This window comes from Channa argus, chromosome 20 (genome assembly GCF_033026475.1).
Source record: "Channa argus isolate prfri chromosome 20, Channa argus male v1.0, whole genome shotgun sequence".
NCBI classification, from domain to species: Eukaryota; Metazoa; Chordata; class Actinopteri; order Anabantiformes; family Channidae; genus Channa; species Channa argus.
The window spans coordinates 13,106,729-13,330,644 of NC_090216.1; the positions used below are offsets into that span (position 1 = coordinate 13,106,729).

Here is a 223,916-nt window from a genome sequence, read left to right on the forward strand (position 1 = left end):
CTTTTTGATAACTGTAACATTTTGCTTTTAGCCAATTTGTTCATGCCGGTGTGTCCACGTGAGTCAAACAGACCGAAGTGCATCTGTCTGCGTGGTTACAGTTCTGTTGGAAATGAGGCGGGTTTCTTATCCCTTTAAAAGCTACAGAAACCTGCCGAAAGATGGCGGCAGCTCATCAGATATGAATGCAACAGAAACCTCAGCCTACTGTGCATAATGTAAATGTAATAACTGAGATTATCGGCAGGTGCGCCGAAACACAGTTTGTACATTTCCACGTGTGTCAACCTGCATTTTTCCACTTTGCAGTCATGAAACTGAAGTGGTTTGTAACCAACAAAACGGCAGAGGGCGCTGTGCACCGCGCTTTGAATTTACTTAAACTAGCTGCAGGGATAAAAAAAAAAAGACAGAATGAAAATCTTTCCTCTTTGACTTACAGGAAAAACATTATGTTCCGTTTTTGCCTGCAAACTGTTCCTCAACATAAATCAAAATGAAATGACACTTTTACCTCCAACTTCGGTCTATTGTAATGGATGGTAGTTTCTCGGCATCATTTTAGTGTTAATCAAATTTGAATTTTCACACACGCAAACGCGCCGACAGTGTGGAGGAATTTACCCGCAGGCCAGATCAGTTGAACGGCTTTTTACTTATCTCTTCCATCTCTTTCACGTAAATTTCACTGTCCGCCAACACCTTTGAATGACAATAGAAGTGTATGGGAGGCTGGCGGACAGCCTTTCAATAGGCTGAATAAAGTGTGATCTCTAGGTACTGTTAAGAAAACATTGCATAAAACATTAAGGAGACGGTCTGGCTGCAGGATTAGGCTTTTAAAAGGCTTTGGGCTACTGCTGTGTTGTAACATCTTGGTGCCAAGGTGTGCAGCCCGTGGATGATGCACTTCTTGAATCAAAAACTGGACCCATGGGTGGTTGTGGTTTTGGACAGATGCTGCCTAAAGATGCAGCGAACAGGTAAATGAAATCTAAAGAAAAAAGTGTGGGGACTGAGGTATGCGTGCATAGGCGCTCTTGGCTGAAGGCTGGGTTTCACCACGACTTCGCCTGGAGCACAAGAGGGGGGAAAACGCGAGCCAATAGGAAGGCAGCATCCAGCCCAGCTCTCTATAACTCTGTGTCACAAGAGCTGAGCGATGCCACAACCGAGTTTCCTCAGCCGGGAGAGTTTAAGTGGACTATAGGCTCGTCAAAGCTGTGCGTCCAAAGAGCGCACACACACCAGTTCTTTGTTGCGATATTGCTTTGCGCGCTCTACAACAACAATAACAACAACAAAAAATCATCAGTGGACTTTGTTTACTCTGGAAGGCTGCTTTCATCATGAGCGCCGGACAGACCTATGAGAAGAAGATTGCGAGTATTTTGACCGATCTTCCAGGATCTATGAGTTGCCACCCGAACTCCAAGGACTCTCCTACACTCCCCGAGTCTTCGGTGACGGACATGGGCTACTACAGCGGACAGACGGCCCACGGCCCTCACGAATATTATCCGAGTCAGCCGTACGGACAGCCCATGAACTCTTACCACCACCAGTTTAATTTGAACGGAATGGGGGCTGCTGGAGCGTATCCCACCAAATCTGAATACCCTTACACAAACACCTACAGACAGTACGGACATTACAATAGAGATCACCTGCAGGCTTCGCCTCCCAACTCAGGTAAATGTTGAGATAGTCACAGTGTATTTTACTGCCATCGTGTTTATCTGTTTTGTGCATCATGTGTGAAGATAAAGAAACAAATCATCTAATTCTTGACAGAAAAATTCTTCACAGATAAAATTTGCTATGTAATTATCCAATGATGAATCATGTTCAATTTCCGCACAGATTCTGAATAACATCTGTGTAAGAAATTGGAGGAAAAAGATAATGTTGTGATATCTTAATCTTTTATGTTTTTACATCACAATTTCAAGGCCGCTATTTTTTGGTGTGCTTCCAGGTTTTAAAAACTATTCGTCCGGTGGTGTTAATGCCAGGTTTGAACAGGCTTCCGAGTAAAAAGCCATCCTTTAACAGCTGATCACAAAAATAATGATACTTTGATTAAAGCTAATATTGTTCACTCTGTCCGTGTAATAACTGACCTTGCACACTGTAACCTGCGCAGAGAATCTTTTAAAGTGGTTTGATTGTGTTGAATTTCTTTATTTTGCACATATTTGAATTCGTCGTGTTTTTGTTTTATAGTAATTTTCTATATTCAATTTATATTTTTTCTTAATTATAACTTGTGCTGTTCCCTGAGAATTTGCACAGACTGATCAACATTTTGTTGGGATGGTTTCACTTTTACTTTGTTTTGCTCGATGTTTTAGGCAGTGGAGGTTCTCAGTGGTTTTATGTAATGCTTTTTTTAAACATTTTATTATGTTGTTTAATTTCAGTAAAGGAAGAGCCAGAGCCAGAGGTCCGGATGGTTAATGGAAAACCGAAAAAGATCCGCAAACCGAGGACGATCTACTCCAGCTACCAGCTCGCTGCTTTACAGAGGCGCTTCCAGAAGGCGCAGTACCTCGCTTTGCCCGAGAGAGCGGAGCTTGCCGCTCAGCTGGGTCTCACTCAGACACAAGTAAGCTGCCCGGTGAAACACCTGATATTTTATAATTAATCGATGTAGCGTTGCGTGAGTCAGGGATTTCCAAAATGGCCAAAACAATTGCTCTGTAATTATCCACTGATGCGCAATTACGCGCAGCAGCAGCAGAAGCTGTCGCTCGGCTTTACACATTATTTACATGAAACATAAAATACAAAAAAAAATGAATATTTCCTCTCAGTAAAATAATGCAAAGCCTATTAATTTATAGTTAGAGTAATATTTAAGAAAAAAATGAAAATGAAAATGTCCTCTGCATTACAACTAATGCACACACTCCTTTGACAGGTAAAGATCTGGTTCCAGAACCGGAGGTCCAAGTTCAAGAAGCTGTACAAAAACGGTGAAGTTCCACTGGAACACAGCCCTAACGCCAGCGACTCAATGGCCTGCAACTCCCCACCCTCCCCCGCAGTCTGGGAGAACAGCACCCCTCAGAACACCACGATCAGCAGACCTCAAGTCCCGCAGCCCACGCACAGCTCGTCGCCGCCATACCTGGAGGATTATAACAACCACTGGTACCAACAGGGATCCCACCTACAGCACCCGGGCACCGTGCACCACCCAGTCCCGCAACAGAGTGTGGGAGCTGTTTATTAACAATAACTCATAAGCAAGATTGATCTCCAATTTTTTTTTCAAAGGAGGTCTCGCCACAGACTCTGCAGAGCAATGGTTGAGTGGACGGGGAGCAGGCCTGAAGTGAAACATTATTTTTGATTTCTGGATGATCAAGAATGTTTCAAGACTGGGTTTACCATTCACAAAGCACATAAGGGATTTCTGATCACTTGTGGCAGCATATTTAACGGACATCTGGCGTGTTTTTTAAATTATTTATCGCTTCTGTTGTATTTTCTCCTTCTTTTATAAATGAATATGCAACGTTTTTTTTTTAACATGTAGCCTAAACCACAAACCGAATATTGAAAGAAAAACTGTGCAGTTGATCCATGCTACATTCAAATCATGCATGTGGGTTTGTAGAGAGCGCGGAAAAAAACTCAGGTCATATTTATATGAATTTGTATAAAACGTCGAAGGCTGTATATATGTGTTAATATGCAGAACCACTATGATCATATTTGTTTGAAACGGAACGACTGCGCTGCGGTGCTTCCAGTCATTTTTATATTCATGTAATTAGTCCACTTGTTGCCTTTTTGACAATTGAATAAAGGTGAAAATTGAATGTTGTGTGTCTAACGCCTTTATAAACAGTCTGTAGTGCAGACGCATTTTTTAAAGAGTTAAAAATATATTTGTCATATTAAATTGCAGCCTTTCAAATGTTAGGCAACGTTCTGAAATAGCTTTCGTAGCCTACAATCTATCTTAAATGAGGATAAACCCGGTTCAAACCTTTTTAATAAAATATCAATATTTGTAAACCTTTTGAATTATTATTTAACGATAATCCACCCCATCTCTAATTATTCACCTGAATAAAAAGGGTAGTAACATACATTACAAGGAAAATGCCTACTGCAGTTAAAGTAAATTAATCTGAATCAGACAAACCACAGAGCAATATTTGCAATTGTTTGTAAACATTTGAACATTAGAGAAGAGCATTTTTCTCACTGCTTCACTTTTGCTTCACTTTTTGCCCCCAGACGGTAGAGATGACAGTTTGGTGCAGTGACTCCCTCTGTTTTGGTTCTGGGTTCTGCGTGCAAAGCTCTGCAGAAGGACGCGACACAAGCAGACATGGTGGAGTCACTTGGTTTATTACTATGCTGTTGCCAAACAACGAGAGAATTCAGCACGTTGCACACACACACACACAAACACATATATACAAAAGCGAGAGGGTGGTGGTGGGGAGGGTGTGCACGGGTGAGGCAAGGCTGCTTGCCGAAGGGGATCTCGTTCACACGCGCGCGCACGCATACCGGCGAAGCAGGATGGATTGAAATGCGGCCAACTCTTTTATAACTTATGAGAAGAGTAAGAGTTTAGTGGTTTCGTTTCGCTTTAGACACAAGATTTTTTTCTATTGCGTTTGGCAGAAAGTTCTTCTACAATAAATTAAGTCGCAGGTTTTCGTTTTATTGTCATTTCACACGATGAGGCACCTAATGTCACGTGAGTACTCAATCCAACGTTCCACAATTTAGAGTAGAACACATTCTCTTTTTATTATTTAGGCAACAGGTGTGCTCAGGTGATACAGCTGCTTTGTGGGAACGATTGTAGCTGTGTTCAAACCTGAGAAATACACTGATAATAATTAGCTGATAGTCACGTGTGAAACGTGACAGCTATACCTTTAATGAATGACTGTTATGACAGCGACAACGAGACTGTCACAGAAGAAAATCCTTTTCAGCTTCTTCTAAACTGATGGCTAATGACAGTGGGCAATGACCTCTATTTGACCACTTTAATCTCACATTATTAAATATGAGGAACAAAAGAAAAAAATCATGAAGATGGAGAAGTCGCTAATGACGATCATATCAACATGGACCACCAAGGCGCCTTTACGCACTGAGAGAAAACGCACGTACAGCTTTGGTGGATTTTCTAACCTTTTGTACTGCGTTGCAGTAACCACATTGGTATGCGCCAGCGACTAGAGGTGTTACTGTATGATATTTCATAGCAACATAGTGTCAGTGTCATAACAACAATGTAAAAACATCATGGCATAAAAGGTGGATCTTTTACAATTGTCTCCTGAGGTGCCCTACATTTTTTATTTTTCAAACAATTTAACACATTTCTGTATGATTTTGGCAGACTCTGGCAACTTAAATAAGGACATTGAAAGCTTTTAACAATAAATAATTATAATTTGATTGTTAGCTCATCTCTACATTTTTATATATGAGAACATAAAGCTATTAAACCCCCCTGTTTTAGGGATGTTATGTCATTTACTTGGGAGTATAACAATGTGTTACATATTTATCAGTTGTCTTACTTTTAGAAAAATTACTATTTGTGATGTTGGGCTAAATACATAGAATTTAAATTTATTAACTAATGTTTTCAAATTAAAATGACCTTTAAAGCTAAATTGGCTTTTGTTATAATTAAGTACAGTTATTAAACAGAAAACCTGGGTTACTGATTTTAAATTTGGACTGAAATCAATATACTGTACATATAAATTTACCATAAAAGACTACATTTCAGTTTTAGCAGCTGTGACATTCAGCAAAAGTAAACGATTTCTATTTCATACACACATCAGATGTGTCAAAGCTCCTGATTCCATTCAAGGGTTTATTTCCTTGAACTCAACACCAGTTGTCTATAGCATCACTCATCAGGTCACTGCACTGTGCTGATTTGACAAAAAGAGCATAATTACTATTGCCTTTTAATATCAATGAAATCTCATCAAGAGTATATGTGACCTCCCCTCTGTGTCTCCCTCAGCATGTGTGGCCCCTGGCTGTGGCCTTCAGGGGAAACATTTGTGCCGAAGACAAACGTGTGTTTGCTACAGGCTGAACTTTTGTGTGTGGGCTTTCAGCCATGTCAACATATGTCATCTGTAAACATTAACAAGTGTAAGTAGCCATGGAGGTGAACCGGTGAACTTGAATGTGATCTGTGCATGGCACAACATCACAGCACCCTAAATAGAGCCAATGCCCAGTCTCCTATAAGCCCCCGCAACAGTCAACAGTGTCGTGTCAGCACTTGTCTCTGGGGGGCAGCAATATCGGTTGAGGTGGAGGTCGACAACTGAAATGTAACCATGGAAAGACTTCCAGCAGCTGTCTGACACTGAGTCCGAGCCCGGGCTGGGCCTCGGCTGCATTAGGATCACTCAGTCTCTCCAGTTTGCTGTAAACTGGGATAAAATGAAGGCAGAAAGGCATCCTTGACAGCTGGGGACCGGTGAACCCTGGCTAACCTCAGGCCAGGGCCGGAGTGAGCTGCCTGCTGATGCTTCACAGCGAGTGATTCTGATAAAGCCTTCCCCACGGTGAGAGCCTACTGCTTCAGCATGAGCTGACCCTGACTTTATACTTGGCCTTCAGACACTGGGTTCAGCGAAAAAGCTGCGATTTAAGACCGAAAAATGGTGTAAATAACTAGAAAACAAAAGAAAAACCTGCATTACTTTTTCTGCATTTTGGGTGGGTCACGTCTTTTTAAATCCACTATGTTGAGACTAATCTCTCTGTGTGCGTGTGTGTGTGTGTGTGTGCCATGCCTGCCTCCAGTGTGTGTGCATCATGCCACAAACTAAGTCAAGGCTTCCTTCAAATGAAACCAAATCATCCATTCACTCTCTCTAACAGAGAAGCTGCTCACAATTACCCGAGACGTCAGATCACTCATGCTAATAACAATAATCACCCCAGAGACCTGCTTTGCCTTTCGCCCATTCAAAGCAACCGGGATTTAATAACAAGCTATTTTCACTCTTACTGCTATCCTGCAATTAAAACCCATCAGACACCTCGTATCTGATAACCCCCAACCATCCGCAGCATTGATACAGTCAGACTTGCCTTTATCATTACCCTTCAACCCATCTCCCAGCCTTCCGTCCCCTCCTCTTAGCTTGTCTATTACACAAGGAGCCTTTTCACTTCCCCTTCAATCTGCCTGCATGATAATTGGTCCCCATTTTTGAAAGGTCCTACTCTTGTCTGTCCAACTCCACAAGCCATTATTCTAATCTAGAGATGTGAAATTGCCTATAATTTTCCCTGATGCCCCGTCACTTCGTTTAGCAATGCTTGCCTCTTCTTCCCTGAGCTCACATGTTTAACAAGGCACATAATCATCAGGAATGAGGAAAAGGCCACAAGGGTGTGTATGTATATATAAAGAAGGAGATGTTAATGTAACACAATGCTTGGCCTTATGTGAGAAAATCAGTTTGGAGGAGTGAAAACACAAGTCTCTGATGTTGCTTTGTTCTTCAGACAAACACCACTGCAGGCTTTAGACCTCCTAAACAAGGCTGCACTTCTCTGACTAAGGTAAGACAGGAGTGAATGTGACCTGTGTGCGGGCAGCTTGAATGCAGTTAGTATGCATGTCCGTATATGTTTGGATGTGAACGTGTTAAATATCTAGTGTGGCTCTGCTGTCAGTAAGAGTTTTATTTAAAAACATATAGCTTTAGCATGACTTCAGTGTCAGTTGTTCGAAATTAAAGTGCAACTATACTTCACCACATTAATTGTATATGTTATAATCAATTGGTCTTATGCTTTATCCTGAGACAAATCTACTTAAGCATAAATAAATCCATTACACATATAAGCAATAAGCATTACACAGATCTGCAGCATGTTGTATTTTAATGGATGTGATGTGTTATATTAGGAGAAAATGTCTCTATAAAATCAGATTTGGAATAGGTCAGCAATTTTTTTCTGAACCCTGAGAGTGACATCAGACATATTGTACCCTATGTTTTCCAGACAGCCAGGATAGCAGAGCTATGAATCAAGAGCATCAGCCCAGATTGCGCTAGTGTTTGTAAAGATATCAATTGGTAATTATCTGTGTTTAAACAATGCAATGGTCAGAATGTGCAAATCAGTGCAAATGACTATAAATCAGAGACAGTTTATTGGAGTGAAAGCACAGTCATTTGTCATTTTACCATGACAGAGGCGCGCCTGCTGTTTGAGCTCACTCCAGAAGTAGGAAAATATCCTTAAAATACTGTTTTGCACGTCATTTCTCCTCTCCTCACGACATGTCTATGTCTGCTCAAAAAAAACGTTTAATGCTGTCTCAGATTATTTTTTAAACAGAAGAAAACAGTGCATGCTACATGTAAGATGGCTGTTTTAAAGAATGCTGAACTTCTGCAACCTACATAATAATAATATGTCAGCTGATATTCAGAGAAACCATTTGAAAGGCATGTGACAAAACAGAGAATGTGTCTGGTGCGTAACCGAACACGTAAAGGTGCGTAAAGATTCCAACTCGTAACACTTTTGTTATCCAGGCTGGAAACATGTCTTATATTTAAATGAAGAAATTAAGATTTATCAATTTTATTAAGCAAATATCCCAGGTTGAACAAAATGATGCACATCGGCGGTTTTTGTTTTTTACCACGGCAGCGCAGAAGCGTTGATGGTCAAAGGACAGAGATCCCAGGTATTAATTATCACTTTGGCTGAGCTTTAATTAAAAAGAAGACACATGATGTAAAGCCTATAGATCAGGGACGTATTTACACATCTGAATTGTAAGAATCTCACAGCTTAATCCGTTTTCCATTTATCTGTAAGGACAGTGCGTTTTTTAAACAGATTCATCAACCCAAATCTAATCGCCTTTTTAAATATTTGACAGTGAAAACATATCACGGACAAAGCAACTAACAAACGTGTAAAACAAATCAGCCACAATCAAGTCCTTGCAGCAGCTATGTATTTGCATAATGGCCGTAGAGTTTGTTAGACTGTTCAGGTTAAACTCATTTGTAAATAAAACAGACCCCTGCACACACTGCATTTTGAAAGTTCCTTTATCCACAGTCTGTTGTTACACCGCACACATTAAATCCACATTTCAGTGTGCTGAAGCCGTGCAACCTCAGTTGCAGTGACATTGTGAGAAATCTAAAAACGTATGTTAAGCCCGGTCGACGTTGCCATAAAAAGTGAATGTTAAATGCACACGAAATACAATGAATATAAACAAGTTGTATGAAACACACTAGGAAACATAGTTCAGTTCTGAGGGGAGGCCTTGTGAGAAAGCATCGAGTTCAACTGAGGTACACTCAGGCCACAAAACAGCCCACTCACATCATCTGAGGCCGGGACATCGATTCCTGATGAGGATGGTGGTTTGGATACCAGTGTCCAAAACTGTTCATGTAATTGTTTGGGTACATTGGAGCTCCTTTGTTCGCCACGGAAACCTCCCAAAACTGAGGTAATCCGGGTGAGCAGGGGGAGATGGTGTTGGTGCTATGGAGATGTTCCCCCTCCGAACCGCCGCCATGCTTCATGATCTTTTTATACTTGGAGCGCTTGTTCTGAAACCATATTTTCACCTAAAAAGAGAAAATGCACATAATTGTCACAGCGGTTAACAATCAGCAATAATATAGGGGAATAAAACTGCAAATGACTTTTTCATTGCCATATTTTGTCCAATTGAACTCACTACAGTTTTTCACAAGTGGCCTGAAGTGAACAATAAAAAAACGAAACCTTCTTATGGCGCTCATCTTTTCTGTTGTTTTTGTAAATCCCAGGCCTATTACTGGTGCATTGTTATCCATTCAGCCTCGTGGTTGAGTGGCACTTGTGCTCCATTAAAGCTGAGCTCTCATATTGTTCCATGTTTTATGAGGCCAATGATGCATGAGTGTGACAGCAACAAACCGAGGGGATTGTGCAATAAACACAGCCTCAGAGCGCTGTGGTGGGTCACACTGAGATTTCTGCTGATGCCAAAGAAAGTGGCTATTTTTACACGCGGGAACAATGGTGTGAATATTCATAAAATCATCAAAGTGTTCGATGAGTCACCATCTAAACTACTCAAAAGGCCGCATGTAAGTGGATGGTATTTGTTGAAGTGACTGCTGATGAACAGACAAACGTGCAGGAGGCAGCTTGGATGACAGAGCGGATGAATTTGTTTAATTTTTTAAAAAACTGTAAACGAGACAATTTGGTCATTTTACTGATGAAAGTGGAGGGAAAGTCCTAATTTTTTTGCGCATTTGAGAATGAGATGAGGCAAGTGCACCTGTGTGTCTCCAAAATTTTGGTGACAGATGTAAACGCTTCCCATACAACCTGAACCATAATTTCCAATAGGTTGTTACCGAAATTCGCACACGGCTGTGTGTCAAAAAACACCCAGGAAAGAATAAAAAATGTAAATTAATAAAAAATAGCCAAAAACGTTATAAGAATACTCAATAAAGTAATATAATTGACAATCGCTTGTAAACAACTGGCAACTTGTAATTCTGTAGAGGTGTAATACGTAGCTGATTAAGATTTCTTTCGGTAATACATTTCTAACCGCGGTTAGAGCACGTCGAAGACAAGAGCTGACAAAGAAATAAAGCATGGTAAATAAGGCATGCATTAAAGGATTGAGTTACAAATCACAACAATTTTGTTTTTCTTTTCATCTCCAGAAGCGTGGTGATCCTTAATAATACAACAAATAAGAGGTTTTCCTTTTCAACAGATTTTTCTCCAGGCTGATGCAAGTTAGATTATTTCAAGACATTAAATATAAATTATTTGCTTAGAGAATGAGGTCACAGTGCTTCCTGCGTCACTGAATGGTAAATATAGCATGCCTGGAATTTTAGGCTGACTGTTTTCTGCTTAATAATAAGTGGCATCTTAAATGATCCTATTGTTATTAATAAAGGGCTAAGTTCATATATGCTCCAGGCTACCCCTACACATTCCCTGTGTCTCTTCATGAGTACTAGGAGAGGTGAAGGCCCACCTGAGTTTGAGTAAGGCCCAGTTTGGCCGCCAGGTCGGCGCGCTCCGGTAAGGCCAAGTACTGGGTCTGCTGGAAGCGCTGGTGCAGGGCCTGCAGCTGGAGACTGGAGTAGATGGTCCGAGGCTTCCGGATTTTCTTCCCCTTGCCATTTAAACGAATGTCCCTGCTCTCAATCACCGTGGACCTGTCGCGATCTTACAGATTCAACATAAAAAGGGATTAAAAGAGTTTTGATTGATGGTTTTTATCACAACTAAACAATGTTTAGTTTCCCTTTAGTTTCCCAAGTGATTTAGACAAACCAATTCCACATTTCAAAAGTCAAGACAACTGAATAGTACATGGTCTCTGGCCCAGCTACAAACACGAAAGCATCAAGGCCTGACAACTCTAGCTCTAAGCTCTGAGTTAACCATTGCGTTTCCATTTAAGACAACACAACGTGACCAGATTCAAGGCCATAAATGGTGTGAATGTAGTTGTATTTAATTAGGCCACGTTTATGTCAAAGCTTAAGGTTTTAATAAAATATATACATGGGAATGACAAATGGTATAAACTGGATTTTATGAAAACTTAACAGCATAATTAAAAAATTTTTAAATTAAATAATTTAAATATATATGTTTATATATATATATATATATACGTGTTTTTAAGTGGGACATCAATACTCAGATATGAGTGAGTCTTGTTGTGTGGAATCGTTTGTGTTTATGTGCACCAAGTGAGGGAAAGGTTGCTTAGGCCCAGGATACATGAACTATAATTGGACTGGAGAATATACCTGCTCGATCCCATGCGTTAATTCTACATGAATAGAAGAGATTTAATATGAATGAAAATGATTTACTTTGGTTATTATTTTAAACCTTGAAGTGACCTTTTTTTTTAGTCAGAGAAACCTCGCGCCCTGTGCGTACTTGCTCTTAGGGATGACAACGAACCAGATTTTTGCCGCCATTAATCATACAACAGTTCGGTTCGGTTCGATTCGTCTTTGTCACATACCTGTCTGCTCTAATCTGCTGTGGACCAGACTGCCGCCGGAGCTGTGATTGCTGTGTTGGTAGGACATGTAAGCGGACGCGGGATGTGCGTTCACCGCGCCGGGGTAGGCGTAGCCCAAAGAGCGGTCATAGGACGCGCTGCCAGGAAAAGGACTTTCGCGCTGCGAATGCCCGGCAGCGTGCAGGCCATGGACAGGGTAAATGTGAGAGATTCCAGGGGAGTGCTGCTGGTGTGCCGAGTGTCCGTGGCCAAACTCTAAAAAGGCCGACTTAGAAGGATCTGAGGCATTCAGACTGTCAGGCATGAAACCCATAGACATCATTGGCTAATAGGCGAGTCCATAAACCCGTCGCTCTGAAGAGGCTTTCATGAGTTCTGTCGTACAGCGAGGAAATCTGGGAACAAATCCACACCTAATTCCAATGCACTGGTGAAAAATCCTTTTCCGAAGTGATAAGTAACTGCGTGCATGTTCCCTGCTGTGTAAAAAAAACAGATAAAAGCGAAAGGTCTCGTTCTTTACACTATTGGAGGAGCTGACATGGTTCTTCAAACACCTCCTGCATGCAAAGCCTCAAACATACTGCGAGCTCTCTCATTGGTCTGCAGCAGCCGGCTGTCACTGGAGCTCCACCATTAACTTCATTAACATATGATACAGGATGCAGCTCTGCAGTCAGCAGGGACCTCCTTCCATAGATTCCGAAATAAATATGATTTGGTCATAGGCAGGGGGTTAATTTTGGTCTGCTAGGGAGCAGAAAACGCGTTAAAGCCTGCATTAAAAGGAGCTTCAAAGACATCGAGAGATACTTACATGTTTTTCAAAATAAAAGAATATTTGGACATTGTGAAAATGAATTTAGACAACAGCAGCCAAAATATGCTTAATGCTATTTTATTTTTTATTTTTTTTGTATTAAAATAGTTGACAAGAGCAGTGAATAATGCCGACTTGTCTCAACTGGTGTTACCAAACATGACATTATATTTCACAAATTTGGGTTTAAAGTTAAAAAAGTTTATATTATTAATTCAGTGAATAAAGAATTCACTGATGTATAAATTGAAACAAATAGATGGCAAACGGGCTAATTTCGAATTAACTGTTTACAACAGTTTTTCTAATAAAGAATACATGCAAACAATAAACATAAAATATTATCGGATTTTTTGCCTCTTGAATTTTGCAGCAAACATTTTTCACACACTTTTACAGCCTGATATTTTCAAAGCCAAACGGCGACCGGAATAATGATTTATTACCTAGAGACAGAAGGTTTGGTGTTCGGATAGATTTATGCACACAACATTAACCATGCTGACTCAGGTTTGTTTTACGAAGGATGGCTACAAATCTTCCCCCTCCTTCAACACTCTTCATTCCCAGTTTCAACATACAAATTATGGGTTAGTCATGTACAGTAACCACAATTAGAAATGGGGCATCAGTGCGCTAGAGTAAATATTTAGTGGCCCAATTTATTTCAAAATAAAATTGGATCAGTGCTTCAATACATGTTTTATATCATTTTTATAATTTCTCTAAATGAACATTATATTTTCATGATCTGGTAACGAGAAGGAAATAAAAGAGATGTTTGATTTCAGTGTGTATGAAACAAAAATACTCAGCTCACATATCACTGATATTATTTCTAACTAAATGTCAAGGTTTATACATTTAAGGGAAACAGAGACCTGCCAAAAGAAGCTGGAACTGCACAGTCAACAAAACTCACAAGGCAGTAAGTGTGGGAGTGGGGAGCAAATTGAGACCACAGGCTCAAAGAGACCCTGTCTCCATACTTCAACCCCTACTGACTCACTCAGGTGAGGACGTCCACGGCTGCTACTGAGGCCATATTCACAATGAAATCTAATAGAGTCACTGTGTGTTGATACACATTGCAGATTTGTTCTCAGCTAAATGATATGTAAGCTGAAGTCAAATTATAAACACAGCATTTTGGTGGGTTCGAGCGTGGTGTCCAACCCCGTCATTTTGGTCATGTCCTACCCTGCCTGCGACTACTGGGAACCCAGCAGCACTAAAGGCCTGCTGGGGGCTGGCATTCTTCCCAATTACCCACAGACCTCAGTCAAGCAGCCAGCCACAAATTATTATCATAGTAAAATTGCAGTTACAGAATCTAAAAAGGCCAGCTTTTGTAATGTTCGGGCTACACACGAGGCATGTAGCTGTGACTGTTTAGAAGCATTAGTGGTGGTGTTAGCGCTGGAATTATGGCAAAAATGTTGGCAGCAAGTAAGTGACTAAGAATTTGCTTCTTTTAGGAGCAGGTGTTGCATGTAGGGTCCATGTTATCAGCAGGAAAACAACCTTTGTGGCGGTAGTTCACAGGAAAGTCACACCTTTTGGCAGATGAAGGGGATCAGGGAGGCAAAATGATAAACACAAAATAAAAGGCTTTGAAGACACTGAGGCCTTTGGGCGTATGTGTACAGCTCTCTTGTTTGGCACTTCAGCAGCTGAATGCAGAGGATTGCGTCCTGGATGTGAGTATCTGTCAGAGCTAAGGTGTGGGCACAGGAGGAGAGACAGAAGGGGAGAGAGAAAGCAAGATGAGGAGGCTCTTTAAGGCTTGTAATTATGTCTGTATTACAGGTGAAGAACAAAGGCGAGCCCTGCAGTCATAGGGCAGGGATGAGTCCTCGCTCTTGCTCTCTTAATACACGCAAAGGGATGATGAAAACAGTCAGAGTCCTGAATGCAGCCCAGACTCACTGGCGTCTACTCTGTTGCACAGTGCGCATGGGTGTAAACCAGCAGAGGTGTGTTTGACATAGGTGTGTTTTGTCTTTTACGCTCACACACTCGCCCACAGAGTCGAGTCTGTCCATCACACAGCTCTGATGCAGAGTGACAACATTCTTTGTGTGTATAAGAGCACATTCCCAGGCAACTGCCTCGGCTGTGATCGTCCGCACTGGCACGTCATGTTTTACAAGCGGCCCTCTGTTGCTGGGGCAGTCAACGACCCCAACAGGATGCCACGATTTATTGTCACAGGCTCCGCTCACCACATAATAGACACAACTAAAGACCCACATGTTCTATTTCAGCAGCACACTATATGATGGGTGTTAAGATGAGTTGTGGTTTAACACAATTATTCCACCAGAAATGAATCACAGGGATATAGTGTGCAGGCTGTGGGAAACATGGAAACAGTTTTACCTATTTCTAAGCAAATAAAAAGTGGAAATAATCCTCTCAGTTTGTCATTTGATATTAATATTTTACTCATATGGAACAAGTCTTCCCTTCTCACTTGTTGTTTAAAAATGAGCAGGTGTCTCTCACTGAAACACACTGTACAATGCAACTGTTTTCTAACCCTTTTTACCCAACAGGCCAATGCAAACAATGGGATTTACATTTTTCTATGACTGTTTTCTGCCTCAGGAAAAAGAAAGGGGCCAGAGGAGGAGCAGGAGAAGTACACAAGATGAACGGTCTAATCTCTCCTCCAGGCACCATCACACGGGAACACCAATATCTGCACAGCCTGTGTCTCATTCCTCAAGTGCAGCCATGTTGCTGCTGATGTGTGCTGTGCCTGTGCTGGCAGCCTCTGAGGGCCCAGAGAGTTCATCATTGTTACACGATCACTCATCACCAATGTGTGAAGTCATTGGCACAGATCGAATGTTGGATCAGCTGAATAAAAAGACACTTAACTGTTTTTACCTGGATTTCACGATTAATTAATTTAATTATGTTATGTGTTTATTTTAATTTATTTCTGCTGTTTTGACTGAAAAACTGCAATATGATTTACAAACTGGGTTAATGTATTTGTGACTTTATATAGTTACATTTATTTTATTTAGAATAAATATTAATTGTATGGTCAGGTTTAAGGTTTACGGTATATTACATGTTGTCACAACTTGAATTTATTTGTGGAAAGGTCCAGTTTGTATTTCTAAGCGAAGAAAAATATACTTACTTTTCCTTTTTTTATGCTAATTTAATAAAGATTTTATAGATTTTTAACAACTTCAAAATTTAAAAAAGTTTATTTAGCATTTTCCTATTAAAATTAATAACATGGGGTACAGTTTGCATACACCTTACTTTTTTATCTAAATAGAAGCAGGCATTTCACTTTAAAATTTTTCTATTTGCAATCAGGTTACTGTATTTTAGTAACAGACATGAGTGCAAATAGATGTTAATAGTTAAATGGTTATAATTGCGAATTATAGATTATAATCCATACTGATTTACTTCCTGTTTAAGATACAATGTGATATAAAATATCTTTTGATGTATTAAAAACATTTGTAAGCACAATATATTTTCATTAATATTTGAACTAATATTTCATTAAAGCAATTTTGCAGAATTTTAAGTATATTGAAAACAAAATCCTCCAAATAAGGAAAACATTACACAGAACAACATTTCGTTCATTTTATAGTAAAAACTAATTACATTCATTCATATGAATAATGTATGCAAATTAATAACAAATTAATATTTGTTTACTAATTCTATTGGAAATATTTGTTTTGACTGAATTGAAAATAAAATCGTAGAATAAAAACTGAATTAAGCTCGACCTTATTATTCTGCTATTTGTCGTCGTTCGTGGCAGACATAAAAATATGGTAAGAAAAAATAATATCGAGAACATGTGGGCTCCCAAAAGAAAATCTAAAAAAAACATACAAAAACATATATAAAGCCAAATATTATAACTAGCTCTAAAATGTGACGTGACCAGTATTGCGTGGGAAATACTGGACTGCGTCTGGGCTTTTGGCTCAAGCTTTGAATTCACCATTGGAATAATTATTGCCAGACAGCGGATGACAGCAACATCGCCCACTGCCGCTGACTGTTAGCCTTAAACTTTTAATTGATTGGTTGAATCCAGAGGCCTTGGCAACTCGGGGGAAAGCGTCTGGAATCCGTTAACCGTAATACGCATATAAGCCGATCTGGTGGAACCTGAGCTCGGTGTCACACGGAGCATCTGATTTAAATGGCTTCTTTTGTGTACATCGTTCCTATGTCTAACATTTATATTGTAGTAGTTTTTTTTCTAACCTTGGTCAGTGAAATGCGCATTTGGTACCAATTCTCACTGTGTGACACACACACACACACACACACACACACACACACACACACGCTCACACACACTGGGGATAACATGTTCATGAAATGCAGTGAGCTGATGGAGCTGATGGACATGCAGTAGGACGGCAGCGGCAGTGTATTGGGTCACAGCCCAGTTTTAAGCTGGAGCTGCACTAATCCTGTGCCTGCTCCACATCTGGAACAAAGAATTCAGTCTGGGTCTATCCTGGTGTTTACAACTTTGTTGTTTTTTCACACTCCTCACAAAATCTTGCCCAAACACACATTCCAGACTCACCAACTCAACATGGGGGAAAAATATACTATATTTTTCCACTGTAAATCTTGCCCCCAGCACCAAGGGAAAGCGGGTAGAAAAACAAAAGCTGGAGACGGGCATGGATCTGGGGCGACAAAAGGGTGGCAGCACCTCCAGGAGTGGTTTAAAGTCATACAGCTTTCTCTTTGTGAGAATCCTACTGGGGCTGGTGGCTGGGATGGTACAAGAGTTCAGTCGAGGTCAAAAATTGTTGGGGGAGTGGCATCACGTTCTCCCAGTGCTGCTGAAATTGTTAACTGTCTGTTTGCAAGCATCTGACATTACGTTTCAGCAGTAGTTCAAAGGGCATCTACTGAGACTTGTAAAGAAAACAAAAAATGAAGACCGCACAATGCATTCAGGCTATAAATCTCCTCTAAAATATAAAATATCAAGATTCACAATTCCCATAAAGTCATTAGGAAAGTTTAATAAACTGGAGATGATAAGCCAAAGAAATTATAAAATATGTGACGAACCGTGGTCGTTTTTGTTTTCCATTCTTCACAGCAGGCGAGCTGAGGTAGAAATACTGAACATACCAGACCATTTACCCAGAAAAGACACACATGCACACACAATCAACACACAATGACACATGGCTTGGGGTTGCTGGGTTTAGACACTAGGTCCTGTTAAGGACCGGTTTACCAGGTCCAAGGATTATCCATATGAAGTTTCCTGCTCCTCGGGGTAACGTGAACCCCCTTTTGTGGTCTATAGGGAAAAAGTGTAAGAGGCAGGACTCAGTTTGAAAAGCCAGACGTGAGGTAGATGACCATCTTCGGAGGGATGTGTGAGCAGCAGGAGGGGTCATCTGTGCAGAGTCTCTGGAGATCTGGAGGACAGTGGACACATAATCATCCACCTTTGTCTCTTATATAAAAGCTCCTCATGTGAGAGAAGCAACATGTTTCGAACCTACATGTCAAAACACGTTTCCTGCAAAGTAGATAATACAGTAGCTCTCCTATTATACAAAAACATTCTTGGAATAGAGAATTAATATTTGGCCTGATATAGAGCTTGCACAACGGTGAGGTCAAAGCCCTTTCTTTATGGCTCTTCAATGGGAACAACTTGACAGGATCAAGTTCAGCTGCTGAAAACAAGGCCTGGCTCTGTCAAGTGTTAAGTTCCATTGTGACCTACAATAGGACACAATGCCCCTGCAGCACCCAACCTGTACCCCGCTGACTATCATATGACAGCGTCTCTCAGAGAAAAACTTGGCAAATTTAAATTAAGATATGTGTCTATTGTATATTTTTTTTAACACAATAATGTATGGGAGTATGTTAGCCTACATATGAAAAAATACTTACATTTAAAACAAATGCAAATGTTAAAGAAAAAGATCATCAGCCAAAGTTCTGTGGAGATAAATAATAGAAAACAATATTAAACAACATAAAAACAACATTAAGACATTAAGACTTAGAACATTAAGACTTTCAAAGTTATGGTAGTGCCCCAGAATTTCCTTGCATTTCTAAATCATTGCTGTAATGGGACTTACAAACATTTTTTTCTGTTTACATATACCTCAGCAGTCTGATCTATACAATAACTTTCAAGAATTGTACAAAATGCATAAATTGCATAAAATGCAAGTAAGATATTTCCATGGATGTTTGTTAAACTTGCAAATGTATTATTACAATTACAATATGCAACTTAAGCTACATATGCAACATGAGACTACAAATCTGTTCACTCAGTCCACCTGGGCCTCTCACTTCACACTCTCCGCTACACATTTATATGCTCAACCTTCCACTTCACATTGTTGTCATTATTCAAATTGTGATAAATAGGAATAAAAGCTTTCTAATTAGGCAGAAATTATTCACTGATTGGTCAAAAAAGTGAGCCTTGTTCAAACACCCTTTGAAGTTAATATTTCTGCACTGATGCCAGAAGTATTTCTAGTCTTTTCCCTGTTTTCTTATCCCTGATCTACAAACCTCTGATCACCTGGATCAGATGTGTTCACTCAATAACAAGCTGGAAGATACCAATTCACTTTGTCTTACACATTCCATGCTCAGATAAAATGGTATCTTCCGGCTTCTTATCGACTGAACACACCTAATCCAGGTGTTAACAGTGGGTAGGGCACGGACAGTTGGAAAACAAGCAGAACAGGGGTTCTTGAGGACCAGGATTGAGAACCACTGAATTAAGGTTTCAAATTATGAGCATATTTCTAGAACATCGATATTTGAAATAAGTTCCGTACTGTTGCTTTAAGGAAATATAAACCAACAGACCAAAATAAAAATGTAAATATTTTCTTGGCCATTAGGGGCCAGAACATGTACATAAAAAACAAAAACAAATTGTAGAGTAGAGAGAGGTGCTGTTGACGCCTCCTATGACACAGACTCACAGAACAGCACTGACAGCAGTGAGGCTTGCTCCTCTATCCAATCAGAGATGTGTCATTCAGGTGTGAAAAAGTACCATTTCACATACCAGAGGCTTTGACCGGCAACCATGCAGTATTGGATGCCCTCGATCATTTGATTTCAAATCTCATGCTACAGTTCATTTGATTACCAAAAGCTGCATACAGTAGCTTTGAGCTTGTGTAGGAAATTTGTTTGAAAAAAATTCCAACATCCAGGAAATATGGAAGAATTTATTAAAAGGTGTGTCCTCTTTTCAATGCACACTGTCTTTGCTTAGTGTTCTACTGAAGGGAATATCTGGCTCAGTAGCTGCTAAATGCTGCTGTGTTCACGAGCCAGTCACCACTTTCGTCTTTCCACTGTTTAATGCTGGTCAGGTAGTATACAATGTGTTTATTCAAGCTTATTTGTTTCTGCTGAAAAAATAATACAACTCAGGAGTAAGGGTGCATGGCCAGACAACCCCAAAAATGAGTCAAAGGAAGCTATGAACCTCTGTAAAGCTGTGAGAAACTGCAGAGTTAAACTGTATCTTCGTGGTTTTGTCTTTATGTGACTTCATGCATAATGTAAGTTTATGAAATTCAATGATAAGAATACATTTAGTAATGAAGAGAAGACCTGTTGTGTAAAACAACAACATCAGTAACAGTCATAGTAAACTACTCAGCCATCCTGTGTTTAACGTTGCACCCCTGACCCTGACTTTGTTGTCACCATTTTGCTGCAATGCTTCAGGTGTTTAACCTTGTCATATTAGAGCGTTTGTCACTGGAGGGCTAGACGACTGGGGCCAGGATGAGCCGGCGATTTAAAAAGGCCTGTCCTCCTAGATCATGAGATAGACAGTGACTGTCTTCAGCTTGCCAAGAAACATCAAAGCCAAATAGACTTGCTCATTTCATCTTTGAACCTCACCAAAACACACCCTCTCTGCTCCCTCCCTTCACCCTATCTCTACATCACCAGATTCTTTTAATAATTAAAAAAGGAAAAGAATTGATAAACAAGAGAACAAAATCAGACCCAGTGGAAAATTCAAGAAGAAACACCTTTGGGGATTTGTTGTGGACTTGTATCTTTGTGTAGTTGTCTAACATGTCATGCCAGTGCTTTTTCAAGGCGAGGAGACAGACCCAGTCTGAGCAAGCCCACTCTGATTGATGGCAATGAAAGAGCTACCTGAGGCAGAGATCAAAGTCAGACAGGATGCATATGCCCCAGCGTTTAACTCTTTCATCTCCTGCCTTTTCTATATGAGTCATGACCCTTCACCTGTGTATCTGCTTGACCTCTGACTGATGAATGGTATTGGCTCTCTGTGACTCTTGTATTGCATTGGACAAAGACAACCCTTACTGGACAAAAACAAAACAGCGGATGTAAATAAAAAAAGCTGTACATCACCTGTCAGGTACAGCAACGACAAAAAGCTGGAAAACAGTGCTGAGTTGGTTCTGTTTGATGATTTACAAACTTCCCTCGCCACAATAAATAGTACGTTGGTTTCTCAACTCCAGTCTCCACTCAAAGTGGAGGGCAGTGATGGAGGGCTATTTGCATTCCAGCAGTGAGAGTGAGGACAATTAAGCCATTTCCCCTCCAATCTATCTCCCTCCAGCCAGCCAGGCAGCCCACCAGATCAATAGGAAGTGCAGCTGCACAGCCCATGTGTGCCAGGCTGTGAGAAGGGAGAGGAGAAGATTGGGGTTAAAACCCTCCTGGCCTTCAGATTGGCTCCATACCTGAGTCAAAGCACAGATGAACCAACAGCTGTTTCCGGGCAGAGAAGGGAAGCAGAGGTTCTCACCCCATCTGTAAAAGCATTACACGGTTTTTTGGCTTTGGATCACTGTTTATTTTCATAACAATCTGAGTTTAGATGTCTGTATTTTGTATTCAGCATCATTTCATACATGAAAGGAGAAAGCTCTTGTAGCAGCAGGTTCCTTTCACCACCTGTACTGGTGTGTATAAAGGAAGCAGCGTCAGCTTCCATCACAGTCCATCCCTATGCGTTTTTCCCCCTCAAGCTCTCTAGACTGGCCACTTCAAAATCAATTAGCCAAATCACATTTCACAAAAGTAGCTGAGTTCTGCTTTCAGCAGCCAGGCCCCTCAGGTGTCACAGAGTCAGCTTAAAGGTGTGGGCAGTGAGACTTGGTTTAAGTTGTGCGGGATTAAACTGAACAAAGAGCTACAGATATCCTGCCACACCTGTGCGACTCGCTCCTCAAGGACTGCTAATAGGGAAAGTCTTTGGCCCAAATGTCGGGCGCTCAGAACTTAATCTCACAGCTCTCGGGCCATTGCACGTATCTGTTTCCACTGTTCCCGGCAGCAGAAACTGTCCTGAACGTGGACACAATCACAGAGCCCTCATGTAACAAGGACTTCAATTTCTGCTGCCCCTCCCAAGTTCAGGTGATCAATCATTTACATGTGTAATTAGGAACGGGTGTCAAAACAGAAACTGTACACTCGCTCAGGGACCCTGTGTGCAGTAGGCTGACATCAGACTTGGCAAGTAGTGGGTAAACAGGGTCAGAAAGAAAGAGACAGAAAGAGAGGAGGAAAAATGAGATGCGCAGATGTTCAGGTTTTTCTGACACATTTAACTTCTTAGCACCCAGGGGGTGAACGGCTTTACGGCATATCAGGTTATGTAAGGCCATATCTGTTTGCACAGTGACTTAAATATTGGTATGTGTGGGATTCAAAGTTAATCTCAAGTGTTGCTGCAAATCTTTTTCTGATACTGAATTAAACTAAACATGAAAACATGTTAAGTCAAGCCAAGCCATGTTTATTTGTCAAGGCCTTACAGTCTCAAGGGGGCTGCATAATAACGCCTACATTCAGAATCTCAGCCACAATAAGAAAACAAACATTATGTGTGAAATTAGTTACAGATTTCAAAACACGCACTTTAGAACAGACCTTCAGTCCTAAAAATGTCAGAGTACCTTGTTCATTTTTCTCAAGTGGCTTCATGGTCTCCTGAGTGCCTGACCAGCAATTCAGTTCATTTGGGTCATATCAAGCGACCTCCATGTAAAGCGATGCTCAGAATACACAGGGTAAAAGGACAATTTACTTTGATATTTTTACCTCTTGATTTTCATTGTTTATTAGTAACTGTTTTTGTACTGTCAAATCCCTTGACAGTACCAATCTGATGGGTAGAAAAAAGGTCAGAAATTCTCAGAATATTTAAAGGGATTTTTTCCCACGGTCAATGTGCGTGTGTGTGTGTATGTGTGGGCCTATAGCTGGCCAATAGAATGAAGAAATACCACTGCCCAATAATCCACCTGTCACCTGAGGGGGATAGGTGTGGTGCTGCAGGGCTAAGGAGGGGATATGTTCAGGCTACCGTGACTTATGTGGACTCATCCAGCCACCACCTCAGTACCCAGAGGGTGAGTGGGTGTTTAAAAGAGTATGTCTGGGGCCTACGTTTAAAGTTTCCCAGCACGTAGTGGCTGGGCTTTGAAGAAGCAGGTCCAGTAATGACTTAGAGTATTGTCTGCTCAGAGGGAGAAGCCTCTGGGTGGGACATCAGATCAAAGGAGGTCCTACGTTATTATTTACAGCGTATAGGTTCAGGTATGCAACTGGACAGAGCAAAAGGGCAGATAAAATGAGCGTTAAAAAAGGACTGTATGCCTGAAAGCCTCTGCTCAAGTTTGGCTATGTCTTGACTTGCTTTTTTTGATAAAAAATGAAACATGTTCAGGAATCCATCTATTTCGTGATAAAAATAAAAATGCAGTGTATTGTTTCTATAGGCTGTTGCACAGGGTTTTATTCCAGTTTAAAGAGACCAGGGAAGAAACAGCTAAAACATTAAAGGTCTTACATTTTTTTTTAAAAATGAACAGAAAATATATATTTTTGTAACAAATATTTTGTGGCTGTTTTATGATTAAATGTATTGGTCTTATGACAGGCTACCAACTGCTTTGGTGTTTCACTCTAGTGCAACTCACACGGCCTATATAGCTCAGATGTAACCATGAAATGAGTTCACTTTCAGACATGTGATGGCTTTTTTTCCCCAAGCACTCAGCCTTTCAGGTGCAGACACACAGGAATGCACTGACCGCTCCTCTCAGGTGGATCCACAGCGTCCTGGGGCTCGCCAGCCTCTCAAAGGGTCATTCTCCCACGACACTCTCCTCATCGTGGAGAGGGAACAACACACCCCTGCTTTGATCTCAAAGTGGTCAGTTTGAGAGGATGAGGCAATGTCGCGAGAGATGCAAACACCTGGATGGAGTGGAACTAAACAGGAATGTAGTTTAGCTGATGGAGAAGCATATTTCAAATAATAGAAAAATATTTCTAGCAACATACTAAAGATTATCAAAAGTACCTGATAAATGCAATTAATCAGATATTCAGACACCCTCCTTTTATACTGTTCGCTTTAACCATTATAATGTAATTACTATAAGGAATAAGAATGGTGGCGTATACTATCAAAAGCAAAGGACCAGATAAAACATATTGAGAAAAATCTGTTTGTACTGGAACTTACCATCAATTATAAACTGTAACCTGTGTATGGGTGGTTGTCTGCTACAGGTGTAACACAATAATTATGATGTAGAACATTCATAATAATGTCATTTTCAATCATTGAAGACATGCAAATTTTCTTATTCTTTCATACACTTGCAGTATTAGAACTTATGATTACAAAGCTTAGGGATTAATCAGTAATGCTGAGTTGGTCCAAAGTGAGAGTGTAAGTAGCTCAATCACATTTTCATTTGGTCAATAATATGGTTTTTAACCAAATAGATGCTAAACTTACATTCCCACCTGTACCACAGGCCTAGGTTATATCGTTATTTTGCTGCATCTGAAATGATGCAAATGGTGTTTGCATCTGATGGACTAAAAGACAGCCTGCTCCTTCAGTGGTAAATGTTGGAAATCTTATGCTATGATTTTCTAGTACTATAGTATTTTCTAATACTGCTATAGAATCGGCGACCAGTCCCCTACAGAGCTTCTGAGGCTCTTTTCCCCAACAATAAAGCTGAACAACATGCAAAAGAAATCAAACTGCAATCAAATTTGTTTAAGTGTTAGTGATTGGAAGCCTTAGGAAGGTTGATATATGCCTTACCACTGTTTTATGGCAGAGGTGTACAGAGAGTTCTTAGACTATGTTCAGACACCTTCCAGACAAATCTCAGTGATAAAACGGATAGGTTTTACTCCTGGTCAGAATAAGAGATTGTACAATACAATAAATCTTACAAGAGTTAAAATCACATGAAATCACTGCTGGATTCATTACACCTATGCTCCAAACAAAGCAATCCAGATAACACCTGATGGAGACAGAGTGTCTCTATGTGGTGGATTGCTTTCTTGTGGGAACAGTCCCTCTCTGGTTGCCTATTCTTCCCTTCTGTTTCTCACCAGCTGGGACTGCTGCTCAGCCACCCATCCATAATGTCATAATTGTCCTGTTCCTCTGCTCCTCTTCAGCCACCAGGACACAATGGATGGCAGCTTAGGTGGAATGTGAATAGGGCTCTGGCGAACTGGGTGGGTCCCAGATTATTTCCACACCTGCTGCTCTCACCTTGGCACTGTGAAGGACTGTCGTGTGCCACAAGCAGAACAGGTAAATGTTCTATATCTGGGAGTTTTCCATTATCATCATGAAGAAACTGGTCAGACAGTATCTTATATAAGGCTTTTCACACCCTAACAACATAGGGCGTGAAGAGTATTACAACTTTTTTAAGATTGGTTTTCTACACAGCTTGAGAAATTTCTAAATTAATGTTGTCTTCTTCATTCAGCAGGGACCGTGCCGCACCATGCCATACTAGCTGAAAACCAACATCATTCTTCAGTGGAGCTCCCCAGGTCTCAATTAGCCCTGATGACTTATCTAGTGGGAGTTTGGGTTTCAATCAACCAAGGAAATTATTGCTAGGGAGGCATAATAATTGATTCTGGGCCTCAGAACCACAAAACAATTACTGATTACCTATATCTGTTTGTCAACTACGACAACAGGGGGTTCAATAAAGCAACAGGAGGGGAAAACAAAACTGCCCACAGGGGATCAGACTTTACACTGGAATAACTAGAACAGCAATTAGCTCTACTATACGGAAGAAATTTGCATGGGTCATTTTTAATCCGTAACTCAATTTAAATTTTTGGGAACCCACATAATAAATCATTGATCATAAAAGCTTAATTAGTGAAAACATTTTGAAAATTTAACATCACATTAATAAATCTTAGTTATGAACAATCTTGGTAAAACGTGAGTACAAAAACAAAACTAGGGACACAAGGGACTATAGGGAACAGCTGTTCTGCAGAGACTGTGTGTAGCCTCATCCGTTGAGATAACCCACATGCCCATCTGTCATAATCACATGTAATCACCCACAAACACAATCACATTCAAGTAGTAAAAAATGTTTTTGAAGAAGTCAGTATAGGCCTGAATGTGTAGTCCACTCCAAGATTTCCTTATAAGTCACTGTAACTCATTTGTGGCAGACGTGACTGGCGTCTGCAGTGATGTACTTCCTGTGGGTTTGTCCCTCAGTCTAGCCCACTGAGAGATCTCATGATAACGGTTTAAACCGTGGTCTGTTTTTAGCCAGCTGCCTCCTCTGGTCACATTAAGTTGGACCTCATTAGTTATAATCTTCTCCCCAGGGACTACCGCCTTAAAAAAAAAAACCTCTGCCTGGTAACTGCATAAAAATGCTCTGAGCAAATTGTTCCTCCTATGTGTCTGACCCAGAAACGAAAAACCCCAAATATCTTATCTGATGGATGACGTTTTGGCAATTCTGTATGAATGAGGCAGACAGAAAGGTCTCTTTCTCTGTCTTAAACTTCAGTTAACAGAAATAGCTGTTTCTTAAAACCTTTAATTATGGACAAATACAACTGGTAGTGGGCACCTGCAGTTTCACTCATCAGTAATTACCTAACTTATATCTACAAAACCGGTCAGAATCATGCATCCAACACAGACACTACATCTAGCATATTTATGTGTGGTCACTTAGAGAACAGTTTTAAATAAAAATTAAGAGAAAGGTGCAAGCCATGACCTGAGGATAGTAATCTCAGGCTGAGGAATTTAGCCAAGCTTTAGCAGACATGATGAAGTGGTGGTGATAACGCCAGCAGAATGACTGATCCTGCTCATACCAAAACATGTAACCTCTTCGTTGGCTGTGTAGAGGCCAGCACTTCAAACAGATCCATATTTTAGTGACAGCTTGCTCTGGGGTAAAACAACCCATGTACCTGTAATCTGCTTTATAAGCAGCGTTGGAGGAGTGAGGCAGACCTTTAACGATGGGAAAGCTGTCTGAGAAGATATGCCTCTGGTGACTGCGTCAAGAGCTGAAAAAGAAAAGGATGAGGAGGTAGGTTAAGCATTAATTACCCGGATCTTGAACCTTTAGCTCGAGTAACTTCAAGCAAACTAATGAATTTTTGTTCTGACAATTTTCCAGAAGGTAAAGACTGTTGACAAACCAAGCCTTCAAAATGAGCTAGTAACCAGTGTGAATTGTGGGAAATTTGCATTCAGGATGTGCAACAAAATGAATTATAGAAAGTGTGAAATCTGGGACTCTGGGACTGTATATCAATCAAATCTGGCAGCCTGAAGATGCAAATATACGAGCAAAGCAAGGTTTCTGGCATTACGGCTAAAAACAATGAAATATGTGCATTAGAATCTCTTTAAAATCCATCAATAGGTGGTTTCAGAGCTACAATTCTAAATCTGTCCTCAGGTGACTTCTCTCAGGTTGCTCACGTTGTCTCTGCCTATTTAATTTCATTGTCATGCAGTTTACTGCTCATGCCCCTGAAGGCCGCGAAGGCCAAAAGTGGCTCAGGGGGTCACCTGCTATTGTTTGTCATAAGATTTCAAAAGCCATCTATTTCAACATCTTTCCTCCTTATTGCTACTTTCCCCCACTACATACTCAATGCAGAGGAAGGAGGAATGTGGCATTAAGTCTGCCCAACAATAACAACAAAAAAACATCAACAAAAGCCAAAGAGCCAAACCCGACTTGCATCCTATGGACATACAATGCCTCTGCTTACATCACCCTGCCCCTCTATTTCCACCCAACCCTTGCCCCCCTGCCAAGGGAGGAATGCTGTGAAGACAGTGACCTTTTCACCCTCATGTCCCACCTTGGTTTCTCAGGAAGATTAGGAGGTGGTAGAGGAACTGGGAGTGTCCCATGAAGCTAGTTACTGGAGAGGTTTCCAGCTTTTGGACAAGGACCAGACACTGGGTTTGGAACATTCAGACCTTGAATTTCATGCTGTATTGGTTTTTATGCTTTGCTGGTTTGGCTATTTATCAAAAATGTGAAACCAATGCAAGTGCAACACAGCAGTTTTCTATTGCTGAGCGTTTCATCACAAATAACTGAACGCGGCCTCATTAAAAGGGTTCTCTTCAGTGGCAGCAGACTGTTAGCAAACATAAAAGTGTGATGGGTGATTTTATGAGCTTTGCTTTCAAACTTGGTTTCCATTTACTTCCGTGTTGTTGTTGGAACATTGCCCAAAACCAACGTTCCAGCCGTCTGCGAGGCTCCCGAGAGAACAGAGCTACAGGGAGCGCCATCAGGTGTGTTTATCATGCCGAGGTGCTCATCAGGTGGTCTGCAGAGCTACAACAGCTGTCTGGGTGGTAACAGTGGCTCACCAACTGCCGACATCAGGGAGCATAAAAAGATATCCACCCTCTAGAGTCTGTATATGAAAATTCACACATTAGTATGCATATTTACTTCTTACTCTAGAAACCACTTTTGAAAATCATCAAAAAATCATTAACATACTTTTAAAATAACAAATAAATGTCCAGAGGAGCGACATATGCCAGAACTAAATATCTGAAAGCAAACAACTATAATGTAGTGTGATGAAGTCTACTGTACATCTGCATGGCACATTTAAGGATTACCTCAACCATAAAAAGTCACTCCATGTTACATTGGAGAGAAAAGACAAACACCAGCACTAGTGGCAAGAAAAGCTCTTGACGCACTGCAGATATTAACATCACTGCAACAGCTGGGTGTTACCTCAGCAGACCAAACCAAAACGAAAGACCTCAGAGTTTTCCACAATTAAAGCTTTCAAAAATCACAAAGTTTGAAATTCCAACGCTGAGATAAAAGAGTAATCCACAGCGTTCAGGCCTGATAACCAGGGTTAGCAGCCATTATTACAAAGTGTTACCAGATGCTGCCCTTAACATGATCATCAGTCAGTAGGTGATCGAATCTTTGCTTCTTATTTTCTTCACATCTTATTTTCCCTGTGACCTATTATATCCACTTGGTATCAGTGTTGTCTGAATGCACAGGTTTTCATTAACCTGCAGATTCTACATCTCTCAAATAATATTTGAACTGAACTCTAATGTGCTCCTGGTTTGTGTGGGTGTGTGTGTGTGTGTATGTGCATGTTTGTGTGTGTGTGTATGCGTGTGTGTGTGTGTGCACGTGTGAGTGTGCGTGTGTGTGTGTGTGTGTATGTGTGTGTGTGCATGTGTGTGTGTGTGCGGGTGTGTGCGTGGGTGTATGTTTCTCAAATGACAAAATGTACATTTTTAAAAGGAAAAACAATGCTGTGTTTTTACCTATTTTTATGCCACTTTTGTTGAAGCAAACACATGAGTTGCTGAGAGTGTCACTTCACTAAGATACACAACTTCACTAAGTTGTTTCGTGCCTCTTTGTAATTGTTGTGGTCAATTTTTGTGGTTAGTATTTTTGCTTCTGAAACCCTGGGGGATACCTAACCATTTTGGCCCTCAGGCCTGAGTCCTGTTTCCTGTCCTTCAGTATTTTCTCCATAGCCACCCTATACACAAGGATTTATTTCAGAACCACCAAAACACACTGGTGTCAGGTACAATGTTTGCCCAAAATGTTTTTTCAGTTTTAAATGTCAAATAAACAAACAAATTAGCATTTCCACAGCAAAAATCTCATCATGTAAGTGATGATGTTTATTCCTACCTGTGCCAGATCCCAGCCAGCCCTATATTAAAGCTTTTCTTTTGGATTTTATTTTGCCCATGAACAGGTCTGCCTTGTGTTAGCTTTGACATTTCTAAAGTAATTTATTTGCTCAGGAAACATAACATCACATCATAGCTAGCTAACAGGTCTAAGTAGTATAATGCATTGCTCTCCTGTGAATATCTATTTTCTCCCACTCAGTGATTCATTTCTGCAGGAAGGTGCAGATTTGTGTGCATCTAGGTACGACGGAAACCTAATCCATCAGGGAAGAGCGAGGCGGGTGGGCCTGTGCTGTCTGACAAAATCCAGACACCTTCCTGACAGCTCCAGCTTTACGAATGACACACGGTGTGCCAGCAACATAAGCTGGTATTCAGGGGCGAAAACAGGAAAGAAGAAACAAGTACCTACAGAAGAAAATGCTAAAATGATATAAGGGATTTTTGTAGAGCAGGAACTCTATGCTAAAAAGACCTGCAAAACTTGAGCATTGGAATATTGTCAGTGGAACTTTCAACATCTCAACAGTGGAATTGTTTTTACTCTTGATTAAAAATATCTGTAAATTATCCCAGATTTTTATTTAAATATTAAAATTTTCTCTAACACCAAGTAGTTTTCTACTCATAGTTTGGAACAAAGGCAGTTAATTTTTTTAGTGCTTACTCACTAACAGATCTCTAATTGTCATATCAAATGTCTGCAGCACCTCTAACAGTCGCTAAGACTAAACAGAAGTGTGTACTCTCTTTGTCCAGGCCCATCTGCTAATCCACACAACCAGCTTCCTACTGCAATCAAACCTTTGTAAACTTCACAACTTCAGCAAGATGGCTGACTTTGCTGCTTTATTTCAACCTCCCTTTGACCACAAACAGGTCTAAATCGACCCAATTACTTACTGCTTCCTTAAATGCTCAAACCACATTTACTGATACTTGCCAGCAATGGGCCTGTGATAGATATTTTCTTCATCTGTTGTCTTCTTGTGAGCTTCTCACTGTGACTTTGATTTCAGAAAAGCTTGACATTCTATAAACTGAACAAGTCCAAGATCTATTTCCATTATGCACCAATACATCCTGGCAATGGGTGCTTTATATCTACGCACCTGTGCAAAATTTAACATTTAAGAAAAAACCCGCAGACATTTCTATTAGCACAAACTTGCAGCATAGTGCCATAGTGCTACATAAACAGTAATCCCACTGAGAGACAGTGAGGGTGACAGATGAGTCTCTGCTCTCTGAGTGGGTTGACATATGGTAGCAATCAGAGAAAGTGAGGGTCTGCTGGCCCAGCAGTAATTAGCACACGGCCTCATGTTCATGTTTCTTTTAATAGCTCAACACAGCCTAGTGTGGACTAAAAATAAACAGGGCAATTTGGGGCAGCAAGGAAGGCCGTCATTTGAGGGGTCTGACCTTTGAACCTAGGTCAGCATCCATATAGAGGTGTTCATGTGGACCACCTGCACCCCTCTGGGTCACTGGGGAAAGAAGCCATGTTCTGTTTATGTTAGGGGTCAGGAGCAGAGGTAGGCCATTGTAGGGTAAACTACATATGTGAGTAAATACTGTCTATTTATATCATAAGGGGAGTCTAAAGACTCCTCCATTTTGGACCCAAGTTGCAAGAGTTGTACCATGTGTTTTAGGTTCAAACCTTGCTAAGTTCTAATAGAAGTAAATTATATTAAAGAAACTATTTATTATGTAGAAATTTGCTTTGCTTACTGATTATTTACGCCTGGTTGCTGCCAGGTGCAGCTGCTGCATAGCTTCCAAAGATAACATTAACTTGCTAAAAGTAAAATAATCTTACATTTAATCAAATGGCATTTAGATATGATGCAGATGAAAGGATTTTAAATGACATAAAAAACACATAAAAAACAAAATTATTTTTATGACATTAGGAATAAGGCTGTGAAACACAGCATTGCCCAGCGTTGGTCCCTAGGTAAGTGTTCACCATCCCAGTTTTTATAGTGTATACTGCATAGTGTATCAGCGCTAGTCAGATGCCCGTTGGGAACTATAGGCCCATCAGTGAAATAGCCGCTCTGATTGGCTGTTCAGCTTAATAAATCAGCGCACGAGGAGAGATTACATTATTAACAATGCAAGTATACAACTTATACTGTATATAATTATGCATCAATTAGAAGTTCCTCCTCTATTGCAAGCGCAAATTGTGCAGCACATGCTTGTTGGCCGTGATTCTTATAGTTTGTTGGCTCAGACAAAGGCGATGTGAGCCAGTGCAACAGTTTGTCTTTCGTCTGTACTAGTGCTTTGATGTTGGTTTGGTTTCTCATGGCCATTAGACCACACGGCCGAGTGATGTCTGTTGGCATAACTAAAAAGAATGAGTGCTAAACACAGAAACACATATTTTTTACTGTCTATGTATATATAAATTAATCAAAATCACACTGTCATTTACAAAATATTGACAGTTTAGTATCATTCGACCAAAGAAACCTTATAGCTAATCCTGCTGCACCACATTGCAATTTTTACTTTGCATTTGAGACTGAAGTCTTTCCAAATAAAGATGTTCCTTAAAGCTACAATTTTCAATTCAAAATAACACTAGCACGAGACTCTAAATCAATCCAGCCCTCAGCTCTCCCTTTCTGTGCACTGCTTTTCTCTGCTACAGTTTTCTACAGTTTGCCACCCTTAGCCAGTAGGCATTTTTACATATCAAACTTAGTAATAAAGCAGAAATCTTTAAAATTCTCTAAAAGGTTGTAAGGACAAGCTTTGCTCAAAAACATTTAGAAGCTGATATCTGCACCACTGCCTGTACTGTTCTGTGAGTTCACAACAGCACCTTTTAACATTAGGATCAGTTTTGGAATATATTTCCAGTACATGAAAAAATATCATTAGATACTACAGCTTTAAGGTTAAAAGGAACATGTTTGTATATTTCCAAAGGGTGTTTATCTTTCAAGGAACAATATGCAACTTTTGGGAAGACTATTAAATAGTAACTGTTAGTCAATGATGCCCAGGGTTTGACTTTCTCATTGCACACAGTAGAAGCATTGCACATCTGCACAACACACATGTGTTTCCTTTAACAGAACTTCACAACTTTAGCCCTCTGGAGTTTGCAGTAGGTTATGTTTTGCTACTTTTGATTTTACCTTTACATTTCACCTTAAAACTGTTTACCATAGCAATAGTTGGTGTCACTTTTTTCAGCACAGCTTCACCTGTGTGACTTTACAGTTATGTTTTAATTTTGACATGCTGCATTAACACATTGGATCTAAAACCAAACACGAAACAGAAAATTCCAAGTGGGAAAATTTGTATTTTTGCGTTTTTTACTTTCTCGTGTTCCAGCAAAATAAAAAATAAAAAATAAAAAAGGCGAGAATATCCGAGAGGAAGCATCGCTAGATGCAACCTAATATGCACAATTGAACATATGTGAACCATTTATCATAACACTAGTTTTACTTGGCCTATTGACACCATTAAAAAACTGCCCTAGAGTTTCACAACTGCACTTTTAACACACAAAGAATTGTGTCAAAACAAGCATCTGCAGGGCTTCATCTTCCTGCTACATTATCTTAAAAAGACCATTTAATTTGGACGCGCCAGTGCGTCCATTAACTCCGGGGGGTAAAGATAAGTTATAGAGCATTTCTCTACTAAAACATGTTCCAGAAAACTACATACTATAGCTTTAAGCGGGGAATAAAATTGAGCAAATTACTAGGCTAAAGCTAACTAGCAGTTACTAAGAACTAGGAGAGAACTAGAAAAGACTTTACATAGAAATTCAGTAATTATTTGGATATAGGTGGAAACACTCGTTAGATTGTCTTTAAACATTTCAGCTGTATTCTTTGAAAGCTAAATCACATTAGAAATTTCAGATTGAAATAAGCAGACTTGATGCATGGCCATTTTTAACTCCCAAACCCCCTTCACCGCCCTTAAGTGTGTTTTCTCTAAATTACCCTGGGAGGGGAATTCATAGTCTTTAGCTTCAGCCTGACTCTGTTTCTTTGCACTGGCTATTGGTCCGCCGCAGATGTTCACATCAGCCCAAAAACAACAAAAAAAGCTTTTCACACCTGGCAACTCTCAAACAGAATTTGGCACCAAAGAACCTGTGAGGTTGTCCCAGATTGACCTTTGACCTCTAGTGATGTCAATGATCCTCTTGACCAATTAGAATCTGGAAGCTGCCCTTGGACTTGCCTGGCCCCAGACACAAAGACAAATGATTCTATCACATTAAATGTTTTTTAATGGCAGACAGAGAGGCCAAATGTGGGTCTTTCACTAAAAGCCATATGTGCATTTCTCTGGTTATCATTCCAAATGAAGCTCATTTGTAACCAATATATGAATTAAAAGCTAAACTCTGGCAGAGATGTGGAGGAGATGTTTGTTTCCTCAGAGATATAGGACACAAAAAACAGCCGAGTAACAATTTATTTCCTTATGTCAATATTGCTCTATCATCAACATGTTCTCAAATTTGATTGACTATGAGAATAACTGGCAGGCTGTAGCGACACAGAATCATATTGTGGCTTTGCATATGAAGCAGATTATGGCCAATAAGTTCTGACCTCAGTCTGCCAAGAGAAACAGCGAGAGCAAGCCACACATCCAGAGGCTTCGCTATTTTTAAACCCACATTTGGACTTGCCGCTTGGTGCCTACCACAGTAAAGGCTGCTGGAACCATTACTGAGCCCCACACAAAGAAATTGTCCCTGGGACTGGAGCTTCAAAGAAACAACAAGGTCAAACACTATATTTTAAGCCTCTGGTTCTGGGCCACAATGGAGGGCAGACTGGACCTCATGTAATGGTATGTGACTTGATGATTTTCCACATACATGTGCACAGACCTATGATTACTCAGGCATCTATTTATTTAGCAAGGAACTTCGAGGGTCCTTCACCTGGCAGTGATGTGACCTGGTCATTCCTGTGGCCCCTGTCAGGAGATTTATCCCCCACCCCAAGAGACGAAAGACCCCTGCACCACTTATGAAGCGTTTGTTCTTCCTGTCAGCCTTCAATTGAGGATAATTGTCTCTTTTAGATCTCGAGGGCCTGTGATCTGCCATCCATTCAACCCGCAGGAGGTTATGTTTCACCTCAGGTTGGGGGGGTGGCAAAGATAGTCCATGATTAAACAAGGAATGCCTTTTGATATTGATGTCACAGATTTAAAATCAAAATTTTGTATCGCATGTCAGATATTCAATAGTGATTTAGTTTTTCACAAACACACAGGCACATACTTTATTGCTTCCTCAATTCCACATATGCAGCAAAAGTTCCTTCTCTTCCTGCCTTTACTCTCCTCTGGGACACCTGCAGCGGGTCAGGTCACACAATCAGCTCCCAATGGCAGTTTAGTGCAACAGCTGTGCACTACTGAGAGCATCATGTGGGAAATTAGCATAAGCTAAGCCTCTCAACTGATTGTTGTGTCTGCACAACACAACAACATAATACTTTTCTAACTCTAAACGAGCTTGGATGTTGCTTCATCTCTCAGGAGTTCCACCCCCCACCCACACACACACCTACAGCACATAACACAATAAGCCTAACCCATCATTTTCTATCACTCTATTGCTCTCTATGTCCGTAACACACACACTGTCTGAACTGTGGGTCAGTCCCTCATGTGGCGACAATGTGTGCACTGTACTGTGGTGGTGGAGGCAGCAGTCAGTCTGTAAAAAGAGGAAGTGGTGCTGTATACCCCGGAGGAGTAGAGTCCCGGGAAGGAATGTTTATCCTGTCCACCGCCTTTGATCTTTTACTGTTAAAAACTTCCTGCATGCTGTATATGAAGAGAGCAGCTCCCCTCGGCAGTGCCATGCCTCCGATAACACTAGAATCGGAATCGGGTAATCAAGAGACAGCCATTTTGAAATTTCTGAACACAGAAAGTGAAAAGGTTTAAAGATTGAGATGATCAACTCTGGGGTGCTGGTTAATTATCTTAAACAAAGTGTAACACAATGTGTGGGACTTCCAGGAACAGCTAGCACAGAGAGTTCCAGTAATTACAGTGCCATGCTTGAGACTTATGTGCCCTAAGGTGCATCTACTACACCAGGTGGTTTGTGTAGTGGTTTGTGGTCCTTATAATTCAACATTCAAGCCAGTGTTTCAAAGTCCCCAACTTTCATTCGCACTGATGACATGAAGAGGGACTCTCATTTGTCTAGGTTTTGCTTTCCACCTCTATGTCTCTTTATCTTTGTCTTGCTCCCTAACAAATGCTAACCACCCTCCGTACAGGGCCCTATGCAGTACAGCTAAGCCCAGCACATTTTAACCCCCAAACATCTGAGAGCATTTATATAGCTTTGGAATTCAGAGGGTCTAAACCCCACACCTGGCAACAGAAATTAAGTTCTGCAACCAAGGACATTTGGACTTGAATAAAACAGTGCATAACCTCTACCCGAAACCCCTGCTCTATATCTGGTTCGTACTCTGCATGCAGAAAACACGCACACATGCTATCTCCACACTCAGACAAAAGACTGTGACAGGTTGAAAAGCACCCGTCACCTGCTATGGCAGTTGCCACTTGGTTGGTTGCTGTGTGCCAGTGGGCGGATGCATCGGTGAAAGACAAGAGCATGAAAGCTTTTGTGTCTCAGTGATCGACGTGAATTATAGTTGCTACAGTAAACTGCATGTGTCATGAACTGCTAGGAAAAAAAATGTTGTCACAGAATGAAGAGACAGGCAGAAAAGAATTTGGGGGAGATTATTGGATTCTATGTAACACTCTGTGTGTTTGTGTGTATGTGTGTGTGTGTGTGTGTATGTGCATGCTTGCATGCCTGCGTGTGTGTGTGTGTGTGTGATAGAAGCTTTGTTTTAAAGGTCTCTCCGATCAGTCATTCAGCAATGCCCTGCAGCCTGTTCTGAAGCATGCCTCCTGCTTGAATAGACCTTCCTGTCTCTGTCTTTCTGTCTTACATTTACTAAAAGCATTCCATTTAATAACCAAAGTAGAATTGTATGGTGAAGGACCATTGGTACATTACTGTTGTATTGCTTTTCCATTTGCTATTTCATATAAATACAAACTTCTGAAGTAATGACGCAAAGGTTCTCAGATACTTTTAAAACACATAAATCAGACGGCAGAATAGGATGTGATTATTCCTTTGATTTTAATGTACCCACATAAACCAAAAATGTCACCTTTCACAACATACGACTTTACCATCCTGATTTGCTCCTCTGACTCATTTTTTTAAAGGTTCACGTCTGTGTGTTTTCCTATGACTGTGTGTGTGTGAGTGTGTGTGTGTGTGTGTGTGTGTGTGTGTGTGTGTGTGTGTGTGTGTGTGTGTGTGTGTTGGTGCACCTATCTCTGATGGGGCTTGCGTGACTAGTCTTGAGTGTGAGCAGAGTGGGAAGGTTCCCTTCCCGCCTAAGGGAAATAGCAGTGTGTTGTATGCATCTAAACTCGTTTAATCCCACAGAAATTTTTAAAGGCCTATGTAAAATAGAAAGCCCTTCAGGTGGCTGCATACAGAGGCATTATCATAATGTTAACATGCGTGACACTAAAGTTCCCACAAAGCCTTTGAGCCACTATGTCAAGTAAGCGTGAAGACATAATACTTCCTAGATTTACACGATACGGTATTCAAAATTAAAATGCAGACTTTGCATGCAGCTAACAGTCTGTCTCTCTACTCATCACAACAGGTTTCAGCAGCTGTCTGCTTCTTGCCGCAGCTCAAGTGAGTCAGACCATGCTGTGCAGGGTGACTCACTGCTTGTCCTCTATATAGGAAAAAGTGACTTACTATTATAATCAGTAGTTATTTAGTGAAACTTATCCGAGCATGCATGTTTTTTCCTAGCTCTTGCACATTTTTGACACTCTAACATACATTCACACCTAGAAGGTTCCCTGCATAACCACTGTCAGCGGCGAGTAAATGTTAAATGTTGAATGGTCTGCACTTCACCCATTCGCACTCACAATCGCACACACACACACACACACACACACACACACACCAATGGGGGAGCAGCTATGCAGCTGGCCAACACTCACCAGGATCAACTAAGTTGGGGTTCAGTGTCTTGCTCAAGGAGACTTTTACATGTGACCGGAGGAGCCGGGGATGGCCGGGTGGCTGCAAGACAATTTCACTGAAGGACCGGGGGGTTATGTCCCACAGGAAGGTGCCATGAAGGCTCCTTAGCAAAGGCCCAGAGTAACCTGTTCAATTTCCTGAAATCAGCAAACATGAGCAGGAACTTTAAACCAGCATGACAAGCAACGTGATTAAGATGATAATGACAATGGAAAACATGTCTTTTCTAGTTTCTGTATCAAAACAAGCGCACACACTCTCATCTCTGACTCAGTTTCCAAAATAAAAATACAATAAATTAAACAATATATTTAGAGTAGTTAAAGGGTTTTCTTGCAACTGCAGAGATTTAGCTGTTAATCATAAGCTGGAATTAAAGGTAAACAAGACTAGAGCCATGTTAGTGTGTCTGTGGGTCTGCAAGTGGGGCTGTTCTTTGACCTAAACGCTAACTTGATCATGCTAACGTGCTCGTTGTTTGCATGTGAGCATGCTAACATTTGCCAAACAGCACCATGACAGCACTGAAACACGCTGAGACATGCCACTAGCATGACTATAATGTAAGGTTGAAAACATGATGAAAGCAGAGCTGTGATCACATACTGTCAGAGCTACACAAGCCTTTGCATCGCTTCGAATTAATTTATGATGCAGTCTAATCCCATGTTTGGTGCTAAATTGTTCTGGGGTTTCTGTTCGGCTTTTCCCCAGTAATCACTTGTTATTTAAAGAGTGTGGGTAGAGCTGTGGTGTCTTTTTTGGACTTTCTGTTAATGTTGTTTGTGTTTTTTATTTGTCTGTTCAAATGTAGCAGATGTTGCTGCTTATGGTAGCTTCTCAGTTCTTCTTTTCAGTCCAAACAAATCAGTGATGCTGTTACTGCAAGTATAAGACTTCATAAAGTGGACATTTCTTTGAATTGAACAACCAGTTCAGCTGGTTGAATCAAGTGGTTGATGAAAACTAACAAGTGGCACAGGAGGTTAGAGCTTTATGAGAGAAATTAATAAAGGGGCAAAGAAAGAGGTGCTGTACAGGTAGCCCCAAGCTAGAGGATGGGCTGAAAGAAGGGCTGTAACAGAGAATGGAGGGTGAAAGAGTGTGGGAAGAATGGCAGGAGGCACCCTGCTGGTTCCCAGCTTAAGTGACAGAGTGACAGGTGGAGGGGGTTGGCCTGTGTGTGTATTGGTGTGGTTCCCTGTGTGCAGTAGCAAACAACTGAGAGCGGGGCTCTTGGGGGTTCATCCGTTCCACTCATGTTCTGACAAGTAGGAACTCCCCCTCTTCTGCCAACGACCCCCACGGTCTGACCACTGCCATGGCCGTCTCTAGTTGATCTTCATACTCAGGGTTAAAGAGGATTAAGTGATGTTTGTGTTGGAAGCGATGGAAAGTACTAATGCTCTACATTGCTGCTGAAACAACAATTTTTTGTCCGTCAATTTTACAGACAGACACTAATGAGAGTGTGTTTGCATTAACTTTGAAAACTGCTGTAAATTTTTATGTTTCAAATTACTTTGAAATGTCGCTGCACATTTGCAGTTCTGATTTTGATCTCTCGAATTGAAGTTCAGATTTATTTTGCTCCAGTTAGAAAATGGAAACAACTTCGCCACTCGGCAAAACTCTCATTGATTTTACATGCCAGAGAATTCAGCTATGATAATTATTTTAAATATTCCGTTTGTAAAAATAGATAAAATAGGTTTTTATTTCATGATATTGACAAACTTAAAGACTGAGGAATATTCACGCAGATAATCCACCTCTTTCACATTAATGTGCTGCAGCCACTCTATCATGATGTCTCATGTGTATCTGCCCCCCCTCCCCTGCAGCAGACAGGGAAGTGGTGGCCTGGTGCCAGCAAACACAGAGCTTTTGTTTGTGGGATTCGGCCTCAGGTGCAGTTGACCCCTGACCTGTAAGCCTGCAGGTTGAACAAAGGGCCATTAAGGAGAGAGCTGGGCATGGCTCCACTCCTGAACGACTGAGGCAGAGAGGTTTACAGAATGTGTACAAAGGGTCAGGGCTTTGGAGAGAAAAGATGATGACACATGGAGCATTATTTAAAAACAATACAAAACCAATTCTGCTGTTTACCCCTAATAAATGAGCCATGTTTTAAAAAAATATTGTGATATTTGGAAGCTTTTTTTTAGTTTGTCTTGAAAACAAAAAAAAATTGTTTTTTAGGCATTTTTGTCTGCTTCACGCATCGTCACGCATTTTTAATAGTTATATCTTCTATGCATTTTGAAGATACAGCTGTTGCCATCTCATTGTGTGCAATCGATAATTAGTTTAACACAGTGAGTCGAACAGGCTTTTTATTTGTCCACACAATGTCCACGCCCTTCTGCTCTGAAAAACAGTGAGTAATTCAGAAGCAGGATTCACTCACATTTTGACTAAATGAGAGAAGAAGCTAAATCCTCAAATAACATATTGACGTGGTGTCACTTTAGCCAGCACCTAGAGGAAGATTTAGACGAGTGACTTGATATTATGTTTTTTAAGAACTCTTAAGTCAGACGACAGACTCATAATGTTACTTAATGCAAGATGCTTTTTTATTGAGAGTAGTGTGATAGGTTTACAATATTTATCAACTCATTAGTCTTTGTGACGGACAGCCATGCATCAAACAAGTGTTGACAGCCTATATCAACACTTCTGATTCCAGACCAAGCCACATCATCATCTGATTACTGAAACAAGGTTCCCTTGGAAGTATCCTCTTGTCCCCCTAACAAAGTAGAGTCAGGGGCTTATCCTTTGGGCTATAGCTGGTGACTGCTATGTTTTTAGATTCACCAGCAATGCACAATGTCCTTAATCTCTCATGGGGCCACAGGAAACAATGGGGTTACTCAGTCAGAAAAGGTTGGGGTGTGTGAGGCACTCTGTCCACTAGCCACCTTTACACCTGAAGCTGACAGGTGGGGGTCGGTCAGATAGTAGTAAATGATCCTGGGAACAATAGAATTGTTCTATTTGCACTGTACTGTTTTTCTTTAACATGTTAATCCAATCTGAACAAAACATAATGCACTGTATGAAGATAAAGACAGGCTAAGCCTCTCAGTGTTTCCATCCTCCTCTTTTCTGGCTCAACACTGCCACCCAGTGATCCTGCCCAAAAAATAACATCCCTCAGTCAGTCATCAGGCTTCAGTCCTGAGGCCTGCGGTTGGGGAGACAACATGACCTCACAGCCAGGGAAATACACAGGACAGGATGGGATTTTCCATTGCACCCTGGAGGGAATATGCACAGCCCCCATCCCTCCTCACGCTATGAACTAACAAAGACAAGTGTTTGACATAGAGAAATGTGCAGTGGCCACTGCTGAACGTCTGAAAAGGTTGTGAGTTTCTCCCTGTTTCGAAAATGCATTTTCCGTGGTCATCAGCGGGTTGTTTTCTTTCATCATGAATGCAACAACAAGTTATGTCTTATTCCTTCAACGCACAATGCATCCCTACGTACAGAGGCATAGTTCTGTGAAGTTGTCTGTGCAAAATGTAATCAAAACTGTAAACAAAATACACTACTATATATGCCAGAGTCAGAAAGTGGCATAGTGAGATATTTAGTTTGAATTTATGTCTTTATGCCGTCACACCCCAACATCAGGCCTTCGATAAGCATCGCTCTGCCTTGTTGTCCTGCACCATCGGCCCCCTATTAGTAGCTTTTCAGCCGATTCTGTGTTAACTCATCAGTGAAATAGAATGTTGAGCTTAGCAAATTAGTTTGTATTTTCTTATCAGAAAAATCCAAAATTAGCAGTTGCTATAAAGCCTCTGTGCTCTTTTACTTTCTCTTCCTCTTGGAACGTGCAGCACTAAATGTCCATCAGCTGTCAGGTATGCAGTGGGTTCAGGTGCCACTCGCCTGCCCACAAAAAAGGTGACGTGACCTGAAGAAGCACTTGGTCTTGGTCGGCACCAGTTCTTTGACATTGGCTTGGTGTGTCAATGTCCCTTTGATGTGTTTAGAATAAAATGACTTTAGTCAAGTGTGTCACATATTATAGATGATAATGCAAATGCTACTTCCTCCAATCTCGTCAATCATTAAACCACAATGGTGTTGATTACAGGTAATCATTAAAACAAATTGTTAAATGCCTGAAGGTGTTACTCTACAGAAAGATAATAAGAGTGGTTGAAGTAATGTTTTCTCCTCCTCTGGACAGACAAGTATAGTAGGATACCGATTAAAGTTATGCAGGAAGCATTAACAAATCATTTTTGTCCTCAAAGTCTTTTGGTTCATTGTCTTCTGCTGTCCTTCTAAAGGCAAGCACTTTGTTAGTGGCTTTCCTGATGTAGATGTAATTAGTGATAGTGAGGAAACAGGAGCTGAGGGGGGCCCATCACACCTCCAGGAGATTTGAGATACTACTGTAGGTAAATAATTTAAGGTGGAAGGTAATAAGGCTGCTGCTCTTCCTCCCCCACCCCTTCACTTCAAAACAAGGTCTGAAATTCATGTTTGTACAAACTTGCACAAATCCACAGTAAAAGTCATGTTTTGTTTGAAATCATTAAATAAAACCCCTCATGGTAAAGCAATCTTTACATTAATATGCTAAGAAGAGAGTCTTAAGAGAGACTTTAAACAATTGTCCAAATGAATGGACCTGCTCTTTATCTGTTTAATGTAAAAAAACAGTTTTAGCTGGCAGAGTCACCATATCATTTTAAAAAGCAATGACATGACAGTGTTGTATTTATTTACAGCTTGTTTCTGCTGTCACCGCTAGAAATGATTTTAGGTCAGCTTATACGAATTAGCAGAGAACAAAGAATTGTACTGGCAAGGCTGATACATGTCAGTTGTCTGATCCCAAACCTAACAATGTTCTATAAAAGAGCATGTTCAGGCTAGAAACTGGCTGAAAGAGTAATACTATAAACTGCAGTATCAATACAAAAGCCTTTGACATTGCAGATATACTGTTTAGGAAATGTAAATATACAACATTAATGTTTCAGTTTGACCCTACGATCTTTTACACATCATGAGAGTTAGAGGTGTTGGTTTTCCAGTTTGCTAGAGGAACCAAGTGCCTGCTTCTCTGTGCCCAAGCATTTGTATGTATACAAGAGCACGCAAAACCTGATCATATTTAATAATTCATGACAATTCTGAAACCTCATAAAACTAATTTGTAACTTCTTGAGAACAACAGAGCGTGTCTCCCCACTGCCCCCCCCCCCCCCCCCCCCCAATGCCTGTCACTACTCTGGCACAGCGATACTGAGTAATATCAACTTTTACATGCACTTTGACCCTAACTACCAATTAACTGTTAACTTTGCACACAGGTGTAGTTTATTTACTATCGCGATTTTAAACTGATATGTCTTGAACAGTAGGACATAAATCGTTGTGGGTGTCAGTGTTGCCTGGCCACACATCGTCTCCATTTCCTTAATTAATATTTGCGTCATTCTCCTGCCAACTACACCAAAGGTATAAATCCTAGCTTGCAGAGACAGGAGTGGTGGAAGTGACAATTGAGCTCACTGATAAATAATTCACGCACTGCACCCCAGAGTGTGACTAAGCCAAATCTGTTGACACGAGATGGCCAAGGCTAAGAACAAACATTAGCATTGACACTTTGACACCTCTCATGCTCAGGCACCTTTTGACATTGGAGGTGCATTTTTAAGAGCATTGTAACAGTGCATGTTTCTTGTTTCTTTGGAATGTATGCAATACAAAAATTCTGTATACATTCTTGGGTAAAAAGTCATACATTTTACTGCATTTAGATAAAACTAGGATGGAAACTAGTTTTGTCCACTGAGTGCAATAGGTTGGAAGCACAACAAAGAGACAACTGGAATTGGAACATTGCCTTCAGCACTCTGGGAACGTAATGAACCAGGTTCATCTAAGGTGAATATTTGATTACAATGTGTCAGCATGCTGGTTGCGATCCAGCATGTCACCATGTTGCATGCCGATGATGGCACTGGAAGGGGAACGCACAAATCACCACACCCAGTGCGATTCATTCTTCTCACTGAACATTTAATTAGTCTAAATCCTTGTTTGTCCAAGGTTGAAACTTAGCTTACACATATTTAACACTTTTACTTTAAACTAATTGATTAAAAAAATGCGGTCTCTTTCTACTACAACTAATGAGACTCAGAGAAAAGAAGCTCGTAGTATTTGAAGTGTCATAATCTAGTGAGCAGATAATGGCACAGTTAATGTCATAACACTCAGCAGATCCCTGCTCACACTACCACCTGCTGGAATGCAGGTTTCCCTTGATAATTGAGGCAATTAGAGATTCCCCTGCTTCACTATCGCTGGTTGTGAAAGTACTCTACTATTAGTATTACACAACTAGACCAGGAAGACTCACCTCAGGGTCTACAACTGCCTTATCTTAATTATCATATAGGCTTCCCTCAGTTTGGCTTTCGCCTGAGCCAGTATGCAAGGGCTACAAATGCATCACTAATGTAAATTACTCACAAGAGAAAGTGGGGCAATTAAAGCGCAATCACTGCAATCATGAGCCAAATGGGCAGGTAAATGTGTGAAGCTGTGACTACATGCTAATTGACCTGATACAGCAGATGTATAGAGGCATGTAGATTAAATGTATACCTGCAAACGAGTATGTGCACATGCACAGACACCACATGACTGACACAGATGATACACCACCGCAACTCTGTTGTCACCTTAGCTCACAAAGGCAACCGTGATAACTGAGATCTTAAAGAACTACTATGCAACAGCAGTCTTTACAAAACGTTTCATCTTTTGCCTCATGACAATTGATGGCATTCATTTTCTTTTGTTTGTCATGCAGTGCCAGTCGTCACTCAAAGACACCCCCCACCCCCACCCCCCACCCCCACCATGTGTTCTCACACGCAAAGCTTTTCTTTTATCAGGAAGGCCTTTCTTTTGTCTCCAAACTGACAGCAAAAGATTAATACCCAACACACACCTTTACCTCATATTCTGGCCACCTTGTTGTTGTATGGGGTTGGGAACCACTTCAGAGAAAAGACTGGAGGATGACATGGGAGAGAAAAAATACAAGAGGAATATTGTGAGTGATACAGTACAGTTTCAACATGACCAAAACTGAACACAAACATGAGATATGTAACAAAGAGCTCAGGCCTGGGTAGCAGCTCAGTGGTACCTCTTGGATCCAGTGTCTCCACCAAAGCTCTTGTTTTTCAGTACACAGTGACAGAGACAGCAGACACAGTAGGTAAGTGTTTGTGTCGGGCCAGGCCTAAGCCCCTTAGACTCCGTTAGTCCCTTGACGTCTACTCAGGTTCCTCAGGTTCTCAGGGTTGGACCTGCGTTCTGTTCTCTGTGCGCTAACCATGACACTGGCCCTCAGTGGCCACAGACACAAACAGTAATTGTGATAGATTCACACAAACAGGCACATACGCATGTATGCACACACACACTTAGTGTAACACCCCTCCCTTTGCATAAAGAGCATCCCAATGGAATGTAGTGGTGTGTGTGTCTGACGCCACGCTAAGCCACCTCAGTCCTGCTGAGGAGTCTACTTTTGCAAGCCCTGTCGTCTGCGTCTGGCCATCACAATCATGAGAAAATCACTAGGTGCCTGTGGGGCACATCTCCCAGGTTATAGGTATGCCTGTTGACACATGCCAAATCCCCCTCTTTCTAGCAGGTTGGCGGTGAACATGCTGAAACGCCCTGTCTAAACCGCAGACATCACATAGGGCCGCTGAGCAGGGCAGGACATGTTGGGTCACGTGATGAGCCCACTAGCTGAGTCGAGGCCTCGTAAACATACGTGAGTGCAAACCTGTGTGTTGTTCTCCAGTTGCACACGCGCATGAACACAAGCATGCTACCTGAATTGCCAGCTAAGGCAGTGCTGCCCTGAGGGCTCATTGGGAGCTACAGTGAGCCACAGTTGTGCCTGTTCAAGTTGAGCAGATGATGGATGGGAGTGCTGGCACATTCCTCTGACAGGTGATTGGAGCAGCTCCTATTTGATCTGAGAGTGAGTGCAGAGTGAAGAGGAAGAACCAAAGAAAATAAAACTCCCTGAGATACATCTCTGCTGACAAACCTGTGAGGTGGAATCATGTAGACCTACAGGAGCAGCTCATGTACAGATATGAGTTGTGAAATATTACACCTTAGCAAGCACAAAGCAAAAGCTACTATTGTTCTATTTATAATAGTATTTTGATGCAGGTACGACATTTTACTATTAAAAATTACCCTTTTAGTGTCTTATTTTATAACTGATTTGTTTTACTTTAGTTATATTAACATTGCAGATTATGTTTTGACAAAGAAAACATGTAACATAACAACCCCACAAAATATAATGCACTGCTGTGGATTAAACCACAATACAAGTAGTTAAAATGATACAACATTATAAAATGCTGCTATATGTGACTGCAAGTGTGAATGATATAAACAATATTTGTCTATATAATATTTGAAATGAAAAGTAACTAGGTAACTGTACTTCAGTACAATTTTAAGGTATTTCTACATTAGTTGATTAACTCCATTTACTTCATACTTGGATTTGTTACATTTGAATAGCAAATATCGTACTTTGTAGTGACTAATACATAAAGGGCTGTGCACGGTGTAGCAGAGCAGACCTGGGAGAGGGAAAGCTGGGCTTACCAGAGGAGATTGATGTTTAATCTTATGCTAATGCTAGCTTAAGTTATATACTTTAGCTTTAAGTAAAGATATATGTTTATAATTTATAATATGTTATAAACATATAACATATTGCTAGTACAAACAAAATTTGGAAAAAAAGACACAGTGTATTTTTAAGTAAAACATTCTTCTGCCTTGCTGGACAATGATACAGAAACAAAGTTACACTGTTGAAAGGGTGAAAACTGATCCAACAATCATATTTCCTGAAAACACTTAGCCAGACGTTTGGGTATAGTTACATCCACTCACATTACAGTAAGTCATTCACTAGCTCAACCAGCAGCATCTCAACATTACACTGTACCTGTGACATCACAAAATTCTCCCATTTATTCTCAGTTTGGCTGGAAACCGCACTGTGTACATCACAATACACCTTAAGACTACCAACCACAAATGCAAACAAAGCCACAGTGCATTCTATACACCTTAATGTACCACTGTCTCCACTCAGAAACCATGATATCCTTTAATGTGGGAAGAAAATGCAGGTTTGTGATTGAAATGCTCCATTTGATGCAAGTATTTGTTTTGCCGCCATGGTGACTAAATCCAGGCGTAGGAGGAAACAAGAACGAGCTTGGAAACAGGAACAAGGAGATTCAAATGATCAAGCTGGCATTATTAAAAACCAACAGGATAAAACTGCTATCACAACATAGCACATAGCTGGCAAATATAATGTCCGCTGTGCCAGAAAAACAAATGTATGTCAGCATAGTACAACGATACTGTAGGTATATCTATCAGCAACAGCTCAGCTTGTTTGCTTTCCACTTGCAGATATCTGTCATTCTAGAGTAGAGACACAACAAGCCGACTGCCTGTTGCTGAGAATGTTCACACCCCTGAAGAAGTATTATATTTCAAAGCCATGCCTGACATATAGACAGGGAAGATAAGGTCTGAGGAAATTTAATTTCTCCTCTGAGAAAAGAAGTCTAATTCCTCAAGAGAACAATTACCCATCCGGTTTTCTGAGAACTATCTGATAGGTGTTTTATATGTTTTCTTGTGCCACAAGTCCTTCTGGTGTGTGTAGCTGCTGCATCACATGCTGTCCTCGTAAACAAGGATGTCTTGTATTTCCTGATTCCTGCCTAGCACGTCATCTTCTGGATCCACAGAACTGAAAAGGCTGACATTAGAAAAGAGGAGACAAAATCTGTGTGTTTGCGTGTATATGTACTTATATGTGCTTTACGGTATATGCCTCTGTGAAAATGTGCATTCACGTGTGTTTGGGGAGTGGGGTGGATGTTGGCTTGTGGAGGGAAGGTGGTTCAGCCACCGCCCTGACTGACTTCCAGGCTCCCCAGCAGAACCGCAAACTCTGCTTCCCCCCTTCTGCTCACCCCTGCAGAGGCCGATGCCAGATTCAACACAGCATCCACGAAACAAACACAAACTCCCACTGTTCTCCTCTACGTGGCCTGCAGTGGTTGTGCAAGACGTTTGGTAGAAAATCCTTGTTTATATCGCAACCATAATACAGTAGATCTACAAAGAGCGAACTCCAGCCCACGCCAGAACCATTCAAAACATTACTGACCATCTTCTAAACACTGAAATTGAGCCTCATTGCAATGTAAAGGTTTGGGGCTATGGAGGTTTGGCTCTGCCTGGAAACATTAGGTTTATACTTATAATTGCGAAAAAATCATATTAGTAGACTTGCATTTTTTAAGTTTTATGTTAGTCTTTTAACAAGTTTTCAAGTCTTGTACACTTGACTGTGAATGTTTTTAGGCATAAGTCATATTTGACTCTATACGTCAGGTTGCAGGAGGCAAAGGAGGGCTGGTCCCCTCATGTCCGCGCTCCCTCGCGTCCCCCTCCATAAACCTCCAGCACGCCTCCCAGTCTAAGCACTGCCACTCTGTAATTGTGGAGAAACCACAGCACACAGCCCCATATATAAATACCCTATTCTCCCAGCCTTGTCAAAATAAAGGTTGTGTGGGGAGAAAGAAATAGGGCTTTTTTGGTGGCCCTCTCCCCCACTTTCAGAGCTATTTTTGAGCTTTACCTTTGGGTTAAGCTGCGTGAATGTATGATATATAAAAAACAAATTTGAGGAGGTTCCATCCTTGTTTGAGTATTTAAAGCATATAACTCAACATCAAGACACCTAAAAATAAGACTGTGGTTGTGAAACTTCCGCAGCTGAATGAAAAGGTTACAACAACTCAATATGTTGACACTTACTCTCTAGGATATTTTGCGCGACACCTTTATTTTACCGTGAAGGTAAGCTGAGGTGGCTGGCCTGAAAAGGGGAAAGAGAAACGGAGATCTTTCAGGAACATCGGAGTTATATACACACAGCAGCTTGTTGACAGGGAAGTCAGCTTTGATCTGTGTTTTAGGTGTGCAGAGACTTCCTTATTGTGTGTGGAGCCAGTCACCTCTCCGTGTCATGTCTCCTCTGAACATACACAGAAATGCTTTAAAAATGCTTTTGTCACCTGCTACCTGAGTGTAGCCTCCCTCCAGACACGGAACAAAATTTCAACTAAGAATACCATACGGCTTCACTCCAATGACTAAGATTCAGACTCATAATTATAATACTTGCTTTGCCATATAAGGACCTGCAGATAGTGGGACACGTACCCATGTTAGTTGCAGTCATGAGTAAATAATGCATCAAGCAATATTCCTCTGACTAAATAGATATCTATCAATGTGACACACAGTTACATTTTGGATAGTGAACGAGAACATTTGGTAACAGTTTGTTTTGTTGATACATAATTTCTTAATTTACATCAAGTGTGATCAGCACAGCTGATTATGCAAAATGTGTCTACAGATATAATTACATAATTTACCTATAGAGTAATTGATGAGTGTCTCATTGGGCCAACATAGACTGTTTAGTATGGAGTAATACAAGGAAGTAGCTGGAAATGACAAAACTGCAAACGAAGTGACTTGTGCTTAAAACAAATAATCTTTTAGGACAGGTTTATTTAGTTTCATAGCAATTAACTGCTAGTCTGCCAATAGCATGTGTCATGATAATTAAGTTTGAACTATTGTTATTGAAGGTTTTTTAAAAAAAGCAAAAGTGTGTTAACTGTTGAAAATAAACTCATAGAGGAATTTGTCTGAATTTGATCTTATGCTAAGTCTTGCATAAATGAATTTTTCGGCTGTCACTTTTACCCAGCATGTGTTGTCCTGCTGCCAACCTGCCATGTCTCATTAAAGTAAAGTTCAACAGAGAAGAAACTTGAATTTGTGGTGATTGTGAAACTATATGAAGGTGAACGTCAAGGCACGAGGGTACTCCTCTCTTACGAGAGTTAGCTTATTATGTAAAGCTACATTTTTCGAGAATAAATGTTGTTCCTAAATGTTTTTTATACTTTGTAATCTTAGGAAATCACATAATTTACATTACATTACTTCTGCCTTTAGGAAGATTGTTTGCTGACTGGGAAAACAAACAAAATGGAACCCTGCCCTGCTTCAAACAAGTCTAAAATGTATTAGATGTGCTGCGCATGTTAAAATGATCAAAGAGTTACTTATATAAGTGGTCTGAAGAAATCTGTCTATTGAACGACAACCATTTCATCAAAGGCTTAGCTGTCCTCACTCTCAGCTCAGATATCATTGCAGCTACTGCTCTTTTGAGATGTATCCTGCAGTGATGCAGCTATTTTTTTTTTAACCTTGGAACCATACGGCCAAGATGTATTACATGCACACATGCTGTGTACATGTCTTTATGAACATGCTCACAGATTGCATCTTTCACACATATTCTTTCCTTTCTCTCTGTCTCATATGCATACACACACAGCCAGGCAGCCATGGGAGGAGGGAATGCGTGGAATGCTCCAAACCCCGGGCTGGTGTTCTGACTCGTCCCAGACTTCATGCCGTCACCGCCGGGGTCTGTGGCCAGACCTCCCTGTGCCAGACCCACTGGCTCCAACACCCGCCCAGGCCAGCCGAGCTGCAGCTCGCGACCCATAATTAACCAGCAAGCCGCACTGCAGCGCACTCCCCCCTCCCCACACCAGTACTGCAGGGGCCCCTTGGAAACTCAGCAGAGTGTACAGCCTCATATGGCTGATGGTAGATGAAGATGCTCTGGAACCCTCTGGAGGAGGAAATATTAGAGAAATATATAAGTGTATTAGTAGCATTATTTGACAACACTCAATCATTTGCTTTCAGGTGTCACAGGTTCCCTGGTTGCAATTTTGTGTGTGATGTTTTACACCTAATTATAGCCAGTAATGCAGTCTTGGCAAAAATCGCAGTTACAAAGCTAAATGGTTTTCTGAAGATATTTCAAACTTGATGCATGAGAAAACAAGAGTAAAGATTCTTTTGATAAAGAAGAGGTAAGTGTGTGTGCATCTTAGCGTGTATTAGAAATAATGCCAGGGTGCCTGTAATTCCTCCAGACTGGCATAATTACGGTCGAGACGTCTGGAGGTACACCTGAGCAGTAAGCAGTGATCATCTTCATTCTTCTAAAGGCTGCTCTCTTGTTCAGACAGGAAAGACTTTTATTCAGGGTGAGGTTTCTACAGATCAGCCAGAGGGTCTTGTTCAAGCGTCTTATACCAGCCAAGTTTGGTATGAATGAGCGTTAGAGGTGAAAAGTGACAGAAGTGCCCAAGGTGAATGATCTATCACGTTAACTGCTTTTGAACGCCAAACCAGACTCAAAAACCTTCAGATTACCTGCTTTGAACCTAATAAACAAAAACACAAGCTTCTGAAAAGCACCACAATAGCTCCATCAAGTGCTAGACATAAAGTCATAAAGCTGCTTCCATGCCTCCTCTCCTCTGTCAGAAGAGCCTCTTTCCTGCGTTTGTGGGGTCATGGCTTGTAAATTTAACAGGGCTTCCTCGAGGAATACCTCATCCTTTGAAAGAGAAACAGGAAAATTACATAGTGGACAGCCCACTTGGTTTTTCACCCCCTTTCTCTCACTGTAATTTGCTTCTGGAGTGGGTCGGCCTAAAATAACCTTAACCTAATATTCACAATATAGGGAGACTTTGAGAGACGCTGGAGGTCTCCTCTTGGGTGGCGGTGGACAGTCCTCAGTCTGTGGGCGTTAAGAGATTGTTTACTTGCTTACCTCTCTTAGATATATCAAAAGCACATAGGCGAAGTACTCATTCAAGCTGCTGTACATGAAACATACCGCAGCACAGCTTGGCAATAAACATCTGGAGATCCGATTTTCCCAAACCTCGATACAATAAGTTATGTTTGTATACAGTAGGCGTGATGTGGTTTATCACTGAGATACTGTGAATATACATCCCAGTCAGTGTCTCAGCAAATGGATCCACAGCCCTATTTCAGCATTATTCCTCAAGTCTACAGAGCTCAAGCAGAAAACCACTAAACCCAATTGATGGGTATCAAAAGAGAAATGCCCATGATCTCACTTGAACCAAAGTTTCCTACAGGCAGGTTTCTCATTCATCAGAGGCTCTGCTCTTCTGTGTATCCTTATCGTATTTCCATGATCAGCAACCATGACTCCCCAGATGTTTATACAGGCAAGCTGACAAAAGGATCGCCTCAATCTCAGCTCTGGCATGCAGTCTTAACATACAGTACCTATAAAGCTGACAATAATTTACTACTTGTGATTCAAGGAATTTGTAGTTTTATGTTCCTGTTTTGCAGCATTATACGAGAGTGAGTGAGCCAGTGGATGTAGAGTCTGTTTCCTTTTGACTCCATTCATTAAATTTTCTGCCGGTTATAATAAAAATGTAAAGTGCATGGTTTCTAGTAACAAAATAAAGTGGGTTTTAATAAATAATTAAATACATATGCCTTTGAATGCCAGGACACACCACACATGCCTGCAGGAATAAATGCAAAGCCTGCATTTCCTCATAAAAGCACATGTATTCACATGCACACACATACAAGCTCTCACAAACATACTCCACCACCTCAATCCCCTCTTTCCCCTGCTTCCTAAACCCCCAACACTTAAACACACACACTTACATACACAGTCATACACACACCACAGACACCACACACACATTGGTTCTCATATGGAATATCGTGGGTGGCGCTGAACCGGTAGAGGGCTCTGTAAATAGCTCGGGAGCAACCCCTCCATTTGAGCGACCCAAATTTCCTTTTCTGAGGTCGGCTGCCTGGGATGGAAGTGCTGTGCAGCAAGCCTCCAGTCGCCACAGGAGACCACAGCGGCCATGCTGACAGCACTTCACAGGGACCATGGCATGGCAGGGGTGACCAGATGGCCATCCACGCACATCGCATGGCCAAAACGAGCCCTTCAGCACACCTCATGCGTGGATATATCTCATGCACCAGTGCATTATGCCATGTATTCATGCACTTCCGCATGAAAAAATGAACATGAGTCTGCAAGTATGTGCACACGCACTGAAACACACGCCTAATGTGCTCTTATGCTAACAAGGAGATACACAACAAACATCACACACAAAGCATGCAATTATATTCTATCAGAGACACTGTCGTGGAGAGAGACAGTGGGTGGGAAGAGGGAAGGATGTGTGTGGTACATGTTTGTGTGTTTGGTTTGTATGTGTGTGTAGGAGGCGATTAGTTTGCTTTACTGTTTGACTTTAAGTATTTGTGACATTGGTTGGTATAATATCTGTGTGTTTGTTGAGAGGGCAAAACTCTGTGGACAAGAGAGGGAAAAACATGGAAATCATGTGGTCCATACCACAGCATACTACTCCAGTTTCATGGCTCGGCATTTACATTGTAGGTACACTTTAAATGGAATATGTTGTAACTTGGCCATCTGCAGTTGGAACGGCTCAAAGAATTCCGATTTTAAATTAGTTGAAGTTGAATCAAAGATATTTAAATGTTTGTATTTCATTTAGGAGATTTTGACTCTGCTAAGGATGTACAAACTTTGATCATTTGATGTTGTAATCTAGTTTTCTCACTTTTGGAGAAAAAAGGTGGTGCAACAGGGCAAGTGGCTAAACGTTTAAACCGGAGATTTAGATGGTGGTCAGTGAATAACACATTAGGACTTTCAATGGGTGTCTTCACATTCATTCGTTCCTCTTTATCATTTAGCTTTTTAGTTGTTAACAACAAATGTAAAGCATTTTGTTTCAGTTTTCATTTTGAACTTTTTAGTTAGTTTTAACGGACCTTTGTGGGACAGCGCATAGCACAGCTGATCAGCACTGACAACTGCTTGAATAAAAACTGAATAAGTGTCTCTGACTTTGCCAAACCATACAATAACACATTACCCTCATAGAGACTAGACAAACACAAAAACACTCAGAAAAACACCCAAACAATTTTTGCAGTAATATTAAAGCAATGGTTTAGCAAAATGCACTTTTTCCCATTTTGCTTAGACTTACAAGAAGCTCAGCCCAAAAACTGAACAGTTAGAAAATTTCAGTGTTGAGATTTTTGTTTTTTTTTGTTTTTTTCAAAGGTAATAAAATGCTACCCACCAGCCCCTCTAAATCTCATTAATTAACATGGGCAATTTATTGTTTTTAATTTAGTTTAGTTCATTTAGTGCACATAGAAACCAAAGTAACTCATTATGGAGAATAGAAGTAAGAAGCTGCCTGATCGTGTTTCTATTATGTATGCAAATTAATCTGCATAAATGTAGAGCATAGAGACGATAAAGTTATTTATATTCTCATGAAAATTCTCTGCAAAACAACAAATATGCTTATTTCAATTTAATCTTCTAAATAGGTTTTAATAAAATTTTTAAAGACTGATATTTAGTGCGTTTTTCTTCATCTAGTACATTTTAGATAAGCGTAACTCTGTTCCAATAATACCCAATAAATGCACAATGCTAAATGACCTGTAAAAGCTAAGCAGTATAGTATATCTACTCTTTCTACTCAAAAGCTACGTATGCAGTGATGCCACTGAATTTTTATACTAGATGGTGTTAAGATGCTATTGTAAAGTATAAAGTGGTGCCAATAAACAACAGTTCTCTAAGGGGTTTGCACCATATCATGCACAGTATATCTGCCAGGATGCAGAAAGCACTTACCAGAGGCACAACTGAAGTATGAGAAACAGTAAAACACGACGGTTTGGGCATAAAAGAAAGAGCAAGAACACCAGTGACTATCCCACATCTCACCTTCAAAGGCCTTTTCTTTGTAATGGAGGGACTAAATGTTGCCGTTCATGTCGGCCATTTTTACCTAAGACAATATTTTACAAGCCCTTCAGAGAGGACCTTTCGCTTCCTTTTCCTGTGGTTTGGCCCGGGCTGAACTGTCGGGAGAGGGGAACAGCCAAAACCCAAATGTAGATGCTCAACTTGGCAGGATCTCCACAGAGTGTCCTGACCAGACAAAAGCATGGAGAGAAATACAGCCATTTATTTATATTCACTGTGGTTTTGCGTGTTGTGTCCTAGACTTCCAGACCCCGAGTGGATATTCCTACTGAGGACGAAGACAGATGGATGGCTTTCCATTGACATACTTAAAAAAACCTTCAGGATTAATGTCAGATCCATATGTGTTAACCGAGTGTGAGGTTCAGATGCCTTCCCCCGAAACGGACTTAACATAATACTGTAGCTCTGTCCGTTATAGTTGAAGACAGACAATCCTCCTGTAAAAACTTGACATTTTGTATGATTGTCTATAATCACAGCAGGAAAGTATGAAATCTGAGTATTGTCAGAATTACAAGCTCCAACTCTTTTTCTATGGGGGATGACCTCACCATTATCAGCGAAGGTATGGAACCAATTTGGAGGAGCTCCCATGAATTGCTTGTGTGTTCAGATTTGTCAAATTCCAACACATCTGGGTCAACCTCCACTTCAGTTTTATATATAACTAAGTATTTAAGACAGGGTGAGAGGTGCAAGAATTGCTTCTAACAAAAACATAAAAGAAAATGTGCTTGTGCTTCTCTAACTCACACCTAGGTACTGTGTCTGTGTGGGAGAGCCCATAAATGAGTCAACCAAAGCTATTTCTATATAGGCTTAGAAATTGGGAGGGGGGAGGGCTATATAGGTTCAGACACACACACACAAGCACGCACATATACACGCACACATGTGCGTGCACTTACACACACACTCAGTGGCTGTGGCTAGCTAGACCTCTCTGGTCAGGAACTGGTGCCAAGAACGAGCCGAACAGTGGAACACTGGGAGTCTTGTGCCTGATTTTGGAGCCTCTGGCTCTCTCCCGAGCTTGCTTCAAAATACACTGTGGCTTCGAGGAACAGCACTCTCAGCAGTAGGGAGGCCAGGCATGGAAAATTTAGACGCAACAAGAAAGGCGAAGGGGGAAAAAAAGAGGCAGGCAAAATTTATGTGCTCATTCACATTTGCGGCTGTGAGCATTTTCTTAATGCTTTTAACACACATGCTATACTGTAAATGTAGGACTTCTCAGAGAAATTTTCAGATTTGAAAGAAAAAAAAACTGCAGTGTAACAGAAGTTTATGACTCTAACCAAACAATAGTTGGTTTAGAAAGTGATGACAAGTTACAGAACCGGGCATTTGAAAATGTCACGTTGAGTCAATTTTTATGTAATCCATAAAGATAAAGGTTTATAAAGCTGCATCTTTGTTAATGTGTTTGTATTATTCACTTGTTACTGAGTAAGCCTGCTGATCCAGCAGTTGTAAGCATGACACAGACTCTGACATCTCACCTGACACCAGAGGCATAATAACACCTTGTCTTGCTAATAGTGTGTGTTATTGCTGCTGTACCCTGTAATCTCTTCCCTTTCTGACACTGCTAATGGCTTGAAATATTAAACTGGCCTGCAGTGATACAATCCATACAAACACAAATAGTATGTCATAGAGAGACACAAACACTAATGTGCAGAGCCACACACACATTTTAGCATTCGATGAGCTCATCTGCGCCAGAAAAGGCAACTTACACTTTTGTTTTTATCTTCAGGCTATTTGTAGTGGAGTCTTTGTTGATCTGACAAGTAAAAGAATAAGAGTTAAACAACCCGCACACTAATTTGGGATCAGATGAAAAGTGGCTTGATGTCTCTTTGGTCACTGAATGGTATATCATCTGTCTCGGCTTTGAAAACCATCCATGTAAAAAGTCCCCGTGTCTGCATTAGAAGACGCTTTACAGTGTGTGTGACATGGCTTTGAGTGAGCACAGGTAAGAAGGGAAGCCACATAAGAACATGCAAGTAGGGTTTAGGTACCATCAAAGAAAGTGGAAACTTTTTCATAACCCAGTGGAAGCTTCCACTTCCCTTTCATCATTTTATTTGCTTGAGTGAGAGAACCCGCTCTGAAACAAACAAAGCAAGGACTATACCTTTGACAGCGCAAACCTGAGAGGGTGTTTGATCATTTCTGTGTGGCCCCATCCTGTCTGACTCTGCCCTGATACACTAATAAGTACACTAACCCTGCATTCCTTCAGAAGAAACAGTTAAATACCTAAACAACCTGCTTGTATTTCAGGTATTTTATTAGGCTTTATGTCTACTTCTAGTTCTTTGTTGATGTCTGCTTTTTATTGCTATGTGCTTTCATATAATGTTCTGTAAAAAAAGGAAGAACTGTGCTTATAGATGAATAGGCACCTTTGGAAAAGTACTGCTGTGTCCCTCTCTCACATGACAGGATGAGTAATATCAAAGGTTCTGAAATCAAGCATGTTTTGTCTGCTACTCACTCACAGTTTACAGCTCAACACACCTCAACACACCTCAACAGACTTCAACACCGATTGAGTTATGAAGCACAGGCACGCCTGTGGGTGGGGGAGACAGTCAAACTGTAAAAAAGGGGGGACAGAAGAAAAAACTCAGTCCGGGAAATCCACACAACAGAAAGGGGGTCCTGAGAAGGGAGAGAAGAAGCATGATTGAAGGGCTGGAAGGTGGGATGGAGAAAGAGGAAAATGGGGGTGGCGGAGAGGGAAGGGGGGGGGGGGGGATATGAGGAGTGAGTGAGTGAAGGAGGGTAGGAGAGGATGAAGGGAGGAAGGAGGGGGCGGTGGGGGGGTTGCTTCCTGTCGCCATTCCCGCTTGCCCACAAAGACAGCCAGAGAGAGAGAGAGAGAGAGAGAGAGAGAATATCTGGGCGTACTGCAGGCCACATGACATTCTCTCTGGGTCCCTTGCTTTTCCTCCAATGCGAGTGATGTGCTCCCTCCCTCCCTTCCCGTTCCCTCCCCCTCTCCCTCCCTTCCCCTGCCCTTCAAAGCTTCGACATGTCATCTCCCACCACAAAAACAGAGGTGGGAAGACTCGCTGGCGCTACCGCTGCCTCAGGGTGTCTGGCACTAAAGCTGCCTGCAAATACAGCAGGGAGAGGAGGAGGAGTGAAGAGACAGAGGGAGAAAGACAGAAGGAGGGAAGGAAGGAGGAAGAGAAGGAGATAGAAAACTCAAAAGCGAGACAGAGAGAGCAGAGAGCGAGTGGGACAACGTGCATTACTTGGGACTCGTAAAGCCCTGGGCATCAAAGTGTATGTGGAGAGGAGCTGTTATTAAGGTGCAGAGACTAAGGGAGATCAGGCCTGTCTGTTTTTTAAAGTGACACTGCTGCAACTGCACTTTCTGTCTCTTACGTCTCTGTGTCTCAATCACGGGAGCAGTTTATGAAGTAAAATTCAGGGGAAAATTCAATGGGGGGTAAACCTCTCAGATGCTGACTTCTTGCTGTGTGGCCTATTCCACCATTAGAACCACAAAAACACACATACCCATAAAGGTTGAACAAATGGGCTGAATTGAACGGAGCCTAATGTAAAATATATGTAAACCACAGGCCCGTAATTGAATGTATCTTCTCTCACTCAAATGTAATGTTCTCCAGGACACTGTAGTATTTTCTGTGACTCTAAATACATACAGTTCTTTGTGAATAAACGATTCCAGGCCAACTGTTTGCAGCTCGGATACCACAAAATTTGCGGATTGATTTAAGGAGCAATTATGCACTTGGCTTTCGAACCTCTGAGGCTTTGAGGATGAATTGGTGATTGGCTCGTTGACAAAGTAAGCACATCTGACCGAACGAGACCCTGCCATAGGCTGAGAGCGTAGAAGAAGCCACAAAATCCCAGCAAACAAGAACATCACTAGCAGGGCCAATTTTGGGCCTCTGGGGACCCGTGGGTTCTGACCTTGGAACCATTAGATGAGCACCCTAGAGAGGCTGGAGAAAAACTACAAACAACCATACCAGGATACGGGGTTCCAATATTATAATGACCCACTTCACAGATAAGATTGGAAACTGGACATAAAAGTTGGACATATCTATTTGTTTTCTTTAGATGAGAAGAGTGATACCACTTTTGTGTCCAAAACTAACCAAGAAGCTAACACCAGTATAGTGTTTAGTTTTGCTGGCTATGTCCAAAGACAAGAATTTCAAAAAGTTGTTTGTTTTTTTAATGCATATATACTCCTAAACATATCCAGAGAGGTGCTGTTGAAACCTCCTGTGATCCAAACTCAACGAACAGCAGTCTAAAGATATTTAGACTTTTTAAGCAGCACTCAGCCTTTTTCATGAATTACTTTATCTTTATTAGTATTCTTATTTAGTAACTATATAACATATAGTAACTTATAGTAACTATATAACAACAACAACTACCTGTATTGCATGGCAGAGTTTGATAGGGTGTAGCAGCGCAGGGATGGTTGGGGAGAACTAAGTGGATTCATTTTTATTCTTATACTAGCCCTGGCTTAGGTTGATTATTGTAGTTTTAATACTGGGTTTTCCAAAATGTCCATGTATTTAATTGGGCCAAATGAAACCATAGTGATAGCACATGTATAGCAATTTAAATATAAGTATGTTGTAGGTCAGCTAAGAGAACGCTTATATATACATTTCTTGACAGCAAATAAATGAAAACAAATTCTTACATAACCACTCTGTGATGACAAAGAAATAATAAGACATGAAGCTAACATAACCTGTAATGTAACTTTGTGATGGTTCAAGTGTGAAACTAACATTTTAAGCCATTCAGCAGTTAAATTTTGTTTTCGAGAATGATTCCAGAACATACAAGTCTGAGGAAATGCCCACAGTCAACACTGAAACACAAACTCCTCACAATGATTTTTAATAACTTCAAAGCCAAGAATCACCTGCTTCGAACACAGGCCTCTCAAAGCAGATCTGTTTGCTGCCGTTTGTGTCTGAGGTAGCTGACTGACATCACCAAAAAAGCGTGACTGTTGTGATAAGATATCTGCACAAGCTGCTGATGTGTCTTTGTTCAGACAGGGGAATGCCTTTATCATCTATCACCATCCACTTTCCACAGTAATTTTACACTGGAGCCCTTTCAGTTTTCGAGTCGTGTAAAATGCCGCCACAAGCATGGCTGAGCTTGGAGAGAAAGTCCACACGACACTGCATTGGAGTTTGGCGGTGAGATACAAACACACCAAATACACATCTCATGCTCATCTTTGGTTCCTGACTGGTGCGACCAATCCCATGACACCAGCCTGTCTCAGACAGTGCTGGATACACAGAGACAGGATCACCACAGTACCAGCCTGAAGCCCCCATTCTAAGCAGGCAAAGGCAGACAGTTGTATTTCATTCTCAGAGAGCCATGAAGAGCCAAATTATGCCTCTCTAGAGAAACCACACTAAAGTGCCACAGGGCACCAAATGGGAAAAACAACTTGGGGAGCAAGAAAGTTAGGAGACATCCAGGCTAAGTGCAACAAACCTAAGATAATTTATAGTAACATGTATACTAGGTCGTACCGCCTACCATTGTATGGACGGACTCTTAATCATATAATGTCAGATCTATTATGGTGTGTGATGCTTAAACATGAAAATGATTAGTGGCATACTACTGAAGGTAATACAGACAAGTGATCTATTTTAAGACAGTGCAACCGATCTGTCTTTGTGCTGCATCTCATTGAGAAGAGCATTTTTATTCATTTTACTCGGATATACCTCTGACCACCTTTGTGTAGACTAAAGAAATCATGCTGCGGAAATAAAACGTTTAACTTAATAGTGTAATTTTGGAGGGCTTGTATTGTGATGCTCAACAGTTTTTTTTTTGACACAAAGTGTTCACATGTGGTCTGAATGCATGTTGTTACACAGAAATTTTCTTGATTTATGCAAAACAAGAATTTTGCAGTGACGAGGTTCTCATCCTCTAACAGGGATAATTTAATACAGTGAGAACTTCACCATTTCACTGTGTGCAGCAATAAATAGCCCGATTTCTTTGTAGTGGCAAAAGTATTGTATGCTGACACTTGAATGTTCCAATTTTAAAACTTACAAAGAAGACACAAATGAACCGCAAAAATCAAAGACAAATCATAATGTGTGTCACATTGGCCCAGACCAAGGCAATCCTTTCAAATTGTTTGATTTTTGAATACGCCAGCCCAGCATACAGTCAAAACAAGCTAAGAAGACATAAATTAATCAGGGGGACTTTAGAGTGCTGTTCAAATGACTCCAGTGAGGTGGTGGCAACATTTTGGAAGGGAGCCAGCAACCCTCCAGGTTTGAGAGCTTGGGATTCAGCTGTTAGACAACACTGCCACCTCCTGGGCCAGATATTCACTTTACATGTCAACTGCTATATACTGTCCATACCTAGTGAAAGGCTACAGTGAAACAAATGTAGACCAAAACACAAAATAATATTGTAAATTGTACACAATTCTTTCTCTGATATCTGATCATTAATTGAACCACTTCCACTGAGATTTCCAGTAAAAGTCCTGCATCTCCACCTTTGGAGATTTTGAACATTTCATAATAAAGTGTTGCTTTCTGGCCCCCTAACTGCAGAGCTTCAATTCACTTTCCTCACTCACTTTGCTGATCAACTTCACTACAGCCCGTGTTTATCCCACAAATGACCTAATTTGTCAGTGTTGAGATGGACCCAGATTGTGTAGAGATTGCAGGTTTAACAGTGGACCTTAAAGCCTGATGACGTGATGGTATCAGGCCAGTAGACTGAACTCACCACAGTCAAGTATCCGTGGGGCTTGACTCATCTGATAACACACCATCTGTCAACAGGTGATTAAGGCCCTCAGCTCCAACAGTGAGCTGTCCTCCACCGGTTTAGTCAGGTAGGGTCACCTTGTGTCATTTATCTGTATGAACTTGTAGTGGTCAGAAAGTTATGTCAGAAATAAAAATGTTATTATTGAGTTCATTTTAATAGCATGATAGCTGTCTGTGAAAGAGACTGGTAAACTGACAATATGGACACCATTCTAAAGCAGTTATGCAAAGGATATTTCAGTTCAGGCATGTGGCATAAGCAAAAAAAAAAAACAAACATCTGGGCAAGTCTGTAAAAAAAGGATAACCCACTGGTATTTTGTTTTGTTCATGAAAGTCTTCATTTTCCATGATCACCCTGCTCTCCTAAATGTACTATTGCCATAGTGAAGTCAACAAAACAAACTTCAATACTGATTTTGTATCAATATTACCACCAGATCATGAGCACAGGCTTGACATCATAACCTTTCAGATAAATCATCAGAGTAAAAAAAAAAAAAAGCACAGACACAAGAAAAAAAGGAAAAAGCCAAAAACAGCCAACAAGCTGCTTATAATCATCATCACATAGAAAAAAAAATGTTAATGGGCTTGTAACTACAACTGTAACTTGCTGTGTGTGGTTTGTGGTCACACACAGGGGGGTATGGAGTGAAATATGAAGATAATTTCTGTAAAATCAGAGTCCAGATGATGTTTCATTACTAGAATTGTTGAGAAAATGTGTGTTCATTTTGACTGGAGACACCTTTAACCCTCCGTGTTGTAGAGGACAGTTTTAGCTTCACTTGAACCAGGTTTGCCTTTTATCATGTACAGTTATCTGCTTGATGATAAGCAGTATAATACAGTAGTGTCAATCAACAGATAAACTAGATTACTTAGAAAATACAGCATGCACCATTCGAATCCTGTGTTGAAGGGACCCATCACTGATTTTCTACTGCACTTTAAATGTTTAAAAATCTAATCAATAGAGGGAAAGATCTTCTCAGGAATATGTTTAGGTCATAGGCTCACAGGATTCAGGTCCTTTGTTAAAAGTGCTGAATGTGTGGAGGAGCCTTGTCTGCTAAGGAGTCAAGCCATCAACCACTACCCCCTGGTTTGTGCCATTTTTGCATCTGACTCTAAACTGGGTCCCCTTTCCTGAGCTGGGCCTACAAGGCCGATTGTTAACGTAATTGTTTAGGTCTAAATCTCAAAAGCATAACCTTTAAAGAAAGAGGGGAAACAGTGGCTCTAAATTACCAACTGGGAGACTAACTTAAAAAAAACACACACAATAACAAAACAAAATAAATATGTGTTTTACATGGACATGGTTAGATTAACTGCAGTGCTCACAATAAGCCCTGAACCCCTGAAAGTGGACCGATCAGAGGGGAACATCAGACTCAACACGCTGCAGTAAATCATCGGCAGCCAGCAGTACAAATCCTGAAATCGTCTACCCAGCCGCTCCACTGCGTCACAGAGAAGTACAGTGTTCTGTCATTACGGGAAGCTCTTTGTGACTCAACCATTTCATATGCAAATGTTGTGTCTCTGATTTCTTTTGATTCAGCACTCTATGTTAGCTGTGGATTAGACTATGTGCCCATGAGAGCTGTTCAGGTGTAATTGCCCTTCAGGCCTAATTGTCCCACGCTTTTCTTGCTTTTAGAAGCACCTGTGCATGGATCAAAGCATTTGATGTGTGTGTCAGCTTTGTTTCAAGTGGGTGTCCTTACAGGACATAGATTGTCAAGTAATTGCCTCTCCAGAAATTTCTATAGCCAGAGTGTTAAAAAAAAGAGCTCAGCTTTTATTAAAACTGAGAATTTAAATGGCTAAGTAAGTAAAGATCATGAAAAGGCTTAATAACAGCATAATTATCTCAGGAGATGGAAACTAAATGATCCTACGGACATATCAAAAACTAACAAATATTCACATTTCAATATATTTCAGGATAGAATGTTTAACACAGTTCATACATATTCCACAGCACTTGAAATGTCAATTATTTTATGTCATTTATACACAATGAGCTATTTTTCATCATGTTTGCCTTTCGTCCTTCATTGTGCTACGAACAACTTTCAATGCATCTACAATGTTAAATCCTAATTAATCAATATACAGCTCATCTAATCTAAGAGGTGGCATCTGTATTGTACTGCTCAGTCAATCCAGAACTAGCTGTAATTCACCAAGTCACTTTGCCGAACCAATAAATCTCTAACTTCAAAGCAGATGGTTATATTTGCAAAGCACTGCTCAAAGACCTAACGCGTCTGCCTGTCCTGCTCTCTTCCTCGGTGATATCAAAGAAGCATGTGCACATCACAAGGTCACAAATGAGCACCAGGAGAATATTTTTAGACCAATAACTATCCAGATGTCTAATAAAAAGTGCAATGAAAGGTGACCATCTCATATGCAAATATTTATACTTAAATATGATTTAGCATGTGGAGTTTTCTTTGAATTCGAGACTTGCTCATAAATCTCTAAATAAAATTGCAGTTCCAGCTATAGAACAACTGAAGAAATTCAAATTGTATTTTAGTTTTGACTCACCACATACATTAGATTTTTATTGTACAAATTATTTAATGGAGAATGACAAATCCTCTACAAATGCTAAAATAGGACAAATCTGGAACTTTGCAAAAGTAATGGAGCCAAGTGCGTAATCATGTTTAAAGAGGAGGGGTCTAGCAGCAGGGCTACAGAGGTATAAATGGACCATGAACGCATTTGGGACTGACAAAACTGTTGTGAAGCTTTCTATCGTTAACAAGAGTTTTGATTAATCTATTTTTAATTGACCATACAAATTAAAAATGGATAACAGGAAATTTCAGCTTTTGGTTGTCGCTGTTTGCGCTTTAGTGCAAATCAATCAGGGACTGTCTTCTGCTGTGGGAGAGGAGAGAGGATTATCTAAAGACTGGCAGGTGAGCATTATCAGTTTAATGTTATTGTATCCATATACATGGGTCTATATGTGTATATGTGTGCGTGTGTGTGCGTAGGTGTATATATATGTGCGTGTGTGTACATATATATATGTACACACACAAGCACATTTTACTATTTTTTGTTCTAAAAATTCTGTATATTTTATTAGTCAACCTTTAAAAAAAAATCAGGATTTAATTAATTGTGTTGATCAAAGCACAAATATAGTCCCTGGTTTTATTTTTTTCAACATAAAAATTCAAACATCTTATATATTTTTCTGGCAGGATGAGTCCTTGGAGAAAGGTCTGATGCATCCAGCAGCTTCTATGTTGAAAAGATCTAAAGCCCTTCGCTTCTATGGACTCATGGGGAAACGCTCAGGTGGCTTCAATTCTCAGCTTTATTAAAATCAGAAAAAGCAACATTTTTTTCATTAGTTTATAATTTATTTTTGTTAGCAAGGGCTTCTAAATGTATATTGTAAAATTATACTGAAAACTTGTTTTTACCTCTGACAGGTGCAAAGAAACCTTTTCAAGTAAATAGACGTAAGAACCTTAATTTTGCTCTCAACCTGAAGTAAAATGCCACTGAAAGAATACTCTGTATTTCAAAGCTGATGCTAAATTTTAAATACAATTTCAATCTGAACAATCTCATTCAATCTATTGTACTTTTTTGTCCACTAGGAAATAAAGGAGAGATGTTTGTGGGACTGATGGGAAGGAGCATTTCTAATGACAGTAAGCACAAATGAGACAATAACTAAATTATTTCAAAATATCAAGGCAGCTTTATTGATATTAAAAATATCAAATTGCTAATAAACATTTAACAACTATAATTAAAAGTCCAAGGCAAAGACATCACCATTAAAATATCTTCTGTTTGTTACAGATTCATCAGCCAGAATAAAACCATTTGCAACCACTGCACTCGATGTTTCGGAGAAACCACACAAGCAAGGTAAGACTATCAGTATAAAAACCTGAGGTTGTTTTATTTCTGTGAGCATTTTTACAGTGGTATTGACTTTTTTTTTTTAAACCACATTCTAAGCATATTAAAATTTAAAATTTAAAAATTATTTTATTGGCAGGTTCATCAGAGGAATGGGTCCAAATCCAGTTTTGATGGAGTTAAGGGGGGAAAAAAAGAACACATTCTTATGAGCTATACAATGTTACATCAACCAAAGAAGACGTTACCATACATCATACACCTCAAAATAGACTCTGCTTGCGGCTTCAATTCATGCTAACAATTACTGCAATATTAATTCTAAACAAAATCCACTACCATCTTCAAAATGCACATTTGATGAAATAAACAAAACCAGCAGCCTGTAAATGCTGCCAAATCTAGGTATGCATTTTTTGCATGAGCAAAGTAAATATTCATGTTATTCACTACACTGGACCATTTATCATTTCACATTCAAAGCTTACCAGACGAAAGCAGATGTAAAGCAAATAAAGAGATTCTGGATGGTTAAATCTTTGACAATGTCTGCAACAAGAATCATTCAGCTTGGAATGTATGGAACTTAAAATATAAAAGTAAAAAATATTCCATGACTCAAATAAGCAGGGTAAAAAACATGAACGAAAGAACACTGCTCGTATTGACAGTTTGTAGGTCTAGGCTACTTGTGGCTGGTGAGACTGGAGGCAAGTTTATTCAGTAGCCTGAGGATCTTAGTGTTTATGTCCCTTTGGGAGGGGTCCATTTTAGCGAGCTCGGGTCAATGGTTTTGTTGCTGTTGCCTCGCTTGATCTCCTTTGCTTTCCACTCGTCAATCAAGTCCTAGGAAAACATTGTTAGTACGCTGTGCTTTAAGATTCAGTGAATAGCGAGAAACCAGAAGTCATTTTCAACCAAAACTTTTTTTATGACTCGGAAATATGGAAAATAGTTTAGAACCACAAAATTACATTTAACAAAATTATTATTTGTAATTTTCAACATTATCTTGACACTTCCGGTTTTTACAGATAGATTCAAAACTACACATTCATTCTTGTTTAAATTAATTATGGGACCAGAAAAATCTAAACAACACAATACTTAACTTTTCATTGAGGATATGAGAATTTTGCAACTGGACTTGTCCCATGACATTTCTGTTTCAATAAAGTTATGTTGAGTGATGATAGACAATAAAGGACTTAAAAGGGCCAATTAACTTTGATCTTACCTGTCGCTTCAGCACCAAGTGCTTTCCCTTCCAATACTTCAGCATCTGAAGAGACTGCAGAGTGCTCACAATGTCTACTGGATTGACTGCAGTTTCCTGACTGATTTCTGTGCATCAATCAAATATTACAGGAGTAAATACACTTTGTTTTATGTCTATTTCTATTTTGCTGGGACAATCTTTTCATGTATTAATAAACCTCATCCAAATGAATACTATGCGACATGCAGATATTTTTGTATTATTATTATCTGTGCAGCAGCAAACAAACACCACAGTCTTACCTTTAATGGAGATCTCTTTGCCTTGAAAGTTGCACATATATCTGAGTAACACTTCCTTCCAGTAGCTGCGGTAGCTGATGAGGCCCAGGTCAGAAAGAGGCCTCTCAGGTGACCCAACCTTTTCCTCCACTTTGGACAGCAGGTAGCCTAAACACAAAAAACCGTACTTATTATTATTGTATACATTATTTTATCGTAACCAAAATAATGTTTACTTTTTGTAAATCCCCCAAATACTTACTTAGAAACAACTTTAAATCCTATTATATAATACTCTTCATCAAGAGTCATTTATAGCTCAACACAATTTGGATAAATACAAGTGTACAAATCTAGTCCGTCTAGTCCGTTTATCTCATCCATTCCTATTTTACAACAGGAATTGATTTTATGGCCAAAAATAAGAAATTAAAATTTGCATAAAGCCATGCAAAAAACAAAAAAATAAACACGCTTCACATCACTATGGCAAACAAGTGCTAATGCTATCGCTTCTATGTCAACACTGTGTTTCTTTCTTTATGTAAAGCCAAATCACAAAGACAAATTAATGTCTGCAATTTCCATTTCACCAAGGTAACAAGACACTATTGTGTCATATTCAGTCGCTATGGCTGCCAATAACTCTCAAGCATTTTGACTGATCACACACAAACACATACAGTTCATTCCAAGGATGGTAACAAGTGACTTATTCTTGGAATTCCAGGGAACTGCTGGTGTATCGGTGACACCAGAGGAAGAATTAATTTCAATTTTTAAATAATTTTAAAAATTTAATAAGTAAAATGTATTTGATATATCGCACAGCCCTATTTTACAGTAAAAAAAAAAATTAAATCAGGAGAAAAATTCATGAACATATACATACTGAAGTCAATGAGCATCTTGCCAAAGCCCTGCCTCATGTACTGAGGCATTGTCAGGATACAGGATACATTGTAGTTGAGGAAAGAGTTCTTTTCCTTGAGGTAATATAAAAGATATGCTGTATTTAGATATACAACAATGTATACAAATGAAATACTTCACACCAGTACACACAATTTCATTTACCTTGGAAAAGTATCCCACTAAATGGCAGCCAGTGTTATCAGCCTCAGTCATGACATAGAAGAGGAAAGGTTCCACATCATAGTACAGTGTTTTGTGGTCCAGAAAAAGCTTGGCAAGTAAACACAGGTTCTGGCAGTAGATCTGGGGACATAACAGCACACCCTGTTAACACCTAAAGAGCTAAATAAAGCAAAAGATTTCAAAAGACTTTTGAACTTTGCCTACCTTATTCTTTTTGCCATCTACTTCAAACACAGATATAGCCCCCTTTCTGTACACCTCGTCTCCTGGAGGATGCTTCCATACACACTTGGCCTAAAAAGATGCATTATGAAACCAGCTCTTCTCACAAAAAGCAAAAGCAAATAAGGAAAACTCATTTTATGGCAATAATGCAGCATTAACACAGGGGCCCTGTAATAGTAGTAAGAAACAGCTCTTTGCCAAAACATATGAAATTTCTAGGTAAGAAAAACTATTATTTCATTTATGGTCACCCAAACGTTGTGACGCAGCCATTTTCATTAACCAACAATTTTTATTATTTTTTAATAAAACAGCATTATTGAATACATGGCTTAAGTCACTATTTTCTGACTCACCATGTGTCGCCTGAGGATCGTCTGGCTCTTCATGTACTTGAGGCAGAACTCACAGACGTAGAGGCGACCCAGACGGGCGTACTCCTCAGGATAAGGTGAGTGGTACCAGGTGTCCAACTCATAGCGGCCAAACAGGATGGTCTTGATCATGTTGCTGCCCTCGGTGATCTGACCCTGGATACGCAACTTCTCCTGCAGAAGGGAAAACTTAGTTTAACTGTTGGTCTTAGCAATAGTATCTGTCATGACATTATGCAGCAATAATCAAGTAGTATGTGTGTACATATGTTTATATCTAACACTAGATAGCCAACCTAACAGACAATTTGCCTGAGTTGGTTTTTTTTTTTTCTTTTTCTTTTTTTTTTTTTTTTTTTTTTAGTTCTTTCTAAGTAGGTTCTCTTACCTTCCTGGGACTTAAACAATTATTTTAGTTCAGAAAATCTTAACACATAATGATGGACATACAGTAGGAAACAACCTATTACCAGGTCTTCAGATGCTCGGGCCTGTGCTTTCCTGAAAAGCTCCAGATCATATTCACTGGTTATGTTCTCCAGCAGAGGTTCTCGGGAGTTGCCATGTGTCTGCCGATGCTCCTTTGGGTCAGACATATACATCACAGGCACAAGACATAATGAACAATATGTAATGCAGTTTCAGTGGTGTAAACAAATGTAAAACTGCATATTGGAGTGTCAGTGTTGTACCATATGCTTTTCTTTCTGCTCTTTCTGTGGAACAGAATTTCGCCCCCTCCTCATCTCAGCCACCTGTTCTTTGTATCTTGTCTGTTTTGATGTTGGTGTCTGGACAGAAAGATAGAAATACACCACTTACATTTATGATACTATTAGCTGTCCAAAACCTACAAGAAATTGATGTGATTAAACATATTATTTTTGCCAACCAGCTGTAAGCACCTGTGCAAATGTTGGAATGTAATCAGAGAAACCCTGTAGACTTTAGCCTTATACAACATTGTCATGCTTTCTGCATGAATTGTATTACTGTGATGTGACTGTTCTGATTACAAAAAAAACTACCTGGTGACGAGTTGCATGGCGCGAGTTACTTTCCTCCTGTACTTTCACCTCGTCTTCTTGTTTCTCTCGGCTGATGGCTTTCACCTAAAATCAAAAGTAAAGGGAGGAAACTATAACAGCTCACGTGTCCTGGGAGTCGTATTGTCTCTATAAACACTTTAGATGTGACTGTGGGTGCAATTTTGCGATTGTGTAATATGAATTTGTAATAAAAAGGTTTGTGTGTCTTGTCTGTCTTTCATTTTATGTTATTGCTGCAACCAGAAATATCATATATAATATATGTATATATATTATATACATATATATTTTGATAATGGAAGATAAAATGGAAAATAGAGTAGCCAAGCACAACAAAGTTATTGTATATATAAAAATTATCATAATATACTGAGACAATTAGGCAACAGTGCAGTTATTGGATAATGTATGCTATTATGACATTCCTTGCTTTATAGTGGACAATCAACTTAAATATATAATCAGATCCTAAATGTAAAAACTAAAAATTCGAAGGCATTGAAAAAGATATTTACCTTGCACTCATCAGCAGAAAGATTATGATACAGAGGGCAACCTGACACAGCAAAGTGACGTTCATGTTTCCCTGTAAGATGACCTGGTAAATATGGAGAAAGTCATGAATATAAATTAATAGGTGATGGAGAAAACAAATAATTTTAATATGTTTATTACATAAGGAATTTACCTAGTGAATTACATCCTGGTGTAGGGCATTTCATGTTGAAGTTGTAGGTCTCATGACAGCGGCGGCGTTTAGGTCGATGGGAGAGCTCCTTATCTGAGTCTCTGTTGGTTTGATCTTTGGCCTGACTCTCATCATGAGAGGCATTGGGGCTGGATATGTCTAGTTCAGATTCAGATGAGGGAGCATTTCCTGTAGGTGTCAGTGGTGGAGATTCATCATGGTCTGCAGCTCGTTTCAAGTCCGGTGTATCTAAAGCACAAGACATCATCACACCAATTAAACAGGTCAAACGAGGAAGACTGTAAAAGATTTATATTGTACTCATAGGATATGTGTGCAAACCCTGAGAGCTTTGGCTAAGGCGTGTAGAGGCTCTTGTGAGGCGCTGCCTCTTGTGCATGTTTCCATCACTTTCTGAACTATTGGTCGGCTCTCTTTCAGCCGAGGAATCGGAGTCTTCAGTTCCATCTGAACCACTCCCAGCCATATGTCTCTATAATAGAAAGAGCACATCAGACAAACTCTACACAAGTCAGTAATAATAAAACAAAACCGTAGAGCTCATTCTACATGGCAAAAAAAATTAGATCTGACACAGGGAATCTGTCTTCAAAACACAATCAGTGAGGTTAGCATGCTAATGCCATGAATTCATAATTCAAGCAATGCAGAATTTGGGACAAAGATAAAACAGCTGGTTTAAGTCGGGTTGTAGTAAGGTTTACGTTAGGCTAAACAGCTGAACGTCTGCATACAGCTAACCTCATATTTTAGTAGTGTTAACAAACGCTGTTTAGTAAAAAAACGAATCAAAAGATTTAACTCAACACACTTCCCAAAAAAGTGTCTATAATACAGAGAAGCTAGCCTTGTTAGCCGCCTATTATTATGGTTAGCTTAGCATGTAACGCCAGCTAAGGTTTACCAGTTTCCTCGTACTGGTAAAGACTGTGCAACCAAACTGCATTGGTAAATCTGGCATTTTGAGAAGAAGGGCTTATTAGTAATTCCCTGCTAGTGTCCTTCACGTAATGTTAACATAAATCCTGTCATTGTGATATAGTGGTGCGTTCGGGATACATACAGACCTCTGTGCTTTGTTTTATTTCCGTAACACCTAAATTAAAGTTGGACATTATGACATGTAACGTACATTGAGGGTAGCTGGAATCGTTGCAAAAATCTAATATGCTTAAAAATTAACTGACATAGTTAGACGTTACCTTGTGCGGTGCAAATATATAAATGTAATATTATAATTGTTGTAATATTGAATGGAATATGGTGGATCAGGATAACAGCGGCGCTAACTTAGCTAACGTTTGTTAACGTTACCCTTCTGCGCGACCTACATTTGTTCTTACCTGTCGTCTACGGGGCATCGCTACCGTGGAGAGCAGTACTTCCTATAAATTCGATGACACAAATAGAAAAAAACCCTCTTACTTTGAATAAGCAACACAAATCAACAGATTTTTTTCAGACAGAAGTTTACAAGTACACAGTTCTGTCTGGAGGTGTCGCGCCACGTTCCCTACAGACAGACCAGAGAATTGCACTTCCGGTTACACGCTATGGTTTGTGAGTCTCCAGACCAGTAGGGGGCGACTGACCCAGTTTTAGGACTCTGGTTACTCATCCCACGTAAATACATTTTATAGCGTTATAATTAACTGTAGGCAAGTATACATTGCGCTTTTCTAATCACAATAAATAGTTTTCTCTGATTATTTCTACATTGTCTAATGTTTTTCCATTCACACATCACAAGTAAATATTCGCAGCTCATGAAAAACCCAAAGGTAGTTGATGGACCATTATTTAGGATAATTTTTTTTTCTCAAAATACCTTGGACCCCAAAAAAGACACATAAAAATAAATTAACAAATAAATATGGGAATAAAAGAAAATGCACTTCCTTTTTCTGCCACACACAGGTATTTTAACTTTGATCTTGTAAAGTATGCTTCCAATAGTGGTTCTAAAAACATTTAGAGCCTACATTATCTTATTGTGTAGTCTTGTTTGTGAAATGCAGTGATTATTGACAATTCTCTAGACTTAGCAATATTTATAATATCCAATCAAACATGACATTCAACAAACCCCAGGCAGCTCAAATATTTGGTGTATTCTATCTTAAGCACTGTTGCAATTAATAAAGCCCTGATTAGCTGCATTCTTAAGACAAAACCTGATTTGCAAATGTGTGTGCATATGATGGATCCTTTTCAAAGTGTGGGATCATTCTGAGATTGCAATACTCATTAAGTTTCATAAAATATAATCTTGTGTTGCGTTTGCGGGAACCACTCATAAAATTTGTTGCATTGAGCAATTTAAATTGTTCTTGTTTAAAGTAAGTACGTTTTTATTTACATATTTTTAAAATTAATAATTTAAAACATATTTTAGAAAATGTTTAAAATAATTCCCAATCACTTATTTTTATGTATCGCTTTTGGGGCTTATTAAACTACTGTTTTCTAACTTTCATTTCTAAATGCTGTTTCTACATTTTTAGAGGTCCCGTTTGTAATGTCTTTTTCTGTGTTATGTCTCCCTTCCCCCACCTCCGGAAGCACTCGGGTTGAAGGTTTGGAGAACCTAGAAAATGCATCTGTTTTCCCGAGAGTTCCAGTGACAGACTAAAAAGGGCAGAGGAAGGGGCTGTGGCAGGCATGTCTCCCCAACAGCTGATACAAACTGCTCTATAAATAGGGTTTTAGCTACTGCATTAGAGCACACATCTCGAACTCAAGAGTCACGTTTTTACTTTTTACTTCGTTGTACTCTAAAGAATAAATCGTTGTTTTGAGTTTTGTACATTAATCAAAATGAACAAGCCCAAAATTGTCAGACCAGAGGAAAGGTAAGTTCTTTTAAGTCTTTCTTCTCTTAACAGCGCTATAACCCAACCATGTGCTTTCGAACTAACCCTTTTGATCATAAAGAAAAATAAAAAAGGAATACAAATATTCATATATTTTCACTATACAGTAGTTTCTCTGTGTCCTAACAGTCAGCCAGCACATGCGCTGTGGTTTGACAGAAAGAAATATGTGACCCTCAACTTCATGGTTCAGAAACCTAAAGATGTCCAGGTTGATATCCAGCCAGACAAACTCATTTTATGGTGAGTTTACAACATAGATGGTGTTTTGTTAAATCTCTCACTTGCTGATGAAATATGTTTTGTGTGATAATAGTGCAACATAACAATGCTGTTATGTCTTCACAACAGCTGCAAAAATGAAACAGATGATGTTTTCTACAATGAGTTGCACTTCTATGATAAAGTCCAAATCCATGTAAGACTCCAATTTATAAATTTTATGAGAACAACCAAATTTTCTTTGCTGCTTAAACATGCACTGATGCTAAATACAAACGTGTGTTTTTATTCTTTCATCACTTAATAGGACTCCAGAGAAAGAGTGTATGACCGGACCATTAACGTTCTGCTAAGGAAGGTGAAGCCTGATTTCGCATGGCCGCGTCTCCAGAAAGATCCTGCTAAAGTAAGGCTCTGTGTTTGTGTCTTTTATATTAATCGGTCACAAGGTTTTAACAATCTGACATGGAGGCATGATCCTGACTCCAGATGTTTGTAAGTTTAACCCTAGAAGAGGTTTAAACCTGCAAGGGGTGAAATAGTGTTATTTCCTGTATTTTGCAGCCCAGCTGGATATCAGTAGACTTTGATAACTGGAGGGATTGGGAACATGAAGAAGATGAGGGTAAAGAAGAGTATGACAGATACGTGGATGTGAGTAAGGAGTTACCATGTTCAGTAAAAAAAATCAGCTATAAATATTGATAATGTTTAAGAGCTAATGATGTTTGTTGTTTCACACCCTGCATATGTGGGAATACTTTCCTTTTTCAGATGATCCAAGAAATGGCAACCAGTAATAAAGGAGAAACACCAGATATGGGTGATTTGAGTGATGTAAGTGAAATGTTCTTTCCTTCCTATTACTAAATGTTACATGAAAAATTGTTTGGGGTTATATGGTAATCAGTGAAAGGAAAAAATTAATTTACAGGTAAACTAAAGAACACATGACAAATGACATAAACAGTGTATATTTGATTTATTCCATTACAGGTTACTGATCATATTGACAGGCTGGGATGTTAACTTGAAATCAAAGTTGTCATTATTTTCTGATAATTTACGTTAACACTGCATTTCTTCTGTTATCCCCTACAGTCTGACTGAGATTTAAATTTTTTCCTGTTTCGGATGCCAGCCTGCTATACTGCGGAGGATACTGCAGATAATATTGTGTTTGCTGAGGCTTGTAATATGTGCTGAGGATTTGATGTATTATTGTTGTAAATGCTGTTTTTACATATGTGATATTTTATATGAAATCATGATGTTGTTTATTGACATACTGTTGACATACTGTTCACCACACATTGTTAGTTTTAATAAAGTTTTAGCAATATTCTGGTGTTATGTACTTGGGAGTTGTAGCCAGTTTATTATTTATTTACTGATGTTATGGAGGGGATAATATGTTCTTAGTTTATAGTTTATGAACTGAAGACATTAAAGAGTTCTCTACATATAACGTGATTCTTAAAAAGTAGATCAATAAATGAATGATTCATAATATAAATTAATGATTTGTGTTTTAAATTTATTTTATTGAACAATGCGAAGAAAGAATAAGTCGAATACACGCAAAGTCGCTAGGCTTGGACTGTCCTGCTTTCCGTACTAAACTGATAGTGGCTATAGCTGATTCAGTTTCACATGCAAAAGCTGGTGTTACAGACGCGAGATTTTCCTCCAGAATGGCGTTTCAGTGTCAGCGAGACTGCTACATGAAAGAGGTATGAAACAGTTAAAACAAAAAAGTAAAAGGCGCCAACCTGTTCAGTATAATGCGAAGACGCCTTGCATTCACTCTGTGCAGAAATGGTTAGCACGTTTGGGAACTATGTTACAGTGCAGCACTATGTGTCCATTTATGGCACATTCCTTTTAGGAATTGTTAAATTATGTACTGTTTTGACAACCTTAGAGCATATATCATTAACTAGCTGCTAACACAATTGTAACAATGTAATGACTAGTTTGCCCACATCATTAGCGCATTGAAAACACTCATTTGTCCTTTGTACTTCACAGTCGTGTAGCGTCTCGTGGTTCAAATACACAGAGTCACTTTTAAACGTGTCAATTTGTTGAGTAAGTTTTCATTTCGTCCTCTTCCATTTAGTTTGTTACCTCTATCGTATCCTGCTGCCCAGCTGAGCTCAAACAAGAAGTGAATGGAAAGAAAGAAACTCTCAAAGGGTTCAGTGTCAAGCTCCAAGACACCATCTTATTTCCCGAGGGAGGAGGTCAAGTAAGTGGTCATTTAAAAATGTTTCCAGGTAGCTTCCAGGTCCTGTTAGTGCACAATCATGTTGATCATTTGGGCCTTGTTTACTGTACACCAAATGCAATACTAACCCATGTCATTAAAGCCCACACTGTATAATATGATTCCTTTCACGGTTTGTTTCTCTTCCTTCAGCCAGATGATCATGGGCTGATTGGAGATGTGCCAGTTTTGAGGGTGACCAGGCAGGGACCAGAAGCTGTCCACTTTGTGAGCTCACCTCTGGAGGTGGGTCAGGAGGTGCAAGTGAAGGTTGACTGGGAGAGGAGGTTTGACCACATGCAGCAACACTCGGGTAAGAACCCCCAAAATAATGAAGTTAGGGACTTTTGTACCTGTTCAGTAGCCCACTACTGAGTTTTTTTTACCAAGTTGAACTGTGAATGCACAACCTCATACATCCATCTTTTAAGCTGCAGTTGTTATCTTCTTGACTCTTAGGTCAACACTTGATCACAGCATTGGCAGATATAATGTTTGGATACAAGACCACCTCCTGGTATGTCCCCACTGCACAGATTTTGTTCCTTGTTATCATAAAGGTTTGTGGGTTGACCTGGAGTCTGATATTTTTAGGGAACTGGGGCGTCAGAGAAGCACTATTGAACTGGATACTCCCACTGTGAAACCTGCCCAGATCCAGGCCCTGGAAGAAGCTGTCAATGAGAAGATCAGAGCTCATGTGACTGTTAATGTGCAGCTTCTCTCTATAGATGACCCAGCTGTGGAAAAAGTACATATAATTGTACTAAGTGGTAGTGAAAACTCTTGCTACGTAACATGTATATCCTATGGTATATACTGCATCTATTAACCTGACTAGAAACATATTTTTAGATTTTACATGTACACTGTGTTGATTGGTGTGCGCTTGTGAACCAGGTGAGGAGTAGAGGGCTGCCAGAGGACCATGCAGGGCCCATTCGAATCATTGATATTGAAGGCATTGATGCCAACATGTGCTGTGGGACCCATGTGTCGAACCTCAGTCACATACAGGTACATGTCATATCTGTATTACTGGGTGTAAATCCAACACTTGATAAATAACTCCGTAATTTGGTCTGCAACTGAATTTCAGATAATAAAGCTTCTGGGGACTGAAAAGGGAAAGAAGAACAAAACCAACCTGATCTTCCTGGCAGGAAACAGGGTACTGAAGTACACAGAGAAAAGCTACAACATAGAGCGATCCCTGGTGTCACTTCTTAAGTAAGTTCAATGCCTGAAAAGTCTCTGAATGCAACTTAAACTCATTAGCAGGTTTGCAGTAAAAAGTTGCATTGTCTAACAGAACTGGATCTGATGAGCACGTAGAGGCTGTCGACAAGTTGCAGAAGTCTGTTAAGCTGCTACAGAAGGTAAGAATAAGTTTTTTCCAATTACAATTTAGTTTGAGAACTGTCTTTGATTCAAATTGTATAAATGTTGCTGCAATTCCTGATAGTTCCCAGAAGAGGTCATGCTTCCCTCTTCCTCCTGAGAATTGTTTACATTCTGACACACACTGCATAACATTTTTTTTTAATGCATGTTTGAATAACACATTGCATGTTAGACCTACTTCATTATAAAAATGTTTGTCAGACTAACCTGAGCCTACTACGAGACATGGCTGTCCTGGTTGCTCAGAACTTTAAGAACAGCCCTGAGAGAGGCAACTTCTTCAGCTTCCACAAGTAAGTAAATTTTTATCCCTACGGATCTTTTTGTTGCAAGTATTCTACACAAAAAAAACTAAAACTTCTCTTTCTGCAGGAAAGAAGGTGACAATGAGTTCATGAACATTATTGCCAATGAAATAAACACAGAGGTAAGGATATATAGGGACTGCTTATTTCTTTGGGTTAGTAGGTAAATGTATTAGTGAACCCTTATTTGTTGCCTTTAGGAAACTTTTGTCTTCTTAACTGTTGGAGATGAGAAGGGGCCTGGTTTGTTTCTGTTGGCGGGACCCAGTGAACAAGTGACTAAAATGGGACCGCGGTAAGAGACACCAGCTCACATTTATTTAGCCTCCACTCTAAAACCTTTAATGTAAGTAGGGATCATACTACTGTTCTTTGCAGGGTGTTGGAGATGCTCCAAGGGAAAGGGGCAGGAAAGAATGGACGTTTCCAAGGCAAAGCCAACAGCCTTGCCCAAAGGGAGGAGGTGGCAACTTTCCTGCAGGAGTACTGTAAAAACCCCACCTCTGAAGAATAAACCCAGTGGTGGTTAAATACAAATAATTATTTTATATTTGCTCAAGGGAAACAGAACACTTAGAGTCAGTAAGGATAGTTGATCTGATGTTCCTAAATTAATATTTAAGACCAAGTTTAACGCATACAAACAAAATTGATAATACCTGAGACAATAGGACGATAGATCGCAACACAGAACATGCATTGTACATATCTATTTTTTAAATGTAATGTGCTTTGTTTCTGCATTTATTACCCAATTTGTGATCAGACATTAAAGGTCCCCTTCCCCCTCAAAAAGACAATTCTGTTTTAAATTTACATGTGGGGAATACAAGAAACTCACTCGCTACTAGGGATGTGTATCTGACACTAGGGAAGCACAGTGATTCAGTGGTTAGCGCTGCACACTCACAGGTAAAAGGTCCAGAGTTAGAAACCCGAGCCAGCTGGGGCCTTTCTGTGTGGAGAGTGCATGGGTTTCCTCCAGGTACTCTGGTGTCCTCGCAGTCTAAAGACATGCATGTTAGGTTAAGTGATGACAATGAATTGCCCATAGGTGTGAGTGGGAATGACACATTGTTGTGTTGACCCTGAGATTGACTGGTGACCCATCAAGGGTGCACCCAGCCCCCCGCTCAGTGACTGCTGGGCTGAGTTCAGCTCCACCCCCTGATGACCCTGAACAGGAATATGCGGTTATCATATTAGATTGATAAGCTGACACTAACATGTGTTGAATATTTTATTTATTTTAAAATTTGCCAAAATAATACACACACACATACACACACCAGACAGGTTTCTGCCTGCCAGACTGTTGATCTGTTCAGGGTGTAGTCCGCCTCTTGCCTATTGACTGCTAAAACTGGTTCCAGGACACAGAATAAGTGGTAAAGCTAAAGGATTAATTTATTGGGATCAATAGGATCAAATGATAAGAAACATGAAAACCCTTGTACACTGTTGTGCTACTAAGAGAACAGTCATTTAAAAAAAACAAGTTAAACATTATGTCCTTTACAAACTGTAGATAACTGACAAAACACCATATAGTTATGTGTTGTCCAATAACTCAAAACCTCCAAAGAAATCAAAAGTAAACCCTAAAGAACTGAACGTACACCTCTTACACCCTTGGTCCATAATAAAAGTTGTTATAAGATTGTTGTCTTGAATTGCATCACAGTGTACAGTTTCTATATTCTGGCAACTTAAGTGTTATTAGAAAAAAACTAATTCACTGATTCATATACAAAATGTTCATGGTAAAATACACTTCTAGTGCAAATATGCAAAAAACCCCTCCATTTATAAAACACTTCTGTAGGCAGTAAAATAAGACATTGAGATAGTTTGGCAGTAGTTGTCTTCAGTTAGTGTGATCTAATTGACACCATCCTGTACAGTTCCACAGTTGATTATTGTAGAGGTTTTACTATCTTCATGGAAATGTAGTTCTGAGAGAGAGAAAAAATAAAGTTTGGATGAAATACAGAACGCACACCATTAAACTTATCTGCTCCACAGAACCTTAGACTAAGTGATTACAGAATAAGCCAACATTTTTCAGTGAACTAATGTCCTTACCGGTAAAGAGTACAGCAGGATGGCAAGAAAGAGAAACACTATGATGAGGATGATGAGGATGATGAAGAGGCACCTGAACCTTCTCCACACGATAAACTTCATGGTCTTACACGGGTTGGTGAACCAGAAGAAGGAGGTTTCTGGGCGTCTGGTGGTTATCATTAAAAAGTGTTAAACGAAACTACAGCTTTTCACATCTGTACCAGTTAATCTGAGTTACAATTGCAACTAACAAATTACTCTAGGAAATCAAATCTGTAAATTAAGTTATGTTTCACAGTCACTCTGCCATGGATTCTTACTTAGGGGGGTCCAGTTTTGGGTTCATGTTGGGTTCCTCCCTGCCTTTTCCTGCAGGCCTCTCATCTGCTTGTGCTTCACTTATAATCTCCAAAGTCATCTCCACTTTGCCCTAAAAATACAAAACAAACATGAGTTTCCAACATCATAACAACATATATTTTTAAATATTTAAATATAGCAGAAATGTATTCATTTGGTTTATGCAGGTTATTAAGCATGTATCCATCTCAGTGGGAACTTTGTATTCATACTTACACCCAGGACCTTCTTCCCATCCTGTTCAATAGAACAGGGCCACCAGCCTCTAACTGACTGCTGAGCAAATAGAGATTTTGAATGATCTGTTTTGTTTGGAGCTCCAGCTTCCAGAACTTCCATCATTTTCAACAAACACTTCTCTGGGGTCTTTGCAGGAGCAACCAAGTTTCTTAAATCCAGCTCCACAGTGCCTGTGATCAGAGAGTCACTAAGTAAATCAAACGTGTGAAACACATGAAGTTTTCTTAGTTAAATGAAGTGTCTTACCAAGGTAATCATCCAATGAGAATTTGTCATTGTCCCATATCTGAATAATCAGCTTTGGAGGAATCCTGAACTCTGTTTTGTCAAGACTCCAAAAGTGCTCCTGTTAAATAAAAGAATCTGGTTAGTTGTGTTTTAGATGACTAATTTTAACAACACAGGCCTCATTTTTAAAGTGATATAAGCTGCATTTTATTTTATGGCACTAGTCTGGGAGTCCAGACAACTCTTACTTTTTTGGACACAAGGCACAGCTGTTCAGCAGGTAGGAAGTCAAAACCGAAGATGAACCTCCAGTTGAAGTTGCCATCTCCATCCAGAGATCTGTAGTGGACATCAGTCTTCTGCTTGTCCTCTTCCATGCCTGGCATCCAGCTGACACAGGCGCAACAGGTTTAATGATTCATTTTCCTCGTTTACTGTAACCTCCTAGTTAGTAATTAGGTTCTGCACTACAAACAACTAAAAGAGGATGTTAGAAATAGTCAATGAGAAAAATCATAAGGCAGGCTACAAAAATGATTGAACACATGTCTAAATGTCATATTCCCTATACTGTAGGTACATTTGTGTTTTAACTATAACTCAGAGCTCAACTTTAATCTGAATTAACCATTAATCATACCCTTTGACGTAGATGTCACTCATACGTTCTCCAGTGACGCTAGTCTCGTCTAATGTCACTTCTGTGGTGTTCCAGATGACCACACGGAGGAAATACCTAAAATTTCAAAAGCACTGAATGTGAGCTCAGTGGTATCTGATGTGACAAAGTACTGAAGAGGTGCACACTACTTACTTCTTAGCCTTCCGGGGTGTGATGTCAAAGGGAGGTCCAGGGATGCCAATGCTTTTGGGAAAAACATCCACCCACATCTGAAGCTTTCCCTAAAGTCAATGCAATATTCAAGTTACTGAGAAGTTACGTTTACGTGGACTATGTAGTTATAGTACGTTTGAGATGTTAACCTGGGAGAGGTTGGGCTGGAAGGTGCTGTAAAGGGTCCTGGTCTCCACATGCTCAGGGACAAGTCCCTGTGTCCTGAGGACGTGCAGGCAGAGTCGTTCCCGGGGAGGACCCAAGTGCTGATGAAGTTCTTTGTTGTCCTCTGGACAATGTATGAATGTAAAAACATGTTAAACTTTCATTAGAGTCCATTTATACAATACTACACTTTTCCTGTACGGTCTGAAAAAAAATTGTATAATAATGGAACCAGTTCAATGTAACTAATAAAATTATCCAATGAATACAATATTCTGTTAATAAGCCAAAGTGCTGTGCTCTACATTGCCTGATGCTTTATGAATAAAGTTTTTTTAGATGTCTGTAAATAATATTACACCCTCAAACCACTATTATTACCAAATTGAGCCAGCGTGTAGTCTTTGCCATTGAAGGTAAGAGATGTGCCGTTGTCTTCAGTCCTAGGTTTGGACAGGCCTTTTAGACGAGCCACATTCTCAAGGAGCTGAGATGGCTTTAGCTGGTCACGCCACTGATTGATACCAGAACTAAAACACAAAGAAAAATAAAATTAAAAATCCTGATCAGAGGTATTCTTATTTCTTAATAGACGTTTCAGTATTCAGGCTTTTCAACCTTCATCCCTTACACCCCACAGGTACCCAGTTCTCTTACATGCAGTAAGTTTGCGGCAGGCCACAGTAAGAGTTATATCGTGACAGGAAACGGTTCTCCAGGTCAATCACAGTTTCGCCAACTTTCTCATCACGAGTCAGGAGATCATAGTCGTAGACCGAAATCTTTAGGTCTTTGTCCTGAGGCAGGAAACAAGTCATCTCAAACATCCTAAAGAAATGAAAAAAAAAGTGTGTTTGAGAATTGAGAAGGTGCAATAGATTGCTACTTTACAGTAAGTAATCTAGTATATTTTCTCTTATTTTGTTTATATTTGATTATTCATTAAGTTTACCTTCCAAATACAGGGTTAATCGTGTTGGGTATGTAATGATCTTGGTCTTCAATTGTATTCCTTCCCAGTGAAATCTTTATGTATGGATCACACTAAGGAGGAGAGGAGAGACATGTTCAAAGGTGCTGACTGGGCCACTTGTGTCAAAATATGCTGCTTTTAGAGGTTGTAATAAAGGTTAACTCTCACTTTGCCATTATTGTCTTTGGGCTGCAGATCTATGCCCCGGACCACATAAATCCTGACTAAACACTCCTGTGGTCCACTATCTGGCAGCTCTCTGAACTGCTGTGGAGGAGGATGGACACTTGGGTCATCTGGTAGAGGGTACACCTTAAATGAACCCTGCAGGTAAACAAAAACATCAGATTTGAATTGCTATTTGTCATTAGGAAATTAGCAAGAGCATCTTAGCAACAAATAACATCTTTAACACAGGGTAAAAATAATCTCCTATCGAGCATCAGAGTGCTGTCTAACTACCTTAAGCTCTCCAACCACAGTGGGGTCTTCCTCCCCATGTTCATTCTTGCCCCGGTATAGTTTGAAGGTGTGGCAGAAATCAGTCAGCCCTTTGAATTCTGGGACCTCTTCTAGTTCACGGTCATAAACCTGAAAATTGACATTCCAATCATCTCCTAGCACATAGGAGAATCACCTGTGCAGTGTTCAACTGACTGATCACCATTTATACTACACTGAATCAATACTGTGCGAAAATAAAGCCAACTCACTTTGAGTGTGTCATATCCTTTCTTGAGATAAGGACCACATTTCTCAGTGTCTCCAGTTGAAGCATAGAATTTGCTCCACCAATCAATTGTCTCCTTCTCCTGATAATTAAATTGCATAATTTTAATATTCACATATGTAATTCTCCTGGTATAAAATTTTGTAATGTTAAGTAATACACCCATCAGCTAAAACATTAGGTACACTTGTACAATCTAATTCAATCCAATACATAAGCTCTTCCATGAATTCTACTTTACACATTTATAATTTCCTAGCTTTTAAGTTAAGTTTGTCAGAAAGGTGATAAATCTGTTTATTATTGGGGTCATAGTGGATGTAGGCATCTGGAAACTGGACTTTTGGCCACCTTCTTTACAATGAATGAAGGGGCAAAAACATTCACAAACGTCAAGTTGAACTTAAAGCTGTACTGCATTGCATTGGATTGTACAGGTCTACCAACAGTAATGTTTTTGCTGACTGGTGTATATTCTTAACTCTCACCTTCTCTACATGCTTTGGAGAAAGATGAAGCAGTGTAACACAAAACAGAAAACAAGATACAAGTGAATAAACCTACAGCAATGACAAATGCAAACATACATAGAGAAGACAAAAATATCTGCAAATCAGAGAAATGGTCAATGGTGGTGGAGGAAAGGCTGATGAAAAGAGCTGCAATTTCACAACTGATGGCAAAGTAGGAAACCAGCGCTTAAAAAAGGCAGCGCAAGGTCTGAAAGTATTTTACAGGTGTCTAATCTTGTTACATTTAAGGAACTGCTTTGACATTTGACAAGCTCAGCTAATCAGCTACTGGCTCCCACTTCATGTTTGACCACCAGAAAGCTAATGAGCCTCCTTCCCAAAATGTCAAAAATGATGCTTGAAGCAGAATAATGAAGAGTTGGTGCAGCCACATGATAGCAAACAGCAAAAAAGCAACAGCGCAATTAGCTTCCATATTAAGTGAAATTGTTGGGGGGCCAAATTTGTTTTCATTTCCATATTATATTACAACCCTGATGAGGAAAAAAAAAAAAGTGTTCATTAAATTAGTGCAAATGATGAAATGTATAATCACAGTTCTTGTGACAATTTCCACATGACCATGAATGTAACATTATGAGGCATTTGCCAAGCGTGCTGGATTAAGTGATTTTAGCTTTTCAGTTTCATTGGTGCCCAGCCCTAGAATTAGGAAGCTATTGAAAGCAATTATACATACAAAGTAGACGGCAGGGGATGCCATTTTGTTGACAGCAGCTGACATGCTGTCCATGAACTGTAAGCCAGAGTAATAATGTTTGTCAAATTTGACCAGAACCAGTCAAATTCTGAACTTTAGTAAACCTACTGCGTGTTTGTAGGAAAAGCAATAAACACAGATTCAAAACAAAGAGGCTCTCTAGATAGATTTAAAATGGCATCTAATCTAATCTAATACAAGGAATTGGTGATCGGCAGTGGTTAGAAAATGGCTGAGTTTACTTGAGCTTCTAGCAGTGGTCTCGACTCCTCCATGGTAATAGAAACATGTTTAACAGGGGAAGCCATCATCAAAGCCACTGTCAATAACAAAAGGACAATATTAAAACATATTTTGTCTGGTAATTTTAATCAAAATATTTTCAGCATCCTTACTTTTTGAAGACATAGCTCCCTCTGCAGTAATGACATACGGGTCACATCTGTAGTCCTCCAGAGAACTGATGGTGCACTGACCCACCACAGGCTTCCTGCCAAACGGACGATGGTCGATGACCTTCAGCACAATAGGAGGAGTGTACATCTCGTCCTTTGGAAGGAGCTGCATGCAGAGTATGGAGAAGATGCCTTAATACAGTGCTACTGAAATAAATTGGATAACCTTCTATTTGCTACTGAATTTTGTTTTTACAAGTACGCTGAGGTTTATGTTTTTAAGCTGCCAACTACAGATCCGATCAGTGCTTATATGTACATTGTTCATAGTATTTATGCAGTATAATTTCGCCAGTGTAACTTATTTCTTTATTCAAGAAGAAAATACATTCACACACACGCCCCATAGCTTGTGTACCCCTGTTATTACCACTTTTATGAAGAGGACAGAGCCAGGGAAGTTGGGGCTCCTTTTCATGTTCTTAATGACAGCTGACTCCACCCTATCACCCCCACACTCCACCACCAGGCTAGGCGAAGACACCGCAGCCAGCTGGTATGGCTTCATGTTCCTCAGACCCCATGCTAGAATCTGAACACAGACACACATGTAGGTGATGTTAGAAACATTATATGAACTCAGGGAGACAGTGTGTGAAGAATTGATATTACCTCCACAGCAGTGAGCTGCACCACAGGCCGGATACCCTGAGGAACCATGTAGAGGTTTTCTGCTCTCTTTGGAGGACTCAGGGGAAGATCAGTCTTACCTGACTATAAAGGCAGAGATAGAAGAGTATGATTTCTGCTTATTTTTGGAGTTTTCTAAGTAACTTGGTTTTAATATCACTAAAGAACTAACTGAAAAAAATATGTGATGTGAAGAGAATGTCGAACTTTGTAACCTAATTATATAATGCCTTATAATCAGAGTAGATCATGAGACAAATATATAGCCATATCTTCCCCCCATCCCCATTATTCTGCAACTCTCATTTTAAAAGGTCAGTGGTTTTGCAATTAAATACAACAAACTGAGAATAGGAAAACATTCATACTTTATATCACATATGGTATTCAAATTTATGTTTACCCACAACATTTCAATATCTTCTTAAAATCTAAAAACCCAGCAACTGGCCGGGAACATGTATTGGATTTTCTTTAAGGTTGGGAGCTGACCTTGTCTTTCAGGATGAGTTCGGCTGCAACCAGTGCCTCGCCTGCTTTGTGACCTTTCTGGATGATGGGATGCCACAATAGTTTGGTTGTCTGATCCATGCCGGGATTCAACTTCACCAGTGGGGTGCAGGCAGTGCGACCCAGCAGCTCATCCTTCCCCTGTGGATTACATGCCACAATTACTATCTATTCTTTGATTGAGTACTCAAACATTAGCTAGTGTTTATCAATAATAGGGGTGCAAGGTTTAAAATGTAGAGAATCTTAATTTTTAAACAATGAGAAAAACCTTCAGGTGGGAAAAGAAGAGTGTAAAATATTAATTTCATAAGCACTGAGTGAACAAAAATCTATGCATACAGTATCTGCTGCAACCTACCACTTGGTCGCTGTCGTAGAACTCCAGCACAACATCAGGGGGGTGGTTAGCAACATTCTGGGGGTCTCCATAAATCTCCACATCACTGAAAATTAGAGTTTGGTCCCAGGTTGGGTTCAGTGTTGCCCGCAGCTTCTCTGTTGTCTTACTATGATGCAGGAAGGAGATGTGAGCATATGGATCTGTAGAGGAAAACAAATATAGAGATTGTCTAACATTGATCTTTTTGCACCTAGATTTGGGAACTGTATTCATTTAATTGATTGACTATCAGTAGAATCTTACCAGAAAAACTCTCTTTGTCCATAGCTATCAAATTCCGTGCCTGATAGACGTAGACACGGAGATGATACCTGAATGACTCTATTAAGGAGAAAAAACAAAAATGGAACAAAATTACTTGAGCATGCTATGTACACCCCGAGCATTTTAATTCTCTGGTTGTTTTTTTCACTCACCTGCAAAGATGCATGACACAGTGGGTGTGTTGGCACCAAACAGCTTGCTGGTATCATCTTTTGAGCCAGCTTTCTCCTTCTCCTCAGTATCAACACCCTGCCAAGAAAAGTAAGCAAACTCTCAATGTTTCCAAAGTTCATGCTTCACACAGTAACAAAAACACACCAGGACACGGTAGATGCATTTAATCCACAAGTAAATATTTGGTTCTCTCAGATCTGGTTGAGGTTTTTAACAGCATCACTTCCTACTTAGACAACGATGGACATTTAAACCATACGCCCAAATTCTGTGCCTTCATTTGCTGGACTCAGTGTCTATCTTTTAAAGCTCGAGCCAAACAAATAGTCGTACATTCCAATCAAAACATTTCCTCCTCTTGTCTACTTACTAATGCCCCCTCCAGTTGAAAGATGGCACATGCTCCAAGGCGGTCCTCTGGTGACATTTTCCGCCTCCAGCGCCGTCTACGAAATGTATCTGATGAACGCTCATTTCTGTGGAACTTCCAGCCAATCAGTGAAGAGAATTCCCATCCCTCAGGGTCACCTTGATCCCGCCTCTGTGCACAAAGTTAAAAATGTAGAGCCAACTTTTTTATTTAAAGGTGAATATTTTAGTGATAAAACTGGCAGACAAATTTGGATCTCAGTCTCTATAAGAATATGTGACATAATCAGAATTGTGTTTGCGTTGACCTGCACAGGTGCTCCTGCAGAGACTGCATTTCTCTTGCGTGGTCGAACCAGCCTTCTCCTACGGTGTACATGATACATCTTTTCTGTAGAGACCCAGGCTCGAGGTTTGTCATCAGGAGGAATAGTTACTCCATACTCCCAGCCTGTAGAGTATCCACACACACTTTTTCACAAAACAGGTTTTCCCAGCATATGGTTTAAGTTCGATGCAAGTTCACGTTATTGTCATCAAATGTATCCCTGACCTAGCAAGGAGGCTACACAGATTCAAAGCCCTGGAAAACAAGGAGCTTAGGCTTTAAACAGAGAATATTGTCACCTTGATCATCGACAGCTCTGTTTTCATCCACAGTCCACTTGTCCTCCCAGGTCCAACCTGGAGGACAATCAAACTCTCCAGGGTTACGGCTTTTCTCTCCATTCTGTACATCGAATAACCTGTATTAGCTGCATGCATAATTTTTAATTATAGTCATGTAATTGCCCTACTCAGGTTGCTATTTCATTAGAAGCACTGGGAGCATGCTGTAATTTTGGGAGACATCAAACTACTGAGTAACGAAGAATAGCTGCATGCTGTGTGATCTGTCTAGTATTCATAACATACATGTAATATTCATATATAAATTGTGTATGTGCTTTTGCCACTGTTGCACACACATGAGCACATCTGTGTGCTGGTAGGATTTAAAGCTACAATCCTCATTGATTGAATATGAGTGTGCAGTCCTCACCACATCAGTGTATGGCTCAGATGCAGCTTTCCATTCCCCACTAGGGAACCGAGTCTCATTTTGGTAAACTTCATCCATGAATTCAGTGTGTCCTGCATCTGCTTCTGTTAGCAGACTAAAACAACATAAACCCATAAAGCATCATTAAGTAAAGTCCTTCAAAGTTACTATAAAGTAATGTTCACAGGTGATGATTAAAAAAAAAAAAAAAAAAAAAAAAAACACACATCAATGTACAGTATACTGCAGCTTGCACTGGTGTGCTGCATGGAGTGCTTTGTGTGTTTTAACAGGGACTGTGTTTACATGCTGGGAGTAACTCTGGAGTTTGAATGTTCACCCTCTGCCTGTGAGAATTTCTCGAAGTACTCATATTTAAAGTGGAGCTTCTTGATGCTCCAAACACACGATTTCACATGCCATATGCTGTATGGGATCACTTATGTTATACAGGTGGGTGCAAAATATTTACTGGAGTTCCTGCCTGAGAGGCACTTTATTTTAGAAATGTACATGTGATTTCATAGAAAACCTATGCAAATTTGGTGATTGATATCCAGAGAGAGGTTGTTCTTGAGTTGACAGAAGTAAATAAAATAAAAAAATTTAAACAACTTCTAGTTCACTGGGGCAGTCTGGTACAGTACATGCAAACAACGGAATGTAACCCATAGGGAGAAGGCCCACAGAAAAGGACATTCAAGCCTCTGTCAAGACAAGCTGATTTTATTTATTTTATAGAGAAGATCCTAAAGGTTTTTATCCTGATATACTCACGTTTTCTCTGGGTCGATGAACCAGTCACCCTCCCACTCCCATCCTCTTGGTGGCATGAAGTATTCCTGTTTTAGCTTCAGTTTACCAGTTACATCTGAGTATTTGTGGCGGCCGACCAGTCCCGTTGTCCCCCACTTCCCAAACATCTTGGCCTGGTTCTCATACTGTTACATAAAAGAGGACATGTTTGAGAAATACAGTATACTCTTTCTCTAGTGATAAATATATTATAGAAAATATTTTGTTTAGGAAATACCAGCTCAGCAAAAACACTGAAGGTTCCCTCAGAGAAAGAGTTGAACTTTTTCTCATAAGCAGATAGACCCAGCCACATGTTGATTCTAATCTGAATTGGCACCTTCAAGCCCTTGTTCTTGTCCATGGGGTACTGAGGAGAATGAAAAAATGGAAAACAAAAAACAAACTCACACGAGAATTAGGATTTTAGAGACTACACTCTTTCAGCCTTCAGAGTCCTGAGGTGTTCAAACTAAATTTAATAAAACTTTTATTACATCAGGTTTTTTAACCTTTCCCTTACTTTTACAGCTGATACGTACCTTTAAAATGACAGTCCAAGTTTTGCCACAGTGTTGACCACAGGCCTGCTCACTGTGTGTGGAGAATAGGACTTCGTGAGCAGGAATGCGAATATAGGCCACCCTCTTCTCACCACGCAGCATCCAGATAATCACATCTGGCATGCTGTTTTGGGGCTGTGCACAGTGAGAATAAAAACATGAATGAATGTCTCCTAATGAATAAGTAGGAAAAAAGGTGATAAATATACAGTCCATCGGATATGATGAAGATTCTGTCTGGGCCATTCAAAAATGCAAGTAAGTCATCTGACTTTTTGAGTACACGAAGGTGTGTATGCATCAGTGAACACTTTGATCCAAAAGCCTTATCAAGAGACAGCTCTCATTTCACTTACCTCCTCAGCCAACATGTTGAGTTTTTCTGCCCAGGACTCTATGTCATTCAGAGTGTCTCGGATCTCTGTCACCTCCTCTCTCATGCGTCTGGCACCTTCCTTGATAGTGTTCAAAGCACTGTCTCGCAGCTTTTTGATTTGGATGTCAAGTGATGTCAGATTGGATTGGCCCTCCAGCTGAGGTGTTGGGAAACTGGGGGAAGAGAGCGGAGAAGCTAGTACATAATTGGATTTAGTCATAACTACATAAATCAAAATTCTACCAAACACAGTAAAACCTTTAATTAGTAATCCTGTAAATATTATTCTGGGTTCACTTGTTATTTGCTGAAATTTAACACATATTCAGCCTTTTTTCTTATGTGTGGGCACTTTTTATGACCTTAAAATGTGCACAAACAGAAAGCTGTCTGTTTTTTTTTAAATCAGAAACACCTTCCATCTTCCATTCACCTTTCTATGTCTTCAATCAGCTGATTGAGCAATTTCAGCCACACCTCAACTAGTTGGTTGTCAGAGACTTTAGCCAAGATTGCAGTTTTAAATGCCTCCAAGTTGGATTGCTGCAACAACATCAAAGTAGGAGTGAGGTTTGCATTCCATATTTTCATCATAAACCTCTACAACAAATCCACACTAGCTCATGTAGACACAAGTAGCAAGCATTGTTTCAGTACAGAATGTTTTAAGGGCTGTAAATCCTGCAGCTAATTTATCATGAACTCAAATCAAGTCTGTAAATATTGTATAGAGTTTTACCAGGTGGCGAGTAATGTAGAGAATGATGTTAACAGCATCCAGGCGGTGGCTGATATCCTCCCAGAATGAAGTAACCGCAACCACTGGCTTAGTGTTCGCCCATGGCAAATAATAGTAATGGTTACCTAATGGAATCAAACTAATTAGGAAATCCTCTTTATGAGAAAACAGGTTTTACATATGTCGTTAGAACATAAACAGTACATCAAGTATCATATCCTCACTCACCATCAAACACAGCACAGCTGTACTGAGTGGTGGAGGCTAGTGGTTTGCACGTGTTGTCCAGTTTGTTGCCATAGTTACCAATGCTGACCTCAAACTGGATTGGTTCCCCAGGTTCCTGGATCATGGAGGCGCTGTGGAAGACTGCACATAGAGAGTACTTCCTTCTCCTCTGATACTTCTGATTCAGGGAAGGACAGTGAACAAGGAACAAAACAATGAGGCATTTTAACAAACTGATTTTTGAAGGTTAATGAACAACATTTCTTAGAGGAAGAGGGTAATACCTCAGTAGATAAACAGTCACAATACCTGTGCTACCAGGATGTCATCACTGTGGATACTGTCTATTGTTTTTTCTACTTTCTCGTCTAACTTCGTAGTCAGTGCCACAAGGATCCTGCCCCTGTACGCCACCCCTTCTCCCTGTGTGATTACAGCATATTGAAGCAAGATTAAAAAGGTAGAGCAGGCCAATGTCAGAAGTGTAATAAATTGTAGAGGAGCCCATGAAATACACACACAAACTTATATTTAATCCTATTTACAACACTACCTTGCCATAATTGAGATCCTCGTAGGGGTCTGGCAGGCCCGTGAACTCTCTCGGGCTGCCATACAGGTTGATATAGCAGGGGCCAAAGACAGGCAGGAAACCCACCTCAGATTCTCCCGTGTTAGCTACAGAAAGATGAAAATTTATTAACTTTTGAACAAGCAAGAAAAATAACTTTCTTGACAATTCTTGAACAAGCAAGACAAACAAAAGTGTTAGTACATCAGTGTTGCTGTGCTTAAGGCAGTGGTGATTGACATACTGAGGTGGAAACGGTGAATGCTAGGAAAGCTAGTGGCAGACACTACAACAACAAAACAGTTAAAAACATTTATATTCTCACACTAATGTCACAACAGAGCACAGAACAGCTTTCTTTGGCATTGGCACTACAAGAATTAAACCTATTTAGCAAAATTAGTGTGCATAGCATGCTTTATGCATCACATCTCATGCAACAGAGTCAAAAAGAACTCAGATAAACCTTCAAAGGACATTTCACCTTTTCCAGCCTGATCCTCTATTTCAGGGGAAAAGGAACAATTCAAGAATGTTGTATTAGTTAACAACCAGGTACAGAAACGAAACGTTTATTTTTAATACAATAATTTACAAAACAATTTTTTTTTTAATCAGAATTCCTTCTTAAAAATAAATACCTTCTATCTCTCCACCAGAGGAGGCTATCCTGGACAGATTCAGGTATGATGTGCCAACAGGATCATTTCCTGTTAAACGATCCCTGCAATCACACACACAATAGCCTTATGCTGACAATGTGTCATGGCGTCAGAGTGTGTTTTCAACACCTTCTGAGGGACACACCATTTTTCTAACATTTACTCTTGCACTTATTTCCCTTCACCCTTCCTGAATATGGGTTATCTGACTGTTCATTCACTCAGAAACATACGATGAAATTTAGCTGAGAGACGGTGCCAACAGGATCCCAAAGTATGTTATTAAGGGGAAGGGAGGAGCTTTGTACAGCCTGAGTCACTGGCTCCTGGATCATTCTCATGTTGCTGGTGACTTGGCATGCACTCCCAAAACAATACAGCTAACCACAATACAGAAATATGTGATACACTTCCTCAATCCCAAATAACTCTGCAAAACAATGCCTGCCTCCTTATATTCCTCAGTTCTTGAGCACAGTCTGCAACTAACGAGACAATGAATCCTGTTTTACTTACCAATCAAAGACTGTCAGCTTGACACTCTCACACATAGAGGGAAACTGCAGAAAACACAAGAACAAGTTAAACCGAGAATAAGTAAAAGCTCACTCATGATGACTATTACTTTCTTATTGTTGTTCTTTATCAGAATACAGCTTTGATCCCTCTGATGCTTTACCTTGACTTGGAGGCGCAATACTTGGTTCCATTCAGGGTTTGCATTCTTCTCAATGATCTGCGTACATAGCTGCAAACACCCAAAAAGATATATGCAATTTTTTTTCTCTGACATTAAACAAATTTACATTTAACACTGCAGCCTGAAAAAAAAGAAGAAACCTTTTTGCCTGCAAAGCGAGCCTCTAAGTAAGGATCCACCAGATTCTTTTTGTTTTCTTGTGCTCCAAACACTTCTTTTAGGGTCTGAACAAAGGCATCGTCCACTGAAATTTAAAAATATTAGAGGAACTATTAAGTGATAACTGATTTAATAGTATGGTGATGATTTGCTTTAATCAGATTAAAATAAAGACGTGAAATTCTACTTTTTGTGTGTAAAGGACACTTGTATTTAAATACATTGTGAAGCTTTAACAATCATTTAATGTCCTACAAATATAGGGTCTGTATTGATATACAGCTTGTCTTACTCTGGGGAACATCCTCAGCTCTGAACACCTTCAGTGAAAGCGTCGCCCATCGCAGAGTCACACCAGCAGGCAGCAGCAGGTTACTCTCTATGTCATCTTTGTCATCACTAGACTCCCTGTTCTCCATCTATGTGAAATGGAAGATATAAGTGAAACAGCACAGTATGAAGGGCATAACCTCATTATTTACATAAGGAAAGAGCATCCAGCCACTAAACGTCATCTGAATGTAAGTTTTACCGGTGGCTCATCTCCAGCCCCCACTACGAAGAGGCTGACTTTGAGGTATCCTTTAGCCCCAGAGCTGGAGTCATCTGGGTCATTCAGCAGAACCCACTTCCTCATGACACAGTGGGCTGCATTAGGGCACACACATTAACATGTACAATATTTAAAGCACTTTGCTGAGAATTGTTCATTTACACATCCTATAAAATCTTTTGTCTCCACCAAATCCAGTGTTTGCTATCTTTGTCTGCTGCTTGTTGCTTAGCAGGTAATGTACAGTAATGTTAGGTTTTTAGAGCTTAATTGCTAAAAACAGCCTCCTGCTGTGGCCAAAAATGAAAATGAAGGCAGAAGGAGTAAACTTAACATAAGAGTTGCAGATTAAAAAAATAAAAATAAAAAACTGAAAACCAAAAAGTTAAGTAGTGCTGAAGGGAAGTTTAGAAAATAATTATCTAATCATCTTTGCTTTAATGACCAGTCACACAAAAGTAGTCATATGACTCACTGATATTAGAAAATATTAACTACTTCATAAATAAACAACTGCATTCAGTATAGCTCGCAATACTCATGTTCACGTTAAGCAAAAGGCCTATTCTGATCAAAATCAGTTATACAAACCAACCCATGCAAGTCAAACAATAGCCCTTTCTGCGCAAATGTAAATGACACACAAATCTAGAATGTGGTTTGTTAAAAGCTTACAGTACCTGGTTCATCATAAACATAACCAATGTCCAGCTGTGTGAGAGAACAAAACAAGATCAGCCAGTTTTATGTAGTAACCACACTTTTTTTTTTTTTTTTTTTTAACATATTAACAAATTTTTGAAAGGGGGAATAGTACCTTGAATTCCCCCATCAGACAGTCTGCCCTCAGTGAAGAAGAATCATACACCTGCAGAGAAGAGTAAAATAACTTTGTATATTAATATGTATTGACAGAGGATAGGACCTCAATCTTGAAATGTATGTGCATACCCGGAAGCTAAAGTGCTCATCAAACAGCTCTGTAGGTAGCATGTGAACATTGTAAAAGAACATCTGTAAAAAATACAAAACAAAAAAAACATGCCAACTTTAAATGAAGGGAAACAATGATGCATTTAAATAATTATTTTTAATTAAACTGAGGCAAGAGTTTCACTGTGACCATAAAGTGAAAGTACCTCATCAAAGAAGGGGTTATTTCCCCTTTTTATCCTTGTCCTATGGGTTTGTCCACACACATAGACTTTCACCACCGGTTTGATGTTATTGCCAGATAATTGACGGGCCTCGATGACACGGACACGAATCTGAAGGACAATTTGTACCACATATTAATGTAAATGAAAGTAAATTCACTCACTGGCCACTTCACTAGGTACACCTGAAAAATCTAATGCAATCCAATATAGAATTTTACAAAGTTATATTTCTTAGTTTTCTCAGGTGAAGTTGTACTGAAGTGCATTATATGAGGTGCTTTTATATAAAGTCCCTCTATATCCTATGAAAAATAAACTAGGGTAAATACATACATACAAATACACACACACACACACTCAAAAAAAGATAGTTTGGCAGCGGGAAATATACATTACTAAGCTCTCTCCACACAGGCAAAAAATAATGAGTGAAAAGTATCAGAGTTTGCAACATCTTTTACTGGGATTGTTTGAACGTCTTCAGAATAAAGCTGATTTCACTTTAAAAAGCATCATTTCACAGAAATGCGATCACACTGACCTGAAAGTCCTGAGGTTTATTGGCCAGTCTGTAGCGACTTTGTGACCTCTGGCGGAGGTTAACAGACTGTACAGGGGTTGGGGGTCCAGATGCAGAGCCACCTTGGCCACCATCTGTCTCATCACCCTCACCACCGCTATTGCCGCCACCACCGCCTCCACCTAATTAGCCGAAAAATAAGATGAACAGACATGTTTATAGGAATCCGCCTCAACCAGAAAATTGCAAATACTTAGGGTACATCCCCTAACTAAAACTATTCATACCTGACTATGAGAACAGGACACAAACACAGTAATACGAGTATCTAACTCAAACAGTCAATGCATTGAACTGCATTATAAAAAATTACAAACATACCAGCGTCCACTGCTGCATCTCCAGCCTGAGGATCATTGGGGTTTGGAGGAGCATTGGCTGGTGGGTCATAGCCAATCACAAGGTTCACTGTAGCCTGGAAAGAAATTTGGTGTAATTGACCGATTGTATTTTATGTCCTGGAAATGTATCTAAGCAACAAGACAACCGATGTAATATTATATTGAAAAAAAAGGACACTTACTCCAATATTCTGTCCACTTTCGTTGGACAAAGCCACATTTTTTGATGGCAGTGATCTAACTTGACCTGAGGCGAGGTCCCTCAAAGAGATTTTGGTTGAGCCTATCAATCTGAAATAAATGAAGAAATTATATTAGTAATATTATATTGATTATACTGTATCTATTAGGATACATTTTAGTTTTAGACTCATAACATTATTAGAAAGACTCTCTGGGTGACAAGTCTTTAGTGACATCCTGATTTAAGATCAGGCAAAACCCCAGCTGCGTTTCTAGTTAGAGACCACAGACAAATGAAATGCCGTACATGTGCGCAGAAGTCAAATTCATTAAAAAGGGCAAAGAGAAGGTCACCACCAAGAGCTAACAAACCCTGCCTGCACAGACAAACAAAAACGCACCCCATGACCCAGCATACAGTCAACACTGCACAGCAGCTATCAACCAGTGATTTTTACAGTGAGTTGCGACGTCTTGCATAGAGAAATGAAACAGTCTCATGCAATTTTTCCATTCGGTGGTTATTTGAATACCAGCTATGCAGAACAGACAGTATAATACCACTGGTTCACATTGGATCAAATGACAAAGGCTTTATACAAGCCTTGGCTGACCATTTAAAAAAAATAACACAACTTACAGATTGAGCAAGGGTTGACAAGTTATTCATGAACTCATTTAAATAGAATGGGAAAAATAATATACAACTATATTCTGAATCTTGTTGGTAAAAGTAAGCTCAACTATAACAATCCTGTGATAACTTAAAAGGTAACAGAGAAATTAAACTTATTTTGAACAGTCACTTTACATCAGGTTTAAACGTTGCCTGTGGTGACTTATTGAGTCTGTCTTGGAGTGCAGCCAAAAACTACACAGTTTAATGTGCAGCTTATTTTTCCTCAAGATGCTTATTAGTACAACAGGTACAACAACTCACTATTACCAATGATGATTTCTGGCTAGATAAAACAGTGCTTACTGTAGTGTGTCAAAGGTATTACAGTGTTGCAAATGGAATGTAGTACATCATGTGAAATATATCACTTATTGGGTGGACTGAGTAATAATCTTTTGGCACTGTTCCTGATAGAAGGAATTTTCCAAAGATAGAGTCACACACTCAGTACGGACCTTCAATTCCCCGAAGGTTTAGAATTAGATACAACCAAAAAAGGCTTGAAAATTAAACATGAAGCCTTCAACTAAAGCCATATTTTCAAATGTGTGTACTAACACAAAAGAAACACCTGGACAGAACCTTATAGGGTGGAGAGAATATGAGAGCTTAAGATTTTGGGACTCAATAAATGTGGCATGTACCCCCCAAATCTGACTAACAATGCTTTTGGCTAGTTTTTTAGTGTTAATTTAAAATAATATGAGCAGAGTTTGGACTATATTAAAAAATGGCTTCAAGCAGTAAGTGTTAAAATTGTGTCAAGTTCCATCGGTTTCGTTCCATTAATTTTAAAGGGCATTTAGGGTGGTTGTGTGGCCTGATTAGGACATAGGGCTCTTCCTGGATTCCATTTGTGTTTCTCCAGAGTTTTTAGCTTGACTCATTGTGATAAAAGCATTCAAATAGGAATGGAGATATAATCACGCATGTGATAATAAAAAGGCATCAAACCCTGCAAGCTTGTTTCACTCATCACTACAGTGACTAGTGCCGGACAATTACTACAGTGTGTATTGTGGACAGATTAGGAAAGGCATGTTTGGACATCAATTTCCCTATTGTTGTCCATGTAAACAAACAATGGAATGACCTAAAAAGACTTTGAGGCCATTGTCAAGCTGAAGTATTTCACAAAGAAATTACCCCATGTTGAATTAATGCCAACATCCACCTACATTACAGGGAGGGCAATATCATTTATATGGAGATATTACTGAATAGTTTCCCCCCCCCCCTCTTTTTTCAGGATTCGATCTATGTCCAATGGTCCAATAGGCCGTGCTGCTGCTTGTCCAGTTGTAAACAAAACAAGTTTAACTGTGCCTTTTCTCCTTAACTGGAAAGATTGGGTTCTCCCTTATCACACCCCAGTAATTATAATCAACTACCTGTAAAGGCAGGGTAGGACTTGCAAAACAAGTACATGTGTTCAAAAAGTTAACACTTTCTCCCAGTCAGTTTTAGTTCCCTATTACAGATCTGTTCAAATGAAAGATACAGCTCATCTCAGATTGGTGACTACAGTATGAAAAGCAACAGTCACAATTCTGATAGTGTACTGTAGTTCCATCATGTTTGCCTTTGCTCGATTTATAGTGTTGCCTAGAGTATGGTGTATAAATTATAGCTTTTTTCTAGAGAAGTATGTCAAAGCAGTTTCAATATTTGGTCAGACTTACTGTTATCTCACTGAGCATTTTATTATGCAGGTAATGAAAGGGTTTGTTTTTTAGCAATCCAACATTTCTGTATTGTAAATGCAATTGTCCTTAACATGTTACATTGAATGAATTGAAATTTAAGGACATAGAGTCACCACAACCATTTAGTGATTTCTGAAGGTCTGCAGCTCTGTGAGCATTTAATGGGAAACAGATGCATGCAACACAGGTACAACCTTTCAAATGGGTTTCACAATTGTTATTTTTAATTATGAACTACCTGTACTTAACTGCTTGTTTAAACACTTGAGCATTAATTTTAGTCATGGTAATGTGGCTTTAGGGATGATAATTTCAGAACAAAACATTCTGAACAAAAACATCTACTCAACATGGGCAAGGTATTAGTATTATCTCTGTGTGAGCATGTTAGCATGCTTGATATGTTTATGCATTGCTATTAGTGGACATTTTTGTACTGCAACACAAAGTTCTCCAACTTCTCTTAAGCCACCAACTATGCCCCCCACCCCAAAACACACTTTGGTTTCCACGACAACAACAGGAATTACCCATATCAAGCAGCTGGAAAACTATTTGAGAGAGAGGAGAGAAGTCCCAACTCTACTCTTTAGGGAGTGTGCCAGAAGAGCCAGCTCTGTGGAAAACTTGAATCAATTCAACATGGACTCATCTTACACACACACACATGAAAGCTCCTCCCTCAGTTATTAAAGTCCCATGCACTAGGGAGACTTTTAGATGGCAAAACACACAAACAGAAAAAAAAAAAAACCACATACACTGATATATTTCACAGAAAATAGATCATAGCCATTAGTGATATTGGGGAAACTACATCTGTGGTTGGTCAAGATTGGTCCCATATGTGGCTCCGGCTTTATTTGGGAAAACAACAGTCTGGACCTGTGTTTAAGTGACTTAGAAACATTTGAGATTCAAAGTACTTCTTACACAGTGTAAACAGCAGTGACTCCACTGCACAGCAATACGGTTAAGGAGAGCAACTGCCAAGTATTGTTTCCATTCCCAGTCTCACAATGCCACATTAATCCAAGGGAGAGGGAAGACAAATAGTGATTCATCCATGCATTGCTGGCCAATCAGCACAAGTCTTCAATGCAAGTCCCAGCACGGTAAGCAGGGTGTGAGTGGGTAGAGCCAGTCAGCTACATACCTCACACTGGCCTGCTATTAAAATAATCTATTTTACGATAAATACACATAACTAATAATTGATAATTTTATTTGTTTACAGCAATGCAAATCCTAACTAGCCAGTGGGGGATAGAATTGCTGAGCAGCCAATGTGCTTCAAAGGCTCTCTTCAGAATAATGTAAAGGTACTGCTAAATAATGCTAAATTGCTAAATAATCAGTTAAAGCTTACATCCATACAACTGCAAAAGACAAGAAAATCATGAACACATCTCAAATATCACTGGCCAACTGCCTGTCAGAATAAATAGACCTATTTCCAGGAAAGTCTTTGTTGCGACAAGAAAACGTTTGCACTGGTAGGTGAGGCACCATCTCTTTCATCAATGCAATCCCAATGTTGCACAAAGCATATAGCAAAAAGTTACAGGAAGCTATGTTGAAGGGATTGTACTGCACTTACTTGTCTTTCCCAATGGTTTCATAGTCTTTCACAATCACATCTATGAAGGAGCTGGAGTCCAGTGGTGTACCCTTCAGATCAAACTCAAGCACCTGCAAAATATGGTGAGGGCGACAAAGCAAGATACAGTATGTTGCTTTAACCACAGTTTTGTCATGAGGGGGAAGAACTTTATCTGAGACCAGAAGATAGTGAAGCTAACCTTTGTCAGTAAAGATTTTCCAACTCAGCCAGACCCCTGTTTTTAGCTCTATCAGTTATGTAGTTATTGACATGGTAAACACAGAGATGTGAGTTGTGTATTACTTTATCTAAACTGATTTGATTAAATTAAATAAGTGAGAGACTGGGATGAGTAAGGATGATGTCCATTTGTCTGTGTAATAAAGATTTACCTCATTCCATTCAGGATTCAACTCATTGTCAATTGATTTTGTTTTCTTCTTTTCACCTGAAAGTGAAAAGATTTGAAAACAAAAAATAAATAATTATTCATTGAAAAGGGTCTGCAGTTCCTCATTGGCATTTGACAATACAATAAAGGAATACAATACATACAATAAAGATCCACAATACTACATCACTATGACACAGTGGTTAACAAAACCTTTTAATATTTTTGAACAAAACCACTTGAGCACCTTGTTGGATGTTCAATTAGCAACAGCACAGCCGTTTCAAAAATCTGTCAACGTAAAGTTTGTCCTAAATTTAAGATATCATCTTAATTAGCATAGTCCTACATTCTTTTTGGTAAGAGTTGTGTTGTTGTCAAAAGGCGGCAAATTTTGTCTTTAAATAAAGGAAGAAAAAGGGACAGTGTCAAACATGTTGGGAATGATGGTGAAGACAAAGGGGCAAACAGACAGGCAGCATATATCGATGACCAGAATCTAACCTTGGTCAGGAGCAAATAACATTCTGTATGTGATACATTTTAAACTCAATAGCTTTAGGCTACTTTCCTAACAAGGCCTAACTTGTTTTTTCCACTCATGTGCACACTCCGTAAGCTAAATTTCGAAGCAAGTTCTCTGCAAAGCTGTATTTGCATCTGGAAATGTGACATAATAAGAAAGTCATCGCTATAAAACTTATATTGATAAAGTGTTAAACATACTGGTTTTACAGTAAGAGGAGTACACGAAGATTAGTCGTCTTAAACTCTTAATGCCCTAATGGGTCTCCAGTTAATGTTTTGTTAATTCACAGGTACAAGAAACCTAACAGAGCGTAAATGTATACTTTATTGCATTGACTACCACATTTACATCTATTACTAATACTAAGACTAAGGTCATAGATTGACGTCATAATAGATAAATATGAACTTACTATTTTGTTGTACAACTGCTATGTGTGCTAGTTTTTTTTTTTTTTTTTTTTTTTTTTACAGTTAAAAGTTCGTATACTTTTGAAAAGACACTCACCTTTAAAAATCACAGTTGTAATAGGATCAGGACTTCCAACCTTCTTTTTTGGCAGATTTTTCGCCGATTCTACCACAACCCTCAACATGGCAACAAACAAATTTGAAGTAACAGACTAAAAATCAATGAAGTTGAGGAATGAGATGTAAAAAGCTTAAAGAGGACTGTCGTGCTTTGTCATTCTCACTGCCCCATCACTGAAGCAGCCACGGAACGGATGAAGACTGGAAAGACTGAGGAACTCAAGAGGCGTCAGTGAGAAAGAGGGGAAGCGAGGGCGGATCACGGGTCGGGTAATTACTCTCAGCAGCTGCTGCTCTCCTGCGAGTAACACAATGCAGACAGAAAATGTGTGCAGCCCTCACGGGGGAAGAGGTTTTTCTTGTTTTTGTTGGGGGGTAAACTGCACGTTCTAAAGTAAACAAATGACGAATTATCATCTGAATATAATATTTAGTAGCTTAGACAAGATACCAGAAGGATCAATGAACCGCGGTACTCTACATTTCTGTAAAAAACGATAAGCGGTCTCCCTATAGTAGGTTACAATCTGCTGTTTTTTTCATTAAAACCCGTAAAAATACTTAAAACGTGTTTGTATAGCGAGTGTATGTTGCCAGATGTTTTAAACACTCTCCGTTTTTGGAATTAAACTTTGACTCTACTTGCTCGTGTGCTCATCATTTTTGCTGTGGCTTCATCTAGTGGCTGTACGAGGAAATACCACGCATTTCATTTTTACGGTCATCGTGGTCCCCGCCACGGTCCAAACGATTACAACAAAGCTGTCCACAACGACACAGACATGTAAAATATGAAATGGGGGGGTTATATTACCTTCCATTGCCTTATTGCTGCTCTGACCTTATGCTCCTCCTTAAGTCAGTAGCTCTATTGTTCCCTCTAGCCAAGTAATCAAGAACCGGGGTTCACCTGCGAGACCCACTGTGACAACACCTGTGAGCATTAGAATTAAGTAAATCCGGAAATAGGCCCCATGTCCTATGATTTTAAAGGCCCCTAAGGTTGTAAATAGCAACGACTTTAAACCATGAAAAATTCTAACTACAATATGTCCCTAATTTGTTCAAAAGTGGGTTTGCACACTTATCCTGATCTGTGCTTCAACACAAAATGTTTCATGGTTTGTATTTTGTGCTGAGATGCAGTGTGAGTTGTGGGACTGAATATAAACAGGACTGTGCCTTAATTATTTTCATTTTTTTCAGTGTGGGTTATTGTACATCTGTGTACACTAGTGAAAACGTGCTCTTTTCAAGTAATGTCATTTAGAGGCATTTTTCAGCTAGAAGTCAGAGATAATTTAAAAAAGGGAAGTTAAAGGAAGGTTTAATGGCGTTTGTGTACATGTACTAACCAAACTACAATCAAAAGAAGCAGGTTCAGAATCAGTGAAGGCGTCCTTAAAGATATTCAGTTTAGCAGAATATATTTGCACACTAGACAATACCTTTTGTTATCCCATACTGGTCATTGCATCATATACAGTATCAGTCAGAATTATCTGGATATTTCAACCAGTTACAATATAGGCTCCTGACGTATAAGTCTAATATTAGACCTGGTACAAAGAATTGCCCAACAGTCCAGATTCCACTGGGAATTGAGCACCTTCATTAGGCTGTAAGAGGCGACTCTTGACAGCTCATGCTCATTGAATTGGTAAACAAAACTGCTCTGGGTTGCCTGGTAATAATTAAACTTCATCAGAGGTCTGTTCCATTGCAAGAATATAACAAATTAACATTTGTTGCTTTTACTCATTCTGACTTTGAACGTGTTTGCACTGAACAGCATTATTTGTCTTATACATATATTTTTTGTCTGTACATTCCTTATTATGCTAGTGCAGCTGACCTGTCCTCGTACAAAAGTTCTCCCAACTCTCCAGGGGCCTGACTAACTTTGCCTCCTTAAATTATTAACCCAATGAGCACTTGTCTGTGGGAGTGTGGCTTGGTTACCCCCAGCAGACTGGCAGATATTTTGGAAACTTGGCTCTCAATGGTCTTCTCTTCAGTGATATGTTGACTTTCTTCTCTCACTGTGGTACAACACTTGTGACAGATGGCTTTTTTGATTCATGGACATAGGAATTCCTTCCCTGTCTGGAGACAAGAGGCTTTGTTTGAGCAAATTAGCTCTGTGTGAAAAGACAAGGAAGGGATGGAAACAAAAGCCCTGCATGTTTAGACTTAGAATCCACAGTGAGGATCTCAGATTGGCCTCAACTCTGTTGTGGGGAACTTGCTGCATCTTTGTCACCAGGACATGGAACTAAAGAACATGAAATGTGGATTAAGGATGGATTAAACGTTCAGAAGCCAATGGAGTATCTGTTGTATGGACGAATTTAATCAGTAAGTTAGACAGTAAGGAACAGGTTATCAGTATGAATAGCTTAAGTAACAGCAAAAATCCCTGGGTGCTTTACGAGTCAGAAGTGCCACACTGCAGGTTTCGGTGAGTTCTGTTTAGTTTTGTCCTATGGTGTAAACATCTGCCTAATTTTAATAACTGCCTTTTATGACCTTTTAACCTGGTACTCAGTGTTTAAACCCATTTTAATTTAGAATGTACTACAGTATCACACTTTAATGTGCACAGCTTTAACAATATTCATCATATACGTCACATCACTACAAATCGCCTGTCAAATAAAACAATAAACATTGTTTATCATTCCTCAGTCCTCTGAATAGATTTATCCATAATGTTAAAATAACTTATGTTGTAAAAACTAAGTACATTAGTCCCACATTATTTTTTATTAAATTCCCATTGTATACACTCAAATACCTCAGACACTGAAAATTCTACTCTTCTCACACATCGTAAATAAAAAAAAATCTTTTTAAAGCCCGTCTCTAGCAAACAGCTAAATTTTTATTACTTAATTATTTTATGGTACTATTGGTGTATTGTGAGAAGAACCACTCGTGCATGTCTGGATTGACCTGAAAATAAACCACAGTGCTAAGACATGTGACTTATTGTTTCAGTCTGTATTCTCCCAGAGCAACAGGGCCACAAAGGAGCTGCTTTGATCTCTTAAACAATCTTCCTAATCTACCTTATACCTCTTCACTCATTCTCCATTAACCATATTCACCATACACACATTGAGAACCACTTTTCAAGTTACATATATTCCTCATAATTATTGTGTGCCTCAGATTAAGACCTATTAAATGAGACTATTATGAAATATAATGTGACGTTTAACATTTAGATGGATTGGTATTGTGTTGTCCCTCTGCTGCCACTTGGGAGCACTGCATCCATTCTGCAATGAATCTTTGACCAGATGTCAGAGTTCGGATGGCATGAAAACACTGCTGCTTTTCATTATCAAAGCACAAAGAATAAAATAAGCAAAAAAATATATAACGGGGTGACCATAGGGTTGTTCCAATACCATTTTTTTTATGCCAATTATTGATTGGACAGTATAAACACTGTTTACACCAAATGTCCCAGGGTTCTAGTCTCTGGCAGTTTGTCTGACAGGGAGGAGCACACACCTGAAGACTGGAAATCAAAACAACTCCAAGTTCTCACTTGTTTCTTTCAGTCCAAACAAACATGGCACCAACCAGCCATGTATAAATGGAGCAACTTTCACTGAAAAGAAGAAAAAGAGAACTGATACCCATCCGAACATCCCTACAGCCAGACTGGGGCCAAATTTATATGGTGGCACGTTTGGAAAATAATTTAACAGGTTTTTAAACTCAAATGTCAAAACCTTTAAAGAATAAATAAACTGTATATTAATAAGCTAAAGGTGTGTTTTTAATGTGCTTGTTTGGCATCATAAATATGTAACTTAACTACCAATATAATCTCCAGTCATAAAAAAGGTAATAATAAACCTTTGGAGGTATAAAAATCCATCCTTTGCATCCTGTTTGTCACTGCTACAAAATTATATTGTGATATATGAAACCACCTTAAATGCACATGATAATGACATTTTTATCTATTTATAATTGTCGTGATTTATTTTAGCCTCAGATTTCGTCAGTTTCGTCAGTCACTCAAATTCCATGTACACACTGGCTTATGGGGCTGCAGTCATTCAACCAACATCTCCCAACATAAGACAGTGCTAGCCCCAATTTTACGACTGCAAAAAATAATTATAAACTCACAAAGCATTATAGTAGCACCTGGCATTCAAACTGAATAGATTCAACCCTAAAAGTGTTCACTGAAGATGAACTTCCCAGTACATATCTACCATTTGACCTCCAAAAACCTGCAGCTATGCAACTCTTAATCTGTTACATAACAAGTAAGTTTTCTGATTTCTGCACATTTTCCTATATGTGATTGCTACAATCCTTTCTGTAGTGATCCAACCTGTGGAGTCAGCCCTGCAGAGAAACTGAGCCCAGAACAACTGCAGCTCCTGAGAAATGCATTTAATTGTGCAGAAACTGGAGGAAAAACAGAGGAAGAGACAACAAATGGAAGGAGTAGAAGTAAAAGAGGAACAAGTAAAGAGCGTGGAATGAAGTTAGAGGAGTTTCTGGATGTTCTTAGGTCTGTGATTGGTTCTGATATTGAAGACACATGGGCTGAGAGATTCTTCAATGAGGTAAAAGAAATAAAGAGATTGCCTCATAAAAGTCGTAAATAAAAAGAACATTACACAAGCTGCACTACAGGGCATTGTGCAAATTGTGCCCTGATTGTGCCAAACTATCATTTATAAATTATAGGATGGGTTCCAGGTTGGTTTGGGGAATGACTATTTTTCACTTCTATAAATCCAGGTAGATATCAGTTGTACTGGACAGGTGAAGTGGCGGCAGCTGTGTTCCTACCTGTTTCTGGAGTACACAGAGCGAGAACGTGCCTCCATCCCTACAGCTGCTCTCCTGGACTCAGAGCCCCAGATCAGACACTGCTCCCACAACAAGGTCAGATGCCACACCAAACTTTACCTGCACATTAGCATAAACTCTATAAATGTAAAGCTGAATTAATTCTCTATTTTAGCGAGCTAAAAAGACAAATATTTTTAACAGACAAGCTGACAAAAAAAACTAACAAAAAAATACTAAAAACTAAAGCAAATATTAAACTTACATTTACTAGCAGTACAACTTCAGTGAAACAAAAATCTAGTTTTTTCTGTTCTGTATGTGTAAAGACCGAGCTAGACTCCTTTTTTGTTAACAGGTTTTTAGTTTAAACAACCGGTAAACAATAAAGTTGCTAATATTATATTATCGATTTTGATTGCATCAAAATTTGTCTACGTCAATTTTGTGAGCTAAGTTTGTCAAATTTCCATTCGGTATTCTCCTACAATTCATTTTTCTAGAAGTAGTACTTTTAAAAAAGTATACTATACTCGTTGCCTTGCAGCGTGAGCCAACAGTGCGTGTGGTTGCTGTTTCCCATCCTCCTCCACTTCGTTATATCAGTGTCAGTAAGGGGGGTCAGATCACTGTCTGGAACAGCAGCCTACATATTATCAAAACTCTAGGGGTGAGTGACGCGATGGTACCTTTACATCCATAGGGAAATAAAACACACTCACATTTTGCATTTACTTCTCAGCTCGCTGGAGACCCATCAGAGGAAGTGGCCAACACAAGGAGGTTTAGAGGATGGACCACTGATGCTGTGTATATGGGCAACGTCCACAAGGTTGCTATAGCAACAGACTGCAGAGACCTGCACTTTGTCAATGTCTCCACTGCCAGTGCATTTGAAGATGTCCACATGTTTGGTACATTTCATTGCTATCATGGAGTAAATTATACTGATTGAACGGGTCACTAATGAGACTGTAGAGCAATTTCGGATATTAAATATTTGTCTCTTTGTTCTTCAAAGGGTTTCGTACTGTATTGACTGCTCTTTGTTACTGGTATGATGCTCAGGTAGGACACCTATTTTTTATGAAATTAGGTTATGTAAACCTTATCAGCTGTACTCGAACTCATCACTTTAATAACTTTTTTTCCTTTAAGTGCCCAGAGCGACCCCCTCTGCTGTTGATGGGGGATGAAAAAGGGGGAGTCCACCTCATGTGGTTCCTTATCCCCTCTAAAGGTCTTTTTAAGAATCCATCCAAGAAAGAAAAAAGCCCACAGAGAATCTTTTTCCCAGTAAGCCTGACGTCTTGTATTTACCTGGTTAGCTTGACATCAGTTTTTTCCAGATAAATGTACATTTCAGGTGGAGGAAAATGCACAAAAGCAGACAAAAAGCATTTACATGTTGCTGTTGATCAGGCTCCAAGTTTTAAAAAACAGGCTTAAAAATGTATTGCTGTACATTTTGACAACAGGACCTCAGTGAACACAGCGACATGGTCACTTACCGTCACATCCCGAATGTCCACCGGGAACCAATCAACAGAGTGATGTTTGAGCCCAGTTCTAACGTCATAATGACTTCATCAGAAAGTCACACCACGTCTGTGGTCTTTATGACTATGACACTAAAGCAGGAGCCATACATTTGGAAAATTAGGGAGGTAATGAAGTTTTTACTTTTATTTAAACTTCTTTTCCATTCGTCTGTATCTTTAAATGCAGGCGATTCGTATCTTTCTGTAAAGCACTTGCTTTTGTGTATAAAATGTGCTACACTATAAATAAACTTGGCTTGTCTTGCCGGGTAATTCATATTGCAATTTACAAGTCCCTGATTTAATGGTGAAACATAGGCTGTGGGTTATATATTTGTATTATCTTACTCTAAACCTTTACTTTATTCTTCCAAAAATTTTAGACTTGTATAATGATCCACATTTACATTTACATTTACATTTAGTCATTTAGCAGACGTTTTTATCCAAAGCGCCTTACAAGTGAGGTACAAGGGAAGCAAAAATCTAAGTCAAACATCATTGCACACCATTGCTGAAGTGTTTTTCAATGCCCCAGCTTTAAAGAGACACATTCCCACTAAAGTTGGGGCTAAGTCTTCTTGTTTCTGTTAAAACAGTAGAATGAAAAGTTAACATTCACAAGAGCAAGAAGGTCATATGGACACATATTGGTCCCAGTACTCTGGTCAGGATAACACTGAATTCTGTTAAATGGAGGGGACAAGGTTTGAAATTTTATCACAAACCTATCAGTCATTCAGTGACAAATAGAAGGCAAGTTACTCATTTATTATACGTTTGCTCCCACCCAACGTGCAATGGCACATTTAAAAAGCCACTAACTGTGTAGGAAAAAGTAATGCTGTTGCACAAAGCATTATTAAACTAGGTGGGGATACTTCCTGTTATGCACCATGACTTGTTTGAACTAGCCCACTAATTTTATACTCTAATTAACTGTCTGGACACTTTAACAATGAAAACCCCTCTAAGAAATTCCCCAGTGCTGTATTGTATTGTGTTTCATGCTGTATTTCCCAAGGTACAAAGACATTAACCACTTATGTCTACATTCTTTCTTTTAACAATGTGATTGTTGGTGTTTTCTGTCCTTTTCAGGGCGCCAAATGTTTTGACTACAGTGATTCTTTGCAATTGATGGTCACTGGAGGTTGTGACCGAGCAGTCAGACTATGGACTCGATATGTGACCGCACACCCTGTAGCTACACTGCCGGGTCACCGTGCCACTATATTGGATGTTGCAATCTACCAGCCTGTTAAGCAGATCTTCAGCTACTCCAGAGATGCTGTGAGTCATTAATGATTATGTTTAGAAAACGGCAAACAGGCCTGACCGTGGCTCTGTGCCATTACAGACTGTGTATTCAACGAATAATTGATTGATATTTTTCCCTTTATCAGGAGCTGAGGGTTTGGGATATATCCACTCATATCTGTCTCAAAACTGTGCGTCTGCACTTCCCCTGTCTCCAGCCAGGCCGAATCCCAGAACATGGAAACTTCCCTTTCCTATTACTGAGCCCCCCTCTACCTGAACACACACAACCTCATTTAGTGGTGGGGTGCAAAGATTACCTGGCACTGCTCAGTCTGGCTGAAACAGGAAGAGGAAGAGGTGGATGGTTGACAGACATAGGAAGGGAATTTGGGCCTGATATTCAAACTGGCCACGCTCTCTCCTGTGCTCTGTACAACCCCACCCTAAGACAGGTAGTGACTGGATATGCCAACTCATCTGTGTCTCTGTGGGATGTAGACACAGGGAGGAGGCAGCTCCAGATCTTAAACGCTCATGGAGAAGAGGAACTTACCTGCATGACATTAGACTCCTCTCACAGGAGACTGATTACTGGGGCTCGTAATGGCACAATTAAGGTTTGATACCACATCTTGTCACTTTCATTTTACAGACAAATGTACATGATGTGGCGTACATTAGAGGAGTGTGCTGATGAGAAGACATTGTTGTTGGCTAGGTGTGGAACTTACTGAATGGCCTGAACCTCCACAAGCTGGAACCTGTCACTGACACTGAGGTCACTGGGGTGTTATGTCTCCATGACAACCAGCTGTTGGCTGTAGGGTGGAGCCAGCGCATCGCTCAGTATGACATTGCAGCTGCCAAGGTAAACCTATATAATACACTGCACTTACACACTAAATCAACAGCAGGACTGGTTAAACGTGATGAGCCTGTTTCAACTCTGACCATACCCAGCATCAGTGATGGATGGAGTCAGGTGGAGCCAGGGGAAAATTTCTAGGGACATCTTGGTGGTCAGATGTATGCTGCATTGTGCTACTTGAGGTCAAAGCTTCCACATATATCAAACTTGATGTGGTGTAAATAACCATCAGTGGGATTTGGACAAATAAATATGACATTCTTGCATTTTTATTTAAAACATGCATTTCAAATAGGGATGGATATTCAGGAAACAGATGCTTTGCTGAGCATTTGAATTATACATATACATTGTCGGAATCATTTTGTTTTCAGACACATTCCTGTTTTTGGCAAAAGTTAATTGTAGTTTAATTTTCACTGTGATATGGTTGGAGAAGATTGATCAATAAAGTTTTGAGAAGATACACAATAAATCACATTGTCACAATAATTCCATGAGAGGTAAAAAACTTGCATTTCAACTTTATCGGCAGCAATATGTGTGTGTGTGTGTGTGTGTGTGTGTGTGTGTGTGTATATATATATATATATATATATATATATATATATATATATAGTATCAGCAGGGCCATATTGCTTTTTGAAAAAACATTTAAGGCCACAAATTTGTAAACAAACAAAACAAAGACTAAAAACCAGTAGATGACATCAATCACAATATCCTTTGCACATGCACCTGGTGAGATCCAAGATGTCTATACCATGCAAATCATCTGCACCAGTATTTGTAACATCCACCACAGTGGGATTCCAGCTCATCCATTTTACAGAGCTGACCACAAAAGTGTTGCCCAGAGGTGTAAACAAAATCAGTAAAGCAGAGAAGGAAATCCACAAACAGTTACTAGACCCTTGTTATGTTATTTTAGACCATTTGTAAAATGTCACACTGTACCAAGTGATGTACAAAGAATTTTAAAATTTCAACATTTCATACACAGGAGAGTCTGAAAACCTTTCCCTTTGTTTTCCCTTAACTTTTTAAAAAGGTCTTAATACTGCATTCAAATGTGTTTGTAGGACTTGTATGTGAGAGCAACCATGTCATGGAAGTCCAGTGGAGTCCACAAAGCAGATATCCTGGTTGTGTGTCAGTGCTCTGCTCTGGGGGTCATCGCCACAGCAAGTCATGATGGAGAAATTGTTATCTGGAGGCTGGAGACACAAGGACCATTGCTGCATCTACACAGAAACACACAGCCAGGGTAAGAGTATACTGTGATGCATGTTCTCCTTCTTATTGTGTTAATTGGTGATGGCTATGTGCTGCTGTTTTATACCATTTAGGTATAAACTTGTTATTAGTAAGATTATGTTATCAAATGGTTTGGATTTACCCAAGCAGGTATTCCTTGTAATACCATATATATCTAGCTAAAGCTGGCTAAAGCTCACAATCAAGTGATAATCAATATATTTTTTAAACCAAAAAACAGATGTGCATGTTAGTTTTGAACCTTGGCAGTATTCCTTGACTGGTAGTCACCACTCTTTTCACGGGAACAAACTTATTCCACTTCTGTTCATTCAGAGAGGTGCCCCCTGTGAACAGCCTCTTGTTCCTGCACCATCGAGCAGGCAACAGAAAGCTGAGAAACCGGGGTGTCTTGGTGTCTTCACAGGGTGGCTGTCTGTCCTTTTGGAGCATCACTGAACAGACACACACGTATGGTGAGTGAGAGGCTGAAGGAAATGCTGCACAAGGTACCGATGTAAAGTTGTTCAGAAAAACTGGATTCCAAAGCAAAATACATAAATCTTAAACAGAACTGTGACAGTATGAAGGAGGTATAAGCACTAAACTGTACAAGCAGTTGATAAACAGCTGTCAGTTTTAATGCTCCTCCCTTGAGATGGATTTTCAAACAGTCAGAACAGTCGGAGTTAGGCTGAACTGTTGACTTGGCCTCCTGCCGCCACCATTCCTGGCAGCCCACAAGTATGTCTCTTTCCAGATACCATCTGTGTTTAGTGGTGTGGGATTCGAGCACTGTGACCGCTGCATATGTGTACCAGCACTCATTAGTGTGTGTGTGTGTGTGTACGAGTGAGCCAGTGGGCCTCTGTGAGTGTATGTACAGGTCTGTATGTGTCTGTGTGCTTTTCTAAGAGAGAGCAACCTAAGTTGTGACATAACAGAGAGATGTGTGACATAACACAGAGCACGAAAGGCTAGCAATTTGTCTCAAAAATATACTTCTCATTTCAATCCATGGTGAATTCTTGAAATTGGCACAAAATCAGAAATTTTTAGTTTTTTTTTGCATGTTGCTTTAGATGTACTCTCTGTGAACCCTCCACTGCCTACAACAATCTAGAGTAGTCTGTTGTTAAAATAAAATAAAATATTCTTGAAATTCAGATTACTTTCCTTCTGCCAGGTCAGTTCTATGCTCCCAGACAGCCAGGAGAACGTGTGCTGAGCCTGAGTTCAGATCAACCTACAAACAAAATCCTGGTCTCAGGAGACACAGCAGGCTGGCTTCAGATCTGGGACATCTCTCAGTATGCTCTGGACATCCAACATGACGTGAGCTGCCATGAAATCAAGACAAACATATATTTACAGTATACTTCCATATACCATATTTTCTATTTCTACACAGTCAATTTGTGAACGACCTCCTATGCTGCAGTGTTGGAAGGCTCATAAACGGGGGTTAGTAAGTGTGCAAGTCCTTGAGGTGGCTGACAGACTGCTCGTCCTCACAGCCTCCTCTGACGGTTCTGCTGGCCTATGGACAAAAGATGGAGATCATGTTGGTTCTTTTGGACAGGAAGTGATGTGGAATATCATTGATACAGCAACTTACCAGAGGTGACTTCCAGTTTATATCTTAAATATTAAGAAGAATGAAAACTATTTGGGATGTTGGCTGTATTACATTTCAATGCATGAAACAAAATAAAAATAGAAACGCAGGCTTTTCTCATTTAACAAAGTAGCTATGCACTGAGGGTTAACAGATCAAATCCCTGTTTTGCTCACTGGCATACAAATTCTTCCACGGTTCAATCACTTTGGCATAAAGCATACTGGATTTTACAGTAATAATTTGGCAAATGACACGTGTAAACATGGCATTTTTGGGGGGATTAGATCATTCAATTCTGCCATCATATCGCAGATTGTGGCTGGTATATTACCAATATACAACTTACAGGACCAAAGTCCAAACAAGTGATTTCCGCAGTGACGAGTTGTTAATTATATGGGCCAAATCTAATATAGAGAATGTTATTGGGAAGAATACATCATGGATAAATACCTCCTACAAAAGAAAGCTCCCTTGTTCTTTCATTACCCATTTGAGTCTTTAATAGAAACTTCACTGTGGTTAAAGGTCATAAACTTTGGCTTGGCTCAGGTCACATGCTGGGTAACATGGACCGTGAAGGAAACAGCTGTCTGAAGTAACCTAATTTAAGAGGGAAAAACGCAGTTAAAGCAAAAGACAAAGTTAGCATATGAATAAATGCGTAAATGAGTCAGAGCATGTGTAAAGCTCACTGAGGAACAAAATCTTTATGTACTTTAATGTTGTGGTTTACCTCTTGTTAAGACATGCTGTTACCAATGTTCTTGTGGTCTCTAAATGAAGATGCACTATCATTGTATTGAAATGTAAATTATTGGTTGTGGTGATTAAGTGCGTATGTGTATCTTTAAGGGAGAGAGTAAGAGAGAAAAACATTGCGGTCTAAAGTTGTCATTTGCATTAAAATACTTTTCTCTCGTCACTATCAGTTCCTGCCTCTGTGGTTTCTCATTAGTCCACTAGACAACAACACAGCATGACATCCCGAATACGGATGAAAGAAATTCCAAATATACATCATTGTTAAAGACTTTTGCCTTGACTTGTCTGCAAAACATTTAAACTTTTTGTTGCTTAATTTTATGTGTCTCTTTATATGCATCTTAGTGGGTATATTTGTAAGGTTGAAATTTTGCATATGTTGAAATGATAATGTCTGTTTTACAGTCATTTTCTCAGTTGAACAGTCCTAAAATGAACACACATGCACACAGGCTCAAGTGCAGGTCAGCTGGAGAACAGCAACAGTTCTGGTTTAAATCAAATCTAACAACAAACATCCTCACATATTTTGGACTCTGTAACAAAATATCATTCAGCATAGATCACTGATCTGCAACCTGTCGAGTTTCAGGACCTTGACATTAACAAAACTGGGAAGTCTTTATCTAAAGTAAACAGCTTTGTGTTTACACAAGTGGATTCCCTTCAGCTAAGACTCAGATCTTTTGGTTCTGACATCCACAGGGAGACACATAGCCGGAGCAAAGACAAACATGAGGAGAGGAGGACTGAAAGTGAACTTGAATCTAGCAAGAAACGTCAAGAACCCGATCCCAGCAACAGTGGCCAAGCTTCACAGGAAGAATGCTGCTCTGAAGATAGCACATCAGTCTACACAGGTGTCTGCTCTCTCTCTCTCTCTCTCTCTCTCTCTCATACATGCATCTTCCAGTGATTACCATGTTCATCAGATTCCTTCTGTATGTGTGTGTAGCCGCTGCTGAAGATACCATTAAAAGTAGGTTAAATGTACAGGTCATGGCCTTCCAAGCTAATTAAACCTGATACTCTGATTCAATAATTTCCAATTTCACCACATTATGAAGAGAAAAGCATTCAGAGCGTTCCTCACATTCTCCTGCTCTGAGGTCTGGAGCTCAGCTTGGGAACATTTGGGCAAGGTTCTGCTCCAGAGATGTGTGCCAGATTTTTAAAAGTGCAAAAATGCTTAAGGTTTGTGTGTTTGTATGGGGGAGTGTGTATCTGCACAACATTTCCTACACTTTCCTTTCACTGTCTGCCCATTACTCAGAACTTGCCAAAGTAAGCGATTAGTTGTGCTTTCTCTGCAGCCACACCCACGCAGACACACACACACACACACACACACACACATTAACTAACTTGTCTCTTGTCATCTACCCCAGCTTTGTCCTCCAGCCTAGCAGAGAATGACTACGAGCAATCTCAGCAACCCATGGTAACCTGCAAACACACAACCAGCAGTAGATGAGTGTAGAAAACGTTAATCGTTCACATAGATATTCGTATTTCTCATCTCAGTTTGCTGTGTGTGTCAGTATCTGTGTCAGGACTTTTGCCAAGTGTCGGGAGAGGAGACACCTGTTTGATGATATCGACCACTGCAGTCACTGTTGATTGACTGAGTTCACCCTATCAGACCCTCTCTCTACAGGTGATTGTTATAATGATTAGTGAATCCTCCCTTCTCAATGTCACTCGTAAATTAGACAAGAATATCCCTGTTCACAATATCTACGAACCTATGAAGCTGGACATAGTTAATTTAACTTGGCAATAAAACAAGTTTACAAGCAAGAGTTTGTGGTTTTATGTAGGGTTATGTGTGAACAGTAATTTTATTTATCTTCACATATATTTCTTGGTAAGAAAATGAATTATGTTTCCTAATGGTTACAGAAAGAATACAGAAATTGTGCAAACACCTATCAAACGTGAAGCAACTTTGGTTCAAATTTTTTTAGTAGAAGTATCCCGGTAGGTGTTAATGAGAGTGTGAATGGTTGTCGGTCTATTTATGTGTCTCTGTTTTAGCCTTGAGAGAGACTGGAGACCCGTCCAGGGTACACCCATGCCCAATGACACCTGGGATGAACAGAATAAGTGACCACATTGACTGAGATTGACTTAGATTTTTGCTGCCTTGTACCTCACTTGTAAGACGCTTTGGAGAAAAGCGTCTGCTAAATGACTAAATGTAAAATGTAAATGTAAATATTACATAACATACTCTTACTGTAAAATATTCTGTGCCTTGAGTGAAGTGAAAGTCACAGAACAGCACTGGCACCAGTGCAGATAGTCTGTTATAAAAACTAAAGAGCAAGGCTCGCCCTTGTAACCAATCAGATTTCAGCTATTTCAGCTTGGTTACTAAGTTTAGCAGTATTCTAATTGATTTTAAACTAATGAATTATACTTAAAGGCCATTGCAGAGTATTGTAGCAGATGGTGGAAGAGCTTAGCGGAGCAGGGTGAAGGAGGGATGGGCAGACCAGAGTGGATTAATTTAGAGTCTACTGCTAGTCCTAATGCTAAAGTTGGATAATATAGCTTTAAAATGACTATGTGGGAAGGAATTATATTACAAACTAAAGAAATTATATGCAACTTTGTACTGAAAGAGAAAATGTAACTTCAGCAACACTGTGGCTCAATTGAATGTCTTACCTGGTCTGGTGTGAACAAAGTGGTTGAAATGAAATGGTCTCATTTTGACTCTCAGGACACTCTTTGCTACTGCAATGACTCATTTTCTCCTGAATAATAAACTTAAATTCATTAGGTCTCCGCCTACAACAGTTTTTTTTTGTCTCACTGGCATTCTCTACCTAGTTCTACCATTTCACATTCAACCTATTATGTAAAACTTTAGTTGGAGTGTTTATTGTTGTCTGTGGTACTTTAGGTTTGTGGACATCCACTTGTGGCCAGTTTAAAAATACTGGTCAGCACACACAACTATAAAAGGCTCAATCAATTCTGGAGGAATGTGACAGTGCAGTTCCACTTCTTTTTATCCCAAGGTTGTGGCTGCAGCCCTCCACAGTCAGGCTGAAGCTGTCCAAAAACTTGGGATTAATTTAAAGGGACAATGAAAGAGGAATAAAAGGCGGAAGAGAGGAATTAAGCCATTCTATTTTAAATACATCTGATGGGAACAAATCTGATTTTATCCATTTGAAAGCATGTCTTTCCTACTTGCAGTAAGTGCTGTATACCTCGCTATTGATCTCTCTCTCTCTCTCTCTCTCTCTCTCTCTCTCTCTCTCTCTCTCTCTCTCTCTCTCATCATTAGCCTCTCTCTGTCAACCGTGAGCTCGTCCCTTTCTGCTGTGTCTTTGCTGCCACACTGCATTCTTGGCCTAGATGTGGAAGAGGCTTTTCCTGCAGCTGCCAACTTATGTGGACTGACCGCTGAGAAGTCGTAAATTGAAGTTAAAAGGACTTCCATCAATTCATCTCACTGTTTCAGAAATTTTCCGAAGGAAGAATGTCAGAAATGCCTTGATCTTGCTGCTCTGTCAACTTTGCTCCATATTTATGAAAACAGTTTTCTGAAACTGAAGCTAAAGTCTGTTCTTCATTTTTCCCTCTCTTTTTTTAAATTCATATTGCTTTTCCAGGAGATGCTTCCACTGAGGATTCACCCACAGTCTCCTAGGTGTGCTGTTGTACTGGGAACACGAACCTCAGTGCACAGAATCTGGAAGGAAAGTGAGCTGTCTACCTGTCCAGTCAGTCAGACAAATACGGACATAAATACTGTTTCCCCCCTTTCTTCTTATTATATGATGCTATTTTGAAACTTCAAATTGAATCTGTCTTAGTATGTCAAATAAATTCTGTGCTGTCAGGATTTTCACAGCCTGTAATATACACTGCACTTTCTGTCTTTTCTGTGCTGCATGCACTTTGCATGTATTTCCCTGCCTTGTTTTTCTCCTGCTTTTAGCTTTTTTTCTTTTTCCATTCCATTCACTTTCAAATTTGCATTGATTACATTTGCAGATATTTCTACTATTGATACCATATCTTTTTTAGAGTGGTTTTAACATTATAAGTTAAATGACAAAATGTATATAATTTTAATGTCTTGTAAGTAATTATGACACTACAGCCAGCTACTGGTTAACTTAGTATAAAAACTGGAAACACAATTCACCTTATCTGTATTTTGCTTAAGGCAGAAGATGTCCCATGAAGTCCTGTTGCTACTGGTGGCTCAGTCTTTATATTTAATAACCACAAGAGTAGTATTGATTTTCTTATCTAACTGCCCAAAGCAAGTATTTCCCAAAATGTTGAACTTCGGCTTAAGGCTTTTAGCTTTTCACAACAACAGCTTCACATTATCCTGACTACTGTAGTTCTTTTTTCAGCAGAGTGAAAATTCTTGACATTTGAGACTTCAAATGGAGACTGGGTCATCCATCTAGACATCTACACAGACAGGCAAACATCCGAACCATCTCACTGATTCATTTCAACATAAGTCACCCTCTTCTCATCACCACAGCTCCGTACAATTGCATAAATTGGTGACGCAGCATTCAGGGCCCTATGTTGTTTGTTGTCTTCTCAAATTCTGAGCTCTCCTGCTCGTCTGTATAAAATGGGTTATTTTAAGCAACTGGATGGATGTTGTAGTGGGGGAGGAAGTGAGCACAGAGCCCTTTCACGAGTTTGTTTCTCAAGGATAAACACAAACAGACAGACACAGTTGGGACAGGGTAAGTCATCTAGACTACAGTTTTATCTCCTCAGGCATTTTAAGACAACACAGCATTACTGAAATCCACCAAGTGGATTGTGTTGTCAGAAACATCTTCTGTCTGCTCATGAACATGATGTTTATAAATTAGATTTTCAACCAAAAGTGCATTTTTTGGCAATGGAATAAACATTTAATGACACATTCATACATTTCTTAGATTGTTGTTCCTATGACCCTAAAGTAGGGCCTTTTTCAATTTGTGGGATTCTTTTGCCTTAAAAGTCAATTTTAAAATACAGAAAAAGGAAAGCTTATTCAGCTTATCACGTATTTGGGTTAAAATAACAATAATGTCTATTGATTTTGGGTCTGACAGAGAGAAGTCCCACACTTAGTGTGTGTGGGGAGGCAAAACAGAAGCTCTTCCCTCTGGAAGGATTTTTTTATCTGGAAACATGTCAGGTTAAAGCTCACTTTCACTAATTTCTAACATCACTAGCAGCTCCTTTAGGACTGTTTGCTCTTCAGAGATGGTAAAACACCCCAGAAAGAAACTCCCAGACATTGACATGCAATTTTGCCAGAGTTCTCTTCCCCCACACACACAAACAGACGACAGATGTTCCAAAATACCACAGTAACAACACTGGAGATGCAGGCTGGGAAATGCCCATAGTGAGATCTAAAAATCATCTATAAAGCTGCTTAGGGCTTTAAAGTGAAGCAGCAAGCAGTCTTCGTAATTTATACACTTGTGTTTTTACAGGAATCAGAGAGGGGGAGAGTAAAGAAAAGATAGTCTGTGAATGAGGGGAGGTAGTATTTTCCCCTGCGTGTTTCCTCATTTGAAGTTGTGCAAGAACTTGTTTGGATTTTTTTCCAGCACTTTCTTTTATGAAGTGTCTTTCTGTAGATCAGCGTTATAAGGAGAAAAGTGAGGGATTCATGTGAAGAAACTGCAGCAAAAAGGAAATTTAGGAATTTTACCTGCAGCGAGACTGACTGGGGGTCTGTGGCGTAAAGTCAAGAAAGGAAAGAGAGATGGAGAAACGATGACAGGAGCAAGGCAGACATGGTGCGGGAAGTGGGAGGAGGAGAAGATTAAATGAGATGAAAGAGGAGTAAAAGTGGACCCTACTTACTGAGGAGGAGCAGGGAGCAGACAAGATGATGACAGAGGAGAGGGAAGATCTTGTACATGCTCTCTTGGACAAAAGGGATTTCAAGGTAAGTCACACCCACCTACACACTTAACACACTTCTACTCAAACAACTGTAGATCTAAACATGCACGATCAAAATCTTCCTTTGAGAAATATGTAATGAATGTGTTTACATAGAAACTCACGTGAATGAAAACACACACACACACACACATTGCATTAGGGTGGATATGTCAGCTGGATGTGGTTTCATTTATTCTGCTGTGATAAGACATCTCCTCCCCTTCATGTGCTTCAAAACTGTGTGTGACAGTAAGTGAGAGAGTGTGTGTTTTTGGTTTGTACCTGCACATACACACAATGCACACAGACTCTCTCTCCCTCCCCTCTCTCTCTCTCACACACACACAAACACTCTCTCTCTGAGCGGCAGGTCTCTGGAAGCAGCCAAATTGTCAGTGACTGTTGCAAGCACATGCTCGCTCTTACTTCAGTTGCTGCCAAGGGAGGAGGAGGACGAGAAGTGAGGTTGGTAGGAACAGACTGAAACATACAGATAGAAACAAGGAAGAGAGAGGCTTGGACCAACCTCTGACTGCTCACCTCTCGTCTTCGCCTGGCTGACTGTGTGGGAGACCAGAGGCAGCCTACGAGTGATGCCTCGCACACTCTGGAGCAGCACTTAGTGATTTTAGATTACAGGACTTTCTTTACCTTCCTTTGCTTCTCTCTGTCTCAATGATGAGGAGAGACCGTTTTTTATTAGCGGCAACTCTCACAGCCATCTTCTCCGCTGACCTCTACTTCATCCTCCTGCCCAAGCTGCGCGGCGTGGGACAAGGATCAAGAGAGTTCTGCTCATGTGGTTCCAGTAACATCACCCTACACAGGCTGCAGGGTCTCGCCTCCCCACAGCTCTCTAACTGGACTTCTGTGACACCCTTGGATGATACTACAACTGATCCTACAGATGGGGGCTCAAAGCTGGGGAGGCTGTTTGTTCACCCTTTGTACAACATCCACACTCTGGAGCTGGGGCCAGAGGAGAGGCTGCTGCAGGTGGAGCAGCTGATGGAGTACTACAGAAAGAAAGTGTCACGCTGGGAAAGGTCAGTTAACAGTATCATTTTTGTATATAGTTTTAAAAATCACACTTGGACCCTGTTTATTTTGTGCGAGCGTGGTTGATTTTGAAATGTCTGACAAATAACTGCCAGCGTTACTCAACTTTATTGTGAAAGACCGGCGTGTTCATTCTGGCTGAACCATCCCACTGTGAAAGCACATGTTGAGGTTTAACTGTGGTCAGAAAACAGGTTCACTGACACTAAGGCCAAACCCACTCACACACACAAACACACACACACACACACATCCATGCACATAAATAAACTTTTGCCATGACATCAGGATGCATAAAGGTTTTGCGTGTCATAGAAAAGTCCAAATATTTAGTAGGCTGGTGGCAGAAAACCCTCACAAACATGTCCCTCTTAGAGCTTGTGTCCAAAACACTCTCTTTGAGGTAAACAAAGATTTAAAAACCGCTAAAGCCCATCTTAATCTGTGGGAGCCGAAGCTGCCTTGGCTCATGAAGCTGTCTGTCTATCCCGACACAGTGCACTTCCTCAGAGAGATACAGATTTTGGGCTCATATGGTGGAAAATAAAAAAGAAATATGAGCAATGGATTGTCTCTTTCTGCTGCCTGGTAAACGTGTAGAAAAACAGCAGCTCAACAAACACTCATGAGAAGAGCTTGACAGTAGCTGCTATAATGAACTTTGCTGAAACAAGAAACAGGTTTGAAGCTAATTTCCTGGTCAATTTGTATGTTTTTTTGTGGCATTCTTAGCAAACACTGCAAGCAATAACCACTGAAACTGCTTTTCCCGTCTACACACTGTGGTCTGCACTGGCCCAATGTAATACGTTTGCTAGGTGACTGATGAGTGTTATGATACCCAACTAGTATTTATAGCCCTTTGCTTCAAAATGACCAAATGATGACTGTCCCACTCAGTGTGGTCAGGTCTGGTGATGTTGTGCCCCTCTTACCACAGACTTATTTGGTTGCATCTCAGATTATCCTTGCTCCATCTTAAAGTAGACAGAAAGAAGAGTGAGAGGAAGGAGAGGCTGTAAAAATGGAAAATTTTGTTGCTGCTGCCTTCAAAAACAATAGAGAGACTATACAACAACTAATAAAAATCACATGAAGCTAGGCTACTGTAAAAATGAGCAAAACAGGAAGTTATAAAACACTGGATGTGTAATAAATTCAACACATGCAGTTCTTTGCATCCTCTTTCATTGTAAACACATTGTTGCAAGGCCCACTGAACCGTAAACCTTTTGAATGTACAGTACTTCCATGCCATGGATTTCTAGCATGAGGCACTGCTCTAAATTTCCATTTTTGCCAAAATTAAATTCTGTCCTTAACAAATGTTGTAGGAAGTGGTGTGGCTGCTCTACAGAGAGAATACATCGCATAATCACATTTTTGAGTATGCTAATCATTTTCTGGAAGTTCAGACACAAAATAGTTGCCCGTATTCAGCCCCTGAACCTACCCTTGTTCTACTTCGCTCCTCAGACATAATAAACTCTATGTGGAGGTCGCAGCCATCTCCAACATCTCTGTGATCGAACGTGAAGTGACCTTTGACCCTGACGCCAGCTGGATGAAGTTCCACTTGGGAATAAGCCGCTATGCTCTATACTCTCGCGATGATCCTGCTATCCCACAACTCCTCAATGACATGCAGAGCATGACGGTCGTCAGCGCCGGTGAGGGACGGATGAATGGGAACTTTAAGGAAACACTTGATACTGTCACTCCATTGTTTCTCTGTGCTTCAGTTTTGACTTTGTAGATGCAATGACAGAAAGTAGAGGCCAATGGAATATTCTGTCCAGTGGCATCATGTGTAGAAAATATTTGATAAATGTGTATTAAATTATGGACTGACACTAAATATTACCTATTCTCTTGCAGATTACACTCAAGATGAGAAAGCACTAAAAGGAGCATGTGATTGCACCCAAGGTAGGACATCTACTGTACGTTTAATAACACTTCACTATGTGTTTTTTATCTCACATCATAACACATCTTGTGATGTGTAGCTCTTCAATTTGCAGAAAAATATGTGTGTGGTGTTTGACTAGCCGCTGTGTTTCTGTCTTTTTGTTTCTCTATTCTCTGCTGTGTTTGGCAGTACCATCAGAATCAAACATACACTGTTGCATTTATGATAGTGAGGATTTGGTTTTTTGTTTGGAACCGAAACTCAGATATGTCTTTCACTATAAGACACTTCCTTTGGGGCAAAACACACACACACACACACACACACACACACACACACACACACACACACACACACACACACACACACACACACACACATACACACACACAAGCGTTTGTTTTTGTTCGAAGGCAGAGCTCTTAATTAAATGTTTGATGTCTGCATGCTCCAAGGGAAGCCAGCAGTTTCAGGCTACAACCTACACATTCGACACCACCTACGCTGTCATCTCCTACTGTACATCTGAGCTGCAAATTTAATGTATAGATGGATAATTGAAAGATACTGACAGTTACTTTTAACAGATGTTACTGTGGCAAAAAACATTATATTTTATATACGCGTTAATTGATTTAAGTAGCGATGTGGTGACCTAGTAGCCAAGTTACAAAAATTACAGCTTCTATTACTGTACAAGTACATGTATAAAATCGGAAGTTTGCTTTTCAGTGTTCGAAAATAAGATAAAAAGTTTAATAAATTCAATACTGTAAAAGGTGTTTTAATTTGTGTTTTACTGCCAGAAATGTCTAAGTCTCTCTCACTTTAACCAATATGGCTGATAGTTATAATCCATGTTTTTGTTGTGTCTGTGCGTCTCCAGCCCTGCACAGTGAAGTAGCTGACCACACAAACATCACTCCCTGCCAAGAAGAAACGCAACAAAACAATCTGTCCCTCCTGTTTAAGTTCAATTTCAGGAGACTTTCTCACAGAGTGACAGTGTTTCTTTAGGTTCTCTTTGGTTCATTTGTCAAAAAAAGTAGCATTTGTAAACTGTATATGATTGTTAATGATTAATACTTGGGAGTTTGACAGAGTGCGTGTGTGGTTAGTTTGGCCCACTGCTGTTGCATATTACGCAGTAGAGACACAGAAACAAGTCACAAGAGATCAGAGGACAAGCTGTGGTTAATCCCCAAATGGCTTTTCACAGGGATCAAATGATCAACAGCTTTCAGCTTGTCCCTTCAGGGGTCACCACAGCAAAACATGTTCCACACATTCATTTGGCATGAGTTTTTACATCGGATGCCCTTCTGCCGAAACCCTTCCATTTAACCCTCAGCCTTCTGCATGCCAACTCAATGCTCTACCACTGATCCACCAGGAGCCATATCACAGGGAACAAGAAGCTCTAGAGAATTTTCCTTGACTTAAACTGGCCTCTGGGGATTCAACAAAGAAAAAAAAGCAAATATTGACTCAGTTGCTTTTTTTTTACTTTTGTCAAGTCAGGTGTGTATTGGAAAAGAAGTGTGTGATATAAAGTTGCCTGAGCTCCACTGTACATGAGTGGCCTTTTTAATGTTTATTTCTCTTTCTATCACTCTGTGACAGTGGTGAAGCCCAGTGGACATCACCTGAAACTGGCTCTGAAAATGCATAACTTTGCCAAGGCCATGTTCAAACCGATGAGGTGATGACTAAACCCACATTCGATTCAAGTATCTGATCAAACACCATCAACACTTTTCATTTCCAATAAGTAAAACACAAAGGTTTCCATCCCAGCAATACAAAGAAATGATTGCAAACATTCATAAAAAATGTACTAAGAAATCTTAACAAAACATAAAATATTACATTAGGTTATTCAACATTATATCACAGTACATTATCTCAGGTCCTGTGATAATTTATGTCAGTCTGTTATCACTTAAGATCATAGTATTTGACACATTGATTACACTTCTGACTCATATAACAGTCATCTTGATCACTGTGTATGTCTTGACTTTGTGTGTGTTTTAGGCAGAAGAGGGATGAGGAGACCCCAGAGGACTTCTTCTACTTCGTTGACCTCCAGCGACACAATGCAGAGATCGCTGCCTTTCACCTGGACAGGTGCAGTCTTATTATCACTATTTCCTGTTGTACTATCATCTGTGTTAGCCTGTGATTCTTAGTGTCTTTTCAGGAATGTATGCAGCAGTGATTCTTGGGAATAGTTTAAAAGTTTACCTTACACATCTGCCTTTTTATTAGTGCATACCAAAGTGCTGCAAATGCTTTTCCTTTGGGGTGTAAAGTTTAAAGACCCAATCATGATGCAATTGTAAAACTAAACTCAAAAACATCAGCTCTGGAAGCTAAATATTTACAGTGCATGCCACATAACCCAACATCCCCAGTTCAAGCTTGGGTTGAGGGTTGCCCTCTCTCTCCCTATGTTTCTGTTTTGTGTCTAGTGTCCACTTTCTTTTAAAAGAATTGACAACTAGTGGATGTATTTTGGTTAAATCTGACTCTGCCACTCGTTCATCATCTAACTGTTCATCTAGGGCAGGGGTTGGCAACCCATGCTGCTCAAGGGCTGCAGCCCTGTTTGTAACTATCCCCAACCTACCTACTGCTGATTACCTGGATCATACCCTCACCGGCCACTTTATTAGGCGCACCGGCTCAATCTAATGCAATCCAATACAGCAGCTTTGCAATGAATTCTACTTTAATAATGTTATAATTCATCAGTTTTTAAGTTGAAACTGTCAGAAAGGGGCTAAATCTACTCTCTGTTTATTATCGAAGTCATAAAGGGTAGTAATTTCATACTGGAGTTCATTATATTAAAAGGTGGCTCTCGAGGAGCAGGCCCACCCCTGTTCCAGAGTTATCCTCAGTCTAGAATTGAATTTGTATAGTGTTCAAATACCTGCAGAAATAAAGGTGTTCCTATGTGCATCACCTGTACTTTGTGCTCAGTACCATTTACTGTAGTTCAGTTTGTTTATGTGGTAATCAATCACAAAAAATCTAAAAACCTTCAAATGTTTTACCTTAAAAGAGAAATAATGAAATTAGATTGCAGTTGTGGAACAGATTTGCTGGAGTCTTGAAGTAATAAATTATAGGTATAACTGCGTCCCGATGCAAACAAATATTTCACCCAGCCTACTCAAAGATTGCAACACATTTGCTCAGCCCAGGATTTCCTGACTAGCTGAGTATGAACCACAGGCTATGGACACTCACACACACAGACGTCGATGTGTAATTGTGCATTAGTTGAAGTAAGATGATTCACTCAGAAATACAGTCATCTGAGCCAGACAGTGTCATTAAGTAGCCACGTTAGAGCTTCACCACACGAGAAACCAAACAACAAGAAGGCCAAGTCAACAACTCAAAGGCTATCATTCCATCCAACAAATGATATTATTCTTTGCATCTGGTCGTGTTTAAATATATCCAGCCTTTTTTAATAAATTTGCATTTCTAACTGGAAGAATTTCTGTTAAACACAAACAAGACAGACACATTGGTTCTCTGTTCTCCCCTCTTTTAAATTTATGGTGGTGTGTTTTTAATCTGTGGCCCTGTGTTGTCTCTCCCTGTTGTGTCTGTGGTGGCTGCCAGAAGCCCTTATCATTATAGCTCGCAATCAGTAGTTGGGGAATGCCGGCAATTTGAGAAACAGCTATTCAGCTTCACACACTGATTGTTGTTTGATTACTGTTTGTGAGACATGACTGAAATATGGCCCTCGGGGAGGGATAAGCTCTTGACAGTGCGAATGAACACAGCCAGCTAAATCACACAGCTGGCAGAGACTGTCAATAGGCTACATCCACTGACATGAATCAGTAGAAATAAACTGTGAGCGCCTGTGAAACGAGGTAAAGAGATAGAGATAAGACTACTATCGTCTTCAGAGGGTTCCAATACATTTATATAAGCACGAACTGGGTGAACTTCTTACATTTGCAATGCAAAGAATGTATTTCTCCAAGGCTTTTCCTCTCATTGCACTCTTTGTTAGGATTCTGGACTTCAGGAGAGTCCCACCAGTGACTGGCAGACTGGTGAACGTCACTGGAGAAATCCTCCAAGTCACCCACAATGAGGACCTACGTGCCGTCTTCTTCACTTCCCCAGGTAGTGCACCAGCACGCCTCTTTTTAAGAAGCAGTTTGACATTTTAGGAAATATGCTTTTTCTATTTCTTATTTTTAAGTCAGGACTCACTTTTTTACTTTATCCATGAAATATGGACCTAACAGCCAGCAGATGGTTGTGTTGTTAGTAACACTTTGATATCAGCCGTATGTCCTCGCATTTATACACGCAATGCACATAAGCAATGCGTGTAAGCGCATAAGCTTAACTTTAAGCCATTTTGGTCGTTGTTTGATGTTTTCTTGTCAGTGATGCAGCATGATGCTGAAGGGAAAAGCAGAGCTGATCAAAAAGCATGTAATTCCATGTGAACATGAAACTCATTTTGTATTCCACTATTTTCTCTGCTTCCTAAACAGCAAACAACACATGTTTCTTCGCCAAGTGTCTGTATGTGTGTAAGACAGAATATGCTGTGTGCGGAAGCCCCGACCTGCTTGAAGGCTCCCTCTCTGCCTACCTGCCCGGCCTCAGCATCGCACCCCGCGTCTCCATCCCCAATCCTTGGATACGCTCGTACACCTTCAACGGACGAGAAGAGTAAGACCTTGGTCTAATATTTGAGTGCCAGGTCTGTTTGTTGACATATGAATCAGCTGGTTGCCTTCATCACGATTAATTAAGGAAGATTTTCCCACAAATCCTTTTAAAGATGAATCACCAAAGTTTGTCTCTTTGGTTTAAGAACTTTCCAAATTAGGATAAAATACTTGTTCATCCTTTCGTTCTTTCTTTCTTTGTCACATCATCCACCATTTCTGAGACCCAATTTGGAACAGCCACTTCTTCCTATTTATGTAATAAATCAGCTGACCAGGTTTCTTATTAAATCCACCTCAGTGACAGTGAAACACAATGAGAGGTTGGTAGAGGTCAGCCATCTTTTCAAAGCCACTGTTGTTTAGGTAAATCATGCCTTAAAGACTAAACTTATAATTGCATTATATATTCAGAACATTGCAAGGAATGTATGAGCCAAATATAAACATCTGGGGTTTTTTGTGTCAGTCATTATATGAGGAATATTCTTTTTGAATCACTTCTAACTTTATCTCTATGGGTTTAAAAGGTGGGAAGTAAATCCCTTCTACTGTGACACCGTGAAGCAGATGTATCCATATAACTCCGGCAACAGGCTACTTAACATCATAGACATGTCCATCTTTGACTTCCTTACAGGTATTTAAGTCCACAACACTATCTACTCTTTATTCAACCAGTTGAACTTTCACTGTCGGAACACACACTTCCATACATCTGAAGATTTTGGCTTTATTGCAGGCAACATGGATAGACACCACTATGAGATTTTTACCAAGTTTGGAGACGAAGGGTTCATTCTCCACTTGGACAATGCCAGAGGGTGAGAAGAAAATATTGCTGAGTAAATTATTGGGTAAATTCTAAAGACATACTTTATAGTGGGCTTTATGCGGCATAAAATCCTCCTTTTAGGTTTGGGAAGCACTCTCAAGATGAGATGTCTATCCTGTCACCTCTCTCTCAGTGCTGCATGTAAGTGAAACATAACCTAGTGCAGTAAGTTTTTGCTTTTAATGTTAAGTATGAGAATTATTCACTGTATTCACTCTATTTCTTTCCTTCTTCAGGATAAAGAGCTCCACTCTGGCGCGTCTCCAACTCCTGGCCCGGCCCGAGTTCAGGCTCAGCGACGTGATGAGGGAATCTATGGAGGGTGACTCTTTGCGGCCGATCCTGACGGAGCCCCACCTCTTAGCACTGGACCGCAGGTTACAGAAAGTCCTCCGAGTAGTCCAGCGGTGCGTCCGGAGGCTGGGCAAGGAGGAGGTCATCGCCAAGGACTTTGTCAAATCAACAGTGAAACCACAGACTTCCACAGAGATAAAAAGGGCCGGGTAACAGAGGAATGCGGCTCATTCTACCTTTTCAAACCAGCTTTTTGTACCACAGAAGACTTTGTGATGAAGCACATTTACCTTGTGTGAAACAAAGGAGAGCATTTAGAGGGGATTGTCAGAGAGCGAAGGAATCTCATTGTGGAAGTTCCGAATGTGACTCGCTGCAGAATTCAAATTCCAACCACCATCTGTATTTCCTTTTTGTTTCTCTCATGGTCATAAAAGGTGCATTTTAATGGCGTGATACTTATTTTTCAGGTTTAAGGGGGTAGTAAAATTAACTTTTAGGGATTACTGAAGACCAATATTCTAAGACAGTAAAAATATCCGGATACAGGAGATTTCATTCATACATGAAACCATAGGAGTTCTTTCGCTACTAGTTTATGCGAGAGACCTGAGATGCACTGGATCAGATAATCACATAAATGCTGTAAAAAAAATAAAGAAAAGAAAAAAAGAGTGATATAATTATAAAAGAAAGATATTTTATGTGATTACATACGCATAACAGAAGTGTTGGTTGGTGTGTGTGTGTGTGTGTGTGTGTGTGTGTGTGTGTGTGTGTGTGTGTGTGTGTGTGTGTGTGTGTGTGTGTGTGTGTGTGTGTGTGTGAGAGAGACAGAAAAGTGCTACCTATTAAACAGTCATTTAGTTTCTCCACCCTGTTTTCCAGACTTGTAATCCTTCTGTCTCATGAGCATTTAAGGAGCTTTATGAAAGCACTGTCAACTGAAATGAGCTGAGACAGAGAAAAATATGCCTAAAGCAACTAACAAATGTGTTATAAACACCTTAATACTTCTGAACCAAGCCAACTTTCCCCTGTTATTAATGTGTGAGCATGTTTTCCTCTGTGAACATGCCTGAGCTTTGTTATTTTGTTTGGTCTTATCAAACAAACCAGATAATATCCATGTCTGTGTGTCATGTGATAGAACCCAAAAATACTTAAGAAATTGTCCAGGTTGGTGAATACTGACAAATTAAATCAAACATCGACCTGGAAATACACCTTCATACCAAAACCTTTACACAGCGCATCTTGAGTAAAACCTGGCAACAGAAATAAACATTTGAAAGGGCTTTTAAATATGAATAATGGTGAAGTGAAGGGAGTAATAATGAACAGCAAGAGTTGGTGGTTTTCCAGAAACAAGGGCAGTTGTTCATAATAAAAGTTCTCATGAAGCGCTCATGAAAATATTAATGCATGGAAAAATGAGATAAGTTGCCTAAAATCATACTGATCCTCTCACATAAAAACTGAGTAATCATGAATTATTAACCAGACAAAATATGTTTGAAATTACAAGACAGTAATGAGATGAGTCTATTAGTAGATAGTTATGCTTCTGTGTAGGAATAACAAACAGGGGTCATTAGGCTGAGTAGTCATGTCTCCCCCTGGTGGATATGTTTCAGATAACGTGGTTTGAACATGTAGTTTACTTGGCCGCTGACTTTCAATTTTTTCCTCAGACTCAGAGCAAATTCTGTTTGTCATTTTCTTTCCCAACCCTGTTGAGAGCTAAAAAACATACAAAGTAAAAAAATAAAACAAAAAAGATTGTTAGAAAAAGAATAATTAACTATTCTGCTAATTGATCAGACTGCTCTGGATAAAATGCCAACAAATCACAGTTGCAGGTTTTACTTTGACAGTTTTGGATCCTTGTAAAAACAAAATGTGAGAATTTTCATTGTCAACTGTCATTTTATAAGCCAGACTATTCATAATCACCAATTTATTTAATAATGTAAGCATTAGTTCAAGTTCTAATTTAGGTGGATTTTTTTCCTGACAAATTCTACATAATTATTAACCAGTTACATTTGCCATGTGGAGCATCAGGGTTGCAACACAAGAATGAAGCCTCAAACAAAGCTCAATCATTTTTACTTTTTATTGCTTAAACTGCCATCTGGAACAATCTATACCAAAAGGATAAACATCTTTGCACATGTAGGAGGTAAAACTGAATACACGGTAGAATAGAAAAAGAATGGTCCTCTGATCATCTGCAGCTTTCGTGCTACAGGCCTAACAAACTCACTGAAGGTCAGGCTAGCAGGAGTGACTGACAACTACTGTAAGCCCAAGTTAGGTAAGCTAAGGCAAACCGGGACGATTGCAGCGTGGCTAAAAACATTTTTTACTAAAATCGATGAAACCGTTTTCAAGAAAACAACATTTCAACAAAATGCAAGTCAAACTCTTGCCCCTAACGGAGTCATTTCCTGTGGATCAGGATAAACAGGATCTGCTGTCAGTGGACACATATCCAGATGTAACCACATCCACAAGGATAACCTGAGGGTTAGGAGGAACAGGTGAAGATGCTTGATGAAAGTGTAAAGAAAAACACATGTCCTTTATGAAAAACTCTCCTCACTAACTTGACTACCCTGCAATCGGCACCAAAATCAAAATGTTTTTGAAATCACAAACATTACACCTCAATACTAAACACCCTCAAGAGCTTTGATTGAGACAAAACAGAAACATGCTTGTGGTAACAGATTGACTAAGGAATGATAATTTAGGTCTATAATCCAGAAGTCAACATGGTGTGATTTGGTAAAGATGTACATTTTTTTTTTAAAAAGAAAGACTTGCCATTTTATGCCACTTAAATATGAAGCAGTTAAGCTAGGGAGTAACAAACCAAATATTTGACAAAGTTCCTGCTTTTGCACACATCTGCACGGCATTTCATTTTTTAAATTCACACTTCCATTCATACCAGATCACTGGATGCCTAAAACATCATGCCAAGTAAGCATAGAGAACAAGCTATTCTGATGAAAAGACAACCACCTTTTCAAATAGGCAATAAGCAATGACACTAGTTTTAAATAAATTTCTGCCTGTCCGCTCACCTGTGAAGCTTTGATACATAAACACTTCAGATGTCCATAAACCACCTTGTCTGTTTATTTCTAGGAATTCTCTTTAATAAACATGTAATTTCCCCTTTGATCTATTTTAAAAAGTTTCGCCCCATGATGTTTTACACAATACAATTACATACTGTTTTGTCAGTTGACAAGAAGAAGCATTTATTTACTTTGTGGCACTGGACACCTAAAATAGAATTTATGGAAAAATAAGTGTTTACAAAAGACAGTTAAACATATTTTTTTAAGATCACCATCACTCCAAACCATAAGTTTATCATTTATTCAATGATAATATAACTATGATCTTTTTAACTATACTATAACATTTTGATTACAACCCATAGCAGAAGAGTGACCAAGTTATTTGGTATATACTAAAAAAGTTAAATACTGAAATACACTTAATACTCTTGTTTTTTTTCCTCTCTTTTTTATTTTTATTTTTCCCTCAGAGTTGTCAAGGCAGTTCTTGTATGGTCTTTCTACAGATTAAGAGGACAATAAGGGTAATAACTACTTCCTGTTTGGAGCTCCAAATAATCAGGGAACAGAACACGCACTGCATTTCCACGGCTATGCATCTTTGCATTGTGACAATAATCAACATTTGGCACTAGCCTGGTAGCTGCACAATTAAAAAAACAAAAAAAACAACTTAAGTTGTACAAGCTCTCTCAAACTAAGTAAAAGCATCGTTGTCTCATCATACCAATTAAAGGTAATCAAAAATAAGAAATTGAGCATCATCAGAGCTGAAACCTAAAACAGACTGACAAAAGTTGATGCAATCATATTCTTCCTGCTTTTTACAGTTTCTAGGTTCTGCTTTAATCAGGCTGACGAATGTCAGAAAGGAAACTCTTAAACGGGAAAGAAACAGTCCTCTCTTCACTTCAATCTACAACTTAAATCTGTAACAAATTCACCAAAGCGCCATTTAAAGTTTGATTGTCCTGTCTCATCAGTCTGAGACCCTAATGTCTTTCAGATTCCCTAACAATCCTGCTTTGTACTGAAGTCTAAAAAAAAAAAAAAAAAAAAAAAAAAAAAAAAAAAAAAAAAAAAAAAAAAAAAAATTAATAATAATAAAAAAAAAGCATAACCAGCAAATACATTTATAACATAAGTAACGTGATGTAACTGTGCCTACAAGGTAGCATACGGCAGCTGGTACAAGCGCTGGTGAATGGCTAAAAGTCACATCTTTGTGACAGATGTTAACAAAACGATCTGTGTTCAAAACAAAGGGGGAGGAAAAAGCAAACAGAGAAGAGAAGAAGAAAGTGACAAAAAGCAAATTGTATTGGTGGACCCTGGGTCTATAAGGACAGAAGAAGAGAAAAGTGTGGAGGGCAGAAGTTGGGTGGGGTTGTCTCTGTCTGCACTATTCAGACAGACAGCGAGACAAAGCTGTTGTACTGTTGGATGTTACGTTTGAGAATGTCTGAACAGGGACCCAGGACACGCTCAAATCGGGGCCGGTCAAGCTTGACGCACTTCAGAGGGCCACGCGCGACCACGGTGGCAGCACGAGGACGGTTCATCAGCAGAGCAATTTCACCTGGAGAACACAGAAAAATATGCAGTTTGAAATTTTAAAAGCATAAATAAAGAAACTGACTGTGCACAAATAAACCTGTGAGATATTCTGAACTTAATATAAAAAAAGAGTTACATTTGTCATGTTAACTGCCACTACTGCTTTTTTTTAAGCCTTTATTAAAAAGAACAAACTTATAACAGTATAAAAAATGACTAGAAATTAACTGACATAAAAAGGTTGCTATGATAATGTTTTGTCCTCACCAAAGTAGTCAGATGGTCCTAATCTTCCTACTTCTACAAACTCCTCATTCTCTGAGCGACGCTGCAACACAGCTGCAGAACCCTGAAACATACACAAGAGTGCAAACATAGATTTGGATCAACTTTATCTTGTTCATTCAATTTAGTTACATCAAAAAAAAAAAAAGTATCTCAGTGAACTTTTTTAGAATCATTACATCATTATTGAGTTACAAGGCAGTCATCCATTAAGGAAACGCTAATCACATTAACTCTTTCTACAATAATTCATAACATCCTGCATTAGTTACAGTTACTTAAGCATGTGTCATTTACTTTTGATTTGTTATTGATTAATTTTAGTTGCCTTAGAATCATCAAAAAGTAGCATGTAGATTTTAATAAATTAAACAAATTCCCAAATGAAACTAAAAATAAAATGTTTTTAAAAATGTTTTTTAAAATGCCTTTATTTTAGCTTTTGCTAAAATAAAGGCATTCTAAGTTAATAAAATGATCTTGAGTATGTAAACGCTGTCACAATGCTTAAGAGATCAACTAACAGACTAATCATTTGAGCTTCAGGTCAAGTGGATTAAGAGTGAAGCAACTTGTATTACTGCAAGTATCTATGTGTAGATAAAACATTAATAATTTATACATCCACTGGAATCTAACAGCTGAAAATATGAAACAGCATCAAGTCAAAGATCTAACACATTCTAATCTGCTTGATGAAACTGGGACAACAGCCAAATATAGACCGTTAATAAAGAAACAACAGTAGATAATGCCACAATTCAAATGAACAATTAACTTAAGACCTATAGTCAGAGGTCAGAGTTAAAATGCAACAAAACTAGCCTGCATGAAGTGAGTGAGAGATTGTGATCAAGCGGCTACCTCTAAGATGATGAAGAACTCGTCTCCAGGCTCTCCCTGAACAACAATCTTCTGCCCATCCTCAAACTGGACAGGCTCCAAAGCATCAGCGACTGTCAGACGTTCCCATTTGTCAAGAGACTCTGAGAAGGAAGAACAGAAGAAAGTTTTCAGCTGAAACTATACACAGCCCTGAAACAAATCTCATTTGAAAGGCTGAACCGGTTATAGGTTTGGTTTTGAAATATTTTTATATCCTCTTTCAAGTTATTTTAATCACAGTTCCAAAAGCAAGTAAGGTTTTTCTCTTCTTTTATTTTTAGGTCCGAGTCTGATAAACAAGCAAACTCACCTAAAATGGACACTTTCCTGAGGAATTCCTCGTACATCTTCCTCTTTCTCAAAGTGCTTCCCTAAAGAGAAACAAGTTTGTATCAATATAACTGAGTCAACATGATGCCCAAGACAGTTGGGAATTTTTGCAGGTTCAAAAATCTAAAAAATATAAAATGTCACACCTATAACAAAAATTACATGAAATGACAATTTTATAAACATAACAACTGGTCTTCCTTTGCATCACAGCTGTCCTCACCATAAGTATTCTCCTGTAACTGTCTCTGTCGATGCCCCACAGCTTGACATTCGTCTTGGCTCTGACTGTGGCTGCTCTGGGGGTGCCATATATCAGGGCCAGCTCTCCAAAACTGCCTCCTTCCCCAATGCTGGTCACCCAATCAGTGTTTACATAGACCTGTCAGATTAGCATGGCAGAGACCAATGAATATTAAAACCACAGTTTATTTCCTGTATAAGAAGGAAAGTTGGATATATGTTCTTTGTGAGATCTCTCCTAATGAAAGAACATGGCATCAGATACTTACATCCATCTCCCCTTGATCAATAACATAGAAATTGTCACCTTCATCACCTGGGGGCATAAAGCAATATTGTTAGCAGCAAAGTAACACAAACAAGACTTTCATTCACTTCTGTTCATCTGAAACACTCCAAAATGTAAACTTACCTTGCTGAATAACCGTTTCCCCAGCTATGTAGGTGACTGGAAACATTGCATCAAATATGTCACTGAAAGGAAGATTTGTATGTTGACAGTTAGCCAACTATCAATCTTATACATACGCCATCTATATTAGTTTTTGCAACCTCTGAAAAACAAACACTGTGTAAGATGAGTACCTCCTCTCATTGTCATCCAGGTGTGAGAAGAGCACATTCTTTTCAATAGCTTTGGCCAAGGCTGCCATTGTCTTGTAGTCTTTTGGAATTACCTATTAAAAAAAGATTTAACAAAAAAGTTTGTTGTTTTATTTTCACTTAGAGATCGAGCCCAAAACTCTGCAGAAAAATTATCACGACGCTGATAAGATCAGACTTAACGCATGCTGGCTGTACAGAGGAGCACTTTCAGGCAGAGACTCCACAGAACACAACAGGAGATCCTTTCTCCCAGCGGCCATTAAACTGTTCAACTCATGCCCCTTCTGTAAAAAGGAGGGGGACTGAAAGGTCTAAATGGACAAACTATTATTTACTTGATATTAAAGTACATTTTTATTTACCTTAGCCATCTTACTTTTTAGCTCTATTTCAATAGTTTTTATTTTTTTATGTGGTTACTCTTTAGTTGGGCTGAGGTGCTTTGCCTTTCTTTTCTACTTTTTCCACAGAGAGCAGCTGTGACAAGGCGCAGAATTTTCCTTTGGGATCAATATCTATTTTAAAACTTGAATCAAATTGGCAGTGTTGCAGTGGTTGTTAACTGTTTCTTGCATTTGTGTGTGCATCTTTACCTTTCTGACATAGGAGGCTGCATCCTCCTCTGTGTAAACCTCTGCGCTGAAGGCTCCTCTCCGCCGGCGACCCTTTACCACAGGATTCATGGGTGGAGACACCTCCTCATCACGTGAGTCTGAACGGGAACTGCTGGCCTTCTGCTGGTTCTGAATCTGCTTGGCCTCCTCCTGGAAGGGAAGGATGGAGGAAACAGTATCAACAGCTAACAAGGTTTAGGGCTTCTGTTGATAATTATAGTAAATGATTACTTGATACACCATGTTACATGAAAATTTGCAAAGATATATTCAAGCGTTTAAATAAAATAATTGCTAAATGTTTGCCTAGTGTTTTTGCCATGAATGAGGCAAAAACGAAGTCTTCTTAATTTTTTGCTTAATTCTGTGTTTATGTAGAGAGCACAAGACACTACAGGATAATTTCATGGTTACTGTTCAATGACCATATACAGTGATCTGAAAAATAAGAGTGATAAACTGTAAACATCTTGCATTAACATGTAGCTAGTTGAGTGTGCATCTTTCATGTAAAGTTCTTTTATAGAAGAAATAAAAACACAGTGCAAGCAATTCATAATAAAAAAATACTATAACTTTTAAATTTCACTAAATTTGTAACTTTACATAACTTAAATGTACTATCCAGTGTTAAAGATAGCTGCTGCAATGCCTGATCTCTAAGTGGAAAAACACAACTGTACAAAAAGTGGTGTCAGAATGCTAGTTAGAAAGATTTTGCTATTAATGTTATAAAAAAATATTATAGAAGCTTAATACCAGAACATGGTTAGAAAACGTATTGATAATTATTTAATCAGCTTATTTTTGCCAATAGAATTAAAGGAGGTACAGTATGATCAAATGTAAACAAATACAGTTTATTATACAAAATATTAGCTCAGTTTTTACATTTTATAATGATTTGCTTGCCATGTAACCCAAAACAATAAACCCCCCCCCCCAAAAAAAAAAACACACACACCTTCTCCAGCCTCTCAAAGTACTCCCTGAGGAAGGCCATGGGCCTATCTGGCCTGGAGGTGCACAGCTGGACAATGCAATCCTTTAGCAGTTGTTGAATGTTGTGTTTCTGCACATACTGCTCACACTCCCTCAGGCTCCGCTCCTCCTCACTGCTCGTACTTCCAGATGCCATGATGACAACCACAACCTTGTTCTGTGACCTCTAACCTTTGCACTGGAGAGAGTGGACAGTAACGAGAAAAGTGAGCATGACATGATATCACTGTAAACCATGGACTGGATTATAAGAGAGCTACATGGTTGTGATTAGAAATGGACAGACAGAAATGTGAGAATGTGAGAAAAATAGAACCAGAGTGAGAAGGGATGGAGAAATAGTGTGGTTCTTGGGTTCTTTGGAGCCTGGGTGTCAGGAGTAAAAACTGGTCATATGATGTGATCACACATGTGTGACTACAGACAAACTAATACAGGCACAGTTTGTCCTGTGCTGATTTACTTGAAAACACATTTGATTTTTTAGCCTAAATGAAGCCCTATCAGAGTAGAGACAGTAACTGGTTATAGCTGAAACAGTATCAAACCCAAGGCCTAATTTTAGACCAACTGTAAAATGAAAGCCAGTGAATCAATTCACTGTGAAACACACTAAACCCTAAAACCAAGAGCACTTGCTTTATGTTCCAGTATTTGAAGCCACAATACTGCTACGCAAAATAGGTTGACAGCTACCAGATCATACGATCGGCCTCTGTGATATGAGTTTCTTCAGATAACTATAAACTTGATCTAGCTGTGCAGTCTGAAACAGGAAGGCCTCTAAAGCTTGCTGTAACAAATATGTGCTCCTCCATCAGCAAATGAGTGAACACTAACTCTTTTGGTGCAAAAAGACCAATCCGTTCTGTCCCTGCAAGTTTATCGTACACATGCATTAGTATAATGGGATTTAAATAATTTCAAGTCTAACAAGCCCAGGTGTGATTACTAGACATGTTGTCAAAGATGAGACTATCAACTAACTACACTCGTGGTGGAAACTTGGCAGGCTTGATTTAATCTAAACCTACCACAGGAATAACCAAGTGATAAATGATACCATTTTGGAACTGGTGGTGTAAATTAAGAGCTAAGACTAGAGAGAATCGTCTGCCTGATATAAATATAAAATCTTATTCTGTTTTAAACATCAGAGAACGGTAAAATATAGTATTTACCTGTTTATTCTAATATTTATTTTGTCACCAAACCAGAGCATCGCTCCTGCTGTCAAACGTTACTAAGACGTTGACCGCAATTTACATTAGATTAAGATTAAAAACTGCGCTGAACAAACGACCTTGCTGATAACAACGCATTTAATGCTCAACAAACTCGGTAAATGTTACAGACACAGGAAACAAATGCCTTGTTTCTACGAGTGTGGAATGTTTCGTGAGGAGGCTGACGGCTGCAGCCAACTAACTTAATAGCAGGCAGAGTAATGCTGAAATAACAGCCACAATAAATTATTGTACACACAAAATACAAACTAATAATACACGTCTTATCCTTTTACTTAAGCAGGTTTGGCATGCGTTGTGTCAGTTGGTCTAGTTTTAGGACTAACGTTAGCTGGCTAGCTCCATGTTATAAGCAAAGCTCTTCTCCAATGACGCCATCTTGAGTTCTATCATAAACAAACGAGAGACGGAGCAAACAAATTTCACCTATGCAGAGGTCATATTTTTCACGAACCTAAGCAACAAAATACTCACGAGAACTGTGAATTCTTGCCGAGCCCTTCGAAAGCGACTCGGGATGGATGATATTTCTCAAAGCGTACCGTTACCAGATCCTCCTCGCTTCGATTTTTTTCCTGAGCCCTGGACCGCTGCCCCACCGGATACGGCAGACAACCAATCAGCAGCCGTCACTGACGTCAATTCTTCTCGTTCTGACATGTGAGCCCGTAACCCTTGGCAACCTTAAAGGAGACCACACGGAATCCGTGACGTCAAGGAAATTGTTGAAAAAGAAAACCGATTGATAGATGATTTTGCTGATTACAGCAATCTCTCCATGCTGCCTTTATTGTAAGAAGCGTCAAAAACCCCTGGTTCACTGCAGTGTGCAAAACCGTCTTTTTATTTCATGAGTGTATTTTAGTATAATAGTATTTTGTGTATCTGGAGGGCCTACTTCTGAAAAAAAAGTCACAAACGGGCTCCCCAGATACACGAATTCTCAAAAGGAACATTAACAAATAGTGCAGATCTCTTTCCTCTACAGACCGTACATCATAAAATGACCTATTAAAGTTTTTACAACATAATTTATTTGGCATACAAAACAATAAACATTAATCAATTAAATAAAACATGATGCACGTATAAATGCATATATTAGATTCTTCAATTTAGAGAAGCAGTCCTAATGCCATTCTGCTTGGTTTTATCGACAAATGTACTTACATTTTTAGAAGTCAAAGTGCTCATTATGGAGAACCCTTGTTAATGTCATAATTTGTTATTTGCTAAATAATTTTTTTTTTATGATTTTTACTACTCATCCATTAATGTGTAATCAGGGTTTACATGTAAGATGTAAACATATGTAACAGAATCATATTCAATTAAAAAGCAAAAATGAGGTATCATAGGCCTTTTTGGGCTGTCTTGAATGTTAAACACACACTACACAGTTAAAAACGTAAAGTTCAAAGATAGCATGACGGCCTTAAATATAGTCTACAAGCTGCAAATTACCTCCAACACTGACCAGGTGTTAATACTTCTTCTAATTCTTACATATGGGCTTAAAGCATTTATTATCTTTTGCTTTGGGCAAAATATTTCCATTTTTTGTATAAAATAAAAAGAGTATTAAAAAATAAACCTTTTTATTATTGAAATTATTTGTCAAAAAAATGAACTATACAAGTTATGCAGTTGAACGTCGCTTAGGGCGATGATGTGTCGCGGAACAGGCAGTAAAAAGCTTGGTACACATTTTTATCCAATGAAAACATCAAAACAATTCCTCGTGACAAGAGTGAAAGGATAATTGGCCAGTCAAAACCCTTATCATCTAAATAGGTGGGTCTTATTTAATTGACAGCTAAGTTGACAAATAACTCAGAGGCTTTAAACAGCTCAACCAACAGAAATACCGGAGAGATAGGGTTGACGTTTCCTTCTAGCCAATCGTGATGCAGCTCAGAGTGACGCATCCTCCCATCAGCTGTTTTTGTTTTGCTGTGTGACTATTGGAAGTTATTAGCACAATAGCGGCAGGGTCGAGTAACTAAAGCGGAAAAGTCTCATTTAGGTTAATATTTTCTCCTGTTTAGATTCGGGATAGCTCGACTGGTGAGTGGTGTGTGCCATTTGAACCAGTCTGCCCGTACATTCCTCCGCCTGAACACTGTGAGCGTGGCGCCTGGAGTCGGGGAGCAGAGGAGGGGAAGCGGGTTCCGGCGGGGATCGACCCGGGCCCAAGGCCTCCGACCTCGACCAGCGACAAGAGTGGGATTTGGGTGGCTCGAATGGAGGCCCAGGACGCACTGGATGGCCCCGGAATGCATCGAGGCTTCATCTGTGCCTCTTTTAACCAGGACACCACGTAAGCGAGCTACGGGCCGGGCCGATGGATGAGCTAAATCCTACTGATGCCCCCCCGCAGTTGTATAATTGGTTTCACTTTTATATGGTTCATTTCAAACGAGTCTAAGCCTGTTAGTGCCTTATTAAAACTTCGAGATGAGTCCCTGTCAGCTGAGAATGAAGTAGGCCACTGTGTTAATCTTCAAGGCCTGTTGCACAATAAGCAATAACCAAACTTTTGTCTAAGGTGTGCTAACATCTTATCTTACTGGGATGTATTGAATTTCTATAAAAGCTTCTCACGCACACTGCTGCTTAACTCCCCCTGGATGCATAACAATTAACACATTACTACTTAATAATTAACATGCAAGAGTATGAGCAAATTTAGTAAGTAATAGGCTGTCACGGTATTATTAAAAGCAGCTTTACAAACAGTTCCTGTAACGTTTTGACGTCTCACACCTGTGCTGGAGGCGTCTGTTGTAACAGGCTTAGGGATTAATAGAAGATCAACTATGAATTAAAACACTGACCCAGCGCTATATTTTTCACTTATTTAAATAAATAAACATCGATTGAAAAACATTTTCAATAATGTTTTTATAAAGTTAATTGGAATATTATTTTGTGTTTGTGTTATAGAGTTTGACCGATTTGACTGATTCACCAGTAACTGGAGCATTCAGACACAGGTGTAATTATAGTGCAATTAAAAGTGAAAACTACCAAGGGGGTAATTCTTTTCGATACCCACTGTAAACTGAACAAAATCATGATATGTACTGCACAGCTCCAAAGCATCTACTCAGCCTCGATCTGACAAGGGAATGTCTCCAGTCAATCAGACCTCATGCTAATCTTACACTAAAGCCAGAGATGGTTCAGTTATTAGGATGTTACATATAATGTAAGAGCATGATCATTCCCTGCTAACAGGGGAGTCATCTCGATGCTGCACTATTTTCTAAACCGAAACTTAGGCCAAGTGATCATTTTACCTCCTGATGTATGCTGCACTTTTCTGGTTATTGTACGTTGTGTGTGTGTAATAAATGTGTGACCACAAATATAACACATCAGATTATTTATGGAGTACAGCACAGTAATTACAGTGCTATTTCACAATAACAATGGTGGATGTGGCTGAAAATGTCTGCATTGCGTGTGTTTTTATTCTAGTTCTCTGTCAGTGGGAACCAAAACTGGCTACCGGCTTTTCTCAGTCACTGCTGTGGACAAACTGGATTGCATCCATGAAGGAGGTAAAAGGGAAACTTTTTGTGTATATGGTCACATGACAATTATCCTGTAAATTCACAATTACAAACCATGCATGCTTTGCTGCTTATTTTATTATAAGTGGTATGCTTGACAGCATCCCAAGATTATACGTATGTCTTTTTGAATATATTATACATTATATACATGATGAGCTTATTATTTAGCAGTTTTTAAGGTGTTTCTCTTATCTAACTCCTAGTTGAGTGTCCAGATGTGTATATTGTGGAGCGGCTTTTCTCCAGTAGTCTGGTGGTGGTCGTCAGTTTGTCCATGCCAAGGCGCATGAACGTCTACCACTTCAAGAAGGGTACAGAGATTTGTAACTACAGCTACTCCAATAACATCCTCTCTGTCAGGCTCAACAGACAGGTAAATACAGAAAGTGAATCTCTCCATATCTGTCATAATTCACATTTGTACATTCAAACGTATTATATCCTGGTAATCGCGCTGTTTCTGTCACTTTCCATGTTAATGTCAGCGGCTGGTAGTGTGCTTGGAGGAGTCTATCTACGTCCATAATATCAAAGACATGAAACTCCTCAAGACACTGCTCAACACACCCAGCAACCCCTCAGGTAATATCCTAATGTCCTAAGATATTATACCGACCCTGACACATAGATTATGCAAATAGTGTAATTCCTACAGACTCTAACCAAAATCTTTATAACTTCAGTGTAAAGTACTATGAACTCAACTTTTAATATGTAAAATAAAGAATTTATTTCTTGTGACCTTTACATTATGTTGCTTTAAAGCTACTTGCCAGACCATACAATACCAATTTACTTAAAAAATAATCAAAATTCAACAGTAGTGGCATGTGGCGATTTTTTTATCCAAAGGACAGTACAGTACAATACAGGACAGGACAGTACTAAAACATGGCCCCAGACAAATCATACACAAAATTGCACTCCTTCGTAGGTCTCTGCGCTCTGTCTGTCAACCACAGTAACTCCTACCTGGCGTACCCTGGCAGCTCCACCATTGGAGAGATTACAGTTTACGATGCCAACAACCTGGTGAGGCTACATTCAACTCTAACATAGCAAGGAAATTTGTTGCTGTTGTCATGTCTCTTTAAGACTCTATGGGGAAAAGCTGCCTGCTCATTAGAAAGTACCTGTTTGCCACTTTAGAGCACTGTGACGCTAATCCAAGCCCACGACAGTCCCCTGGCAGCCCTCACCTTCAACGCCTCTGGCAACAAACTGGCCAGTGCTTCAGAGAAGGTGAGGACATGATTTATTTTTTTGCCTCCTTCTGTTTTATTGACCAGCAGCTTATGTCTGACCAGTTCTCCTTATACAGGGCACTGTTATCAGAGTCTTTAGCATTCCTGAAGGACAGAGGCTATTTGAGTTCCGTCGAGGGATGAAAAGGTCAGTCTTATATTTTCTGGCAGTTCAATCTGAATCTATTGAAAAGAAAAGTGTGGAAAGAGTACACAAGCTGATATAGGCTTTTTTTTATTGCTGGAGGGCATAGGAAATCCAAACATTCAAGTGAATCTTCAGCATTTAGTTAGCACAGGTTTGGAAGACACTCTTGCTGCTCATAGCCAGTGGTAGAAGGCTAAACTGTATAATAATAATAATAATAATAATAATAATAATATTAATAATAATATTACATCTAATTTATAATGCACTTTTCATTTTAAAAACAAATCTCAAAGTGCTACAAGAAAAAGGAGCATAAAATATACAAACATTAATACTGAACAAACAAGGAGCAGTTATTTAAATGCTTTCATGAAGATGTAATTCTTAAGGGTCCTTTTTAAATGCAGCTACAGTCTGTGGGCCCTTTAAATGTTCAGGGAGTTCCACAGGTTGGGGGTGGCTGAGCAGAAAGTTCCATCTCCCATAGTCCGTGACTTATTTACAGGGGTATGTAGCAGGTGGCCGCTTGTACAACAGAGATAGCGGCATGAAGTTCGCTGAGTGATAAGCTTCTTGAGGTAGGCCGGAGCATTGCTAGGGATGCACTGATACTTTATTAACGCAATTTTATATTGAATTCTGGAGGAGACCAGGAGCCAGTGAAGGGACTTGAGGATAGGAGTGATATGCTCATGTTTACGCACTCTCATCAGGATCCTGGCAGCTCTGTTTTGTATATGCTCTCGGGCCAGGGATCCTGAGGAGCAGTGTGTTGCAATACTCAAGCCTGGAGAATACAAAGGCATGGACGAGCTTCTCTGCGTCAGATAGGGTGAGAGTGGGACGGAGATTGGCGATGTTTTTAGAGGTGGAATACAAATGACTTACACAGATGTATAATGTGGTTATTAAATGTTAGGTGAGGATCCAGACTCAGACCAAGGTTGATAATTGTAGATGAGAGGGGAATTTCCTGTCCGGAAAAGGTGAAGTTCGTTGATGAAAGATGACTGGGCCTGATGTAAGGTGCTGAGCAGTATGGCTTCCGTTTTTGAACTGTTTAATTGGAGGAAGTTTTGGCTCATTCAGGCCTTTATCTCCTCCAGGCAAGTGGTCAGCGTGGACAACGGTGATGACAGTGATGAAGATGGCAGGGCAGCATAGGGGGTTGAGTTGGTCTTGATGTAAATCTGTGTGTCATCAGCATAGCAATGGAAAGAGATTCCATGAGAGCTGATGACACGACCGAGAGGGAGCATATAAAAAATAAAAAGGATCAGTCCAAGGCAGTACCAGACAGTCCATTGTCACAGTGGAGTTGACTGAAGAGGATGAGGTGATCCACGCTGTCAAAGGCTGCAGTTAGGTCAAAAAGAAAAAACAATTTTTACAATATTGCCTTTGAAAAAGTTAAGACAATTGTAACACTGTTCCACTGTGTTTTCTGTATAAATTTTAGACTGGGGTTTCAGGAGATGGCTTATTGTGGAAAACAACTGCATAGAGTTTCCAGAGATGTTGTTGATGATTTCAGAATAGTACTGTGACCCTGCATCCTTGAATGATTTTGCGGCTTTTTGGTTGCTCCTGGTAAGAAAGCCTGCGCACAGAGACCCCAGATGTATTCAAATGCACCTCGCGGGCACGGGCAACTGCCTTCATTTTCCGCAGCTCAAATGTGTATCAAAGGGCTGGGTGAAAGAATGTCACCGTTCTGGTGACACGGCAAGAGTCCACTCCCTGCCTCCTGGCTGACTCGATTTCTGGAGGTTTAGCACTGACTTCAGCACTAATACCTCCAATAGTGGCGTTTCTGATGACGTGTTAGATGTGCGACGAATTGCTCTGGAGAACAGATTGAGGGGATGGAATCGGGGTCACAAGCTGAGAGCAAAAAAGCTTTCGACGGGAACTTCAGGAAGCGGGGTATAAGCATGATTTCAAGCCGTTTTATGGCTGAGATGCAGGCTACAGTGGAGAACTTGTTGCATTTTAGCAGTTATATGGTAACATCATCTTGGTCGTGGACAGGGCTAGCCTGTAGCTAAGCGTCAGCTGCAGGCTGGAGACACAAAGATGCAGACCCACAAGTCCAGGCGGAGTGGTCCACAGCATGAAGACACCGGGAGAAGCAACTTGTGGAGAGTGATTGAGGGTTTTAAATCGGCACGATACGGATGCTGAAACGGTCAGTCGGTATAGCTGCATGACCGTAGAAGCTAACGCCGGGTGCTAGGTAGACTGATGGCCAACAGGCGACGACCAGGCTAAAACACAATACAGAACAGAAACAGCACAAGGAAACCACTAGAACCAGGCAAAAGGGCAGCAAAAACGGCAGAGCTCACAGACTTTATTGGAGGGAGACGCCAGCGTCCTCTCCTTCTCAGTCTCCCAGGAGTGTGAGGTCTGTACAGTTTCCAAGTGTCCAAGTACCAGTGATTTGGACATTGTATGCATTTAAATAGTAGAATCATTAGACTTGGAGACACTGAAAAGGCTAATTTACACTGAAACGTTTTTATCACTCAGACAATGACATTTTCCCATTTAGTCTAAATTCAAAGTCTATATTTGGGTTAAATGTGGACTCAGTTTTGGTGATGAATAATTACTAAAAACAGCGATCAGTTTTGTCTATCACAACCTTGTATTTTTTGTTTTCAATAAAGATATAGCATTAATCTTGACTCTTTTCATCTTGTCTGTTTCCTGTGTGTTAGATATGTTAGCATTAGTTCACTGTCCTTCAGCGCAGATGCACAGTTCTTGTGTGCCTCCAGCAACACTGAGACAGTCCATATCTTTAAACTGGAGCAGCACAGCCCCAGGTAAACACTCACACTATTTGTTTCTACTTGATGAATGATGTCATTTCAACTTACAAGCTTGGATGCAGTGTGTGGATAAAGCTGATTTGCTGGCACAGATCAAATCAACCCTAGTACTTTATGTCAAAGGGGATTCATAAACATTTCATTGTTAACGTGTTTTCCTATTAAGAATTGGCTTTACATTATCTTCGGTTTGCCGAAGACGTGTTTTGCCTTGACAGTTTACAACGATAAGTGATTTGCAGAAGTCCTTGAAGTAGTAGTAATTGAAGTAATTTTTTTTCTGAACTTTGTATGGCAATGCACCCTCTGCTCTAATTCAAACATAAAGCAATCCACCTGTGTTTCTCTAAAATTAAAAAAATCAGTAGCTTACCTTTTAAAATTAAATTTGACAGAAAAAAAAATCAAATGTCTTAATTAATGCCACATTGCTTATGCAATTTAATTTATGACATGTTTTGTCTCCTTACAGCCAAGAGGAGTCATCTCCTACATGGTCACAATATGTAGGCAAAATGTTCACAGCAGCCAGCACCTACTTGCCCGCACAGGTGTCTGACATGATGCATCAGGACAGAGCCTTTGCCACTGTTCGACTCAACATGTTCGGTTTAAAAAATATCTGCGCCCTGGCTACGTAAGGCAGTGTGAAAAAGATACAAGGCAGGGATGTTTTATTCCAATAGTATGTATTTGAGATGTACTAACATCTTGTGTATGTTTTGTTGTCAGGATACAGAAGCTCCCTCGCCTGCTGGTGGCTTCCTCAGATGGGTATCTTTACATCTACAATGTGGATCCACAGGATGGAGGCGAGTGTGTCCTTGTCCAAAAACACAGGTGTGTCTCTTAATGGGCTGCCTCAGGCATAAATGTCAGCAAAATAACTTTAAAAATTACTACACTGAACGCAGTGGAAAAGTGAAAAAATATCACCACTAAAACAAAACCGTTGAGATGCAGAATGAATGTGCTCTACTATGAAAATTCAGGAATTTGTGATGGACTTTCCCAAAAATTAAGAAATGATAAGTAAAAAGCAGTTATTGAATGTATTTAGGCATTTTCCATGTTTGGTACAATTGTAAATTTGTATTTCTTATATTTACAATTTAACACGCTTGGATGTTGTGATTTTGTTAATTTGTTTTGGTGTTTCTGCAGGCTGTTTGACTCCAGTGAGGATCCGGTGGAACACAAGGACAAGGAAAATCCACAGGATGTTGCTCCTCAACCAGCCAGCCAATCATATGCTGCCACTGTGGCTCTTCCTTCCACCTCACCCTCTACCACCACTCTGATGGGTAAGATTCTGCTATGCATAAAAATTAAACAAACTCTTCAAGATTCCACAGCAGCACCCTGAACTGGAAACCCAGTTGCTCCAAAAACCCAGCTGTGCACTATACTGTCTGCAAAAGCAGTTTAAACCAACTTAGAGTGTTTTGGCTCTAAGTTAGAAACCCTAAAACCTAAAACTCTACAATAGTGTGTTAGGTCAGATCCTACAAAGTTATACAAAAATTATTTGTACTTTAAATGATTGATATTTGACAGATTTGAATGTGCATCAGTCCAGGAAATATCCAATGAGTGTGGGACTGCTAATTTAAGACAGGAAATACAGTATAAATCCTAATGCAGTGTCTAAAGATTTCTGCTTCTTTGGGGAAGCAAAGAGTACAAGCACACAAATTTCTCATCTTATCCATTTGAAGTTATTTAAAACAATCGTGAAGTTAACTTATATAAGGTTTCCTGAATCCAATTTCAGCTAAAGTCTCTACAACAACAAAAAAAGTTTAACAGACAAAGCAGCTGAGGCTAGAGTAATTTGAATGTCCATAAGAACATTTTAGTAGCAAAAGGAAGCAAAAGCCTTCTCAGCCATCTTTCTTTTCTTCCCAGGCTACTCTGAGGACGGTGGAGCACAGAAGGGTGAGGTCATCCCTGAGCATGAATTTGCTGAGGGCCCTGTCTGTCTGGATGACGAGAATGAGTTTCCTCCAGTCAGCAACCAGACTAACTGACCAAACTACCCCAGCCCCCTCCCCCCCAACCAAGAACCTTTCTAAACCCTTCCATCCCTGCATAACAACCAGAGTCACTCGTTTTAGACAGGGAGGATGGACAAAAAAAATTCCTGATGTGTTGAGGCATTGTAGCACCCCTTCCCTCCCACACATACCCCTGCTGGTCTAGGGTCAAATCTTCCTGGCGTGTCTGTATTGTGCATCGCTCTCACTTTTTGCAAGGAACAATGACTAAACAAAAAACACACCAAATAAAGAAGAGTTGATCCCGTCATAGAATAAGAATAAGCTCCACAATTAACTCTTTGCTTTGTCAGATTCAAATGTTGTCTGAAGGGCCCCGATATTAACTCCCAAAAAAATGCTATAAAATACTTCTTAAACCTTTTTGTTTTTTTTTAAATAATGAGCTGACAGCACAGTGACAATATTGTTGCACAACATTATCTTGGTATTGTTCCAACAGAGTTTAAGTTAAGGAGACTGAACGTTACAAGATAGTAGAGGAGACAAAAGGCGAGCCTGGCCTGCAGTGTTTAGTACACGGGCCAGATTCACAAAAATGCTCTTACGAGAGATAAGAATTCACCTGAGGTCATTTTTAGCATATTGTTCTTACAAGCCCAAAGTTGAATTACTCTAATCTCTTAAGTGTATGTCTTGTTTGTTGTCATTAACAAATCTTAGGAATGAACATTCGAAGATCTATCTTAAGGGCATTATTGTCGATCAGACCACAGGGCATTAAATGTTTCACAACTCAAGAAAGGAGCACTGGTTCACTCATGATGGAAAAGATGTAAGTGTGATACACTATTTAAATCATGATACGTGCAGTAAGTATTATATGATTTGCAGATGCAGCTGTGATACTAATTATGGTAGCGGAAGATGAGACTAAAAAACTTCAGCGTCACAAATGTAACCTGACAATATATCTGGATGCTTGATGAGCTGTACATGACAAAGTTACAGGTCCTTGAATTTCAGTGATTCCCTGAAGACCTTTTTATTTACTACATGTTGCTGAATATGTTAACCTGTACGTCATTTTTACTTTGATGTATTAAACGTTCTTTTACAATATGTTTTAAGTATTACACATTGACGCATAGAATTACCATGCGTAAATATATATTGAGGATTTTTACAGTGTGTGTATAATGTGTATATAAATAACATTTATATATAGTAATGTCAAAAGTAACATGGTAATAACATTTGATTTGCCAAAAGGTGGCGCTGTTAGGACGCCTGTATGCTGCATTGAGCTCTTCAGTGCTGGACATTTACACCACACTCATTAAAGTTGACAAAGTGATTCATTCTCTGCACTGCAAGTTATTGATTTAGAAAATAGCATAGTTTATGTTGTAAATATTTAAATTGCATATTAAATGAAATAACGATGACAGAGTTACATATCTGGATATTTTAAAGGATCGTTTATGCTCCCTGATATCCAGTTGTTAACAGAGAAAGTTTCAATCATGTAAACATTTTGACTTTTTCAATTGATCTTTAGATTGATCATTTTTTTCCCAAGTAACTGACCTCACAAAGAACTACATTGCTCTGGCTCTTTCTACTAGCTGGTTAAAGTTTGACCGTCTGCTTTTCTTTGCTCTCTCCATTTGTTTGCACATCTCCTGCCGCATCTGGACATTGAACTTCCCAATACAACACATTCAACAAACAAACAGCTGAGCACATCCAAAGGAGATATTTGTCTCCACATCTGTGTGATTCTCTTTTGGCCTTTAGTGTCAGTGTTGTGTGCGAGTTTCCCACCCTCAGCCCTGCATGTGGCAGCGGCAAACAGCCTGTTTTGGATCACAGCAGGGTGCAGCTGCTTTGTTTTTGCTGTAGTCTGCTGTGGACACAGACTTGTCAGTGGCAATGTCCCATAAAAGCTTCTCCCTCTGGCGGCTGATCCTCTCTGCTACCGCCTGGTATTCAGGTGACCTGACATCCAGGGGTGTTTCCTCAGACTTGTCATAGTTCAAATCAAATATCAACGGTGGGTCATGGAGCTGCTGCCTTCCCGTTGAACCACCACATGCCTCAGCTGCACCTGCAAGGGAGCAGGGATGTTTGAGTTTTAATCTATAATCTTTCCTCCACATTTTGATATTTTATTTAAACTCTAATGAAATCTCATCAAATCTTAGTATTTCCTTCACTAATGCTAACAACTTATTAGCTAAATAACTAAATAGCTAAGACAAAGCTGAGACAACCTGGGGTCCAATGTCTTGCCCAAGAAACTTTGACATGAAGGTAGGAGAAACTGGGAGTTGAATATGACCCTATGGTTTATTGATAACTGCTGTACCACCTGAGCTACAGCGTCCAAAAATGTTATCTCTGTTAAAGAGTTCTGCTTTGTGAAGCAGTTCCGATTACAATATTAACATTACATTTTTATGACATGTTAGCATTACCTGTTATGTAGAAAGCTTTGTGTTTCCCTGTTCGAACTGTCTGAACGTCACCAAATGTCCCTGCAGCACCACTGTTAGGGTGGAAAAGGAACTGCAAAAGAAGAGGAGTAGAACTAATGACTGCAACAAGACACTGGGAACACAAACAAAACTAAATATACTACTGTTAAAGTAAGATTAATAGCAAAACTAATTAGTACCTCATGACCATTCTGTTCACCATGCAAAAGTGTGTTTGTGGCGTCAATGCCATCATAATGTCTGTCAGAAGGGGGAATTACCCCTGCCAGGGACAGAAGGGTTGGGAAGATGTCCATACCACTGCAAGAGGCCATTAAAAGAGATTGTATTTTTAGTCTGTAAAGAGACCAACTAATAAACTCAGAAGAGGTATATATATCCATCTGTCATCTGTTAACAAGAAATTTCAATATACTGTAAATTTGCAGGAGTTGGAGAAATTACCATCCTAGAGCAATATTTGGCATTCAGTATCCATGAACGCATATTCCTGTCTAGTGAACTAGGCCTAGGCTGGTTGTTTAGTTAATATTAAGTCCTTGTGTGCTCATAAACGACATAACATAAACTTGGCATCTATTAAAATATTGAAAGTCTACATAAAAGGAAATACCTGAGTAAGGCTGAGCTGGTGGTGTTTGCAGGTACCCTTCCAGGCCAATAGGCTATTGTTGGCACCCTGTGACCTCCTTCCCAAGTGGTCTGCTTAGCTGAGCCTCCACCTAACACATTTTAACAACAAACTTTAGAAAATGTGACTTATTTCAAAGGAATAAAATGTACTGTAGTGCCATCTACCACCATACAACTGAACACATCACTTCTTGTCATAAAAGAGGGATGAAAGTGTACTTCATACCTCTACTTGTTTGCCACTTTCCTATAAAAGGTCCCACATTTCCTGCATACTGGCACTTCTGTTCCCAAGGACCGTTGTCACCTAAATACACACACATAAGGTTGCAATTAAGGCTTTTTAGGGTAACAATTAAACTAGTGGTGTTGAAGGACACTAACCGGTGAACCAGATAAGAGTATTGTCTTTGTCTGTGTCATCAGAAGCAACCTTTACTGCCCCCACCAGGTTGTCCATCTCTTGCAGGCTGGAAATGTATACGTTGACATCATCTGAATGATAGGTGGAGGAGGGGAGATCGGAAGGGAGTGGAGGGGCCAGGGGAACATGCATATGACTCAGTGCTAGGTAGAGAAGATATGGCTTCCCTTGTTCCCTGTGAAGATTGTTAATACATTGAAACCATGGTGGAAAATATGTGTAATACAATATTTGCTACCCACAGAGTATAAGCATATACAGTAATAGTGAGGTTTCTTCAGACATTTTGACCTGACCCAGCATGATCATATATATTGATCCATTCTCATTTATATTAAGTACAGCTGTGGATTTGTTTTTAATATGGGTTTAAAAAAACAAGAAAGGCTGCCAATGATATGAACAATATTGTGTTCCCTATGCAGTAATTGCAATGTTTGCTACCAACTGATAAAGAAAACTGAACGTAAGTAAACTGACATCTATATTCTGGATGTAATCATTTTGGAAACAATTTAGTTGTGGTATTCATAAGTTATAAACATGCACAGTGGAACAGGTTTTCTATTTTAAAGTACATGCTGTCCTTTCATTTTTTCTTTGTAGGAATGTGGACTTTCTAACTTTCTGAAAGCCTGGATACTGTTGGATCTTGACAGCACATAACTGCTGCAATGGTGATGAAAACAAGTCTTTTATAGACAGCTGCAACCAGCAGGGTTGACTACCGTCCCCCGTCCCTCCATTACACACACACACACACACACACACACACACACACACACACACACACACACACACACATTTTCTATACTGTACTCATAATATCTTTATACTGTAAAGTTACAGTGAATATGCATTGTATTTAATTTGGCAAAATTTTAAATAAGTCCTCCTTGACACAATCAACACAAAATTGTCCCCAAGTTTTCATAAAGGCACCACACAAAATGAGGCTATTTTAATGAACTATATTATATGGTATTAACAGGCTATCTGGTTTTGAATACACTATTAATATGAATACAGACACCTGATCTAGAGTTACCGGTAACCGGTAACAAAACATTGCACTTGGGTGACGTCACTTCTGTTACATGTTATAATGAACATCAAGGACACAGAATGACCATCACATTTAAAAGGTGCTTGATCTTCTCACAGCATACAGCCACCAGTGTGCCTTTTAAAGGAAATGTTAGCACCTGCTTCTGATTTGTTATATCTCCCCTCCTCGTGTTTTCCAGTACAGTACAAGTATGTCCCCGGGTAATGATCAAACATGACACAGTGGTCAGATCTCTCAAGTAATCCCAGCTGCACATAGGCAAAAACAAGACTCTAAACTAATGACATTCTGACAGAGAACTAGGTCCTGTTACTGGACATACACAGTGATGGCCAGACTACCTGTATCTTCATGCTATACAAATTAAAGGAACAATGATTATGAGTCCTTGGATGTGAGCATACTGAAATAGTGTGTATTTGAAATGTTACAGCCTTCAAAATACAGCAGTTTTATTAGTTTGGCTCAAACAAATAGGTTGCACAAGCAGGCTCAGTAAAGTCTGTATTTTTGTACTAAACGTTGAGGACCTGTTCATTCACAGTGTATTTGTACTGCAGCAGACTGTCAACATCTAGGACAGGGAACTCAAACAGAACATTCATGTAGGTTAAACAAATCCTTCTAAGGACAATGGTGCTGTATGTTGTACACACTGTAAAGCCTAAGCAAAGTTTTAGTGCACTCTGTACTAGTGAACAGCCTAATATCAATTTTTAAAAATAATTTATGTAGCACCTGATTTGTACCTTGCATTGTGTATAATCCTGATTGCAGCAGATTTGTATTGTTCTGTTAGTGTCCACAGATCAAGTGGTTGCTCCACAATACTGCTGTTTTCAATCAGCGGCAGACCCACTTTGGAATAGCAGCCTTTGTGAACATTCTTCTTCAGCCTATAGCATAAGAACAAATTTTACTAAGTACATTGTATCTGTGAGTGTTTTTGAGGCTAAGGTTGTAAAGTAGTTAAAGAAGTGTAAGGGGGCAGGGTGTTGGCTGATCACATAGGAAGCATTTCATACTATTTACAAGTTGTAAAGCTCTAATTGTTGCAAAGTAGGTTTGGACGGTTGCGTCTATTTGGGTTTGGTACATCTTAAGCTGGTTATGGCTACCCATACACATAAATATTACACATGCACACACTGTGCTATGTTTCACTTAAACATTAACATTTTAAGATTTCTTTTCAATTCTGCATAACCTTGGTAAGCCAATGAATCTTCAACACAAATATCCTTTAGTTTCCCTTGTAATAAAAAGTACTAATGGCAGAATAATAAGATATAAACAGACTGAGGTGTAACCCTTTAGGTGTACCCCAAATTTTATTTATTTAGACTATTTTTGGCCAATTCTTTATTTATATCTGAGTGGGATGTTTGTTAAAGTAGGAGGACAGAGCCAAACCTGAAAACTTCAAGTCCATATCTGCCACAGGGGAAGCACTGGGGTAGATTATATCCTGGTATGTCAGTACAGCCCATGTCATTACTGTACGGAATACCTAAGTAGTAGTTAAAACCTATGCAGGAGACAAGGACAATGCTGAAAATATGTCTGTCATGGCAGCCAAACATAAAGCACCAGTGTTTATTCAGGGGCTGTGTGCCCTAAATCGCATGGCTTTTTAATCAGAATGTTGTAACCATATGTGCCTTGATATGATATGCACCACTCCCTTTTAAAGGACACAACATACATAATTTATCAAGTGATTCTGTCAAATGAAACAGAAGGAAACGTTTAGCTAATTAAGCTATAAAACGAACACGTAGGCTTTAACGTTGTACCCTGGACCTGTGCCCTGTGCTTCTTAGTGTTACAACTGCCATAATGATCATGCAGGGGGTGGATGCTGAATCAGCTGAAGGTGAAAAGTCAGATGCATGTTAGTTATCTCACACACAGCTGCAGGGAGCTGATTGCTGACTCAGTTTTCTGCAGCAAGGCTGATGGCCTCAATTGCTCACACATTCAATGTCTCCAGAAAAGTCTAGACAGTCAGGCTGATGATGTTGTGCAACAGATAATAAAGTATAGTTGTGTGTGTTGATTCCTATCTCACAGTTTAATGTGTAAAGTACAAATTAAATTCATTTACGTAAGCAAGTCTTCTGTCTTTATTTTTTATTTGTCAGTGGTACACTCTATGTACAGTGGGTTCAAAAAGACTTGAGATGTAAATTTCAAGTTCCCTCTTACCTCTGTTTGTTGGTCTGTATGGTCCATTGTGGCCTAAATGCCATTTCCCAATCATGCCGGTGTAATATCCTGCTTTCTGTAGAAGCTGGGGTAATGTAACTTCAGACAGAGGAAGTCCAGCTACAGAGTCCACTGCAAAGTTATGAGTCACCCCATTTCTTAGGCCATAACGGCCTGTCAAGATGGCAGCACGGGATGGTGAGCAGGTTGATGCTGGGGAATGAAAGTCTGTCAGTCTGGGGGGAAGAACATGGTTTCATTAAGTCCAATCCCTATACAGTATAATATGACAGGAAAAATATGTGTTAAAAGTATGATTTAGGGGCATGACTAATGACATGACTAGCATATCTGATATGATAAAACATTCTTGACCTTAGTCCTTGCTCTGCCATCAGGTTGAGATAAGGTGTGTTGTTTGTTTTAGCTTTAGGCTGGTTAACATCCAGGTCACCCCAGCCTATATCATCTGCAAGTATGATGATAAAATTGGGCTTTTTACTGGACTTGTTAACTGTGGCTCCATGTTGAGACATAATGTGGAGCAGCAGTCCACAAAGCAACATTCCAAACAGAAGAAACAGAGGCTCTGCCATTTTGGGTCAAAACCTGCAGAAAAGTCAAACATATTTAAATCATAGGTAGCATATAAAAAGACACAACAAATGTTTTTGTATACAATACATTTATAATCCAATGTAAACCTTTGCAGTATATTTTTATGAAATGCATGTGTGGTGATGAGTTAGGGAGACGTGGCAACATTTGTCGACTTCTCAGGCAATTTTGGTTTGTTAGTTTTGTTTGAAAGCATTACAAATGGCTTCAAAATAAAACTAACAAATACTTAAATAAAGAGATACTTTTTAGAGGATAAATGTTGTTTGCAACTGTAACCAAATCAGGTTTTAAAATGGTGAACCTTGCTCTGCAGCTGAATTTTTTTTTCTTTTTTTTGTCCTATCGGCTTATCCTGTGAGTTCAGGGTCGCCACAGCAGATCATTGTCCACATGTTGATTTGGTACAGTTGGTTTTTATGCCGGATGCCCCTCCTTGACGCAACCCTCCCCAATTTCTACCGGGCTCGGACCGGCAGTGCACAGCTGGGGATAAGAGACACTTCGACATATAGCCAGTACTGGAGATTGAACCACTGACCTTGTGGTCCGCTGAATGATTAGCTTAAATATGATTTCACCCACTATAGTAGCTCTATACAGTAATATATAAGGAAAATGTTTTAAGGGAGTTGTTTTCCCTACAAAAAAGTTTCAGTGGAAATTAAGGACATAATTATGCTTCTGGAGTTGTGAAGTTGTTGTTGTTGTTGTTTAGTTAGATGTTCAGCTGGGATGTGTTCCTTAAAAACAAAACAAAATATATCTAAAAATTACACACTTTTGTACATAAAACAGGCAGACGGTAACTTTAAATTTAACAACTGAGTTCTTCATGGTCAAGTCAAAATACTGATCATACTAATCAGCAGATATAGTTGAGGACAAAAAAGTAAAATGTTGAATAAGGGATCTTACACACGAAGGTCACATTATATTAGTTAAGCAATTTATACAGTTAAGATAGTGGTGGTGGTCTTATAGACAGTAAAAACATTTATCTAGAACTGTGGCCAACATGTCAGGTCTACTGAGAGCACAAAGACAAGAAATGATTGAACATTTTTGGAACAAATTACAAAGAGGGAAAACAACACAAAACAAGACACGGAATAATGTTGCTTGACAACTAAGGAAGTTTGACTTCACCATCCACATTTCTCTCTCTCTCTCTCTCTCTCTCTCTCTCTCTCTCACACGAGCGTGAGCACAAACATACACCTACATACACACACACACACACACACACACCAGCCTGTGTGAACTCGCACTTTTTCCTGAACAATCATGCACCCTACGGTGCAGGGGGTTTGGGGAGTCTGCAGACGGTCATGGGGACAGAACTGGCTGTAACCAGATCTCTGTAGACCTTCCGTTCTCGCTCTTGGCTGTTAAGGAGGGGGTGTACAAGAATCTTAGCTTTGTATGAGACAGAGCGTTTGCTCGCGTAACTGTGTGTGTTTTTACGTCTCCATATGTAGGATACCCGTGTTTGTGAACATACAAGTGAGAACATGTGGATGTAAAGTTCAGTCGGTTACTGCCGCATTACTTGGATTACAGGAACTGTAGAACGAGGGAACCGGTTTCCGGCCGAAACCAGCTACACACAGGTGAGGCATTCATTACTAAACTAGGAATTATACTATTATAAATGAGTCTGCTTTAGTGAAACTCCTGTGTATGGCAAAATGTACATTCGATACGCCTTGAATTAAATATATGTCTCAAACAGGCGACGGGCAAATACTTACAGAGTGTTTCAGGGGAGTTATTGAAGTGGCACACCAACCACACGAGCTGCCGCCGGTCTCAGAGCGTTGCGTCAGCAACACGATCACAGAACAAACGGCCGCAAGTCTACGCCACTATGAGCACTTTTAACTTCGAACCACAATCCTGTCCGTAGTTACATTTTAGACTCCGGCATTTCCTATGAAGTCAAAATTGGGTTCTCACTAGTCCGAATGGTAATTAAATATATCTATATATAACAACCACATCTTTATTGGTAGAAACTGTATTTTACGATGTCCACAACTTCGACTCACTAGTCAAAACAAACTAGTCAAAAATTCCATAATACAGATATTTACAATACATTTGTATTGTACAACATTTGTATTGTTTCTAGTCATAATCCTAATTGTTTACATCTGAACTTGCATTTTGACTACTTATAAGAGAAATGATGGATATCTGTGTTGACATTTACTGCCCATAATGTATTTTAAATATTCCAAATTACATGGATATCCGAAATTAAAATATGAATGGTAACAAATGCATTTTTTATATCTAAAATGGGAATTTTTCTTCCAGAATATTCACCCTGAATATCTGAAATTGAAAGACGTATATATTATAAGCAAAAGTAACCTAATTAATGTTAAGTTAATCAGTTGTATATAGAATGTTTTTTGTAAAAAAAAATTCTTTTTGAATAAGAACAATGCAACTGTATAGCACTTTAATGTTAAAACTGCCATCTATGTTTAAAACATTTAATCAATAAATAAAAATAACATATTGGCCTGTTCAAAACAACTTAATTATTCAAAAATTTCTTCAATGAGTAAACAAAGGCTTGTGTTTTATGTGTGTTGTTAAAATAATTATTTAATAATCAAATTGCTGGGGGATTGTATGTTGTCATTTAGCCTAAATACAAATCTGGGGTTTCTTAATAGATTTTATCCATTGACGAAATGGCAATACTTACCTTCTGATAAGATAACACTTCTGTTATTTTACACAGAAATTTTTTGGAATTAGAGGAAAAACATTTTTGGGGAAATCCAGTTGTGTAATGTTTACCAGTTATCAGTGTTTGTCTATGCCTCACACAATTTATTATATAAAAACCTAATGGTCATCATATTCTTGTTGCTTAGTTTCAACTGTGGCCACTGTTCCTCTTTGTTTACACGTTGAATTTGTGAATAAACTCACTGACTCAGCTATACTGAAGTAAAGTGATAAAAACTTTCCAAGTATTAATTTAATTTTGTATTATGTTTTGTCAATTTTAACAGTTAGGCCCAATTCTTCACATTGTGAATATTAGTATGACATAATAATCTTAATTCAAGGTACACTATCATTGTCCTAACTATCATTTCCAGAACTTTAAACAGAAAATGTAATTATATCATCAAGTAGCTTAAAAACAAACTAAAAATCCACCTGCTTACATAGAGAGGATGGCATTTATGACCATGGCTTCACTTCTGTCTTGTTGTCCATCTTTACCACTACAGATATACCAAGAATTTAAGTAGAGAAAGGGAGTTATTCATTTTACTCTCCTTTATGATGATTACTCAGAAACTGAAGTGTTTCCTGGGAATTACTTTGGTGCTTGGTTTTTAGTCAACATATTATTACCCATAGCCTCCTGTTAGCTATCCAATTCTTATACCAAACTATTGCCTCGTTATTACTTTAGTAACTACAATAAAATTATTTTATCATTTTCAACAGAAATTACTTTGTTTTTTTTGTTTTGTTTTCTGTTCATTCGGCTTATACCGTGAGTTCAGGGTCGCCACAGCGGATCACTGTCCGCATATTGATTTGGCACAGTTTTTACTGGATGCCCTTCCTGACGCAACCCCCCTACCCTACCGGGCTGGGACCAGCACTGCACAGCTGGCGATTGCAATGGGCTAAGAGGGGTTCAGTGTCTTGTCCAGAGACACTCTGACATATAGCTGCAACTGGGGATCGAACAACTGACCCTGTGGTCGAACCACTGCCTTACCACCTGAGCGAAAGCGGCCCCTCCAATTACTTTGTTTATACCCCTATATTACCAACAGTACAACATGAGTTATTGCAAAGAAGGTTTCCCACTATCAGTCAGAATTCAAAACTGTTAGTTCACTCAATACTTGCTGTACATGGGCCTGTGGCAGCTGATTATAACAAATATTGTTTGTCACGCACAGTCATTTACAAAATACAAATATGTATTAAAGATTCCACATGCAACTTTGGGGAAATGCTGTGCAGGCAATAGCTAGCATTAATACAACACCTGAAATGAATCCTCAACATTCTGCCCAGCCTTTCAGATATTTGCTGTTGTTAAATGACAAGCCTCCTCAAAGAAATATCTAATATCTGCACTGCTGCGAGTAGGGTTCAATGTGTCTATATCACAGTAGCCTTGCACATTAAAATGTAACTTGGAGTATTTTTCTGTATTTTAAAAAGTTTTGCATACTGTGGTTTTAATTGTTAAAAAGGTGACTAATTATTATACAGACCAACAGCATTAATGTAATTGCATTAACCAAAGAAAAAAATTGGAGACCTCATCTCGTAATTACGAGAGCCTAACTACAAGTTACACAACTACAGATCTCATAACTACGAGTTATGTTTCTCGTTTTTACGAGATACAGGACTTAGGGAACATTTCAGAACCTGCCTTACATTAATCAGGTTTTTAGGATGTCTTCAGAACCACAGTAGTTTTGTTATAGTTTTCAATACTTCCAAAACCATATAGTACAACCCAACTGTCGATAGACAATTTGGCAGTTTTACCTTTTGAAATTGTCAACAAATAGGCTGTAAACTGAGCCAATTCAATTTGCAGCAGACAGTTAATCTTCATATCCATGGCAACACGACACTTCCTGTTTCCTGTATTAGTTGGTCACATGAGTCAAGTCTTTAACGTTTAATGTGACATTCTCTAAAATTCTATGTCGAAAATCACACGAAAATTTATATATACGATCATATTCAATAAGTCTTGGAATCGCCTAAATAAAATTGAGAATTAAGAATTAAATTAAGTTATCCTAAACCATGATGAGATTGTCGTCTCAAATAGCGATAAATTAATAACCACTCTCACTTTTCTCCACATCGTGATTGATGGATCTTTAGAAATGATTAAACATTGAATGTTAAAAGTGTTCACTCGTGAGAAGAGAAACAGGAAGTGTTATGTTGCTATACATACAGAAAGTAACACCGGCTACAACTTGGCCTAATTTTTAGCCTATACGTTTACATTTAGCAACAATAAATATGCCAAATTGGCTATTACCGGTTCATTTTTGCTTTGTACCATTGGATGTACAGATTTCCTCATATCAATGAAGGAAACTTGAAAACGTGATGACTGTCAGGAAAGTTCTGAATTGTAGCCTCAGAAAAAACATGCAGCGTTAAACTATATGCTGCAAATTGAACATCGCTTTACAGTCTATTTGTTGACATCTTGAAAAGATAAGTCCATCAAATTATCTATCGACAGTTCTGTTTTACTATAGAGTTTTGGAAGTATTGAACACTAGCACAGAACTACTTTAATACTGAAGACATTCTAAAAACCTGATTAATCTAAGGCAAGTTCTGAAACGTTCTCATATTTATGAAATCCCCAAGTCCCTCGTAATTACAAGAAACATAACTCATAAATATGAGATATGGATCTCATTAATTACGAGAAACGGTCTCTATGTCTTTGGTGAATGCGATGCGCCGCTGTCCAGCAGTGGTGACACTTCCTAATAAGAAAATCTGGGGAGGGACCTGAAGAACCCGCCCTACTAACCCTGGTGTTGGTGGTCCAATACCCATCTCCTCAAGTTAACATGCTCATGTGTCCCTGAGCAAGACACTGAACAAGCTGCACCTTTGTGTATTTCACTTGGTTGCTTTGAATACGAGCATCTATCTGGGGATAAAATTATGCAATATTATATTTCTTCCTTCAATGGTATACTATATGTTTAGTTGAAGAAGAATGTCACAGATGGGACTCTTTGTGTACCTGCTTAGATTCTGCATCTTAGTTCTTAAATGAAATTGTAACTAATTTTGAAATAACATGTAAGTTATCACTCCTGTGGTGCTCAACATATCGCATCCTAATACCTACTTTTCCCAGAGTCAAGACAAAATTGTAATTTAAATGAGTTGTAGGTCCACTAAAAGTGTGATAGCGACACACATCAAAAACCATCATCAACTTAATGCAGAAGCCAACTGCATTAATAATTTATAAGACCCACCCTTGTAAAGAGAGAGACTGAACTGTGTGGACATGCTGCTGTTTCCTCCTTGTTGCCTTTGGTTCCAGCTAAGACAGTAGTTATCCAATAAACAGTAGCTTGGCAGGGACACCCTGAGCCATTTTATTCAAAAGTCAAGCTGCTAATGAAAGACGAATGATATGACAGGGATTGTAGATGGTGTCAGCATCCTATCCAGCGTTAGCTACTTACAGGAGCCATCAAGTCAGTTAATTTCTGTAGCTGGAGACAAGGAGCAGATTGTCCCGTCTTCGTAAGCTGAACTGTGATGACAAGAGGAGCAGCTCAAAACTCTCAGGTGTAAAATCAGAGCTAATGTTGTTTTAAGCCGCTAGAACGTGATGCTAACGCATCAGTCTGCACAGGGCGGTGACGCGCACAGCCGTTTAAGCTGGCTAGTTTGTTGTTGGCTAAACTTGAGGGTGTTCATTTTCTAAGTCACGAAAGCGTCTGTAATTGTATCGCTGTAGGCTGCTTACGGTTATAAATACACTTGCACGTTTCTTTAGTGTGTATGTGTGCATTGTTTTTGTAGCTAAAAGAAAAGTTTATTTGTAGCTACTCACTGCGGGTCCCAGTGCTGTGAGGCAGCTAGGCTAAAGTTAGCTAATGGGATGCGCGTTCACGCTTTAAGGCGGCTCCAGAACAAGGTCACTACATGAATTTAGTGATTCTCAGCAGTTTTGCACCTTTTGTGATTTTTACTTTAAATATGGCAACTAATCACAGTATGTCATTTCAAATTAACATCTATGTATTTTTTCAGGTCATTTCTAAAGCTGCTGGCCACTGCTAGTCACTAACACTGTCATTTCTTTGTACAGTCATGACACTTTGTGGAGTCAAAGGAAGACGGTTTTTGGGGCCCAATGTGTACCCAGAGCCCCCTGATGGAGGCTGGGGATGGATGGTGGCTATGGCCTTCTTCTTGGTGGAGGTTTTCACCTATGGCATCATTAAGAGCTTTGGCATTTTCCTACAAGACCTGATGGAGGAGTTTAAAGAGACCAACAGTCGAGTCTCCTGGATTATTTCCATCTGCGTGTTTGTCATGACCTTCAATGGTAAGTACAGCTGAAAAGGTTAAGTAGTTGCAACCCTCCAAAACCAAATGCACTAGAAACTATGTTATGGATGACCATTGATCTGTAAGAATGACACTGTCTACACTATTTTTTTATTTGCCTCAGGTCCACTCTCCTCTGTGATGACCAACCGCTTCGGGTTCCAACTTGTTGTCATGGCTGGAGGATTACTTATTTCTTTGGGAACCATTGCAACCAGCTTTACCACCTCCATCAATCAAATGTACATCACCTATGGATTAATTGCAGGTATTGAACTGCCTCCTCATTGGTTTTCTCTCTCTCTACGTTTCATACCGAACCGAATTACAGTTAAAAACTTTTCCACTGTGCAGGCCTGGGCTACTGTCTGACCTTCCTGCCCACTGTGACCATCCTGTCCCAGTACTTCACCCGTCGACGCTCTCTGGTCACAGCTGTGGCTTCCACAGGAGAATCTCTGTCTATGTTCGCCCTGGCACCAGGTGAGCTCAAGAGCTTCCACTTGATGTTTTATGCATACACTTGGAGAAGAGAAATGTCAGTTTAGGGTTTATAAAAATCAGGTATTGGATGTAATTTTGTTGGTGAACACTTAATTGAATCCCTACTTTTGCCCATCAGCCTTTTCTGCACTGAAGGACCGTATTGGCTGGCGACATACCATGGCAGTGATAGGAGTTTTACAAAGTACTATCATCATTTGTGGTGCTCTGCTGCGGCCAGTCATGATCAAACCCAGGGGGACTCGTGAGTCGGAGATTGAAAGGTTGTCCCCAAAAGATCTGGAAGGCCTCACTACACAGGACAATGTAGAAACCACTAAAATGGAGGAGTCTGTGACAAACAAGGCCTCACATCCTGAAATTACCTCATACAATCTTGAAAACGAGGTAACTAGAGGCTCTGTGAGCACTGGAGACTCTGGTGTTCAGTCTTTAAAGGACATAGATAACAGCATCCCAGAGGAAAAGACTTTACTGCACAAAGAAGCATGGTCAGAGACAGAACAGCAGTCTGTGGAAAATGGTATGGCAGAAATAAGGGAGCCTGAGAATGAGGGGGGAAAAAACAATACAGAGAAACAAGGAGTGCAAGATGATAAAGGTAAAACAGATGCTGAAAAGCTATCTGCAAAGAATTCAAAACTCCTAGATTTCTCCATCCTCCGAGAGCGCAGCTTCATTTTCTACTCTCTATTTGGACTGTTTGCTACGCTTGGCTTCTTCGCCCCACAGCTCTACATTATTGAGCTGAGTGTGAGTCGAGGTGTAGAGCGGGATCGGGCCACCTTCATGCTCTCCACCATGGCTGTGGCTGAAATCTTAGGCAGATTTACCATTGGGTGGGTCCTAACGTGGGAGCGGGTGTCCAAGAGGAAGCTTCTCGTGCTTTTAGCATGTGTTATTACAATGACGGTGGATCTGATGGGATTTACTTTGGTTACGGAGTTCTATGGCCTAGCTATATGCTGCGCTTTGTATGGCTTTTTTATGGGAACCCTAGCATGCACCCACATCCCTATGCTGGCTGAGGATGATGTGGTGGGCATAGAGAGGATGTCTTCAGCTGCTGGTGTCTATGTGTTCATACATAGCTTTGCTGGCCTGGCTGGACCCCCACTTGGAGGTAAGATTGAGATTTTGTAATGAAAATGTACTTGAAATACTGATGATTCCACTTTGCTGTGGCTTTTATCTTTCAATCATTCAAGAATGCGTTATTTTGTGTAAAAATAATAATATATCTAATATTTGTAATAATCTTACAGCACATTGTCAAAACTATATAAAAGGAAAGAGAACAGATTATGTACAAAAAAAAAGATTCTGTACAGATTATGCAAACTTAACCTATTTTCTAACTGTAACAAATAATAAACAATTTTTTGTGGTACTCAACACTAAAGCATTATGTAAACTGTAATAGGTCATCGAAGTAAGACAAAATAAAACTAATGTCATTTTTGTTCAGTTTTGTGCCTTCTGATACCAGGGCATTTTCATCCTGCTAGTGTTGCACTTCTACAAATTTAGGTATAAAAAGAAAAAGGTTAGGCCAAAATAGGTGAAGAAGAAGGCAATTATTTATGACTTCCAGTCAGGTAGCATGGGTCGAACATTTCTCACATTATTTAACTCAGCACCATATGACATTATTATTATAAGGGTAATTTTCCAGATAGAACCCAGAACCACAGAAGTCACTGTGCTGTTTCCCAAGGTTGTATAGTTTCTCGTGAAAAGTAAAATTGTTGTGGAGCCACACTAACACTTCCTATTTTTCTGTTCTATCTCCAGGGTTTCTGGTGGATGTAACTCATAACTATGGATCAGCCTTTTACTCCTGTGCAGTCGGTATGGCAGTGAGCGCCGTATTTCTGGGCTTGGTCAAACCTGCTAAGAAAGGATTACTGTGTAAAAAAAGGGACTCCAAACAACCTGAAGACATACATGAAAGGAAAGGTGACTATGATGAACAGAGTCCAGTGCAGGATTTGCACAAAAAAACAGACAGTGTTGAGGAATGCTCTGAAGGACATGACAACTTGGCCCACAGACAGGTGGGCACAACAAGAGATGTCCAGGAGGTTATACATTTTGCCTGAACTGCTAACATAACTTTAATAAATGGGTTAAGCCATACAACACTAAAATGTTATCTAAAGACTGTTGACTGTGTGCTAAAATGACAGACCAACATGAAGTGTTTATGGTTTTCCACTGTAGGTCCTTTGGGAGCAATCTTGAGAACATTTAGATCACAACATGTGCATAAGAATTATAGACCTGATATACCAACCTTTTTTTACTTGAATCAAAAATGATAAAGTGAATACATGTATGTTATTAATTAATTAGCTTTAAATGTGTAAATGTGTGTGAAATATGATTGGAAGGTATGGACCTATTTATAATGGATTATGCATGATGATAATGTGCCTTAGATTTTAATATTTAAGAGAGAAAATGTTACACTAATACTTGATAAATGAATTCCTTCTCATGATCATTACTACCAAGATCATCAGAGAAACTGTGAAGCAAATGTAGCTGCAAGGACAATAAATTGCACAGATTCTGTAACATGTGTTATAGAAAACACATAAAGCTCAGGACTATGTAATTACAAGCATTTTTAATCAAGCTGTCACCAACCTGACAATGCACTATTATGTAACATGAGTTGTCTGACTCAAACTCTTTTATAATTACTGTATGTTCACTCACAATAAAGCAACTGTGATTTGAACTTCTCAGCTGTCTCATGACACAGTCATGTTCACTTATGTTAAATGTGAACCTAGTTTTACACATTTGTATCTTTAGTTTACATTAAAAAAAACTGATTAAACGATTTTTTATTCAATCTAAAAAACACAGGTGTCCAAATGTGTACAAAGTGATATATTAATATTTAATAAAAACAAAACAAAATATAATCAAATCTACATATGCTTAATGGTCTTAATAGGAGTCTCCAACTCTATATATAGTACTGTGAATGCATAAACATTAAAATACAAGGAGTGCACATTTCTCAAATTGGTTGTAAAAATTATATTCATTAACCCAATGCATGGTATATCTAAAGCGTTTAGAGCAGTAGTGCAATTTCGCATCCAATTCTTCTCCATTATGTTAAGATCATTTACAGATCCAAATGAAAATACTATAGTTCATCTTTTTTCCAGTATGTCCAGGCACCTGCGAAGCCACAGTTTTGAGGTATTAAAGGCTTTAGTAGGTTTGGGAACAGAATGACAGGCAGAAGCCTCCCCTGGTGTGGATGCTGGACTCAGATCCTCCTCCATCCACTGAAGTAAGGCCTAATAATCACACAAACATTCACTTAATGAAAAAAAAATGTCCACGTGCATCTGGTTGTCTGAGTTTTTCTGATAAAACCAATTTCCATAAATTGTTAAATTCGTGTGGGTTATTCTTACCATAGTGGCATTAAAATAAATGGTAATGAATGATATATAAAACATTGTCTTTGATCTTGTCATTCTGAAAAAAATAGACGTTTTGTTGTAAACCAGAACATGTCACACCAAATGACTTAGTAATGGAGCTGCAATAGTAACAGGAAGTGCAACACAAAAACAAAAATATTTTCAATTTAGAATTCAATTAAAGTTCAGTCAGTCATTGTAAAACTGTCAATATCCACAAGCTTAGCATGTTCAAGCTAAAGTTCAGTCTGCATTAAAGGTTCCTTGAGAACTCAGGCATGTCGGGCAGTTAAAAGCATTCTCTTTGCGGTCTATTCATGTTGTCTAAAAGTGGGTTGAAACAGAGTTTCAGAGCTACTTTGGCATGTGAGACCGAACTCCTTGATCCAGCAATTTGTGAGAGAGTATCAGATTTTTACTATTGAATAGAAAAGCATAATGAAGTATCTACTAATTTATACTAAAGCCAATTACTGCCAAGTTTACCTTGTATCTGTCAGCCATTTTGAAGTTGATGGAGACCTGTAGCTTACGAAGGCAGATAGGACAAAAATCCAGTGGTCTACGATCAGACTCCTCCAGGTGGTTGGAGCCTTGCATCACACAGCTCAACCACTGACAATGCTTTATTCCAAACATATGGCCAATCTCATGGGTCATTGTCTGGAGAGAAATCGTTTACATTAGGAGTTTGTCATGACAGCACAAACATTTGATGCACTTGAATCAGCTGTATTGAAAAAAAGTTAGAGCTAAAGGACTTTTGATAAAACTACAAAAAATTTTACAGTACCTATATTGAATGAGTGGAAGTGCTTTATTGCAAACCTTGCAGGACCGAAGCAGCAGAGTGCTGGTAATTGGGGGAGTGTAATATCCATCAAACATAGAATAGTTCCCCTGCTTTGGCTGAAGCTGTTTCTTCAATCTCCCAGCATAATTTCTGGAGTAGAAATTGTCATCATACCTTGCAAAGCTGAAAACACCCATTCCTGTTCATAAACAATAATGAGAATGTACAAGTAGGTCGTAAGTCTCTTCTACACTGTGTATCTGTTTCACTTTACCACCATCTAAGCTCAGACACAATAATACTACTGTTTAATCCTTAAGAGGTCCATTAAAAACAACATTTGAGCCTAATGACAAAAAATTGTCACTTTCCCAAATATATTTATAAAAAAACACACATAAATATACATGAATATATTCATATATTAATGTTTTTTTTTTCAACTTTAAACGAGTCAGTCTTTTAAACCTACTTCATTCTGGAATATACATGTCAAATATTAATAATATTTTGTGGTTTTTAACCCTTAAAAACCATTATGTTTGCATAACACCCCTACATGTGGCGTACTAAGAAAAAACACTTATGAATTTGAACACACACAGACAAACACACATCATCAATCCAACATCAATGCGTTTCATTTCGTTAAAAAGGTAGTACCCTTGCAGAAAATCGTAAAAAGTGGGAATGTTTTCTGCATGCTTTGAATAGGGGAAAGTGGCGCCATCTGGAGGACAAATATAAAAACAATAAAGAACGCCAGTATTCCAAAGTGAAATCTTAACCTAACGAAATTCATTAATTTAACTTAAGACAAATGTGGTATCAAAAATGGCATTTTCAATGGATTCAATTGGACATTTTTTGCCATTAGGATCAAATGTGTTGGTTTTTGTGGAGCCATTTTAGGCTAATTTAAGGAACTAACATGACAATTCTAAACTTTGTAAAAAAACGAATATCCTCTTATATGAGCTATACTCAAATTTGACCTATATTCATTCAACACAGCCAAAATGGCTTGAAAATAAAAAATAAAAACTTTATGGCACAAAATGTCCCTAGGATCTCTTAAGGGTTAATTTATTTTAATTTAATTTTTTTGTCCTTTTGGCTTATCCTTTGAGTTCAGGGTCACCACAGCGGATCATTGTCCATGTGTTGATTTGGGACAGGTTTTTATGCCGGATGCCTTTCCTGATGCAACCCTCCCCAATTTCTACCGGGCTTGGACCGGCACTGCACAGCTGGGGAGGGGAAAGGGCTGTTAATTTCTTATTTATTCTTAAGTCTTGGACATATCAGCATTTATGTTATGAAGAGTATTTCATTATGAAGCACAAAGAAAATTATATTAATAGGTAAGTTTTTATGGTGAAAAGTTACCCCTATTGAGGGAAGCCTCTCCAAAGACAAAGTTCCAAGATTCTTTGGGGTACAGATCAATCATTGTGATTCCAACAATACAAAATGCATCCTTCGGTTTCCTGTGGCCTAGAAACCTTAGCAGGTCACCTATATTTAAAAGGGAAATCATAATGTTAAAGAAAAGTAATGGATATGATTGGCATTAATGTATTTTACTCCTAACATTTAGATGATTAAAATACATTAACAGATGAAAAACAAGAAAAGTAAGTACTAACAAACTGCTTCAGTTTCCTAACTTACCAGTGAGGATCTGAAGGTTGTGTGAGTTAGTGTTAACTCTGAAAGTGCATCCTGTTTCAGCCACAGAAACTGCAGGCAGCAACTTGACAGACAGCCCATAGAAAAAGGCCTGGCAGTATTCTCTGAGCCACTCCACATAGCGGTCTTTGTTGACTCCTGCATCGCCAAAGGAACCTTAAAGAATAGAGCATAATTTATGGCCAAGCAGCAAAAACAATCATATAGAGTTCAAAAGTGTAGTGTTCCATACTGTGCATCCCTCATACATACATGTATATGGCCCACAATATTATCTGAATGAATGTCCTCATGTCTTGGTCAATTTCGTCAGTTTTATTTTATGTGATCATAGGTTATGGATTACTGGCACTCAGAAAACATGCCTGTGATTATATGCTAAACTGGGATTAAAAAATGTGACATTTAAAAATTGTGACATAACCAACATACACATTTCTTTCCAATATAACTATGGAAAAAAAGGAAGGAGCCACTCTAGACATATACATGCTCACCTATGGTTTGAATATAAATAGTATTGTGGCTTGCACTGGGAATTTTGCGATAAGAGTCTTTGTAGAAGCTTTCAAAGTCTTGAGGTTTCTCTGGGTGAGCAGGGATCCAGTCTGAGTCTGAATGCACAGCGATGTACTGGAAAAGTTGGGTTGGACCTGGGTGGAGTCCTTCTTCCAGTAGATGCCTTTCTTCTTCTGTGTACTTGCTGTAACCTTCAACCAAGTCCTGGTGATTAGAAACCAAAGCTGTTTGGAGTATCTCCACAGAATGCTGGATCATCTTCATCTGTAGAAGAGAAAAACTACTGCAGATGGAATCAAGGTGAAATTTGGAACATGGCATTGCTATGTACATATTTTTCAAGAGTATTTTTATTTTTTTGTTCCTTATTAAAGCTTAAGTATTTGACCCATATGAACACTAATGACAAGTTGTATTTAAAACAGCTGTGACTATGAAAATTAGATTCTAAAAACTAAAATGTGTCCTAGCTATGTATATCAGTCATTTGGAAATTGAATACTAGAGAAAATACTGGATAATAAACACTGGATATTGGAAAATTTATACAACTTGAAACTACAGCACACAGATATCAGTTTCATATTATTTTTTTAACCAGGCAGCCCAAAAATGTATCTTAGTAAATTGGATCCAGGAATCAGTGGTAAATACTTTATCAAGAACTAACAAAGCTGGCAGAATGCTAAACGATTTGTAAATGGTGTCTTAACAGAAATATCCATGTTACCTAACTGTTGTATCCAAACATTTTCAGAGGACCATACAGATGCATATGTAAGTAGCAAGATACAAAAAGCAAAAACTTGCCTGGACAATCGAGTCTGTGCTTCTCGTCTAACGTTTCAGGACAGAATTTAGATTTAGATATCTAGTCAGCATGCAAGTTTCAACTTTCATCGACGTTTTAATATAATATCTGTTTTAACTACGTAAAATCATGTTAGCTGTCCTTGTCCTTGTTGACACCGGAAACACTCCACGACGTCATGTAAACAAATGGGTGGAGCTCTTAGTGTCGATCGACAGAGGCAAGTTCGCTGCCATGGCACAACTAACAACAGCAGAGTAAGATTATATCGGTAGTCTTTGTCGAAAAAACATTCAGTTCTATTATTCGTTTTAAATGTACTTGTTTTTTCCTTGTATGTAACGGAAGTCAAATACAGACAACAGAAAATCGCAAGTAATGGCAAATGCTGAATTTACGAAAGCGGAAGAACCTTGAGTTAGCATAGTAGTTAGCTAAAATAGTTAGCTTGACAATAAGCTGACACAACGTTACGCGGAAGTAGCTAGCAGGCTAGCTTGCTTCCTTAGCTGTCATGTCTGGAGATCCTCGAGATTTCACTGCGTAAACGAGAATACCTAGCAGTTAGCCGGTTAGCTTTCAGACCTCCAGAAGCAGTCTATACCAACATCGAGCCGTAGGAAGGGTGGACCGGACTTGCCACAGTGACAGCGCTGTTTATGCTTCAGCCGCCCGGAGATAGCTCACACACACATCCTGGATTTTCTGATGAGATGAAATACAGCTCGTTGTGCTGAGCTTCTACGAAATGGTCGTGGAACTGTAATAGCTTTATATTAAGGCATATCAAACCGGCTCACGAGACGTGTCAACCGTTCTCTTTGCCAAAAAACACACCCACCAACACTGCAGAAATGCTGACTGACAACAGGTAACGAGAATAACCTATTTTACAATTTAGTGTGCTTGTAAATGCTCATCATTACATACAATATTACGTATAGTAATTGTATCCCTTCATTGTAATGAAACATTGTAGCTAAATTACAACAACTAGAATCTAAAAGAGAATTATACACTATTATGTGTGACTGTGCTGTATTAATAATATCTATATACATCCTAGTGAATGTATGGTAATCAGTGTGTTCTCATAATGCGAGTGCCACATGTCTGATCATGTAACTGCCTGAGAGCGTGTTGCTATTTTAGGATCCTCTTCATATACTCTCTCTCAAACTGTCTGCCTAATCTCTCTGCATCTCCTTGTATCATTTGTATCCAACTAGCTCTTTTACTTATATGTAGAGTATATCACTCTATTGACAAGTCTGTGCACTTAAAAATAATACCACCTTTTTCTGTTTTCCACAGGAAGAGACATCGTAGTTGTGACAGTGAAGAGGACAGACAGTTGAGTCCTCAGGCCAAGAGGTCAGGAGGGGGTCCCAGCCTGCTTGTGTCAGACTTGGACTCTGAGGTGATCAATTTGTGCATTCATCATTGTACCATTACACACACATAAGTTTACCCAGATTCCTTTAAATTTTCAGATGACAGCCATCCCTGTGTTTATTTATTGCTATTTTTATACATTTGCTATGTTTGAGGTTACAATGTAAAACAGTTTGACATTTATTTAGAGAGCAACCATGCATCTCAATAAAGGTGACTCTGCAGGGCTCATGCAGTACACCACTTTCAAAAAAAAAACCTCAATGTTTTATGAAGCTGCTATTAACATCACACATTTGTCCTGTGTTTGCAGTCTTCCAGCAGTGACAGCAGCAATGGGATCAGTAGTCCAGAGAGAGCAATAGTGGTTAGCACCAGGCCATGCATACACAGCTTGAACAACCGCATCAGCCAGAACTCCCTCAGCCCAAAGCCTGAAGACTCTGCCAGCTCCTTGCAGCATGGTTTCCATGGCAATGGCAGCAACTTCTCCTACGACTACATCAACAGAGTCCTAAGAGAGGCGCACTTCAGTAGTCTGCAGACCAGGGGGCGTCCAGGCTCAACATGACATGACCTGTGACTCCTCTCCTAACCTTTTGTCCCTCATCCGTCAGTGCCGACGCTACTGGCATGGTGGCTCCTAGGAAGCCTCAAGTCACACACTCGGGTCAGGGGGAAGGGGGAGATGTGTGGAGTGGTCTACAGATTTTGGCCACACAGTCTCATCCCCACCATGCCATGTACCATTTGTTTAGACCATAAGCACATCCACCTCTCCATGGCCTAGCCACTGTGGTTTTATGTGCAGTATCAATGTGTATGTGTGTTTGTGAGTGCATGCACGCAACTTGTGCACTTTATAAAGAGGTATCATTCTCTTTACATGCGTGCGTTGATGCGTGGACATTTTTATTGGTGCTAATCACAAGCAAAGTGTGATGATCCAAAGTGCTTGCAAAAGTAAATAAAGTTAAGCACTTTACTCAGTAACTCTTCATTCTGTTTACTCTTGACTGGGAAATCAGTCACGTGTTTGTATCTGTGAAGTGGGAGTTGTAGTGTTCCCGTTCACAAATTTAAGTCAATGAAGGAAAGCTTATTCACTCCCAAGGAGCATTATTAAAACAAACCAGTTAAAGAACATTTTATGCCTAGTCTGTTTTCTCTAACCAAAATGAAATTAAGAATAAACTGTATTTTGCAGTTATTTTCTTAATGAATCACAGGTGTGGCAAGTCACTGGGTTCAAGGAAATAGAATAGATTCTTAATGAGCCTCACCACAATTCAACCTAAGATAAGTCCCAGCCTAATTATAGAACCGAGATTAGGCCTAATGTCTGTGGGTCCAGCAGGAGTAAAGTCAGTACAATGCTTCCTAGTGAAAAAAAGCCATCATCAAAAGACAAAAAAACTCACCTAAAACAATTGTTTTAGATTATGATGACATATGTCATACTAGTTTATGGATTGTTTAATATGACCACTACACCATTTCAAATAAAAAGTGTGATAGTGATTTATATTTCTTGTTAACCTTCCAAATCACTTGACATTTAAATAAAGTTTCTGAAAAGAATGTTTGCAAAATGACACTGATATAATGTAAGTTTAAATACAGCATATGAAGACCAATTAATATAGCAGTTTGTGCTGAAACAAAAATGCTTTGTTTTTTTTGCAGGTACAACAGCATTGCTTGTGTTCATTAAAACATAATACAGCCATAGATTACCATGTGAACATGTAGTACATACTGTAGTATTGTACTAGGTTCCACAGTAGTCACCCCCACATTGTGGTGTGGCCCTGAAATAGGAATGGTTACATAGTTTAGGTAACTGTTTTATTTTGATGAAATGACATGAGAAGTTATTTTACCAAAATAAAAAAGCCCACACGGTGTTATTCACACAGATTATCTATTTATTTCTTCTAATAGTTCTCAAGTAGTTTGTAAGTTACATACATGCACCCTTCAAACAGTCTCATGGGTATATTTTATTCAATACAAGGTAGGTATAATAAATAATTTAAATACTAATATTTATAGAATTTACACTGGCCTAGCTTAGTACCAGAAATTATGGAAGACCACTCTAATTTGCAGTTTTATGAAATCCTAAAAAAGCAACTGTAGTGCAAATTACAAATTGAGGAATTGTCCCTCAGAGGGAATGTAATCTGAAACAAATCCTGAGATAAAGCAAATGAAACAATGAAACAATTTTGGGAAGCTTGACTTCAGCCTCAAAGACCATTTCTAAAACTGCCTCTACACCCAATCTGCTGCAGAAAAGCTGCTTTCATTGAGGCACCATAAAGGTTAAGCAGACAACCCGAACATAATATGAACCTGTTATCTGTAAACATTTATGATCTTAAAAGGTCTGATCTTGGTTTCTAAAATCAAATACATTTCTAAAAAGACATACATAGTGACATCACTGGTTTAAGAGTAACAGTTCAAGCAAATATTCAGGGGTCAACAGTTAAGAAATGAGAAGGCCGATACTGTTTGGCTGCTATTAGATGCAACTGAACTGCAAATTGAATTAGCATCATCATTTGCTTTACTAATGTATGGGAGAGACAAGTTCACTGGTCTGTCAGACTTGAGCATAGCTGGGCTCTCCTTTAAGTCGTCATCCACTGTGCATGTGTTTGTCTGGGACGTTTCTCTTTGACACAGAGGTCTACCCTTGGTCACCAGTTCCATACCACTGAACAGGGATGGTCTACTCAAAGGATGCTGCTTGCTCTCAGCCTCAGAGGGAGGAGTACAGCTTCTGTCTCTGGGAAACTCTTGATTTTCAGCAGTCAGCTTAACTTCAGTAGCTCTGACTGGATCTTGCTGGTTCAAGGCCACACTAGGAGAAGCTCTGTGATTTGGTGGCTGAGTGACGTCTCCAAGTGAGATGTTAGACTGACAATGGTTGAGGTTGGTGTGAGAAGAGTGAATTGGTGGTAAAGAATCGGAGTATGTAGATGCAGGAAGCTGAATAGTTGTTAGTTGTTGACTAGTGTTTGCTCGATCTTGCCTGGCAGGTTGTAGAGATGCACCCATTAGAGCCTCAAACTGTCGCAAGATCTGTTATGAGGAGATAAAAAAAGATTTTTATGGTTCCGTCTTAAAAGCCTTCATCAAGTGTAGCTTTTGCTTTCAGTCCATCTTACCTTTGTGGCTTTGTTTGCCACTGGTCCTTGAAGGCCCTCACTCAGCTGGGAAAGCCTTCGCTGGGTAGCTCCAAACATTTGCTCCAGAGATAGGAGGTCAGAGGTCATGAGGCATCCCAAAGCACACAGTGCTCGCTGTAGGAATGTTGGAAATAGGATTTGGTTATTAGGGTTGAAAAATATCATAGAGAATATCTTCAATTAAAACAAAATTGTTACCATCTTAACAGTGTTTGAGGGATCTTGAAGCTTGCTTGAGAGCAATTCCACAACAACTTCACAGTTGAGAGTGGAACACCTGATAGGTTAAATGAAACCAATTAAGCCTTGAATGACATTACCACGAGAATTTTAAAAAATGACACCCGAAAAATGCTACAATATATAAAGGCAGAATAAGACTTCTGTATTCTCATAAGAAAAGCAACTGTAATGTAAATTACAAATTGAGGGTTTAAAGCATGTAATCTAAAAGAAATCCTGAGATAAAGCAAACATCAGTAATTATCTGTAATTTATGACATATCATTTTGGGAAGTTTGACTTCAGCCTTAAAGACTATATTTCTAAAACTGCCTCTACAGCCAATCTGCTGCAGAAAAGCTGCTTTCATTGAGGCACCATACAGGTTAAAGAAGGCAACCCAAACATAATATGAACTGCTATCTGTAGACAGTTAAAGCTTTAGAGGTCTGATCTTGGTTTATAAAAAAAAATAAATTTATAAAACTAAATACATTTCTAAAAAGACATACACAGTGACACCAGAAAAATGCTACGATAAATAAAGGCAGAATTAGATTTCTGTTTTCTCCTGTATCGGATTTTGGCTACACTGACTCTTTGATGAAGTGCTGGCTTTCCTCTCTGGACAGAAAAACTCTGGAGCCCTCAGTCACTTTGTTGATGAGAGCCATCTCCTGGCCACAGTCCCCCAGCTGCAAGGCTTCCACCCTAAAGACACATAATATATGAGAAGAAAATAATAAAATTCAATATAAAGTCATACATGAAAAGTGATACTACTAAAAAAGGCAAGATTGGTTTAATCCATATATAGTAATCAAATACAATAATAGCTAATATACAGATTGAATAATACAGATTGGGGCTGCTCAGTTTGTAAGGCAGTTGTCCACGGACCACAGCTTCACTGGTTCGACTCTCAGTCCCTCTTGGCTACTTGTCAAATTGTCCTTGGGCAATACACTGAACCACAACTTGCTTCTGGTGCACAGCAGTGAGTGTGTGTGAATGAGAAGCAACATCGTAAAACACTTTGGATAAAAGCGCTATTTAAGCAGACCATTTAATGCACCACTCACCGTTCTGATAGGTCCCCACTGCTTTCTCTACTGGCCCCTGATTGGCTTCCAGTACCAGCAGACTTGCCATCCATGGAGGACCTACTATTTGCAGCGATGTCCTGAGAAGAGTTGTGGGAGGAGCTGTTCCCACTGTCATTCTCTTCCCATCCACCTCCTACCTGCCCTGGGCATCTCTGGGACACTGCTGGAATGAGTACATGTGGGACTTCAAAGTGAACCTTTATTAATCAAAACTAGAAGACTCACTGCTGCAGAGTGAACCTGTCAAGTATGTTCCCAACACAGCAATAATGTCCCACCTTTTGTTCTGCAAGCAGGTATGTTATAGGCACATGCAGGCACAGCCACCTCTATAGGTACGGTCGGTGCCACAACTGCCCGGTAAAGGTTGTCGTGGAGCCGGATGCCTTGGTGCTCAGTAGGAGGAAGAACAGCACTGGCTACTACCTCTGCAGCTTTCTGGATCTTATCCAGTAATGAGTCAGTCGCTGTTTGGTAGAATAGACAGATACATAAAGGTACAGAAAGCCAGTGTGATTTGATTTGTGTGCAGTGTGTATAGTCATGCAGCACTCACCTGTTCCCTGCTTCCCTGGACTGTACCCAAAGCCTTGCATTCCCGGCCTGTGTGAAGTTGCTGAGCCCATACCTGCACAAAGCAACAGTTGTTGTGCCATGGCCACACACACTCACTGGCCACTTCATTAGGTACACCTGTAAAATCTAATGCAATTCAAAAAAGCAGCTCTGCCATAAATATTACTTTTATCAGGTTATAAAATCTCACTTTTAAAGTTGAAAATGTAAGAGAGGTTATAATTCTACTATATATTTATTATTGAGGTGATCGTGAGGGTGGTGGAGTCATACTGGAATGTGGTTTTAATGCTTTTGCCCCCCCCCTCCCATTCATTTTAAATAGGGTGGCCAAAACTTTAAAACTACTTCTTAATATATTGCACATCAGTATTACTCCACCACCTACTATGACCTGAATAATAAACACATATTAGAATTATCACTTTTCTGACAGTTTTAACCTGAAAACTGAGAACTAATTACCTTGTAAATGAAAAACTAATGGCAGAGCTTCTGTATTTGTTTACGATTGTACAGGTGTACCTAATTATGTGGCCAGTGAGTGTATATACCCATATACATATGCCAAATGTCAGCCTAAACACAGGCAAAATTAGCCAGAATAACTGAAAACACCTGGGCAGTGCAGAGACTTTAGGTTTGCTCACAACTAAACCTAAAAGATCTCGTAATAGTAAGCAATTCCAAAGCTTATGTTGATTTAAGATACAATAAGCAAATTCTATACTTGTGTTTAAATCCACATAAACCATTATAAAAGTGCCTTTGATTGATTAATGCTCTATATCATGTAATCATCATCAGTACAAATTAATATAATAAACATTTTTAACTCACCCATTGTTGGGGAGACTAATTTGAACAGGGGGGAGATGCCACTTTTGCTGGAAATTGCATCTGTGAAAAGCAACCTGGCTACTTCCTGGACAGAGAAAGAGTCAAAGGTTGAGCGTGTGTTTGCCAAGCTATCACACATCTACGACTGACATGGCGTTAAATACAACTTGTGCCTCACCTGTGCTGTATTTCTCACTTTCTGGTACAATGCTGTGCCATGAATGGGGTCAGGTGGGCCACTGTAAACTTGGGAGAGCAAAATGTACAACAGTAAACAAGTCAATACTTGGGTACCAGACTGGCCACAGAGTGCCGAGAGTTAAATGGAGCTGAAAGCACAAGCGACCAGTGGCTAACCTGATGCTTGCTGGATGAAAGTGGAGTTCCTTCTGAGTTCTGTGAGGAAATGGTTTGAGCCATGGCCACAGAGATGGACAAAGATCTTCAGGACCTGAAACACCAAAGGCTGGACATTATTTTCAGACAGGCATGAAATTGAAACTTGGCCATGTGACAGTTAAATTTTACATGTTCATATTACAGATTGAAACTTTAATAATATCACTCCTCTCACCTTAAGTTTGACATGGCAGGACTCCACCTGCAGCCTATCCAGAAGGTATTCCAGCAAACACTGACCACAACCTGAAGACTCATGGGAGATTTCTACAGTTTGCTTATGGTTAAGTGTATAATATTTAATACTGTATCTGCTCCACAATTTATAGGGGATTTTTAAAAACAAAATGCAACTTATTGCATATATATTTACCTCATTAACTGCTAAGTGAATATTAAGAGCATGCTCGCTTATTGTGATCTTTCCTGCTCAGGGTAATAAACTTTGGTAATTCAAGTCAAATAACAGATTCCATACCATTCATTTTTACAAGTGAGCTGTAAATAATGAGCCATAAGCTAAATTATTTTATTTACAATTCTAGTGTGTGCCACACATTATATTCCCGATGGCTTTATGGGTTACAGAGACCAGCAGGGGTGGGGCTGCTGGACAAACCACAACAGATGGTGCAAAGGATACTTCCAATCTCCTGAAAAAGGTATCCAGGACAGGGGTTTTCATCATCTGCTGTAGCTTTCATTAAAGTGGGCACCTAGTAAAAAAGTAAAGAAGTTTAAATGTTGTATCAAAGGAAAAAACAGGTTTACAGTACATAAAATATCAGTCTGTTTTGTTTAGCAGTGAAACAGATTCTGGCTTAGAAACAAAATTTAACATTACTAAAGAGTCAGTTTTAGAAACAAAACTTTTAGCTTTTTAGTTTTCACCATACTGACAGTTCACGTGACACCACACAGCTTAAAACCTTTACTATAAAACGTGACACTACATGTGAAACATGACGAGCAAAAACCATATGTTTCTATGTGTTGTTAGCTAGCAGGCTAATAGCAAGTAATAATAGCACAACTTCGCAAATTCAAACAGACCCACTGACGCTACGTCGTACTGAACATGCTCCTCTCAGCTGTTGATTGTTCAAACAGGTAGCACTTACTTTCTGAAGAAAAGCTAATCGTTCCATAAATGTTGCCATGGTTTAGCAATTCTAGCTGCGAGTTACTCATCTTCCTCCTGGGTGTACTAGAGGAAGGCGGGCCACAAAGTGACAGCTAGCCAATCACGCAACAACCAGCAATAATCCTGAAGTCCATTGGGCTTCTGGTTACGACAAAAGTCGAAAACAAGCGAATCATCTTAAAGAGACTTGGGACTGACACTTTGACTGACAGGGAAATAAACGAATCGCATAGCTAAATATTCTGCCGGATGTTTTATTCAGGACAGGGGTCAACAATATGGCGCTATCCACTGTTTACAGAAATGGGCCATCTGTTTGTTGAGGTGTAGCGTTATCTTTCCAAATTTGACAGTAAATGCAAACAAATGTTAGGAGCGTCAGTTTGGAATTAATCACCTGTCTATACTGTGCTTTCACTTGATGATAAAACCCTAAAGGACGTCTGTTAACCCTGACCAGCAACAACCATGTCTGGGTCAAATGTCTGGAGTCGCAGCCGAGAGAAAATACGACTTTTCCCCGAACTTTTAGCACAGTGTACGGGAGAGGTGAGGAATAAAAAACGAGGGGTGGAATGTTCTTGTACTTAGCGAATTAATACAGCTGTGCAATCTAAATCAACCAATAGGTCAGCTCTGCTATAATATCTGCTTGAACAATGTTATATATCTTAGTTATTACTTCTATTAATTCTGTGTGTTTATTATTACGGTCATAGTGGGTGGTGGAGTCATACTTGGAGTGCAATATAATATGAATATAATATTTTGTCCCCTGATTCATTTTAAATAGGGTGACCAAAACACTAGCACCGCCCATTATACAGCATAACTTCTGTATTGGAATTGAATTAAATTTTACAAGTACCTAACGTTGTGATTTATTGGTTTGTATGTTAAGTTGAATTTAACAGAGAAATTTACTTGCTTTACAAACCAAATTATTGGAGGACATAGGCCTATTTCCTCAAGAGTGTATTGTGACTGCGAATAAATACCTTTTAAATATTAACCACATGGTTTATAACACTACAGTTAAGCCCCATATTCAGAATGTAGTCTATTAATTGATTAATTATATTTACCGGTAATGGTGATATGGCTAGTTTAGAGCCAGAGTTAGGGTTGTACTCGCATAGGCCTAAAATCAGCTTTTTGTGTCAGTTTTATTTGTGTATTTGGCTGTAAAACATTTGTATTTTCTAAATAAAATGTTATATGTACAGTACTGTGCAAAAGTATTAGGCCATCATCAGCTTTGCTGTTGTAGCAGAGTTGCAATAAAAATCTATATCTATTTCTAGGTCTCTTTATTAAGATAAGAAAATACAGGGAATATTTACATGTTCTAAAAAACATCCAAAAGGCAGCATTTAGCAAATCTTGAATTTTTCTGGGGAGACTGCTGTGAAGTTTTCTTAAGTAATCTTCTTATATATTATACCAGTCTTCCTTCAGCACTTCCTAGAGTTCCTTTTTACACCAAAGCGTGTCTTTTATTCCCAATCAGATTCAGAAGAAATTCCATGATGAATTATAACCTGTCTGTGAATTTTAGCATTCAGGATGGGATAATTTCAGTAACACCACAGGCAGAAATGTACCCCCAAACCATGAGAGACCTTTTATCATGTTTCACAGGCATCTGCAAGCACTAATTCTTCCACTTTCTTTAACTCTGCTTCTCACATATTGTCAACGATTGGATACAAATCTTTAAACTTCAATTAATCACTCCATATTTTTTTCACTGACCTTTACTGCAATCCTTTTGAGCTTGTGCATATCTCAGTCTTTTCACCCTATTCCCCTTCTGAAAAAGTGGTTTCTTGGCTGCTATCGTTCCCCAAAGGCCATTCCTCATTAAGCTGCTTTAGACTGTGGAAGGATCAACTGGGCATCCAGATGAAGCTGCCAGATGCTGAGGAAGGGTCTTGCTGTACTTCTTCTGGTTTCTCTAACAAGAACATTTTCATCAGAGTTTACGAGTGTGACAGTCCCTCCTATATTTTATAGTTGTAGTCTATAAAAAAAAAGACTGAAATAAATATATATGGTCACAATAGTATTGCTCAAACAACCAGTCTAATGGTGGCCTAAAGATTTTGCGCAGTACCATTTATTTATTTATATACTGTATGTATTTAAACTAGGGCTTTGGTTAGTATATTATGCATGATTACACAATGATGCACAGTTGTAGCCCCTTATTGTTACACAGAGAACTGACATGAGCCAAAACAAAGGATAAAAATAGTAAAATAAAAGAGGTAGTAATACTGACATTTATGTAATAGGAGTATAGATGTGTCCCTTTGAATACATTTTTGTAAATCATAAGACCAGCATGTAATGGGTGAAATAAATGTCATCACTTTGTGATTCAGGCAGCAGCATATGGGAAGTGTGTGGCAGCCACCACAACAGACAGACAGGAGTTGAAAAAGGACCTGTGTGCCAAGGAATTTGAAGCACTGAAGACATGCTTTCTAAATGCAGTAAGTTGCAGTAATCCTCCTACTTGTTTTGCATAGTGGTGATTGACAGTCATTATTTAAAAATTGTTGTTACAGGCCAAGAAGAGAGCCAGATAAGTGGACACCATCCTGGCTGTTTTAGAAGAGGGACTTTAGCAGAGAAACAAGAAGTACATACATGGTCTGCTTAAATGGTGCTTTTATCCAAAGCACTTTACAATGGTGCTTTTCTTTCACTCATTTACACCCAAGTCAAAAGTTTGTTGTGCAAACTGTGGGATTGCAGTACAGTTTATTCTGCAGCCTTGATGAAAATATAGCACTATTGCTAGATGCTCGTAAATGACTGTAAATAACTATCTGTATCATGTGTTGAAATATTAACTTTGTATGACTCATTGTTAAAATAGAAACTGTACATTGCTGACATCAAATAATGTGTAATATAGAGATGTGAATAAAATTGCTGAATTTATCTCAGACCAACAGCCAGAAATGTTAGTTTTATTTTAATAGTTTTATTTACCCTTATCAACAAAATGTACACAGGTACAATGCACATAGAAAAAGAGTTAGGAATATAGTCTCTTGTACAAAGCAACAGTCTATCATGTGTTTATGTGCTAACTGATGAATAAATATCCAGAAATGTTGGATTAATAAACAACCAATCTAGATTCTCTTGCACATTCAAAGAAAAAAAAAAGACCTCATCTTGAAAAAGCTCTAAGTCTGGTTTGATAATCATCCGTACTGCAGCATATGGATTGGAAGGCACTGATAAATCTAAAGGAAGAAACACTGAAGATGGAATGATTAGTAACTGGATTCTGGATCAAGCTACTTTAATGTCTACAATGTGTAATTATTAGTAAGGATACACTTTACACATTGTAGCTCCAGCAAGAGGTTGAGAGAATTTGTTTACTTTCGTTTGAACGTATGGTAAAATAACACTACAAATCTACATCCCATTCAATATGTTGTACATGTAGGTTCAAAAACACAGCAAACATAACAGTTCCACAAAATTTACATCTCAGAATAAGTAAAAACAAACTGACAAAAAAAAAACAGATTTTAAACTATCAAATTCTGATAGACTATTTGCCCTTTCTAGATGCTCCATATAATATTTGCATAGATATATATACATTTCAACAGTAAACTCTTGAAACAAATTTTCCCTAAAGACTAAAATAAATTAATATTTACAAATACTTTGCTTTTTAATAAAGACTTTGGGATATCTGAGTACACAGTATCAAGAATGAGAAAATATTCCACTTTGTCCATGTTTTTAAGAAGGCAACAGGGAACGTAAGGCAACGGTCAATGAGGCTGTGTAGGTATATATATCTTTATACTAGCTGTCCAATCATTGTGTCTGTGTGTTATTTCGCTTCTTTATCCTCTGAGGCCTGTTTAATCTGCCGTGAATGCACCATTGCACCCGCCAGCAGCTGCTCCTCCAGGGCCGCATGCAGGTCTGAGCCCCCCAGCTCAAGCAGAGGCTCCAGCCCAGGAACCCCCCTGGACTTTCCAGTCTCCTCTGGGGACCTTCCAGCTGCCCTGCGTTTCCGCTTTAGATCCATCCCCCCCTGGTCCCTGACCTTCTCATGGGAACCCTGGGGGTGAACCTCGGCTTTGACGGCCCTATCTTCCACACCTTCTCTGGGGTCTGCCTCAGCAGCTACTTTCTCTTTGAGGTCTCGTCCTCCTTTCTTCAAAGCTTCATCATCTTCCCTCTCAGCCCCTTGTGCAGCCTTTCCAGCATTTTTGTCCTCTATGACTTGTAGCTTGGCCAGCCTATCTTGAGCCTCCTCTGCCTCCTTCTCGTTCCTCACTTTATCAAGAATTTCACTGTCTGCTTTCCAATTGTCCTGCTTGACCCTTTCCTCCGTAGCTTTCTGCTGTGCAGGTTTTACTTTCTCCAGCTCTTGTTCTCTGGCCAGCTTCTCTCTTCTCTCCCTTTCCTGTCGTTCTTTCGCCACTCTTGCCTGCACTTCTTTATCTATTCTCTCCTTCTCTAACTCCTGTTCTCTGGTCTCTCGCTCTCTTTCCAGCTGTTCCTTTTCTAACCTTGCTTGCAACTCTTTCTTTATCATTTCTCTCTCCACTCGTTGCTTCTCCAACTCCTGCTCTTTTGCCATCTTTTCTTTTATCTCATTTTCCATCCGTGCCTGAACTTCTTTTTCTATCTTTTCTCTCTCTACTCTTTGCTTTTCTAACTCCTGCTCTCTCAGAATTTTTTCCTTCATCTCTCTCTCAATCTGCTGCCTTTTAACATTTTCAATTCCCTCTTTTTCCTCACCTAGACTTCTTTCTTCATCTTTAGGTTGAGCACCCTGATCATTTTCAGGCACAGGTTGATGGCCATCAGATTTTTTCTTTCCTAGCGGTACTCCCCTTGCCCCAAGTTCATTCTCTTTATGAGATTCTCCGCCAGGTGCTACGTGGCCATCTTCCTTGTACGCAACTGCAACATTATCATGAGCAGCCTTTTCCCCAGCCTTGGCTTGATTCTGGCCTATGGGATGAGGTTCAACCACTCCGACCTGTGGAGCTCCCCCTTCAGCTCCAGCTCCCTCCTTGGGTTGCTTTAGGTCCGAGGCCAGGCCAGCATCTTTCGGCTTTGCTGCTTCACCTTCCATCCCCTCTAACTGTTCAGCGTTGCCTTTCTCTGTGTCGATTTCACCAGCAGCCCCTTTAATTACAAACACTTTGTCACAATTTCTTAAATTAAGGTTCTCTCATGTCAACAAAACATTATGCGCATACGCACCTGCAGGCTGTTTCTGGTGGATTTCCTTGTGTTGCTCTTCTATGACAGCCAGCAGTTTTTCCTGCTGGTCTAGAAGTCTCTTCTGTTGTTCTTGTTGCTCCTTAATCACCTGCAGTAGCACTGCATGGTCGAGCTGGCCCTCTGCATGAAGAAAAAAAACATTGAAATAAAACAATTGACAAACTATTATGGGAACTTTATATTATAATAGTTCCCAAATAACTGCATTTTTGGGATCTGTGAGAAGGTGAAGCTGTGGGGCCAGGCTCTTTGTAAGAGATAAAGAGAAAGACACTGGACTATTTAAGTGTTCATTCAAACACACATCTCTAGGTTGTAGCCTTAAAGATTAACAGCGAGTGTGAAAACTATGTTAGAATAGGAGGTGATGGGAGCTTCATGTACAAATTACTATACGTGTTGTGTGAATATGTAAATATTTATTACTTAAACAATAAATGAATGAAATTCAAGACAAGAAGAAAAGGCAAGAGGGAATTCATACCTGCAACCAGCTTTTTTATCACTGTGATAGGCGTCCAGCAGAGAAGAGAAAGAAAGAAAAAGATAGAGAAGGAGAGAGAGCGGGCAAAAGTAAGCATTGGAAAAAAAGTCAACAAAATCAAAAAAGGAGTGCTTAAAGTATCAAGCCAAGTCAGGACAAAAGACACCTCTTTTGTCCTCTCCTTCGTGGGTGTTCAAAAGTAGTCCCAGTAAGCAATAGCACACCACAGAACTCAGATTATTTAAATCAAGCACACTTGGATGAAGTAAATAAATGCAGGAGTATAAACAACATGCAGCAAATCAAAGCAAAAGACTGAAATAGCCTATTAAAACCTCATCAATCATTGTCAATGTCATGTTTGTGTTTAAGTACCATTTAAAAGAATAAGTTTAAACTTCTACAGAGGGGCTTTCTATATGGTGGGAAAAGCAATGGTTAGGCTGTATGGCATTCCCACCCTCTAATGGTACAAAATATGTATAGTACCAACTGACTTACAGAGCAAAATATTTTTATGCAGCTGTGATGCATTACAACACATCCAATTAACTGCATAGATGTAAATTAAGTTAATTTTCACCTAAGTCTGACAAGATATGTCTAATCTTCCAAACCATGGTACAGAATTTGCTGCCAGGTAAGTAAGCTAAGACTATTACCTCTGGACTATAACTTTTTCTGCTCTACTTACCATCCATCTTCTCATCTGTGTCTGCCGGAGCCTCGTCTGCAGCAGGATGATGCTCTCCATTTGGAAGTTTAGCTGAAGAATCAAATATCACAAAGACTGTTTTGCATTTTTCCTTTATCTTTTCTTCCTTGCATTGCAATAATGCTAAACATGTACAGCAGCAAATACTCTGCAAATACCTGCAGCTTCTGGAGCTTTGCCCACTTTATCCGGTTGGATCACGGCATCCTGGTTGGCCACCTTAGCTTCATTCTCCACAACAGGGTCTTTCACAGGATCTAGCCTCTCCACTTCCTTTAGTGGAAGATTGTCCTTTTTGCCTTGTTCCGCTGCCTGCTTCTCCGGCACCTCATTGGACAGGACCTTGCCTCCATCCTTAATCCTTTCCTCTTTCCTAATTTCAACCTCTACAGGCTTTAGTTTCTCCTCAACCCTCTCATCTTTTTTGTCCTCTACCTTCACTGCATGTACTAAACCATACTCCTCTTCTCTTTTGTGTTCTTCCTCTCCCTCTGGCTGTTTCTTGTCCTCCTCTAGCTCAGCAATGTTCTTTTTTTCATCTACCTTGACCTTGTCATGAGGAATGGGAGGTTCGTGGCGATGGGCCTCTCCCTCCGGCACCGCTACACCTGAGCAAAAATACAAAACATCACTTCTTCAGAACAATTCAAGCTCGGCTGAAAATTTCTAGCTTTGGTTCAGTTTTCCTTACCAGCATCAGGACGGTCCAACTGCACCTCTTCGTCTTCCTTCCTCTCAGGTAATTCCACTGGTCCTTTAATCTGAGGGGGCTCACCTTGTTCCTTCTCTGGGGGTTTGACCACATCCAAAGCCTGGAGGTTAGGTTTTTCTTCCTCGACTGGTTTCTCGTTTGCGGCCTTATCTACAGCTAGACACACAAAATATAATCCGTTACAATACTGACTACTGAATAATACCTACAGGAAACAAACAAAAATCAAACAGATTCCAAAGATCCTTAAGCCAATGTCCCTGCAGAAGAAAAGAAACTAAGTAAGCAAGTCCTTAGGTTGTAGATTTATATAATCCTCAAGTGAACATCTCATGCTGGGATGTTTTAACTCAGATACTGCTGTTGAGGTTTTTATTTGCCTTTGAAACATTTTCTCTCAGACAATACATACAGTATTACACATTATTGTGACTAAATAAAGAAACCATAAAACCAGGCACAGTTTATTTCAAGACTTTTTCTTATCTGAGATAAGTAAAATTATTGGACTGGCTCTGGCATCTGCTGTTTTCTTGTACACTATTTTGTGAGGTTTATTGTACACATTAACTGCAGGCCTTAAAATAAATTAACACCCTGGAATATCTCACATGGACTGTGTGAACTGATACAATCAGGTTTTAATATTTGTAGGAATGGTAGATCCACTAGGTGGCAGCAAATACTGATAATGGTTAGACAACCGCTATGTTGTAATAAATAGGCAAGAGAGATGAGAGAAGAGGAAGTGGTATTAATTGAAATTGAAACTGCCAAATAAGAAACAGGTGTGAAAGAAAAAATGGGAAGAAATAACACAGTAAAGTCAAACAATGATTCAGAAGCAAAATGCTGATGCGCTGAACCATTAAGGGTAAATTACGGTTTCTCTCAGCAAAACTGATAACATTCACGTTTTCTCTTACATGTCATCTGCACTTGTTTTGTCTGCACCCCTTTACCCTCTCCAAACCTCTAACAACCCATTTCCTTTACACAGCCACAGCTTCGAGGCATTTTATGGCTGCCATAGGAGATATTGTGAGGGAAACAGAGGTGTAGACAATGTGTTTGGGGGGGGAGGGGTGGTAGGAGGAATGAACAGAGGTAGAGGGGTGCTGGAAATTGCTGGAGTTTGAAGGGCATCACTCTCGCTCAATCAATGTCAAGCACTGAGTGCTGCTCTCAGATATTATCAAGAGGTTATCTCCTCACCCCGCCTGTCTATCAGTCACTCTGTCTCCATCTTTTCTTCTCACAGAGATGAAAGGAACCCTTTCTTTGGCTGTGGCTTTGTGCTTTTGTTTTAGTCTCTCTGGCACTTTGCTACATGGCTCTCACTCTGTTTTCATTGCTCTTTTAAGATGCTGCAGTCTATGACTTTAAAAATAAAACAAGAAATAAACAGTGCCACTTGCATGAAATAATTGCATGGAGCACTGCTTTCCAATCCTAGATGCAATAAACAACCCTGGCTCTGGCCCAATGAGGAAAATGTTTCCATGGTTTATTAGAAAACCACTTTCATCTACAGTCCATCATGTATTTAAGTGATTAATAAATGTCATGATCTTTACCATGCGGTTCAGGGAGATCTAGTGGCAGCAGGTTATTCTTGTTAGGTGCTGGAGGAGGAGGAAGTTGGGCTCTGGTGCCAGAGCTACTTGCTGAAATTGAGAGGGTGGTAAAGGTGCTGATCAGCAGAATGCCCAGACCCACCCAAAGTACCAGCTACAGGAAAGAAAGACGAGAAGAACAATAGGTCAGAAAACAGTGAATAAACATATTTTTACTAATTGAGAACTTGTCACTATGTAACCTGTGCAATGATGCCATTCTTCTGGATTTTCCTGTAGATGAGAGCAGGGCATATGAAGCAGATAAGGCTACCCATGGTGGCTCCGGTCAGACCCAGAATTGTTTCCACTAAAGGGAGAAAAGAGGACAAACATTCTGTCGTACTGAGATAATGAAGCAGAAACCAGCTGTAACAACACAAAGCAATTTCCATCTAATATTAATAAAACTGATAATGCTTAACTTTTGAATGCCAAAGTACTTTGAGACCAAAACTAATTACCAGAAATTAATGCATAAATATCTAAGATATTAAGCTAAATGTAATGTATAAATAGGTGAAATTGTTAAATCAAGGTAATCGAATAGAATAGTCTAAAAAAATCCAGCTTGTGTTGTTTTAGGTGGTGGTATTGTATAAACTTGATTATGCCTGTTTATTTTTTTAATCAGCTGGGAAATATTTGTTAATATTTGTGACTTAGGTGAAGGTCAGACCACATGTATTGTCCTAAAACAAGTTCCACATTAAATATTTTACTCAACTAAAATTACTAAGCAGATGATTAACATTTTACCTAAAGTACAAAACCGAAAATTCAACATAGTGTATTTTACACAATAATGATTAGTTTGAGGTCATCTTATAAAGATGTGAGGCAAAACATAGCACATGCTAATGGGGCAGAGGATTTAATGACCCACAGCGAACACTGTTCTATCACTCTTCTAAAAATTACTCAAAGCAATTCTCAAAATGTATTTCTGCCTCCATTCATTCTTGCCAGTGCCATTCATAATCGCCAGCCACATGTATGCCACCCATGCATGGGACCTCGCTTATGGCAGCGGAAAGTCCTGGCCCCACCCCACTCTCTGTGGACCAGGCCGGCTGGGCATCAGGCCCGGAAACCCATCTTTCATCCAGAGGACGGACACCATATTGTCTTGGTCAGATTTAGTGTCCATTCTCCCCAGGGTCCTTACCTCCTTTCTCCTGAGTCTATTAGTCTGATTAAATACACAAAGAGCCAGACAAACCTGCTCTGCATGTGTGTCTTTGTGTGTCTGTGTCCGCCCAATATAGAGTTTAACAAACAGCCACTATATAAAAGATGAATTAAAGATAAACTTGCTAACCTTTACATCGACACCATTTTGGAACAGTTTGTGAGAGGGATGGAAAGACTGAAAAGAACCTGACCCAGAGCCAGTTTTGGCATATACAAGGTTTGTGTGTGTGTGTGTGTGTGTGTGTGTGTGTGTGTGTGTGTGTGTGTGTGTGTGTGTGTGCGCGTAAGAGAGAGTCAGCCTGGGAGAATAATAGCCCTATCTTCCTGTCCACCATCTAAAAGGAGATAAAAGTTAGGGCCCTGATTTAAGGACTGTGTTAGAGTGTGACAGTCACTGACTCGTAAAGTCACATTCACACATGTCGTAAAGCTCCCTAGATACTCCGCCCACATAAAGGAACACATGCACCTTAAAGACCAAGCTACACACATGCAACTTCAATCTATGCCCAATTCATGCCCCCCCACACACACACGCCTACAAACACACACAATGTACCATTGGGGATGAGAATGCCTCCCAGCATGGTGCCAAACACAATGCAGAGGGTTATCATCTTGAAGCGCAGAGGAGGCATGTATCCTCCAGCAGCAAATGTCCCATCCTTCTGCTGTAAGACAGAAACAGAAATGAAAAAGAGAGATAACAGAAAGACGAAAGAAACAAAAAAAAGGTAAAAAAAAAATCCATCTGATTTTCTTTAGAGTTAATTTTTGTTTCTTGGCAATACACAAAGATGATGTTGAATTGTTTGGTATTATTACTACACCAGTTTTAGTGCATAATTTTACCACTAATATCAACATCTGCCTCTTTTCCCCCCCAACTGCATTACAGACATAGTAAAACTGTTAGTTGAATACGTTAAAGTATAAAAGAAAGCCAGAGCATTTCCAGTCTATATTCAAGTATAACAGTTTCTATTTAAACTGACCTGCTGTTCAAAAAGCATGGTGTTGATGGCCTGGCGGCAAGGCAGGATCATCATGGGGAATCCGACTGCCACAGACATCATAAAGCCCACGCGGATCATTTCCGTCACTAGGTTGGATGGGAAGTTCATCAGCACATTGCCTGCAATGTTTTCTGTAAAGCTGACATAACCAAAGAACCCCACCTAAGACATAGATGGATGCAAACATACACAGGGTTAGAAATAAATAAAAAAAAAAAAAAACATTTATTATTACATTTAATTTAACTGGGGTGAAGTTCAATCATTTTCTAACTATGCACATGTATAAAATATTTGTTGTGCTGTCCGACGGAACATCATCTTTGAAGACCAACTCAAAAGAAAACTTTTTTAAATTTTAGTAGCTTCTAATTTGACAATAATGTAAATCACAAACAAAGTTCAGGTCAAGCAGGCAGCTTGACTGCTGTGACAAAGGCAAACGTGACTTATGTGAATGGCAAAAGCACTTCCACTCACAGTGATGTAGAAGATGGTGACCACGTTGAGGGCCGAGGTGAAGATAGTGCTCATGCGCTTGACGGATGGCTCCTCCAGGCTATCATAGGTCGGCAGCACCTGCCTGCAAAAGAAAAGAAGCCCAAAAAACATACTCTGCATGCTGCAGTGACTCAAAGCCATGCTCGTGCATCTGTTGTACATTCATGTGCTGTCTGAATTGTTTGGTCATACAACATGTTCTACAAAAAGTAGATGTCACATTAATCAGCAGAGCAGTTTTTTTTTTCATACCATTTTTTATCATACCATGAGACAGCTGATGGTATGACAGTCTACTTAGTTAAAAACTGGTACTGGAAACTGCTCTGTATTTTTTTTTAAGTAAGCAGCCATATGGAAGCCAATTTGTGTCACCTAATTATCAAATGATGCATGTTCCTCCTCATGTCCTTGTCGGCATACAGCAGACAAATGATTTCTTTTTTCTTTTTCGCCCACTAAAGTTTTAACACTGTAAGGCGATCATAAGGAACATATTAAAATAAGATTGTCTACCAAGCAGTATTTAGACTTCTTATTGGAGTGATTCTAAAATCATTCACTATACAATGAAAAACATCAAAAATATAAGTTCTCTAAGTTTAGCTCACATGCACATGAATGCAACAAGTTTCCAACGTGCAACTGTTTTATACATATTATGTAACTTGCAGTCAATGTTTTAATCTGCAGCATAAAATGTCGTTTTCAAAATGACAGTAAATGGAAGTAATTTTATAGCAGTGGTGTGACGCATGAAGTCTGTGTACCCAATGTGTTTCTGTATGGGTGGGTGTGTGTGTGTGTGTGTGTGTGTGTGTGTGTGTGTGTGTGTGTGTGTGGGGGGGGGGGTGATAAGAGTCAAGGCTGGCTGAAGCTCAACATCAACCTGAGACATTCTTTTTGTCCTGTGCTCCAAGAAAGTCTGGTGGGGACTATCGGCATATTACCACTCAATTTATAGGTTTTATACACATGCACACACACACGAACACACACACACACACACACACACACGCACACATACATACACGCATATCTACATACACACACACCTCACAAAAAGTTAGGGATATTTGATATATATCATGGGAAAAAAGTAAGTAATAAGTTCATGCTAAAATGACTTATCATAAAATTAGGGCATTTAAGTAGAAGCATGCAATGGTAAATTCTTCATCTCAAACAATGTGTTCAAATAAAAGCTAAAAACAGTGGTGGGTATACCACAGCAAAAAATGTCAATTGCTAGGTGTCGTCTTGGTCTCATGTCAAAATGTGAACAGCATGATGAAGAGGACTCTTAATACAAATTGTGATTGAACCAGAACATTTAGGGATCAATTCAAATGATTCATGGATTATGTCTGATTCATGATTTACATCTGATTCATGATTTACTTGGAGTTTTTTGCAGTTAATCACTTTGTTAGAGAACAGCATGTTATGCTATAAGTACTGAAACATTGAAAAGTTAGACATGTGCAGTCATTATGAAATTTCACCACAAAGTCAAATATCACTAACTTTATAAAAAAAACTATTTTTCTGCCTCTTGCTCTCTCCTAGTCTGTCTATCTTTCACGCACAGATTTTATGAGCAAGGATTGTCCCATGATGCTATTCCTTGATGTTTTTTTAATCCACAAACCAGTAAATCTCATAGCAAAGGTTAAATAAAATGGCATATTGTAAATTGAGTGCGACCTAAAGCACCTAATGGTGCTTTAGGTTGCACTCAGTAGTCTTGATTCAGAGGGTAATGTATCTTTATTTGCTTTAACGCTGCCTTTGAACGAACAAAATATAACAGAGAAGTCTTTTAAAGCCAATGTGGGGGAAGTGTGTGTGTGTGTGTGTTGTAGATAATATCATTAACTTGGAGTTGAACGCATGCTGACAGTAGCATCACAGAGGGACATTTTTGCTGCACATGGTTTTCTTATGTCCTTCTATTATGAGCTAACTGCTCCTCGCTATTCAAATGTGCAGCCAAAAAACAACAGGGCCAGCTCCCATCCCGTCATAATGGTGATGTTAAGTAATGTTTTAACTGAAAGTAAACACATTTCATGATTGTAATAAAAATCCAATGTGCTGAGAGCTGTTTAATCAGCCTGTGAATACATCAGTGTGTCTGTACGATGGCGGAAGTCCAATGTGTTGATTAGTGGTTTGGCTTAAGCTGACTGCCGCCTAACGGAGCGCCTGCCTCGCTCGGCCTGACCACAGGCCAAGAAATCATCCTGCCAAATATCACTCAGCGCCGCCAGTGGAAACCGACGCACAAAATACACATATATAAACATACACAACCAAAGACTTTTAACATGCGCACACCTCACTTGCTAATGAACACGCCCACCATACCATAATATTATGTTGGCTTTGTGTGATCACATTAATTAAAGTCTTGTTTCAGTCTCAAGGTTAGAGTCACCCACTCCTGCCACTTATGTCACTCTCTCACACAAACAAACCTACACATCACCACCCAAACATTTGGCCCTCAGTGACCTCACCCTCAGCAGTCCCTACATGCTTTCCCAGCACTGCATTCAGATCTATGACTTCTTTCAGAAGATACCATTAAACTTTGAAATGTTACCCATCAGCCCCCTCAGCTCAGAGCAAATCAGAGCAAGCACTAGAGTGTAGCGGATAGGAAAGAAGAATTAGTGACAGAGCATGCAGATGGGTGACAAAAAAAAAAAAGGAAGTTAGAGTAGCAACGTGACATAGTAATGTGATGTCTCCTGTCACTGGTAAAAGTTACAGGACTTGCAAAGATTGGTGATGAAACACTTATCCTACCTTAAAATTAAATGAATGAACAGCTAAACTGAAAATTTTCATTTTAAAATGTAAAAGCTATTTCAACAGCACACATAACTTTACCCAAAAGTTTTAACTTTTTTTGTTAGCTAACCTTATAATATCTTACCTAAATGAAATACATTTCTGACTATTGTTCTTGCAGCAATTTCAAACTGTAATTTTTGTGACATTAAAAAGTGATGACAGTGTCACTGTTTTCCAGAAAGTGTTTGCTTTCTATAGCTGTTCTATAGCTTCTAGAAGTTGTATTCTTATCACATAAAAATAAAAAAAAAGCATAAGAATTGTGGGGACAAAAAGCTAAAGGTCAGGTTAATTGTTGGTGAAGGGCAGATTTAAAAGGTGCAGCAGAAACGGATGAGAAGACTATGAAAAGTGCATCAGCAAAAGAAGCAGCCTCACTTTAATACAAGTAATCCTTCATCAAGTACATCATATCCACCACAAATCAGTGAGTCTCTTATCATGGCATCTAATCTCAAAGCTCCTAATGTAGCTTTAAGGAGTGGTGTAAGTATACATGAACTAATTGTGACATTTGCTCTCTGAACATACAGCAATTGATTGTGTCACTTAGTGAAAAATCTTAAAATTCAGGAATTACCCAGCACATAATGTTGGGACCAGTGTCATATTTTCCATAGTCTTTATCAATATGATTTTCATTTATAAATTTTTTTTGGTAATGTTTGAGATTAATTTTTATTACATGGTCCTGTGCGGGTGGCAGGGTGGGAGGAGTACTTACGACTGGCAGGCGAAGGCCATCCCACAGATTGGGAAACAGCGAAACACACCCTCCCAGCGCATCACATAGACCTGCCCTAGCCACCAGCCGCTGAGCAGCCCGTGTTTGAACGAGGACAGCACCATCTGAGGGGAAGGAGGGGGGTGGCGAGTTATAGCATGAACCAAATGGGACACGTGGGGGAGAGCCCAAGGAAGAGAATGGGGGCTGCAACCATGCTAACAGCTTACAGACAGATATTGAGATTATGAATGGGGAGAGAAAATCAGAGAAAATAAAGAGAATGAAAGAGGAAACCCCATATTGAATAAAAAACCTGAACCAAAAAGCTGAAAAATTAAGGTGATACCTGATGGATACAAGTAACATCATACATTTGAAAACTATAAAACATGAATCTAAATGAAAACTACCCTACAGGTTTTTAATCAGCATGGATTTCCTACTTCTTCCTCTTTTGATTACCTTGAAAATTCCCAAAAGGCAGAACAACCATCTAGTCTTTCACACCCAGACCCAGGTTGTCCATCCTGGGTATGAGGTGGAGGTGGGAGAGCAGCAAAGATAAAAATGTATGCTTTGTTAAACTCCTCTGCCTTTTTTACTACTACTACTACCACACCCACACACCCACACCCACACCCACACCCACACCCACACCCACACCCACACCCACACACACACACACACACACACACACACACACACACACACACACACACACACACACACACACACACACACACACACACACACACACACACACACACCTGAGGTGGATCAAACCATGCCCAAATAACAGGTGAAAAATGGGGAGAAGTGGGCGGAATGTTTAGGTAGGTGGGAGGGGGGTTTTAAGGAGCATCAAGTTACAGGCCTCCTTCAATTTTCACCCCCCCACTGCCTTTGCGATGGTGTTATTTTGGGGGTGGTTTCTGTGGTTTACTTACGGGTGACAGCAGAAGGTTGTGGCAATAATTGGCAGGCACTGAATGACGCCCTTGAAGCGCCACAGGTGAACATGCTCCACCCAGGAGCCCGATAATATGCCATAGCGCAGAGATGACAACACTATCTAAAGGACCATCCAAAGAGAGAGCAGTGGGACAGAGGGAGGCAGACAAATGGTTCAGAAGAAGAGAGGAGGTGGTAAAGGAAAGTGAGAGGGAGTAGAAGAAAAATAAGTAGTGTAATGAGGAGAAAGGAAGAAGGGGATAATAAAAGGAAGGATGAAAAGTGGGAGGGAAGGAGATACGTCACCGTTAAAGGGTTAGGGGTCTGGACTGGGCCAGGCCTGGATCTAAAACCAAGCACACACCACACTGATGCTCCAGTTTAATGCCATGCTAAAGAACTAAAAATCACATGACACAACAATGTAAACAGTAAATACACTGAATTACATGAGGTAGAAAACTTCTGCTGGACTGTCTGACTTAAGTATGCTGCACACCTGAATGTACTACAACTGAAAATCCATAAACTGTGAGGAAGTTGTGGTTTTGAAGTTAGATGCACACAAAAGTGCCCTAAACATCCACTGTAAAGTGTTGCAGCAGTAACTACTTTATTGGCTTTCAAACACTGCGTCTTCTTCAGGTGTACTGACAGCAAGGTTTATAATGCATGTTTATTAATTCCAAATGTCCTCTATGCTGTGCTGATGCGTGTCTAAAAGGATAACATCCAAACATGTGCATTTCTCTGCTGAGTCTGCACACTGTAAATAATTATTAATAAATGATTTAAAAAAGTATTTCATAGATGCAGCCTCAGTATAGATTAAGACTTTCGTCTAGCAACCAAATTATAAGGGTTGCTTACATGTAGACAAGATAATTTTTTGTAACCAGAGTAAAAAAACAAAAAAACAAACAAAAAACAACATAAACGTACAAAACAATTTTATAATTAAACAATTACCCTAGTATCATCAATTATTTAAAGTACAGCCATTGGGCTTTATATAACTTCAAATCTTCCTTTATGTGTGTAATCCTAGATGGATCTATGTCACATCATTAATTTTTTTTTTTTATGTCAGAAATACTACTACTTATATAAAATTAGAGAATATAGACAGATAATTCCCTAAAGTTGCAAAGGTTTGTGATTTAGTGGAATTGGCCCCCTGAGCTCCATTTACTTAAAATGCCTCTGGTGGCCATTTTCCAAGTATTATCTTCTTCCCTGGGGAGAGCCTTTGTTTCAGCCTACAAAAAGCAGTGCAGCAATTGTTTTCTGCCGATTTGATTTAGCGGGAATTTGCTCTTTAAAAATAGAGGAACAGGTCAATATTGTACCAGTAAAAAAGGCACCCAGTACTTCAATACAATGGAGCAAATAAGGAATCGACACTTTTCCACAATGTAATTTAAAAGTTAAACAAGTTAAGCCAAAAGACAAAGTGATGAATAATTTCTATTTATATAAAAATGAAACATCAGTAAAGAACACATTGGCTTCTAAATCAACTGTACTACATTTGGAAAACGCATAAATGACTGTAAAAAATATATACCACACAATATAAAAGTAAAGTTAAATATTTTAAAGTGCATATTACAGTTCATCTATCTCAGAAAAGCTGATTTCTAAGCAATCACATAAACAAGCTGTTAGATTATCACTGCACTTTATGAAACATTTTATATGATCCAATGTGCTGTCCAATAAGGCTAATTTAATAAAAATGCTCCTATTGCAGTCTGTTCACATTCATTGTGTTGTGTAGATGTCTGTAACCTCACCGTGAACATGAAGAGAGTGTAGAACATGAGAGCCATGGCTGAGAAGGACTGAATGGAGGACATCATGTTCCTCTGTAGACTCAACGGTAGGACGATAAACGAAGACACAGCGATCAGCAGCAGCACGCGAAAACTGCCAGTCACCTTTAGAGAAGTGTGATATGATTATACGAGATTATTTCCTAATAACACATAAATGCAATATTTATTTTATTTCAAGGTTTACTACAATTATTATTAGTAAGCGCTGCTTATTAAAGTAAAGTATTAAATCAAGAAAGCATTGGAGACAAACCTTAAAATATGTTCAGTAACTCAGGGTAACTATTTCAAAACTATCTCAAACCTGTAAACCCAACATCTGAGCAAAGAAATTTGAGCCTAAATCAGCGATGACAACGTAGAAGGCAATACACGTCCCCAACATCAAACCGATCATACTGCAAAGACAAAGAGAGAAGACGAAGGTCACTGTGGAGGATTTTTGAGAAAATTAATTCTAATTTATTTTACCTTTATCCTATCCTGTAATCCTAAAACTAAGCCTCTTCAAACCTCAAAATATTCTAATGATTACAATAATTATTTGCAGAAAATCAAGTCAATATTCACTTCAAACACAATATATTATGTGCTTTCAATAAATGATACAAAACTTGCCTCAGTTCCACCAGTGCTTTTCCTGGTTTGCCGTAAGCATGGAAGGCTGAAAAAGGACAATGTGAACAACATGTGAACAAACAGATGATAGGTTTCTAAAATAGTTCCTATTTTGATAAAAACCTAAGCTCAAACCACAATGACTTTGCTTACCCATTTCTAGTAAAGTGTTTTTTACGGTGTATGACAGTAGAGTAGTTTCAACTTCAAGTCTACAGAATTCAGTTCACATTCTGGGTAGTGACGTAGTTTGTTATCAGAGTTCACATTTCTGTAGCTGACGCCATTTTATGTTTTTTCAGATATAATGGCGTTTATTGCTATAGTTAGCAACCAACTTCTTCCTCTATTAAAAATAGGAGCAAATGCTGCTGCCATAACCTTAACATCCTGTGCAAAGAGGGTTTTTTGTTACTGAATGGTGCAGAAAAAACTGAATGCAGCAAAAGTAGCAAATAGAAACTCTCATATGAGCTGCATTAAGACTGCAGTCATGTCAGTATATAAATCAGCCAATGTAAAATTATTTTAAAAATATGTAATAGATAGACATCATAGATTAAACTCACCCAATCCAGCATAGGTCCTTCGTTTGGTGTTGCTGGCTGTGTGGACTAGGAACATGCAAGACTTGTGGGTCATCCATGAACAAAAGAACAGCAGTATTGTTCCCAGCACTATGCCACACTGTGAGAAGAAAGTATACAAACATCATACATACTTTCTTAGAATTGTCCTTAAAAGCTAGTCTTACTGAATTACAAACAAGTGACAAAAGTAAGAACTACAAATCTATTTATTTATTAAAATTAAAATGTATATTTTTTAATTTAAACTACAATTATTTATTATAATTTTGATTTAAGTTAATATTCAAAATAATAAATGCCCAAGAAAAAAATTACAGTACACCAAATAATATTTTGTTGCTCAACATTTTGAGGCAATCATCACAAACAAGCAATTTCTTGAGCTCTCAACGACCCCCTTGGACCTGTCTTCACTCTTCTTGAATAAACTCCTCCAGCTATCGCAGGTTTGACGAGGATGTTCACTACAATCATAGGAACCATAAAACTCTTAATATTCGCAGCTGTAGTCATAGAAACATCTAAATACTTAGATATGGCATTAAGTCTTTACCTTAGACGTGGTTGTCTAAAATTTTCTTTCTCATCTGCTTAGACAATTCCCTCCTTCACTATCTCTGGTTCATTTTCAGTGTGGTGCATTACTTAAAAATTTCAGATGAATCAAAAATCAAATACCAAGTCATATTTTTTCTTTTTATTAGAATCTTTTTTTTAATAACTTGTGTCACTTTCAAGGTATGCCTAAGAAACTTGTGGCTTCTCCTATTTATTGGAAGCGTGCCAACAATTTCATCCATATCTTTATTAGGTAACTCTTAAGGTTAAGTTATGGAAACATCAGCATAAAGGTAACCCTGCTAAATGGCCTCTAAACTAATCGCACCAATAATCGAAACAGCAAAATGTAAACATTGAATACAGTGCATCCAGAACGTTTTAACAGCACTTAACTTTTTCCACATTTTGTTATGTAACAGCCTAACTCAAAAATGGATTAATCACTTTTCTCAACATTCTAAGCACAATACCCCATAATGATAATGTGAAAGAAGTTTGTTTGAAGTCTACAAGCTTGGCAGTTATTTTTGGGCAGTTTCTCCCATTCTTCATTGCAGTACCTCTCAATCTCCATCAGGTTGGATGAGAGCATTGGTGCACAGCCATTTTCAAATCTCTCCAGAGATGTTTAATCTGGTTCAAGTCTCAGCTCTGCCTGGGCCCCTCAAGGACATTCACAGATTTTTCTTGTAGCCCCTCCTTTGTTATCTTGGCTGTGTGCTTAGGGTCACTGTCCTGTTGAAAGATGAACCATCGCACCAGTCTGAGGTCCACAGCACTCCAGAGTCCTGGTGATTCCAAACTGCTTCCATTTATGGATGATGAAGGCCATTTAGCTCATTGGGACCTTCAATGCTTATATTTCTGTACTCTTCATCTCAAGGATGATCAGTTGAAACACAATGCAGCAGAGCTGCTTAATTGTGGTGTCATGGTGAATACTTATGTACATGTGATTCTTTTTCCTTTTTAATAAATTTGCAAAGGTTTCAAACAAACTTCTTTCATGTTTTTAGGATGGTGTATTGTTTGTAAAATTTTTAGGAAAATTATTAATATAATACATTTTGGAATAAGGCTGTAACATAACAAAATGTGATAAAAGTTAAGTGCTGTGAATACTTTTTGGATGCACTGTACACTCCCTAAAGGCAATTAAGGCAAAACATGAGTGTTTCTGAAAAACGAACAAAACTCCTATCCCGGTACAATGTCTCAACGGCATTAAAAAATTACCTAACTTTTATCCACCAATAGGCACTGGCAAAATGCCACACAGTAAATTGATTCCTGAGAATAATCCATGACAATACTCTGTGAGACTGTACTAACCCCTCTGATCTTTTATTTTGCCGTTTTCCAAAGAGAGGTTTGAGGGTAATTCCTTGACCTAATTTACTAAAGGATACTTTGGGAGAGCTTTGACAAGCACAAAGGGCTTAAAATATTTTTGGTATTTGTGCCCAAACCTGTCAGACAATGTATTGCATAAAAACTCTTGATGCCGTCTGACAACAGATGGTGATGTTGTTTGTGTTCAACCAAGCGTTAATTCCACCACCAAACTATGAAGTATTACAGTCATTCATTAAGAAAAATTTCCCTTCACACTAATGACAACAGAAAACTCACAGTGGCCACAACAAAAAACATGCTCATCAATAACAAAGCTGAAGGTTACAGTGTTCCGTTTAGTGTTGAATCTTTGAGGTCTGCATTTGTGATACCTTTAACAGCAGGTGTATACTGAAAGATGATTTTAACATGTTCCAGCGGTTCAAAGCTAATGAGGTAAAACTAAATGACTGAAACACCTCTTTAGCATCACTAGAAAAACACAGCATGACTACATTTAATAGACTACTTTATGATGTAGAGGAGACTGGGAAGTCAGGACAAAGTTTTCAATTACATAGTAAAATTTTGCCAACTATCAAACGGTGTTTATAGCCACTAATACGCAATATTAATTGAATACAATTGTTTTACAAAAAATTAATTTGTATACATTCCTTTTCACCGAAACAATCAACATACATTCTCTACTTCGGTTAGAAGCCCCGATAAAGCAGTTTTTCTGGTGTTCCCAGTCGGAAAGCATTTGATCGCAGCACCTATACCCTTGCAGGTGACCCACCTGTTTGAAGCAGAAAGGCATGGTGAGCACACTGACTCCGACGATACTGTTCACCACGTTCATGATGAGACCCGAGTTGGACGCCGTCATTTTGAACCGCGTATCTGCTGGTCCACCTCCGGTAAGAAAATGTCAAACAGCGCAGAAAGAGCTGCGGGACATGAAAGTGTAACTGTTTAATCTCTGGTCCAAAACAGGGGCTCTGACTAAATTCCGGGTGCGTTTTCTGACTCCCCCACCGATAAATGACGTGGCGCTCTGAGGATGGACATAGAGACAACGAAGTTAAACAGCTGTCACGGTTTAACCTCTTTTATGTTTGGTGAAATAGCCACTAACATACCATTAAACTATTAGTATGAATACAAACATGTCGTAAAGGTTAACTTGTTTAGCTAGCAAGCTAACTAACGTTAACTCAATTAACTCACCTCTTTCCGCGACTTCTGCGCAGAGAGCCGTCCAGCTTAAATTATCATCAGTAATTTCCTGATATTAATGGTCATATATTGCGAAAGAGTCGCTTGTCCGTGTAAATATAACCCGCAGCTCAAAGGAAACTGTACAAAACCTATAAGGAATGCAACCTGACAGATTTTCTGAACGTGTATCCAGGAAGTAAGGTTTACAGTAGAGGAGGCGAGTGAAGACGACACCATCTGCTAGTTTCAAAAGTGCCAAAATACTCTGTCGCCCACTAGCGGCCCAAAAGAAGAACTGTTTAGTGCCGGGGAGTGACACTATATTTCGATGTGTAGCCCACATACATTACACTCAATAATAAACTTCGGTTATTTTATTAATTTCACATTTTGTAGTTAGTCCCCCTTGTAAACCTATTTTTAATAATTTAAAAAGTTTATAAATAAAAAAAATTAAATCATTAACAATAAAACACACCCAACAAATCCAAAAGTACCCACTAAGTAGCACACACCAGGATGTACCCCAGACCCCCCCAGTGTTTATAGCCAAATACAAATTGAATCAATAATTTAAAAATAATTTAAAATAAGCTTTTTAAGAAAACTGCAGAATAACTCCTGGCACTACAGTTTCTCCAGATTTAAGAACATTTGTCTACTCCGCATGAAAATTACAAATTCATAAACAGAACCTATTCACATTGGCAACATTATTTATGTCCTATTTATACCCCTTTTTACTCTTTAATTGTTCTACTGACCTTTCCCTGGACATTACAGCAAGTACTACAATGAAGTGCTATAGTAAAAATTGTGTGAAATCATGTACATAACAAACCTGATTTAAACTGGTAAACTCTTTTTTTTCCTGAATGCTTATTAGAAAAAGAGAAGAGATGCATTGAGCTACGGTGGCCCACTTTACACCATTTCTCTTTACATTAACAATTTAGCTTGAGGTGCCTCTTTTCTGTTTCCTTGGACGTTTGTTGTCACAAACGCCTGCCAAACACAACAGTCATGTAAATTAACTTATTAACCAACATTTAAACAAATACAACATTGAGGTACTGCTTTACTTAACTTCATTAAACCCAGAAGTACATAAAGTAACTATGTATGTAGTTTATAGCTGTGGCTAAGTTTCAGATTTGGATTCTACATTAGAAACATACAGTATATGATAAGCTTATAACATGATTTTTTAGATTTAACAAGTGATTCCCAGTTTCTTAAGGAACATGGTGCACATTGATGCATTGATACTTATTGCTTATTATTCCAATAAATGTATAAGTAAAAATATGTGTCACAGTGGCCTTTTTTTGTTTTTGCAGAATTAATACTTTTAATCACAACTGATAGTTTGAGTATTTAGTTTTTTTGACTAATGAAAAAGAAAATGTTAATGATTTAATTTAAATGGAGCATTTGACATTGCTTTATTACTGTTTTAACTTAACAAAAGGACCTGCGCATGTCTTCTTCTGACAAGCTTTGTCATGATAACAATATCAACAGACATGAAAGAATCCTGTTTTTCCAGATGCCTCAGAAAGTCCCTTCAGGAAGGGGAAATAGGCAACGGAGGGATGTGGGGGCTAAAGGTGTGAGGGGGAAACAAAAGAAGACTAAAACAGCACAGGCCAGTCGTAGATGACATCAGAAAAAATAGTCAGCAATAGCACCCGAAATGCTGCTGGCAGTGGTCCTGTTTATTTCCGTCAGTTAAGGTCCCTGCCTGGTGCCCTCTCTGATAAATGACTATTGTGTTGGTTGATCAGGAAAGAGAAGAAGGAGCAAGTGCTGGAAGTGGGGGGTTGACCTGGAGGCTGTCCCCCAGCTGGGTGTGCTTTCCCCCAGGGATGAAGGATTTTCAGAAGCAGAGATTGTGATGGAGCTTTTGGTGGGGGGTGTTGTTTGTGAATTGTATAGGATTTCTCTCTTATACCTTCATTAGGTTTTTATGGTAAGTTTTTACGGCTTAATATTTACCACATTTCCATCTCTGCTCTGTTTATATGACATGAATAGAATTTATTGTCACTGTGTGTGAGTGCACGTGCATGTGCATATGAGTGTGATCAGAGAGGTTGAGACAGAAAAACCCTGGCCATTGTGCACCAGTGACCCCTCAAAATCAATGTGACAGACTGGTTGATTGGCTGGAGGGTCCTGTCTCTCTGCACCTAATCCCTCAAGGTAGACCCTCAGTGCTCATAAGTGTGTGTGTATGTGTGTGTGTGTGTGTGGTTAGACATATCTGAGCTTGTATGTGTGTCTTTCTGCACCTAATCCCTCAAGATAGACCAAAGGCCATGGGATGGGGTATTAGTGCAGTTACAGGGGGTCAGGCATGTGTGTGTTTGTAACACAGGGTAAGAGAGATCTTGAGTGTGTGTACTACTCCACAGTAGTCCAATTAGGCTGCAGAGTACCTATGTATTTCTATGGGACTTGATCATGTGTAGAGGTAGGAGTGAGTTTCGGGTGGAGGGAGGGGGCAAATTTTAGGGCAGATTTGGACGGATAACCCAGTTGGGGCGAAATTAGACGCAGGCATCTGAATTTGACCTCGGGCCCTTGGTGCAACCCAGGGTCACTCAAGGGTCACGGGGCACAAAGCAAAGCACTGACCCTGCACAGGTCAAGCATGCGGGCATCTGAAAGGACGTCTTTGTGGGGCCTGGCATGCTCACTATTTCCCATGAGCACCAGGGGACTGTGTCTGCACAGGAAACTGGGCTGGAGAGCAGGCCAGACTAGGTGTGTGTGCGATTTTTGTTTTTATTTTTGCTTGTTTGCCTTATGATTTTCACTGGCTGGTCATCATTTACTCAAATTTTCTTAAATGCTGCATCACAAAATATGTTGGGTTTTTTTTTGCATTCAGGGAGACTAAAACTCTGCAACAGCAATTTATGTTTCAATTTCAGTTGAAGGATTATATATTAAATAAAAATACACCAACACCTTCGGCGTATTCTTTTTGACATCCCATCCTCCGTTTCTTAGCACCTGCAAAGTTGAGAGACACATTTTTTTTTTTTAAACTTCTGTTTATGTCTGTGTGTGTGAGAGTGTCAATGAGAGTGATATGGCTTGGAGTTTTAGGTATGCCTTTGGTTGTTGCTTATGTACATCTGTTAGCGCCTCCTTAATGAGTGCATGCACGCTGCCTCCAGTCCTGTGTGTGGCCCTCAGAGAGGGAGAGAGAAGCCCTCTGCTCCAGTAATCACATTTAATTACGCACCAGCATTAGACGGCCTATGAATAGGGTTTTTAGGCAGGCCTCTCACACAGAAATTGGCTGCATCCAGCTGAACATTGCCCACCTTTGTCCTGCCCAGCCCACTATATTCTATTAACACTTTGTCATTTGACCATCAGCAAAGCACTACCGTCTAGCACTAACAACTGGAGGACTAATGCTACACATTAAAAACGGGGAAGGTAAAGGGAACAATAGGCATTTTCTTGGCTGAACGGCTTGCATCTGCCCCATTAATGAAGCAAATGGACCACACATTAGACTCCATCAACAATTACATAGCACCTAGAATTGCAGATAAAGGATGTACTGTATAGTTTCAAGAAAATCCTCCATGTCCAAAAATCTGTAGGCACTTCTTTTGGGGAGACCAATTGGAATTTACTTTGTTAATCTTCAGCTGGGGGAGTGGGGTTCTCTCTCTCTTACTATGAAATCAATTTGGAAGCAGAGAAATTTTAAGATGACGTGGGATTTTGCACTGCAGAGCATAAGATGCCATGTGTCATCTGCACAGCTCAGCTCTGTATGCACGCACATGCATGACAGTATGCATTATGTGTCATTATCAACATTAATCAATGTGGGAACGTATTCAGTTTTACTCACACATCGAGGTGTTTAAACATTACAGCCCAGACAGTTTGCGGCACAAAATAAACACGCTACTTTAGCAAGAGATCATTTTAATGCTTACATTTTTAGAACATTTAAAATTTGATTTCCCTTTTTGACTTTGCAGTACAGTGTATCAGCGAGAATGTCAGGTATTTTCTAAGTAAGTGACGTAACACCAGTTGAACTTGGCAAGTAGCTGCATTGTGACTTTTCTTACTGTGTTGTCTGTAAATGAGAAATCTAAGCTAATCAAAAATATTCTTTTGCCTGATTTATTTACACTCTTACACTGTATTGCTAAGTTCAGAGTAATGCATAAGAACATTCCAAAAGGCATTTTTACATGTGTCTCTTAACAGTATCTTCTTAACTTTGTACTCTTTAGTTGGAGTAACACTAATAACACTAATAACCCTCTCAGCACTTTAATTGACTGTTTGTGTTTATTTGCTCTTTTGATAGCAAACAAGACACATTTTCTACATTAGCTTTGATGTTTAGGAGGTAAAAATGTATAATTTTCTGTACTTATTCTCACTTAAACACACCCACACACCCTGTTTGAGATAGTGTCCAATTATTATAAAACCAGTGTGTTTTTAAAAGGCCAGAGTCATAGAGAGAAGAGGTGACAAAGCAGCACTGATGGTCCAATATGGCCCCCATCCTGCTCATGGCACACACACACACACACACACACAAATATATATATATATATATATATATATATATACATACAAATATATATATATATATATACAAATATATATATATATATATATATATATATTTGTGTGTGTGTGTGTGTGTGCCATGAGCAGGATGGGGGCCATATATATACACTCAGATGTCACAGTAATGGTAAATGTACTCACATGTATCATAACACATACTGAAGAGCACATGTGAGATGTGTTGTTTGCATGAGAATATGCTCAGTCACATAAGCGTATTGTATATACATGTCCACCACACACACGGCACAATACATACTAAAGTACAGTATGTAGGAATGCGCACATGTGCATGAACACACACAGGGCCAGTGTGTTGTGAATGGTGTATTTGACTGGAACAGAATGACTGTGGGGATTCATGCTGGCTTTCCTCTATTAAAGTCTGTAATAAGGCTCACTGTGTATGTGAGTGCTGACGTCCCTGCCCACCTCAATGATCTACAGCCTGTGTGTGTGTGTGTTTGTGCGCACGCATATGCTAAACTCTCTACCTGTTCCCAATGATCTATAGCTCCAAGGGATTTCATATACCATACACGAACATTTTTGTGCATTTGTGTGTGTTTAAATCAATGTTTGCAAGTGAGCGTGTCCGCATGAGCATGCAGCTGCATGCTCCACAGCTCCAGTTTGCGAAGGTTTGGGGTTTGGCACACAGAGGGAGGGAATTCCTTCAGAATCTGACCGAGACAGAGGAGGGTCTCACTGGTGACTCCAAACTGCTGCAAACTTTGAAAGGGGGGAGTGATAATTTACAGTCTAAATGGGCTACAACTGAAGGGGACTCAGTAAAGTGGTGGAAACAGGCCGGCCCATATATATCACAGTAATTGGCGGTGTTTGAGCCCAGTGCAGAGTTCAGAGCCAGGAGAGACCGTGTTATCCCAGGTTCTTCTCACTGCTTCTTGCTCTTGGCTGTCTGTGGCTGCTCAGCCAGAAACAGGCCTTTCATTTGAAATGCTGCTTTATATGACTCTCTGGTGCCAGCAGCATCATTAGGATTTTAGGAGTGGCACTTATCACATGTACGGCCAATGAATATTAAGATTATTCCAACTTTTTATTGCTCTGCTGATTTATTACAGATAGAGACCGAAGAGACAGCAGCCTGAACACCCTCAACAAACCCAGTAAATTAAACATTTCTCATAGTCTACTGTGACTATTTCCACATAGAGACACAGAAAACTGTAATCAGAGGAGGATGTGAACATAAAAAATGTAAACAACAAAACCAGACTTTTGCTTTTTCAATTTTAAGATTTGGCATAATATTTGAAGAGTCGTGACTTTATAAGATCTTTTCACTCAAATTGCAATAAAATTCTCACTTTTCTGCAGTCATATCTAGCCATGTAGTTGTGGTTTTGTTTGTCCATGTGAAGACATACTGTAGCATGTCTCTTTCTGCTGATTTCTGCTTCTGTATCAATTTGATGTTTGTAGTTAGGAATGTGTTTGTTGTGCTTAAAATGTTTTTAAAAATTAAAACGATTATAAAGCTGTTTTCCCCCTAAAACAATACCCTTGTTACTTCCACATATTTTTTAAAGATACTTCTCCCAGAAATGTCTATTACAATATGACTGAATGCTGAAATCTTTTAACAGACAAAGATTTAACAGACAAACTTGATTTAAGGGGAAATGACATGTAATTTTTTTCTGAAATTATTCTTTAAACACAAATACAGTGCAGTTTCACTTTTATAGGCTAAATAACAGAACAGGTCACAGTCACAGGTCACATTCAGGCTAAAAAATGTGAATATATGTTATTGTCTAACCCCCCAGAACACCAAAATGGGGCATGGGGGACAGAGCTGACTGATGATACACATGTGAACAAACAGCTGCTGAATTTCTTCTCCCTGCTATTTTTTTCTCATCTCTCTTGGCACGATTGTGTGTGTGTGTGTGTGTGTGTTCATATACAAATAAACAGGAAATATCTATTCAATCCCTGCAAACTAAGACACAGATACAGGGATTCACTTGTCAGCACAAATTATGGGCTGATGCTCGCTGTTAGGGATGTTATCTCAGTCTAACAACACACACGTGCAAACACCTCATACACACTCACAAAGATTAACTTTTAGGGATTTTTCCCCCCATTTTTAGCAACAAGTCCTTCACAGCTCATTCACACTTGTCCTGTCTTTTGCATAGTTCTCCACATTCCTGCCATTGCTTTTCTTGAAGGATATACTATCCTTCTTCCCTCTCTCCCTTTTCACATGCCTTCCCCGCCTCTACTTGTTCTCCCTTCCTCTTCCTTTCTTCTGGTCTCATCGAAATTCAGCTGTGTAATTCACTCTCTGTGGACACCATTGATCTCTCCCTTCCTGCATGTTTGAAAAACACTGGGCGGGCAAAGCTGGGGTTTTGACGTCTGTGTGGAGCGTCAGGGACACGGCAAGGGGAGAGTGCGAAGAGGAGAGGAAAGACAGAAGTGAGCAAGAGGTAGTGAGAGAAACAGGAAGCAGAAAGAGAAAGCTGACGAGGGGAGAGGAGAGAAAGGGGGTAAAGAAGAAGAGGAATGGGGGAGGCAGAGGAGGAAAGCCAGACCCCTCTCTATAGTTGCTGGAGAAGAAAAGACACGGGCTTTTCTCGTGATCGCATCTTCCGCCCCTCTTTTTGAAGCACAGAGAGACAAGAGAGCAGCTATTTACTGGAGCCCACACATAATGGCCACTCTTATTTACTTTCATCCATTTAGCTTCTGCCAAGGACTCTCTAGTGTGTGGGCCAAAAACAGAAACCCGAGGTGTTTTACAAAGTACCAAAGTCCCCCCTTCCTCTTCTATATGTGCATTTGCTTTTTATTTACTGATATTAAACTTCAAACCTCCACAAAACAAACAAACAAACAAAAAATCCCACATAGAGATGATATGTACCCTCTGCTCAACATGTGGGCACATTTATATATGACCTCCCTTCAGTCCTCCCCCAGGCCAGGCCACAGTCACACAGACCCCTGCTCTGACACGAGAAAGGTCAGCAATCTTATCCAGGCTACCATGGAGCTACCCCTCTGTCCTGAGGCGAGCCTGGTGACCGACTGGTCCTCGACACCGCTCCTTCTCTCCTCTGAGGTCACCACCGACCTTTACAGAGGCTTTCATTGCTTCCTGATCTCAGACAAACTGCATCAGGTCTCCTCTGCTCTATGACTTTAAGACCAAAATAATCAAATGTTATTATTTGTTACCTCTTTTAATTTCGTTCTTTCTTTTTTCTTCATCTTTCTTTCTCCACCTAAACTTGTAATAGCAGAAATTACCAAATTTGATAATTATAATATTAGACCTCTTACTATATTACTATAGTAATAATAAGCATGCTATTAGTATTAAAAGTGGAAGCATTTAAGATTCATTTAGATCATAGTTTTAGATACATTTTCTTTTTGTAAAAATGCCTTTTTGAGACAATCTACAGTTTTATGACTTACGGACCAGACATATAATCCTTCACTCTATCTGGAAACATGATACTTGACATAAACCCTACTTTCACTAACTGTGACATAGAGAGTCCGAAACATGCATAAGATTTAAAAAGAAATACAGTTCCTCCAATGCAACCATTCAGCTTTCACAAAAATAATTATGACCACACAAAAATAATTTTTCATGCTTAACATAGTTCTTTATATTTTCTGCAAATTTTGGTATTTAAAAATTGGAATGCAAGTTTGAATGACCCCCCCCCCCCCCCCCCCCCCCCCCCCCACACACACACACACACACACACACAGAATTAGCCTGCAAAATATTAACCGTCTTACTTTCATTTTTAAGAAATAAGCTCCATTCAATAAATATTCTTAACACTATGATATTAAATCACAGATAAATTTCCCTTATCTTGTCTAAATGTACATGTCTTGGATAGAATTTAACAACCAAGTATTTGCATTTTCTCCTCTTTCTCTTTGTAATATTAGTCTGTGTTCGACTTTTGTGACTTTTGCTGTTTCTTTCATGTCAGACTCATCAGACTATACTTGTAAAACTGCATGTGACTGATCATCCTGCTCTTGCACCAAACTTTTTTTTGTCTTTAAAGATGACAAGCTAAATTCCCTCAAATGAAGCTCACAAGGGCTGATCACAAGACTGTGCAGTGTGTGCGCTGTTCCCTCTTCCTGTCTTTGTCTCCTTGTTGTGTGTGTGTGTGTGTGTGTGTGTGTGTCTGCTGACAGTATGGTGGCAGACGTTCCTCATGCCCTGTGCTTGATACCTTTAGTTAGGGGCCTCTGAGCCTTCTGCTTTAAAAAACAAATACACTGCCACATAAAGATCATCTCTCATTTCTTCTCCATTCCCTCAGAGCTTCGCCCCTGACACACACAAACACACACACAAACACACACACACCCATAGATGCACCATCAGCGTGCACTGGCTTCCTCACTAATCACTAATCTCCTTTTAAGGATCCTGTGCATTTCCTAACTGTGCAGACACCGCACAACACACACACAAACATGCACTGGAGGCTAACATCTGTTAAGGATTTGTACAGTGAAATGATACGCAATAATAAATAATGTGAACATTTGAAACTCATTTCAGTCCCCCTTCCATGTGACCCTAAACAAGGTCAGACGAAAGTGTGTCCATAGTGTGTGTGTGTGTGTGTGTTTGTAGAGAAAGAGGAATAAAGAACAAGAACCCAGAGTGCACATTTACCCTGTGATGCTGTATTATTCATGCACGTCTATTATATCTCAGATCTCAGAGTCCCGCAAGTGTTACCAATTTGCAGTAACCACGGCGACCTCACCTCTGTGTCCTTTATCCTAGCCTTTACCATTTCCCTTTAAAGAATAAAACACCTTCCATCAAATCTACTCTGCTGACTTTAATTCCTATGGATCATTTAATTGGTTTAGTTAATCAGATCCAGATGATTCAGGATTCAGGAAGAGTGTGCTTTAGTGTACGGCCAGTAGGGGAGGCTGCTGCTCATCGTTTTAAGACTTTGCTTGTCGCTTCCCAGCTGATCCTCCTGGTCAGAGGTCAGTCCACGGCCTCCCAGCAACGGCAGGCGTTCCAATCGAGCTTATTCAAAGAAAAGCAGAGAGGAGGTGTGAAGTCATTGCAGTGGGCTACAGAGAACATGTCTCCTCGTCATCCTTTGACCTCCACCACCTCCTCTACTTTTTGTCAGGTCCAGCCTATTGAATATTTTGTTGTTGGCGTGGTAGCAGAGGTATGAGACAATGATGAAATCATCTCTTATGTCACCTGACCTTACACTGAACCCACCACATATACACTCAAACACACACACACAAACCCTCCTCTCTCAAACGAGTCTAACAAGTCCACGTTTAACATTGGATCTTCTTCTGTGAAATGCTTGTGTGTGTGTGTGTGTGTGTGTGTGTGTGTGTGTGTGTGTGTGTTGAGCATAGATTTGCAATTTTGTGTCCTGTAGAGGAATGTATAGAGGCAGAAGTTGAGCTGAGTGGCAGAGTGTGTGTTTTGCTCTATTTAACATATGTAGGTAAGGATCAGGGAGGGAGAGTGAGAGGTGGCACATGACATATGTCAGCTGGGGGTGGGTGTAGGGTGGGGCGGCTGAGAGTAAATCTGACCCTGTGAAGTACACTGCTCCAAACATACACACTTGTATGGCCATACATTCCCTGTCTCCTTATACTGACTCAAACCCCATTCTAACTTTAACTCTAAAACCAAGTCTTCACCCTCAAACAGGCCTTCAAATGATTGTCCTCACTTTTGCGCTAGAAAATATAAACTGGTCCTCACACTTCTAGCCATAATAGAAAGCGCACACACACACGGGTAAATGTGCACACCTTCACATCTGGTTTGGTCATCCGTCTCATTCTCAATTGACGTGCCCCTCCCCCAACACACACACACACACACACACACACACACATTAATTCCCCCCATAGTGCGGCTCCTCACCCCTTTCTCTATCACTGGCAAAGTAAACCCACCATGTGAGAATGATGAATGGGCTATCCTGCGCCGGAAGCACACGTTAGAAACCCCCTGCCACCCGGGCCCTGCTTCACATGCGCACACACACACCTGCACACAGACGCACACACTCCCTCTTGTGCTTTCTCTCACCCACTCTAGTCCACTATGCTCTCTCCTCATCTGTCTTTTCTTGTGACCCCATAAGTGTCATCCTTCCCCTCTGCCCTCCCTACACACACAAAACCTGCATTCTGTGTCTTTCTGAGTTTGTGTGGACGAATTATATTTCCATAAAATTGTTGTGAGGACATCTTGCATTGTGTGGACATTTTGGCCTCACAACTTCAAAGGCAGATTTAGGGTTGCAACTTCCTTTTGTGGGGTGTGTGCTTGTTTAAGTGCGCGCTTTGTGTGACTTGATACTTTAAATACAATGTGTGTGTGTGTGTGTGTGTGTGTTTATATGTTAAAGAAATATGTCACATAAAGAAAAGCCAGAAAGTTAAGATTTTCCCTTTAATTCTTTATTTAAACATGACAAAACATATTAAAAACAAAAATTATAAACATACAATTTAAAAGTCTATGCAACATTATTTTAGTTTAGCATTGCAAATGACATATTTCATCTGTATTCGCTTGGGCTACAGACATCACATGTATAGTTGACCTGAGGGAGTCTGAAATCAGCCAGGGGAAACGTTGAAACTCCAGGTGGTCCACAACCAATTAAATAAAGCATCACTGAGCGTCTTTTTGAAACACACACGCACACATTTACTCATTCAAGAGAAGTCCTGTAGATGCACAGAAAGAAAGTTTAAAAAAAATACATTTGTTCCACAAAACCCCAACCCAATGGTGGTTGTTATGGAGGGGGGAGTTTCATTTGCTATCAAAACATTTGTAGTGGAATTAAACATATGGATGCCACGGGCAATGTGAGGGCTGGAATATATTAGAGCTCCACAATGTTACACTAACCCTCCAGCATCTTACACCGCTCCAAGAGATTAATGAAATAAAGTGGAGAGAGGGAGAGAAGGGGTGAAAGAGAAGGAGAGTGTCTGTCTTTCTCAGGCCACTGCAAAATCAATATTTTTTCCATGATACACTGCTTCTGCTTTTGGCCGTATACATCCAGATACCCCCTTAAAAACTCTACATATCATGTGTCCTGAACTGCAATCTAACTTCCAAGTTAATTAGACATGTCTGTGTGAAATTGTAGTATTTGATTTGTTCATGAATCAGTTCCTTTGGAGGTTTTACACATTTATAATAAAACCAATGTGGCACTGTCTATGTGGCTTTTCTACACACTCCTGAGTGTAAGTGGGTCATCATTCCTGTCTTTGCAGATAACATTTTGCACCCAGTTCCAACATGTTGGTTCCCATCATATTGACATGCTAGTGTCTCTAAAAAAAAAGTATAAATAAATAAATAAATATGCCCACGAGAATAATCCTCCATTGATTTTTCTGTTCTATTAAATTAAGTGTGTTTCAACACGGTGAGATAATTGTAAAAGGCTTGTATGAAAGAATTTTAGTACGTTAAAAAAAAGATTGGGGGGGGAGGAATGTGCAGATATGTTCACAAATGAATAATGGGCTTGTTGTTTTATGCCCTCAGTACAGGGAGTATTGAATTGAAGTATGTGTTGAATGTCTCAGAGGGAGCACAGCCTGATGGGAGGGGTAGCTAAAACTATAGGTTTGCATGAATTTACTCCAAAGCTGCATGAGAAATCTGTTAACCGTCAAAAATAACTCAGATTTTCAGAAATCATTATAATTTTTTACTTCTTTTTCATCTACAAACTAATAGACTAATTTGCTAGAATTTGCTTTGAACATGAGTCATAAAAACAGTTTGAAAGGTTTGATCCCAAAAGTATTTACAAATTCACTAAGTCACTTTGATAATCTATAATTTTATTCAAACCAGAAAAATGTATAGGAGAAATTCTTACTCTAAAGTTGTGGTATGTTTTCTATAACTTTCATTGTTTTTTAATGAATTAAATAGTTTTTTTCAGGATTTTGTCTATTGAGATTTCGCTATTATAGGTTACATTTAAGTTTCAAATAAGCACTAAAATTGTATTTTTAGCTTTTATGGTAATTTATTTATTAACAGCCAACAGAGTCCAAATGAAGTAAACTCTTTAATTATAGAGCACATTTTTCACAATAAGATTTATACTTGATATTTTATTCATATGTCTATTCAAGTACATAGTTTCTAGATCTTCATAGGATCAAATGGAAGGCTGTAATTTTATGTTATTTCCTACTAAAAGTCAACAGTCCTTGTCATAACATTAGTTAAGATCTACACAATTATTTCAAAGTGTAATAACATGCAGAGTTTATGAGGATTAGGTGTTATGTTAAGTAAGTTAATCCAAGTGCAACATTTCCAAAGAGAAAAGTTCCACAATAAACTTTAATCATCATATATCTCGCATATTTGTCTCAACAAAAAGGTGTGTGGATGCTCAGGAACTTTTTTGCAACCTTACCCCAAACGCAACTCCTCTATTTAAAGTAAATACATATGACTGAAGTGAATATTTTTAGAGGTTAAAAATTTGTTTAAAATGAGTGTCAGTGGTCAGTGGAGTGGAGTGGTCCCTCCCCTCCTCTCTCTGTTTGTAATTATTGTTTACACTGTTTACTGCTAAACCATCTTTTGCCATGTACTAATTTCACGCTAGAGAGCCACAAAATTATTCAGCATTTCTGCAATATGTGAAAGTCGTAGATACGGCCATCGTTTCTGGGTAACAATGTGGCAATTTAGCCCATGTAGCAGTTTGACCTTAAACACAGCTTTTAGAGACAAACCTGGTTATTTGAGCAGGAATTTCCTAACAAAGGCGCAGACAGACAGCTGCCCCTCCTGGACTAAATTTGGTAAACGTGGGCCTATGCATATTTTACACAACGATTCTGCCTATTATTGCAATTTCAGAGATCCTACGGTGTGAGAACGACGACCAATTTATCATTCATTGCGGTAAATCGCAGCGGAGACTGCATTTAATTGAGTTTGTATTGTATTTCGTAGCTGGGTGCCTTCTTGCTGTAGGGTGGGGGATTCTCTCTCAGGCCATCCTAGTGCAGCAGGGGCTGAGAGGGGAGGTGATGGTGGGGGGGAGAGACCCTCCCCACCACCTCCTCCCCCTCTCAGCTCCGCCTCTGTCTTACCAAACAATCAACTGGTGACGAAAATGAACATCTTTCATGTAAAGTGGAGCAACAACAGGCTGCACATTCACATACTGCTTTCCTAAAATAGCAAAGATGTTTATATTAAAGCTTTTACTGGTCTGGTTCTTATTATAGTGATGGTAAAAGAGGACAAAATTACTATGCAGTCCCCACAACACCAGAAGGGCTGAAAAGTTCATCCTATTCCTAATTACACTTCAAATCGGGATGTCCTTACACCCATAGCCTCCTTTCATCCACATCATTTTATGAGTTAAATAGTTGTAAATAAGCAAGTAAATAAACAAGGTTACCTCCACAAATATCTGATTTATCTCAAGCAACAGTGAGCTTGTATTATTCCCAGCCAGTACCAATGAATCCTTAATCCCCGTTTGAATGATCGCTGCACATCTCCCTCACTTATATTCTACTACATCCACTTCGTAGACCCACCACTTTGTTAATTGACATCTTAACTGTCTGTGATGCAATATGGAGATATGAATGGTCTACATGACGCACATCAGTGCGGCAGGAGGACCGCGCAGGCCACTAAATCAACCACTCCATACCCCAGTCTCCGGTGTGACTCGACTGAATTTGTTTTTTGTGGCCTCCCCTGGCTGCCAGAATCGTCTCCGAGCGCCACAGCAGCTCAGCACTGACATCCCAGCATGCTCTCCTGCTGTCCCCTAACCTACTGACAGCATCTGAGCGCGATTAAAATAAATTCTACCTATATTTACACTTTTGGCTGCGTCAATAGAAGTCATCGGCTGCAGTCTCCTCTCAGGTTTGCATAGATTACACACGTGAACACACACAAACCCTGTTTGTCTTGCAAATTATTAAATAATTCAGGTGGACGTGAAACAATTACAACCACGTGCACAATGCACACATGCACGCACAAGAATCGTTTAATAAGCAAATGGGCTACAACGGAAAATACATCTTCAGTTTTATTTGTTTAAAATAAAATAATCTATTAGGACACAAACACACGAACAACATGACACAAACGACAGCTGCTCCAACCATTTATTAAAAATGTATTGTAACCTTTTTTACATAACTAGGAAACACCTAAAGGAAAGAACAAGAGACAAACCTGGTCTATATGCATACAGCTGTCAAAACAATTTCAGTAAAGGGACTATATATATTTTTTTTTATTTGAGGAAAAACTCATACCACAACACAGTATATAAGCATAAGCAAAAAAACCCTAACTTTTTAAGTATTTTTTCTTCTTTCAAAATAGCTGCATAATTCGAAGAAATTGTTAAGATATTATTCATATAAGTCGTTTAGTAATGTGCGTAGGCTACAGGATGTATATTATTATTGCAGTTTGTTCTACTGAAACGTTAATTTATATTGATCAATGTTCAGATTTCTTTAATTTAGTTTTGACAAAAAGGTATAGGGAATTGTTTGTTTCCGCGACTGTCAGTGATGTTTTATAAGACTAAATAAATAAAAAAGCTAATGTATATGCTGGTTGCTCTTGTTTTTCCTCGCCTGTATTTTTGCCCTGTGAGACTGAGCCTTGTTATTACTGCTATTATCGCCTCATCGTGCTGCCACAGAGAAGCTGCCCGTCCTGCTGCAGTCACTTTGAATTAACTTCACCAACACGGAAACTCCTCACTGGCTCTAGCAGCACACACACACACACACACACGTTACATTAGGTTATCCACTGTAAATCCACCGAGTTTTAGCAAAACACGACTAAATACAAACACGTGTTTACTGTTGTTTTCCACGCAGAGATTATTCAACTAAACTCCAAATAATCACTTGTGTTGACGGAGAGACAAACGAACGGACATAGGAAAACAGAATGTGGCCTTTTGTCAAAAATATTCAAACTGAATGAGAAAAACTGCGAATAAGATAATAAGGATAATATGTTTGCATTTTAATGAGCTGCTGTTGTACATGCTGTGACGATTAGTAGAACAAAAAGCGTGTTCTTCAAAGTGAACAGTCTACTCTACTGTATGTAATTATGTAAAGTAGGCCTGCTCCTGCAGTCAGCCTGTAATTTTACATCTTTCTGAAGCCAGTACAAGAAACAGGAGGAGGGTTTCTTAAAATTAAATCTTTCGGTGTGGAAAATAAGACGAGACTCAGTAGAAACACGTCTCGCAGTGGTGTCTATAACTGAGGTTTTTAGGTTGAATGGGTTTTAAATATAATTTATTTTATGCATTAAAAATATTAAGGTAATTTTATTAGTTAATCAGTTATTTAGTTAGTTAGTTGTATTTTGGTTTAAAAAAGATCATGATAGGATTTTTGGACACACACACACACACACACACACACACACACACACACAAAGAATCTCAACATGGCGAATGTGGTGCGCTCCAATGATCGATTTTAGGTTTTATAGGGTTGAGTATTTACGCCTTAAATAGCTCTCCATCATATCGAAAATTACTTTAAGTGAAGGCAAAACGTCCAGTAAAATCTTATTAATGTTAATAATTTTATTATTGACATTTGTTATATTTACATTCAATTTTGAAATGCAATGTAATTACAAAAGGGATTACGTTAAGGAAAAGAGGATGTTAAACTAAACGTAACATTTACACATTTGAAAAAATACTCTTTTTATTTTGCTTACTTTAATTTAAATTTTGGATTAAATTTAAATAATTGGTGATTATTGTGTAATAATTGTAATAAATCATGTTGACGTTTTTGCGTATTGTTTTTTTGTTTGTTTGATTTTCTCCTTGGAAAAACTCATACTTCATTAGAGAATAACATTAATCTTCGTGTAACCGACATGTGCAAATATAGCCAAAACGAATTTAAAAAAATTCTCACCTTTGCAAGAAACAATATTTAAAAAAAGAATAAAGCTGTAGATTCCGTTCGGTTTTCGGCTTATCCTTGTCGTCAGTCCGCGTTCTTCTTGAACAGATACGCATGTAACATGAGACGGCGGGACGGCTGCAGCCCTCCTGAAGCAAAATAAATCTCATGCAAAAGAAGGCTTTTGAAAATGGCGCCCTGCAGCAAACGCCTCCTCGTCTGTGCTGAGGAGGGGGGGAGAGGGGCGGGGGGAGGCGTGTTGCGCACAACGGGGCTGTAGCCTCTGCTCCCGTGTCGGTTGTAGTATCTGGATATAAAACCGTCCTCGGTATTCGCCGGTTCAACCTCACACGTTGCGCCCCCTCCCCTTCTTTTCGTCAAGAGCACGTCGGTACAACCATCGGAGAGACTCGACTTGTCAGTAAGCACCAAATAAGAGCGCACTTCTCGGGCATCCGTGGATTCCCAAGCTTCCCATCCCCCCCTTTCCACTCACTGTCTCGCTGTCTTATATAAAACGGAGCACTTTCTCGTTTCTTCCGCGCTTTTCATCGGCAAGCCCAAACCCGAATGGTGGGCACTCCCACACTCTCAATCTCCAGGCTTCTCATTTTCATCCGATCCCTCTCTTCGTGGCCGCTTTGGCGCAAGCAAACTATCCCCACATCCACACACCGCCATTCCGGTGCGCAGGCAGCCCGTGTAACAGCTGGGGCTTCCAGGGGAGAGTTGCGAAGAGGGGATCTCTCTCTCTCTCTCCCTCTCTCTCCCTCCTTCCCTTCACGGCGGAGAGGCAGCGAGGGAGAAGAAGAAGTAGAAGAGGAGGGGGAAGCCCACGCTGATAGCTGGAGGGAGCCCCAGCGCGCTGAGATTATGTGTGTGTCTCTGCGTGTGTGTGTGTGTGTGTGTGCATGCATTATAGTCGTTGCTAGGAAATCCTTTCTGTGGGTGTGTGTGAGGGAGGATCTACAAGCAGGATGAGAAGGCAGCTGCAGCAAGAAAAAAATAATCTCAGTAAAGTGAAATCAACTTTTTAGCCTCCATAAATAAAGAACTCATTCTTTTTCTCTTCTTGTTTGAATGTTCAAAGTATGGATTTATTGACTAGTGTGTTGATGTGTTTGTGTGTTGTGTTGTTCTCTGTTTTACCATTTGACTGTTGGAGTGTATGTCCATGTGTGCAGCTGTGAGTTAATCTACACACGGGAAGTGAAACAGGCTGCTTCATAGTGAAGGGATTGATTCAGTGTTCACTCTGTGTGAATGTGTGTGTGTGTATAGGTGTATGACTGGTGGTATTTTCAGATAAATCACTCTCGGCTTGCAGAACAGTCAGGCCTCACCTATGTAAACGCACCCCTGAGGGCAACAGATTTATCTGCAAGAGGATGGTTCACCTCCCTCACACACACATTCTCACACATACACACACATGCACGCACACACATCCCCCTCCTTTATCCTTCTCTCTGTTACCCCCTTCCCCTCAGCGTTGAGATGGATGGCCCATGTCCCTTTTGTCTAGATGCAAATGGACTTTAACCCCAAATTAATGGATAACTCCCCAGAAAGGCCTAATAATGCTCTGCTCACATGATGTGTACACACATACACACACACTTTCACTGGCACTCACTGCCAGCCTCTGATTTGATAAAACATTTAGGCATACTGAGTTTTTCTGCCTAACATTCGCACTGCATGCATCATGTTTGTGAAAGAACACCTAATTATAAGTAACATGTAGCACACAAAAAAGATTAACATGCTACAGTTGTTGATTACTTACCATTAATCACCAAAGTAGTTTTTATTTGTTTTACTTTCTTTCTTCTTCTCCAAGAGGAGTAGTTTCTAAATTAAACCAAGCCCTGCTGGGGGAGTTTCACAAACCACACAACCACTTTGGCCAACCTTTCCTCCACAACAGTAGATAAAACCCTGTGAGCACAGTCCCTGACTGTTTCCCCCTCCCTTTATAACGTCTATAAGACAGAAACACCACACTGTTGTAATTCTATTTTTATTTTATGTGCGGACGTTTGAACTTTCAGGCCCGTTGTATCCGGTGCGGAACAAGATGATGACAGATGCTGGGGTTTAACCCAGAGCTGGGTGCAGGAACAGGGATGTTGATATGATCCCCCATTAGCTGTGGCGCCACACTGCTCTGCAACATTAGCATGGCACTAAACTTTTATTTTAGTGGCCTGCTCAGTCAGGTTGATCACGAGGCAAAGGGAACAGAGAGAAGCAAGATAGTAAGCTCTGGTGTGTGTTAAGGTACACGTGTGTCTGCACTTGTTACATTTTTGTGAACAATAAACTTACTTCCTCTATTTACACCTGTTGCCCCTCAGTACCATTTGCTTCATGCCAGGAGCAAACTGTATAACTATAGACATAGAAATTCATCTGGGGAGGAGGACACTTGTAGCTATAGATGACAAGAAGAGAGGTGGAATAATTTCATCTAAGGTAAGATGGATATTTTTATTTTTTCACTGTGTGAAGTCCTTTACTACTATGTTTTAAAAAAAAGTGTATTTCTAAATTATCTGCAAAAGATAAAAGATTATCTGGGGCTGATTGACCAATCAAAAGAGAATCTTTCTTAAAAATACTCAATTAAAAATGCTTGGCAGGAAAAGTTCCCCTTCAAATTCTTTACTCAAGTTAAAGTAACATGCACAAGTACTCTAAAATATACTTAAAGTACAGTAATACAAATACTTGCATAAGAAAATGAAGGTGCATTTTAAGTATTTAGTATTGAATTGGAAGCTGTTGATACTAAACCTCACAGACTTGGTTGACAAACATGAGGTACAAAAACATGCCAGAGAACTGTTATAATTAATTAAAGAAATACTAGACAGTGTGGAAGGAAAAAAAGCAGTAGCTGTAATGTTGCAGCTAATTTTAATCAGTTTACGTTTTGACAGATTGTTAATCCACAATAATGCACATTGAGGTCATTATATTGTCATATTGTTTTATTTAAGAATCTAACTATCAACTAAAGCTGTTGAATAAATGCAGTTATGAAGTTGAATTGTACATAAATGTAGCATTTGAGTAAATGTGGTTTCTTTCTTACACTTTTGCAAAGAAACACTATCAATCACTAGGAATCCATATGTACATTTACCAAATGTTACTCTTCTCCCTCTCGCCATCTTCGGGAACTTGGAGAACTTTTTTACTTGTTACTCAGCCTCTGTTTTCAAAGTGACTCAGTGTCATGATCAACAGAGGGTGAATACACAAGGAGCAGTCAATGAAGGAGCCTCGTATGTGCGCTACAGTACACCAGTACTTCCTGGTAGTACACCTGTAGCAGCATCAGTTTACAGGTGCCTTACAGCCGATGCACCTGTGCTTCAGTCTTAGTAATTCAAATTGAAAAATCTAATTAAATCAATCAATCAAAGACTTTTTTACACTAGCAGAATGAATGTAAAAAAACGTAACAGTAATTTGCCCTCATTTTAAGCACTTTTAGAACTTTTTAGAGGTTGAATCTGTAAAACAGTTCATAGCAATAGGAAATGTGTCCTAAACTACTAGCTCCAGCTCAGTTCGCTATTTGTTACTTTTACACTTATGAGACATGATTCTTTTGCTCTTTTTGCCATTTAAACTGTAAATGACAGACTGCGATGCTTATTTATTGAACAGTTAGTGTCCATCTCTGGTGTCTGATATTGTGGTGATGTTTAGGCAGACTAACTCTGTCTGCGCATCTTTAATCACAGCCTTAGGGTCGGAGAAGAGAAATTTTAAGTTAGATAAAAAAATAAAAATACAAAAATAAGAGGCTAAAAAGCAAGGAAGAAAGGAAAGACAGCATCAAAGAGGGAAAAGAGAGAGCGTCAGAGAGAGTAAAATTGGGTCGGCCCTTTTGTGGTTTGAACTGATTGGATCAGCGTTGAATTGACCTCTGACCTCCCAGCTGGGCCAAAAGTGGTTCCGATACACACTTCCCTTTTCCTCTTCCAGCCAGCAGCCACTGGGAAGATCACATGACTCTCCATGCCGGCCATGCCAGGCCACGTGATGCTGCTGCAGATGTGGAGCAAAGAGGGGGAAAAATTATAAAAGGAAGAAAAGAAGTTTTTAGTGAAAGATTGGAAGGGGAACAAGGTCTAGGGGGTGACATGGAGAACAAGCAAATGCGTCAGCAGACAGCAGGGAGGGGAAGGGGGAGTCACAAAGCTAGCTTTGTTTCTGCTCTGGCTGCTGCATTAGCAGCTGCAATTAAAAAAAGACTCAGAGAGAAGAGTATAGATGGATGATGGCATGAAGGGCTGAATGGCCTGGTATGATGTTTAAGAGATGTCTCTGTTTGTCACTTCAGTACAATGTGTTTAATGCTGCTTTGTAAAATATGCCTACATGCTATAACTCATGTGGAGAGATGAAAACCTACATGGCAGATTCAAGATAAAGGCAGCACTGTCTGTCCAGTAATGTAACATGCCTTCATGAATGATATGCATTTCAATTTGATAGCAAACATAAAAGAATTTAGCGCTTTGGCAAGAAGTCAGATCCCAGTATGCTTTGCTCTTTTAACTCAGCCTTTTGTGGCTTTCTATGCAGCTACAGGCTCACCTGTGGGGTCACTGGGCTTCTATAAACTTAAAGCTGTGTGTGTGTGTGTGTCTGTGTGTGTGTGTGTGTGTGTGTGTGTGTGTGTGTGTGTACAGTGTACTTAACTCTGGGCCACACTACCACCAAAAATCACATGACCATGCAAACTGTAGAACCTGGTCCCATGTTTAGGTCTGGTGGCACCTTGAAGTGTTTTCCATTTGCCAGAGAAGATCTTACCTCTAATTGGAACCAGAGGTAGGTTTAATATCTGATTCTTAACCTATGGCAGCTGTGTCACACACAATCACAGTACCACACACACAGACACACAGACACACACACACACACGTACACACAGACAGTCATCATGCCAACAGTGTCTGAGGAGCGTTAAGAATTAACAACTGTATTACACTGTAATTCTCAAAGCATTTGTCCACAGTTATCAATACTAACATATGTCTGCAGCATCAAGATTGGCTTAAAAGCTTGTCGGAAACACACGGCAAATGCTCTAAAGGACAAGCATTGTCTTTTCTGCAGCTGCTGTATTTTGTAATGAACATTACAGATGTTCCTGGCATAAATGTGTTTTCCACATATTGACATAACTTATGAGATTTTGGCAAACAACCTAGAATATGATACTATATAAAGACTTCTACACCCATGAAGCAAGGAATGTGTACTGCCTCAGACACAGAACTCCAACAGGTGCATCATATATAATGCACAATAGGAGGAGATAATCATGAGTGAAAACTACCTGATACCTCTCACTTGAGGTGTGTTTACCCAAAAGCGTGGGTCAGAGAGCGCCTGGGTTGGTTGGGGGGTTTTAGCTGTAAACTAGCCTTGTTTGGGAGGGTTCTAATAAGAAGGGAAGGGTCACATTTCAGGCCGCAGGTGATGGTTTGACTGAAAGCAACAGATCTGAAAAGATATAGATGGCATGTTTTTCCGTGTCACTTTTTATGTGCAATTTTTC

General features: G+C 39.5%; 18 protein-coding genes across 36 annotated transcripts; 10 read left to right on the forward strand and 8 right to left on the reverse strand.

The window, feature by feature from the left end:
- Positions 1-1,140: 1,140 nt before the first annotated feature.
- dlx3b (distal-less homeobox 3b) lies at positions 1,141-3,830 on the forward strand. Its single transcript, XM_067488748.1, has 3 exons — positions 1,141-1,692; positions 2,424-2,608; positions 2,924-3,830. The coding sequence occupies exons 1-3, from the start codon at positions 1,350-1,352 to the stop codon at positions 3,236-3,238; spliced, it is 843 nt and encodes a 280-aa protein (XP_067344849.1). The 5' UTR covers positions 1,141-1,349; the 3' UTR covers positions 3,239-3,830.
- Positions 3,831-8,612: 4,782 nt separating this feature from the next.
- Positions 8,613-12,659, reverse strand: dlx4b (distal-less homeobox 4b). Its single transcript, XM_067488749.1, has 3 exons — positions 12,080-12,659; positions 11,069-11,262; positions 8,613-9,641 (listed from the first exon to the last, which is right to left on the reverse strand). Exons 1-3 carry the CDS (start codon positions 12,399-12,401, stop codon positions 9,387-9,389), a joined length of 771 nt encoding a protein of 256 aa, XP_067344850.1. The 5' UTR covers positions 12,402-12,659; the 3' UTR covers positions 8,613-9,386.
- Positions 12,660-64,728: 52,069 nt separating this feature from the next.
- On the forward strand, positions 64,729-65,901 carry si:ch211-131k2.2 (protachykinin-1). The gene is made up of 5 exons (XM_067489103.1): positions 64,729-64,902; positions 65,194-65,290; positions 65,428-65,457; positions 65,599-65,652; positions 65,807-65,901. Exons 1-5 carry the CDS (start codon positions 64,789-64,791, stop codon positions 65,899-65,901), a joined length of 390 nt encoding a protein of 129 aa, XP_067345204.1. The 5' UTR covers positions 64,729-64,788.
- kat7b (K(lysine) acetyltransferase 7b) lies at positions 65,680-72,355 on the reverse strand. Its single transcript, XM_067488810.1, has 14 exons — positions 72,168-72,355; positions 71,146-71,296; positions 70,804-71,052; positions 70,631-70,713; positions 70,095-70,178; positions 69,759-69,857; positions 69,537-69,647; positions 69,049-69,240; positions 68,672-68,761; positions 68,447-68,587; positions 68,262-68,355; positions 67,391-67,537; positions 67,107-67,213; positions 65,680-66,715 (listed from the first exon to the last, which is right to left on the reverse strand). The coding sequence occupies exons 1-14, from the start codon at positions 72,183-72,185 to the stop codon at positions 66,614-66,616; spliced, it is 1,668 nt and encodes a 555-aa protein (XP_067344911.1). The 5' UTR covers positions 72,186-72,355; the 3' UTR covers positions 65,680-66,613.
- A 1,054-nt stretch (positions 72,356-73,409) lies between these two features.
- Positions 73,410-75,346, forward strand: ptges3l (prostaglandin E synthase 3 like). The gene is made up of 7 exons (XM_067487950.1): positions 73,410-73,676; positions 73,827-73,940; positions 74,049-74,115; positions 74,227-74,325; positions 74,484-74,573; positions 74,694-74,756; positions 75,021-75,346. The coding sequence occupies exons 1-7, from the start codon at positions 73,642-73,644 to the stop codon at positions 75,027-75,029; spliced, it is 477 nt and encodes a 158-aa protein (XP_067344051.1). The 5' UTR covers positions 73,410-73,641; the 3' UTR covers positions 75,030-75,346.
- Positions 75,347-75,517: 171 nt separating this feature from the next.
- On the forward strand, positions 75,518-78,712 carry aarsd1 (alanyl-tRNA synthetase domain containing 1). Its single transcript, XM_067487949.1, has 12 exons — positions 75,518-75,652; positions 76,042-76,170; positions 76,342-76,501; positions 76,648-76,705; positions 76,783-76,939; positions 77,089-77,205; positions 77,288-77,418; positions 77,501-77,567; positions 77,794-77,885; positions 77,965-78,019; positions 78,098-78,192; positions 78,276-78,712. Exons 1-12 carry the CDS (start codon positions 75,614-75,616, stop codon positions 78,409-78,411), a joined length of 1,236 nt encoding a protein of 411 aa, XP_067344050.1. The 5' UTR covers positions 75,518-75,613; the 3' UTR covers positions 78,412-78,712.
- Positions 78,713-79,124: 412 nt separating this feature from the next.
- LOC137105564 (myoferlin-like) lies at positions 79,125-101,845 on the reverse strand. 4 transcript variants are annotated; one of them, XM_067487945.1, is made up of 54 exons: positions 101,601-101,843; positions 100,566-100,621; positions 100,171-100,262; positions 96,185-96,293; positions 95,983-96,076; positions 95,623-95,783; positions 95,061-95,189; positions 94,873-94,935; positions 94,739-94,789; positions 94,602-94,632; positions 93,901-94,016; positions 93,661-93,787; positions 93,350-93,453; positions 93,189-93,257; positions 93,026-93,069; positions 92,489-92,571; positions 92,332-92,349; positions 91,830-91,954; positions 91,586-91,699; positions 91,277-91,454; positions 91,049-91,173; positions 90,743-90,852; positions 90,290-90,482; positions 89,913-90,068; positions 89,609-89,740; positions 89,353-89,516; positions 88,576-88,690; positions 88,161-88,263; positions 87,842-87,984; positions 87,535-87,705; positions 87,143-87,239; positions 86,970-87,047; positions 86,685-86,866; positions 86,306-86,464; positions 85,796-85,897; positions 85,554-85,715; positions 85,124-85,289; positions 84,971-85,047; positions 83,984-83,995; positions 83,479-83,577; positions 83,228-83,356; positions 82,934-83,089; positions 82,745-82,836; positions 82,450-82,620; positions 82,174-82,322; positions 81,777-81,916; positions 81,607-81,695; positions 81,433-81,528; positions 81,041-81,182; positions 80,811-80,910; positions 80,541-80,734; positions 80,285-80,394; positions 79,983-80,130; positions 79,125-79,852 (listed from the first exon to the last, which is right to left on the reverse strand). In XM_067487945.1, exons 1-54 carry the CDS (start codon positions 101,686-101,688, stop codon positions 79,814-79,816), a joined length of 6,153 nt encoding a protein of 2,050 aa, XP_067344046.1. In that variant the 5' UTR covers positions 101,689-101,843; the 3' UTR covers positions 79,125-79,813. The 4 variants fall into 4 exon arrangements, with proteins under 4 accessions (XP_067344046.1, XP_067344048.1, XP_067344047.1 ...); XM_067487947.1 differs by lacking the exon at positions 92,332-92,349; XM_067487946.1 differs by lacking the exon at positions 83,984-83,995.
- Positions 101,846-103,620: 1,775 nt separating this feature from the next.
- On the forward strand, positions 103,621-120,224 carry LOC137105408 (cilia- and flagella-associated protein 337). Of its 5 annotated transcripts, none has more exons than XR_010911812.1 (20): positions 103,621-104,084; positions 105,978-106,224; positions 106,403-106,549; positions 107,001-107,123; positions 107,196-107,367; positions 107,475-107,521; positions 107,612-107,749; positions 107,932-108,120; positions 109,096-109,287; positions 109,401-109,874; positions 109,976-110,125; positions 111,208-111,392; positions 111,719-111,858; positions 112,569-112,717; positions 112,794-113,005; positions 114,474-114,628; positions 115,157-115,209; positions 115,310-115,425; positions 117,070-119,715; positions 120,085-120,224. XR_010911812.1 is itself a non-coding variant. In XM_067487573.1 (19 exons), the coding sequence occupies exons 1-18, from the start codon at positions 104,014-104,016 to the stop codon at positions 115,386-115,388; spliced, it is 2,919 nt and encodes a 972-aa protein (XP_067343674.1). In that variant the 5' UTR covers positions 103,621-104,013; the 3' UTR covers positions 115,389-115,425; positions 117,070-118,599. The 5 variants fall into 5 exon arrangements, 1 of the variants encoding a protein (XP_067343674.1); XR_010911811.1 differs by lacking the exon at positions 120,085-120,224 and having other exon boundaries at positions 117,070-117,208; positions 117,398-118,599; XR_010911813.1 differs by lacking the exon at positions 120,085-120,224 and having other exon boundaries at positions 103,621-103,981; positions 117,070-118,599.
- Positions 120,131-129,376, forward strand: fam20a (FAM20A golgi associated secretory pathway pseudokinase). Its single transcript, XM_067487574.1, has 11 exons — positions 120,131-120,760; positions 122,250-122,443; positions 122,652-122,702; positions 124,309-124,387; positions 124,723-124,815; positions 126,731-126,846; positions 127,227-127,407; positions 127,937-128,046; positions 128,149-128,230; positions 128,323-128,382; positions 128,478-129,376. The coding sequence occupies exons 1-11, from the start codon at positions 120,390-120,392 to the stop codon at positions 128,746-128,748; spliced, it is 1,608 nt and encodes a 535-aa protein (XP_067343675.1). The 5' UTR covers positions 120,131-120,389; the 3' UTR covers positions 128,749-129,376.
- Positions 129,377-130,640: 1,264 nt separating this feature from the next.
- LOC137105410 (cAMP-dependent protein kinase type I-alpha regulatory subunit) lies at positions 130,641-139,034 on the reverse strand. Its single transcript, XM_067487576.1, has 11 exons — positions 138,877-139,034; positions 137,118-137,333; positions 136,133-136,303; positions 135,519-135,610; positions 135,346-135,407; positions 135,203-135,249; positions 134,914-135,072; positions 134,671-134,731; positions 134,340-134,461; positions 133,458-133,539; positions 130,641-133,212 (listed from the first exon to the last, which is right to left on the reverse strand). The coding sequence occupies exons 2-11, from the start codon at positions 137,289-137,291 to the stop codon at positions 133,040-133,042; spliced, it is 1,143 nt and encodes a 380-aa protein (XP_067343677.1). The 5' UTR covers positions 137,292-137,333; positions 138,877-139,034; the 3' UTR covers positions 130,641-133,039.
- Positions 139,035-140,322: 1,288 nt separating this feature from the next.
- On the forward strand, positions 140,323-149,660 carry wipi1 (WD repeat domain, phosphoinositide interacting 1). Its single transcript, XM_067488114.1, has 12 exons — positions 140,323-140,722; positions 141,886-141,968; positions 142,187-142,356; positions 142,469-142,565; positions 142,918-143,015; positions 143,133-143,225; positions 143,305-143,375; positions 146,102-146,209; positions 146,688-146,852; positions 146,948-147,055; positions 147,380-147,519; positions 148,124-149,660. The coding sequence occupies exons 1-12, from the start codon at positions 140,646-140,648 to the stop codon at positions 148,243-148,245; spliced, it is 1,332 nt and encodes a 443-aa protein (XP_067344215.1). The 5' UTR covers positions 140,323-140,645; the 3' UTR covers positions 148,246-149,660.
- Positions 148,473-162,345, reverse strand: arsg (arylsulfatase G). 5 transcript variants are annotated; one of them, XM_067488111.1, is made up of 11 exons: positions 162,288-162,345; positions 155,423-155,656; positions 155,048-155,283; positions 154,253-154,367; positions 153,589-153,735; positions 151,731-151,945; positions 151,573-151,653; positions 151,327-151,435; positions 150,893-151,013; positions 150,693-150,783; positions 148,473-150,322 (listed from the first exon to the last, which is right to left on the reverse strand). In XM_067488111.1, exons 2-11 carry the CDS (start codon positions 155,641-155,643, stop codon positions 150,042-150,044), a joined length of 1,617 nt encoding a protein of 538 aa, XP_067344212.1. In that variant the 5' UTR covers positions 155,644-155,656; positions 162,288-162,345; the 3' UTR covers positions 148,473-150,041. The 5 variants fall into 5 exon arrangements, with proteins under 5 accessions (XP_067344212.1, XP_067344213.1, XP_067344210.1 ...); XM_067488112.1 differs by having other exon boundaries at positions 155,423-155,516; positions 161,914-162,322; XM_067488109.1 differs by lacking the exon at positions 162,288-162,345 and adding an exon at positions 161,914-162,015.
- LOC137105637 (monocarboxylate transporter 7-like) lies at positions 156,889-166,037 on the forward strand. Of its 2 annotated transcripts, none has more exons than XM_067488106.1 (6): positions 156,889-157,278; positions 162,546-162,785; positions 162,912-163,055; positions 163,142-163,270; positions 163,410-164,414; positions 165,086-166,037. In XM_067488106.1, the coding sequence occupies exons 2-6, from the start codon at positions 162,548-162,550 to the stop codon at positions 165,391-165,393; spliced, it is 1,824 nt and encodes a 607-aa protein (XP_067344207.1). In that variant the 5' UTR covers positions 156,889-157,278; positions 162,546-162,547; the 3' UTR covers positions 165,394-166,037. The 2 variants fall into 2 exon arrangements, with proteins under 2 accessions (XP_067344207.1, XP_067344208.1); XM_067488107.1 differs by lacking the exon at positions 156,889-157,278 and adding an exon at positions 161,897-162,019.
- Positions 166,038-166,193: 156 nt separating this feature from the next.
- On the reverse strand, positions 166,194-170,716 carry LOC137105640 (archaemetzincin-2). Its single transcript, XM_067488116.1, has 7 exons — positions 170,558-170,716; positions 169,726-170,011; positions 169,211-169,384; positions 168,926-169,054; positions 167,572-167,735; positions 167,230-167,406; positions 166,194-166,614 (listed from the first exon to the last, which is right to left on the reverse strand). The coding sequence occupies exons 2-7, from the start codon at positions 170,009-170,011 to the stop codon at positions 166,465-166,467; spliced, it is 1,080 nt and encodes a 359-aa protein (XP_067344217.1). The 5' UTR covers positions 170,558-170,716; the 3' UTR covers positions 166,194-166,464.
- A 38-nt stretch (positions 170,717-170,754) lies between these two features.
- si:dkey-21c1.1 (uncharacterized protein LOC100150256 homolog) lies at positions 170,755-173,099 on the forward strand. Of its 2 annotated transcripts, none has more exons than XM_067488117.1 (3): positions 170,755-170,815; positions 171,873-171,978; positions 172,267-173,099. In XM_067488117.1, exons 1-3 carry the CDS (start codon positions 170,793-170,795, stop codon positions 172,522-172,524), a joined length of 387 nt encoding a protein of 128 aa, XP_067344218.1. In that variant the 5' UTR covers positions 170,755-170,792; the 3' UTR covers positions 172,525-173,099. The 2 variants fall into 2 exon arrangements, with proteins under 2 accessions (XP_067344218.1, XP_067344219.1); XM_067488118.1 differs by having other exon boundaries at positions 170,788-171,429.
- Positions 173,100-173,860: 761 nt separating this feature from the next.
- On the reverse strand, positions 173,861-179,525 carry tepsin (TEPSIN adaptor related protein complex 4 accessory protein). 2 transcript variants are annotated; one of them, XM_067488104.1, is made up of 13 exons: positions 179,418-179,525; positions 178,940-179,012; positions 178,472-178,563; positions 178,255-178,348; positions 178,076-178,143; positions 177,898-177,982; positions 177,038-177,109; positions 176,760-176,948; positions 176,458-176,641; positions 175,973-176,086; positions 175,352-175,430; positions 175,133-175,267; positions 173,861-175,046 (listed from the first exon to the last, which is right to left on the reverse strand). In XM_067488104.1, exons 1-13 carry the CDS (start codon positions 179,454-179,456, stop codon positions 174,441-174,443), a joined length of 1,830 nt encoding a protein of 609 aa, XP_067344205.1. In that variant the 5' UTR covers positions 179,457-179,525; the 3' UTR covers positions 173,861-174,440. The 2 variants fall into 2 exon arrangements, with proteins under 2 accessions (XP_067344205.1, XP_067344204.1); XM_067488103.1 differs by having other exon boundaries at positions 176,458-176,644.
- A 171-nt stretch (positions 179,526-179,696) lies between these two features.
- Positions 179,697-182,352, forward strand: ndufaf8 (NADH:ubiquinone oxidoreductase complex assembly factor 8). Its single transcript, XM_067488124.1, has 3 exons — positions 179,697-179,989; positions 181,828-181,938; positions 182,014-182,352. Exons 1-3 carry the CDS (start codon positions 179,909-179,911, stop codon positions 182,032-182,034), a joined length of 213 nt encoding a protein of 70 aa, XP_067344225.1. The 5' UTR covers positions 179,697-179,908; the 3' UTR covers positions 182,035-182,352.
- Positions 182,353-182,621: 269 nt separating this feature from the next.
- On the reverse strand, positions 182,622-201,874 carry slc38a10 (solute carrier family 38 member 10). Of its 5 annotated transcripts, none has more exons than XM_067488121.1 (18): positions 201,677-201,874; positions 201,246-201,396; positions 198,527-198,644; positions 197,958-198,003; positions 197,644-197,737; positions 197,298-197,441; positions 195,498-195,622; positions 190,941-191,043; positions 190,440-190,622; positions 190,004-190,115; positions 188,454-188,560; positions 188,212-188,365; positions 186,614-186,790; positions 186,081-186,530; positions 185,902-185,973; positions 185,208-185,228; positions 184,703-184,843; positions 182,622-184,624 (listed from the first exon to the last, which is right to left on the reverse strand). In XM_067488121.1, the coding sequence occupies exons 2-18, from the start codon at positions 201,333-201,335 to the stop codon at positions 183,312-183,314; spliced, it is 3,450 nt and encodes a 1,149-aa protein (XP_067344222.1). In that variant the 5' UTR covers positions 201,336-201,396; positions 201,677-201,874; the 3' UTR covers positions 182,622-183,311. The 5 variants fall into 5 exon arrangements, with proteins under 5 accessions (XP_067344222.1, XP_067344221.1, XP_067344220.1 ...); XM_067488120.1 differs by lacking the exon at positions 195,498-195,622 and adding an exon at positions 194,548-194,672 and having other exon boundaries at positions 201,246-201,503; XM_067488119.1 differs by having other exon boundaries at positions 201,246-201,503.
- Between the last annotated feature and the right edge of the window lie 22,042 nt (positions 201,875-223,916).

Bases quoted from the DNA above. Each gene is read 5' to 3' on its own strand.
- dlx3b (XM_067488748.1), top strand. From the start codon at position 1,350: ATGAGCGCCGGACAGACCTATGAGAAGAAGATTGCGAGTATTTTGACC. The intron at 1,693-2,423 runs GTAAATGTTGAG...GTTTAATTTCAG, and splicing joins GGCTTCGCCTCCCAACTCAG to TAAAGGAAGAGCCAGAGCCA. The intron at 2,609-2,923 runs GTAAGCTGCCCG...CTCCTTTGACAG, and splicing joins TGGGTCTCACTCAGACACAA to GTAAAGATCTGGTTCCAGAA.
- dlx4b (XM_067488749.1), bottom strand. From the start codon at position 12,401: ATGATGTCTATGGGTTTCATGCCTGACAGTCTGAATGCCTCAGATCCT. The intron at 11,263-12,079 runs GTATGTGACAAA...TGAATCTGTAAG, and splicing joins CAGCAGATTAGAGCAGACAG to ATCGCGACAGGTCCACGGTG. The intron at 9,642-11,068 runs GTGGGCCTTCAC...TTCTCTTTTTAG, and splicing joins TGGGCCTTACTCAAACTCAG to GTGAAAATATGGTTTCAGAA.
- si:ch211-131k2.2 (XM_067489103.1), top strand. From the start codon at position 64,789: ATGGATAACAGGAAATTTCAGCTTTTGGTTGTCGCTGTTTGCGCTTTA. The intron at 65,291-65,427 runs GTGGCTTCAATT...TACCTCTGACAG, and splicing joins ACTCATGGGGAAACGCTCAG to GTGCAAAGAAACCTTTTCAA. The intron at 65,653-65,806 runs GTAAGCACAAAT...TGTTTGTTACAG, and splicing joins AAGGAGCATTTCTAATGACA to ATTCATCAGCCAGAATAAAA.
- kat7b (XM_067488810.1), bottom strand. The intron at 69,648-69,758 runs GTACAACACTGA...TCTGACCCAAAG, and splicing joins AGCAGAAAGAAAAGCATATG to GAGCATCGGCAGACACATGG. The intron at 69,241-69,536 runs GTAATAGGTTGT...TCCCTTCTGCAG, and splicing joins CCCGAGCATCTGAAGACCTG to GAGAAGTTGCGTATCCAGGG.
- ptges3l (XM_067487950.1), top strand. From the start codon at position 73,642: ATGAACAAGCCCAAAATTGTCAGACCAGAGGAAAG. The intron at 74,116-74,226 runs GTAAGACTCCAA...ATCACTTAATAG, and splicing joins ATGATAAAGTCCAAATCCAT to GACTCCAGAGAAAGAGTGTA. The intron at 74,326-74,483 runs GTAAGGCTCTGT...TGTATTTTGCAG, and splicing joins TCCAGAAAGATCCTGCTAAA to CCCAGCTGGATATCAGTAGA.
- aarsd1 (XM_067487949.1), top strand. From the start codon at position 75,614: ATGGCGTTTCAGTGTCAGCGAGACTGCTACATGAAAGAG. The intron at 75,653-76,041 runs GTATGAAACAGT...TCTTCCATTTAG, and splicing joins GAGACTGCTACATGAAAGAG to TTTGTTACCTCTATCGTATC. The intron at 76,706-76,782 runs GTATGTCCCCAC...TGATATTTTTAG, and splicing joins GGATACAAGACCACCTCCTG to GGAACTGGGGCGTCAGAGAA.
- LOC137105564 (XM_067487945.1), bottom strand. From the start codon at position 101,688: ATGTTGAGGGTTGTGGTAGAATCGGCGAAAAATCTGCCAAAAAAGAAG. The intron at 85,898-86,305 runs GTCAGCTCCCAA...CTGCCTTTATAG, and splicing joins AACTCATCCTGAAAGACAAG to TCAGGTAAGACTGATCTTCC. The intron at 82,621-82,744 runs GTAAACTTAATG...TCATTTCTTTAG, and splicing joins ATTAACCCTGTATTTGGAAG to GATGTTTGAGATGACTTGTT.
- LOC137105408 (XM_067487573.1), top strand. From the start codon at position 104,014: ATGAATAGCTTAAGTAACAGCAAAAATCCCTGGGTGCTTTACGAGTCA. The intron at 113,006-114,473 runs GTGACTTCCAGT...TGACATCCACAG, and splicing joins GATACAGCAACTTACCAGAG to GGAGACACATAGCCGGAGCA. The intron at 115,210-115,292 runs GTAACCTGCAAA...TTCTCATCTCAG, and splicing joins AGCAATCTCAGCAACCCATG to TTTGCTGTGTGTGTCAGTAT.
- fam20a (XM_067487574.1), top strand. From the start codon at position 120,390: ATGATGAGGAGAGACCGTTTTTTATTAGCGGCAACTCTCACAGCCATC. The intron at 128,047-128,148 runs GTATTTAAGTCC...GCTTTATTGCAG, and splicing joins CATCTTTGACTTCCTTACAG to GCAACATGGATAGACACCAC. The intron at 128,383-128,477 runs GTAAGTGAAACA...TTCCTTCTTCAG, and splicing joins CCTCTCTCTCAGTGCTGCAT to GATAAAGAGCTCCACTCTGG.
- LOC137105410 (XM_067487576.1), bottom strand. From the start codon at position 137,291: ATGGCATCTGGAAGTACGAGCAGTGAGGAGGAGCGGAGCCTGAGGGAG. The intron at 134,732-134,913 runs GTGAGGACAGCT...GTTTCTCTTTAG, and splicing joins GTTACAGGAGAATACTTATG to GGAAGCACTTTGAGAAAGAG. The intron at 134,462-134,670 runs GTGAGTTTGCTT...CTTCCTTCTCAG, and splicing joins CAGGAAAGTGTCCATTTTAG to AGTCTCTTGACAAATGGGAA.
- wipi1 (XM_067488114.1), top strand. From the start codon at position 140,646: ATGGAGGCCCAGGACGCACTGGATGGCCCCGGAATGCATCGAGGCTTC. The intron at 142,357-142,468 runs GTAAATACAGAA...TGTTAATGTCAG, and splicing joins CTGTCAGGCTCAACAGACAG to CGGCTGGTAGTGTGCTTGGA. The intron at 143,226-143,304 runs GTGAGGACATGA...CTCCTTATACAG, and splicing joins TGGCCAGTGCTTCAGAGAAG to GGCACTGTTATCAGAGTCTT.
- arsg (XM_067488111.1), bottom strand. From the start codon at position 155,643: ATGGCAGAGCCTCTGTTTCTTCTGTTTGGAATGTTGCTTTGTGGACTG. The intron at 151,946-153,588 runs GTACAAATCAGG...CAATCTTCACAG, and splicing joins AGGATTATACACAATGCAAG to GGAACAAGGGAAGCCATATC. The intron at 151,014-151,326 runs GTATTTCCTTTT...GGCCTCTTGCAG, and splicing joins ACCAGCTCAGCCTTACTCAG to TGGTATGGACATCTTCCCAA.
- LOC137105637 (XM_067488106.1), top strand. From the start codon at position 162,548: ATGACACTTTGTGGAGTCAAAGGAAGACGGTTTTTGGGGCCCAATGTG. The intron at 162,786-162,911 runs GTAAGTACAGCT...TATTTGCCTCAG, and splicing joins GTTTGTCATGACCTTCAATG to GTCCACTCTCCTCTGTGATG. The intron at 163,056-163,141 runs GTATTGAACTGC...TCCACTGTGCAG, and splicing joins CACCTATGGATTAATTGCAG to GCCTGGGCTACTGTCTGACC.
- LOC137105640 (XM_067488116.1), bottom strand. From the start codon at position 170,011: ATGAAGATGATCCAGCATTCTGTGGAGATACTCCAAACAGCTTTGGTT. The intron at 169,385-169,725 runs GTGAGCATGTAT...CTATTCTTTAAG, and splicing joins TATTTATATTCAAACCATAG to GTTCCTTTGGCGATGCAGGA. The intron at 167,407-167,571 runs GTTTGCAATAAA...ATTTCTCTCCAG, and splicing joins TGCTGCTTCGGTCCTGCAAG to ACAATGACCCATGAGATTGG.
- si:dkey-21c1.1 (XM_067488117.1), top strand. From the start codon at position 170,793: ATGGCACAACTAACAACAGCAGA. The intron at 170,816-171,872 runs GTAAGATTATAT...TGTTTTCCACAG, and splicing joins GCACAACTAACAACAGCAGA to GAAGAGACATCGTAGTTGTG. The intron at 171,979-172,266 runs GTGATCAATTTG...CTGTGTTTGCAG, and splicing joins TGTCAGACTTGGACTCTGAG to TCTTCCAGCAGTGACAGCAG.
- tepsin (XM_067488103.1), bottom strand. From the start codon at position 179,456: ATGGCAACATTTATGGAACGATTAGCTTTTCTTCAGAAA. The intron at 177,983-178,075 runs GTGAGGCACAAG...TTCTCTGTCCAG, and splicing joins AAGTGAGAAATACAGCACAG to GAAGTAGCCAGGTTGCTTTT. The intron at 177,110-177,897 runs GTGAGTTAAAAA...TGCTTTGTGCAG, and splicing joins ATTAGTCTCCCCAACAATGG to GTATGGGCTCAGCAACTTCA.
- ndufaf8 (XM_067488124.1), top strand. From the start codon at position 179,909: ATGTCTGGGTCAAATGTCTGGAGTCGCAGCCGAGAGAAAATACGACTT. The intron at 179,990-181,827 runs GTGAGGAATAAA...TTTGTGATTCAG, and splicing joins TAGCACAGTGTACGGGAGAG to GCAGCAGCATATGGGAAGTG. The intron at 181,939-182,013 runs GTAAGTTGCAGT...TTGTTGTTACAG, and splicing joins AGACATGCTTTCTAAATGCA to GCCAAGAAGAGAGCCAGATA.
- slc38a10 (XM_067488121.1), bottom strand. From the start codon at position 201,335: ATGACGGCGTCCAACTCGGGTCTCATCATGAACGTGGTGAACAGTATC. The intron at 197,738-197,957 runs GCAAGTTTTGTA...TTGTCTTTGCAG, and splicing joins AAAGCACTGGTGGAACTGAG to TATGATCGGTTTGATGTTGG. The intron at 188,366-188,453 runs GTTACATAGTGA...TCTTTCCTGTAG, and splicing joins AGAATGGCATCATTGCACAG to CTGGTACTTTGGGTGGGTCT.